Source organism: Lynx canadensis, chromosome B2, assembly GCF_007474595.2.
Source record: "Lynx canadensis isolate LIC74 chromosome B2, mLynCan4.pri.v2, whole genome shotgun sequence".
Classification (NCBI taxonomy): Eukaryota; Metazoa; Chordata; class Mammalia; order Carnivora; family Felidae; genus Lynx; species Lynx canadensis.
Window position 1 is genome coordinate 96,652,053 of NC_044307.1, and position 288,358 is coordinate 96,940,410.

Here is a 288,358-nt window from a genome sequence, read left to right on the forward strand (position 1 = left end):
GTTTGCACAGAAAGTTCTGACTCAATTGTATTGCCTTAGAAAAAGAGCTTTCCCCAAAGTGGGAGACAGAGAAGCATATGCATGTTAAACACATTCATTCACTCATAAAATGATATTACTCATGCACCTGTCTGCAGTAGGAAAGTTCAATAATGTCTTTACTCATAGTGTGAGAGCTGGTTTAGCTGCCATGCTTTGAAGGTTGGAAAGTACACTTCTTGTTACAACCTACTACTATGAGATCAGTGAGGGTTGCCATATTGTGTCATGAAAGAAACCCTCCCCCCACCAAAAAGAAATTTGCTTTAGTAATGCTATGTCCTAAAAATTAATAATTAGTGCAAGATGAAAAGTTTTAGAGATTGGGTGTACAACAATATGAATATACATAACGCTACTGAACTGTGTACTTAAGATGATTATGACAGTAAATGTTATGTGTATTTTACCACAGTTTGGAATAAAAATTTTGGGGTGCCTGGGTGGCTCTGTTGGTTGAGTGTCCAACTCTTGGCTTCAGCTCAGGTCAGGATCTCACTGTTTGTGGGTTCAAGCCCTGTGTCGGCCTCCATGCTGACCATGTGGGCCTGCTTGGGATTCTCTCTCTCTGTCTCTCTTTCTCTGCTCCTCCCTTGTGTACTCTCTATCTCCCTCTCAAAATAAATAAACTTAAAAAATGTATTTAGAATGCAATTTTTTAATTACTTAGTAATGGAAAGCACTAAAAAAAAAGGGGGGGGGGACATAAGATTGTTAGTTCTGAGGCGCCTGGGTGGCTCAGTCAGTTGAGCATCCGACTTCGGCTCAGGTCATGATCTCACAGTTCATGAGTTCAAGCCCTGCATCGGGCTCTGTGCTGACAGCTCAGAGCCTGGAGCCTGCTTCAGATTCTGTGTCTTCTCTTTCTCTGCCCCTCCCCTGCTCATTCTCTGTCTCTCAATAATAAATAAATGTTAAAACAAATTTTTTTTAATAACTTAAAATAAAAGTAACTCTGTAGGTTTACTCAAGTCCAGGAAACAATTGGTGGCAGCATTCAGAGCTGGGGCACGAAACAAATCCTCCAAGAGGAATGGCCAAGGAGGGTATGTGGGGAGTGCCCTTCTCCCTTGGTTTGCAGCCCAACAGCAGTCCTGTCTGCTTCCCAGCACTGATATGCCATCTGGACATGGTTTCTCAAGCCTTGCTTGCTCTCCCAGGCTGCAGTCAAGGAGCTCTGGGTACTGGGCAGCCCTCACAGAGAGGCCCCAAGGCCAACCCAAGAGAGTTCAGTACTGCAACGGCAGGCAGGGGGTAGGAGACCCATCGGCAGGGAGGCTTGCAGCCAGAAACAGGTGAACTGGGAACCCAGTGTAGGAGGGAGCCAGAACAGATAGAAGAAGGGCAAGAAGCTGGAGAAGGAAGCAGGCAGCAGCAGACTGTCATTCTGGCTATACTGTCTCCTAGCATCACCCGGGATGGAGTCAGCCAGGCACCACCTGTACTCTCTACTTGTACCTCACCTTCCCCCTCAGAGATGGCCAAATACCCATAGTAGGAAGGACTGGCTCTGAGGTCTGCTTCTGGGTCTTTCTATTGTCTCTGTCTCTCTGCCCCTTTCCTTTCTTCTCCCCATGCACCATCTCTCTTTTCTTATTCTTTGCTCTTTCTGAGCTCTGGCTATCTTGATCTTTCTCATCTGCGTATTCTACCAGCCCTGGAGAAAGAGAAAAGCAGTGGAGCAGACTTTATTTTTCCTGCTAATGTGTTCTCAACTTTGTCTCTTGAGATCCTGGCTGAGAGGAGTAAGTGGACCATTCTCAAAAGGGCAAGACATCTCCCCACAGTGGCCTGGCCAGTATCATTGGGAAACAGAAGTTAACTCAACTTAGATTCTGGGTGGTTTATACCTACTGTGAGTGCCTGTGTGCTAGGGCACTTCCCATGCTTTCCAAAGTACCCTTCTCTTAGTCTGCTCTGCAGTGAGCCTTGTCACTTCCTTCGAGGATCAGCAGATTTACTAGGCTGGTGCATCAGGACCACCTTTGGCATCTTTCCCAAGCAGAAAGCCATAAATTCTTCTTAAGATTCCTGGGTTGATCCAACCCTCTTGGTTATATCTATTTATTCAGATGAGTGTTTACATTTTTATTTGCATTAAAGTTAAGCAATTTTCCTTTCCCCACTCAACCAGAATTTATTCATTCTCTATATTTGTTCTGTACAATTTGTTATTGTATTTCTTTATTTTAAATGCTATTAAAATTCCTAAGACATTCCTTAAAGCTGATAATGCTATATTGAATCCTTCAATTAAAATAAGAAGACATTTACTGTACCTGCTTATGTAAACAGAAATACGGATTTATAATTACAAGGATGGTATTGCCTCTCAAATGCATATATACATTAAGTAGGGGGAAAAGCGCAACAAAAATCAAGATAGAATATTACTAGAATTTAAATCTGAGATGAGAAAAATCACCAGGGATTTTATATTTATTTGTACAAAACTAACTTTCCTTTAAATGGCTGCATAAAATCTTTAGTCCATTTTAAACCAGAAGATATGTCTATGTAAGATGTTTATATTTCTAGCAGACCATTTTTTCATATTAGAGAAAAGCATAAGGAAGTGGCATCACTAAATGAAAACATATATTCTATATATATATTATATATATATATATGACAATCGTGTTGAATAATTCATTTTTTGCATGTAAGGAGATTAACAGTATAGATTATTGTGTTCTGTTATATTAATGTACTTATATTTATTATGTTATATTGTCTGCTTACTTCATTTGTAAGTCAAAATGTCTTAATTCCACTACATGGAGGTATTTCTAGGACATGAAGGAACACCCTTTATTAATGAAAACATTTCTTTAAAAAGAATAGAACAAGAAGACTGAGCAATGCATTGTTTAATTAAAATCAGCCTCATCAGGGGCACCTGGGTGGCTCAGTCGGTTGAGCATCCGAATCTTGATTTCAGCTCAGGTCATGATCTCACGGCTCATAGGATCAAGGCCCACGAAGGGCTCTGTACTGACAGTACACAGAGCCTTCTTCTGATTCTCTCTCTCCCTCTCTCTGCCCCCCACCCCCGGCTCATGCTTACTCTCTCTCTCAAAATAAATAAATAAACTTTAAAAAATTTTTAAATCAGCATCTTCAAAGAAGGCAATTACCTTAATGAGAATTTCTATGATTTCTAGTATAAAAATTATTTGTCTTCAATTATAGTCACTTATTTTGACCTAGAAGATTGTATGTGACTGTAGTGATTATGAGTAAAATTTTAATCATTCTAGAGCCTAGTTCAAACAAGCAAAATGGAATAAACAGGTATAGCAATTATTTGATTAATTCAAGCAAAAAACTCTTTTGCTTTAACCATTTGGATTCTTTCATTCTTGATGACCTGGATAAAGCCGCTGTGCATACCATACTGTCCGTAAGTATGTGTACACGTATATTTTTTAAAAGAAAAAATCAGCCCCTGCCCCCTTCCAAAACAAAAGGTAACTATGATCTATAGAGGAGAAAAAATGTTGCCACATCAGTGTTGTGCCTTCAGAAGTCACGTGTACAGATTTTGCTTCTTGTCAGTGTTTCTCTGCCCCACCATTCAGGAAATATCTGTGACTCTCTAATCTCACTCTTGAGATTGGGATGCTCTCAAGTCATTAAAACAGACAGGTGTCTGCTCTAGTCTAGACTCTCTCAGAAATGGTTCTACCATAATCACTTTTGACAGCTTTTTTACTGCCTAATTCATCTTCTAATTAAAGGTGGAACAGGGGCGCCTGGGTGGCTCAGTCGGTTGAGCATCCGACTGCGGCTCAGGTCATGATCTCTCAGTCTGTGAGTTCGAGCCCCGTGTCGGGCTCTGTGCTGACAGCTCAGAGCCTGGAGCCTGCTTCAGATTCTGTCTCCCTCTCTCTCTTTCCCTCCCCCGCTCATGCTCTGTCTCTCTCTCTCTGTCTGTCTCTCTCTCTCTCTGTCAAAAATAAATAAACATTAAAAAAATTAAAAAAAATAAAGGTGGAACATTTTCTAGTTTCCAGCCTGGTTATTCTAGTTTAGTCAAGAAGTATAGCAGTCCACAGCAAAGGAAACAACCAACAAAACTAAAAGGCAACCAACGGAATGGGAAAAGATATTTGCAAATGACATATCGGACAAAGGGCTAGTATCCAAAATCTATAAAGAGCTCACCAAACTCCACACCCGAAAAACAAATAACCCAGTGAAGAAATGGGCAGAAAACATGAATAGACACTTCTCTAAAGAAGACATCCGGATGGCCAACAGGCACATGAAAAGATGCTCAACGTCGCTCCTTATCAGGGAAATACAAATCAAAACCACACTCAGATATCACCTCACACCAGTCAGAGTGGCCAAAATGAACAAATCAGGAGACTATAGATGCTGGAGAGGATGTGGAGAAACGGGAACCCTCTTGCACTGTTGGTGGGAATGCAAATTGGTGCAGCCGCTCTGGAAAACAGTGTGGAGGTTCCTCAGAAAATTAAAAATAGACCTCCCTATGACCCAGCAATAGCACTGCTAGGAATTTACCCAAGGGATACAGGAGTACTGATGCATAGGGGCACTTGTAGCCCAATGTTTATAGCAGCACTCTCAACAATAGCCAAATTATGGAAAGAGCCTAAATGTCCATCAACTGATGAATGGATAAAGAAATTGTGGTTTATATACACAATGGAGTACTACATGGCAATGAGAAAGAACGAAATATGGCCCTTTGTAGCAACGTGGATGGAACTGGAGAGTGTGAAGCTAAGTGAAATAAGCCATACAGAGAAAGACAGATACCATATGTTTTCACTTTTATGTGGATCCTGAGAAACTTAACAGAAACTCATGGGGGAGGGGAAGGAAAAAAAAAAAAAAGAGGTTAGAGTGGGAGAGAGCCAAAGCATAAGAGACTCTTAAAAACTGAGAACAAACTGAGGGTTGATGGGGGGGGGGGGAAGGGGAGGGTGGGTGATGGGTATTGAGGAGGGCACCTTTTGGGATGAGCACTGGGTGTTGTATGGAAACCAATTTGACAATAAATTTCATATATTGAAAAAAATAGAAAAGAAAAAAAAGAAAAAAAAAAGAAGTATAGCAGTCCAGTTCAACAAGCATTTATGGAGGTAGCAAAGAAGAAAAAACATTTTCTAACACTTTCATTTTCCATGGTGGTTGCGCACTTAGAGAGGTGATGCCCCATTTCTCTGTCCACCCCATTATTTCTCCTTTCTCTCTCTCTCCAGCTGCTCCACATGGGTCCACTAATTTTTCTCTGAATGCTCAATCCTAGCCTTACCTCATTTCTTAGACTAGACCAGGTTCAAAATAGGAAGTACTTAAGAGGCTTCAGACTTATTCACTCCACCCCCACCATGCTCCATCCCAGGGAACATCATATTGTATCTTGTCCACTGTTGGGTTGGCCTAGGACACATTACATGAACATTGATCACTGGGCTCCCTCATTTTGTCTCAAGATGCCCAGGCTGCTAATCTCACCAAGGACAATTCTAAAATCATTGTACAAAAAGTAGGACTTTCCAAATCCTGAAGTCTAACCTCCAACCCTCACCCTGAGACTGAGGTATTTACTAAGGTTAGACCTTCCCAATAGTGACTTTCTTAATAGACTTGTGAGTATCATTCATCCATTCCAATGCTACATTTCACCTTCCGATTGGCACTGCACCTCCAATTGCCTGTGCCATCTGGTGTTGTGATTAGAGACTGCTGAGCCCTTGGATCTTCCTTGTCCCAAATGTCTGCTTTCATCACCAGCCAGATCTCACCACTATTCCACCCCACCTCACCCAGGACCTGCCCTATCCACACAGGTAGGTCTACTACCCAACTTCAATCTCACCTTTCTCAGACCATCTGCATGGCAAGAGTCCCTCTGTGTTCTATCAGTACTGATCTAAAAGTCTAGATATACTGTTAGAAAAAAAAATGAAGATAGAGAACAATGTGTGTAGCATGTTACATTTTGTGCAAAAGGTAGAGGATTGAAATAAGTGTATTCGCTTGTAGATGCATTGGGAAACTATGGAAGGGTACATGGAAAACCAATAATTACCTGTGATGGGGTAGAGGACAATGAGCAGATAGGAGACACGGGCAGGAGAGAGACTTTTTGCTGTATACTTTTTTATATTTTGAATTTGAATGTGAAGATACTGCATATTCAGGAAACTTTCGAAGATGGAGGAATGAATAAATATGATTTAAGTTACAGTGTGATTAAAGTTCAGTTGAAATGGTTGAGGTATGCATGTGTACTTTTTTATGATTCTTCGATTTGCTGTAATCTGTACCAGTCCTGACGTTATCTGAGGGGGCCGTTACTATTCCCAAGCGTGCATAGCGGGCCACTCTACTGCCTTTGCAAACATTCCTCCCCACGCCTGCAAAGTCTGTCCATGTTTTGTCTACTCATCCTTTAAGATCCTGCTCAAACAGCTCTTCCTTTGTGATGTCTGCCCCAGAAAAGTTGCTTATTTTCCTCTTTGCACTGCCATTTACCTTGGCCATACTCCAAACTCAGCACTTACCATATTGATTTACAAGTCTCCTTCCTTACTGAACTAGGAGGCCCCAGGGTCAGACTGCATTCGTGTGGCTGGAACATTAGCTATACATTTTGCATGAATGAAATGCTGTATACTTACAGTAAAAAAAAAGAAAAGAAAAGAAAAATAAATAGAAAACAATGTTGTTGCAAATGTGCAGTGTTTCAGCTCTAGTACAAATTTCATTTTTATTTGGGCTTTTAAAAGTAGAGCAGGAAAGCTCACCAAATATATGTATGCATATATATATAAATAAGCCATGTGTGGGCAGCAGAAAGAGAATGTGGCTGTTTCGAGAACACGCCTCCACCTTCTCTACATTTGTGCTGTGGAATTACAGAGATCAAGGTAGAGCTTGGTGGCATAGGGAGCACTTCTTTGTTTCTGAAAAAGCCTGGAATTATTGGGTACAGCCAGAGCTGCCTTTGCTATATAGGTTTCACAGCTGGGGCATTCTATAGCTTGGAGGATGTTGCTTTAATATCCTAAGTACAGCATTATAAACAACAGGATATGATATACTCGTTTTCCCACCAAAGCTAAATATCTGGATCTATAAGAAAAAGATTGATTTCCTATGTACAGCCAGCCTTGGAAAAATCCAGTCTATCTGTATCAATCTGTGGTACCACACATTTGAAGGTACTGTGGTCACTAGGATGTAGCAGGAAATGTGAGTGGCTTGTTTTTCTTTCCACTCTAAGTATATGTGTTGTCTTCCTTTGAGGTAATGACTATGGGTGCTGTTATTTACATATGTATAAATAAACATATAAATATATATTAGCCGGTCCATTTCCTGTATTAATCCAAATTAGAAGGTTTTGACTGTGGCAGGGTTTTCAGGGTTTTTTTTTTTTTAAAGCGTGATAATGCATTTATTATTTTTCTTCTACATATTATATTTGCTTGTCGCAAAAATTTCCAACTCTGAAACATACAAAATAAAGACTTAAATTCTCGCATCACCTTTGAAGATAACTAGTTTGGTGTGTATCTTTTCATAATTTTTTCTTATGCATTTATATAAACAGAGTTAGTCCATTTGTACTCTTCCTACCAAAAGGGATCATATGCTGCATACGGTTCTCTGACTTTTTTTTTGTTTATCAATCTTTATGATCATCTTCCCAAGTCACTATCTATAAATATGCCTCTTCTGAATCGCTACAGAGTATTTCATATATATAATAGAATGAATGGGTATACTGTTCTATAGTTTACCAATCTCTATTTATGGACATTTAAGTTATTTATACTTTTTTTTTAAAGTAAACTCTACCCCCAATGTGGGGCTCAAACTCATGACCCTGAGATCAAGAGTTGCATGCTAGGGGTGCCTGGGTGGCTCAGTCGGTTAAGCGTCTGACTTTGGCTCAGGTCATGATCTCACTGTTCAGTTCGCGAGTTCAAGCCCCCTGTTAGGCTCTCTGTTGTCAGCACAGAGCCTGCTCCAAATCCTGGTTCCTCTTCTCTCTCTCTGTCCCTCCCCCGCTCGTGCTCGCTCGCGCTCTCTCTCTCTCTTTCTCTCTCTCTCTGTCAAAAATCAATAAACATTAAAAGAAAAAAAGAGTTGCATGCTTTACCAACTAAGCCAGCCAGGTACCCTTATTTCCACTTTTTTTCCTCAATCAACAATGCTGTCTCAACTGGGGTGGGGGGGGCGGTTGACAGTATTTCTGTGGGACAAATTCCCTAGAAACAGAATTACTGATTCGAAAACACACTTATTTTTAAATGTTATAGATACTGTAACATATAACTATGACTTCATAAAAGATTTTATCAACCCAAGCTCCCAACCAAAGTGAATGAATGTGCCTATTTTTCTACCACCCTGTAAATGTTATATATAGTCAATCTTTTTCTCTTGCCAGTCTGTTGTCATCGTTGTTTAGATTTGCAGTTCTTAAGTTACATTACGTTAAGTTAAGCTCTTGTTTGTTGTTGTTTTTTGGCCACTTATATTCTTTCAGTGAATTGTCTTTTCATGTTCTTTGCTCATTTTTGTATTGGATTGTTTATCTTGCTGAAGATATCGTGATAAATTAATTATCATTGGTATCATAATTGATAAAAACCGTGTTCTTGTATGAGACATTTTAATCTTTTTGTGTGCTTCTTCTTCTGTTTAAATAACTTTGTTCTGTTATCCAACTAGGGTTTAATTTTGTTACATTTGTGGGGATGTAAATGGTGGGGTTTTGAGTGGGAGGAGCTATTAAGTAGTGAAAACCCTGAATGCTTCTCTACCCTTACTGGAGAGGGGATATCAATAGGGGGACTCCTGAATTGTTTTCTGGTACTGCATGTAATGGAATTAAATGAAGGTCTCAGAAGAGTAATTGAAACGCTCTTTCCTCTCATTCATTCCTGTTCTGCTCCTGCATATCTTTCAGTCCCTTTCTTCAAATAAGTTTCTTGCACTTGCTATTAAAAATATTTACAACAATCTTAGACTCAAAGCATCAAACATTTAAACTGAAAACATTTAAATTAAAGTCCTTTGGGATTCTGTTTTCAACTCTAGTCAAGACAAATCCATTTCCTTCCAGAATCCTGGGTGGTGATCATCCTGACCAACATGCCTGGCTTGCTGTAAGGAATCACTAATGATTGGAAAGCCTGGGGCATATACAAAGCTCTCTATAAGTAATAATTACTGTTATTGTTCTCTGACATCCTTAAATTTCAAACTGAATTCCTACAGCTAATGCAGTACAAGGGGAAATTAAAGCTCTTGTGACATCATACCCATAATAAAGAGGAGTCACTGGCCAGTGATGCTCATTTGTTTTCGTGAGGACTTTGAGAGAGGATCATATCATCATTTTGGATGGAGAGGTGAAAAATCGGGGGTTTGTCACATTGGAATTGATGAAGAGTTTTTCATATCATAGTAGGTCAGAAATCCCTCACTGGGGATCCCTTCTTTTGTTGAGAACAAAGGCCTCTGGCTGCACTCTGACAGCATTTGGGCCGTAAGTTCTAGAGGTAGTTCTGGACTCCACTTCTCCACTCCACTTCTTATTCTCTCTTGAGAAAAATCTGAAGACTACTGCCATCCAGAACCTCGATGGGGGCTCGAACCTGCTGTGGTTGTGGCTGTGGCAGGTGCAATGGGTGTGCTAATAATCGCAGCAGGAGCATTGAGTATCGGAATAGGTATCCTGACTCCCGGAATAGATGTGAAAATACCAGAAACAGGGACTATGACCGGGATCTTGAGGTAAGTCCTTGCTGAGGGAATCCTTCTGGGTCACTGACTTGTCCAATGTGTCTTTTATAATGTTTAAGAATGAGGTTTGTGATTGTGAATCAGTATCTATTACTATCATGCAGGGCTAATGCCATTCTAGTTTCATATATTTGCAGGTATCCTGGGTGCTATTCATTAACATATTCACTTAGATACCTTTTATTTTTTTCTGGGTGTTAAATGGTGATCTTGCAATTGGTTAGAGCTTAACCAGCAAAGTAAATGCCTGTGAAGGTAGCTCCTGCTGGGGACTGTTCTCTGAGACTTAGTTGTCTCTTCTCTAGGCTTTTCAGAACTTCAATGATGGGAAGGAACCAAGCTACTTTATTCTCTCTCAAAAGCTGCTTTGCTTTGGGCTGGGCTTATTTGCAGTATGCCATGTTCTTATTTGAATCAGATATTAATAAATCACATAAAGGTGCTTTAAGAAGTAGAATGATTAGCTTAAGATTCCAGATCACCAGCTCAGAATTGCCTTTTGTGTACCTGCTTTGACAGATGATGTTGCCATAAGATTGAGAGGTGAATCAAGGCCAACCCTGATGGTTACTTGTTACCCCCAGTCCCTGTTTGTAAAAGTCAGTGTGCTGTTTTAGTATTAAATCTGTTGTGTTACTTTGTAAAATGTGGGGTGGCCGTCCCTACCAACCTGTGCTCACCTTTGATGCTTATTTATCCCTCTCTTGTTCACCTATGATATATATTTGTTTTGTTTTCACATGATGGCTTTGAAGCTTTTGGAATGGAATGTGCAGAATGTATATGTCAGACGAGTTTTGTAATGTGCTCTAAGAAAAGCATGCCCCGCACACTTCTAATCTATTGTTTTTCTCCAGGGTACTGATTACACTAAAACCCATAATTTAATGAAATAGGTATTAGATTTAAATATATATGTGTGTGTGTTTGTGTGATATATATATATATATATATATATATATATATATATATATATATATGAGAGAGAGAGGGAGAGAGAGAGACAGGTACATAGATATGTTTGTGTGTTACACACATATACTTTTGAAGAATATTTAAATGCTGAAGTGACAGTCCAAAGTAGAGTAAAACAGGGACACCTGGGTGGCTCATTTGGTTAACTGTCTGACTTCAACTCAGGTCATGATCTCGTAGTTCGTGAGTTCGAGCCCCATGTCGGGCTCTGTGCTGACAGCTCAGAGCCTGGAGCCTGCTTCATATTCTGTGTCTCCCTCTCTCTCTGCCCCTCTCCTGCTCTCTCTCTCTCTCACACACACACACACACACTCTCTCTCTCTCTCTCTCTCTCAAAAATAAATAAAAATTTTAAAAAATAATAATAAAAAGAAAGTAGAGTAAAACATTTGAAGTTGGCAGTTTGCTGACCACATCACTCAGATGCACCCTCATAGCTGTTTCTTATTTCAAGACTAGAGGGAAGGGACTAGTATATGAATTACTCTGTGTTTATTCCCATGTCTATTGATTTTACTGTTATTTCTTCTTTGAAAAGCTTTGGTTTCTCTCTGCTATTGCACCTGATGACTTTCTCTTTTGGAAGCTTTAGTCAAAAACCATGTATAGAAAGGTCAAAAATTCACTGTGCATAGATTTATGTCCTTTGCTAATTACTAATCAGTAATGGTCAGCTACCAGGGAATATTTTTAATGACTTCTAACCAGCATCATGGAAGAACATAGGGAAAAACAAAGAGTTGTGAGTGGAGGACAAACAGATAATGCTACCTTATATGCTTAGAGTACTTAGGTACCATGTGATTCTGAGAGATCTCTGTGATTATGACAAATGTGACAAAAAAAAAAAAAGGAATCTCTCCAAGGCAACTGGCATCATCATGTTGTATCATCGAACCTAATTGCCTGCTGACTTAGGATGAAGGTCTTAGAAACCTGAACATACAATTCACCATGATGGTCCAAATAAGAACCCTAAATAATGAGGACATTTTCACCATTTGATTTTGTTTTATTAGAATCTTAAAATGAAGAATGGCTAACTTAGAGAATGAGGGAAGTAGGGGCTGTTTTTGGCATTGATGCTAAAACTCATTTAAAGCATCCCCCTGTTTGTGGTGGTATCATTCAAACCAGCACAGGGGACTTTGCCCTGTGAGTTCTCTCATAACATTTGCCTAAAATGACTAGACAGAATATCAGAATACTTCTAGGAAGTATTAACTTCTATGAGTTTAGCAACTAAGTGAAGTTCCACCAAAAGATACATGTTAATTCAAAATATTGAATTTTTTCCTGGTATTTTATAAAATGATAAATGTTATATGTTATAACAATGATAAATGCCTTTAAAAAACCCCTCTTTTGGGGCGCCTGGGTGGCGCAGTCGGTTAAGCGTCTGACTTCAGCCAGGTCACGATCTCGCGGTCCGTGAGTTCGAGCCCCACGTCGGGCTCTGGGCTGATGGCTCGGAGCCTGGAGCCTGTTTCCGATTCTGTGTCTCCCTCTCTCTCTGCCCCTCCCCCGTTCATGCTCTGTCTCTCTCTGTCCCAAAAATAAATAAACGTTGAAAAAAAAATTAAAAAAAAAAAAAACCCTCTTTGATTTTCTGTTTTATTTTATTTTTTTAAATGTTTATTTTTGAGAGAAAAAGAGAGAGACAGACAGACAGTGTGAGCGGGAGAGGGGCAGAGAAAGAAGGAGACACACACTCCAAAGCAAGCTCCGGGCTCTGAGCTGTCAGTACAGAGCCCAATGCAGGACTTGAACTCACAGACTGTGAGATCGTGACCTGAGCCAAACTTGGACACTTAACCAACTGAGCTACCCAGGTGCCCCTGATTTTTTATTTTAAAACTGTAATAGTCTGAACTGGCTATGGTAATCTATTAAGTATCTGTGAATGTAAAAAATTATGCCTGATCAACATCCATCCATCTCTAAAACTGATTAAATAGTATCTTATTTGTGAAGTTTCCCTGAATTCTCAGCTGATATTGTCTGACATCTCTCATGTCCTCATCGAATTTTGTAATATCCCAAGTAATTTTCAGAAACATATCTCTTCTTCACTAGCCCTCCTGGGCAGGGCATTCCCCTCTCATTTACACCTAATGCGGCGTCTGGCATATAAAAGACACTCAATACACGGAAATGCAATGACCAGGAAAGTGAATTAGACAGCCCTGAATGTAGCCAAAAGACCAGAGCTCTGACTCCAGCCCTTCTTTAGGCCAGCTGCATTAGCTTCGGTAGGTTGTTATGCTTCCTGGGCACCAGCTTTTATATTTGTAAATTAGGTAATGGGTGCTGGATTAGATAGTGCTCTGCACAACCCTAGGGATCCTCTGAGGTGCCTCAGGGGGTGCAACAGGGAGAAAGGATGGATGGAGAGGTAGATGGGAGATGAACTCAGGCTTGCAAGATTCATGCCATGTCCTCACTCAGGGAAGTTCCCTTATATCTGTTTTCTATATATGGCTGAATCTCTGTACAATTTCTTTTGAATAAAATGTTTTACCCCTGGAAAAAATCATAACAATTTGACTAGATTACATATCATGTTCTTCCGCCTCTAGTATCTGTCATTTTATGTAACAATTTTATTAACTCATCTCATCATACTGCCTTTTATTTATTTTTTAAGTTTATTTATTTTGAGAGAGAAAGAGAGAGAGCATGCTCCCATGAGGGAGGGACAGAGAGAGAGGGAGAAAAAGAATCCCAATGTCCATGCTGTCAGCACAGATTTTTTAAATTTTTTTTTTATTTAAGTAATCTCTGTGCCCAACATGGGGCTCAAACTCATGACCCCAAATTCAAGAGACACATGCTCTTCCAACTGAGCCAGCTAGGTCCCTTATACTTAAAAATTTTTTTAATGATATTTGAGATAGCAAATATTTTCAAGTTTGTGAGTAAATATTCACTGACTGTTACCCCAAGTACTAAATGGAACAGCTATTTTCACAGCATAATTAGTAATGAAAGAATTAGTAGGTAGGTTACAGGAGGAAACAAGCACTAGAGGGTCAAAGTATATAAAATCAAGAAAGAGATTCAATACCCATGTACTCAGCATTCATTCAGAGCTCACTAAATTCCCTAGTACTTCTGCAATTTTAATGTTAACATTCTGCCAGTGGCTTAAGCTTTGTTCCTTATGTTTGATACATGTGCTATTTACTTATTCATTTCATGCTTGTTAATGAGGTACCTTGGGAGTTTCTCCTTACAGTGAAAATGGAAGGGAATGAAAAAGGAATTGTTGGGAGTACCCAACTAACTCAGTCACAAACTGCCAACAACTTACCCTAAAACAAGCCTAAAAGGAGTGACAAATTTTATTTAAGACAAAAAAATAAAATACAGTATGTCAGTTACATTTGATATCAAGTTGTTCTATCTTACAATTAGGAAAGGCATCAGAATTAAGGTGGTAGTTGATCTCATAAGAAGATAAATCAAAGTACCATGTGTTTGGTTAGAATGGTACAGAAAGGAACCTTAGGAAGTAGAACTTTATTCAGGAATAAATGTGGAGTGGGGCCCAATCTTTTTCTTTTCAAAGTTTATTTATTTATTTTGAGGAGGGGAGGGTGCAGAGAGAATCCCAAGTAGGCTCCACACTGTCATAGTGTGGAGTGACAGTGTGGAGCCCCATATGGGGCTTGAACTCACAAACTGTGAGATCATGACCTGAGCTAAAACCAAGAGTCAGACGCTTAACTGATGGAGCCACCCAGGTGCCCTGGGGCCAATCTTTAAATATAGACAGAGAAAGTGCTATAAGTTCTTGAGCAAAGAAGCATTCATGATGAATGAAATATTTCAGAGGTAGTGTCATTGATATTCCTGGTGCGATGGAAAGGTGGGGTTTAAGGATCACAGATGGAGACTAGAATCTCAGAAACTGCCCAAAAGGCTGTTAAACCAGCATAGGCTTGTATTAAGATAGAGGCTGTTGAATGGGCTGAGGTCAAGAGATTTGATGACAGATAATATATAGGAGAAAAAGTGGATGGAACAAAAAGAATCTAAGGTTTTTAGTTTAGGAGGCTTTAAGAAATGATGTTTCTAGTAGAAAGTGAAATTCTTCAGAAAGGAAAACAGCTTGCAAGAAAAATGGATTGTTTCTTTTTAGAAAATGTTGACTTTGAAGCAGTAACTTGGAAACCAGTTAGAAAGTTTTAAAGTAACAGAAAAAACAGTATAGAGAAAATAGACCTGAGATAGTCTCAGAACAAATTAGAAACTCAAAACCTTCCACATTTTCTTTTAGTCTCTTTCTTTTCTTTTCTTTTTTTTTTTTCTTTTCTTTTCTTCTTTCTTTTCTTTCTTTCTTTCTTTCTTTCTTTCTTTCTTTCTTTCTTTCCTTATCCCTTCCTCCCTTCCTCCCTTCCCTCCTTCCTTCTGTCCTTCCTTCCTTCCTTCCTTTTGTATATTGATATCTAAACTCATTTGTCAGCAAAATCTGACCTAAACTCTTATGAGGCAATTCATTGTCTTTAATTATCCCACTTGGCGTGAATTGTCATACAGTTTTGCTGCACATATTAATGCATTATGGTATATATTTACTTTTCCAAAATCTGAAGATTTTTACTTTTAAAATATTTCTAGCCCCGATAGGGGCTTTGCATAAGGGACTGTGGACCTGTAGTAAGTTTAGAGACAGAATGCCAGTGAGGGACTTTACAGAATCCTACATAACTGGGAGTCATCTGTAAGTGTTGAATAAACGATGAGAGATTTAATGAATGTTTAAACTTAAAAAGGGGGTGGGGAAGGTGGTAGAGCCTGGGTGGCTCAGTTGGTTAAGTGTCCAACTTCAGCTCAGGTCATGATCTCAGGGTTTGTGAGTTCAAGCGCCACATCAGGCTCTGTGCTGACAGCTCAGAGCCTGGAGCCTGCTTCAGATTCTGTGTCTCCCTCTTTCTCTGTCCCTTCCCTGCTCATGCTCTGTCTCTCTCTCTGTCTCTCTGTCTCTCTCTCTCTCTCCAAAATCAATAAACATCAAAAAAAAAAAAAACTTAAAAAGAGAAACATGAAGTTTGCACAAAGAGAAAGTAAAGGAGGGAAATCAAGAAATAGGTAAGTTGAAGCAGATAAAGGATTTGGCAAAAAGAAAGATATGGTTGAATCCATACAGTTCTTGACGGTTATGGGAGTAGAGCGGTGTGGGCACTGGGAATTGGAGAGGGAGGCTGATGTTTATTTACAAGTTGGAGGAGAAGCAGAGACCAGAAAGGGGAATGTTGCAGACTCACAAAAGGGTAGCAGCACAGAGGGCAGGACTGCCCATCAAGATAGGACAAACTAGGCAGTTTTAGAAGCAGAGAAGAGAACAAAGGAGAAGAGATAATACTAAAAATGCTTCAGAATGAGGCAATCATTTCAGAGGGGCAAACTGGCTGACAAGCAGATTTTCAGACAAGTGGAGGGGAGAAGCTTTGGAAGGGAGCGGAGACACATCTTCCCAAATTAAGGAAGTATCCGAATGTGAAATTGACACAAGAAAAAACTCACAGTGAGTAGTTTTACTTTTTTTTTTGTAGAGAACAAAATAGTTACTACCTCCAGAAATGGGTCTGAGGAAAAAGTGATGATTGAGAAGAGGGTGGTTTGGGAGTGTGGAGAAGAGTTTGGAGTAGCCACTGACAAAAGTGTGACAGGAAATCAACAGGGAAATGATGACTGTCAAAAGGGCCAGGATGACTTAAACATCATAACTCTACAGTCCACATGTGCATGAAGAAGTGTTTGGCCATGGCTCTTTTGCTGTTCAATGCAGTCTGAAATTTCCTAATCCACAAAAAAAGAGTACTTTGATTCTCCCGGCAGACGTATAGATGCACACAACATGATCCTTTGTCATTAGCTTTCCCAAATAACAAGCAAGTAGTAACTCTCGCAGGACTGTCTAACATCATAACTGCAAGTCTCCTCACTGGTCCCCTGGATCCGTCTCCTGTACTCTAATACCTACAAATCTCTCCGTACAGAGCACCAGAGTCATCTAAAAGGCATGAATCAGATCCTACTATGTCTTTGCTTGCAAATCTCCAATGAATTCCCATCACACTTGAAAGAGAGCTCTCCAGTGGTCAAGCGGGTTTACAGGCCTTTCGTGAACCGTCTCCTGCCCCTGAGTAACTCAAATTCATCCCCTTGCTGTGCTCCAGCCACACTGGAGCAGCTACTTGGCTTGCAGGACTCTATCTTGCCTTGAGATTTTTTCTTTTAAGTTTATTTATTTATTTTGAGAGAGACAGAGAGAGCGTGAGCTGGGGAGGGGCAGAGAGAGGGAGAGACAATCACAAGCAGGCTCTGTGCTGACAGCTCAGAGCCTGATGTGGGGCTTGAATCCATGAAGCCTTGAGATCATGACCTGAGCCAAAATCAAGAGTTGGACGTTTAACCAAGTGAGCAACCCAGGCGCCCCTTGCCTTGAGCTTTTGACTCTCCCTGCTTATTTGTCCTGGAACACACTTCCCCCTGTACTCACGGGACGGTTCCATCTTGTCCTTCATAACTTAGCTTAAATGTCATCTCTGAAGAAAGGACATTCAGTTATGATCACCTCATCCTACATGAGTTATCTGCATAGTTCATATTACTATATTTTCCTGCTCCTCTCTTTGCTCATTTATTGTCTTTCTCCCTCACGATGTAAACAGAGATTTTTGTTTCTTGTTCACCACTGTGTCCCCATTCCTAGCACAATGGCTGATATATACTAGGTGATCAATAAATGTTGAATGAATAAATTTTTCTCTGTACCCTTTTCAACTTAATTTCCTTAGTTATTTTATTTCCCAATGTCTGCTTAACGCTTAGTAGGTATTCTGCAGCTCAATTTCCTTAATTTGATTTGATTTATTAATTTTAATTCGACACAGTAAGTACAGCACATTGTGTCTCTTTCCTACAATTTGTAACTGTTGGGATGAATATCCCTGTGATGTTTCCTAGGCAGCTGAGTCCAAAACCTGTTTTGTTCCCTTGTTATACAACCTTCTCATCCACTGCCCCAATTAATGGCATTAAAAGAAAAAAAAAATAACCCAATCTTTCTTTATAGCTATTTCATGTACAGAAAGTCAATACTTTTGGTCAGGAACCAGTTTGGTAGCAAACAGCTTTGGCAACTCTGCCTCACAGCCCCCAGAGTCTACCCATGCAGGGTCAGCAAGCCCTCGCTTGTGCTGACAGAGGAGGACACAGCCCCTCTGTGGAGCACTTAGGCTGCCAGGCCACTCCTGGACTTCTCCTCGGTGACAGAGAGCTTCAGTCTGTCCAGCAGCAGCCTGGTAAACACAGCTCTCTGTAACACACCCAGAGAAATTGAACTGATTGCTAGCCAGCCACAGGCAAGGAGTTAAATAAGAAATAGAAATAAAATAATTCTGCACTATTACAAAGATGAATCTAGGAGCAGAAAACCAAAAATGAAGGATATTGTCATAAAATGAAATAGGGTGGATCTACATAGACCACCTTTCTTAAAGTAATTGATGGCAGCTTTGCTGGGCTCTCACACAGTATAATTAACATGTGTCACTCCTAAAAGAACATATTACCTGCCTATACTATGAAGCCTCCTTCTATTTAGCACTGTGCAATCATTAATTAGCTCATGCACGAGTCCCTGAGTTGGTGTCATTATCTCTGCTTTGCAAACAAGGAAAAGCAAGGGTGTTGGTGCTTAGACTCCAAACAGCATGTTGCTGGGCTCAATAAAGAACCTTGGGGGACAACTGGGTGGCTCAGTTGGTTAAGCATCTAACTTCAGCTCAAGTCAGGATCTCGCAGTTTGCTGGTTTGAGCCCTGAGTTGGGGTCTGCGCTGACAGCTGAGAGCCTGGAGCCTTCTTTGGATTCTGTATCTCCCTCTCTCTATGCCCCTCCCCCACTCATGCCCTGTCTCTCTCTCTCAAAAATAAATAAAACATTTAAAATTTTAAATTTTTAAAATGTTTAAATTTTTAAATTTTTAAAAATTTTTTTAAAAAAAGAATCTTGGAATTCCTCGTTCTCAGACTGAACTTGGGTTTCTGCATGGTGGAATCAATATACTGTACTACTGAAGACAGCCAAATGGAAATGCCCCAAATACATGTTGTTCTTGCAGTATTTTGGTTCCATCATTGTGGTTTTTCACATGAAAAGACACTACTCTCTCCTGGCATGGTTGAAGGCTGGATGAGAGGGACTAGCAAGAAAGGGGGGGGGGGTATGGCATGGTGACGTGGAAGGAAAATGCATCATGTGATTTCTGGTCTTTAGAGAGAAGTTACCTGAACCTTTCCTTCTTAAGGAAGTCTATGAAGTCTGAAAGATACATTGGTAGTCAGGGAGCAGGGCTATCCTGCAACTTGGCCTCCCCTTCCTAAGTTTCTGGTAAATCCTATAAACAAAGAGCAGACAAATCTTGTCCTTAAAGGAAGTATCATCCTAACACCAGGAATGACAGAACATCAGTGTGTGGGTCTTCTTTGCAGGCATTTTATAGGTACCTGCCTTGTCTGCTGATAGGTAATGCTAGCCTGGTTTCTTTCTTGTTGTTGTTGTTTAATGTTTATTTGCTTATTCATTCTAAGAGAGAGAGAGAGAGAGAGCGCACAGGGAAGGGACAGAGAGACGGAGAGAGAGAATCCCAAGCAGACTCTGCACTATCAGCACGGAACTCAACTTGGGGTTCCATCCCATGAGCTGTGAGATCATGACCTGAGCTGAAATCAAGAGTTGGACACTTAACCAACTGAGCCACCCAGGTGGACCCTGGTTTCTGCTTTCATACTTCTACAGGATCATATCTATTTTAGTCTTCTGTAGAAATTATTCAAAGGAACCAAGAAGCTTTTGTGCACCAGATCAGTAAAGAAGTATGGGGTTAATTTCAGGAACATCACACCCCAACAAGAGTCATCTTGGGGAAGTGCTTGGCACAATCTCTTGAATGCAAATTATTATCCCAAGAAGTCTACAGCACTAATAGCCAGGTGACGTGTGGGGTGTGTGGGGTGTCTCAGCAGGAAGTGAGGAGGCAGCATCTGGGTGATTTCAGTTTTCCAAGCTTCTCCCCTTCCCAAAGCATGTTTTATCCCTAGAGTGTCCTGCTTATGCCAGACACTAAAAATAGAGAGTCCTGTTGATTTGCAGACATTAGGCAAAAAGGATAGAAATAAAAAATACATAATAGACAATAGAGTAGATAAAAAGGAATTTTCACCCCCTGTCTCTGATCTTTGGTCAAATTTAGGGAGAGAAGTTTAATAGTAAGTGTCAAAACATTTTTTTTTTAATTCAGTAAGCTTTGTGCCTAATGTGGGGCTAGAACTCACAACCCGAAGATCAAGAATCCCATGCTCTACTGACTGAGCCAGCCAGGCATCCCAAACATTTCTTTCAACAGATTGAGCTGACCAATAAAAAATTCACTGATTCAGGATATTTTAACTTTTTTTTTTTTTTCAACGTTTATTATTTTTGGGACAGAGAGAGACAGAGCATGAACGGGGGAGGGGCAGAGACAGAGGGAGACACAGAATCAGAAACAGGCTCCAGGCTCTGAGCCATCAGCCCAGAGCCTGACGCGGGGCTCGAACTCACGGACCGCGAGATCGTGACCTGGCTGAAGTCGGACGCTTAACCGACTGCGCCACCCAGGCGCCCCATGATTCAGGATATTTTAAAGCAAACATATTTACTCTGAACCTAGGCATATCGACATGGCTTAGCTTCTCTTTTGTAGGGGGAGAAAAATAGCATAGTACTCTATGAAAATTTTTGTGGATGTAAGCTGATACCTGCTTTACATTTTTAATCAGAAATGGAATTTGAAGGAAAAAATTCTTTCATGTAATATTTTCCTTCACTGAATTACTAGGGTAAGAATAGGTTTTGTTGAATTTCTGTTTAAGTTAAATCAGACTCTCATGAACACAAAATGTATGTTTTGTGGAAATATAAATTACTTAGATATTTTGGGGAACTGGATGTCTAGAGCTGAGTTGCAATACTAGGATGTCTGGATCCTTGGGGAATAAGTTATTCTAGACAACTGACTTTTATAGATAACTTAGTGTCTATCTTTGTAGGTTAGAAACTTAAAATTTTTTACTGCTTTGAATAAAAACTAAAGCTACGTTTATTTTTGTTTTTTTCTTAAACAGAATATACTAAACATTACTTAGACTTTTCTTGATAAAGAATGATTATTATAGGGGCGCCTGGGTGGCTCAGTCGGTTAAGTGTCTGACTTCAGCTCAGGTCATGATCTCGCGGTTTGTGAGTTCAAGCCCCGCATCGGGCTCTGTGCTGACAGCTCGGAGCCTGGAGCCTGCTTCAGATTCTGTGTCTCCCTCTCTCTCTGCCCCTCTCATGCTCATGCTCTATCTCTCTCTGTCTCAAAAATAAATAAACGTTAAAAAAACTTTTTTAATGAATGATTATTATAGATAACAGCTTTTTTATGGATATACAGTAATGTTCTCAGAATGTATTGAAGTGTATGTTCTATCTGCGATTGCAGTAAATTTTCATTTCTGTGTTATTTTAACAGTTTGTCTAGATGTTTCCTTCTTGTTATAATTTCTTTTGTTGCTGTGTACTTTAAAAAAAAGTCCTTTAAAATGTTTTAACTGTGGGGTGCCTTGTGGTTCAGTTGGTTAAGTGTCCAACTCTTGATTTCGGCTCAGGTCGTGATCTCACAATTTGTGAGTTTGAGCTCCACATTAGGCTCTGTCTGTGCTGACATCGTGGAGCCTGCTTGGAATTCTCTCTCTCTCTCTCTCTCTCTCTCTCTCTCTCTCTCTCTGCCCCTCCCCTATTCTCACTCTCTCTCTCTCTCAAATAATAAATATTATTAAAAAATAAAATGTTCATAGTGTTTCAATTAGATATGTGTTTGGAAATTAGCTAGCAATGCTCATAATGTTGTGTAAGGGAAGACTAAATGGGCTTGAAGTGAGGCCAAAAGTGCCTTCTCCAACCTTAACTATTGTATTAACAAAAGTTTTTCTTGTTATATGAATTTAAAAACATATTCAAAAGTAGAGAGAATATCATAATGGATCACCACACCATTCCACTTCTATGTATACATCATCCAGTTTCAACATTTACCATTCTCTGGGCCACTTTGTTCCCTTTATACCTCCCCTACCATCCCACAGCTGGATTAAAAGCCAATCCCAAAATCAGTATGAATCCCAACATCATGCTTAGCTTAAAATAGATACAAATGGTTACATATAGAAATATTTAGATATATTTGTATATATACCGGTTAGTATACATATTTATTTCCTTACTCTGTCATCTCAGAGGGCCTAGAATCAATGATACCCCAGTAGTAACAAACACACCTAGAACCCAGATCTTGGTCTCTAATGCCATTCTCCAATAAAATGTACCAGGGCTCCTTAGAAAAATTGCTGATTGTACAACTGGAGCCCAAAATATACAAGATGAGCCTGGAGTGTCTTGTAGTGCCAGAATGTAAAAAGTGCCAAACACACACACACACACACACACACACACTGATAGAGATATGTGAAACGGACATAGGAGCCAGCTGAAAGAGCTCCCAGTAGCTCAAACTGGAACAATTTGAGCAAGAAAATAAATAAGTATTGTATCAGAATTCAAAGTATAGAGTAAATATTTTTGAGTCCACATTCAAGGGTATTGGATAGAAATAAATAATTGAACGAATGAATAAATGAATGAATGAATAAATAAAGGAGAAGAGATGAATCTCCCATGCAGAAGATTGGTTTTATTCTCATGGTGTCACTTAACACTTTCCTCCATCCCTACTACTTCACAGTAAATAATAATTCAGTAATTAAAACTTGATTAAATTAATTTTGCAGAAATATTTCACAGGTGATGTTTTATATATACTATTGAATTATATCACAGGTGATCTTTCTTTTTCCATGATGTACAGACTGGTGTCATCATCCTGATCCATCTTTTGCAAAGCCTTTTGCCAAACAGTCTTAGCAGTCATTGATGACTATTGCCTAGATCTATTAACTCATTTCATCCACATTTATTGGCTGGGATTTTTCTTTTTTCTTTTTTAATGTTTTTATTTATTTTTGAGACAGAGAGAGACAGCATGAGCGGGGGAGAGGCAGAGACAGAGGGAGACACAGAATCTGAAGCAGGCTCCAGGCTCTGAGCTGTCAGCACAGAGCCCGACACGGGGCTCGAGCTCACGGACTGTGAGATCATGACCTGAGCAGAAGTCGGACGCTTAACCGCTGAGCCACCCAGGCGCCCTTGCTGGGATTTTTCTAAAACAACTTTCCCACATCAACTATTTTGTTATTCTGAGAAACAGTTCATAAGAAAGGCAGGATAGGGGCACCTGGGTGGCTCAGCCAGTTAAGCGTCTGACTTGGTTTCAGCGTAGGTCATGATCCACTGTCATGAGATAGAGACCTGCATTGGGGCTGACAGTGGGGAGCCTGCTTGAGATTCTGTTTCTTCCTCTCTTTCTGCCCCTCCCCTGTTCACTCTGTCTCTCTCTCAAAATAAATAAACTTAATTTAGAAAAGGCAGAATAAATGCTTGATTTTTCCCTCTTTATTTACCAGTTTTCAGATAATGATTTGTTGCTTTTAGAAACTTCCAAATGTGGCCTATTAGTTGTCTGCTGTCTGTGCTGTGATTTCAACTATATAGTAATTATTAAGGGAAAAGAAAAAGCTAAAAACACTGACTTATTAGGCTTATAAGACACTGGTGGACTTTTTATCATTGAAAGTGTAGATTTGTAATATGGTTAAGCAAGTCACTTCCAGAAGAGGGAAGTAGCAGGAAGGGAATTCCATTTCCAGCAAGGGTGATTGTCCCTGGCAGATTTAAAACACAAGCAAGAGAGAAGAAAGAAGGAGAAAACCAGGTGATATATACAGCAGAAGTGAATAAAAGAGGGAAAAACAGAAAGGGGGAGGAGATGAACACTGGAGAGAATGTCCTTAGCAATATTCTGTTCTCCAGTAATGCTTGATTGCTGACCTAGACAATCTCTGGTTTGCCATCTCTTTCTTGAATTCCTTATGTAATCTGAGAGCTAACTATAAATTAGCAGAATAAGATTGAACCCTCTTTCTTGACTTGTTCCCTTTACTTATCTAGTATATAAGATGATCTTTTGGACATATAATTTCAAAACACGTGTTGGTCTGTTGTAATCTTATGCACCAACCAGGAAATAGATCTGTCCAAATAAACTGAGATAAACATGTATTTGCTTTTTCACTGAGGCATCCAATTCATGAGAAGTTTACACATGATTCTATCTTGATAAGAAGAGCTTAGAAAAGATACACAATGTGATTTACATTTGCCAAACTACACCATGACTCAGAAGCTAATTTGGAGGGTTGAAAAACACAGAAGAAACTATCTTGCTGCTCATTATGGTATGCTCATCTGTGGTATTTTTTTAAAAAGGATATGTTCATATATTATCAAGTGTGGCTGTTATACCTTTGCCAATGAGTTTTAGTATAAACTGTCTTGCTATTAAACTATTGGTATGTTACTAGGAATAATTAATACTGTATAGTAATATGCAGATTTTTATAGTTGTACTGTGATTCTCTTTTTATGTGCTTTTACATTTAAGAAGATAAAACTTTAAAAATTTTTGACTGATTTTTTAAGTCATGAGCGTTTTTACTTTTTATCTGGTATTTTGAATGAAGCTAAAAAATTCTGAATGATTTATGTTAAGAAGTAAAAAAAAAAAGAGTAGATTTAGAATCTCCCCTTGACTTGGGCCTTTATTTTTATTATTTTTTTTAACATTTATTTATTTTTTGAGAGACAGAGAGAACCGAGTATGAGTTGGGGAGGGGCAGAGAGAGAGAGGGAGACACAGAATCTGAAGTAGGCTCCAGGCTCTGAGAGCCCAACGGGGTGGGAGAGGGGTTGAACTCACAAACTGTGAGATCATGACCTTAGCTGAAATTGGACGCTTAACCCATAGACCCACTGAGCCACCCTGGCGCCCCAAAAGGACCCTCTTTAAAAAAGACCTGTTCTTTGCTCTTTGCCTATCCTGGAGGGCAGGCCCTGCTGCCAGGGTGTGTATTTCCAGGCCCGACAGGTGTCAGGGAGTATGTGCAGAGCTTGGATGTATGCGCTGTCCACTGGCAGACATGGGAGCCACTCATAGTGTAGAATGGAGACAGGGAAAGAGTAGGAGGCAAACCTGGGCTTCAGGTCATTTTGAAGGTGTATTTTTAAAGGCAAGAAATTAGAATATACTTTAACAGTTCATTAGCTTCACTTATAACTTTAAAACATTTTAATACATTAAATACATTTAAATTTATGACCCTCCATTTATATTCTTGTTCCCCTTTTGCCACCAATGTTGGGGCAAACTTGGGTAGGTTTTTAAAACAAAACAAAAAAGATTGAACTCATCTGTTCTTATGTTCTTAATTCTGTTAACCTATTAAATGCTCAAACAGGTATCATTGAATTCATCCATGAATTATAGGTAAATGGCTCTACCTAAAGATATAGTCCATAGTTTTTAGGTTTTTAGAATAAGTATATAAAATCATCCCAAATGTTTTAAATTGCCAGCTTTTCAAGGAGAATATTGGGGGAGAAGGAAGAAAGTGGAAAAAGCAATTGACTATCAGCTATTGATATTTACTCAGATGTGTTTAAGACATAGAGAAAATGTTTTTAGTCTGAAAATTGTTCCCTGATCTAAAGGAGCTTATAAACTGGATGGGAAGCAAGAGAAACGTACATGGAAAAATGAAAATAAAACAGAGCAGCAAATATGAAATCAGTGTTACCAGTAATAAATGCTTTCAGAGGATTTCAGGAAGCTTGTGTAGTCAGGGAGGCCTCCAGGCTGGGCCTTGCCTTGTGACTCAGAAGCGTATCGGTGCAGGTAGATGAGGTGATATCCTGGGTGGGAAGCAGGCAGAAGTACAGAGACGGGTAAGCACCATGTATGTTTGGGAAACTGGGACATACTAATTTGGTTAGAGTGGATGGCTTGTGTTGGTACACAAAGGCAGAGGGATTTGAAAGGTATATGGTGCTGTCTGTTTAGGGCTCTGAAAGTTTGGGCTTTAGCCTGAAGACAATAGATAGTTGCTGAAGGTTTTTGACATACAGATAGTAAGATGAAATCTGTGATTTCAATAAACAAATTACTGTGTTCAGATGGACTGGCAGAGGGAGACAAGAGGCAGGCAGACCATGGAGGTCCTGGGCTCATGGACCCAAGAAGAGGACAAGGGTCTGGCATTTTGCAAAAAGACATGTTTTCTATCACAGAACTTAAAACATTTCCTTATGGTTTTCAGATATATCACCAACAATTTCCACTGGGAATAAGTGATTGCTGATGAAATATAATGGAATAAACAAAATGAGTACCCATGTACATAGGATACTCACCACACCATGTTTTATGTCCTTCTAGTGTTTTCACATGTTTACCTGTCTGCTTCTCTAAATGAAGAAAAGGGCAAACACCACCTAACTTGTGTTCGAAGTAGATCAAGGATAGTTCCAAAATTCAACCAGTGGAATATAATTATGCTAACCTTGTTTGTACAGAGCATAGGAAAGTGTCTTTAGCCCCAAGTAATGAGAACCTGTTACTTTTTATATATAAAACTGTCACATGGGGTGGGGCAAGCAGCCTGGTAAAGTGGAGAAAGACATTGGACCTTGGAAAGTCTGTGAGCTTGTTCTCATCATATTCCTTTCATGGAATGGCTCTAGCCCTGGGGCAATTCATTTATCCATCTTGGACAGCCTCACTTAAGGAGATTAAATTCTATAAACTCCAAGGCCCTTTCCAACTCTAATGTTCTATAATTATGTAAGTTACATCTAACACCAAAAGATTTTGTAAAATGCATTTTTTTTTTATGTTTACTTATGTATTTTTGAGGCAGAGAGAATGTGAGTGGGGAAGGGGCAGAAAGAGAAGGAGGCAGAGAATCCCAAGCAGACATCGCACTGTCAGCACAGAGCCTGATGTGGGGCTTGAACTCATGAACTGTGAGATTCTGACCTGAGCCAAAACCAAGAGTTGGTCCCTTAATCAACTGAGCCACTCAGGTGCCCCTCATAAAATGAATTTCTAATGCGCTTTGAGTTGGACTCTCTGGTGGAGTTTCCTGGTGGCTCTGACACCAACCTATGACTCAGCTATGGATTTATCTATGATTAATTTTTGGGAAAGATGAGGCAGGCGGAGATTTTTTTTTAAGTGCTGATTGTGTACCAAGGTTATCAGGTTTTTTATTATGTAAAATTATATCCCCCATCCCCCACTGAATCACTATTAAAAATGGGTTATCTTGTAGATGTAATTAAATGGATAATATTCCTTCTGTGAACTTTTCGGGGACTGCTCATGAGGGACATGAAGTGAGGGCAGTTCCCTATGTAGAACCACAAGCACCTTTGCAAAAGCTGACAGACAGTGTGGTGAATTGATTAAAAGAGTACATTCTGGAGTCAGTTCAACTTGGGTTCAAATCCAAGCTCTGCCGCTTGTACCTGTATGATCTTGGGCAAGTTACTAGTTTTGTAGTTCAATTTACCCATCTGCCTCGTTGGGTTATGGGGATGAAGGGAGTTTGTTACATGTGAAGTACTTAAACACCACTCACCACAAGAAAATTTGGTGAAGTAGCAGTAGTGTTTTATATTTGGTAAAGTATTATTATAATTATTATTGTTAGACAAGACAATATGTTATTTTTTATTTTTATTTTTTTAGCTGAAAACTTCTACTCTTTTTTTTTTTTTTTTACCATGGTAAGTGCCCTCTTTAAACTCCATCACTATTTTACCCATCCTCCCACCCACTTCTCTGGTAATCATCAGTTTGTTTTCTGTAGTTAAGAGCCTATTTCTTGGTTTCTCTCTCTCTCTCTTTTTTCCTTTTGCTTGTTTCTCTTGTTTTTTAAATTCCATATATGAGTGAGATCATATGGTATTTGTCTTTCTCTGACTGACTTATTTTGCTTAGCATTATACTCTCTACCTCTATGTTGTTGCAAATGGCAATATTTTATTCTTTTTTATGGCTAAATAATATTCCATTGTATATATGTTGATATATATGTATACACACACACACACACACACACCCCACATCTTCTTTATCCATTCATCTATTGGTGGACATTTGGGCTGCTTCCATAATTTGGCTAATGTAAATAATGCTGATAGAAACATCAGGGTGAATGTATCCCTTTGAATTAGTGTTTTCATATTCTTTGGGTAAATAGTAGTGCGATTACTGGGTTGAAGGGTAGTTCTATTTTTAACTTTTGAGGAACGTCCATACTGTTTTCCACAGTGGCTGCATCAGTTTGTGTTCCCACCAACAGTGCAGGAGGGTTCCTTTATCTCCACATCCTCTCCATCACTTATTGTTTGTTATGTTTTTGATTTTAGCCATTCTTTTAAAAAAATTTTTGATGTTTACTTATTTTTGAGAGAGAGAGACAGAGCGCAAGCAGGGGAGGGGCAGAGAGTAAGGGAGACACAGAATTCGAAGCAGGTTCCAGGTTCTGGGCTGTCAGCACAGAGCCCAACGTGGGGCTCGAACTCACAAACTGTGAGATCACGACCTGAGCTGAAGTCAGGTGCTTAACCAACTGAGCCACACAGGCGCCCCTAATTTTAGCCATTCTGACAGGTGTGAGGTGATATCTCATTGTAGTTTTGACTTGCATTTCCCTGATGATGAGTGATGTTGAACATCTTTTCATGTGTCTGTTGGCGACCTGTATGTCTTCTTTGGAGAAATGTCTGTTCATGTCTTCTGCCCATTTTTAAATTGGATTATTTGGGGGGGGGGCAGTTATTGAGTTGTATCAGTTCTTTATATATTTTGGATACTAACCCTTTATCACATATGTCATTTGCAAATATTTTCTCCCATTCCATAAGTTGCCTTTTCGTTTTGTTGATTGTTTCCTTTGCTGTGCAGAAGCTTTTTATTTTAATAAAATCCCAATAGTTTATTTTTGCTTTTGTTTCTTTTGACTCAGGAGACATATCTAGTAAGAAGTTGCTACAGCTGATGGATGTCAAACAGGTTACTGCCTATTTTCTCCTCTAGGATTTTGAAGGCCTCCTGTCTCACGTTTAGGTCTTTCATCCATTTTTAATTTATTTTTGCATATGGTGTAAGAAAGTAGTCCAGTTCTTACATAAGTCTAATACTTAATTATGAGAGCCATAAAAGCAGAGCTACCAAATCTGAGTGAACTCAATGCCTGAGTAGTATTGAGTAGTACTACTGAGAAGTAGCCAAATTTATTTTTACCAAATGCCTGAGGAGTGAGGGTCAAATTATAAACAGGCCAAGGCATTGGCCATCCTGGGAATCACATATAAGATACATGTCCAACAGAAGAGCCCCAGAGAAATCCACAAAGTCTCCTGGAGAGAAAGAAGCAGCTGTAAATATATGCTTACTCCAGAGAACACCTTCAGCCTAAGTGCCCCTTGTTGCCCCTGAATCCCCACTCCTTCCGGGCCTAACCCACAAAAAATGAATAGTGTGAACTGGAATTGAAGAGAAAAAAGGCAAAATTGGGGAAAAGGAGGAATGGAACAGAAATGACTGTGTCTCTCCCCCACTGCAGGGTGCCCACCTAAAACCCACCCAAGTGCTGGGCAAGGGGGAAAATATTCACTGAAGTGCAATTTAGAGTCTTGGTTATTACTTTGGGCTACACATTTTCATCACCAAAATAAAGCCTTTTTACTTTCTAAGAGTGAATGATAAATTCAAGGGGTGAAAAAAAACCCATAGAATGTGTTTAAAAGGAGAGTGATGACAAAGAATAAGATTGTTTTCTGCTTCCATATACTGAGCTCCACCAAAGTGTCACTAGGGTAAGAAACCTTCCTCAAAATATAGAAAGTTGCACTGAGTTGGGGGTCCAGCTGGAGAGGGTTATCTGGACACGAGAAACACACAAATGATAAAAGAGGTGCTTCCTCGGTTATAAGGGTAGAAAGTATGAGATCCACCCAGAACAAAGTGAAATCTGTGCAACATGTTATAGCAACTGCTATGCTGCCTTCTTGCTTTCTGAAAACGGAAAGAAGAAAAGAATGTGCAATCACAGAATAGGTATGAAATGCTGTGAAGGATATGCATGTTGGATTGGTGGAAATGATTTTCAATTCAACTCTATGCTCTTGATGTTAAAGCCTTTGAGAATTGTGTTCGTTCATTCATTCAAACAGTTACTGAGCATCAAGTATTACCTGGCAAGGTTTCTCTTGCCACGCGTTTATGTCTAATTAGAGGTGCATACCAATTAGGAAAAGTCTCCCTTAACGCTAAACTGGCAAAGGCATGGTCTCCTCAGCCACAAAGGGTTCAAAAATAAAGCTGTGGTCAGTGTTCAGAGTAGAAGGTATGCGAAGGTTACGTGGGTCCTGTAAAAATGGTAGGTTTGGGATAGAAAATACATTTGATGTAAGCATACTTCACATTGATTTGTGCTCTGCCAAAAGTTGAATGGCCCTTAGCAGACCCGAGAGAGGCACTACCCAGACCTTCGGGCACTGTGTCACATGGCAATTACTTTTCGCACAAGATTTTACAATTCAGCGTGTGCATCAGTCTCTAGATTGTAGCTGTCATCAGCCTCAGCCCAAACCACAGTTTAACTGGCTTTATTTGGTTACAAACATGATTGGAATTAAGGCTTAGAAGGAGAGATAAGATAGATCTAATCTTCTAACATAAAAGAAAACATACACACACTCACTATTTTCTTTTTCATTTTTGTGCACCCTCATTATTGAGGAGCTCTTTCATGGTGTGCAGATCTAGCCTAGGAGGGCAGCATATAAAGGTTTATCTGAAATCTTCTAAACCTGCGGGAGGAGGAGGAGAGGAACCTATCGACACCCCTCAGCAGCTTGCCTCACACAGTGGACAGCTGCATCCCAGTGTAGGGACACAGGCCTAGCACTTGGGCCACTGACAGGCTCCTTGCCAGGGAGAATTGCTGTGCCCTCCTTTGCATAGGGACAGGAACTCTGTGGAGTTTCTCTTGCCCTAAGGGGAAGGAACCAGTGCCTTGGCACACCCTTTCCAAACGGTCCAGTGCCTGATCTGAATCAACTAAAGGGAGAATGAAAAGATCTTTTCACGGCTTGAATCCTTCAGATAGAAAAAAAACCCTTCACACCCACTTCTGATGAGCCCCATGAAAAATGGTTCCTTCTTAGCTGAGGAACAGAGAGAAACTTCCAGAAAACTTTGGCAGAAAACCATTCACCAATGGGGAAAGAGTCAAAGGAAAGAATGGGGCCACAAAAGACTCATTGTCCACATTTATCCCTCTTCTTTTCTCTTCTGGTTATTTGGTTGCAGCTCGGATCAACAGGGATGACTAAGAGTGAGATCTTTTGTAAGAGCATGAGAGCTTTGGATACAAGTAGTTCTGCCAGTAGCCTGGCAGCAAGCAATACGGTACACAGGGGCACCTTGTGGTACTGGGACCTTGGCATAGAGGGTGCTGTGGTGCAGTTAAGTGGAGAAGAATCCACGTTTTCACCTTCTGTTTTCTTTAGCATGTAAAAGTGGCACCGTGAGTCTCAATATCAAATGCAGTCCCAACCCCATTTATATCACTTAAGAGATTTGCAAAACTGGCTGATTATTATAGCCTTGCTGAGCCTCAGTTTTCCCATTTATTAAACGGGACAATAATATTCACCTTTTAGGATGGTTGTGGGCATTAAGTATGATCAGGCTCCTCAGAAATTAAGAGAGGCCCAGATCGCTTCCATTTTAAAAACTCCTGATACCTTAAAGCAACAACAACAACAAAAATGAACAAATATCAAAAATAGGTATTAAAAATAATATGTTCTAAATGTTTGCTTTTAACAAATTAATATTCTTAGCATATCACAAATATAATTATGTAATTCGCAAGATAAGGACCTATACTAAAAAATGTCAGTTTGTATTTCGCAAGATGTAATTTTTGTATTTTAAGATGCAGTTTTATAAAAGACAGAAATTCCTATCATTGTGTCAATGTACCTGAGTCTTTAGCATCACATAGAAATGCAGTACAGGTTTGTATCTGAAGCCCCTCAGGAATGTGAGGCCTGGGCTGCATGCTCTCCTCTGGCCCCTGGTTGGAGGCCTCAGGCTTTGCTAAAGGAGGTTCATAGGAGGCATGCATGGACCTTGATTCCCGTCCTCCCCTCTTTCCATTTCGCTTTCTACAGCAGCCACTAGAACAAGGGTGAAAAGGACTCACATGGGACTTTAATTGATTTGGTTTTGGCATTGTTCCAGAGCCCCATAACATTTCTTCTTGCAACTTCAGATTTTTATTATTTTCATTACTTTCCTTGGGATTGTGCAATAAGGAGACTAGAAATAGTCTCACTTTGTGATTGTTCATCATCATTTTTAAAAAATTGAGAAATGGGGTGCCTGGGTGGCTCAGTCGGTTAAGCGGCCGACTTTGGCTCAGGTCATGATCTTGCGGTCCGTGAGTTCGAGCCCCGCGTCGGGCTCTGTGCTGACAGCTCAGAACCTGGAGCCTGTTTCAGATTCTGTGTCTCCCTCTCTCTGACCCTCCCCTGTTCATGCTCTCTCTCTGTCTCAAAAATAAATAAACGTTAAAAAATAAAATAAAATAAAAAATAAAAAATAAAAAATTGAGAAATAATCACATACTATAAAATTCATTCTTTTAAAGTATACCATGGTTCCGTGCTTTTTAGTATATTTCCAAGCTATATGTTAGTATTTTCCAGAACATTTTCATCACTGCAAAAAGAAACTCCATAGTCTCTCCCCATACCCTCTTTCCCCCAGTCCCTAGTAACCATTAATCTGCTTTCTGTCTCTCTGTGGATTTGCCCATTCTGGACATAAGATATAAATGGAATCATATACTGTATGTCTTGCTTCTTTCACTTTGCACAGTGTTCTCAAGGTTCTACCATGTTGTGGCATGTATGAATGCTTCATTCCTTTCTATTGCCAAATAATGTTCCCTTATATGGATATGCCATATTTTATTTATCCATTTATCAGTTGATATGCATTTGGGTTGTTTCCACTTTGGGGCTATTATGAATAGTGTTGCTATAAACATTGGTGTGCAAATTTTTCTGTGGATATGTGTTTTCAGTTCTCTTAGGTATATAACTAAGAGTGAAATTGTTGGGTCATATGTTCAACATTTTGAGAAACTACCAAACTGCTTTCCAGAGTGGCTGCAATTTTACAATCCCACCAATAATGTACTAGGGTTATAACGAATCCATATCTATACCAATACTTATTGTCATCATTTTGGTTATAGCCATTGTAGTGGAGGGAAGTGACATCTCATTATGGTTTTGATATGTGTTTTCATAATGACAGACAATGTTCAGCATCTTTTCACATGCTCATTTGCCATTTGTATATCCTCTTTGGATATACAAATGTCTATTCAATTGCTTTGCCCATTTTTAAATTGGGTTATTTGTATTTTATTGTTAAATTGTAAAAGTTCTGGGTACTAGATCCCTGTCAGGTATATGATTTTGCAAATATTTTCTCTTATTCTGTGGGAGTTACCTTTTCACTTTCTTGATAGTGTTTTTAGAAGTGCAAAAGTTTTTGATGAAGTCCAATTTATCTTTATTTATTTATTTTGAGAGAGAGTGCGACAGAGCATGCGCGCACAAGTGGGGGAGGGGCAGAGAGAGAGGGAGAGAGAGAGAGAATCCCAAGCAGGCTCTATGCTATCAGTGCAGAAGCTGACTTGGGCTTTGAGCTCAAAAACCGTGAGATCATGACCTGAGCCGAAATCAAGAGTCAGATGTTTAACCGACTTGAGCCACCCAGGTGCCCCCAATTTATCTTTTTTTAAATTTTTTGGTTGTTTGGAGTGAGGTAAGGGTCATCACCGTCCCTCTCTTTTTTTTTTTTCTTTTTTGCTAGAAATACAGTCTGTGGCATGATGCCAAAGAAAACATAATTGCAGAACTGATGGCCAGGACTTAAATGAAGTACAAAGCTCGTAAGGGCTGAGGTTCTGATTAGGTTCAGTATGGCAGGCAAAGGTGGTGCAGGCCATAGGAAGGCCTGGCTAACCCTATGACCAAGGTAGGATTGCTCACCGCAGCCTAGAGTTATCAGGACAGTTGGGTATCAAAAGAAATATATATGGCTGTCGCAATGAGAGTGAGAGCTCAGCTTAGAACTCTGTCACTCTGACAAATTTAAAAAAAATTTTTTTTAGTTTATTTATTTACTTTGAGAGAGAGAGAAAGAGAGCAGGGGAGGGGCAGAGAGAGAGGGAGAGAAAGAGAATCCCAAACAGGCTTGACAGTGCAGAGCCAGACGTGGGGTTTGAAATAACGAACTGTGAGATCATGACCTGAGCCAAAATCAAGAGTCAGGCACTTAACCAACTGATCCACCCAGGAACCCCTGACAAACTAAATTTATGAAGAGAATAATTAGCAAATCTTACCAGCTGGTAATTCTGTTCACCAGCCAGTAGAATTAAATCATGAATTGCCTGCCTACAATATACCATGCTGGTGTCCATTGTCATGAGGCTTCCAAACCTCCCTTGTCTAATCTCGTCTGTATCTCCTTAGGAAACTGCAAGAGGCAGAAACACAGCTTACTCTTGCCCCTATTGACTCCTTTGCCTTCCCCACTGGAAACCCTCCATTTGTCCCTCCAGGTCACTCTCCACCTTGCTCTGTGTCTGGCTTTGGCCTTCCGGCTTCCTGTTGTGTTCAATCAAAGGGAGTACTAGACCACTTTCTTATACACGCACAAAAATAAATTCAAAATGGATGTAAAGATCTAAATATGAGACAGGAAACCATAAAAATCCTAGAGGAGAACCTCTTTGACATTAGCCATAGCAACTTCTTACTAGATATTTCTCCTGAGGCAAGGGAAGCAAAAGCAAAAACAAACTATTGGGACTTCATCAAGATAAAAAGTACCTATTTGAAGTACCTATTATGTATGTGAGATGCCTATTATGAGCCAGCTCTTTAGGCACTAGGGGTTTTGGGTAAACGAGATCATAAAATACCTGCTCTTGAGGAGTTTACACTCTGACAGGGAGACAGACAAATTGATATACATTATATCAATAGCTAGTGATAGGTGCTGGGGGGAAGTAAAACAGGCAAAGGGAATAGAATGATGGCAAGGGGTGCTATTTTAGGTAGAATGTGTGGTCACAGAAAGCCTCTTTGAAAAGACTTGAATTAATGAAGAATGCCTGTGTGGCTACCTGGGAGAAGGGCATTCTAGAAGAACAGCATGCACAAAGATTCTTTGTGCCAGATTGAGGAGTGGTAAAGAGACCATGGGGCTGGAGGGAAGCAAATGAAGCAGAGACTAGGCAGAGGCAGGCAGGGGCCAGATCATGCAGGAGCTTGGGGGCCATTGTAAGAGCATTTTCAATGTAATGGAAGCCACTGGAGGATTTTAAGGGCGGGGGGGGGGGTGTGTGGTGGCAGGGAGGGGTGACATGATATGACATTTAAAAGGATCACCATTTAGTGTGACAGGGAGAAAGGATCCCTAGGTAGTGCTGTCAGATGACAAAAATAATACAATTTAATAACAAGTTTTATGTCCTTTATTCAAGAGAAAGCAATCCATGCATTTGGGGGAGTACAGTGTCTCACAAACACTGGAGCATTCTTCCCAAGAGATTTTGGGTAAGACTGAGTACTATAGAGCAAGTTATATAGAGAGGCAGCACAGAAACAAGGATAGGAAGGTGGTGGAATTCCCTATAAGGCTAGCAGGTCCTATTTTCCAGGGTAAGGTTAGCTAACTGAAGATGAGTTGGAGGATTGTGATTGGTGCCTGTTAGCTTTCCTTAACAGGTGTTTCCTGTAAATGCAGGTAGACTTAGGTTTAGATTTGTGATGTGGATTGCCTCCATTTTGTGGGTCCCCATATATAAATTACCTTTGTTGGCAACTGGTCTCACCTTGTCCTGTGTGGACTCAACCACATCCCCTAATATGTTCCAGGAGGATGAGAAACTAATCTATATAATGAATGTGACATGACATCTATGGCATGGGAGTGTATCAAGAGAGAAGGTGGCTAGATACCCCCAAGAGATAGCAAAAATTACATTGGGAGTGGAAGTGGAGATTTAAAAAAAAGGAAGTTGATAAGAGAAAGATAAGCAAGAAGGTTGTGAGAGAAGACGAGAGGGAACCAGAGAAACAGAGTGGTTCATGGTAGAGTGTTGTGGAAGCTGGTATAGAGAAAGGTGGTTAAGAACAGGTGATTTGGAGACTAGCAGCCTTGGATTTGAAACTGGGCACTGTTGATTAGTTCCATGCCCTTGGATAGGTTATCCACCTTCTCTGAACTTGTTTCCTCAATGGAAAATGGAAACAATAACCTCTTCAGATTCAGTGAGATTATGTATATAATATGCTTAACAAATTGTATGGGGCATAGTTAACCTTATGGTCAAAGCTCTTAAAAATATAACACAAATATCTGCTATCTGGTGTCCCTTAAGACTTCTGGCCAGAGGAGGGCTCCTGTTCTTGAACATTCAGATAAAAAGATGGAGGCAAATCCTATACATCCTTCCTGCCCATATCCATCATTCTGGCTCTGATCCTTCTCTGAATGACCACTCTCTCTTTCACCTCTCCTCCCATGGTTCCTTCTGCCACAAATCAGCCTATTCATGGAACCCAGATCCCTTCTTTTTGATTTTCCCAAAGCATCATAATCTCATGCAGTTACATACGGCAAACTTTTACTGAGGGCTTGGCACAGTATGGCAAACAATTAAAAATCACATATTGGTCTCTGCTGTTGATAAAATTTCCTCAGCCATTCCACAAACTGGGAATGTTTCATTGGCCTTTTTTCTTGAAGTATCAACCTCTCACTATTTCTAGAGGCAAGTCTTAGGTCCTCAAAATCCACCCCCCTCCCTTTTTTTCCATGAAGATCTGTACTTCCTACTCTGAGCCTATTTTTTGATATATAAATATTTTAAAATTTCTCTTAAACCAAGAGTTATCTTATTTTAGATATCTATCCACTAAAATGCACAGATTTTGAAATTATTATCTTTTTTGCATAATCAAATCAAAGGAAACTCTTAGATGGAGGAGAGCAGAACAGATGTATGGATTGTGCCACCCCCCCCCAACCCCCACTCCTTGAAGAAATGGAGACAGTTTTTTCTTACAAAGAGTGGAAATTTCCTTTCTATTAGTAAACAAAGCACCTGGAATGTCATAGGGGAAAATAGCCCTAGTGTTTACTGAATAGAATAAGCAGGAAGAAGGGAGATAACAGTATCAACAAGCAGAAGTGGCAGGAGAAAGCAAAGGGTCTCCCCTTATCCTCCTCTATATTGAGAAAGTAGCCCACTTTTCAACCCAGAATGAGAGCCCAATACTTGCTGTCTTTGTTAACACACAAATTTGCTCTTCCTCTTGATCCCTTTGTCAGGGAGGAAGAAATTTTCCTTTGTCCAAGGTTCTTCTAGCTGGACAAAGAATGAAATATATGAGACAGATTAACAGGAGGAAGTCAAATTTAATTTTGTATGTACGAGGAATCCACACAGACATGAAAGTGCAAAGATAGTTAGGCAAAAGGAGGTAAGTCTGTCCTTTCAAACTAAGAGAAGAGGGTGGGGGTCTGGGACTTCAAAGAGAAGGAATGCAATTCACGAGAAGATGAAAAAGAATAAATATTTGATAAATAAATGTTGCTGGGCCACACAGAAACAGTGGGACATAGAGATGGATTTTAACAAATGGACTTTGTCCCCCTTCCCCCACCCCCATTCTGTTCATATTATAATGTAGTTTTCTTTTTTTTTTTTTAATTTTTTTTAACGTTTATTTATTTTTGAGACAGAGACAGAGCATAAACAGGGGAGGGTCAGAGAGAGAGGGAGACACAGAATTTGAAACAGGCTCCAGGCTCTGAGCGGTCAGCACAGAGCCCGATGCGGGGCTCGAACTCACAGACCGTGAGATCATGACCTGAACCAAAGTCGGACGCTTAACCAACTGAGCCACCCAGGTGCCCCTATAATGTAGTTTTCTATGTGATTGCTCTCTTCCTGGATCAGGTCCTCTGTCTAAGGAGTTCAAGAGATGTCAAAGTTTCTTCCTGAATCTTTTGGGCCTTGATTGTTTTCAGCTCAAAATAATCTACCTGCCATTGTAGTCTGTCTTGGGAGGCCCTGCTCTTGGCCTCCACACCTTCATTGGCTGCCTATTGACCACCAAATAAGGTCCCAGGCAGCCCCTATGGGAACCCTATGTCTCAGCCAGAGTGTTCTATTGGCACTTCTCCAAATAGACATTAACACTTTTCCATCTCTGCTTTGCTCATGTTCTTCCTTTTGCCTGGGATGTTGTTCCACCACATTTCTACCTAACAAAACTATTCAAACCCTAGCTTGTGCTACCACTTTCATGAAGCCTTCCCTGATTGCTCTCTCCCTCCCCGTGGCTAACTCTTCATTGCTACAACTAATACAAATAGATGCTGCTTTATTTTGTCCTCAAATAAGTGCCCCAGTTATGGTCCCCAGTGGATTAAAGTTCCTCAAATTCATGAATTAATCCTCACATTTTTTTCAAATCCATGGCACAATGTACCCCAGTGCTCAGTGCATGAAAAGTGGCCAATAAATATTTGTTGAATATTTAATTAGTTTTCTATTGGGTGGGTCAGTAGTCTAGACAAGGCTTAGCTGCGTTCTCTGCTCAGAGCCTGACAACCTACAATCAAGTTGTCAGCTGGGGCTGCAGTTTCATCTGCGGTTCAGGGTCTCCTTCCAAGGTTCTGTGGTTGTTGGAAGAATCCATTTCCTTGCAAATGTGGAACTCATAAGCAGCTTGCTTTCTTAAGGCCATCAGGAGAGAGTCCTTGATGTTTCAAGTTTCTGACCTCTATATGCTCTTTTAATGTTTATTTACTTTTAAGAGAGCAAGAGAGACAGCGCACGAGTGGGGGAAGGGCAGAGAGAGGGAGACACAGAATCCAAGGCAGGCTCCAGGCTCTGAGCATCAGCAAGGAGCCCAACATGGGGCTTGAACTCACAGACTTCGAGATCATGACCTGAGCTGAAGTCAGATGCTTAACTGACTGAGCCACCCAGGTGCCCCTCTCTATGCTCTTTTAAAGGGCTCACCTGATTGGGCCAACTAAATCAACTCTTAGGGAATTTAATTCCATCTGCAAAATCTCTTCATCTTTACTCCATAATATAGGTGACATCCTATGTGATGGAGTGACATCCATCATAGTCACAGGTCCCACCCACTACACTCAATGGGAAGGGATTACAGAGTGAGTGTCCACCAGGGGTGGGAATTTGGGAAATTATGTTAGAATTCTTCCTATCACAAATATTTTTGGGGCAATGGTCTTAATAGAGTATTTTTTATTTGATTGTGTCACAAGACACCAAATTGCTTCAAAATAGAAGAAAAAAACTTGTTACTATTTTAGATGGAAAGGTCTTTTAATAATGTCTGTGATAGAAGACAATTCCCCCATTGGTTTTTTGTTTGTTTGTTTGTGTTTATTTGGGTTTTTTTGTACATTGTAAATAAAAACAATCATTTTAGTTTGGTTGTAGTTTATATTGTTCAGAGTTGGTTTCAGTTCGTGTTCAATCTGGAAACAAGAACGCAAAATTATTCTATATAAGTGACAGCTGAGTTTGTTAATTAATAACTGGGCAAACAGATGAAATGTGTGCCTAAAAATTATATAGATCAAGGAACATGTAAAGAACTACAGAAAGAACATGTAAAGAACTAATAGACTAATTCCTCCAGCAAGGCACAAAAGTCAAGCACAGGTGAGTCCTTAATCTAATGAGCTCTATAGTGTGATTTTCCACTCAGAACCCTACTGAGTTTTCAAGTTCAAATATATCCACAAATTTGGGTTCCTTCAGCCAGGAGAATTCCTCATTTATCCTGGCATGAGATTTGGTGGGGGTGGGCATCAACCATAACATGACCATCTTTAAATCAGATTTGTGCCTGGTCTGAGGTTTGCTAGAATCAACTTGACATGAGACAGATTAACAGGAGAAGATCAAACTTAATAATGAATGTAAGGAGGAATCCACAGACATGAAATTCCAAAGACAGTGAGACAATGACATGCTTATTTGAGCTAAGGAGAAGGGTAGGGTCTGAGGATACAAAGGGGAGAAAGAAGGTGAAAGGAGATGTTTGGAAAACAAGGTTGCCCTGTTATGCAGATAAGTTTCTCAGATAAAGGGGAATCTCTCTTAATAGTTCTCTTCCTGGTACAGGCTCTCCTTTCCAATATAGATTTAGGCAATTGACAACCAAGAAAAGACCTCTTCCTGCATCTTCTGGGTTTTGATTACTTTTACCTCAAATTAATGTTCATACCAAAGTGACCCATCTTGGGGCAGCCTGCCCTTGGCCCCTACAGATGATTTTTTTGGGAAAAAATTTGAAGTTTAAATATTGAATTTTTGAACATTTGTTGGACCCTGTGAACACATGCTGTATATTTATTCATATGCATGTTGTCTATGACTAGTAGCTGAAATATGTTTATACAAATTTTTTCCAACATGATATGGAAGGGCAGGGCCAATGAATGTGGGAGGGAAGTCAGGCATTGGCAATTTTGCTTACTTTTGCACCAGTGCTCTGCAGAGACCCAGTCGTAGTGTCAGGGGCAGAAATTTTTCACCCTATTCCTGCTTTTGTGCTCCAGAGTACAGATTCACACAGGCAGGGAAAGAATGAGCATGTGGAGAAAGTCCCCAAAGCTGGAATGACCCCTGGGGAATTTGGCTGAGGCAAGAAGAGGGAGAAGGTGTGCCAAATTCTCATGCCTTTCCCCACACTCTTTGAAAAGTCCTGTTGCTAGGGCTGAGCACTGGGTCAGTTTTCAATTTGTATTTTTAAAAAAATGTGTACTAATGAAATAGTACAATACCTTGAACAAGGCCAGAAAGTAAATAAAAGTGGCAGCTCTTCCTCTCATCTCTGTAGGATGTTAATCTCTGTATGATGTTAAAGACATCTCCTCTCGCAAGAGGATTTCATTGGTTTGTTTAAAAACAAAACTACAGGCTTGCTATTTTTATTTCATTCATTATGATAATCACAAAGCATAACTTTTTTCAAACAAAATGATGAAATACCCACAAGTCATGTCAGAGTAGTTATTACTTATGCTTACTAATGAACTTCTCACTACAAAGGTGGCTCTATGAGCCACTGTGCAGAGGCTGCAGGCACAGCACTGACTCCTGATCAAAAACTATAAAATGCTGATGGCGACTGAAGACAGATAAATGTGTCTTTTGTCTGTTTTACAGAGGGTGATAGTACTTATTGCCCTAGAATGGAGCCAGTGATGCCAGTTATAATCTGTCACTTATATTTTTCATACCAATTGTGATCTAATATGTGATGGATTTCGGGTTCAGATAGAGTATAAACATTTAGCTTTGAGAATGAAAATGGGTTCTTGGTCTACTCTACCTGGTTTGTGGACATTTCCACTTGGAAATATTAATTGACCCCTAGCCCTGGCCCTCCAATGGAAGTCTCCAGTGTTCTAGGCCTCGAGACTGCATCATGGAGTTCTTTGGACTCATCTCTCACTTTCTACTTTTCCTTCAGTCCTTTCTTTTCTTCCCTCTGTTTCTATAATTGGTGGTCACTTCAGCCCCATAGCACTTAGCACTGCTAACTCCAGGTCTCCATCAAGTTGGGCCCACCAAAGGCTGCCATGCTTATCTTCCTCCAGCACAGCTTTGGATCATGTCAACTCCTTGCTCAGAAACATGCAAAGATCTCCTATTTCCCACAACATCACACCTACACTTCCTGACTTGCCTTTCAAGGCCCTCCTCAAAGTAAATTAATCTGACTTACTCAACTTTCAACTTACTTATTCCACTGACCATCAGTCATGCTCAGTCACTTCGGTGAGCCCCCGGTGCCCATTATCACCTCACTGCTTTTCTTCAGGTTATTCCCCTTGCCTAGAATGCCATTCCTCGACCCTTACCTCATTAAACTATGTCCTTCCTGCATTTTCTGGTACACCTCACTGATCTCTTCCTCTTTGAACTCTTAAAGCATTACAAATGTCTCTTCTATGCATTATAGCATTTAATTATATGCCTGCCTTCCCATTGGTGGTTGTTTTATAGACAGGTCCACAAGCTTCTAGAAGTCAAAATAAGCCTTATATTCCCTAACCTTCACATAGTTGAGTATATGGTAGGTACTATATTGAAGATATTATTTCATAGTTTCTGTGTCCAGATTGAACCAGTAGAATAATTCTTATTTTCACAATATGGTGTCAAGTAAATGTATAGCTGTAGTACCAGATAAATTATTTTAATATGAATGATTGCTACAGAGTTGATTAATATTGGATCTAAGGTTTTTATCTGCTACCAGCCATAATATTTCTTTAGAAAGACAGAAAGGAAGAAAGAAAAAGCCCAGAGCTAGGATGCATGAATTTTAAGTATTATTCAAATACCACCCCTTCAATAAAACACTACTTTTTTATACATGGGCCATTCATAATGATAGTTATCATCATATGCCCACTGCATCCTATACATACCTCTAAGCAATATTGCCTTGCATTGTCTTCAAACATCTGTCTTCCTTCTTTCCCTTTTCCCCAAACTGAGTTCCTTGATGACAGAGACTGTCTTTTAATTCCTGAACCTGCAGAAACTGACAAAGAGTTGGTAATGAATACATGCTTGTTGAATGAATAAATGAATTATAAGAGCCCTGATGTAACCATGAGTGTGAGTTATGGTTGGCAAGTGATTATTAAGTTTTTTTGTAAATCAGCTTATATATATATATATATATATATATATATATATATATATATATATATAATTTGATTTTATTAAATGTTTATTTATTTTGAGAGACAGAGAACACACATGCATGAGTGGGGGAGAAGCAGAGAGAGGGAGAGAGAGAATCCCAAGCAGGCTCTGTGCTGTCAGTGCAAAGACCAATGGGGGGCTCAAACTCACAAACCATGAAATCATGACCTGAGCTGAAATCAAGAGTTGCACAGTCAACTGACTGAGCCACCCAGGTGCCCTTGAACCTTTTTATATATTTAAAAACATTTTGATGTTTATTTATTTTTGAGAGAGAGAAAAACAGAGTGCAAGCAGGAGAGAGGCAGAGAGAGAGGGAGACACAGAATCTGAAGTAGGCTCCAGGCTCTGAGCTGTCAACACTGAGCCTGATACCAGGCTTGAACCCATGAACCACAACATCATGACCTGAGCCAAAGTCGGACACTTAGCCAAAGTCGGTGACTGAGTCACCCAGGTGCCCCGAACCTTTTTATATTTTTAAGTGGTCATTTAAGATATATATTTTTTTAATTCTTAGGAGAACTTAACTCTCAATCATTCAAAATTTATCTTTTTTACATAGAAAATTATACAGGAAGTTACAGCTGAGTTTACACTAAGAGCTTGCCAAGCCTAGAGAAATTTGTAATATTTTAAAAATAGGTGTAGCATGCTCGCTTCGGCAGCACATATACTATATAATTAAGAATAGGTGTAGCTATCTACTTCTTTCAACTTTTCTTAAAAGTAGCATTCTTACTTCAAAACAAAAAAACAAATCATCTGATTTCAAAAATGGGCAAAGGACTTAAATAGACATTTCTCCGTAGAAAATGTTTAAATGACCAACAAACATATGAAAAGATGCTTGATAGCACTTGTCATTAGAGAAATGCAAATCAAAAACCACAGAGAGATACCACCTCAGACATGTTAGGATGACCACTATAACACACACGCACACACACAAAATAAAAAGCTTTATTGAGGATGTGGATTTATGCGCTGTTGGTGGGAATGTAAAATGGTGCAGCTGCTGTGGAAAATGAAAATTCCTAAAAAAATTAAAAATGTTAAATTAAAAAATTAAATTTTAAATTAAAAAAGCTAAATTAAAAATATGGTCCAGAAATCCCACTTCTGGGTGTATATATACAAGAGAATTGAAGACAGGATCTTGAAGACAGATTTGCACACTCATGTTCATTGCAGCATTATGCACAATAGTTAAGAGGTGGAAGCATTGCACGTGTTCGTTAATAGAAGAATGGATAAAAAATGCAGTATATACATATAATGGAGTATTATTCACCTTTAAAAAGAAGGAAATCTTGTCATATGCTCCAACATGGGCAAACCTTGAGGATGTTATGAGCTAAGTGTGATAAGCCAGTCAAAAAACGACAAATACTGTAAGTTTCCACTTAAGGAGGTATCTAAAGTAGTCTAACTCTTAGGGACAGAAAGAATACTGGTTTCACAGGGCTACAGGGAGAAGGGAACTAGAGAGTTGTTGTTCAACAGGCATGGAGTTTTAATTTTCACAAGATGAAAAAGTTCTAGAGCTCTGTGGCACAACAATGTGAATACACTTAACAGTACTGAACCGTACGCTTAAAATGGTTAAGATGGTAATTGTTATGTGCTTTTTTTTTTAAAGTAGGCTAGCATGGGGGCACCTGGGTGGCTCAGTCAGTTAAGCATCTGACTTTGGCTCAGGTCATGATCTTATGGCTCGTGAGTTTGAGCCCCGCGTCAGGCTCTGTGCTGACAGCTCAGAGCCTGAAACCTGCTTCGGATTCTGTGTCTCCCTCTCTCTCTGCCCCTTCCCTGTTCATGCTCTGTCTCTGTCTCTCTCAAAAATAAATAAACATTAAAAAATAAATAAATAAAATAGGCTAGTATGGAGCCCAGTGTGGGGCTTGAACTCACTACCCTGAGATCAAGACCTGAGCTGAGATCAAGAGTTGAATGCTTAACCGACTGAACCACCCAAGCACCCCTACATTATGTGCTTTTAACCATAATTTAAAATATTAAAAAGGATAGCACCTCACACATGTACACACCATCATCAATATATGCTTGCACATTGACATAAGCCAGTAGATGCTTAATAAATGTTTCCAGTACTGATGGTCATAATGAAAAAAATAGGAGAGCATTTTTTGTCCTGATTTATAGCACCTTAATAATAAAGACTTCAGAGGTCTAATAACAGTGATCCATTGAAGAATGGAACTGGTTACCAAATACTGAAAACTTCTGATAAGACTTACACAAACTAGAAATTACTGGACCAAATGTTATGGTAATTTATAATTATTGAATTATATGTATTGGTGGGTTTTAATAAAATGAACATGCTTTTTGCCTTTTCTATTATGTTGCATGCTTACGTTTTTTATAATGCTACATGGTATGTGGCTTATGGGATGTAATTTATATCTTCTTAAAAAAAGCATAAATAAATAAAACCTGGAATTAACCGAAGACATAACAAAAACTCAGCATTAGAGAAAACTGACCTTCTTCACCAGAGAAAGAAAACTAAGGGATCCTTCATGCTATATCTGCTTCCTATCTCCTAAAGTCAGGTTTTCCATAGAACTTCCGGCATGCAGGTTAACTTTCCCTAAACTACCTACTACTTCCCCTGTTGTCTTTTCAGCAGTTTTGGTTCAGTGTCACACCCAAAAAAAGGCGCACCTCTTTAACCCTTTCAACTCTTAAATCAAACACACCCTTATTAGCTGTGCTTTTCACGTAAACAGTCAGCATCTGTCATTCAGTTCTGGCCCTGGGAGAGAGCAGCAGTGCCCGAAGGTGAGCTGGTGAGAGTTATCCAGGGTAGACTAGGAGGAGGAGGAGGACTAGACAAAGCTATCCCGAGAAGTAAGAAGATTGATATTGGCAATGCCCGCACAACAACATTTTACCTCCCGTACTCTCTTGGTGTTTCTATAGAAAGCAAAAAAGGAGCAACATCATGGTAAGAAACTAACCGAAATTTTGTTATCTTTTCATTGACTAAGACTTTGTTTTTAATTTGTATAGTAGTATTATTCATGACATAATTAACTTCACAATGGGTATATTGTCTAGAGCTGGCAAATTCTCTGGGCTCAAAAATCATAAAGCATTGTGAGTAGAAAGGATATAGTGGGAGACTGAGTATCTTAGAGGCTTTGTTAGAAGTAGAAATGAAAATGCCTAGTATGTGATCTGCTGGCTCTGCCTTTTCCTAGGTTCTTGAAAATATCACAGGTCATTAGTGGCAAAGCTACTCTCATTTCATCCTTTCTATCCCCTGAATTCAACACATCTCCCCACCACCCTGCACCCCTTTCCCAGATTTCAAAGGGAAACTGATGTCCAGCCCCTTGGAAGAAACTGTTTGGGAAACATTAGGCTGAGAGTAAGGACTCATTTTTATTTTTCTTCATGGCAGGAGATGGAAGAAGTCAATTATACATTCTTTTAAAATGTAGGTTATCTTTCAAATGTGTTCTCCAGTGGGCGTTGGCCGCTGCTCTTACTGGCCTGTCCCCATAACAAGTTATTATGTATTGCACATACTTTCCCCAAACGAGATTTTATTAGGACACAGAAATTTATGGGACAGACTCAGCTTCTTACAACCCTAATCACTCGAGCAATACTATGGCTTAAAATAAATTATGAGAAAAAAGCAATCTTGTAAACTTTTAAGAAAAAGAAGTTTATATAATGTCTATTAGACTTTGCTTCACTAGTTCGATCGTGGAGGCATAAATATAAAACCCCAAGTAAGTGTTGGGCATTATTGCCATTTTATTTGTTAATATTTCACACTTTCCTTCATCTTTTGATATATTAGACACAATAGCTTAATAACTACACTGACAAGTGTCTTTACATTAAAATATGAGCTCCTAATCCTCCTCTCTAAATCTTTAGAATAAATACCCATGTTTCATAAGAAATGCTTTTCAAAAATTTGCCAAATTAAAAAATTAAACATCTTGGCTTAAGAGCAGTATGACTATGAACCTTCTAAAAATGTACTAAGCAAATGAATTTAAACATAGCCAATGTACCTTGGTAAGTAAGCTTGGGTGGGATGGTGGAGAGCTTGGGGAAGAGGTATATTGGCCAGGCTGACGATCCTGAAGGTTGTTTCTCCCTTGGGTTTCTCTGATATGAGATAAAGGTACATGGGAGACACTGCAGGTACTAATGGTGTCATGGCTAATGAGACAACACTTAAATTCAGATGTTGATTCAAATGTTGAAATGGGCAGGAACCTGCTGCCTGTGTCTCCAGGCGTAATCAGGACTAGGGCAGTGCTCAACCTAGGTGCACAGACTTGTCCTCCTCAAGCCTGTACAGGAGTAGTGTTTGCAAAACGCAATCCAAACGTGCAAGCCGAGGCAGAGAGAAGGTATCTGAGGCTCATACTGCCTGCCAGGAACAGAGTGGTGAGAGGTGATGAAATGCTTTACTTTTCAAACCGAAAGGAGCAACAACCTTCTCACAGACTTCCCATTCCCAGCATGCACAGAGTCCCAATCCTCCAAAACCAAGTCTAGTAGAGGGAGTGGAGAATAAAAGCAGATTCTGTGGGAGTAGAAATCAGGGGGATCTCTCTGAGGGTAGAGAAGGAGTGGAAGGACCAGAAGATCCAGAGAGTGGAAAAAGATAGTAGATGCCAAATGAAAACCCATTATTTTATAGGCCCCAGTGAGTTAAAGTGTGAACTCCTCCCCAGTTTGGTACTTCTGATGCTGTTTTCTGGGCTCCCCTGGGGCTGCTCCACCCAGCCCTGACTCCTGGGTCTTCAAGGTCCACTTCCTGTCCTTCACCTGCTCCTCCTCCCCACCTTCCTTAGCAGCACGCTTTGCTTCCCAGCTCTTTCTCTGTCTAAAGTGACCTTCCTGGTTTCTCCCTGGTCTTGTTTAAGGGTGTGTGTGTGTGTGTGTGTGTGTGTGTGTGTGTGTGTGGTAGTCAAATGCAGCCAAAAGGAACAGAGCAGGAAACGGAAGGAGAGAAATAGTGCAGGCATTGTCAGTCATCTTCTGATCCCACCAGCTACATGTGACCTTGAGCAAATCACTTTCCACACCACGGTTTTTTCAAATTGAAAATGAGGATGACAATTACCACCTCACAAGACTGTTATGGCATGTGACAGATTCTTAAGCAATCTTAAGAAATGTTAGCTGAAATAAGTCCCAAAGAATAAGTATATGAAACATGTTCAGTGCCATTAGCAAAGACATGCATATTTACCTAGTTATTGTAAAACACAGCATGTGTCAGAAAAATGTAGAAAGTATAAATGTAGAGTATAATGAATAATTATAAAACAAGCACCTGTAAAAGTAAGTGCAGGTCACGACGTAACACATTGCTGCCTCATCTTAAGTCTCCCCTGGGTCTCTCTGGTCATACTCCCCACCCCACCACCAGGGCCAGTACTAAGTTGAGGGGAATGGGGCACTCACTTCAGAAGCAAAGTTTAAGGGCTGCCAAAAAACTCAACGGTCAAATAATATTTTAATATAATATTTTATTACAATATTTTGAAAAATAAAAGTTAATACTGAGTCTGATGCAGGGCTTGAACTCACAGACTGTGAGATCATGACCTGAGCTGAAGTTGGATGCTTAACTGACTGAGCCACCCAGGCACCCCAAAATATCAAAATTTTAAATACAGGACCTCTACCATAAGCAATAACCACTACCTTAACTGTTATAACCATCACATCTCTTTCCTGTATACTATTACCACCTATGACTATATCCCAAGACAATGCAAATCAGTTTTCCTCTTCTTGACTTTCATATACATGGAATCATGTACTGTGTTCTCATTTGTGTCTGGATTCTTTTGATCAACTTATATTTATAAAATTCATCCATTGGTTGTGTGCAACTAAAGTTGGCTCGTTTATATTGCTGTAGACTATTCTATTGTATTAAGGTACCGCAGTTAACTTACTCATTTTACCGTCCATGGGATCTGGGTCTGTTTTTTGTTGGGGGCTATTACAAGCAATGCTACTATCAACATTCTTTACACTTGTTCTGGAACAATGTTCACAAGCTTCTGGACAACAGAAGTTCTCAAAGTAAAGTGTGAGGATCTTTGGGGGTTCCCGACATCTTCTGAGGGAGACTGTAATGTCAAAACAATTTTCATAACAATGCTGAGATGTCATTTGCCTTTCACTCTCATGCTCTCACAAGTCCACAGAGGAGATCCAGAGGTGACATGATGTGCAAGGATGTCTTGTTCTGCCAGCTAATAGAAGGTGTCCTGAGTATTGCTGAATTTCATTACTCAGTTTTAGTTTTTGTTTTGATTTTTTTTTTAAGTTTATTTATTTGAGAGAGACAGAGACAGTGTGAGCAGGAGAGGGACAGACAGGGAGAGAGGGGGAGGGGCAGACAGAGAGGGAAAGAGATAATCCCAACCAGGCTTCACACTATCAGCGCAGAGCCCAGTGTGGGGCGTGAACTCGTGAAACTGTTAGATCATAACCTGAGCCGAAATCAAGAGTCGGGTGTTTAACCTGCTGAGCCGCCCAGGTGTCCCTTGTCGGTATTGACAGATATAACCTACATAAACAAAGGCTCTTGGGGGCCTTAAGTCTTAGGAGTGTCAAGGGGTTCGGAAACCAAAATTCTGAGAGCTGCTACTCTAGAGAGTGTGCTAAGGAGAGGAATTGCTTGCTTGTTCACAGGACCTGTGTATCTTCAGTTCTATCAGATAATGCCACAGTGTTTTCCAAAGTAGTGGCACCAATTATATTCCAATTACCAGTGTAGAAGAGTTCCCATTGTTCCACAGCCTCTCTTATATTTGGATTTATCACTTTGTAATTATTTTCCAATCTGATGGGTGTGTAAATATGTCTCATTATGGTCTTTTCATTCCCTTAATTACTGAATAGGAACGTATCCTAGGTAATAATTAAGAATATGTGTAGAGATAAGCTACAGATATGCTTTCTGCAAACTGCAATGCATTGAAAATAACATAAATGAACAACTGCAGGAATTGTAGTACATTAACATGATGGAATTGAATGTAACCATTAAAAATACTATTTTAGATGTATATTTATTGGCATGAATTCAGTGAAAAAAACAATATATGAAAAAGCTTTTTATCAAGTGATACTGTATAATGCCCTGAAAAAAGGCCAGGAAGAGGGGGGCCTGGGTAGCTCAGTCAGTTAAGAATCTGACTCTTGATTTGGGCTCAGGTCATGATCTCACAGTTCTGTTTGTGAGTTTGAGCCCCATGTCGACTCTTTTGGGATTTCTCTCTTGTCGATTCTCTTGGGATGCTTGGGATTTATCTCTCTCCCTCTCTCTCTGCCTCTCCTCCACTCGTGCACACCATCTCTCTCTCTCAAAATAAGTAAATTAAACTTAAAAAAGAAGTGAATGAATTAAAAAAAAAGCCAGGAAAGAAAAATGATAATAATAATAGTATCTTGGGATGGGAAAATGAAAGCTAATTTATATTTTCTTCATTGTACTTGCTTGTATAGTCTGACTTTCAAATATGAATATGTATTTCTTTTTTTTTTAATTTTATTTTCTAAGGTTCCCTTTTCCATCCATTTCTTCCCCAGAGATTATGCTAGATGTTTTACAAACATTTCAATTGATCCTCAAAAAAAATCCAGAGGATGGGTATTTCGGAACCTGGATTTTGGGAGGAATCATTTGAGAAGGGGACTGAAGCTAGAGACCGGGCTTTGCTCTTGTCTGAGGATTGCTTGCTGAGGACTTCAGGAATAACTCATTGCCCTCCAACTACTTATCATTCCACTACTCACTCTTGTCTGGCTCTCTCTGATTGATGGGTGGGTAAGTAAGGGATTTCTGGAAAATACGGTTGATGCGTTCGTTTGACAAATATTTGTTGAGTGCCTATTGGTACCATGCATTGAGAAAGGATTAGGGACACAGTGGTGAACAAAACTACATTCTTGTACTCGTGCAGCTTATGTTCCATAAAGAAAGCAGATGATAAACTATATAAATAAACATGAAGTGAAGTTCAAGTAATGATAAGTGCTATGAAGAAAAAGAAAGGAGGATAAGGTTATAGAAAGTGAGGTTCAGTTTTACATCGGGTGACCCAAAGCTGTCTACTCTACCTAGTTGCGTGTCTTCTTCTATACATTATGATATGGGGAGAAAAGTTTTTTAAAAAAAGGCGGGGGGAGTAGACTTCTGTTTGTTTTCTTTATTCTGGTCATGGCACAACGAAGATGAGCACTCATAAGCCATGAATGGTGTGCCCAGTTCTGGAGACACGCTAACTCTTTTAGGAACTGCATCTGGTCTCTTTTCTCATCTCTGTCTCACCACCTGAGAACCATAAAGTGATCTCATTATTTACTTAGTTTCCATAATTTAAACTTGGGTCATGAAACATCAGCAAAATATCAGACTATCAATTATGCCAGCCACCACTGTCTTAGGGCACTTTGTGCTTTTCAAAGCATGTTCACATATATCACTTCATGTGAATTTCTCAGTAATCCTGTATGACAGAAGAGGAATTTTTTGAGAGGATGAGTGATTTGATCCCTATATAGTAACAGTTCTTTTCACGAAAGCATGCATTCTGCTTCTTAACTTGGAATGTAATGCCCAGGAAGTCAATAGTTGTCACTAGAAATTATGGAAAACTGAGAAATTTGGGGAGAAATGATTATTAACTGGAAAAACTGAGATTGTTCCATTTTCTAGAAATAACTCCATTATTTTCTGCCATACTTTTAAATGTGGTTAAACTAATCTCAAGTCTCAAGGTCACTAGAAGTCTCATAGACAGCCTAGAGTCATAGTGCTGTGTTGGAGAGGCTTCATTCTTCATAGACCTGGCACCTCCAAGTTCCTTCTTGCTTCCTGATCTCCCTCACCTTACAGTGGACTTGACTGTTAGCTGTGCCTGGTGGAGGGGGGCAGGCATGCTGCGTCAGACCTCTCCAGGGCTGTTTCCCCCTCTTCTCTCCAACTTATTCCCTATGCCCTCATCACATCATTCAGATATGGACGTAAAATCGGTATATATTGCATAACTTACAGGTGTACATTATAATTTGCTATTTGTATACACCACAAAGTGGCCACCACCATATGTCTAGTTACTACACATCACCATACAGTTGTGACCCTTCACTCATTCGGCCCTCCCTCACCCCCTTCTCCTCTGGTAACCACCAATCTGTTCTCTGTATTAAAGTACTTATTCTTGATCTTTGACCTGAGCAATTGTGCAAGTCATTCTTGTTAGATTGCATAAAGAACATGTTTGGGTTTTTTTGTTTGTTTGTTTGTTTGTTTGTTTGGTTCTGGATCAATTAAAAAGGAACTAATTCTACTACTTCACAATGAGCATATTTCCATTTTCCAGTCTGGCTAAGCTTCTTTACTCCAATTAGGAACTGACTAATCGGTGGTTTGTGCTAATCAAGATATACATACAGTCCAAGAGATAGTAAGAAATACTGTACGATAAATTTCAAATTCTTCAGTCTCCTCTTAGTTACATGTTATGCATAGGAAAAAAATTCACCAAATTAGGATTAAATATCTCTACTACAAAGCAAATTAATTCAGCATGATCATTATCTTCGCATTTGAGAGAAAAAGAAAAACTTGATCAAATTTACCCATAAAGAAACATTGTGAGTTATTTGTTATACAAGTTATATAGTTAGTGTTAGTGTTAGTGAAGACCCCAGCCCAGGAACAGAGCACTTGGGTAATTGAGGAAAATAATGAAGGCCTGTTGGCAAAGAGTGGGAAAGGTGTTAAGGAAACCAAGAGAAGTGAAAGAAGCTTAAGCTTCCGAGTTCTTTGCTCACTTGGCCTCTTCTAAAATCCTGTCCCTAAATCTGTAATCCAGAATTTGGGGTTCTTTTTCTTTCTTTCTTTCTTTCTTTCTTTCTTTCTTTCTTTCTTTCTTTCTTTCTTTCTTTCTTTCTTTCTCTTTCTTTCTTTTAATGTTCTATTTATTTTTGAGAGAGAGAGCATGCGCGTGAGCTCACACCCAAGCAGGGGAGGGGCAGAGAGAAAGGGAGACACAGAATCCAAAGCAGCCTCCAGGCTCTGAGCTGTCAGCACAGAGCCTGACACGGGGCTCGAACTCATGACATGAGATCATGACCTGAGCCGAAGTTGGACGCTTAAACAACTGAGCCACCCAGGCACCCCTGGGGTTCTTTTTCTTAAAGAAATCTCTCAAAATTTTTCTGCCCCATAAAACCTGTTTTTACCTTAAGCAGAGGATAGTGAAGCACTCCCCTGCCAGCACCAGTTGAGATCCTTCCCATCCTAGGCCTGAAGGGGCAAGACGAGGAAGCAGTCACTGACTGGGAACTACAGAGAAGTATGGCTGCAGGGAAGGCTGCTGACAGAATCCATGGCCAAACCTGGCCACACCTGCCCAGAGCACAACAGGAGAGGGAGAGATGGGGAAAAGAAAAATACGTGACCTCACCCCGGTCCCTCCCCTTGATTTCCCATCACTGCCTTCCACTGGCTGGACCAAACCCAAGCCAAAGGGTAAAGGAGTTTCTTTTTCTCTTTTTTTAAAATTTTTTAACATTTATTTATTTTTGAGAGACAGAGCACGAGTGGGGGAGGTTAAGAGGGAGAGGGAGACACAGAATCTGAAGCAGGCTTCAGGCTCTGAGCTGTCAGCACAGAGCCTGATGTGGGGCTTGAACCCATGAACCGTGAGACCATGACCTGAGTCGAAGTTGGATGCTTAACCCAGTGAGCCACTCAGGTGCCCCTAAAGGAGTCAGTTTCTATATTCCATTGTGGTCAAGGGTTTGGGGCACAGAGAGGGGTGAGGAAGGATGAGCAAACAATATCCACTGTTTACAGAGTTCCCTGATTCTAAAAACAGCACTCCATAATAAGAGAGAGCTTATCAGCTGCTTACTCTATCACGTCCTTTTTTGAACTGCAAAGCCTAGAACTAAGCACATCATACAGGTGTAACATACTGTATGCAGTCAGACATTCATAAAAGTGGTATATACATCATATTCTAGTAAATAAAATCTTATTTTTCTAATGATATAACCTCAAATGGGAAAAATTACTGAGCTAACTTTAGAAAGCCTGACTTGTGTCTTAAGAAAATTACTTAGGCTCTTTGGATTGTGGTTTGCTTCTTTAAGGTAAGGAGAAAATTCTGGCACAAAGTGGACTCTCAATAACGGTTAGTGGAATGAATGAGTTAAATGATCCTAGAATTTAAACATTCCATGATTTTATCCTTCTTTCTGATTGATCGAATACCTGTAGTTTTAAACAATTAGGTTTCACTCTGCTTCTGTCAAACAGTGACTGCCCTAAGGTCAATTCTTAACTGGAACTGGGAATCTCCTTTTCAAAAGAAACTCTTCACTTCTTCATAAAACCCTCTAGAAGAATATAAAATGCTTTTGGGATAATGAACATTTAATTGTTTCATTAATGATGGCTTTCATGTTCAATAATGCCTCTGTTTCAGGACATTGTTACACTTGCAAGGTAGAAAAAAGCCATGCTGTCACTTCACTGACCCAGTGGTAGATCTATGACTTTATACAACAGGATGTGGTCATTGTGTGGCTCAAAGTGGCACAGTAGGAAAAGTAGAAAGTAGAGAAGTGCATACCACTGGAAGTTGAATGGACAGAGAAGAGATATAACACACACACACACACACACACACATACACACACACACGAGAACAAGAATGAGCCATAGAGATAGAGTGGGTGGGCATTGGGAGTGCTGACAAATACTGGAAACTGTGCAGGGTGAGCAAGCATCCTCCCTGAGAGACAGGGGATCAGTGACAATGGAGACAGACTCTGAGGCCTAATGTAAAATATTACTGGTTGCACTGTATGAAGTCGTACTGTAGATCAAAAGTGGTCGGATGCAGTAATTTCATATGTCTTTTGGCAAAAGGCCTGCTTATTACTAAACCTGTCACAGTCTGTGGGTCACATAGCACAAGCCTTAGCCTTCACGCATTATGACAGCCCTGGAAGAAATCATTGTAATAGCACAAATGGGATAACCTGGGTCCATAGTTCTGTCTCCAGAATCATTACATAGTAGATTATATTTAGTATACTCTGAGGGAGGGAACTGTATAACACATAAAAGAAAAATATTTATTTAAAAGTTAAAATGAAAAGTTTCAGTGCTCAGTAGGTCAAAGTTTATTTATGTGAACATTTCGTCTTTTACATTGTGTGTGTGTGTTTGGAGTGGACCATATTTATTAGCACAAGGAATAGGGAAAAGAAAAACACAAAATGGGGAGATAGAGGAGAGTAGGTCATTTGAAATGCCTGTTGCAATCAAGGTCTGTACTATCAGGGACCCATATCTAGATCCTCCCTTTATGTAACTTCATCTGTCTGAGGTTCTGAGGCTCAGATGATATGTGCAGATATCACATACACACACACACACACACACACACACACACACGTGCGCGCGCATGCACACATATATGTATGTATGTTGCTCAGATATATGCACATATATCGTGGGAAAACATGATTTTCATTTTACTTCTAAAACTCTTTAGCATGAACATCCTGGAAGTTGTAAGAAAAGAGAGTAATATCTCCTCATTGAATATAATATCTCCCCATGAATATCTCCTCAGTAATATCTCCTCATGAAAGTCTTTCTTGCTTTTTGTGTGTTTCTCTTTCTTGCATCCTAACTCTACCTCAGATTGTCCCTCCAAATTTGACCGTTTCTCTGTTTTTTCACCTCCCTCCCCTTCCCCACTCTCCATCTTTGTTCTTTAGTTGTTCCACATCTTCAAAGTATTTCTTGCTTATGGGATGGAATTTTCTGATCCTTGCTTTTACTTTTAAAAGTTGAAGGGTGGGGCGCCTGACTGGCTCAGTCAGTGGAGCATGTGACTCTTAAACTCAGGGTTGTGAGCTCGAGCCTCACATTGGACACAGAGCCTACTTAAAAAAAAAAAAAAAAAGTTGAAGGGTTTTTAAAAGTTGAAGTAGCTTAAATCCCCATATATATATATATATATATATATATATATATATATATATATATATTAATTTGAGAGAGAGAGGGGGAGCATGAGACAGGGAAGGGCAGAGAGAGAGAGAATCTTAAACAGGTTCCATGCTCAATGCTCAGTGCGGAGCCTGACGCAGGGCTCAGTCCCACAACCTGGGATCATGACCTGAGCCAAAATCAACAGTTGGACATTCAACTGACTGAGCCATCCAGGTGCCCCTTAAGTCCCTATATTTTTAAGCCTCACAACTGAAACTATTTTTTTAACGTATGCAGAAAAAAAGTTCCTCACCAATGCAAACACATGTACACATGTGTTGAGAACCTAAGGTATTATCAAAGTAACATGTCATCCTATCATTTACACTAATGTCCATTAGACTCATTCCTCATTGTGGCTGAACTAAAGGAGCTACTTTAAGGCATATTTTCAGAAATCAAAGTGAGTGCTTAGGGAGTCACAAGTGTTCCAAAAAAGAGTTACTTTTCTACCTCAGTGACCATGCTCTGGTAGGAGGCACAGGTGAGTACATGTAAAAGATCTTGATCTGCCTTCTCAAGTCAGATTTGGGCTGGCAGCCAGCAGTAAGGCTGAAGAAATGGAAGTTTGTGTGCCAGCAGCTACATTGCCCTGTGGAATCTTCACATGGGCAGACTAGAGCTGCAAATTGTTGACCACACTAAGTCTTGTGCAAAAAAGATTTCTATTCTGTTTTGGTTTTGTTTAGATCTAATCATGCTTCTACTTTATCTACAAGAATTTTGGTAACTCTGTTTTGGAAAGGAGAAGGAATGTTCCTAATTCTAGTAGCAGCAAATACATTATGTCCACCTCTAGCTATAAGTCCCCGTGCTAAGCCATGGGAATACAGACGGGACATTTTTCCTGCTCTTAAGGGGCCTATATTCCACTGGGCAACAAAAAGGTGGGAAACATGAAAGACTTATTTTTAAACAGTATGTTAGTTACATTTTCAAATAATATGCTCAACATATTGGGGCACCTGGATGGCTCAGTCAGTTAAGCATTCGACTTCAGCTCAGGTCACGATCTCACAGTTTGTGGGTTCGAGCCTTGCGTCGGGCTCAGTGCTGACAGCTTGTAGCCTGGAGCCTGCTTCGGATTCTGTGTCTCCCTCTCTCTCTGCTCCTCCCCTGCTCCCACTCTGTCTCTCTCAAAAATAAAATCAAAACATAAAAATAATAATAACAAAATATTCTCAACATATTTTTCTTCAAACTCCAAACATAATTTCAGGTAAAGTACTTACTTCTAAATTTAAAGCAGTGACTCCAATAGGCAATCAGGTGGCTGGTGAGGGGTGGGGGATAAGCACACTGTTTTGTTTGTATGTCCAGACATTTTGGTACGTTAACAATTTGTAGTATATTAACAACTTATCCTGTATTCCCTGGCCTTTTGTCCCCCACTAGTTGAGATTGCCAAGATCTCTGAAATTACAGGTAATAACACAGGGTGGCGTTACGAAGGAGCAGCTGCTGATAGCAGGCGCTGCCACACCAAGGCTGGGGATCACAAAACAGCCCTGCAGCCAGTGCTGCCTGGGCCTCTACTCGCTGCTGGAGTATGGGCTTGTCCTAGATGATTACACATGTCGCTAATGAGCCACATTTAACATTAGCCAACAGGAGCACTGTAAGACAAGCCTTAGCACACAACCCATGGGCCATCTCTGAGGTAGTCCTGTTGTGGACAGCTCTCGTCCTTATCAGGTGTGGGTTCCAAATGCAGGTTCTGTACAGTGAGGTGTGCACGCTGCCTTAAATAAGGTGTACAGGAGTGCACAAGAGAGAGCTAACCACCAAGGAGGTCTTGGGATTGCAGGGCTCTGCTGTAGTCTGTGAACACCCAGCCCAAGAACCCTCAGCAACCTGACCTTGCAGGGAGGAGAGCCTGGGGAGCAGCCAAGGAGAGCAGGATGAAAACTGATTGGCCCTCATGGCCTCTTTGCAAAACACCCCTCCCCAACAGATTATTATGGAGGTTGAGCGAGTAAGTGCTAGGTCCCATCCTACCTTTACTACTCCAGGTGCAGACTCCTACGTAAGAAGGTAACTATTCTCTGGACAATTCGAAGGCCATCTAGCTTTTCACCTTCCATCTGCCATGCTTATATTCTTCTCCATGAGGAAAGAAAAATCCCTGACTGAAAAGAAATGTATGTCCTATTTTAAGAAGGGGTTTTTCTCAAAGATTTTCTCAAAGACTGTGAACTTTACTTAGGATGAACAGTTCATTCTGAACTCTGCTCAGTGCCTTGCATAGACATATGCTGGAGATACTCAGGGGCTTGGCTCCTGGAGCAAGGCTGCATTCTGCTGTAAACAAGGATCTAGCTCTTGAAATGACTTGAGGCTCCTGTTGACCAAGAACTATGAAATGTGCTCCTGAGCCAGATGGATTGTTTCTCATGGGGAAGTTTAATTTGTAGTTGTTGTTTTTTTTTTTTAAGTTTATTTATTTATTTTTGAGAGAGAAAGAGAAAGTGAGCAGGGGAAAGTCAGAGGGAGAGGGAAAGAGAGAGAATCCCAAGCAGGCTCTGCACTGTCAGTACAGAGCCCAACTTGGGGCTCAAACTCACAAACCATGAGATCATGACCTGAGCTGAAATCAAGAGTCAGATGCTTAACCAACTGAGCCACCCAGGTACCCCAGAAAGTTTTATTTTTAAACCATCTTTATTAAGATATAATTTATATATAAAAAATTGTACCCATTTTAAGTGTATCATTCCAGGAGTTTTGAAAGTTATGTACATATGTGTACCCATTAGCACATTTAAGATATAGAACATCACCATTACCCCCACAGTTCCTGTGTGTCTCTTTGTAGTCACATTGTACCCCTCCACCCCTTCCCTACCCTCTGGCAACTATTGATCTATTTTCTATGATTATATATTAGATTTGCATTGCCTAGAATAGCATATACATGGAACCATACAGTAGGTAATGTTTTGAGTCTGGCTTCTTTCACTGAGCATAACATTTTAAAGATTTATCTGTGTCATTACACACTTCAGAAGTTCAGTCCTTTTTATTGTTGAGTAGTATTCTGGTGTATGATGTACCACAATTTGTTTCTCCATTCACAGTTGATGGATATTTGTTTCCAGTTTTTGACAATTATGAATTAAACTTCTGTGAACATTCATGTATAAACAAACAAAACTCTACAGTTCTAGAAAGTTCAATACACAAAACAACAGCCTCGCAGGTGATAAATTGGCTGCCCTTCTGAGGGGAGGAGGAGTCAAGTAGTTGATGAGGCTGAGTTATAGAGAACAACCGGTTTTGTAAAAAAGCAGCTATAGCCAAAAAATGAAAAATGCCTGCACTGGGCAGAGAGGACTGCTGATCAGGCATCTTTCAACTCCATGGGAAAGATGGATTACAACATGATTGGCAGGACAGACTAATACATAAACCTAATGGTTTTCTTTTGAGACAGGCTAACATTGAGCCCACAGACTCAAACCTTTTTTCCTGGGTACGTCTTTAGGATACATTTGAAGGTCTCTTCAGGCAACAGTGACAAAGCGCTCCATCTCCAGAGTCAGAAAGACTACTGGCTGTGGACCTTTGGGCAGCAAAAAGTAACCTTGGTAAATGGGCATAAAAAGAGTACCTACCTCAAGGGCTGTTAGGAAGATTAGATGGGACTTTATGTAAATCTCCTTTTAAGTGTCTAGTGCCTAAGAAGGGCTTAGTAAGCATGAATTATGTTTAAAAATCATGTAATACTGGGGTGCCGCCTGGGTGCCTTAGCCCGTTGAACATCTGACTCTTGATTTCAGCTCAGGTCACAGTCCCAGGGTTGTGGAGTTGAACCCCATGTGGTGCTTCATGCTGAGCGTGGAGCCTGCTTAAGATTCTTTCTCCCTTTCTCCTGCTCTCTCTCCCTCTCAAATAATTAATAAATAAATAAGTAAATAAACAAACAAATAAATAAATGAAGGGGCAGGGCACCTGGGTGGCTCAATTAGTTGAGAGTCTGACTCTTGATTTTGGCTCATGATCTCACCATTGAAGAGTTCGAGCCCCACACCCGGCTCTGTGCTGACAGCATGGAGCCTGCTTGGGATTCTCCCTCTCTCTCTGCCCCTCCCCGCTCGCACCAGCTCACTCTCTCTCTCAAAAATAAAAATAAATATCACGCAATACTTTTGACTTGTGGTAAGAATCCAAATATATTCCTTAGGTAGCTGGGATGTTTATTTTCTTCTTAAATTACACAGTGAATCCTTCTTATATTATTTATATAACCGTTGTAGGATTGAATTATTAATAAAAATCTGGTTAGATTTTAGAAGCATATCAATTCAGTCACACAAGCTCCCAGTTGCTGCAACAAGGACCCATTTCCTCCTGCAGCAGCTAGCTCGTTCCAAAGCTCCCGCCAGGTGCTTCTCAAACCAAAGAACTGCTCAGGGCTGGTCAGTAAATGTGACTCATGAGCACTTCCTCAGGAGGTGTATGGCCTGCATTCAATCCCTTTCTCTGGGCTGACTCTGCCTCAGGAGTGCCCTCTGCACCTCCGCGTCCTCTGAAACGGGTCTGGGTGGTGAAGCTGAAGGAGTACCTCCCTCGCCGCTCTTTGTCTCTTTGCTGTCCGAGCTTTGCTTACCTCATTTCTACCGTGGGGTACCAGCACCTAACTAGGCTGTTGCAGAATTACATGTTACTCTGCCGCGGCTGTCTCAATACGTACTTGTCGACCATGTTAATATCCATGGTTTATCTTGATGTCTTTCCTATTTCCTACCACTTCCAAAGTTCACTGGCAAAGGAAATGGAGCTGAAGAGTTATTCCGGAACCTCTCGGTAAACAGTCAATATTGTAAAAACTGCCCTGAATGTTCGCCTTGGTGGGTGGGGCTCAAGCTAAGCCCTTGGGTTTTTAATGGAAGAGGTAATTCCTAAGTTCTTGTAGCCACACGTGTGGTCTTGGTTTCAGTGGGATCCTTACGCGGAGCACACCGCCCTCCCCTACGAGCCAAGGCCGGGCTAACGTCCGGAGCTCCCTCCCTTTCCTAGGGACGCCTCCTTCTCTTCCTGCCCGCCTGGTGCCCCACGGACCCCCTCTCCGCGTGGGGCAAACCCACCGCGGCGCCTACTGGCAGGTTTCCTTTTATTGATTTGTTCCCAGCGCCCTCCCCTTCCAGCGCAGGCGCCAGGTGAGCGCCCTTTGGCTCCAGGCTATGTAAGAGACGCCCGTTTTTTCCCTTCCCGGAACCCGCGGCGATTTTTGCGGGTGGCCCAGACCCCTTCCCACGGGTGACTCGGCTAAAGGGACTCGCGTCTGAAGCCCTGTGCCGCAGTGAGGGGCTGGCCCCCGGCCGAGGTCCGCGTGGACAGAGCCAGGTGCGCTCCTGTCCGCCGGCGCCTCCCGGACCCAGACGGGAGGGTATGCGAAAGTGGTCGTCCTCCTTCCCCAGGTACACCCCGTATTTGCACTCTTAGGAACTTCCCGCGGGGGAAAGGCCTTTCGGGTGAGGGCCAGAGCGGCCAGATGGCTTTTGGGGGGAGAGGGGGAAACCAGCAGGCGTTTGAATGCCCGCCTGTTTCTCCCATTGGAGGAGTGCGGGGCCCGCCCCTCCGGGAACCGCAGGTGTGGCTATGGGCGGGCCCAGGTGCTAGAATCCTGGTTTTCCTAAGAGCTTTCATTTGCAGTTCTATTGAACCCAGGCGGCTTCCTTCTGTTCTAGAAAGGACTGCTAGAGCTTTTTCCTGGTTTTCCTTCCTTACTGCAAAAAGAAAGGAGGTGTTTCAAAAACAAAAAAAACACCCCCCTTAAGATACTTTAGTGCCTTTACTGATGCCCTGTAATCACGCATGTCAGTTTTGAAATTGCAGCTTTATTGGGGAAGGAGGTAAAAAGCAAAAGCTAGAGTCAATTGTTTATTTTGCGTAGGTGATTATTTGGACCTTACGAATTTTTCTCTAATTTTTTTTAACGTTTATTTATTTTTGAGAAACAGAGTGTGAACGGGGGAGGGGCAGAGAGGGAGAGAGGGAGACACAGAATCTGAAGAAGCCTCAGGCTCTGAGCTGTAGCACAGAGCCTGACGCAGGGCTCGAACCCAGGAACTGTGAGATCATGACCTAAGCCAAAGTCGGATACTAAACCGACTGAGCCACCCAAGGGCCGCCCCCCGCCCCCAATTTTTATTTAAAACACAAGACCTAGTTGAAGAACATGTTATTCTAAGTAGTGCCAAACACATCATGGGGCTTAAGAAAAATTAAAAAAGTAAAATCTGGGTTTATTTTGTTGGAATAAATGTAACAAAAACATAACTTTTTAATTTTCAATCAGAGACTGGTCTGTTACCATTTTGGCTTGTAGTTCTGCTATGTACTTACTATTAAAGAGGGGAAAACCCAGATTTTTTATAGTTTCTCTCCCCCAATCCCTTTTATTTTCCAGTCCAGAGCACAACCACCAGAAGAAAACAAAAGGAAGCCGGTTTTGGGGAAACTTGGCAATCTGTTCACGGCAGGAAGGAGAAGGACCAGCAGAAACGGGTTAGAGAGTCCCACCAGCTCCAGTGCGAAATCAGTGTCTCCCAAAGATGTGGCCTCTTCCAAATCCCCAGAAAGAGAGAATGAGAAGAGTAAACCTCTGGGCAACCAACCAAAGCAAACTGACACGTGTGAGGAGGGTTCCCCGCAGGAGAAGCCCCAGGGGTCGGAGGAGCACCCGGAGACTTGTGTACAGGTGGACCCCCCTGACGCCAAGCTGTCACCTTGCACGAGCAGCCAGGCAGCGGCGGCGGCTGGGCAGCAGTGCCATGAACGTGATTCACTCCAATTAGAACCTCTGGAGGCAGAGGGAGAGTCTTTCCCAGGTGCCACCACCGCTGCCAAGCAGCTGCATTCCTCACCAGAGAATTCCTCCAGGCAAGAGAACGCAGAGACGCTGGCCCGCAGCCCGGGGGAGGACGCTTCACCGGGCACTGGCTTCCAGCAGGAGACAGCCCAGGGTGCGAGGAGTGTGCCGGGGTCGCCCACCAGGGAGAGTTCCGGGGCTGGACTACGGGAGGCCACCGACACAGCCCCCCGTGTGTGTGCCGGGGCAGTCCCTGTGGGGCCCCAAGACACGCGCAGCCGCTCCACCGAGGACGCGGCGGCTCCTCCAGGTGACCCACCGGCGGAGGGCGAGGGGAACCGCGCTGGCTCAGCGCAGGCAGACGGCAAAGCCGGGACCCAAGGACAACATTGCCGGCCTGGCGAGCGCACCCATCCCGCCACAGTGTTAACTTTGGACATCTACTTGAGCAAGACTGAAGTGGCACAGGTGGACGAGCCGGTTGCGATTACTCCGGGGGCAGAAGATTTCGGCGATTCCGACGACATGGAGAAGAGGTCCGGCGGCCGCAGGTCGGGCAGGCGGAGAAGGTCGCAGAAATCCACCGACTCCCCCGGGCCCGACACAGCGCCGCCCGACAGCGCGGGCAGGGACGACGCGGTGTTCGACTACGAGGTGGCGCCAAACGCGGCCACCGAGAACGGCTCCGCGGAAAAGAAAGTGAAATCTCCGCGGGCGGCCCCCGACGGGGGCGTTGCCTCTGCTGCGAGCGCGGAGTCCAAGCCCAGCCCCGGTTCCAGAGGGCAGCTCCGCGGGGAGTCGGAGCGCGGCAAGCAGCCGCCGCAGGCCTCGTCTCCCACCAAGAGGAGGGGCAAGAGCCGGGTCTCCGAGGCCGCGCCCACCTCGCCTGCAGGCGGCCCTCGGGCTCCCGCCAAGGAGTCCCCCCCTAAGAGGGCGCCGGCGCCCGACCCGGCCGCCAAGGGTGCCTCGGGGGACAACGGGGAGGAGGCGGCCCGTGTCATCCCCCGCGAGCTCACGGTCAAGAGCAGCTCGCTGCTGCCGGAGATCAAACCCGAGCACAAGAGGGGCCTGCTCCCCAACCACTTCGACGGCCGGGGAGAAGCAAGTCGAAGCAAAGAGCTGGGCAGGTCGGCCGGTGGTTCTGACGCCGAGAGCTTGAAGCCCAGGAACCATTTCGGTGTGGGCAGGTCGACAGTGACCACTAAAGTGACCCTGTAAGTAGCGGCGGGTTGGGGCCTGGTGGAGCTGTGGGTCTCAGCTCACGTGCCGAGGGGCGTTTCCGGGAGGCTCGGGGTCTTTGCGTTTGTGGAAGAGCTCTCTCTCTGCACTGAACTTTCCCCTCTGTGCTGGAAAGAAGTGAAGGGCTAGTTAACGCAGTTTAAGATGGCACTTTGGGAGCCTCCTGGGTTGTTCATTAACTGTTTTGGTAGATTTAAGCTGAATGAATGTAAAAATCTCTTGAGGCTGGATGTTTACATAATTAACTGAAAGAAGACTGCTTGGCCTGACAGGAGCTAAATCTTTATTCAAAATGTACACCAGCATTCTTGGATAGGGCACTCTTGACGCCTATGCAGTAAATTTGAAAACATGGAGCAAACACTCTTCTGTTCACTATGACCCAGTAGCTTTGACGTGGGTGAGTTTAAGATAACTCACATAACTTTTTCTGGAATTTAGTGCAGCTTGAAAGAAAAAAAAATTTTTTTTCTAATTCCTCTTCTTAGAATATTCAGGAGTTGAGAGAGGTGTTTTTGCCCCCAGGTTGAAAAGTAATTCTTAGTTATTGAAATGGAGAAAGGACCAGGTTCTTACTGGGAGACTGTTAAAATGACACATCGGAAGGATCAAGCTCAACAACAGTTTGGCTACCTGCTGTTAAGTTCATTGATTTCCGCCCCCCCCCCCCAAATATTTATTGAGTACCTTTTGTGCATGGTATGGTGCCAGGAACTATGGGGAAAAACTGATACTATGATTCAGTATATTGCCCTTGAGAAGTTTATGGCCCACTCTGGCAGGGCAAGACACAGATAAATATCTCTATGAGGTGATAGCTGTTGGAACTGCGAAGTGGGGTGCTGGCTGTGAAGGCTGGGGAGGTATAAAGCCCGAAGAAATCACACTTGGCTTTCTGGAGATGGGCTTGTTGCGCCTTGATGCTAAATGTGGTTTGTATACGTGGATGGGGTAGGGAGGGCTCTTTTTAGAAATCAAGATTCTCCCCTTGCCATACTCTCACTTCCTCACCTCCCAGTTCGCACCTGTGAAAAATAAACATCTAAACTCCTCAAGTTTTTCCTGCATTTACACATTTACTAAAAGAGCTTGTGTTTTCACAGCATTTTGATGCTTAAACCGAATGGGTTTCATTCTATTTGAACTGTTGGATACATAAGCTTTAGAGTAGGAGGTCTGTTTGGTAAACACTTGAGGGACAACCTGCTTAATGAGTAATTTGAGCTACCTCACCAGCTGCCACCCTGGAGACCTTTGATAAAGTCAGCTATTTATTCTGTAATGGCTGTGTCAGAGAAATAACCAGAGTGAATGATGCCAATTATTTGTAGAAGGCTAGTGTGACGGACATTCAGACCTCCTAAGGGTGAGCCTGAGAAGAGTTGCTGTGTGTGTAGCTGTTTCTTACCCTTACTGGTCTTCCAATCAGAAAACACCAGTGGAAAAACCAGAAATGTTACACTGCTCAGGAGTAAACAAACCTGGGAAGCGATCTTATAATGAAACTCACAGATCTTATAATGAAACTCTTATAAAAGTGACGTTTACTGTACAAGAACTAAACCACATGTCTTTTTCTCCATGCAGATTGTTTTCTACCTAAAACTTTCCCTTTGTCAGGCATTTGGCTTATTTGTGTTTTCCACAGGACGTTGCACTTGGTGAATCGACAAACTATTGAAATGGGAAATTAATTCCTTCTAGTTTTTTTTCTCTTTGATGGATTTTTTTTCCAGTTTTTTTCCTCTGATTGTATTTCAAGAAAAGATGTTACTCAGATTATTTTTAAAAACAATTTGCATCTGAAGTGTTAAAATTATTTTATATTCCCTGAAAGATGACTATGCAGCAGTATGTTTCTTGATGCTTTTAGAAAATTTGCATCTTCAAGTCTCTACCAAGTGTTAAATGTTGTGATTCTTAACAGTGGTATGTTTAGAATATGGAGAATTTTCCTCTGCTAGCCACAGCTTTTAGACACCAGATTTTCCCCTCTCACGTTATAATAAAGGCATTACAACATGAATTACAGAAGCCTTCCTTTTAATCAGTTTGAGCTAGGTTAATTGTAGTGACTCGTGGTAGCAGAACTTAATAGCACAGAAAGTTTGGTTGTAAAATATATTTTGATCTTGGTGTAAATCTTTAATATGTAGATGTGTTTCCTGTCCTTAAGGTAGTTAGTTGTCTAACCTGCAGCATTTTCCATTTACATCACAAGATCTACTTTGATGTTTGACTGTTCCTTGAGCTGATTTGTGAGAATTTTTAAAATGTGTTTTTCCTGGTATGTGAACATCCCTCACTAACTGGTGGCATCTGTAAACTCTGCTTTTCTAATCCACTGGCTTTAGAATTTAATCTTCGAGGCAGTGCTTGTGAGTTAATTTTCCTTTTCAATTTAAGATCTGGGCCCACCATGAGGGAGCCTGGCTATCTTATGGAGATAGATATAGGGGAAAGCAATGCCTAAAAGAATATATCAAATTTAGTATTTAAATAAAATTCCTAAAAATAAAGCCTAAATTCTTAATGCTGTATTTGGGAAGAACTTCTCAAGTCTTCTCTCTCTCTCTCTTTTTTTTTTTTTTTTTTGTAATGTTTATTTATTTATTTTTGAGAGGGGACGGGGGAGGGCAGAGAGAGAGGGAGACAGAGAATCCCAAGCAGGCTCCGCATTGTCAGAGGCTCAGAGCCTGACATGAGGTCATGACCTGAGCCAAAATTAAAAGTCAGATGCTTAACTGATTGAGCCACACAGGCGCCCCTCAGTCTTCTCATTTTGTCCCAAAGGATAAGGAATCTCTCCCAAAGTCCTACTGCCTGTTCCTTCAAAAGGCTCCTCCTTCCTGAAGGCCAGTGAATCCATGTGGAGGCACCATGAGATTTCAGTGCTTCTCTACTTTGTATTCCCATTATCAAGGTGGCCTCCAAAATATGATGGCTTAATTTTATAGATCTCGTGATAATTCATTAACTTCTTGAATATGTAAAGCTGGGAAGGACCAGATTTGGTCCCTGAGGTCTGGAGAAGCAGAAGAGTTGAGTGGTCAGGAGCATGGCATCTGAAACCAGAACACCTGGTTTCAAATTATGACCCTGTCACTCACTAGCTGTGTGACTTCTGGCAAAATACCTACCTTCTCTAGGCTTTAATTTCCTCGTCTTAAAAGAGAATGTATAAAATTGTACATTAGGCAAGCACAGTGTTTCTCAAGTTGTGTCAGTGATTGTTAGTGGTTAGTATCTCTTCGTTTTATAAACCACGAGACCTGTGGTTTAGACATTTTTTTGTTTTTAGCTTTGGAGTCCATTTTTCTAGGAAAGCTTATATAAAAGTGCTGTATGAAGCAGATAAGTAGAAATGATTCTGGTTGAAAGGAGTGAGGCTGGCCAGCAGCCCCTTTCATCAGTCTCTATGGTCCCTACTGTAGCCATTGAAGAGAACTCCAAGAATTCCTTCAGCCATAACTTGGGGTGTGTGGGGTGCAGTGAGGAACTCTGTTCTAAACTATCTAGTTCGTTTGTGCTTTGCAGATAGAGAAGGTAGCCAGTCCAGTGAGTTAACTTGACCAAGCTCACACAGATAATTAGTGTTAAGAGCTAGGACCAGAGCTGGCTAATGTCATACAGAGAACATGTTGTTTCTCAGAAAGAAGACAGTATGTACATTCAAAGATTTTTGATTTCCACGAGAGGGTAATTACAACCAAGAAAAGTAATAGTTTATAGAGCAAGGGGAAACTCCCTTTGCCCAAAAAATGATGACAAAACCAACAATTGAGTAATGAAAGTAAATTATGGTACATCTATATGATGAAACTTTTATGTAGACTTATAAAAAACTTTTCAAATTTTTTAGTAACTTAAAAAGTGTTAAAAATGTGAAATATAAGATTAATCTTTTTCTGAAAGATGAGATCTGAAGCTCTGTGGACAGAATCATCCCAATTCTGTTAAAAAATATTTTACTATACATACAGATTCTGAATTATACTAAAATGTTAACAGGGAGATTGAGTGGTAGGATTGTGAGTGATTTTTCATTTTTATATTTTCCAAACGTTCTGTAGTGAACACACTTACATAATCAGAATAAAGTTACATGAAGGAAGATGGAGGGAATAAAATATCCAAAGAGGTAAATAATAGATAAATATTTTTATAATCTAGCTTTGTGAAATAATGTTTAAAAAGTTATGATGAAATGAAAATATTCAACTGATGTTTACAATGATATGTAAAAATCATTTACATATTTAAAATAAGGGAGTACATTAAATATTTAAATTCATGCTAATGTTCTTCAGGCCCTAAGATGTCTTCAGACTCTAGTGTTGAGCACTGTGCTCACATACTAGGTACTTGATAAACTTGCTAACCTCCTACCTCCAGACTTGCTTAGTTAAATCATATAGAAGCAAAACATCCGTTAAAAATAGTTGATAGTGTGAGGCACCTGGGTGGCTCAGACAGTTAAGCCTCTGACTCTTGGTTTCGGTTCAGGTCATGATCTCATGGTTCTTGAGTTCAAGCTCTACGTTGGGCTCTGTGCTGACAGTGCAGAGCCTGCTTGGGATTCTCACTCTCCCTCTCATTCTGCCCCTCCCCAACTCACACTGTCTCTGTCTCTCTCAAAAATAAACTTTAAAAAAGAATAAAAATAGTTGATAGAGTCTTTAGGATTGTTTAAAAATAGTCTCATGAGGTTAAAAAAATAATAATAATAATTAAAAAAAAAAGTCTCATGAGGGGCACCTGGGTGGCTCAGTCGGTTAAGCGTCCCACTTCAGCTCAGGTCATGATCTCACGGTTTGTGAGTTCGAGGCCCGCATCGGCCTCTGTGCTGACAGCTCAGAACCTGGAGCCTGCTTCAGATTCTGTGTCTCTGTCTCTCTGCCCCTCCCCCACTCGTGCTCTATTTCTCTGTGTCTCAAAATTAAATAAGCATTAAAAAAAATAGTCTCATGAAGAAACGAATGTTCTATACCAGAAAGATGTTGGTTTTGGAATAAATTGGTATGTTCACTTTTTAAAACTAGGCCAATAACTTTATCTTCCTGCTTTATTTTTGCAGCCCTGCCAAGCCCAAACATGTGGAACTAAATCTTAAAACCCCTAAGAATCCTGACAGCTTGGGAAATGAGCATAATCCATTTAGCCAGCCAGTTCATAAAGGAAACACTGCCAACAAAATCTCCTTGTTTGAAAACAAACGGGCAAACAGTAGTCCAAGACATGCTGACATTCGAGGCACAAGGAACACTCCTGCCTCTAATAAAACATTTGTCGGGAGGGCGAAGCTGAACTTAGCCAAAAAAGCCAAGGAAATGGAGCAATCCGAAAAGAAAGTAATGCCAAGTAGTCACCAGAATGGTATGCGGGTGAAGGAAACCTCTGCAGAATCCAAAGTTACTGAAGAGGAGATTGCACCAGCAGCCGGGAGCCCCCGTGCAGGAGGATCGGAAGGTGAGCCCGCCGAGGGTCAAGCTCTTGGTTGTCCGCTTACCCAAGGTGATAGAGCAGATGTGCAAACAGATGCTGGCTGCCCTTCCGAAGCAGTGGTTACTGCTCTGATTCCTGTTAAGGACCACAAGCTCTTAGGAGAGGATGACTCAAAGCCTGCAGACAGCAAAAGACTTGTACTCAAAAATATGACTGATCCAGCAGAAGACATTCCCGCCCTTCTTGATACCAAAGAGTCCCCTCCAACAGCCGGACCAAAGCCCCAGGATACGTTTTCTGACTCACAGCCCCCAGCTGAGTCATCTAACGGGCCTTCTCTTTCACAGCCTGCACCCAAAGACACATGTGTTGAAGCTCCCACGAGCAATTTTCCATGCACTGATCTAAAAGTGTCAGAAAACCATAATGGATGTGTTCTGCCCGTGTCACAAAAGAATGATGAGAACGTGCCCCCCTCCAAACTTGCAGGAGAAGGAGGAGAAGCAAGCCCTCCTTTGTCCACAGAGCACAGCCCGGGAGCCGTGGGCACCGAGGGTCCGTCCAAGGTCCTTGTCCAGGTCCGATCCTTCATGCTCCCCGTGGAGAACACCCAGGATGTAGGCCCCCAGGTCCTCTCAGAGATCTCTGCAGTTAGAGAAGCACAGTTGCCAAGTTGTCACAACGATGAACTTGAAGTGGTTTCTGTTGCAAGCTGTGCTCCCCAGAAAGAGGAAGTTCTGGGCAACGAGAGCACATCACCCAAACACACTCACTGCAAAGAGGAACACGCAGCGAAATCTGGCCCACAAGTTATGCCGCCAGAACCAGAGAAAACTCTGCCTATCCAGGCTCAAAGTCAGGGCGACAGAAGAGCCCCGAAGACTGAATCCAGCCCCGTCAGCTCCTCCGGTGACCGAAATCCTTCAGAAGCTCCTCAAAGTCCACATCGGAATGTTGTGAATGGCCAGGACAGCCCTGCCAGTCTTTTGAACATTTCTGCTGGTAGCGATGATAGTGTATTTGATTCTTCTTCCGATATGGAAAAATTCACTGAAATTATCAAAAAGATGGACAGCACGGTCTGTGTGCCTCAGAAGAAAAAGAAGTCCAGGGTGCCAAACTCTTCTGCCCCTCACTTTGTCATGCCTCCTATTCACGAGGACAATTTGGAAAAGGTGTTAGATCCCAACGTGTTTACCTTTGGTTTGGGGAAGAAAAGGGAAAACCAGCCAGAAATGTCACCGGCCTTACAGCTGATGCAGAACCTTGACACAAAATCCAAACTGAGGCCCAAACGTACATCCACCGAGCAGAGTATTCTCTTCAAGTCCTTGTACGCTCACACTAATGGGAAAGACGAACCTCTGCTGGCTCCAGAAACAAATGACAAAGAGAACAAAGAGATTACAAATGGGGGCGTTAAGAGATCTAGGCTAGAAAAAAGTGCACTCTTCTCAAGCATGTTATCTTCTTTACCACACGACAAAATCTTTTCTCCCTCTGTGACATCAGTCAGTACTATGACCACATCTTTCGGTGCTTCTCAGAACAGTTCTCTTTCTCGGTCTTTGCCGTTGCAGCCCGGGGCCGAGGGTGCCCCGCCCTGCGGTTCAGACAAAGAACAGCCAAACCTTCCAGCCAACAGCGTAAAGGTCTTCAACTTCAACACCACAAATCCGTCTCCTTTGGGTTTGAAAAGTCCAGGCTACATGGAGAAATACCTGCCAAAAGAGGAACCCAACGAAGATCTGGGCGCACGAAGCAATCCACACTTGCCAGAAATGAAATTTTCTGAATTTTCTAAACTGAAGAACAGCGATGATCTGGAAAAAGCTAATCACGTCGAAAGTGTTCTTAAGTCAAACTTGCCAAACTATGGAAATAGCGACACAGACTTGATGGGTCTTTTCAAATCTGGCCGGTTTGACCCAAGCGTGTCTTTTTCTGCAATGTCATTATCAGATCCAACCGTAAGTAGCAACATATTACCATTTATTGGGGGTGTTTATGAAATGAGAGGAGAGAGAGATGACAAGCCATTCGTGTTCTTTCAAATGGGTGTGCGTGTGAATGAGAGTTTGCTGTTCATTTATCACATTGAAAACCTACTATGTGTAGAAGAGACTGCTAGGGAGGAAGAAGGGTACTTAGATTCTGTCTTCAAGGTCTTAGTAGTGTAGCAGGAAAAATGAGCTACAAATATTTTAAAGCTAATGAATTTATATGTTGTATTCTGAAAGGTGTAGGTAAGGTACCTTGAGAGTTCAGAGACAGACCAGATGTTCTCTCTTACCTGGTTCTGCGCAAAAATGCTCCGTGTCGTACTTAGAATTTTGAATATTTGTAAAGCTGTTTCATTTATTGAAAAAAGCCCCCACCAAGAAATCTTCCTAATCCCTTCTCTTGTGATGTAAGATTCACTCTTTCTTCCCATAAGTAGCAATAGATGATTATCCCATATAATCCAGGAACTAATTTCTCTTTATTTGGAAGTTTCATCAGGGAAACATTTTTTCCTACAGAGGTGTGGAAGCATAAAGGCTTTTGGTCTGCACTGAATCTTTCCCTCAATGTGATAGAGAGGGCAGCAGAACAGGATTTTGAGGAACAATTATGATTTCTCCATCTTCCTTTACCTGATTTCCAGAAGTTGTTTTCTTTACTGAGTTTTTGGTGCGAATGTGTCTTTCTGTTACCTCACTTAATGCTCAAGTGGAGGGAAGACCATGGATGAGGAAGGCAGAATGTAAGTTCCAGAGGACAGCTGTGCTAGCCCCCAAACTGGAGCGGACCTCTGTTCCGGTCGCCTCACACAGCCAGTCAATTCCGATCCTGTGCCCCCTTCCTCATTTTACAGGGAGTACGGCACGTTTCTGTTTGCTGCGTGGCCTTCGGCTCGAGCCTGTCATAGAATATAATTTTGGAAGCTCTTTCAAAATGTACGGTTGGGTATCCCGTGGAAGTTCAGATCCCTCTTTTCAAAAATTTGCAAACTTTTTGGTCTCAGGACACTTTCCTATTTAAAAATTGTTGAGGACACCGAAGAGCTTTTGTTCATATGGGTTCTGCTTATTGGAATTTATTACATTAGAAATTAAATCCTGCCATTTGCAGCAACGTGGTGGAACTGGGAGGGTATTATGCTGAGTGAAATAAGTCGGAGAGAGACAGATATGTTTCCACTCATATATAGAAGTTGAGAAACTTAACAGAAGACCATGGGGGAAGGGAAGGGGAAGAAATAGTTTCAAACAGAGAGGGAGGCAAACCTTAAATACAGACTCTTAAATACAGAGAACAACCTGAGGGTTGATGGGGGGGTGGCGCACAGGGGAGAGGGGAAAATGGGTGATGAGCATTGAAGAGGGCACTTGTTGGGATGAACACTGGATGTTGTGTGTGGACGATGAATCACAGGAATCTACCCCCAAACCAGGAGCACACTGTTTATACTGTATTTTAGCCAAATTGACGATAATATTAAAAAAAAAAAAAAGAAAGAAAAGAAATTAATACTAAGAAAAGTTTAAGTCATGAGAACACACAAGCACCTTCTATTAAGGCATCAGAGAAGTTATGCCATCACATGTCCTGGACCATCTGGAAAATTCTACCATGCTCTTGTGAGAGAAAGAGACTGAAAAGGAAAATCCCCCCTTCTTAATAAGAAGTGTTCTCATAATATGAGAACACTTTTGACCTCAGTGACTTCCTGAAAGGTTTTTGGGGATCCTTCAAGGGCCCCGGGACCACGCTTTGAGAACCACTGCTGTAAACAAACAAAATTGAATCAGCACATAGCGCTCAGAAATCATAAGATTTTTGAGTGTTTCTCTCAAGCGCAAAATTTCCACTGGTCTACTTCCCATTCATTCCAGCCTTATTTTCTCTTTTTAATCATTCTTTGATCACTTCTCTTATTTGACAGCAGTCTGGTGAGTCTGACAACAGAATACACAGTTTCCCTCTGGAATCTCTTGAAAAATCACGCCAAATCAAGTAAAAAGGAGAAGCAGACAAAGTGCTTTATACTTTCTCTAGGTCTTTTTATGATTAAAAAATTTTATTTTTTGTTTTTCCGTAGGTCTTGGGCTTTGTTTATTCTATAACTATTCTGTCTTTATTGTCTTACCTGAATTTTGTTTTAAATTTCAGGCTTTGTCTTCAGCTTATCTACTTCTAATGTGTATATATAAATAAGTATATGCCGTTTGGATTTCTAATAATGCTCTCCTGAGGCCTTCTTGTGGTCTTTGGCATGCTTTCCTGTGCCATGGTGCAAGAGTGATCAGATCAAAGGCAGTCCTTAAAATAAGCATCCTGGTCAGCATTGAAAGTAGTTCATGTTTTATAATATTTTTTCATGTGTAATTACTGTTTTTATTATGCATTTCTGGTTTTACTGGTCTTGTCAGCTCGTCTTGAAAATGATTAATTTTAGAGTCATAAAAAATGTATTTTGTCCATCAAAAAGGGAGGATTCAGTATACTGTGTGTGATATACTTTGTGGTATATACCATAAACCCCCTTTTATGTAGACTAATACTTGTTATGTGATAAGATGTTACTGTGAAAAGACAGTATTTATAGATTCGGATAAGTAAGTATATAAACACTTAAAACTGATGCAGCTTCTTCTAGATACATAATTAATACTTTATAATTTCTCTTGAGATTGTACAGAGATCATCTGAATTATAATTTCTTAGCTGAATTCTTATTCTGTGGACTGATATAAGGTCTGGCTCTTGGGCCCTGAATTTTCTAAATTGGTAGAAATATTCTACCTGTTTAAATGAGAAATTTAAATGGCACATTCAGTTAGAGGAGAAAAAGATCTCTTAATAGTGTTGACTCAAAGAGCACTTCAGTACAGCTTTGGCACAGATCAAGGTGGACTGTTTCAAAACTGATAAATTGTGAGGCAAAAATATGATCTTAAAGGATCATGGGTGGAGAAACTCTGAAGACTTTTACACAGAGTTTAATTTCTTGTGTTTTTGTTCATCTGATTACAGACACTTAGAGGAAGTGTTCCTAATAAAATCAATCCCCGGCCTGGAAAGGTAAGACGATGTTCCGTTTCTAGCCTAGATTTTATTTTAGTCTGATAAAGTCCAATCCTATGCTGCCACTCTCCTTTTCTTATAGGTAGTGATCTACAGGGACCCAGATGTCTCTGAGGAGTGCATTGAAGTTTTCGGTGACATTGAGGATTGTAGCTCTTGGAGCCTCTCTCCGGTGGTAATCGTCAAGGTCGTCAGAGGATGGTAAGAAGGGCACTTTGGGTTCCTGACTTAGAGGGTTTGTGTTTTACATTTTTAATTACCTTTTTGGTCTTCAGTACTCATTTAAAATTATGCCTTTAGCAATGTAAAGGGCAGAAAATACTAGTCTTAGTAGTAAAAGAAATTCATATGTAAGAAATTACGGTTTTTAAATATTTTTTATTTTTACATTTATTTATTTTTGAGAGACAGAGAGAGACAGAGCACAAGCCAGGGAGGGGCAGAGAGAAAGGGAGACACAGAATCCGAAGCAGGCTCCAGGCTCTGAGCTGTCAGCACAGAGCCCAATGGGGGGCTTGAACTCACCAACTGTGAGATCATGACCTAAGCTGAAATTGGACGCTTAACTGACTGAGCCACCCAGGTGCCCCTAAGATATTATAGTTTTTAACCACGTTTCTGATTTATAGAGGTGATGCCTTATTTATGTACAGCTTTCTTTTCCCGTATATCCTCATTTCACACTGCTGGGACTAATGCACATCAGAGTCCACACTAACACTTCTGGTTTATGAATTTTCAGAGACATTGGTAAGAACTTCAATAGTCATGTGGGTAGAATATTAAATATCCTATAAGAAAAGACATTTTGGATGACTAACCTAAAATTTATTTTTCAACTTTTCAGCAACAGGTGGTTTTGATTAAAGGAACTGGTAAAAAAATTATTTACCAGCTTGATGGCTTCTAGGAAATACACAGGAAGTTGAATTAAGAAAAGACATTTTTAATAAATCACTTATCTGGCATAAATACTTATCTTTGGTACCTATCTATAAACTTTTTTGAAATGTGGTTGGGCTTTAGACAATTGTGGTCTAAAAAACTAGTTAGGGTTTTTGTTTGTTTTCTCTTTGATTAAATATGCAACATCTTTCCTGTTAGGTTTTAAATATTTTAATATTTTTCTATATATTCAATGCATTCATTACAAAACTACAATTAGCTGTTCTTAAATTTGACGACTAAAAATACGGCTAAAGACAAATTTTCTATCAATTTTATTTTTAATATGCTAGTGCTTTTTTTTCCCCAACTTTTGTTGGCTTCTCTTTTAAAAGTGTAAGCATCTAAGAGCAGCACTGTCCTATATTAAATGAGATTTTCCTTAGTGTTTGGATGTTTGTTGTTTGGAAGGAGAATTTTAAAATGCTTTCCATTAACATATATTACTTTATATCAATATACCCATTGATATGGTTCTAAAATATAAGTAAAAATCCCTCTAAGAGCAATATCTTCTACATGTATAAGGAGAAAAAAGCATTATAAGAAAAGTCCATTTATCTGATGTAGTACCATTTACAACTGTTCACTAACTGACAATTCTGTAGCACATTAGTGGCTCTACAATGTTCGTATCGACAATCAAAAGTTCTTTTAGATCCTGATATGGTTTTTCGATTATCAGAGGCTTAATTATGCCCAATAAGTTTAGTTTTAGGGAGAGTTTATACATCTTAACTGCCGGAGAATTTCCACAAAATATATATAATAATTGGCTGCAGTGTATATTGTGAGAGAGAGAAGAGAAGGGGAGGAGAGGGAGACAAGAGCAGGGTGGATGGGTGGAGAGGCTATTAGCTAGAATATTTGAGTTATCAAAACCTCATCAAGTGTAGCTAATAGTTTTGCTGTGTTTTACTCTTAGTTGGATTTTGTATGAGAAACCAAATTTTGAAGGGCACTCCATTCCCTTAGAAGAAGGAGAATTGGAACTCTCTGGTCTCTGGTGTATAGAAGATACTTTGGAAGGAAACGAGGAGGCAGAGTCTGCTAAGCCTGTGGTGATTGGTTCACTCAGACATGTAGTCCAGGTAGGTTATGGGAAAACCAGAATCCACTGATTCAGCCAATATTTATCTATTTATTTATTTATTTATTTATTTTGTTTATTCATTTTTGAGAGATAGACGTGAGTGGGGGAGGAGCAGAGAGAGAGGGAGACACAGAATCCAAAGCAGGCTCCAGACTCTGAGCTGTCAGGACAGAGACCGACGTGGGGCTCAAACTCACGAACCATGCGGTCATGATCTGAGCTAAACCGACCTGAACCGGTTAACAGATGTTTAACCTACTCAGCAACCCAGGCGCCCCTGATTCAGCAAATATTTATTGAATGCCAAGGATGATACTTACTTTGAGAGAAAAATTCACTTTATGACATAAGTGAATGGGAAAAACAGTTGATTGGTGCTCCATGGATATATTTTCCATACATTTGTACACTTGAAATGAATTAGAAGAAACATTCTAGTTGATTAGTCTTTTTTTTTTCATGATGAATTTGGAAGATTGATTTCTTACTCCTGTCCCCCATCCCCATCTCCAAATGTATTTTACTTAATAACCTGATTTTGATGAATTCTATATGAGTAAGTTTTTCTTTTACTTAGTGTTTTGGTTGCTGTGTGAGTTATTTTTTTTATTGTTATTTTTTAATGCTTATTTATTTTTGAGAGAGAGAAAGCGTGAGTGGGGGAGGAGCAGAGAGAGAGGGAGACACAGAATCCGAAGCAGGCTCCAGGCTCTGAGCTGTCAGCACAGAGCCCCACGCAGGGATCGAACTCACAAACCTTGAGATCATGACCTGAGCCGAAGTCAGATGCTTAACTGAGTGAGCGACCCAGGTGCCCCAGTTGCTGTGTGAGTTCTGATTACCTTGAGTGGCTTACAGGAATTTTATTTTGGAAAAATAAATAATCCCCAAATAATTCAGTTGATAGTTCAACTCTGGGATTTCATGTGGGTGTAAGAACAGTAGGTACTTAAAGTCACTTTAGGGACTGGGTAAAATGTCTTGGTTCCTTATCTGTTGATGAGGAAGTTGTATCTGTCTGTCTTTGTGGCTGTTGGAATTTGATGATTCTTTACCTTTAAAAATGTAGTTAATGGTATCTTCCAAGTGGAAAATTAAAACCCCATTTGTGTAACAGATGGGCATTAGGGTGCAGTAGGGAGATAAGGAATGTTACAAAATGAGAATGAGTAAGAATGAGTAACAGCTTTTGGCAGAGGAAAATATCACTTGTTTCTTAAATCAACATTTCTGAGTGACTTCAATGATCATTGGTATTCTAAGTGATTTATCTTTTAATAGTTTTAAGTATGTAATGTGATAAACCTTAAAACATTGAGGAACCCCATTTTAAAATGTGATAGACAGGGGCGCCTGGGTGGCTCAGTCGGTTGAGCCGTCTGACTTCTGCTCAGGTCATGATCGCACAGTTTGTGAGTTCGAGCCCCACTTTGTGCTGATAGCTCAGAGCCTGGAACCTGCTTCGGATTCTGCGTCTCCCTTTCTCTCTGCCCCTCCCCCGCTCACATTCTGTCTGTCTCAAAAATAAATATTCTTAAAAATTAAAAATAAAATGTTATAGTCATGGGATAATTAACCTGCCCTTTTTATTTATTGCTCAAATAATACTGGTAATAAAGCAATGTTTAACCTATCACCCCAATCCCACCATCATGAGATATTTTCTCGTAATTATTCTAAATTCCCTGCTCCATCTTGGCCAATTCCATTTTCTGTAGTTATAATCATGATACAGGTACAGTGCTGTTTTCCTTTTTTCACTTAAAACTGTGGTTGGCAATCCTTTTTCTCTCTATATATAATTTTCCTGAAGATCACACTCCCTTTGGTGACCTCTCTTAGTGAGGTGCAATGGTATCAGAATCTGGTGGGTGAGGGTTCAGGTGCTCTCCAGAGCTGGAGGGTAAATAAAGGCAGTGAAGCATATTGGTAAAGAGGCACCTCCTATCTTGCCTGGTAAGAGCCAACTTAATGCACTTAATGCTTTTCGTGTTACTTATTATATGGTTTGAGGTTTCCATGAAATGATGTACCATCATTTATTTTACCTTCTTTTTGTGGGAATTGGTTGTTTTTAGTTTTTTACTCTTTTAAATTACGCTGTATGAACATTTTTGTGCATTTAGTCATTTATAAATTTCTGATTTATTTAATTAGGGTGAATTTTTCTGAATGGTGTCATGCTAAAGGGTAGGGACACTTATGACTCCTGATACGTTACGATTTTTTTTTTCCAACGGACTGTGGTTGCTTAAACATGAACATAAGTCACTACATAGTTAAGAGGGTCACCTTTTTAGTGCATTAAATTTGTTCCTTTTGGTTATGTTTAAAAGAGCCTCCCCTGAGCCAACCTAAGTGTCATTTCTTCTGTATCTCAGTTCACCTAGCTCAGCAAGATTAGAGTTCAATAAATGTTTGATTAGCACTTAGGCACTCAGCCAGGAGAGGCCTTTTGAAGTATGTTTGCTGGGCAGGACATGGAACAGTGACCACAGTCATAAATGTGTACCTTTGCTTTAACAACTTAGACCAAACCACCATCGTAGAGCTTTGATCATAGTCAAGGAGAGTTACCATAAGGGGTTTGTTCATAGGCACAAAACGGCAGTTGAGGAAGGCTCCAAATGCAGCCCCTCTATGGACTCTAGAGCCTCTGGAGTTGGATGGTCATTTCTGAGGAGAGCAACTAAAACTCCTGTCACCAAGGAAAGCCAAGCAGTGTTTTCAGTGAGGATGAGAGGAATAAATATGTTCCAGAACATTTATGGGGATCTTTTCTGAGGTATATGGCCAAAGCAACATGGCTGCCCCAAAAGACCACATATTATTAAGTCATGGGTGAAAACAGGGAAGGGATAAATGGCAGGTGCTCTATGAAATGTATGTGTATATTTAAAGTTTATTTTAATTATTTAAAAAAAATAACGAGCTTATTGTAAAGTACATGCTGTAATTATTATCATATACGTGTACTTCTTTTTCTTCCTTCAGGATTACAGAGTTAGTCAGATTGACTTATTTACTGAACCAGAAGGGTTAGGACTCCTAAATTCCTACTTTGACGACACTGAAGAGATGCAGGGGTTTGGTATCATGCAGAAGACTTGTTCCATTAAAGTACACTGGGGCACGTGAGTATTTTATTTCAGATGCAATTTTAATGAAGCTTTTTTGTGAGTGTACTAATGGAAGGACTTAAGTTACTCTCTGATTTGTTGTCCTGTTAAGTAATGATCGACTAAAAGGGTTTTTTTTTCCAGATGGCACATAAAATTCTGCTGCTTTTGTACCTATGTCACTATGGTTCAGCTCTCTTCTAAACAATAACGATTTCTTGGAGGAAGTGCAGGGGAGGAAAAAACTGCGTTTTTAATGTTGGGATTTCCTTATCACAGAGGAACCTGATTCATTCCAAGCTGTGTAACAGATTTTGCCTTCATGGTAATTCAAAGGAGGTAATTCAAAGCATGTGTTCCTGATACTTCAGGAGGCCCTCCAAGGCCAACACACATGGTACTTGACTTCCTTGAACATTTTCACACAATGCTGTCCAGAGCCCTTACGAGGTTGGTTTCACAAATTGCAGGAAACTGCAAGAGTGTTTTGAAGGAAGTGGGGAATATCTCAGATGGGGGGAATTAGGACAGAAAGTGCAGGCGGCAGTCCCGAGTATCGAGTGTCGTGGTCTCTGAAGTGGAGCAAACAGCCCAGGGCATGGGAAAGACATCCACTGAGATGCAAGAAAACACGCTGAAGCTTCTCTATATTTCTTTCATGCATTCATTTTTTTTTTAATTTTTTTTTCAACGTTTTTTTATTTATTTTTGGGACAGAGAGAGACAGAGCATGAATGGGGGAGGGGCAGAGAGAGCAGGAGACACAGAATCGGAAACAGGCTCCAGGCTCCGAGCCATCAGCCCAGAGCCCGACGCGGGGCTCGAACTCACGGACTGCGAGATCGTGACCTGGCTGAAGTCGGACGCTTAACCGACTGCGCCACCCAGGCGCCCCTCATGCATTCATTTTTTGATGTTACTTTATTTTTGAGAGAGAGAAAGCAAGCAGGGGAGGGGCGGAGAGAGAAAGAGAGAGAGAATCCCAAGCAGGCTCTGCACTATTAGTGGACACAGGGCTCAAACCCACGATCTGTGAGCTCATGACCTGAGCCGAAATCAAGAGTCAGATGGTCAACCAGCCAAGCCACCCAGGTGCCCTGCATTTCATTTAACATCTCCTCCTTTTAAGATTTTATTGTTATGTATGTTTTCTATTCATAATATATTCAGTGATAACATATATAATTTATAAATATTCGGATATTCAGAGAAGGCTCAAAAGTTTTCGTCAATGGCATATGCAAAAAACAATACCTGTGTAACGGGTCAGATAGGAAATACTACAAGAAACACGAATCCGAGGAACAGCAATAATGCTGTTTTAGAAGGATGGTCAGGAAAGGTCTCTGGTGACATTTTAAGGAAGGGATGGAGTTAGCAGCCCTTGGGATGTCTGAGAGGGGAGGCTCTGGGGGCGTGTCCCAGGCAGGAAGCCATTGCGAAGCCCTGCTGGGTGTGTTTGGGGAACTACTTAGGGGGTCGAGGTGGCTGGAGAAGAGTGAGCTAGGAGGACTGGGATGGGAGAGAGGCCTCATGTCCTGTCTGCTTTGGGGAGGGATTTTAGATTACTCCAAGTGACATGGTGATCATTTTGATCTAACTTGTTCTTTAGAAAGCTCACTCTAGCCACTATGTAGAAAATAAACTGTAAAGAGGCAAGAGTGGAGGGCACCTGGGTGGCTCAGTCAGTTAAGCATCCCAACTCTTGATTTCGGCTCAGGTCACGATCTCAGGATCATGAGATCGAGTTCTGTCAGGCTTTGTGCTCAGTGCAGAGACTGCTTAAGATTCTTTCTCTCCCTCTGTCTCTGCCCCTACCCCTCTCATGCATGCACGCTAGTGCTCTTCCTCCCTCTCTCTCTCTCTCTCCCTCTCTCTCTCTCTCTCTCTCAAATGAAAAAAAAGAAATAGAGACGAGTGGAAACAAAGAAACCAATTAGGAGGCAGTTGCAATTATATAGGCAAGAGGTTTTGGTGGCTTAGTGCTGGTGAGAAGTGGTCAGATTCTGGATACATTTTCATGGTAGAACTGTCAGCATTTACAGACAGATTGTATGTGGGGTGTGAGGGGCTGAGAAATATCTAGGCTTTGGGATGCCAGCATTTATTGGGATGGAAAAAACAGGAGTTCGGTTGTAAAGAGGTGAAGCTGGTCGTGCCAACTGTACATCCAAGTAAGAGGACAGGAAGGTGACTGGATACAGGGGACTGGGGTTCCAGAGGGAGGCTGGAAATAGAAATTCAAGAGTCCTCAGCACAGAGAAGGTACTTCAGTCGTGCACTGGATAGATCTCAAAGGGAGTAGAGAAGCCATCTGAGCCTTGGGCTTGTTTATATTTAGTGGTTGGGAAGAAAAGGAGGAAGCTAAACAAAAGAAAAGGTCTTCATCTTCGCTGCCTTTAATTTTTTTCCTACATCAAAGAGATCTGTAGATCTTTTTTCTCAAAGTATTAATGTGAAATTGAGAGCAACCACTTTCCTTAGAAAAGAATGAAATAGGCGTCTGCCATAATATTTTAATCTCTGTGTCTGGACGGTTTCATGACTCAGGCTTGGGCTCTGTTGAAGCATAATGAGCTACATCTAAGTAATGTCTCTTACTTCACAGTAAGTTTAACTTGTCTCACAGAGGGGGAGTCCCAAACCTGCTGTAGCGTCCAGTTTATGATGGCTTGTGTGGGGACAGACCTCTTTTTTTCTGGCTGTTCATTTCTATTGCCGTTAGGATAATAGAAAGCTACTTTGGATGTCAGTTCAAAGTTGGGGTCGTTGAACTTGGTTGGCTGGCTTTGGGAACAGGTCATTAGTACTTTTATAGATCTCCAAGGGGAGTCTTGATGGGTTGGGAGAATTCAACTGATAATAAGTACCTGAGCTCATTTTGCTTCTGTTGGTGCACTGGTCCCCTGAACTGACATAAGAGATGTGTTTCCTTAGATTCCGTTAGGAGATTTATCCCAGAACCTATTTACTGTGGGTTAAACTCTTCTACACCTACACAAAATAAGGGTTTTGCTTGCCAAATTCTTACCTGGAAAATTGAATAATTTCTAAAATCTTCTTTCAGATTCTGTTGAGTAGAATTTGTTTTTAAACCTTTGTTTTAATACCTGGCTAATGCTAGTACCCATCCTCCCAGAGGTGAGGGTATATCTTCTTGGCAGGGGGTACATTTCTTTTGAGGGGGTATATTTCTAATAAAGAATTTTGGAACTTTATCAGGAGCATAAAGAGCATGTATTCCACAATGCTCTTTGTTTCCTTGTTTAACTAAGGAAGACTGGCTTTAGTCATTTCCTCAAATTTAGGATTAATTTTTAGCATAACTGGCACTAAAATGCTGCTGTTCTGAACTCAAGAGACAGTTTTTAACGGCCAGATATTCTTTGATGAATTTTATTATGAAATATTTGCTATATACAGAAGAAGATATATATGTGTGAATTATGAAGCCTGGTAATAAGACCGATTCCTGTGTGCCTACCACCGACCTAGCATGGCGTCCACTCACCGTCCCCAGCCCTGGTCCCATCTGCCTGACTCCTCCATACACGTAACCTCGCTCTGGAATTTTGCGTTTTTCTCATACCCTCATTTTACAGTTTTACCCTATAGTATCAGTCCCTGCAGTATTTAGGTCTGCTGTCATAGAGAATATGCCACAATCTGGTTTCGTCTCTGAGCGTTTCTTCAAATCATTTGACTTGTTGCTGTATTGCCTGAGTTTTCTGCATAGTAGGGATTGGGTCTAGAGGTATGGTCACATGCGGATTCGGAAAGGGTCCTTCACGAAGGTGGTGCCACATCTGCCTGTTACCTCACAAAAGGAGGCGGTGCTACCCAGCTTCCCATTAACGATGCTGAGTTTGTTTGGTTAGGTTGGTGCCTCCTACAACTCTCGACTGTAAAGGGACCTTTTTCCCTTTGAGAGCCATAGCTCACCCTCTTTAGAAAAATCTCAAATTCGGCACATTCATATTTAATCTTTTGAGTTTCCAGTTGGTTTCTGTAAATAGCCAACGTTCATGTGTAGCCATGTCTGGAGATAAGACTTAGGATCTGGATGGAAATACTGTTTTTTGGCTTAAGGATAAGTGAACAAGCCAGTGCCTGGGTGGCTCAGTCGATTAAGCATCCAATTCTTGATTTCCGGTCAGGTCATGACCTCACAGTTCAGGGGATCAAGCCCTGTGCCGGGCTCCACGCTGAGCATGGAGCCTGCTTAAGATTTTCTCTCTCTCTGTCTCTCTCTCTCTCTCTCTCTCAAAATAAATAAACTTTAAAAAAAAAAAAAGGTGAGCAAGAGAAGACCAATTTTTTTAATTGTTAAAATTTTCTAATGTTTATTTATTTTTGAGAGAGACAGAGAGTGTGAGCAGGGGAGGGGCAGAAAGAGAGGGGGACACAGACTCTGAAGCAGGCTCCAGGCTCTGAGCTGTCAGCACAGAGCCTGACACGGAACTCAAACCCATGAACTGGGAGATCATGACCTGAGCCAAAGTTGGATGTTCAACCAGCTGAGCCACCCAGGTGCCCTGAGAAGACCTATTTTTCTTGTGTGGCTAAAGGGTATTTTTTTAAAGGGTATTTATAAAAGAATAATTACATGTTTTTAATCAATATATACATAGTCATTGTAAACATACAAATGGATATTGTTGACATAATAACATTTATGGTTTTTTAAAAAGCTCCTACTTTAGAGTTATACTGCTTGTTCATAATGTAGGTAAAAGCTCATTACCTAAGTACATGGGAAAACAAGAGTGCCTTTAGAAACTGAAATAACACTGACACTGCCTGAAGATAGTTTCCCCCTCTCCCGATGGCCTCATGAATAACGTATCTTGTTGGAATAGAATTTAGGAAAAATGAATCATGCTCTGTGTATGAGTTTTCAGATTTCAGAGTCTGCCCAACATTCATAAGTGTGGGTTTAAGTTTCTTAACAGGCCCTTCGTGCTCACTGAGGAAGTCTTTTCAAGTGTATCAGTTTGTGTTCAGTTTTTTTTTTTCTTACAAATTCCCCTTTACCCAAAATTACCTTCCTTCTATACATATTATGTAACTAAATCACATGCTTCAAGAAAAGTGAAATGTTTAGTATCAGATGAATAAAACCCCTCACTCCAACTACAGAAGGAAAGGCTTTGTGAAAGGGTACTGTGGTCAGCAGTATTTCAGGATCTCACCATCACTTGTTTGTGAGCCATCCATGGAGTTTACAGAAAATTCCACCATTCAGTCGGGAGGAGTCATTAGCCTAATAGCAACATTTCTGATGAACCACCATTATTTAGTTAGGGCGTGAAATCAGTGTGTGGTGTGCATGTGTGAGGTTTGAGCTCTAAAAAATATGTAATGCATCCTTACCTGTCATGCTTCAAATGTAGGGAGCTGTAAAGGACCCCAGTCTTAGCCTCTGCTTTCTTATGGGTTAGGGTCCTTGCAGTGCTAATTTTTTAAAAGATAAGCCTTTTTCCTCTTAATTTTTTATTGATGTATATGTAACAAGATTTGTACCAAAAAATGCACAATAAATCATAAGTGTATAACCTGAGTGAATTTTCAAAGTATAAACATCATGTAGATCAAGAAATAGAACCAGTATTTGTGGATTTCTAGAACATACCCCCAGTATAACTACCATCCTGACTTCTAACAATGTGGATTAGTTTTCATCCCCACACATACACCACTCAGTCTGTCAACGTGTGTGTGTGTGTGTGTGTGTATTGACAGGTCTTCAGTAGGATTTTGATTGTAAATCCCTGTATGATTAGTGAGTCTAGAGAAGTTACTGATTTATCCAAGGGAATCTTTAACAAAACCTGTCATCTAAAATGTGCCTTGGGCCAGAAGAAAGCAAAGAGGGTGAATGAGGCCCATTTTGCTGGTAAAAGATTTTATTTGCAGCCATTCTCTCCTTGGTATGGTGTTCTGGGGTACCTGGAATACCCCAGCTAGGACTCTTTTACTGAGACTAACAAAGATTAGGAGAGGATATGTGGTCACCAAGAGTTCTGTATTTGTGTATAAAGGGGGCATATTAATAACTCTCTTAGGTAAAAGTCACTTCTCTACTATGTCATCTTCCCAGAACCCTCCCAGGGACTAGGAAAGTGTTAAGACTGCACAGCCTTTAGGGGCAGTGCTAACAGGCATGGTTTTCTGGTTTTCTGGTTTCCTGGTTTCTAGCACATTAGGGGAGGGTGGGGCTGCTTCTTCCCTGACCGAAGCAGAAGTGACAGCTGACAAGCCTGATAAGAGGGTGTGGTATTGACAAGCCATAAAAATCAGATTCAAGAACTCAAAAAGTTGTTGGGCCTGGGAACAAGCAGGCTTACAGACCTTCAAAGCCCCCAGGGTACCACCGTGCACCGTCCTCACAGTGATGATCCTGAGTCCTTGTAAAACGCATGAATTATGTGCACTTTCTGGAATGAGAAAAACTGCTACCAAAAAATGACCAGGAGCCTGGCTTGGATCAGCCCTGCATCTGATACTTGCAGCTGTGTGGCCCTGGACAGTTTACTTCACCTCTTCTGTAAAATGGGGACAGGAGTGTTCCTTCGTCACGGCATTGTTGTACGGATTGGATGATATTCCAGGTGGCATTTCTTGCAAGCTCTAGGTAGATGTTACCTGTTGTTAGTTTTGGGCACTGTGACAAATGAGTAGGTGGGACATCCGATTCTTTGGTTACAAATGAGACGTTGCCTTTTATTTTATATTTTTGATTTTAGATGTTTTATTTATTTTTTTAGACAGAGAGACAGAACGAGTGGGAGAGGGGCAGAGAGAGAGAGGGAGACAGAATCCGAAGTAGGCTCCAGGCTCTGAGCTGTCAGCACACAGCCTGATGCGGGGCTTGAACCCACAAACCCTGAGATCATGCCCTGAGCCGAGGTCGGACACTCACCCGACTGAGCCACCCAGGCGCCCTGAGATGTTGCCTTTTAAAACAAAGCTTGGGGGGCGCCTGGGTGGCGCAGTCGGTTAAGCGTCCGACTTCAGCCAGGTCACGATCTCGCGGTCCGTGGGTTCGAGCCCCGCGTCGGGCTCTGGGCTGATGGCTCAGAGCCTGGAGCCTGTTTCCAATTCTGTGTCTCCCTCTCTCTCTGCCCCTCCCCCATTCATGCTGTGTCTCTCTCTGTCCCAAAAATAAATAAACGTTAAAAAAAAAAAAATTTAAAAAAAAAAAAAAAAAAAACAAAGCTTGGGATTCCTATGTTGGGCCCCTCTAAATACATACAGTGTTACAAAATCACTACTTTTATTACTTGAAGTGATACAGATCTGCACTGAAGCAATTCATAATATAAATTAAAATAAGTGGACAAAACCACCAGGAGACCAGTAAAAGATCAAGGACAGGCGCATGTAACGGCATACTCCTCCTTGAATCTAACGTTGCTCTCGTATCTGAGTGGAACTGTACATGGTCCGGATATGCATCGTCCTGTTCTTTCCCTTCTTCTCGGTGGGGTCCTGTGTGCCACTGAAACAAATGACAAGTCCTCTCTTTTCCTCCTTGAAACTTGCTTAGGTGGCTGATTTATGAAGACCCTGGATTTCAGGGTGTGCCTTTTATCCTGGAACCTGGCGAGTACCCCGACTTATCCTTCTGGGATACAGAAGAAGCATACATTGGATCCATGCGGCCTCTGAAAATGGTAAAAATCTAACAAAAGGTTCTTGGAGTCCGTGATTTTTTTGTCAGCCTGACATTGATGGTTCACAGGCTGTGACTTTGAAGCAATAAACAGACTTTTAAAAACACAAATCTATAGTAGAGGGAACCTATTGCTCGATAGAAATAATAGAAAGGATAACCTGCTGGTCGCTGTAGATGAAAAAAAGTGGCTAAGCCCATGTTCTTTGCCTTCAAGGCATTCTCAGCCGTGCAGAGCCGCGGGTGTGTGTACAAGGCTTCAGCCCAGGGTAGGTTTCAGAAGTGAAGAAAATGTAGGATCAAACGTTTGTGGAAAAACAGGAAGGACAGATGAAGTCCAACTTGTGGGTGATGTGACAGAGAAGGGGGATAATTAGGAGAGCTTTGTGCTAAATCAAGTTGGCTCTTAACAACCAAGCAGGACGGTGTCCAATGGAGATGTCAGGATGCTCTGCGTGAGCCAGGGCGGAACCGGGGGAGGGCAGGGCATGTTGGGGACCACCCCCATTGTAGCCACCAGAGGCTAGGCTGGGTGGCAGCTTTGGGGGCCCTGGGGCTGGATGTCTGAACATTGTCCTCCCAAGCATCTGCCTTAGAAAGGAGCCTGTGCTTCCTCCGGCCTCCCCCTGTATTTGTCTTGTTCTTTTGGTCTCATCGGCTAGACTCTAAGCCTTGGGAGGATCCAGGCTGCACCTGTCTTGTCCCCATGTCAAGCACGGTGTGTGCTCATCGGCAGTAGGCACTCCCCAACTACCCACAGGAGTGAGGCTCTCCTTACGAACAAGGTTTTGCAGGTGCAATTTGCAGCTGTCTTGAGTCAGTTTGAAACAAATTAGGAAGCCAATGAAGATCATTTTTATGTTAATTTTACCCCTCCTGCCAAAACTTGTGGTTTAATTACCTCATGTTTGTTGGTCTCCGTGCAAAACTCATTTGAATTATAGATACATTATAAATGATTTGTTTGTAAAATTCACTTTCAAAGAACAAAGTTTAGTTTCGTGAAGATATGAAAGAGTTGTCCCAGGCTTTGAAGGCTGTTTTAAATAATTTACAAAACTGTGAAGTTTATGGCATTAGAAAGAGATACTTTTGAAGAGGGTGCTTATGGTATTTCCCCCTCCCCCCTTATCCACAGGGGATACTTTCCAAGACCCCCGGTGGATGCCTGAAACCTTGGATAGTACCAGACCCTATATAAACTATGTCTTTTTCCTATGTATATATGATAAAGTTTAACTTGTAAATTATAATTTATATAATTTATACCTATAATTTATAACATAAATATAAATTATAATTTATAAATTAGGAACAGTAACTAATTTAACTAATATTATTAACAGTAACTAATAATAAAGTAGAACAAGTATAATAATATACTGCAACAAATGTTATGTGAGTGTGGTCTCTCTCTCAAAATATCTTATTGTACTATGACCGCCCTTCTGGTGACAAGGCACAATGAGGCAATGCCTGTGTGATGGATGAGATGAAGTGAGATGAGTGACATAGGTGGCTCACCCTTATGAGGAGGGGTGACACAGTATGTCAGGAGGAGGATCATGGCCGTAGATTCTGGGTCTGGAGTTCTTTCTTGTACAGCAAGAAAGCAGAATGCAGGATCAAAAATGCAAGAGAGGCTAATGTCTGGGAGAAGACAAGAGCCCTGAGTATGGGTCCTTACTCCGTTTTTATTAGGATCAGAAGGCTTACAAACATGGTGATGGACGTGCACAAAGAAACAATGAAATCGTGGACATTAACTCGTGGGCCGGAGGGAAAGGGGGTTTGAAGATATGCCCTGTTGGGGGTTTGGGTCAATACCAAACAAAATCCTGGCCCTGGTTGGGCAGAAGGTTGTTGACAGCACATGTGAGGCCCCACCTCTGTTTACCTAAACTGGCCTAAGGGGCCAGAAAGACAGAATCTGCTACCTCAGGGTCAACAAGGTGCCTTTCTTTTGCTAATTAGCTCCTCTCTGGGCGACTTCACCCCACAGCAGTCTATAGCCCTATTTACCTGTTTACCTAATTTGGTCCTGCCTTCCTGTAAAGCAGCTTTCTGCTATTGTACTAAGTTAGGGGGCATTTCCACCCTGAATACCTAATCTTGTTTACCTCATCTTGGATGTTTTCATCCTGAGATTTCCTATTCCTATACCTTTGTCCTATACTGGGGGCTTTTGCCCCGTTTACCTAATCTTGTGTACTCAAACTTGGGTGTGTTCATCCTATGGCTTTCTAATTCTTTATGCCTTGTTAACCCATCAGTGCACGCTCCGGGAATTCCTAAGCTTATTCCCCACAGATCATCTGCTTCTAAAACTTCGATTGACAGCGGGTAACTGTGCAAAGTGAAAATGCAGATAACGAGGGACTACTTACTGCACTAGGTTGTTTAAACTCTGGTTTGGTGATAAAATCAGCAACATTCCTTTAAAATTACAGTTCGTTTGGTGCATTTGAGCATCTTTCGCTGCACTTTCAAAAAAGCTGTCCTAGGGGCGCCTGGGTGGCTCAGTCGATTAAGTGTCTGACTTGGACTCAGGTCATGATCTCATGGTTTGTGAGTTCAAGCCATGCATTGGGCTCTGTACTGACCGTGCAGGATCCCTGCTTGGGATTCATTCATTCATATTCTGTCTCTCTGTCTCTCTTGCATTCTGTGCCCCTCCACCACTCTCTTTCAAAATAAATAAAAACTTAAAAAATAAATACAAAAAAAGCTGTTCTATATTCATGGAAAATATTCTCCTGACTTTCCCGCTGCTGATTTTAATCCCTACCCTGTTTGTTATTTCTGTGTAATACCTTTTCCTGTGGCTTATTTTTAGTGAGTTTTTGGTTACTTACAACAACTGTTTATTATAAAAGTATAACAACTCCCCTCAGACCCGTCCTTTGGGCTATTTTAAATTCTATCTGCAGTTCACCTAATTATTTCAAGAGCCCTGCAGAGCCTGTTGTGAACTTGTGTGAACTCAACAGTTTTGTAAGCCATGGGTTGCAAAATCAAACGCCTCCAGGGGCCAGGCAGCAACTAGACATGAGTGAGGGTGGCTGGGAGTTGAGCTGAGTTGAGTGGTAAAGACAGACAAACCAGGCTCAAGTCCTGGCTAGAGGAAAAGCCCAGTGGAGAATTAGTAAGTGCACAAGGTGAGGGTTGCTGCCTATGAGAATTTGCGTCCAGACATGTCAGGTCTTAGGACTGCTTTTTTTTTTTTTTTTTTTCATTTTCCAAGATTCTTGATCTTTATTTTATTTATTTTTTTAACTTTTTAAAAATATTTTATTTATTTTCGAGAGAGAGACAGAGTGTAAGCGGGGGAGGGGCAGAGAGCGAGGGAAACACAGAATCGGAAGCAGGCTCCAGGCTCTGAACTGTTAGCACAGAGCCCAATGCAGGGATTGAACCCACAAACTGAGATCATGACCTGAGCCGAAGTCAGATGCTCAACTGACTGAGCCACCCAGGTGCCCCGATCTTTTTTTGTTTGTTTGTTTGTTTGTTTGTTTGTTTGTTTTGAGAAAAGGGAGAGAATCCCAAGCGGGGGCCCAATCTCACAAACTGTGAGACCTTGACCTTAGCTGAAATCAGGAGTCAGATGCTTTAGCCAACCAAACCACCCAGGCGCCCCAGGACTGCTTTTTAAGAGAAATGAGAAATATCTATTTTTATGAGACATTTTCTGAATTACAAACAAACAAACACAGCTTATTGGTATAACAAAAACATAACCTAACTCACAGATTCAGCTTATAGACCACCTCTGCTCTACACTGTCTTCCTCATTCTTCATCTGCATGGTTGGTGACATCAGAACTGTCGCAACATAAATTAAACCAGATGCACTCACACTGGGAGGTTCCATGGCTTACCATAAACTACCATGGGTAATATATGGTAATCTATCAATGAAAAACCGGTTTTCTTACTGTATTATTTTTCTTTTCAGGGTGGACGTAAAGTCGAATTCCCTACAGACCCAAAGGTAAAAATATATGTGTTTTACATTTTATTCCCATTCCATCTCTATGAAGGTGATGCTTGTGTGGTTTTACATATCCGCCTCCATAAACATAACCGCAGCTAAAGGAAGTTGTCCCAGCTTACATGCCGTCCCTCAGACTAGAGCCCTTACACTGGCTAACAGTACGTGTAGCCATGGCTTAAAAGGTTGATTGTTGTGTTAAGTTTATAATTTGTGTTTGTGTTTACTAGTTGTGGGGCCTGCTGCCGCTTGCCAGTTACTCAGGAAAAAACTTTGTTTTCAAGACAAGTTCTCCCCTTCTGCTACTCTAACATGCTCTTTCTGCTATTTCTACTTTGCACATTTATGACACATTTATATTTCTTGGTTTTTTTTCTAAGTAGCCTCCATGCCCACTGTGGGGCTTGAACTCATGATCTTGAGATCAGATGTCGCATGCTGTACAGACTGAGTCAGCCAGGCACCCCTGTTTCATTTTTAAAGCAATGTGGGATCCTTGGTTCCTTAGTTTGGCCTAAGCGAAATTATAAATATCAGTTCTAGACATTGAACAAAAACCAATTTTTTAAGCCAATTATTTATTAACTGTCTTTTGAACCTTGTCTTTGGGCTGCACCACATCAGGATAAAAATTTAGGGCTGTCTGGGTGGCTCAGTCAGTTAAATGTTCGACTTCAGCTCAGATCATGATCTCCTGGTTCATGAGTTCAAGTTCCACGTCCGGCTCTGTGCTGACAGCTCAGAGACGAGCCTGCTTTGGATGCTATGTCTCCCTTTCTCTGCCAGTCCCCTGCTCGTGCTCTGTCTCTCTCTCTCAAAAATAAATAAACATTAAAAACATAGTTTTAAAATTACAAGATACTGTTATTTAGTTTAAAAAATATGATCAGAACATTTTGTGTTCTAGGGCTTAGTGATATTAAATGACTGAACATTCAGTTTAGCTGTTGAAACCTTTAACCTCTTTCACTTACCAGTATATCTTCTATTATAGGTAGTAATTTATGAAAAGCCTTGCTTTGAAGGAAAATGTATGGAACTAGAAACAGAGATGTGCAGGTTTATGGCAGAAGCAGGTGAAACAGAAGGAACAACTGATGACAGTTTGCCATTTATGTCAGTGGGGTCGATGAAGGTTCTGAGAGGAATGTAAGTAGATGGGAGTAACCTGAGGAGTTTCTTTTTTATCATTTTAGTGAGTAATATACATGCCCCACCCCCAACCATTACAGATAGTGTGGCAGAGTGAACTTCAGACATGTTCTTCTCAGTCCACTCTGACCTGGAGTTGACACAGCAGATCGAGGTGGTGGTTTGGGGTCAGTCAGCTGAACGAGGCTGATAAATTGGCCCAGATTGATCAAATCTACATCTTATTAATATTATTCTCCAAACTATTGAACTGTTAGTTTGCTTTCTATTTTTTTATGATATTTTGCACTTTATGTATCTTACATATTTCCTTTAGAAGTATATACTTCAAAGTCTTGTACATAGCCAAAAATATATAATATTTTAATTATGCCTTGATGGAAGTTTAGCCAGTTTTTTTGCTGAAGTTCTTTGGAGTCTTCTTATTAAACACACACACACACTCCCTACACTCCTTTACAGAACATTGATGTATGTTTCTTAGGTTATTCTTTAGGAGGCCATTCTATTAGTCTCTTAAATTTTAGAGGAGAATTCCAATTGTCATAATGCATGAGTCTATGTCTAGCTTCATAACTGTTAGTATTTGTGAATGAAACTGATATATACATGGGAAAAATTTCAACACTGACGAAGATTACCGCTCCTTCATGTTTTTTCTCTTGCAGTTGGGTTGCTTATGAGAAGCCTGGATTTACAGGTCATCAGTATTTGCTCGAAGAAGGAGAGTACAAGGACTGGAAAGATTGGGGAGGTTACAATGGAGAACTTCAGTCATTACGACCTATATTAGGTGTAAGTTAAAGAAAAGCTAATGGCTAATACTTGATCTTTTTTGAATATGAATGGCTAACCTTTGAATTTTGATTTTTTTTTAATAGGATTTTTCAAATGCTCACATGATCATGTACAGTGAAAAAAACTTTGGATCCAAAGGTTCCAGTATTGACGTATTAGGAATTGTTGCTAACTTAAAGGAGACCGGATATGGATTGAAGACCCAGTCTATTAATGTACTGAGTGGAGTGTAAGTGAAATAACCCAACCGGGGTTTTAACCATTTTTACTTTGCATTGTATTAAACTAATAGCGTCTCTGACAGAGACAAAGCGTCTCTGACAGAGTAGGCACTCAGGAAATAAACATATCAAGGACTGAACATTAAGTCAGTCATTTAATGTGTACTGCCACAATACTTTCATAACTGCTTTTTAACATCTTTCTCATATAATCTTTTTTTCATGTGTCATGTAACATTGCAGTAAACTTTTGGGTTTCAGGATAGAAATTCACCGGTCCACTTCTCTTACCATTCTGCATGGAAAGATTCCCTGGATTTCTTATGATGGGAATCAAATAAAAAATAATCTTAACACTAGAAACCTGAGGTTGGGATAAAATCCCATTCGATTTTACTACTGTCCTTGTAGGGGAGGAAAAATTTTATTCTACCCATCGAGATTCTTCCTGTTAATTAAACTGACACAAGACAGATTAACAGGAGAAAAAAATCACCAAAGTTTAATTACATGTTCAGGGAGGCCCAATAATGAAACTGAGACCCAAAGAAATGACCGAGGCAGGTAAGTTTTATATATTTTAGACAGAAAGACAATACATTTGTGAGGAATTGGCAGGATAAAACTTGTTTGGGAGCTTTAATTAGTATGGAATTGTAAACAGAATTTGTCTCATGTAGTAAATTGATAAAAAGTAACAAGGTTTGTTTATACAGTCTTCTCAGCTCTAAAGTCCCTATCTCTGGTGATGAAGGCGTGTCTCTACCTCCTGGTACAGGGAGGACACATTTCACATGGGAGATTTATTTATTATTATTTATTATTTATTATCTCTGCTTTCAGGGAGACAGAGGAGGGTCTGAGTGTCTTTATTGCACAGGCTTTACTTTGAAATAACACTGATTATGCCATTGTGGCAGCACCTATATCTACACCGGCACCGTTTCGTTTCTTCACTATTATTTTGACCTAAAAATAATTGTTTCAGCATACCTGGAGTTAGCAATTGAATGCTTTATTAACGTAAGCTTTTATTGAAAGATGGTCAGAAAAGACTCTTGGGGATGCATATGACTGCAAGCCAAACTAAATCGGTATAAGTGATAAAAATGGAATTTATTGGCCTACATAACTTAAAAGTCCTAGAAAGGGGGTACCTGGGTGGCTTAGTCAGTTAAGCGTCTGACTCTTGATCTCGGCTTTTGTCATGGTCTCAGGATTGTGCGATGGAGCCCTGCATTGGGCTCAGAGTGGAGCATGGAGCCTGCTTGGGATTCTCTCTCAATTTCTCTCTCTCTCTCTGCCCCTTCCCCACTTGTGTTTTTCCTCCTGCCCTGCTCCCCTTAAAATAAATAAACTTAAAAAAAAAAAAAAGTCCTGGACAAGATTTTGCTTCATTCATGGTTGGATATAGGGTTTAGACACTGGCATTAGACAGACATGCTCTCTGTCTCTTGACTAGGCTTTTTTTCTGTGCTGGCTTCATTTTAAGCAGACCACTTCCATCTGGTACATTAGCTACTTATTGTTCTTCCATCTCACTGTATCCAGTGGAAAGGACTTCTCTTTCCCACAAAAGCTCCAGGTTTCGGTTTGATTCTGTAGGCTTGGGACATGTGTACGTGCCTGAGCCAATCACTGTAGTCAAGGAGATGATCGTGCCTATGTTATGTGCCCAACTCTGGAGTAGTGTAGGGTCAGTCCCATAGAAGCCACTTTTATATGATCGGAGTGAGTTGTTCCCCAGGAACATCAGAAATAATGAGGACAGATACTGGATGGGCAAAACCGGTGTCTATTAAAATAAGTTATACAATTATTCTTATGATCCAGGTTGATGTCAGTTATAGTTGGGTATAAGTGAGAGTATTCTTAAATAATCATATGAATTTATTTGACGTTGGTTCTGTTGAAAATGTTTGTTAGGTTTTTTGTTTTTAAATTTTATTTTAGAACATATGCAAGCAGGTGTGAGGGGCAGAGAGAGAGAGAATCTTAAGCAGGCTCCACACACAGCATGGAGCCCGATGCGAGGCTCAATCTCATGACCCTGAGATCATGACCTGAGCCCAAACCAAGAGTTGGACACTTGACCAACTGAGCCACCCAGGCACCCTGATGTTAGGTTTTTTATGTCATGAGTAACCTAGGCTATTTGGATCATTCTAACCTCAACCCATTTGTATTTCATGGAGCCCTCCTGTAGTGTCCCTGGATATCTGAGATGTGTGTACAATGTAATATGCTTTACTGTTAGTCATGTTCACCAAATCCTTGTGTTGGTTGCTGCTTGTGGTGCCCTCTTGATAGAGTGACATCTGGGATTTCTGGGTCTTCCTTCTTAGCAGGAAGTGCCTTCTGTGTCCTGCTCTGGAACCCTAACATCTTACCATCTGCCATAGACCAAAGGTATTAGTACGGCAGTTCTCTGAGATAATGCTGTGGTTCTACAGTATTTTAGACTGCCTTTATTTAAAGCTAATTATTTAGAAGGAAAACAGTGACCAATTCAGTCTGGACAAATAGTTGTACGTTTTGGTACTCACCAGGTGTGTTGGTCCCATTAGTCAGAGTCCAGTCATGCTTCCCAGCAGAGGAAGCAACAGGAAGCTGGCTAGAATTCTCTTAGGGCATTTATGTGCACGGTTCTGTTAGCACAGGTAGAATTGTACCCAGAGCCAATCTTTTTTTTTTTTCTTTTTTTAGCCCAGTCTTTGTTTGCTTGAAATTAGATTCCTTTATAAAATGTTGCTTTTATAGGTTTCTATTTTTAGTCATTTCTAGCATTTCTAGTTGTATTTCCTGGTTTAGTTTTTTTTTTTTTTTTTTTTTAATAGCAGTTGAGTTGTGGTCTTGGGGGAAGTTGAAGGGAGGTGTGTACACATCACCACTTCCTTTCAAATTCTGTGGCTGTGGAAGGGCTGTGTGTACCAGGGCCAGCTGCTTCCTCACAGGTCATTTAGTTGGTTATCTAACAAATATTTATTGAGGTCTGTTATGTGCAAAGCATTATATTATGTCCTCACAGAGGTCACAGCATTTGTATAAAACATAATCATTGCTATGAAAGACCTAGAGATTAGGGAATCTTGGTTCTTGATTTCTCAGTATGGAAAGCTTTTCAGAAAAACTTTTTTGAGATTCTTGTTCTGGAAGTGTCTTGTAGGAGGTTCACTCTCACATGGGTGATAAAGTCCCTGGGAGGTAAATTCATTTTTAGCTCAGAAACAGAGACCAGCCTTCAGGAAGGATGCTTATGAATCCGACCGTTGAGGTTTTGAGAATGCATTCCGTTTCTTACTGAAACAGAAGAAACTCCCTTTCACCGCCCTGCTGATCAACGTCAGGTTCTGCACTGTGCTCTTGTTCACATGGGGGCAATTGGGCTCGTTGTTTTGAAACTGAGAACAAAATGAAATATTTCTAGAGTCCACCTGAAAAAATTAAAACTGCTGTTGCTTTAAATTCTTTTTCCTTTTCTCTTCCATGGAAGGGCTGGTTTGCCCCACTGCCCCTACGTTCTGAGCAGGGATTCCACTTCCACGAGGCTGGGACCTGCACGTACTTGTAGCAGCCCCCCTCCCCGCCACCCCACCAACCTCATAAACAGAGAAGCGTTGATTCATGTGTACAGAATCTGTTTAAACAAGGACAGTAAGGAATTTTCTTCGTAAGCGTCTCAAGTAGAAGTTATAGATCTACCAGAGATCTCAGACCTGAGTTTTAGTTTTTTGTTTTTTGTTTTTTGTTTTTTTTTTTTTTTTTACCCTCATGCATCAGTGATTCATCTGGGGCTGCATCTTGGAAGGAAAACAACACTACTGTCAATTCAAGTAACATCTTCTTAATAAGTGGTTGGTTTGTTTCAGCCTCAGTGAATTAGGCTTATGTGGTGTTGGGTGTTTGCTTACAAGTGATTTGTTTTAGTTTTATCGGGAAATAGAGCATTCACACTTGGTTAAAAAAAAAAAAACGTGCTGGATAAACCTACTTTCGAGGTTCACTCGGTTGTTCTTCCCCCCTATATTTGGTCTTTCCCCACTCACAGCCCTTTCCCTTCCAAACCTTGAGGTCAGTCAATCAAGCAAAAAGGCCTTTTAACCCTCTGTTCTTTAACTTGTTACAGAGCCCACCAGAAATACTTTTTTTGTGATACGGCTATGACCTCTTTTTCTTTCTTTCTTTCTTTTTTTTTTTTTTAAGTCCTGGGTTTTGTGAAATAGATTTTTCTTGCCGTGCACCTACTCCTCCCCACATAGCAGGATTCCACGTTCTTGCTTGGCTTTTGCTTCTCTTCATGAGGCAAAGGCCGTGTGAGCAGAAGCCGCACACTCAGGTTCCCAGGAGCCATAGAACCTCATATGATGTCAGCCCTGGGATCCTGGCCAAGCCCTCTACTTACAAATGAGACTATGAACTTTCACAAAGGTTAAGTGAGCCCTTCAAAGTTATCTGAAAGTTAATGTCCCGACCATAGCTGGAACTAGGTCTCCTAATTCCTGACCTCACCATGTTAAAGAACAGGTTTTAAAAATTGCTAATGAGGTTCTGAAATGGAGTAGTGTTTTCTGAAATATGACGGGACTGGCCTTCTAGCAGTTACTCTGTTCATTTGGGCAGAAGTGTGTGTAGAGACATTAGCTGTCATAAGCTATGTAACACTGGAGATTTTTACAGTGTTCTTTTTTTCTCCTTGATTGCTGTTCATTTCCTAGTAACGACTGTATCTGAGTTTTTGTATAAAGTCAAGCCCTTTTGGTAGTAAAATCATAATCTGTCCTAATTATGAAGCGTGTGGACTATTTTAAGTCTGGTGTAGTGGAAGAGTAAATGAAAGGAAACTTAACAGGGCCGGTGGCAGCTTGGGTCATGAAGTGAAGAGAGCGTGGGGGGAGCCCCAGGAGACTCCATCATGGACTCAGTCATCCCTGGCCACTAACTGATTGTGTTACCTTCCCGTTCAAAACAAACACCAGTAAGTAATTACGTGTGATACTTTTCCTCCTCACACACCTAGCGTCATTTCGTTTCTGGCATATGATAAATGGCCAGTTGAGTTTTGTTGAAAGAATCAGGGAATTAACTTTTCTGTGTCTTTAGGTTTTCCTTTCTGTAAAATGGGAAAACCAGTCCTCCCTAGATTAAATGTGGTCATAGATGTGAAAGCATTTTGGAAAGTTGTGAGTATGTCTACAAGCACCTAGGTATTATTCCTTTCATCTGTGAGCAGATCAGTAGGGCAGTGAATTAACTCAGGAGGTGCAGAATTATCTGTTGAATATAACGAAATTGAAAAAATTCCCTTCAGAGACTATCTTTGGCTAGGAAGTAGCATCAATAAGTTGGTTTTGTTATCCTGGTTTAATTATCCTGAGTGTGGATCACTTGAAAGGTGACAAAAGAAAACCTCCCAAAAGAGATTTTAGTGTTTCTGAGCATCTGTTCAGTTTTGCTTACTACATAGTCATGTCACATTGGAAATCCTGTTCCAAATAAAATTTTACTTAGCTGTATTTTTTTAAAGCCTTTCTTCTGTTACCTTTTTCCACTATGCTTTATTGTGTGATAGAGACATAGTTTCTTGTACTCTTTCTGGAAAACTATTAATGTCAAAAATAAAAAGAACTCTTACTTGCTTTTTAAGAGAACTTTACAGATATTTCTTGGAAGTCCAAGTTGTTTCCTTAGAATAGGATTAGAGGGGCGCCAGGGTGGCTGAGTGTCAGACTTTGACACTTTGTTCGAGTGTCAGACTTTGGCTCAGGTCATGATCCCACAGTTCATGCGTTCGAGCCCTGCATCAGGCTCCACACTATCAGAATGGAGCCTATCTGATAGTGTGGAGCCTGCTTGGGATTCCATCTCTCTCTCTCTCTCTCTGCCCTTCCCCTGCTTGCTCACTCTCTCAAAATAAATAAATAATCTTTAAAAAAAATTTTAAGAGCAGTTTAAAAGAAAAACTTTACAGATACTTCTCGGAAGTCCACGTTGTTTCCTTAGAATAGAATTAGAGGGGCACCTGGGTGGCTTAGGCCACCTGAGCCAGTGTCTGACTCTGGCTCAGGTCATTATCTTACCAGTTTGTGAGCTCAACCCCCACTCAGGGCTCTGCACTCTCTCTCCCTCTCTCTCTGTACCTCATGGGATTCTGTCTCTCTCTGCCCCCTTGCTCATTTGCACACTCTCTAAAAAATAAATAAGAATTCGAAAAAAATATCCCCATGGGAGCTTTCTCAGGGAATAGGATTTGACACGTGAGAACACCAAAAAGTTCATGTAAAGATACTCTTACACCAAAAGGTTTGTGTAAAGATATTCTTTCACTTGTCACTTTGACTTGTCATACAGACAGATCTCCCAAAAGATTAATAGAGAATCAGAAAAATTATTAAGATTACTGATTAAAACAAATGAAAATTTCTGTATGATACATATTTACTTAAATGTGTTTGATAGTTTTATTATACATGTCAACTATCAACTATGACAAGTAGATGTTTGTGTTTCTTTAGATGGGTAGCCTATGAAAATCCTGACTTCACAGGAGAACAATATATACTGGATAAAGGTTTCTATACCAGTTTTGAGGACTGGGGAGGCAAAAATTGTAAGATCTCTTCTGTTCAACCCATATATTTGGTAAGGAATTCTACTTTTGTATGAGAATATTTAACTGAATTCTGGATTTCCTTAATGTGTACTTCGGGTTCATGTAATACTTAACAGTACAGAAACTATTCTGAGGTTATTTTTAACAGTAATTGCTAATGATCTAGAAGAAAAAAATGTTTTCAAGATGTCTGCTCTACTCATTTCCTTCTCTCTTCCCCTTAAAATTTTTTAGGATTCTTTCACTGGCCCAAGGAGACGAAATCAGGTAATTTAAAAAATAATCTATTTTTTATAATTAGGGGCCTTCCATTGAAAAGCTGACCTTATGTGTAAAATGTCAGACATTTGGGATATTTTGTTAGTTTTACTTATTTTTATACCTCAAACCATAATTGTATTTCTAAGTTAGATTTAGGTTTACTTTATAAATGCTTGAGAGCATTGACTTGTATCTAGATATTTCTTATAAAATGCTCTTCTCGGGGTGCCTGGGTGGCTCAGTTGGTTAGGCTCTTGATCTCAGCTCAGGTCTTGATCTCAGGGTCATGAGTTCAAGCCCTGCATTAGGCTCCATTCTGGACATGGACATACATACATAAACTGTTCTTCTTATGTAAAGTTGAATTTAATATCATTACATAGAATCAATTTCCTTACTACGCTAAGATTAATATCTCAAACAATACATACAGTTATTGTGGTAAACAGTAAAATGAATTTTCATATTTGCTGTGTCTACATTAGACAAACATTTTATACCGTCTCTCACTCAAGCCTTTGTATGCCGTCTGCATCAACTGAAGTGTTACATTTGTTATTTAGGTTTTTTTTTTTTTTTTTTTTTTAATTTTTTTTTTCAACGTTTATTTATTTTTGGTACAGAGAGAGACAGAGCATGAATGGGGGAGGGGCAGAGAGAGAGGGAGACACAGAATGGGAAACAGGCTCCAGGCTCTGAGCCATCAGCCCAGAGCCCGACGCAGGGCTCGAACTCACGGACCGCGAGATCGTGACCTGGCTGAAGTCGGACGCTCAACCGACTGCGCCACCCAGGCGCCCCTATTTAGGCTTTTTAATGGAAGTGTTCAGAATTCAGACAGCCGTAATTACAGAGGCACAAACACCACTGTAGCCTCCTTTATTGGCATACACAAGATTCTAATAAGTCAGCAAGTATCTTCCATTGAGAGGGAGGAAAACTATATTTCTAAAATACAGTTTCTTGTAAATGTTAGAACTGATGAACAATTACTTTTGGCCACAATAAAGCTTTATTTTTTTTTATTTTTTTTATTTAAAAAAAAAATTTTTTTTTTCAACGTTTATTTATTTTTGGGACAGAGAGAGACAGAGCATGAACGGGGGAGGGGCAGAGAGAGAGGGAGACACAGAATCGGAAACAGGCTCCAGGCTCTGAGCCATCAGCCCAGAGCCTGACGCGGGGCTCGAACTCACGGACCGCGAGATCGTGACCTGGCTGAAGTCGGACGCTTAACCGACTGCGCCACCCAGGCACCCCCACAATAAAGCTTTAAAATGCATTGGGGCGCCTGGGTGGCGCAGTCGGTTAAGCGTCCGACTTCAGCCAGGTCACGATCTCGCGGTCCGTGAGTTCGAGCCCCGCGTCAGGCTCTGGGCTGATGGCTCAGAGCCTGGAGCCTGTTTCCGATTCTGTGTCTCCCTCTCTCTCTGCCCCTCCCCCGTTCATGCGCTGTCTCTCTCTGTCCCAAAAATAAATAAACGTTAAAAAAAAAAATTTATAAAAAAAAAATAAAATGCCTCACAGCTTGTTGCGACAGGGTGTTCTATAGAAAGCTGCCTCAACTGTCGTATTGTCCTTTGATGTCTTTGAATCAAATAATCATGAATGGTGTGGCCAGAGTATTTCTAATTGATCATTAATGTAGAAGTGGAAAATTAAAGGATTTATAAAATTCATAGCAGTTTATTAACAGGTCATGTTTGCATCATTTCAAAGGCTGAATGAGTTAATATGTTTAGGAAAATAAGCTTACATATTTGTTTACTTTTTCAAAGATTCAGTTGTTTTCAGAACCACAGTTTCAAGGTCGCAGTCTAGGTTTCGAAGAAACAACAAGTCAAATTGATGATTCGTTTTCTACCAAGTCTTGCAGAGTTTTAGGAGGCAGGTAAGTAAAACGGTGGACTGGCAGGGCCTAATCCCCGGGAGAGTAGAATGCACGAATCAGCAAATCTTTAGGGACATCCCTAGGTGTTTGGCACTATATGAAACCACCAACGGTACAAGACCATGTTAGTACTGAGGTGCACCTTGTAGCATCTGAGCACTGGGCAGAGGACATGGGATCACTTTGGATGGAGAAGTTGAAAATCACCATGTCACTGTGCAATGGGATTCAGACCAGGTTCTCTACCCTCTAGCCTGTCCTGTCACCATAACGGGACTCTAATAATCCCTCAGGTGCCTCCCAAGGTGGATTTTTTTTTTTTTTTACAGGTAGATAGGCATTCTTTAAAAAAAGGTTTTTTATGTTTATTTTTGAGACAGCACGAGCAGGGGAGGGGCAGAGAGAGAGACAGAGACAGGCTCCAGGCTCCGAGCTGTCAGCACAGAGCCCGATGTAGGCCTCAAACTCACGGACAGTGAGATCATAACCTGAGCTGAAGTTGGACACTGAACCGACTGAGCCACCCAGGCGCCCCGGTAGATAGGCATTCTGCATGACAACAGTGTAATCATAAGAAGGGAAAGAAAGGCATGAGCCCAAAGTGCCATGCTGAAAATAGTTTCATAAAAGCTTTACAGGGAGGGGAGAGCCCAAGGTCAGGGAAAGTTGGCTAGGAAACACTTGGAGCAAACTGTGCAGAAGGTGATGAGGAATTAAGTCTAATAATAATAATAGTAATAGTAATAGTGTCTTTAATGATACAGTTCTTTATGGTGTAAATAGCACCATCATATCGGTTAGCACTGCACAGTGGAAACAGCACTGGCTTTGCATTCAAGTGCACAGATTTACAGTAAAGATTTTGTTTATTAGCACACACCTCCGTCTCTGTCCTAGTTCCTCTTTATCCCCTGCCCTGCTTCACTTCTTACTACCAGACAGCTACTTTTGTTGTTGTGCATTTGTTGTCTGTCTCAGCTCACCAGAGTGTAGATTTTATGATAGCAGGGACTTCGTTTTGTCCTCTGTCCAATCCCCAGCAGTGGAAAAGTACCTGATCTACAATTAGTCCTCAGTAAGCTTCCTTGGATTAAAAGAACAAACAAAAAGCCCCACCTCTTCTAAGGAAGCATGGAAAATCACCATCTTACTAGTAATGCTGGGGCCCTGAGGGGCTAAATGACTTGTCTAAGTCACTATGGTAGTTTGACTCATGGCCCAGTACCGAGGCGCTGGAAATGAGGATAAAGGGAAGGCATTTGGGAAGGATGTTGGTAGACCCAAGGTGACTGATTAGCTGTGAAGGTTGAAGGATTATTCAGAGAGGACTCAAGGGCTAGAGGATGGTGGCACCCACGAGGGGAGCAAGGAGTACTGGAAGGTGCAGAGATAGAAACTGAAGATTTTGGGGAGAAAAACTTTGTTTCCCAAATGCAAAATTAACAACTGACTTATGAATATTCATTTGCAACACAATGGAAAAAAGTAAACAGGTCTAGATATTTTTGAAGACAGAACAGTTAGCCACCGGCATTGTGTTTTATATACAGCAGGCTACCTATTCTTGAATAGGAATATTCAAATTACATATTGTATACGTCTATGTTTTTTTCCTGTCATAGCTGGGTTGCATATGATGGAGAAAATTTCTCTGGTAATCAGTACGTGTTGGAAGAAGGCCACTATCCTTGTGTCTCCGCGATGGGATGCCTGCCTGAAGCAGCTTTCAAGTCTCTTCGTTTTATAGATGTTGTAAGTATAAAAATGTCACTGTGAATATGGCGTCACAGAGATGTGTGGTTCATGCAGCTGATGGAAACCAGCAGGGAGGCTTCCTCAGGACTTAAAGTCAGAGGCACAGAAAACAGTTGCAATAGAACGTTCCAGCCTATAACTTTTTGGTCTCTTTTCAGAGCTTTAACATAGAAGTTGACTTTCTTTGCTGTTTTCTCAGACTTCAGGTCAAGGGTGTTCAGTCAGTCGTGGTATAGTCATCAGGGGTTCGTTCAAGGCCCCTCTCCTGTCTTTCTTCCATTGCATACCTGATCCCTATTTTTATTACTCTCTCTCCTTTACAGGTACCCATTCTAGTGTGTTTGGGATACAGCTTAGATATTCTTATAAAATGTTTTTTATTTTACTTTATCCTCACATGCACACGTATCCCCGTTGACCTGTGTGGGAATCCCTTCGAGATATATATTTAAAAAGTAGATTTGCAGGATTCCATGTGCATGAATATTCAGCTTCTCTAAGTAATGCCAGATTCCACTACTTGGGATCTTTGCTGGCAGAGCATGTGGATTCATTTTCTCCATCATTGCCATTACTGAATATTTTCTGACTTTTGTCAATTTGAAGAAATTAGGTAGAAAGTATTTTCTCATTGTGTTATGTTTCACCAGTATCTCCTGCACTAGTCATTTGGATTTTCTGTTCAGTGAATAGTCCATTTTTATATCCTTTGCCAAACTCTTTATTAAGTTTTCTGTATCTTTTGTTGTCACTGGGTTGCAGAAATTCTTCATAGTTTTTAAATCTATCGCTTTGTTGTCTTAGAAATTTGCAATCACATCTTCTCCCAGTTTATCACACATGTGCTACTTTAGATTATGGTGCCCCTTTTTGCATAGAAACCTTTAATTTTTGATGTAGCTAAAGCAATATTCAGTACAATAAAACAGCAAGATAATGCTCCGATTGTTCAACTCTGGGTGTGTCTGTAGTTTTGGAAATATTTGTTAGTTTTTTTTGTAGCTGATCTCTTATAAAAAGCTTAAAACATATGTCATCGGTGACTTCAGTTTTACAGGTAGAAAGAACATACATGAGATGGCTTTATCTCCTCCCTGCCTGTTCAAATAACTAAAATGTTGGCCGTTTCTTTAGATGTGAAAATAGTATCAGTGAAACATGGTATGGTGTTTAAGATTCACTAACTTACAGTGAAATATCTAAAACTTTGGTATTTAACCACCCTAGAATTCTAACAGCTATCTCCAAATATATTTTCAAAAAACAAAAAAACCAAACCCACTGCCGTTGCAGTTTCCAAATGCCTTCCTTCACCTAGTACTTGGTGGATATGCTCAGCCACTTGTGATACTTACATCATTTCCTCCTAGTATATTTTATATAACCTAATTCCTACACTATACAAACCACCTCTACACACTAATCTGCTCTGTTTACTGGTCGGCAGAAATCTTTGTACATGTCAGGGCACATCCACATCAATGAAGCACTAAGTTACCACACCCTAACCACAAAACTTTAAGCAGGTAGGTAATTTTTGATGTATTATTTATGATCTTAGGATTATTATCATTAGAGCTTAGACTAAGGTCAGTTTCAAACTGTGATTTGAAAAACAAGCATAATCTGCTTTTTATTTTCTGAAAATGAATGGACTTCTGTGCCCTTGTCCTCTTTAAAATGACTGATGGCTTGAACATGCAGCTTCCACACTGGTTTTTTTCTCTCCTTTTAACAATTATTCCTATAGGAAAGTTTGGGAGCATGAGTATAAAGAATTGTTGTCTTATTGACAAAACAACAACAACAAAAAAGACATTTGAAAATGCATACAAGGGGAAGTTTCTTTGATTAGGTAATTACCACTGTTACCACTAGACCCCAAAGACAGCCATAGTCCTCTGACCCTCACCATTTATGTCCATGGCTTTCCAGCCCCTCCTTTTCCCTAATAAACAATGGCAAAATTGAAAATAAATTTCATTACAAGTGTTGATTCAATACATATACCCATTCCTTTGTGCCTAGGATATGGCCCCCTCCATATCAGCTTTAAAACACTGTTATCCATAACAGCTAAAACACATATCCATAACAGCTTTAAAACACTGTTATATTTACCCACCTTTCCATGTAGTAGAAAACTTCCTGCCTGTCCTCTCCTTAGCTTCGGAGTGCATGAACACCCAGACCTCCAGGGAAAGGCCAAGCCTGGCCAGAGCTTGTGATTTGTCCTTTAACAAGATATGTCCATGTAAGCTTAAATTATTATCAAAGATGAGTAACGGAACACTGTTTTTGTTCCTATACAGGAATTTTCTGAACCAACAATTATTCTTTTTGAAAGAGAAGGCTTCAAAGGAAAAAAGATCGAACTTAATTCAGAAATAGTTAATCTCCGATCCCTAGGATTCAACACACAGATACGCTCTGTTCAGGTGATTGGTGGCATGTAAGTGAGTTACCTACTTGTTTATTCAATAAGATATTTGATTTTTAAAATTAGGTATGATCAGAGTCACCTGGGTAGCTCAGTCGGTTAAGCGTCCGACTTCAGCTCATGTCATGATCTCGTGGTTCACGGGGTTCGAGCCACATGCCAGGCTCTGTGCTGACAGCTCTGAGCCTGGAGTCTGCTTCGTGGATTCTGTCTCCCTCTCTCCCCATCCCTCCCCTGCTTGTACTTTGTCTCTCTCCCTCAAAAATAAGTAAAGCATTAAAAAAAAAAATTTTTTTAAGGGGTGCCTGGGTGGCTCGGTCAGTTAAGTGTCCAACTTCAGCTCAGGTTCATGGGTTCGAGCCCCAGGTCAGGCTCTATACTGCAGCTCAGAGCCTGGAGCCTGCTTTGGATTGTGTCTCTCTCTGCCCCTCCCCCAGTCATGCTCTGTCTCCAAAATAAACATTAAAAAAAATTGTTCAAAAAAAATTGTTTTTAATTAGGTTTGATCACATTTCTTTCTATCCTGTGCTACCTTAAACAAATTGAAATATAACCTCTTATCCTCCTATTTTCTGTAAGGGTTAATAATTATGTACCTTCATAATATATTTTTCCTATTGAGAAAAGCCATGTGTCAGGTAGATTTCATCTTTTCATCCACATTTGTAATTTACTTAAGGTAAGGACTTTGTCTTTGGGTCCTCTCAAATTCCTAGGGGAATGCTTTGCAAACCAGTGCTCAGTAAACACATTAAGCACTTTTTTTTTTTAGCAAGTAAGAAAGGAAGCTGATTTTTCTTCTCCCTTTGAAAGACCAAGTCCTTTGGTTTTAGAGTAAGGGTTTGGATTTTCTTTACCCAGAAATTGATAGCAGATGCTGTGTACAATGATTAAAGGCCAACATGGGAAGATTTTTCTCACGTTATGAGAATTTTGAAATTAAGATATAAAAGTGAGCAAGGACTACCAACATAATGTTTATAAGAAAGTAAATTTCTTTCCCTCATAAAAACAATAGGTATGGCCTCCCTGTATGCATCAGTGTTGGAAGGGCCGACAGTTATTTACAAAACAGTTGTAGATTATTTCTGTGGTAGAATTATGGGTGATTTTTTTTTCCCCAAATGGTTTTAATTTTTTGTTTTTATGATAAAATGACTAAGACGATGACATTTTAAAGTTCCAGGACTAAAAGTAGAGAACACTCTTCCTTGATGTAATAGATCAGCCAGAGAAGAGGGTTGCTGGGTTGCTTGCATGCCGTGTGCCATGACCTTAACTTCTTCGGGGGTGAGCACTAGCATCTTCAGGTGGAAAGAGACCAGAGAATCTTCAGTTTTCTGGATTGAGGAAGATTATACCCGTTTTATTTTTATTTTATATATATATATATATATATATATTTTTTTTTTTTTTTTTGAGAGAAAGCAAGAGCATGACTGGGGGCGGGGCAAAAGAGAGAGAGAGAAGAGAGAGTCTCAAACAGGCCCCATGCGGGACTTGATCCAACAACCTTGGGATCACGACACAAGCCGAAATCAAAAGTCGGATGCTCCACCGACCAAGCTCGCAGCACCCCATACCCATTTTAAACAAAGCTTTATTATTTTTACTTAACCCTATGTAATACTTATGTGCCACACACTAATAAGAACTTTACAAATAGTAACTATTTAAATATAAGATTATTACAACTGAAAAGGTTTTACAAAAACCTCATAGGAGGTACAGGGCAATCTTGCAAAAAGGACTGAATTTCATTGCCCTACTAGAGGAAAAACTTACCTATTTCTCTTCAAGATAGGATCCTGGATGGCTCAGTAGGTCAAGCATCTGACTTGGGCTCAGGTCATGATATCACAATTCGTGAGTTCCAGCCCCGTGTTGGGCTCTGTGCTGACAGCTCAGAGCCTGGAGCCTACTTTCGCTTCTGTGTCTCCCTCTCTCTCTCTGCCCTTCCCCACTCATGGTCTCTCTCTCTCTCTCTCTCAAAAATAAATGAACATTAAAAAAAAATGGATCTTTGTGGCATACTCATGTACCAAGAATTTGCTATTTGTCAATAAATGGGTGCTTTAAGTGTTTTAGAAAATAGTTTCTTTTTCTCTCCCAATGTATATTTAAAGTATAAAGCTCCGTGTAAAACTTGGAAGCACTATAAAAATATAATCAGGGGCAACTGTTAAAGGGATACTGCCGCTTACCGTGGTTTTCCACTTTTTTTTCCCAGATGGGTTACTTATGAATATGGCAATTACAGGGGTCGGCAGTTCCTACTGTCACCAGCAGAAGTCCCAAATTGGTATGAATTCAGTGGCTGCCGCCAAATAGGTTCTCTACGACCTTTTGCTCAGGTAATTTATTCCTTTTCTAGATTTTGAGTACTCTTCTCTGCAATCTTTACCTTTTATCATAAACAATGCAACCTTTTAGTTTCGGTATAAAACTGAAGTATAACCTTGGTCTCTGCGCCCCCACTCCTTTACATTTGGGCTCTGTTTCTGGTGCTGAAAGGTTGTGACGGCTTTCAGAAATGCTACCACACCCAACATCAAAACATGGCGGGTCCCACGCTCTGGGCTGTCCACAGGCAGGCTCCCTGCCCCCGGCATTTTGAAATTCTGACAGACTCTGCATTGAGAAGATCCTAAACCCTCTGAGACTCTTGTGGAGAGCAGTTATCTCTAATCCAACCTCACTTTGGTTTCTGCCTCTATTAATGCTTATTCTATGCTTCTAACAGTACAACTTATAGATGACTATCGCTGGGGTCTGTCTTCCAGAAACGAATTTATTTCAGACTTCGAAACAAAGCAACAGGGTTATTCATGTCCACCAATGGAAACTTAGAGGATCTGAAGCTTCTCAGAATACAGGTCATGGAAGATGTTGGTGCTGATGATCAGATTTGGATTTACCAAGAAGGATGCATCAAATGCAGGGTGAGCTTAGACAAGTGTTTGTAATAGCATCTTTCTTCAAGCAGATGCTTCCTGGAGCACTTTCGTAAATAAATTAGAAGGGTTTTCATGAAAGTATTTTTTAGCTGATAGAACCAATCAAGGAACTTAAAATGCGAGGTAAATCTAGCACTTATCCTAGATGGAGTATTTGTATTTGTACTTGATTTTTATATAGTAATAAAAGGAAGTGTCTGGGTTATTCTTCCCTATTTCCTTGATCTTTTATAGTTTTTTTCAATAAGCCCCAGCACTATGGCAAATCATTCTTGATTGGTTGATTTTGGAGGACCCCGAAGACTAGGGTGAAGAGATAATGCCCTGTGTACAAGACAGTCCATTTCCTAATTATCACACCTTGTAAAGTAGATAATGGCCCATCTCCCTCTTGCATCACTCCTGCCATACTAGATGTTAAAAAGTTGAATGTAGTAAGACTTTATTAGAGAAGCTTATGCTTCTGTTGTAGATACTCTTTAACTCCTTGATTTTATGGGCTTGACTGTTTGCTCCCAATTTTTTTTTTTTAACTCGGTGCCCCATGAGTCAGCAGAAGGACCACTTGTTAATTGAGTCTGTTGTGCTTGAGGGAGAATCATCCTTTCAGCAAGCGGAAGTCATATTTAGACAGGCACAGAAGAAATAGCCTGAGAAACAGAAGTACCTGGAATTTAGAAGGCATTTTTAAAAAGCCAACTTCTGCTTTGATTATCTTAAACAATTCAAGAAAACTGCCTTTCAGCAGTTATTTCTAATAAACATTCTAGTGATGTTATTTAACTGTGAGATAAAGTATCCTAGATTACCACACTTTTAATCTCAATATATAGTTTTCATAAGCATTTTCTGTAGCAGTATGTGTTCATGTCAGATGAACATGATTGCCACACACTGTTTATCTATAAAGGATAGATTTGTTTTTGAAAAGGACCCTTAAAATATTTGCGTGAAAACATACTTCACTGTATTTGTATTTTATTCTTTCTCTCTTTTTATAGTTGGATAACATGCCTTCTTAGAAATGTTTATTGGACATTTCTCATGAAGGAAAGATAAGAGAATAACTGGAATTTCAGGTTTTAAAATGATAAAATGCTCTTTTTAGCCACTTCAGTGTTCTAGCAGCCTTTCAAATTAGAAATGCAGTCACATTCCAGAAGGGCCAGGCTAAGCAGAGATGGTTAGGCCAGGGGAGATAGAGCCACAGACCCAGCCTCACATCACTGTCATTTCTGAATGGGAAAAATGTTCTAAGCTTTCCCTTACAAAGGGCAGAAATCTTGAACTTTCTGGCACTCGTGTCATCTGAAATGAGGGTATAAGTATTGTTGTTTGATCCCAGTTCCTCTGGCGAAAGTGTCTCGTGTGGGGTAAATGAAACTACAACTAAGACAACTTTAAAAATCACTTTGAGCCAAGAACTGATCATGATCCTTGAATGTGTCTCACCTCTAAGCAGTCTTATCTGTCTGTAAGCAGATAGCAGAAGACTGCTGCCTGACAATCGTGGGGAGCCTCGTGACCTCGGGCTCCAAACTGGGCCTGGCCCTTGACCAGAATGTCGACAGTCAGTTCTGGAGCATGAAGTCGGATGGCAGAATCTACAGCAAGTTGAAACCAAATTTAGTTTTAGATGTCAAAGGTAAGAATCATTTATTTTCTCTGTTGTGTCTGTCTGTACTCAACTAAAGATCTAGTTTTTACTTTTGAAAATGAGCATAGTGAGAGATCCCATACTGTGCACCAGCCACTGTGCTGAATGCTGAACACTTTACTTACCTGAGCTCAGGGCATCTCTAGAGCAACCCTGCGAGCCCCGTGGTATGCCCTCCTGTCCCATTTTACAGTCCAAAAAGTGAGGGTCAGAGAGGTTAATCATCTCATACCCAGAAGTGCTTTGGTGGAATGCAGACCTAGGCTGACTTCAAACTATTTGTCTTTTTTTGTTTGTTTTGTTTTCTTGTAACAGTGTTAGATTAAAAATCACATGGGGGCGCCTGGGTGGCACAGTCGGTTAAGCGTCCGACTTCAGCCAGGTCACGATCTCGCGGTCCGTGAGTTCGAGCCCCGCGTCAGGCTCTGGGCTGATGGCTCGGAGCCTGGAGCCTGTTTCCGATTCTGTGTCTCCCTCTCTCTCTGCCCCTCCCCCGTTCATGCTCTGTCTCTCTCTGTCCCAAAAATAAAAATAAACGTTGAAAAAAAAAAAAAAAAATCACAAAAAGCCCTGATTCCGCAAGTAGAGTGGAGGATTCTCATGCACATGCATGTATCAACTTTACAAGATAGTTTCAAAATCAAAGAACTGTGACTAAATTGTAAACATTTTTTTGAAAAATATAGAATGTTTGTTATGAATGTGATCAGTTTTGTAATCTTTATGAGCTAGTCTCATCGAGCGTTTTTTATTCTCTTAACGTGTATTTTTATTGGGTACCCAGTATGTGGCAGACTCTTTGCTAGATATGGGTACCAAAGTAGGGGAGAAAAATGCTTGGCTTCAGAGAGCGTACATTCTAGAAGCTCCATAGGATTTGTTTTCCCACTTGCTACAGTGGCAGTCAACAAGGAATAAGGATGCCTGGCTTCTAGTCTTGACAAGAAATGTGGGACTCTAGGAGCTTCCTCCGTAGGTCTTTGCTTTAAAGCTCCAAGGTCCCTTCCTAAAATTCATTATAAATTAGTCCAGTGTCTCTTGAGTATGTTTGTGAACTCTCAGTATATCTACTTAAGGTAGCCAGATGCAGTAGTCACTTGCCTCGTTAAACTAAATTTAAATCTCTCAGAATATGGGAGAGTGGTGCCATCTTGTGGACACGAAGGAGTAGAACCGCACGGCCCACGTCCTGTGCAAGGGAGATACAAATACCTCTCTGGTACACGAATAAACTAGGATTTTCATTAGCTACAGCTGTGGAGCCATTTGTTACCTGCTAACATTGCCCTAAGACTTATCAGACCAAGCATCTTTCTTGTAACCTATATCTCCTGATATCTGGGGAGGGAGTCGTTTGGTAGACAGCAAGTATTATTATTGGAAGAGGATTCCTCCTTGCTTTAAAAATATCGAAAGTCTGGTATGATCTCAATTCTTCCTATGTCCTTTCTCAAGGACTTTCTAGTCTTCATGATTCTAATTAGGTAATGTACACAAAAAGAATGTTAATATACCATAATCTTAATGAAACAAGACGACACTGTGATCTTCATACATCCCCAAATCTCAAAGGAATATATAGCATGTGTGTCTTAATGGAGACAGTGGGATTTGGTGGTGGTGGTAACTTCTTTTTCCCCCACTACAAACTTACACATAAAGGCCCCAGGCACCTTGTTCTTGTATTCTGTGCAACACCTAGATGTGCAGAGGCTCTGGATTATCAATGATGATATTATACTCCTCTTACAAGAGATCCAAAAGGTCTGAAAATTTAGACTGATATTTTGTAAATGCTTAAAAGAGAATAAGAACATTTAATTCCTCTTGGCCTGAGGATGCAATAGATTTCAATACCAGTCATACTACCTCACATCTACACGAACAGATTTCTATTTCGATGGAGTCCATGGTGATAGGACCTTGCTGCAGAGACTTACGCTAAAAAGGGATAAGGTATTTGAAGGTATTTATTCCACACTGGGAAAAAAAAGAAATCAGACAACACTTTCATGTTTAAAAATGGCCTCATGGCCTCTTCTTTCAATGGGGAAGTATCTAAATATCTAGTAGGCACCCTTGGAAAATATTCTTACATTCCGGTGAAAGGGAGTTTACGGAGACCATGCTAATTTTACAGTACTGAACACAGCATCTCAAGTGCTATGAATCTTCATACACCAAGTGAGTTCCCAGTGGTAGGAGTGTTGCCCTGTCCCTGTATCTGGCTGTCGGTCCCACTTCCCCTCTGCCCTCATGAAGCCATTTTTCATTGTTCATGTAAAACCTGTTCCATCTGACAATTCCACTAGTTTCCAGCCTGCCTTTTTTCCTCGCTGGTATCTCAAACCCATGATCCCACCATTGAATATATTTCACAATCTCTTTCTTCCTTTTCCCTTCTCTAGATTCTTCCATTCCACACATGCCCACACATACACCCCCGTTTCAGACATCTAAAGAGTAACTGTGGACTAGCTTTTAAGACTCAAGTAGGAGAAGGAGCTGTTGGTGCTCCTATGATGGGATTTTAACACACCCAACTTTGCCCAGGGATGTGTTCCAGGGCTTTCCTCCCTGCTTTTTTTCCCAGAGACACCATTTCGTTTTATTATGTGCCTTTTCTTTCTTTCAGGGGGTACACAGTATGACCAAAATCACATCATCCTCAACACTGTCAACAAAGAGAAGTTAACACAAGTCTGGGAAGCCATGGTCCTATAAACCTGAATAAAGAATGCAGGAGGAATATTTCTGGAGGTCTTCCAGCTACGTGTAAAAAAAAAACAAAAACAAAAAAAATGACTGGTAACAGACAAGCCAAGAGGAAAGTGGACTTGCTCCTTCTTCAGTAACTTTAAATCCACGCTTGAATGACACTGCCATGACCTGGACTATGTCTCATCTTTTCAAAAGACTATATAATGACTTTTAAACCAATAATTTGTCCTTCTTTCATTTCCTTTCTGCAGCTGCTTAAAAAGGTTGCCTCAATAGCAGCTTTTGGGTGTTTTTAGAAAATGTTATATCAAGACTCTGTACATTTTAAATTATTTCCAAAGATAGTGACAGGAGAGAACAGGAACAGCCTTGAATATACTTTGTGGGCCTACAAATCTCTTACACTTCAAAGGGAAGGATAAGGGGCACCTGGATGGTTCTGTCAGTTGAGCATCCAACTTCAGCTCAGGACATGATCTCATGGTTCATGAGCTGGAACCCCGCATCGGGCTTGCTGCTGTCAGGACAGAGCCCACTTTGATACTTTGTCTCCCAGACTCCACTGCTCACACGCTCTCAAAAAAAACAAAACAAAAAAACAAAACAAAAAAAAAAAACATTAAAAAGTAAAGGGAATGAGAAAAGCTCAAGTTTGTAAGGCAGAAGATTGTTTAGCATCGGAGAAGAAATATCAGGCCAATAATTTTGGTCCTACTGTTTTCTGTAATCAATTATGCTCTATAGCAAAGTGGGGAAAGGCTTATATGACACTTTAAGGAACTAAGTAAACAAAATTATAAGATTTCTTGTCAGGTCTGCTAACATTAGCAGGATTTGGATTATTTTAACCCACTTGTGGGCTGGCCTAGAATGTCACAAATAAGTGGCGTTTAATGCTTTTCTTACAGATGCTACGGAACAGTGTTACCGTGACCTAATTTACTAGCCTATCCTCTCATCTACGATTAGTTCTGAAGTAAATGTTATATAATCCTTCGCTAAACTCAAGTCTTTAGCCTAATTTCCTGCCTTCCTATCCCGCTGCATTGGCACAAGGCCTGCATGGAGTGCGGCCACTGCCTTCTGGTAGCGGTAAAAAGAGGTGGAAGGTTCAAGATGACCAGCAATTCTCTCCCAAACGCGAACGAAAGGAGGCCTTAAGCAACGCTGGTCAAATGTTAGAACTCTGAAAACCCTAAAATGCAGCATCTCAATGAAAAATGAAATAGTTTAACTGCTGACAATACACGGACCCATAGGTTCAAACAGTGTATTCTCGTTTGAACAAAACTGCTAAACATTCTTTGGATAGACTCTTCCCCCTTTTGTCCATATTTCATTATCCTTGTTAATAATACTGGTGCTCTGGTCACAGGAAGAACAAATCTCATTTCCTTTTTATCTGTTCCAGTGTTTCCACTTCCTAACCATTGCTCCTCCCTGGAGGCTTGGATAGGCACTTGTGGTCAGTAGCTTATCTTGGGTTTTAAAGGAACACCTGCACATGTCCAATGGCTGCCAACAGGTCTTGTTCTTAGATGATGTGGAGTTCCGATTTTAGGCCTCTGTGCGGATCACTACAGTGTGCTGGGGTCATGTTGCAGTAGCCTGTTTTGAATTTATCTCGAATAAACTGGTTTCTGGTTAACTGTATTGAGGAGATGTGCGAGCGTCCTTGCAGTAGCCCTTTCAACGCTTCACCGGGGCAGATTAGACACAGATGACTGCGGGGGAGGAAGCAGTGCTGGATAACAGCGGGGAAAAGTTTCTTTCCAGACTCCTTGGTGAAGAGAGAGGACGTGAGGGTAAGTGAGGCCTTCCCTCCCCTCGCTATACCACCCCGGCGCCCTCAAGAAGAGTGCTGGGACTGTTCACACGGAAGTCAGAAATGGCCAGTACTGACGAGAACACCACTTTCTTTCTCTTAAAATGTATTTGGGCCGGTGAGACCAGCAATTCCAGAGAAAAGCCCTCATCCAGTGTTACCAAATGAGTGTGTAATAGGCACAGACTGAGTATCAGGTTACTCAAGTCCATGTCCAAAGCTAAAAGCTTAGTATCTAAGGTGCAGGAGCGAGGAGGAATGCCACAGGAAATAAACACTTACCTTGAATGAAGGTCACAGACTAGAGATTCAAAAGCTGCAATGGGCTTATTGGCGAGATAACTAAGTACAGGCATTTAAGGTGAGAAACTGGAGAAGGGTTGCAATTTCCACAGACAAGTCCTCAGAGGAGCATGTTTTAGTTGGTGAAAGAGGCCTAGCCCTCATGCTAAATGTAAGGGTTTTAAAAAGTTAGAAACTTTACCATCACCTTCCATTTTCTTGAGACTAAACAAATCAGCTAGATTTTTGTATGTGACCCTAAGAGATTTACAACTTTGAGGGTGGTTACAACCACAGTAAAGCAAAAGAAGCCTTGTCCAGTTGGATTCATCAGTGAGCACTTTTTTAAGAAGTAGCTTTACACTCTTCATGCCACCCTCCACCCATATGCCAAAAGTTTTAGTATCTCACAAACATTAATAAAAGACTTTGAGCTACTAGAACAGAAGATGCCACAACAATGTGCAAATCTGGTGTGAAAAACAGCTTGAAAAAAACAATGCAATTTTCGCTGACTTTATAGACAAGTCCAAGTGTGGATATTTTCGTGTCATGTCTTCCTTACTCGTGTGTCCCTGGTGCTTGGGTCAGAGGACCTCTCGGCAAACAAGAATGCACGGATGTCGAGCAGGGTGACGTGCAGAGAGGGTGGTGGTATGGCTAGAAAAGGACTCTGTGCTCAGTGCAAGGAACAAGAAATTACTGGCAAATAGGTGTCTGTATTTTTAAACTTGTATCACGGAACTCATCATCTAATCTGGAAAGTGATGGCTACTAGAAATTTGGGGCTGAGAGGCACTCACCGAATAAGAGCCAACAATCACCAAACTGAGAGTTTATTTAAATGACATTAATTACAGTCTTTCCTCTTGCATGTCCTCTTTCTACCTTCAGGAAGGCTTCTGGAACTTTAGAGAAAGGGAAGGTTTTTTCAATAACTGGCTGAATCTGTAAGACACAAGAAGAAGTTGATTGGAGGGGAGGAAAGATGTAGGTTTTCAAGGCAGATGGGTCAACGGTGTCCTCACCATGTCCCTTGAGGCCAGTCTCCCGGTTCTGTCTCACGCACCTAGATGAGGAGCTGACCACCACGCCACAACGGCGGCCCCACTCCTGTCTTTTCTCCTGCCTCACTGCGTCCCTGGAAGGTAGCTGTGCTGGGTCGTGTCACTCTCCTATGCAGAGCCCTTCCACAGCTCCCAGCCACGCATTCAAAGGCCACCACCATCCCAACCTCGGCCCGCATACAGACTCCACACTTTACCAAAATGGCCGACTCATCACCGTCTGAACAATGAGAATTTGTGCCCCTCTGTCAGTTCTACCACCGTCCCAGCCCAGGTCTCACACTACCCTTCCCGACCCCCCCCAGTTTGCAGTACATTCTCTCGGAACCGCTATGGAACTTGGATGGCCCTCCACACAGACTGCCCGTCACAACTGCGTATTCGTCTCAGCCACTCTGTTGGGTAGGGTAAACACCCAACGGGGCATCCCAAGGTTTTGCTCTATGTATCTCTGTGGCCCCCTTGTAGGCAGTGTACAGAATAAGGGCAGATTCTTTTTTAAAATGTGTTAAATGTTTGGCCTATCAGCCCAAGCTTACAGTACCTGTGGCACAGGCCACCTCTTTTGCACACCAGCCCCCACACTCAGTGCAATGTAAGGCACAGGACAGGCGCTTAATAAATGTCACCTAGGTGAAAACCACTAAGATAACTGGGAAGCAAGAATCTTACGTGGGTTCTTTGGGTTTCAGGAGAACTGTCCAGGGTGGAACTGTCCTGAGAGGGTTTGCCAAATGGCAGAGCAGCTGGTTAGAATGTTCAGGAAAGCTACCTCGGCCAGCTCAGAAGTGCTGGAATGCTGCTGGTTCTGCTTACTGTATTGTTAGTACTGCCAGCAACCTCCTTCCGAACGGACGTCCCACTTAGTACCCTCTCTCCTGATGCAAAAATCCAACCGAACTCTTCCTTTTCCAAACTTCCAGCAGAAATCAATAATTGTCCACTGGATATTTCAGAGGACTGCCTCCCACAGCTCCATAGACAGGGAGGAGGGGTCAGAAGGCATAAGCCAGTGCATACACTTTACTAGAAAGATGTGTTCTCGTGGGGTTCAGAGGCATCTGAAGTAGTTTCCTCTCATGTGAACTTTATAGCCCTGTCACCAGGAGAGTATCTTGGGCTCCAAAAGTTCCCTTCTCCAAAGAGTTTAAAATTCTTTTGTACCCACAAATCACGATAAGCTCATGACAGAAGTAACAGCATGTATTGTCCTCTTTTAAGCACTCTATGGATTTTACCCCATTTAATCCCTAAGGCCACATTATGAGGTAGGTAGCAATATTATTTCCATTTACAGATGAGGAAATCAAGACCCAAAGTTAAATGAGTTGTCCAATTTCACGTGTACACATGTACACTCCCATCCACACTGGGGACATTACTGATTAACAACCACAGTCCTCCCCAGCAAGCTAAGCATGACCTCGGAATCTTTTTCAACTCTGCAGTCACTAGGAACAGACATGAGCTGGCTCCCCAAATGAAACCTATCTGCCTCCTCTGGTAAATAAAAATGGAAGGCACTAAAGTTGTTTCCTGCATATCCCACGTGAAACTTCCTGAACCTATCACTCTCTTTAAAGCCCCTGGGACATTGTTTTTTGAGTGCTAATTACCTAAAAAGGAACCACCTGAATGCAGGCTTAAAATGCAGTGTCCTTGGGGCGCCTGGGTGGCTTAGTCGGTTGAGCATCTGACTTCGGCTCAGGTCATGATCTCACGGTTTGTGAGTTCCAGCCCCGCGTCGGGCTCTGTGCTGACAGCTCAGAGCCTGGAGCCTCCTCCTGATTTTGTGTCGCCCTCTCTCTCTGCCCTCCCCCTCTCACGTTCTGTCTCTCTCTCTCTCAAAAATAAATAAACGTAAAAAAAAATTCTTTAAAATTCAGAGTCCTTGGTCTCCAGTTAGAACAACTAAGCCAGAATCTCTAGGGGGTGGGGTGGGTTCTGTCTCTCTCTCTCTCAAAAATAAATAAACGTAAAAAAAAATTCTTTAAAATTCAGAGTCCTTGGTCTCCAGTTAGAACAACTAAGCCAGAATCTCTAGGGGGTGGGGTGGGGTGGAGACCATGCATTTTCAGTAAGCTTTCCAGGTGAGTTTAATGCCCACTGGAGTGGGAATCCCCGTAGCCTTTTGCCTTAATCTTAGGATCCCTGATTTGTGTCAGACACATTCATTCAGAATCACACAAAGATTGACCAAGTGTCTACCCTCTAAATGTTAGGCACTAACCCAGAGCAGCTAGACAAAACAGGCTCCTGAGGGTAAACCAAGGAAAGAAAGGAGGCAATAACATCAGCTTTTCACTGAGCTTTGAACACCGGCAACAAAAGCAACACAGCCACGGTGTTACAGTCGGTCAGGGAGAACCGTGAAGCCACCTGCTCAACTCTAGAGCGAATCCCCAGGCTCGGCTAGCTATGCTCACTTTAGAACTCTGACCGGAGACACAGACCCCGAACTGATGACACAGCCGGCCTGCAGTGACCGCACACTTTAATCTGGCTGGTCAGGCCTATTGTGCCGAATAACCCCAGAGGGCTGACTGGGCCATAATGAGTCATTCAGCTGTTCCCATAAGTGACAATGAAAAAAAAGGCTTTCGATCAACAGGCAGGCAGATGCCACTGTTGGCTGAATAGGTGACAGCAAACGGAGATTAACTGGATAATGGAGCAGTGTCTACATATAGCCTCACATCAGACCTAGAATGCTTGTTTGTTATGGACAAAGAGATCAGAGTCAAAATCCAGAGAGGGGAAAGAAAGGTTACTCCCAGTGAGGTGGGGACATTTATGTGATGACACTGCTATAGTCCAGCCGGCACAGGGAGCCCTGTTATAAAGCGGGTGGGCTCACACCACACTTCCCGCTACGCAGATGCACAGGGCCGGCAGCTGACTGGGAGACGCTCATGGCAGCAGCGTTCATTCGGTCTTGGACCCAAAGTCAGGCCCTCCTGGTTGTGCCTTACCTTTCTTACACAAAGGCTGTAAAAGCCAGACCCCAGGACTTGGCACCTGCTGCCTGACATCCCTTCTGTGAGAACACAGGGACGATGGGAACCTCAACTGCCTGGCGTGGCCTCGGAATATTGTTGCTTGCAGCTGCTGGGCAAGCCTCCTTGTCTCCGAGGCAGAAACTCTCCGCCCCTTGAGGGGAAGAGGAAAGAGAAACCCTTTGCAGGAGAGCTGGTGGAGGGAGGACACCATCTCTGCAGGCAGAACAGTAGGCAGAGAGGTATCCCCTCAATCCCCATTTTCACAACAGTAGAGCTTAAAATACACAACGGTAGAGCTTAAAAGGGACCTAAATATCTGAGCGAGCCTGTTGGATAGATTAGGAAACCAGAGTGCAAGTGGTTAAGTGCTAATGCAGGTCAGAGCTTTTAGCACAGAAGCCAAAGTGAGGGTCCTGCATCCTGCATGGCACGGGTGCAGTCTGGGGAGGGGGGCGTAAGCCACAGTCCAGCCACCTCTTCCTGAGCCCTCAATCTCAGCTTCCACTGGGCACAGAAACTGCAGATCTCAGAGGGCGAGGTGTGTGAAGAGACATGAACAGATGACAGACACAAGGGAGACCTAAGGGCTCCTGGCCTAAATCCAAGTCCACACACCTGTGCAGCACTAGGGAATGGAGGCAGGGGCGGCAGGGCCACAGTTCCAGCACTACTCTTAGACAGGTATGCCCCTGCGACCTCTAGATAAATTCCATATTCCCAGGTAGAAGGGGACTTGAACTAAGGAGACATGAAGAAGACAAAAGGAAGAAGTGGGCTTTGCTTGGACTGGCTATTTCTGGAACTTTTGGGTCCCCGAAAACTCAAAGCAGGAAGAAAGGTGGTAAGAAGGGGGTGGGGGAGGGTTAATGGAGGGTGCACTCCAAAGGAGTGAATGCTCCCATGTTGGAAAGTATCCAGGACTTGTCCCTAGGTCCCCCTGGAAAAGGCACTCCTTCCAGCCAGAAGAGGAGAAACTTGGCCTACGTTTCTCCACAGAAACAATCAGCTGCATTAGAAAGACTGCAGTAACAGCAGGGTGATGGGATCCATGAGGTGCCTGTCCTCTCCAGCAAGAGAACTCTCTCCTAGCGGTCCTCGGGATTCCATCCCTAATCATGACATCCTCTCCATGGAGGGAAAAAATCCAGTTGCAAACAAGAAGCTTAAAGTTTTAAAATGTAATTCCTTGCTAAACTAAGGCCACAGATCTCAAGAAAGGTCTGGGAAATTGCTTGCCTCAGAACTTATTACATTTTTCTCTAAAGCTGCACCGTCCAACATGGTAACATCTAGCTCCATGTGGCTATGTAAAGTAATCAAAAGTAAATAAAATGAAAAATCCAGTCCCTCAGAAGGATTAGCCACATTTCAAGTGTTCAATTGCCACATGTGGCTACTGGCTACCATATTGGACAGTGCAGGCAGAGAACATTTCAATTACTGCAGAAAGTTCCAGTGGACATCATTGTTCAGAAGGTAACTCAACATGGCCAACACATATTTCCATACCCTACTAGGTGAAACTAGTGGGCCCTCAGTAAATGTTCTGAATTAAATTCTAATAAGTTATATAGGAACTATTCTAATGCTAACTAAAATAAAGAAATAAACGGAGATATCTCTTTCACCGCTCAGTCAAGAAGCTTGGCTGGTCACCTAGGATCTTAAACAAATCTGTGAATGTTAAGTACATGACATCAAAAAACTTTAATAACTACATGTGTGCAGATAAACATAGTTAAAAAGATGAAAGGGTACAAAGAAAAATCTCCCTTCCACACTTCAGCCCCAGCCATCTAGTTCTCCTACTCCAAGGCAACCAATATTTCAAGTTTTTTTCGTATCTTTTGAGATACTTTATGCACTGTAGGTAGAATAGTGGTTTCCAAAGATGTCCACATTCTAAGCCCCTAAACCTGTGAATATCATCACTCACAGGACAAAAGGGGCTTCAAGGACATGATTAAGTTCAGGATCTTGAGATGGGCAGGATTATCCGGATGGGCCAAATGTAATCGCAAGGGCCATTAGAAAAGGGAGGCAGGACAGTTAGTCAGAGGGAGACAGGATGACGGAAGTGGAAGTCAAAGTGATGCAAGGCTGAGCCAAGAAATACAGGTGGCCTCTAGAAGTTGAAGAAGGCAAGGGAACAGATTCTCCCCTGCAGCCTGCCTCCAAAAGAAACACTGCCCTGCTGACCCATTTTAGACTTCTGGCCTCTAGAACTACAAGATAGTAAGTTCGTGTGGTTTCAAGCCACTACATTTATGCAATTCGTTACAGCAGCAAATAGGAAATGAATAAACGCATACACAAGCAAATACATACATACATACATATATATTTCCTGAAAGCACAGTCATTCTTATCAATAGCTGACTACAGTCTAAAAAATCTGCCATAAAACCTCCTTGCTGGCCTGAAAGACACTGAAAAATACAGAAAGACTTTGTTGATACAATTCAAACTCCACCTTAGATGACTATTTGAACAAACAGAAAACAACGAAGACTATATGAGAAATTGATTGATTGATTTTTAACTATTACTGACAGCAAAGGGTGGTTGAAGGAATGGTCCTGGAGGTCAAGAGACTTGGGCCCTTGAACATGTCACATAATCTCTTGGGGCCTCTCTCTTCAATGAGACACAGTGGCAGGACGACGGGGTGGGGTGAAGACAATAAACTAGACACGTGCTAGGTTTTCCTGTTTCTAATCTTTGAGCATGCTAACCCAAAAAAGCTTGCTGGATAATATAAAACAAGAAATGTTTATTGTATTTAGGAAAAAAGGAAAAAAATGCAAAATAACTGTAAGGCATAAAGCACAATTTCAGTAGCAGTCTGTTACGCTCGGTGTGGTAATTACAAATCATTCTTTTCTATCACTCTGTCGATACACGGTACATCTTTGGAATACCCAAGAAACTGGTAACAATGGCTGTATCTGACAAGGACAATCTCAGTGACTGAGGAAAAGCAGTCAAAGGAAGATTTCATGAAGTAACTTTTCCTACCTTTCGGATTTTGAACCTTGTAAATGTATTATGTATTCAAACACTTAAAAGTATTTTAAAAAGACAGGTTCTTTTGGTTCATGGCTTCACACTGTCAAAAAATAATTACAGTCCCTCTATCAGATACCTGCCAATGAGATTCACCAAACGCTCAGCCAAAGCTTGGAAGAACTTCAATGTCCTCATTCAATTTAATACTCTCCACTAACCACACAATACAGAAGTAGGAGTGCTCTGTTACCTGCTCCAATTTCCCGGCATGGACAGGCACCCTCTCACACCCAGAGTGATGCAGGATGCACAAGAACACAGCTGACCCTGTCACGGCACCCAATGTCACAAACCAACTTCCACAGTCCCACAGTCCTTCACTGTCAGAAATGACTCCTGAGCCCAAATAACGCTGGTCAGGAGAGAGAAGAATCAAAAGCCAAAAGAATATTTCCTCACTCACCCTCGTTTGAGGACACATCAAGGGCATCTTTATTTCTACCTTGTCCTCTTTTAGCCATTCTACCAGTTATCTGCCAAATTGAATAGTTACATATACACAAATCACCTCTCTTCTCTGTTGCATAAATAGTAATTTCCAGGTAGAGAGAAAGAGGGGGAGCCACAATATTTTGAATACAAAAAAGCAATGGTAAGCACGTGGACAGCCTGGCGCAGATACTGGGACAAGCACAACTGTACAGTACACTTTTGGAGGACGGGGACCCCTCTAATAATGGGGCTCCAATCGCATGAAAGACTGTATAAAACTATGGGCCACATTATTTAATGACTGTTCATTTCCTTCTTCCTAGCAATAAGCATCCTTGCAGGATATGGGAAGAACCCTACCAAGAGGCACTTACATACAGTCATAAGGTTGAGACCATCCACCCAGGACACACAAAGACTTAGAAGTCCGAGAAAAGGCAAGTAATCTTGAAACCACAGAATCTGGGAAACAGTAGCAGGGCATTTTCTATCATATAGTTCCATGGCTATAACAAAATAAAAAAACTAAATGCACAAAAAGTAACCAGTAGGTCCTAAAATCATTCTTTTCCAAAATCAAAGTGGTGTGCAGGTACCAGCACAAGAAAGCCCATCTTGAGGGGCTCTTTCCAAATGGCCCAGCATGGATCATACAGTGTAAAGCTGGTCCTGCTCCATCATTTTTCCCTGCCCATTTTAAAGTGACAAGAACGAGACAACTTAAGCTAAGGTCCCAGATCAGCCTCAAGCACTAAGGATGCAGCTGAATGACGGAGAAGGAAAAGCACAGGACTGGGAGTCAGGAAGTGTGCCTTCTGGTCCCACTTCTGCAAACTTAAACATGTGCCTTTATCTCTCTGAGCCAGTTTTCTCATCTGTAAAATAAAAATCATTTTACCTATGACCTCACGCAACCGTCTAGGGTATATAAAGGTCTCTACCCTATAATTTCATATAGTCTCTCAATAAAATCATAAACATCAGCACCAGAATATGAATTTTCCTTCCAGGTTATTCTTCCAGAGAGAGAATGTCAGACCTGTTAAGACCATGTGAAAACTCAAAATAAACAGTGGTAGATGAGGAACCTTTGAACCCACAGCTGTCCTAAAAGGCCTCGGACACCCAAACAGGGATGATCTGACTAGAAGCAGGAGTCTTTCACCAGAGTCCATGCAGGACAGACGCAAGCAGTCAGAACCATCAACCAGTGGTCCCCACCAAAATCCCCACCAGTCCTCACAGATGTCCTGCCCACTGACCCTCAGACATACCGCTATTTGCCCTTTGAGCATGTGACACTAGCTGGGGAACAGGAGACCTGGGACCTGACTTCTGGTCCAGTTCTCTTAGGGTGGAGATTCCACAGTATTTGTTCACCTGGCTCATCTGGGAATCTGCTTACCTCCAGAGCAGCCTCACCCTTGGACTATAGAAGCTCCAGAGCAGTGCTACTGTCAACTCCCAAGTGTGTGCACAGATGACCTGTGTGGTGCCATCTTTTCAGGACCATTAGCAAAATACTATTAGCCTCACTGTAGATTCCAGCTCTGCTAACCATCTAACTAAGTGTCTCTGAGAAAATCACATATCCTCTCTGGGCCTGCCTCTTCACCTGTAAACTAAGGGGGTTGAACCAGATTGTGTCACTGTTTTTTAAATGTAGCAGTCTAGATCTGTAATTCCCATGGAGACAGAACCAAAAATACGGCACTTACACGTGGCCACGTAAAAGCAGAATGTGCACAGACCATGCCTACCCATGGAGCATTCCCAGTGACCAGGCTTGGCAGGCAGGTCACGGAGATGCCAGGGGATGCTCTAGCAATACGTACCTTTCCCTCGTCCACCAGTTTTGCGATGTCATCTAGATATAGACCGCTGGCCATGAAAAAAGCCCAGCGATAATGGACTCCTTGCCAAAAATGCTGAAAAGGAGAAAAGCAAACACGTCAAATATAGGAAAGGATACAATCTGACTAAATGCAAATTTAGGGAAGAGTATTTTCTGGATGACTAAGACAGACAAACTGATTTCCTATTCATTTTGAATCAGTGAGCTGTGTGCCCAACACCACAGCATAGTGACTGATGGAGAATGGATGCTCCATTAACGTTTAATAAAATAATGAATGAACAAACTGTATCCACATGAACATATGCTTTTTTGCTAAATTGTGAATGACAAGCAAGTAAGCACAGGAAAGCTGTTCTTAAAAGGATAGTCTAAATAATCTTACACACTCAATTTTTTCCTTAAGAGAAATTAGGGGCTAAGACCTCTACGCTTTCCCTACTAGGGTTTAAATAAAGCCCAGAGGCAACAGAGAAGAGCTTTTAAACCTAATTCAAGAATGCTTAAGGGGCAATAAGGCACCAAAATATAATCTTAGACAAGAAATCCAATCACAGATAGTTTTCCAGCTCTGAGAGGAACAGGACAGCTTTAAGGGCAAAACAAAGCATAAAGTTCATTATACATCACGGTTGGGTCTCCCCCTACAGTTATAACAAGTCCCAAGCCACCTAATCGATTATGGGACAATACATCCCCAGATAAAAATAAGGAAAATTCTTCTACCCAGAGGGTTTGTGACCACTTTAGTGCCAAACCCCCACTTTTAATTGTTATTCTTTATGTCAAAGGTAAGGTAGGCCATTATCAAAATAACAAGTGAACTGAGGTTCTCTATGATACATACCTCAATGACCTGCCCAACTCAACTTCATTAGATGAGAGCCATCCAGAGGTACTTACAGGATTAGCCAGCACCATGCTATCTCCCTCCCCGCAACGGCCTCTGTCTCACATTTCCTCAGCATGCCAGAAGCTACTACCATGGCATGAAATTGTCAAGTGCAATGGGACTCCCCTGCTCCTTTAGCTCAGGCACTTAACAGTTGTGTTATTTAGGTCAAGCTAAACACAGGTCAGCCAGTTTCCTGGACTAAAGAATGGCGATACCTTGCTCGCATGGTTGTTGGAAGGATTAAATGAGAATGAATGTAAAGTGCCTGATACGCATAAGGTATCATATGCATAAATATTTATATTTATTATTCAATAAATACTTATCTAGTGCTGAAAGCAAACTTTATTGAGGAAAGATTGCGGCAATAACAAATCAGAGTTTAAGATTATAGAAAGACAACAAAACAGATGAACATAAGGGAAGAGAAACAAAAATAATATAAAAATACGGAGGGGGACAAAACAGAAGAGACTCATAAATATGGAGAACAAACTGAGGGTTACTGGAGGGCTTGTGGGAGGGGGGATGGGCTAAATGGGTAAGGGGCACAAAGGAATCTACTCCTGAAATCATTGTTGCACTATATGCTAACTAATTTGGATGTAAATTTTAAAAAATAAAATTTAAAAAAAGATTATAGAAAGACAGATAAAAGCAAGCTGCTGTCTGGGCAGAGCTTTGCAATGGTTGTACCCGGAATGGCTTACTGGTTTGGATGAATGACCCTGTAATTTATTACCTAACCTGGAACAATTCTGAGAGTTCAATGAGTCATCAATAATAATTATCCCAGGACCACAGGATGCAAACAAAGCCAATCTTACCCTAAAATAGGCATGACGAGATTGAGTCACCTCAGCCCTCAAGGTTCCAGGCTGGCACACGTCTCCAGGTAGTTTGCTCTTGGCCCAGAACAAACACAATATCTATTCAAACACTAATAATTTTCTACAGGTGTCACAGCATGAAAGAAGTTGTGAGGCACTGGTCTAGGCAAATGTAGTTAAAGAGAAGGAAAAAAAAGTACCATTTGAAGGCACTGAGACCATCCCAAATTTACAGAAGGCCAAGTTAACTACAATCACAAAAGACCCGTTCCTGTACTTCTCCCTAAGGCCTGGCCTCAGACAATTAAAGCATTCTGGTAACTGTTGAGGGTTTTAAAGAAGGAACTACAGCGGTCAAAAATTCATGTCTATAATTCTTTCTAGCACGTTGGCCTGTAAAGTGAAACTTTTTGGTCTGCAACAGCAGAATTTTTATACTGTGCTCTAAGGGGTCTGTGTATTTTTTCCAGGCCATTATAGGAGAAAGTAAACCAAAGCAGGCAGGAGTCTGGAGCATTACAATGAGGCTTTAACCGTGCACATTCTCAGGAGGACATCAGAAACTACTTAAAAGGTTTTCACAGGAGATCACCACTATCCTCTTTCAAGTAGGAGGAAAGAGAAAGTGCTTGTGTTACTCTCAGAGGACCACTCAGAAGGCTAGCTTGTAAGAGGTCTCACTCAAGTACAAACTGTGAAATCTTACAGAAAAGTTTAACTTCTATCTTGAAACCACTTGGATAGCCTGGGTTTTGTGAAAGAAGAAGAGATGAAGGACAGCTAAGATTCTTTTCTCCATGTACCAAAGCAGCGCACGGACGCCGTTTCCAGCCACCGCCTGAATCAGGTGAAAATGAAGGAGCCTGAGTCCAGAGCCTCATATGTTCACACTACACACACACACAGGCCTCCTACTCCATGGTCACAGCCCTTAGTTAATACCTCTACCTATTTAGTTACTACACAGAATTTAAGAGGCCAAAGTCCTGAAGTTCACTCTTAAAATGTCCCAAATTAATTTCAAGAATAAAGAAGCTAAAGATGGTCCTTGAGCCACTCATTCCTTAAATATGGGTCAGTGTTTGTTAGCCTGGCATGACGACTCACAACCTTCTACTGCCTTTTTCCTGAGTCTGAAGTATTTTGTCTGATTAATAAAAATAGAATTTATCTTTTTTTCTCCTATCACTTACACCATGTCAATATTAATTCAGATTTTAAGCCTTAAGCCATTGATCTAGAATTACCAAGAACGGGTGCTCGCTTCGGCAGCACATATACTAAAATTAGAATTACCAAGAACGGGTACCATGACACTATATAGGCCTGTCCCCACTGTGAGGACAACATGCTATCATGTTAAGTAGGGAGGACCCTCTCAAGCTCGGCCATCAGTCCTGCAGCTAGGGTTGCTGGGCACTAAACCTCAAGGCCCACCACACACTGGATTTGTTCCATTGGGTGAGAAAGCTTCTTATGGCTCTGGTAACAGTGGCCTCAGTGACAGAGCCAGGCTGACTAATCAAGTCTCAGAAATGACCAGAATGTAATCAATAGCTAGAGTTACCTGATTCACATGGGATGTGCAGTGTTAGGACAAGCTGATATAATTCCAGAAAAAGCATCATGGTTCTATTTGCCTTTGTGGTCTCACTAAAGTAAGAACACAACTTCCTTCAGGTTTTTGAAATTCAAAAAAATGCCCACAGACCTCTACAGGTCGGAAAGCTCCAGTCTAGAAATCACCGGCATAACCCAGTGCTACTACCCTGGACACAACCAGCTCTACACAGTCTCAATGAAGCTTCCCCCCTCATATACAAGAGCCTGCATGGATTAAGACTGGTGAAACAGACAGAAGGCCATCACGTATAGGCAAGAAGGAAGCAGAGGGTGTATCAGATGGAATGACGAAAGGTAATAATAGCTAATAATAAAGGTTAACGTTTAATAACAGTGAGCAGAGGGTATATCAGATGGAATCACGGAAGGTAATAGCTAATAACGAAGGTTAACATTTAATAAGAGTGTTGTATATACTAGGCATTTTGCCAAGTTCTTTACATGGATTATCTCACTTACTCCTTACAACACGTGGTAAGGTAGATACCTTACCCTATTAGTTTAATCTTACAGGTAAAGACATTGGGGCTTAGTGACATAAGTAACTTGCAGGTTACACAGCTATTGAGTGGAGTCCAGAATGTGAATCTGATCAGCTGCTGTGCCATGCTGCCTCCAAGACGGAAAAAAAAAAAAAAAAAAAAAAAAGGCTAGGTGGAAGCCAATTCCCAGAAGCATGAGGCGCCTGCTTGCTCACATCAACCAAGACTGTCCTACCTTTAACGTCTTAGAACCCATGGTGACTCCTGTCTGCAACATGCCATCTGCTATGCCCAATCGGTCCATGTTCAGGAGAAAAGGAGTCACCAAAGTCACATATGTGGCTCCTGACCATTTCTTGAGAAAATTTAGAGCCCACGTTTCAGTGGATCCACCAACATTATCAAGAATGAAATCAAACCTGGACAGAAAAAAAAAATCAAATCAAAACATCCTTGTTAGTTTTTAACTACAGCTCCATTCCCCTTCATTCCCACTGCCAATCAGCTATAGGGTCTATTTCAGCGACAGTGCACAAACCTCACTGCAGCATGCCATCCAGCAGAGGGGGGGCTGCTTTGACAAAGGAGAAAAGGGCACACCCACTAGTCTGCTCTGACTACCCCCCGCCGCCGAGATAAGTCAAATGTGGCTAGTTCTTTGTCGTAAAATATCATTTTTCTAATACTTTAAGAATGACTTAAATAAGTGGTTCTCAACCAAAGGCAATTTTGGTCCTCAGAGGACATACTAGGCAATGTCTAGAGACATTTTTAGTTGTCACAATTAGGGGAAGTGGTGGGAAGGGCTACTGGCACCTAGAGGCCCAGAATGATGTATATACACAGAATGCAGAGAATAGCTGCTCACCACAACAAATTATCCAGTCCCAAATGTCAGTAGTTCAGAAACTAAGGTTGCCAAGGTTGAGAAACCCTGACCTAAGTTTTATGGGAAACTGCAAAGCAATCTATCCAATATAAGTCAAAGTATTAGTGCATTTGAATACTTGAAAGAAAAGCATGCAAAGGTTTTCACCCGTAGAATGATTTGCTTTTATTCCCTCCATATCAAAACTGCTTGTGTACCACCCTCTTCATCTTCTGGAATTTACTGCTATGTTTTGGCTTCATGCACAGCATCAGGACAATGTATGGAGAAATCAACAATCTGCTCTCAGTCTTCAACTGTGCTCTAGCATGCCCCCCAAACCCAGTCCTATGGTATCTCTAGGAACTGATAGATATTTAACTTCTTAAAGCTGATCTAAACCTGCTATAATCACTGCATTCCACTTACAGGGGATAAAACCCAATAACGCTTTTAAATACTGTATAAACAAACATCTATTTAGAAAATGCATGCTTAGAAGTTAAGCAAGTTAATAATTGAATTCCGTTTTAAATCCATTTTCCCTTTTAAATTCATCTGGATGAAATAAAACATCAAAGCTTCTAAAACCAGCTTTGGCCAAATTTGTGGATCTTGAGCCTGCCTTTCAAATGGAACCAAATTAAAGAAGGACAAATAAAAACCGAAGGATAGGAGAATGACCTTACTAGATAACTACTCTTCTCATTAGAAAAGAACAGTAAATTACTTTTACGAGTTTAAGTTTCTACTTCATTCCCAAATTTTGAATAGACAAACATAATGATACTTGTTTTAAATAAAATTTAAAGGCAGCCTGGTATTATAGAATAGGCACTGCCTGAAAAAGGAGTCCAGAGACAGGCTGTGGACTCAGCTCTCCCATTATCGCTCAAGTGGCATGACCTTGAGCATGCAAAAACTCCAAAGTCCTCTGCCCCCTAGTTTCTCAACTATAACATGACAGAGTTGGACTGAAGGATTTCAAGTCCAACTGCAAAATTCTAAGATTTGATCTAAAAAGTTGCTATTTGAAAGGAGAAATAATTTTATTCTTGGTGGATTCGAAGGCCAAACTCCAGGCAAAGGTCACAAAGATCAACTGAAACTGAAGCTGTCAAAAAATAAATAAGTCAAAGTAACAGTCTGGCATCTGCAAGCTAGAGAGATCCCCTTACCAAAAAGGAGCAAGACCACTGTGAGAAAACGCAGAGGGACAAACCGTGGTGTACTTTTGGGGGCCAGGCTGGGCGTGCTCCAGCTTTCCATCTGTCAGGTTCTCCGTTCTCTGGTGACAAATTCCAATGTATATAAAACGTAAGGCAGATAGGGGGAATGGACTGTCCTTGGACTCAGTCTCATGGTGCTATTACTAGAGCAGTAGAAGACATGAGATCAATTGAAACTCCACTGTCTAGAAGCCAGCTGTTGGAGGCCCAGGGAGACCTAGGTCCTGACACACAGGCAGGAAGTGGCTGATAAGATCTCTGCAAGGAATGGTGTGATTCCTCAAATATGCCAAGTGTGTTCCTGACACAGGGCCTTTATATTTGCTGTTATCTCTACCTGAACAAGTGCTCTTCTCCTAGATTCCCTCAAAAATTCATTACACAAATTTTTAGTGAGCACCTACCATATGTTACTACTCTGTTCCAGGTAGAGGGACATAGCAGGGGACCAAAAAAACAAACAAACAAAAAAATCCCATTTTCCTGGCTTGCTCTGAAAAGCCTCTGCTCCAATGCCTCAGAGGTTTTAACTCCCCCCCACCCCCTCCCTAAAAGGGCCTCCTTCCCCTCAGTTTTTCCCCTCCTTTCCCTACATCAGTGTTCTCAGAAGCACGTGCCATTGAAACCCACCCCCCCCGACTAGAGCGGGAGCCCCCTGGAAGTGGTGGGGGGCCTGTCTTGTTCTCCACTGTATCTCTATCACATGCTTTAACACTGCCCGGCACAGCAGGTGCTGTAGGGTTGAAGGCATAGGGAGTTGGCTGGCTCCTCGGGGCCGTGCTGCCACACGACTGCTGGGAGTGGGCACTGCTAGCTGAGAAAGGCTAGTGTCCAATGGGGCACCCCCCTTTTTTTTAAACCCATGAAAATACAGTTGACCCTTGAATAGGTGCACAGGTCCAGCTGAACCCAGATTTTTTTTCAATAAATACAGCACATATCATAAATTTATTTTCTCTTATAATTTTCTTAGTAACATTTTCTTTTATCTTACTTTATTCTAAGAATACAGTATATTATATAAATATATATAAATAAATATATAAATAAATATATGAATATATATATACATAATATACAAAATATGTGTAATTGACTGTGTCACTGGTAAGGCTTCTGGTCAACAGTAGTCTATTTAATAATTAAGTTTTGGGGAAGTCAAAAGTTAGACGCAGGTTTTCTACTACGTGGGGGCCATGTAGTAGCCCCTAGCCCCGTGCTGTTCGAGGATCAACTGCACTTCGACTCAAAATGGACAAGAATAACTGGCTTTCAAAAACTAACAGAAAAAGGGAAGGAAAACCTTTGAAAAAGAAGCAATAAAACATCTTTCTAAATGCTCCTTAGCTGTGTTCTCAGCTGCAGTTCTGTCTTGGCCAGATGAAGACCAGAGTCATCAGCACCCTCTCTTACGTCTGCCCAAGCCACAGGCAAGAACAACAGTGTGTGAACAAATCACTGAATCTGCTCCTGTTTGCTACATTAAACCAAGCCACAGCCTGGTGTTTAGATGCACTGAGAAGATCCACAGTACTCTGATTATCAACATTTCTACTGCCTTTGCTTCTCTGAAGCCTTTACTAAGCCAAAACACTGCAAGCATGATTAGCATTAAACATGTATTTTCCCCATACCTCTCCACGTTTTTCCTGTGGTGATAGATGCCACCAAATGGAATACCCTTCCAATTTTGTCTTTAGACCTCTTACAAACCAACAATAAAAGGTAACTTAAAAAAAATTAGCAGGGCGCCTGGGTGGCGCAGTCGGTTAAGCGTCCGACTTCAGCCAGGTCACGATCTCGCGGTCCGTGAGTTCGAGCCCCGCGTCAGGCTCTGGGCTGATGGCTCAGAGCCTGGAGCCTGTTTCCAATTCTGTGTCTCCCTCTCTCTCTGCCCCTCCCCTGTTCATGCTCTGTCTCTCTCTGTCCCAAAAATAAATAAACGTTGAAAAAAAAAAATTAAAAAAAAAAAAAATTAGCAAAAAAAAAAATTTAAAAAAAAATTAGCAAAAGGCCATGCAAGCAAAATATTTTCCTCAGTATGTATCACATCTGGAATTAGAACAGAAGCCACCCAAATGACTTTTTATGGAGCAAGAATTGTTATCGATTCTTTTCTGGGATTCCAACGTGACTGCGAAGTCGCCAAACCATTCAGCCCTGCATGATCAATTGTCTTCGTTCCTACTTCCCAGTGTGAACATTGTTCTAATAATACATACGGTTTTAAAGATTTCAACTGCTCTTCCATATTTCCAGATCTGTAATCAATTACGTCATCTGCGCCGAGCTTCCTTACAAGTTCACTCGCATCCTGAGAGCAAACTGCTGTCACATGAGCAGCCCATGCTTTCATTACCTGTCCAAAAAAAAAAAAAGGTGGGGGGTAGAAAAAATGATGGCAGTTTTTGAAAAAATAGTTGGCACCCATATGTGCATTTTTCAGACTAATCCCTAGAGAACTCTAAGTGTTTCATCTTAACAAGAACTACAGGAAGCCACTTGTCAGAGACTTAGTAAAAATGATTAAACTTCTATCCACCAAGAAAATTTCAAGAAATAGATCTCCTTTTCCTGGACAGGACAACCAGTCATCTTGTTGTCATTAAATCATAATCAATCCACTTAGAGAAGAACTCAGTACCTCACCAGTACCAAAAGATATGAGTTGACAGCCTCAGGTTTAGCCCTTCAATGATGACAAATGCAGCTGGCGAAAACAACAAAAATCACATGTCCTTAGAAAATGACAATTTTAAATATGTCCACAACATAAAAATGCAACATCTCTTCATCTGCATCTCTAGTAAGTGCTGGTATAGTCTTGAGTCAGACAGCGATACCGAAACAGCAACCAGCTATCAGGTACTAGATAATTAATGAAAAGTACTCTTGAATAGAGGTGGAAGAAAATATGGCCATTTAGGGGCACCTGGGTGGCTCAGTCAGTTAAGCATTCGACTTTGGTTCAGGTCATGATCTCACAGTTAAGTGAGTTCTAGCCCCGTATCTGGCTCTGTGCTGACAGCTCAGAGCCTGGAGCCTGCTTCAGATTCTGTGTCTCCTTCTCTCTCTGCCCCTCCCCCTGCTCATGCTCTGTCTCCCTCTGTCTCTCAAAAATAAATAAAAGTTAAAAAAATATATGGCCATTTTATCTTCAAAACATGGGTCATGTCCTCTCTTTTGGAGTAAAAATGGTTCTCAGGATTTAAATGAAGATGCCTTATATTTTAAAATAAGGAGCAAGCAGACTTAAGTAAAAAGAACTGAATTTTAATGTTATTTAAGATTAAGTATACAGAAAGCATCCTGCTCTGAAATTGCTGTTCTTTTCTACAATGACAATTTCACAGAATTAGCAGCCTAAGAATAGTTGTTTGAAGTTCATGGAGTAATTTTTGTGCTGATGATCATAGGTCATAACAGATCAGCTGTTTTCTCAATCCTGTCCCAAGTATCAACTTCCTGAGCTTTCCTTATGAGTTGCAAAGGTTCATTAGAAGATAAGAGATCTGTGTTTATTGAGTTCACCACTGAATCCCTACTCTGTGACATACACAGGTACTAATAAATACCTGTTAAATACAAAAACTAAACAAAGAATTTTAAGGCCATCCATAATCTTATCTAACTTCTCACTTTTCCAAAGCAATACTGACCAAGGGTTTATATGCCCTGGAAATCTGAGGGGAATTAAAACATTTAGGAGTGACCTCATATACAACTTTACGACGTTCATGAGCTATAAACAGAAATACTTGAGCATAAGGATATGTTGCTGTCAGCAGAAAGCCCCAAACTAAAGTAGGTGCAAAACATAATCCAAGATGAATATCCAGTATCCATCTTAAAAAAGTGTTAAGGAAAAATGAAATTATGTTCTAAGCATTTAATATGTGTATTAAATCCTCAGGAAGAATATGTCTCATGTTGAAACAGTTCAGTAATTTTTTTTTCTCAAATTCCTAGTTTTTCCTCTCCCACTTAGAACTATCTAGTATCTTTGAACACTATTAAAGACTTTTAAAAACAGTTTTAGCTTTAAAAAAGGATTATGTCAAATAAAACACATGTGTAGAAAATGCCTAGAAGGTAGACCCCACTCAGATAAAGAGGGAGGATGTGGCAAGCATTCTACAACCTCTTTCAGGTGCCCAGCCTCCCTTCTAAGAAGCCACCATTATCATGGTATTTAAAGTAATCATCTCCTTCCATTATAAAAAATAGTTTTAGGGGCGCCTGGGTGGCTCAGTCGGTTAGGCGGCCGACTTCGGCTCAGGTCATGATCTCGCAGTCCGTGAGTTCGAGCCCCGCGTGGGGCTCTGTGCTGACAGCTCAGAGCCTGGAGCCTGTTTCAGATTCTGTGTCGCCCTCTCTCTGACCCTCCCCTGTTCATGCTCTGTCTCTCCCCGTCTCAAAAATAAATAAATAAAAAACGTTAAAAAAAATTTTTTTAAATAGTTTTATCACCCAAATATGCATTCCCTAGACACTTCAGTTCAGTATTATGCATTTTAAAAACAGGAGGTCTTTTAAGTCTCTCTTTTTAAACTATGGGCTCCTCTTTTAGCCCTTCACTTTCTTATAATTTATTTGTGGAAGAATCCAGGCCATCTGACCTGTAGAGTTTCCCACAGTCTGGAACTTCTTATTGCACACTCATGGGGCAATTCCACATGCTGCTTTGTCTCTGTGTTCTCTTCCAATCTCCTTACAAGACTATGCATAGAGGCTAGCAAAATCGTAAGAGGCACATAATGTCTGGTTATTGCTCTTCTGAAGATCTTAGCAGTTATTTAATGGTGGTTGTAAAATAGTGATATTCTAATTCTTTTTTCATTTAGTACTTGGAATACTATCATCAAGAAACATCTCCCCTCATATATAAATTTTGCTTACTCAGGTATACAGTTCATATAGGATAGGTAAGAAAAATAATTGTTTCTCCTTTACCAGTTTATAAAATAAATTGCTTTCCTATCATTTCCCAAAGGTGACCATTTAAAAAATATATATTAAGTCATGTATCTGAAGGATTTTAATCCACTGTATAACTATTGTTGAAGCTAAAATTGTCACATCTTAGTGTCTTCAAGTTGGCTCCTATGTCTTTTTTTTTAATGTTTATTTTTGAGAAAGAGCACACACACAAGCGGGGGAGGGGCAAAGTGAGAGGGGGACAGATGATCCAAAGCGGTCTCCCCACTGACGCAGAGAACCTGATGCAGAACTTGAATGCGTGAACCGCATGATCATGACCTGAGCCGAAGTTGGATGCTTAACCAACTGAGCCCTCCAGGCACCTCAGCTCCCAAGTCTTTTTTGACACAACTCAAGTAGTTTTTGATAGTTTCTCTGCTATTTCATATATTCTAGACTCATTATTGTACATTTCGTGTCCTAGATCTAGAATCTGCGTTTCTCCAAGAAGTCCTGTATTATTTTCATGAGCAATGATCTATCAAGAGATAGCTTTACACAAAGTATCTCTTGAGTTCCTATTGAGATCTCCAATTCAAATTCAGGACTACAAAGCTCCTACTTAACTGCTTTCCTGTTTTACCTGTATCTCCTTTCTTCCACACATAAAATCCTGGCTGTCAAAGACACAGGCGCGACAATTAAAATATACCATAAATACCTGGTTTGGTTTTTTTTTTTTACTGTACATTATACGCATAAGTCTTTGAGTACTAACATTATTTATTATTACTAACACTAATGACCTGATTAATGAAAGCATTACAATTTTAATATATGCTCTTCCAGTTTTCCCCCTCTTTTAAAAAAGAGTTGTGTTGTATTTGCCTCATCAGAGCATATGGCTTTTACACAATGCACTCTTTCTAAGCCCTTAGTTTTAGTTCTACAGATACATTTACATTTAACATTTCCCACCAGTCCTTAATTTGATATCTCACCAGTCATTTCAGTTGTCAGAAGTTCATGCTCTAGATTTCTCCGAAAGGGGTAAGAACATATTCTCCAAGTTCTTACAAGTTATTAATAGTTCCTATGTGATCTTTTTACATGAAGGCCAGTTTGGCTGTATATAAAGTTAGTATAGTCTGGGGCACCTGGGTGGCTCAGCCAGTCAAGTGTCCAGTTTCGGCTCAGGTCATGATCTCATGCTTCATGAGTTTGAGCCCCACGTCGGGCTCTGTGCTGACAGCTCAGAGCCTGGAGCCTGCTTCCGATTCTGTCTCTCTCTCTCTCTCTCTCTCTGCCCCTCCCCCACTGGTGTTCATTTTCTCTCTCTTAAAAATAAACATTAAAAAAAAGGTTAGTATAGTCTGAAGACACGCAAGCAAGGGTATACTAAACACGTTACTCCATCCTTCCCCCTGGCACTACAACATCACCGTCAAAAAGTCTGATGCTAATCTAATTTTTACTTCTCAGAAGTAAAAAATTTCACAGAAGTGACTTTTTTTTTAAAGGTGTCCCTGTCCCAAGGTTTTTTGTTGTTTTTTTTTTTTTCTTTAGAAGCCAGTAATTCTACTAGGATTTTCCTTGATATTGCTCATTCTAGGACCCTGTCCTTAGAGAAGTGCTGTGGTCATGTAATATATAGTTTCAAATAATCTAATTTCAGGAAAATAAAGAAGTTTCTTGAATTACAGATTTTAGTATTTGTTCGATTCCCTTGTTTTGGTTTTCCTCTTCACAGATTCCTACTGTCCACATATCAGTCGCCTTTCCTCTCTTCAATATTTGATACTATCTCTTGAATTTGTTTTACTTGTTTTCTTTTGGGTTTTAAACTTTTTCCTATTTTGCACATTCTATTTCTATTTATGGCAGCATTATGGATTGTGTTTGATGCTACTGAATTCCTTCTAGTTTAGTCTTCATTGCTAAATAATTTGGTTTATTTTTACATTTTTCCCCAAGTTTTTCCAAGTCTGTTTTGTTTGTTTGTTTTTTCATGTCTTGTATATTTTTAATTTTTTAAAGCTGTTTTGAAATTGTAGGCTATATTTGGGGGCACTTGGCTGGCACAGTTTGGTAGAGCATAGGACTCTTAATCTCAGGGTTGTGAGTTCAAGTCCCACATTAGATGTGGAGTCTACTTAAAAAAAAAAATTAGAAATCATAGGTTACATTTGATCTGTCCTGTGGGCATATTTTCTGATGTGCTGTTATCATCTGCAGATATGTTCTTCTATTCCTTATTCTCATAATAACTTTGTATGAGATCAAACCTTGATACTTTCCTATTACTGTTTTTATTTAATTAAAATATTTTTGTTATGGGGCGCCTAGGTGGCTCAGTTGGTTAAGCATGCTATTTCAGCTCAAGTCATGACTTTGTGGTTTGTGGGTTCAAGCCCCGTGTCAGATTCTGTGCTGACAGCTCAGAGCCTGGAGCCTGCTTCGGATTCTGTGTCACCCTCTCTCTCTGCCCCTCTCCCATGCACACTCTGTCTGTCTGTCTCTCTCTCTCTCCCTCTTTCAAAAAAACATTTAAAAGAAATTTTAAAAAGTATTTTTGTTGTAAAATGTAACACCGAAAAGTGTATGGAATTTAAATGCATAGCTTAACAAATTATTACAAAGCAAACAATACTGTAAGCATCACTCCATATTAAGACCTGGATCACACATCATGCTTATGAGCCTCCTAACTTTCTCCCTCCCAATCAAAGCCCCCTCACTCCCTCAAAAGTAATACTACCATCCAGACTATTACATGACCCTTTTTATTTTTTTATTTTTTAGAGTCTTACTCCCTAACACTCTTTAGTTTAACCTGTTCTTGAAGGTCATTAAACAGAATCGAATTGGCTGTCTGACTTCTTTCATTAATATGCTGTTCATAAGATTCATGTACTTCACTGTGTGCAACTATAGTTTTCATGATTATATAATATTCCAATGTAAGACTATACCACAAATTATCCATTTTACTGTTGATGAACATTTGAGTGGTTTCCAGTGGGAGATAATATCTATAATTCTGGTACATGCATGTTAACAGTGCATATAATTGCAGAGTATATTCATAAAGGTGGATATTTTGGGTTGCCATAAGGCCACATACATTCAGATTTACTAGATGCTACCCAGTGATTTCCCAAGTGCCTGTACCAATTTACGCGCTAACCAGCAGGATATGGTATTTCTCTTTTCCTCCCACCCTCTCTCCTTTTCCTTTCTTCCATTTAGTTATTCATTAACCTACATCCGACTTAAAAAGAAGTCAACGTGTGCATCTCCTAGCAGTCCTCTCCCCTTCCCCTAATTTAGTTAGCACGTAGATGAAACCTTCCACCACTATCTGGGTCTTCAAAAGATCTGAGGTGGGGTCTGGGTGGGAGAGCATAGCACCCGAAGTCTCCCTTCTGGAAAGTGATGTGGCCGATCCTCTGAATATGCTCACTAGCCCCATATTGCAGAAAGGGCCTCTCCCTGCACATTGAGGGAGGCTCAATAATCAAGCCCCCTCCCTCAGGAGCCGGTCAGTTACACATTCAACCATAATGGGAGCAGCCACTAGGTGCCAACCTGTTCCTGGAAGCTCAGGGCACTGTTTTGTTTTCTTCTGTTTGAGGTAAAGTTCAGATAGAAACATAAAATTCAACATGTTAGCAATTTTAAAGTGTACAATTCATTATGTATGTTCACAACATTGAACAACCATCACCACTGTCTACTTCTAGAACATTTTCCTTACCTCAAAAATAAACCCCATGCCCATTAAGCAGTCATTCCCCATTCCTTCCTTCCCCAACGCTTGGCATCACTAATCTGCTATCTCTATGGATTTGCTGCTTCTGGATAAGATATAAATGGAACAATACAAAATGTGACCTTTTGTGTCTGGATTCTTTCACTTAGCATAATGTTTTGAAGGCTGATCAACGTTGTATAATGCAGAACTTCATCCTTTTTTATGGCTGAATAATATTTCACTGTGTATGTATCTACCACATTTTCTTTATCCATCAATTGATAGACATTAGGGTTGTTTCCGCTCTTTGGCTACTATGAATATGGATGCTGCTATGAACATCTGTGTACAAGGTTTTGTCTGAACATATGTTTTCATTTCTCTCAGGTATATACCTAGAAATGGAACTACTAAGTCTTTTTTTTTTTTCATGTTTATTTTGAGAGAGAGAACGAGCGTGCACATGTGTGTGCAAGCAGGGCAGAGGCAGGGGCAGAGACAGAGGGAGAGAGAGAGAATCCCAAGCAGGCTCTGCACTGTCAACACAGAGCCTAACTATGGGCTCAATCTTATGAACCATGAGATCATGACCTGAGCTAAGATCCATGAGTTAGAAGCTTAACCACCTGAGCCACCCAGGCACCCCTGGAACTACTAAGTCTTATGGCAATTATATGTTTAACATTTTAAAGAACTGCCAAACTGTCTTCCATAGCAGCTGCAGCATTTTACATTTCCCTTAGCGTGTACAAGGGTTTCAGTTTCTCTACATCCTGATCAACATGGCCATTTCTGTTTTCTTTTTTTCAATAGCCATCCTAGTAGGTGTGAAGTAGTACCTCACTATGGTTTCCATTTGCATTTCCCTAATGACTAATGATGCTGACTATCCTTCCATGGGCTTACTGGCCATTTGTAGATCTTCTCTGGAAAAAAAAAAAAAAAGGCTATTCAAGTCCTTTGCTAATTTGTTAACTGGAATGTCTTTTGTTGAGTTGTAAGAATTCTTTATATATTCTGGGTATTATACCCTTATTAGAGAAATGATTTACAAATATTTGCTCCCCGTGTGTTGACTTATTCCTTTCTTAATGTTGTCTTTGAGTCACAAAAACCGTTAATTTTGATGAAGTCCAATTTATCTGGTTTTTTTTTTTTTTTCTTCTGGTGCTTATGCTTTTGGTGTCATACCAAAAAATCTGTTGCCAAATCCAAGGTCATGAAGATTTACTCTTGTTTACTTCTAAAAGTTCAATAGTTTTAGCTCTTATGCTTACGTCTTTGACCCAGGCTGAGTTAGTTTTCACATATGATGTAAGGTAGGAGTCCACCTTCATTCTTTTGCATGTGGATATCTAGTTGTTTCAGAACCATTAACTGAAAACACTATTCTTTTCCCTATTTAACCGTATTGCCACCCTAGTTAAAAAAAAAAAAAAAAAAAAAATCAATTGACAATAGATGTATGGTTTTATTTCTGGATGTTCAATTCTATCCCATTGATCCGTATGTTTATCTTTATGCCAGTATCACATTGTTTTGATTACTGTAGTTGTGTAGTAAGTGTTAAGATTGAGAAATGTACATCCTCCAACTTTGTCCTTTGTCAAGATTGTCAATTTGGGGTCTCTTGAAATTCCATACGCATTGTAGGATCAGCTTGTTCATGTATGCAAAAAAGGCAGTTGCCATTTTGATAGGACTGCATTGAATCTATAGATCACTTTGGGGAAATAATGCCATCTTTACAGTATTTTGGCTACTTCATTTCTATATACATTTTAGAATCAGCTTATCAGTTTCTACCAAATTGCAAACTTCCATCCACCTGCATTGTCCCCAGTCTTCCTTCCAAATGGCTTTCCTACATTTGTTACAGAGGACATCAGTAAACTAACTCATGTATTAAACCACTAGAGAGGTTAATGCTTCCTTCTACATTAGGAAATTTCCTTCTTAGAAAAGCAAGCTGAAATTACAATGAATTTACTGAACCTATCTTTCTCTCAGCCTTAAAAAACTAATTTATAACGTGTGAACTTATAAATTCATGAAAATAATCTTCCTATTCACAAAACTAAAAAAACTGTCTTACCTGTATAGCAAAAGTACCAACTCCACCTGAAGCACCCAAGATTAAAACACTGTAATGCAAAAGAAACTACAATTAATGAAAATATTAGGTCAACATAATGGGATAAATAAACAAGAGGTTTTCAATATGAACTGGCTCAAAGCAAATAAAGTCATTCAGCTTCCCAAGGTTATATCACATAAGGATTTTCATTTTAGGCTCACCAAGAATCTATAAATGCTTAAAGTTAAACATTCTATGAACTCTCTACTAAGAATAACAAATACCAAAAATATCAAACACCAAAAATACCCACATATTGTATTTTTTTTTTAAGTGTCTCAAACAGTTCTTGGTAACATATGCCTTACAATTTTTTCAGGCTAAAATTATCATAACTTTCTCTGTAAGAGGGAGCTATGGGATCCTTTCAGTGTGTTAGATTCAGTAGCTCTCTAAGAACAAAATCACATTCCTGACCACATTCCTGCCAAAGTAGAATGTCTTTTGTTCAGACATGTCCCGACAAGCTCATCAACTTTCATAAATAGAAATCAATCTTATCCTCAATTTGGCTTCCTATTAAAGCAGATGAATCTGTCCTATCAGCACAAACAACCTTGGGCTCCAGGGTTTTACTACATTTGCTTAGTGTAGCCCTCTTGTCCTTCTAGACCAAGGGTGTTCAGTTTGGAGTTTACATCCTCCAGGCTCTCTCCCTCGCCCTGTCTCGCTCCTATCCTACCTTCGGTTTCATTTTATGGCCACGGATACCATCTAACATCCCGGATCATTTTGCTATTTTGGGGTTTGGATTCTACACTTCTCTCACTGCCCTTAACACGCCAATCCTGGGTTCCTATCAGTTTGGTCTCAACCCAAAAGGACTTCCTCTCTCTCACCTCCGGTTGCCCAAACTATGTCAGTCCCTCTTTGACTTGGCAGCTAGAAACTGCAGAGAATTTTGCCACCTGCCTCTAGCAAGTACACAGGATCTCGGGACATGCATTCTGTCTATAATCCTAACCCGAGTTTCATTTTATGTTTTCCTCTCTTACCCAAATCACAGAAGGCTGTTCGTCACCCTTTAGATCTTAAAAGTTACTACTAAAATTTCTGAGCCAGCTATTCCCTTTGAAAGCAATACTATTAAATGTAATTAAAATCAGTCTCCTTGTTAATTGTGTTCCTTCTAGAGAAATTACTTTTAATTTTCAAAGAATTATAAAGTGCACAGAAGGGGAAAAAAAACCTTCAAAGACAAACTCCTCTAAAATCCTACACTTCATACATTTAATAGCTTGAGTACTTCCTAAACGGAGGAAGAATGAGAAGCATTAAAACTGCCTCACAGACATATCCAAAAATTAATTCATCCATGAAATATTCTGTTATTCTGGCCCATTTTTATGGAAATGTGGTAAGTCAAACATTCATGTAAATTCTTCACAGTCTAATCTTTATCTCAACTCTGACTTCTATTTCCTAAATAGAACTCTCTCAGCTACCCTGGTCCCCTCACTCTTATGCTCAAGTCCTATGCATACTGGCCTATTCCTCAAACTCTCAAATGCCTTTACTGCTTGCTCAAGTGTCCCTGCCCTTGCAGCCAAATCCGTTTTCCTACACCCCTAAAAAAAAGCCCCAATGTTATGCATTTGGCATTTGCCATGATGTTAACTTTCACCCATATGCTTGCTTCCCAAGCTATTCTGGAAGGCTTTGAGGGCAGAGAGCACGTATTATGAAGCACTGGGCATACTACCCTGGGCATAACAAATGCCTGATGTTTCTTGACGTCAAATATCATCCACATCAGCAGTTTATCTTACAATCAAGGCAACAATTGCTACTACCTCAAGTGAGGGAATCACTCTGATATTTGGAAGACTGCATTAAAATTTCTTCCAGTAAAGAAAAGTTTGAAATTCATTTCTACTTCTCTCCCTGGGAATGCTGTATTAAGAGGATACCAGGGACACCTGGGTGGCTCAGTCAGTAAAGCATCAGACTCTTGATTTTGGCTCAGATCATGATCTCATGGTTCATGAGTTTGAGCCCCACTTGGGCTCTGCTCTGGCAGTGTGGAGCTTGCTTGGGACTCACTCCCTCTCCTCTCTCTCTGCCCCTCCCCTACTCTCGCTCTCTCTCAAAGTAAATGAACAAACAAAAGAGGATACCAAACATAATGGCTGCTTAAGGATCCAACTGCCAGATACATCTCCAACCTTATTATTGTCAGCTGATCGCCTCCCCATAACTCTTGATCCACAGCAGCCTCATTCCTCCAAATTAAAAAGCAAAAATGTTGTTTCACAGCACTGCTTGGCAGAAGAGGGAGTGGTTCTACAACAGCAGCTTCAGTTCCTGATATTGCCACTTGATGGCACCTCCAAGTGCAAAACAGGCAAGGCGCAAGCCCGTTGGAATGCCACAATCAGCTTGTAAAGAAGACCTAGGGACACAGCATTCTCTGGTCCTGCAAACTCCATGTTTTGTGCAGATTCAATCAGGGCCTGCACTTTTCTTCAAAGTCTCAAAAAAGGACAGTAGGCAAAATGAATTTTCAAGGCCAGCAATAGGTCGGTTAGTCCTCCATGGTTTGAAGTCCTGTGGCTGAACTAACTATTCTTGTACTCTTCAAAGCACTTTCAATACAAAGGGAAAAGCACCGCTGTTGCTTACCCCCAGTGGCCCTTCACTGAAGTGCTATACAGCAGAAACACTTTCTACCCAGCTTGCTACAATGGTCACACTATATATTCAAGCCTCGCTGAAGTAGAAGTCTATTTGCCGAATGAAGAATATTGCTTATTGTATAGAGCAAGTACCCAGGAAATACTCTATTTGGAAAAAGCACTATAATTCAAAATGGCCAAGATTTTTAATCACGTTCCTCTCTTACTTCCTAAGTTCACATGTGAAGCTCTTCTTTGAAGTCAGTGGGATTTGCATGCACTCTGGCAGAGATAAAAATACAGGAGAAAGTATGAATAATTATTACACTGCATATGCATTCTTAAGCCCTACAACCTGATTTTCCCTGTCACCTCTGCCTAATCTCTGAATTCCGCCTAAACATACATTAAGGTACTAAGTCAATGTTGGCTTCTTTTCCATGACTGAGTCACTTTTTACTGTATTTGGGCATCTAAGTCATCTACAATCACATTTTCAGTATTACAGCCTGATGAGGTAAGGCATCAACACCCAAACTGCCTTGCAAATAAAAAATATATGAAACAAAACAGAGATCCAGAAACAAGGAATAAGCTTTCAAATTTCTATATCCTGGCTTAGCCCCAGAAATCAAAAGGCCAGGACTGGGGATCTAGAGACCTGGGTTCTAGTCCTAATTCTCACTAATTGAACCTGCATGCCTCAGATTCATCTGGGAAATGATGATCACCCTAGGAGTCCACAAAAAAGAAAAATTGGCTTTTTCCATCTTATTTAAGCTTATATTTACTTTCCCCATTTTTCTAACATAGAAGTATATGACCTTCATGATTCTCCCTAGACAATGTGCTTGTGGGAGTGGGGGGGGTAAAGCCACGTTGCAAGATTAGAGTGCCCTCTATTTAAAGTCCTAATGGCTCAGGAACAAAGATGACTTAAATATGGCTAGCTCTTCCATAAGCAGAAACAAATGGTCTTTAAAAACTAAGGATGATGATGGGGCGCCTGGGTGGCTCAGTCAGTTGAACGTCTGACTCTTGATTTCAGTTCAGCTCATGATCTCAGGGTTGTGGGACTGAGTCCAACATCAGGTTTCAAGCTCAGCTTGAGATTCTCTTTCTCCCTCTGCCCCTCTTCCCGACTCGCACTCTAAAATTAAATTAAATTAAATCAAATCAGATAAAATTAAATTAATATAGGGGCGCCTGGGTGGCTCAGTTGGTTAAGTGTCCGACTTTGGTTCAGGTCATGATCTTGCAGTTTGTGAGTTCGAGCCCTGTGTCAGGCTCTGCGCTGACAGCTTGGAGCCTGGAGCCTGCTTCGATTCTGTGTCTCCTTCTTTCTACCCTCCCCCACTCGCAGTCTGTCCCTGTCTGTCTCAAAAATAAATAAACATTAAAAAACTTTTTGATTAAATTAATATAAAAACTAGGGATGATGCTAAAAAGGTTATAATCTCATTTATTTCTCATGCTTTTAAATCTAGGGGAAAAAAGGTTATATAGCAAAACATGCTAAATTTACTTCCTAAAGTGAGAAACTTAATTTGAATAAGTAGAACTACAAAACAAATTAACCACACTCAGCCAAAGATAGCCTAGATTTGTGTGTCCTCTTCTAAGCCTCTGTAATTCATGTAGACATTCCCCAATTTGCAGAAGAGTTCATGTGTGAATTAGTTGTTTGGAACTTTAAACACATTTTCCCATGAAAACAAAGCTATTTATATATGTTAGCAAGGTGCCCAGGGTAGCCATTTAGTAAGGCTTAGCTAACCCATAATGGACCAAGAACCTCATAAAATATTATAACAATGATTCTGTGGTAATGAAATTCAGAAGTTCAACCAGAGGTACCAGGAACACATCTCCCCAAATGGGACAGGCAGTGGAAACCATCCCAAATCACTGGTTCCTTCAATCTGGTGTAGAACAGAGAGAAAAAAGGAAGATGGGAAGAAGGAATGTTTATGATGGCAACAATACGACGGATAAGAGACAAAAGGAGCATGGTTGGTCAGAGAAAAATTTACCACAGAGCTGGCAGGGTTCAGGACACATCACCCCCAAAAATGGCATGTTGGCATGTTGAATATTTTAAGTTAATGGAAGTTGAGAAACAGCATATACAGGAAGGACTCCCTGACCTTCTTCCCTGAAGCAGGTCACAAGACCCTCATGTGAGAGGTGTGCTCCTATACCTGGAGGAAAGGGACATCCTTATCTCCAAGACAGAAAGGTACAGAGAGGAATCCCAACGGATAGGCCTTGCTAAAATTTCCAAGTTGATTATGCTTAGCTCATACCATTTGTCCTGTCACTTTTTTTTTTTTTTTAAAAGACTCTTCACTCATCAAATGTAGCATAAAAACACTCAGGTTTAACCATTTCTTGAGATCTTCATTTCCTTATGAAGGTCCCAGGTCATGTAAAGCTCAAATGTGTGTGCTTTTTCCCTTTTTAATCTGTCTTTTGTTTACAAGGGGCCCCAGGCAAGAACTTAGACTAGAAGAAAACCCTATTTTCCTTCTTAGCAGAACCAATGAAGCTTTAGCTCCAGGCCCTTTCCTTACAAAGGCCCTGAGATGAACCCCTAGCAAAATATCTGCATAGACACAGATTTTTGTAAAATTTGCAAATGACATATGCTAACGAAGAGGCAGAATATGTTGCCCCCAAATATACCACCTTTGGCATAAGGATTATTTTGAGCTGAAGGCAGTTAAGAAGCAGCAGATCCAAGAAAGCTCTTTGCCCTTCCCCTGTTTTCCTAAGGACATAAATTTACAAAGGCATACCTCCTCTTCTAGCTACCAGGAAGACACAGGTTAATCCCTAGAGATAACTTTAGACTCTTATCCGTGGAGGAGGCACCAACTTCAATCTGTACAACAAATTTTACCTTGCTTTTCCTGGTAACCTCTTCACAAAAGCCTTCCCCCACGTTTCTCTCTTCCGTCTTTAGCTGAAGAGTTTTTTTAGTCTGAATTCTAAGCTACCCATTTGAGTTCCTCATTTTCCTCTAATTATACCTCATTAATATGTGGCATACACATTAATAAACTGTGTTTCTCTTGTTAATGTTTTATTACAGAGGTCTCAGCAGAGAACTCAGGTAGAGGGAAATGATTTTTCCTCCTGTAGTAACTACAATCCATTAAAATTTCTGTCTCTTTCCATTTCTACACCCTCCTTTACACTTCCCCTCTTGACCGGTAACACGAGATTTGGCTGAAGGGAACCAGGGAACTAACAGGGTTCAGGACATGCTAGCCCAAAGGGAAGGGAAGCGCATTTGGAAATACATTTTGCGATGCAGTTAAAAGTCCTTTCTGAGTAGAGTTAAGTTATGGCAGGCTGTTTCCTGCTTAAGGAATGCCTTCCAGGAATACTCCTACTTCCCACCAATTTAGCACAACAAAGCATCAAGAACCTGTTGTCTTATTATGATAAGAGGGACGTATCACAGTAGCTGGCACTGGATTATGCAAGTAGTGAAGGAGAAAAATGGTTAAAGGTTTGAGATGTGCAGAACCAGAAGCTAGTCTGTACAAAGTTCCTCCAATTAGAAGACATGTAAAAACTTACAACACACCACTAATACATTAATTCTTAGATCAGGACCCACAAAATGGAGGCTACCCCAAGGCCTGGTCCACGTCAAATCTAAACCTAAGTAAGTCTGCCCTTACAAAGAATGCATCACTGTCAAGGAAACCAAACACTGATCACAATCCTCCAACTCAGCTTTAGCTAGCTGACCTTACTAAGAAATAGGCCCTGCTAACTTTATCAGGAAATCACTGACCTCCTGGCCAACCACGCCATTTCCGTGCTGCCTCTTCCAATGCTCTGTGAAACTCGCTCCTGCCCAAAATCCTTCAGGGAGAATGCTCCCCTGCTTGAGAGGCACTGTGCTCCCCAATCTATGGCTTGTTTCCCCTTGAACACAGGATAAATGCACTAGCACACTGTATTATTTTTGTCATTTAACACTGCTACCAGGAAGACAACACCACCAAACTAACAAATGAGGGCTGTCAATTAAAATGCAAAAGCATTTGAGGCTTACTCACTGCATGAGAAAACTTGGACTCCCTAGAAATCTTAGAGCTCCCACATTAACGAAACTCGGAAGACATTTTTCCCAGTTTGATAACCATCCTAAATTTTACAGGACATGAACAATGAGTTGTGCTGTGGACGGGGAGGCAGCAGAGTTCGGAAACAGTATCAGGTTTTGGCTTAAGGGAAATGCCAGTTAATGGATATTAGGAATGTAGAGAAGAGCCAGGGTGACGGTCAGGAAGTCTTGTTTTGTACCAGGTGAGCTTCAAATATGAAGAAGCCATCTAACTGAAACTCAGCAGAGAGTTTGGCATTAGAAACAGATCCGCAAGCTTCCATAATATACACAGAAGCTGGGAGGAGGTGAGAGATCTCCGAGAGACAGAGAGTAATGATGGAGTGGACACTGGGAACACAGTAACAGTTAAGGATTGGAGAAAGAAAGGGTCCTCTAAAAATTACAAAAAATGGTCAAAAAGGCAAGAAAACTAAAGGAGTCCAGTGTCCTGAAACCATGAAAAAAGTGAGTATTAAGTTAGTGGTTAACAGTGCCATATACTTCACGAAGATCAAATGATAAGAAGAACTGAGAAAGATCACCTGGTTGGCCACTTAGTCAGCTATGACCCCGGTGAGAACAGCTGTAGCTGAATGGCAATGCTGGAAGCTAAATTACGGTCACTGAGGAGCAAATGACTTCTCAACTTCCCAAGATATTATCCTAGTCACCCAGAAAACTCATCTGTAAAACACAAATTGCTAGGAGAAAATTTTCTACTATTTCTTTGATTGAGCCCTCCTGGGGCTCCAGGGGGTCCAGAAGCAGAGTCAAGATCCATTTGCATCACACCAGCCAGAGTCTCCACCCTCCCTCTCCTCTTCCTCCCAGCCCCAAGATTTCTTCACAAAGGAGCAAGTAAAGGGCCAGGGTTTCTTTCTTCTTCCCCCTACCCCTCTAACCCTACCACCCAGTCAAGTGCAAATGAAAACCCGAACTCCACAGGGGTGGCGGGAGCGGAGACGGGGAGAAATAGGTGGGTGGTCCAGTGAAGAACAGGCAGAAGGCTTCTGAAAGAAGGAAACGGTGTTATTACCGATATAAGCACAGTGGTGGTAGTGATAGTGGGGGATAAACCCGATGTTTTTCAAGTTGCAGCCTGTGTAATTCTGTAACAGAACTAATCAGACACACAATTTACAATCATAGGACAAAATTTTACTGTCAAAAAGCCTAATCAGGTAAGAAACAGCGAAAAGCATTCCTAAATTCATTGCATTGTATACACAATTTAAAAGTGAAATTTATTTTGTAGAAGAGGAATGGTTCAATTTCTAAGACTTTCTAATACTTCTGTCAAACAGAGTGAAGTACAACTTTCCCTGTAAAAGATGAATTTCAGGTAGAGCATGAAGTACGCAAGATGTACCATGTCACTACCAATAAATAGAACATCAGACTGAACTGCTTTCAAAATATACCTGGTGTAACCACTTTTTAAAACCTGTCTATCATCTTGAGAGCCCTAGGTTATCTATGTTTTCCAACTTAATAAATCATGAAGAAACTATGGATGGGCTGGTAACAAAAAAATCACTTCACCTGACATTTTCTAGTGCTATCAAAGTGTGGGCATAAATGACATTTTGTGACATCAATATTAAACTATTACCTCGGTTAACTGATGCTCAGTTGTTGCAGAAATACAATTATATAACAAAAAAGGAAAAAGTAAACCCATTGAACTCTTAGAAAGCTTGGTCTTAATTTCAAAAAGCTGTTTGTTATAAAGAAATCCTATAAAATCTTCCAGGGTGCTGATGGGTGTTTTTTTTTTTTTTTTTTAATTAACCAGTTAGAAAAACAGACTATTAAGACCCTGTTAACAAACACTGACCTGCTTTACTGCAGACTAAAACATGCCTCAATGCCAACAGCTAATAGAGAATAATTATGGCTTAGAGACACTAAAATATGCTCCCCCATTCACAATGAATAGTCAAACTGAAAAAAGCCACTCTGGACACTGGAACCTCTGAATTGATGTATAGTAAAAATCCCACTCTCGTCAGAATTTCTTCACATAAAATTATTTTTTATAGTGCTTTAAGATGCTCACATCACTCATTCAATTCCCACAAATAAGGAGTGGGAGAAGTGGGCCATTATGACCACTTCAGTAGACAACTTTCCTAGAGCACCCAGGGGCCAGGTCTCATTACCACTTGGAACAAAGGCATGCTACAGATCAGGTCACCAAGTATGTGGGGATGCAGGAAATTCAGGAGATGAGCTAGGGAGGCTCTTTACAGTAGATTTCACTCCAGTGTGGTTAATATGCGGCTAAATCAACGAACACACCCAACTGAATATACAATATAATGGCCTTAGAAGGTATAAGACTTCCCACTTCTCAGAGCTCCCCTAACAACCTGCCCCGTCCTACACCCAGTGCGTTGGAGGAAACTGCGCAAGACAGGAAATGGCACGCACATGGTCACCTCATTAGTCGGCAGCAGAGTTGGAGAACAGGACCTGGGGCTCTATTTCCCCAGTTCCAAGCCATTACTGCTTAAACAGAAGGCAATGCAGTACCAAGGAATTACCCACAAGACTTATAATAAAATGGGGGCACGGATCCATGTACCTGAGAAGAGGCAACTAGAGTTGTTTCTAAATTGTCTTCAAGATACTAAAAACAAGTATGTGTGGAGAACCCTGAACTGGCAAAAGAAATGAGAGCTCTCTAACCATAGTGCACTTATGGTCACGCAGGCATAGAAAGTCTAATGTTTTTAAGGAAGAACAAAACAAAACAAAATAATAAAGCATCAATGTCAATGCAGAGCCTACAGTAATAATAAAGGTCTAAAAACCCTGAATTTTGCAAGGTTATTAACGAAAACAAACCATTAGAAAAATCTTTGTGGCCAGACTAATTTACTTTAAACAAAGTAGTTGACCTAAATGGTAACTTCAAAAGGTTAAAAAATAAACAGGATTGACCTTTAGAGTAAACACCTGCCATGAATTCTACAACAAAGGGTAGCACTTCATTAGATGAATCATCTTCACACTGCTTTCAGAAATACAGCTATTAAGCTTTCATTAAATTCAATCCTTTATAACCCAACACATTAAATGTAAAGGGTAAGGTTTCAGAAAAGTATAGTTATTTTACCTGCACAATTCTTAGTAATCAAAAAACTCATTTTAACTTATTAAAAATTGACCTATAGCTCTCTCCTTTATCACCATCATTAAATGGTTCTTAGTCTCTCCTTTTCTCACCAAAAAATAAAATCAGTATCCCCTATCGGGCCAACTTTCTAAAATACAAAAAAATACAATCTCATTGCTCATAACAGCAGCCACTATTTACTGAGTGCCTTCCATGGGCCACAATCTGGGCCACTAGTTTTACTTGTGTTATCTCATTGAACCATTAAAACAAAACTCACAGAAGTGACGGAGGGCGCCACCCAGCTAGAAAGTAGCAGGGTCTGGATACGGACTCAAGTACACCGAAGACATTTCTACTCACTGCTGTTGCTAACTCAAACAATAAACACTTTGAAGCACAAGAATTGACCTAACGGGTGCCAGGCACTGAGCCTAAGAGAACTTAAGAATAATCAACAGTGTTTTGCAGTCCCTTTATATCTGGTCTGGAATATAATATGCAAGTGAGAGAGTAAATCCTAGTAGAGGTAGGAAAACAAAACAAAACAAAAACACCTGCACCTTCACAGCATTCTTCAGAAAATGTATAAGATGATCCTTAAAACTTTTAAGGAATCTAATAAAAGCTAGGATCTTCTTTGCAGAGATTCACATACGAAATCACACTATTTAGGCGATTCACACAACTAAAGTTCACCTACATGTTTCCATTTAAAAATTTTTAATTCCCATTTGCTCGGGCTAAGAATCAACACAAGAAAGTGCAACCTGACACAAATAGAGTTGAAGGGAGGTTTAGATGTCACAGTTGATACTTACCGTTTTCCTGTGCAATTCTTGTCATTCAGGCCGCCAACCTTGTGTATGGCAGACCAGGCTGTGAGAGCCACATATGGCAAAGAGGCAGCTTGAGTATGAGTGAGTGATTTGGGCTTCAGAGAGACCTAAATTCGAAGAGAGCAGTTAAAAATAAGCAATGACTTGCAAACCTATGAACACAAGTAAACATCTTTACCTGTGTAGGAATCCAACTACTTTCATAGATAAGTCTGTAACATTCTACCAGGTTCAGTGTTTACTGCATGCCCTCCTCCAAGATTATCCCTAAGGAATATTCTCCTAATGACTCAATCTACCTCACAGAGGTTCAGTAATATTTTATAGGCTACATTATCAGATAAAGCAGCTTAATTCTTCATAAAGAGACCACATTCAATAATCCCATTAGTCCTGAGTATACCCAGATATAAATCCAAATAAACCTTGAGCCCTCATAAACACATTCTAATTTGTTTCTGAGATCAGCTGTTTCCTTTACTCCCATTTAGTGCAAGATAATCTTTCCAGACTTTCTCTGATCTCAGTAATATACCCCCTTTTCCCTTCCTGCCCTGCCTTCTGTAGCCAATTTGCTCAATGTTAACCCCTTTCTCTCTATTCAAATCGTCAAGCTCACCTGACTGTATTCGACTAGACTGTTTTTAAAGTTATTTAAAACAGCCTAATACTCCCATGCTTCTGTTGATGATTAATCAGTATGCTCCATTTGGTATATTTGGTTTCAACTGCTCATACTGGGTAAAACTGAGAAACACAGCAGGGCTTCTCAATCTCACTCCAAATCCCTGCTCCACGGGAGACAAAGAACCGCTTTGGCAGGCAGTGTTACTAATGACATGAAATACTTTTTTACTCTTTCAATAGTCCCTCTTCTCTATCTTAGCTCTTTCAAAACTACCCATAAAACAAAAACCTGATCTGAAAAACAACCAGTTATTTCAGAGATATTTGTCAGTCTTTGTTTATACTTTCTAATGGCATTTCAGCATAGAGTTGGTGAGTTACCTCATTCCCACTGACTACAACGAACTCTGACAGAGTGCCTTGTTTCCAGGGAGGAACTGCAGCCCAGACCTGAAACACACAACTTCATTAGAAACATATTTTCTGACCAAAGCTCAGCATGAGGGTTTTCCCCAGTAACAGACCCCATCCTGTGAAAAAAGCACAAATCAGCAATATACCAAGCAAAAGAGTTATTTTCACATAATATAAATGTAGTACGATTCTGGATTTATCAAGTCCAACCACACTGGAAGCAGACGCCAGTAAATCCTAGTGTATTTACTGACTACTTAGAGTACTAGTAAGAGCACAGTCTCTGGGGCTTGAATTCTGGCTCCCGTGCTTACCAGCCATGGGGCCTCTTTATAGCTTGGTTTCCCCATCGTGTAAATGGTGCCTAACTACCTACTTCATTAGGATTAAATGTGTTATTTTATGAAAAGCAACTAGAACAGTGTTAGCTATTATTATAAGCTCACGTTAACTTCTTGGTATAAAAGTTCAAAGTGACAAATGACAGGTTATTATACCAAACTTTAGCTATTTTAAAACATCTAACCCATAGGGTAGAAACTGTCATTTAAAGACTTCTTCCAGGGCAAAAAAAAAAAAGCCCAATCCTACATATTTTAAAGTTGGGCAATTCTTAAGCACTAGATTTAGAAAATTCAGGTACAGTCAAGCTATTTTTTGGCTTTTTTTTTTTTCATTTTTTTTAGAGAGAGAGCGAGAGCATGAGCAGTAGAGGGAGAGGGAGAATCTCTAGGAGGCTCCATGCCCAGTGTGAAGTCCAATGTGGGGCTCGATCTCACAAACCTGGAGATCATGACCTGAGCCAAAATCAAGAGTCAGACACTTACTGGCTGAGCCACCCAGGCACCTAACAGTCAAGCTATTTTTTAACTGTTTGTGAAAAATGTAACAACAGAACCAAGAACATGAAGGTTCTGGCCAAAGTTCAGTATACTTGTTGAAAAGAAGAAAAAGGGGTGCCTGGGTGGCTCAGTCGGTTGGGCGTCTGACCTCGGCTCAGGTCGTGATCTCACGGCTCTGTGAGTTCAAGCCCCGTGCGGGCTCTGTGCTGACACCTCGGAGCCTGGAGCCTGCTGCAGATTCTGTGTCTCCTTCTCTCTCTGCCCCTGCCCCGCTTGCTCTCTCTCTCCGTCTCAAAATAAATAAACACTAAAAAAATTAAAAAAAAAAAAAAAAAAAGAAAAGAAGAAAAAAGGTCAAGGACACAGATATGGGAATTTCATTTTGCTTCTTTCAGAAGTATATTTAGAAAAAGAAGAGTGACCGCGCAGATCTCACCTCATCTCCAGGCTTGAAGTACCTCACATCAAGTCCACATTCCATCACCACCCCAGAGACGTCCCGGCCCAGAGTCAGGGGAAATTCTTCTCCTTTGGTTTTAATATGTAGAGGATCACGTTTCATATTTAAAGCCGTAGCTCCATAACCACCTATGAAATACAATGTATCCGTTGCCTCCAAAAGAATGGAAGGATTTAAAAACTACTACAGGGTTACAGGCCACATACAATTCTAGATCCTCAAATGTAGATTATAAAATAATCAACCTTACAGTTTTTTTATCATCACATGCAAAAGCACAAAAACAATGAATGTTCTTTTCACAGAAAATTATATACTTGGAAAGTTATAACCACTTGTTAAACTAAAGGTACCAGTGCTCAAAATGTTTTTGAAATTCCAATTTTTGAAGTGGTCTTCAGAATTTAGGGGATTTCTTTCATACTTTTACTCTGTTCTTTGAAGATGGTTTCTTTTATTCATTCGTTAAGTTAAAAAAAATTGGTTTTAATGCTTATTTTTGAGAGAGAGAGAGAGAGCATGCACGCCTGTGCGCACATGAGCGGGGGAGGTGCAGAGAGACAGGGAGACACAGAATCCGAAGCAGGCTCCAGGCTCTGAAGTGTCAGCACAGAGCCCAACGCAGGGCTCAAACCCACGATGCCCAAGACCATGACCTGAGTCAAAGCTCAACCGACTGAGCCACCCAGGCACCCCAAATCATTTGTGATCTTTTTAAACAACAAAGTCATTTGGTGCCAAGTCTAGTGAAGAAGATAAATGTTAAAGCTGTTTGAAGTTAACAAATAGGCATGGGTCTAGTATTTGATATGGACATTGTCTAGGAGTAATGTTCCCCATGTCCCAAAAAATGTTTCCAGAACATCTTTGAAATAAGTACATAGATTCAGGAGTTGAAAAAAAGCCATTTGACTGCATCTATTCTGATACAAGTCAAGTTAACTGCTTTATTATACATGGTTTTATTTTTTTTTTAATATTGACATAAATATCAGCTAACTAGAGCTGAAAACATTCTAGTAACTTTTTTGTTTTAAATAAATTGGCTACTCTATCTATAATAACCCAAAGTAGTTTGTTACAAAATTTCAACATATAAAATGACTTTTCTAAGACACGAAAGTATCTGTTATTGCCCCTATTGCTTGACATTTCTGAGAACATTTCTGCTAGATGAGGTTCTTCAGGATAAGCACTCTTTCTACCTTTCCAGTGTCATGTACCACATTTAAGCTCCCAAACCACTAAACCTCTCCGTAAGACTCCTCTTTCCTCCCCATCCACCAACCCTCAGTGGTAGCACATTAGATCCTAAGGATGAGAAGAAACTAGCAACAGAGACTAAGAAGGCTTGACTGGTGAAGAGGGGTCCTGAAGACCAAGGGAAGAGGGTCATTTCAAGAAGTCAAATGCTGACAGGGAAGACAGTTTTTCAAATAAAAAGTTGCCAAGAGGTTTTTCAAAAAAACCAAACAACTGGATCCAACAACATAGCAGTCTTTGGTGACCTTGACAGCAGTTACTGTGGCATGGAGCGCTCAAAAGAGAACGGGCAGTGAAGAACCAGGGACCTGAGACCATTCAACTCTTTCAAATAGTTTTGCTCTAAAGGGGAGCTAGAAATGAAACAGTGGTTGGAGGGATGCAAGTGAGATGGAGAGAGGATTTTTGAGTGTGCATTTTTTTTCCTCTTTAAGAGGGGAGACATAACAACAAGACTGTGTGCTAATCAGAATGATTCAATGGAAAGGCAAAGACTGATGATACAGTTACGAATTTCTGAAACCGTGCTCCTGAGATGATGAAAGGGGATGGAATCTAGAGGAAGACTGGCCTCAGATAAGAGCAATGACAGTTAATCCATACAGTGGGAGGGATGGTAGAAGATCCAGGGGGGAGATGACAGGTGGGTGGCCTGTAGAAGTTGTTTTTCTAATGAACAAAAAAATCAAGACTATGGGAGAGAGTGTTTCAAGGTTAGGATAGTCCCAGAAAACCTAAGCTGATGGCCATCATGCCAATATTACACATTTGCCATCTGGCTAATTAGGGGTGCACGCTGTCAGGGGGGGAAAAAAAAGCAACTTCACACGTAATATTTATGGAAGTCATGTTTCATTTTTCCTGTCTTACATCCCTTTTCCATGCCTAAAACACAATTAAACAATAAGTCTCTGAAAGTCCTATGTGGTCTGGGCAACAAAAGTGGGTATTTAGCCATGTCAGGGTGTAGCTGCTGTTTCAAAGCTGCCAAAATTCTTCGGTCCCTTCTGAGGTACAGAGGCTGCAGGACAAGGCTGCTCAGGTTTCTTGGTCACCCTGACATGCTGATGCATCAGCTGAGTAGCACTGGCTCACTGCTACTACTAGCTAAACAAGCCCCAAATCCAGAATGCAGCCGGTAGCAAGTGAAAACCTGCTAGGTGACACAAAGGAATGGGGGCCCTTCGGAGGCCCATTGTTAGAGATTGTCAATAAGGCTCAGGAATTGGGATGATGTGGCAAGGCGGTCATTCAAAATAGAAGGAGAGATAAAAAGTTTCCCAAACAAAAATTAAGGGAGTTTGTGACCACTAAACCAGCCCTGCAAGAAATTTTAAGGGGGGACTCTCTGAGGGGAGAAAAGATGAAAACAAACAAAGACCAAAAGCAACAAAGACTAGAAAGGACCAAAGAACACCACCAGAAACTCCAACTCTACAAGCAACATCATGGCAATAAATTCATATCTTTCAGTACTCACTGTAAATGTCAATAGACTAAATGTTCTAATCAAAAGACACAGGGTAACAGAATGGATAAGAAAACAAGATCCATCTATATGCTGTTTACAAGAGACCCACTTTAGACCTAAAGACACCTTCAGATTGATAGTAAGAGTATGGAGAACCATCTATCATGCTAATGGTCAACAAAAGACAGACGGAGTAGCCATACTTACAGTCTTTATTTTAAAGTCTAGATTGTCTGATGTATCAAGAGATGCAGAAAGGCATTACATCATAATTAAGGGGTCTATCCACCAAGAAGACCTAACAATTGTAAACATGTATGCGCCAAATGTGGCAACACCCAAATATATAAATCAATTAATCACAAACATAAAGAAACTCATTGATAATAACACCATAAGAGTAGGGGACTTCAACACCCCACTTACAACAATGGACAGATCATCTAATCAAAAAATCAACAAGGAAACAATGGCTTTGAATGACACACTGGACCAGATGGACTTAACAGATATATTCAGAACATTTCATCCTAAAGCATCAGAATATACATTCTTCTCCAGTGCACATGGAACATTCTTCAGAATAGACCACATACTGGAACACAAACCAGCCCTCAACAAGTACAAAAAGACCAAGATCATACCGTGCATATTTTCAGACCACAATGCTATGAAATCAAAACACAAGAAAAAGTTTGGAAAGGTAACAAATACTTGGAGACTAAAGAACATCCTACTAAAGAATGAATGGGCTAACCAAGAAGTTACAGAGGAAATTAAAAAGTTCATGGAAGCCAATGAAAATAATAACACCACAACCAAAAACCTCTGGGATGCAGCAAAGGTGGTCATAAGAGGAAAGTATATAGCAATCCAAGCCTTCCTAAAGAAGGAAGAAAGGTCTCAGATACACAACCTAACCTTACACCTTAAGGAGCTGGAAAAAGAACTGCAAATAAAACCCCAAACCAGCAGAAAACAGGAAATAATAAAGATTAGGGCAGAAATTAATGCTATTGAAACCAAAAAACAAAACAGATCAAGGAAACCAGAAACTGGTTCTTTGAAAGAATTAACAAAATTGACAAACCACTAGCCAGTTTGATCAAAAAGAAAAAGGAAAGAACCCAAATAAATAAAATCAAGAATGAAAGAGGAGAGATCACAACCAACACAGCAGAAATAAAAACAATAAGAATATTATGAGCAATTATACGCCACTAAAATGGGCAATCTGGAAGAAATGGACAAATTCCTAGAAACTTATACACTACCAAAACTGAAACAGGAAGAAATAGAAAATTTGAACAGACCCATAACCAGTAAAGAAATCAAGTCAGTAATAAAAAAATCTCCCCAAAAATAAGGGTCCAGGGCCAGATGGCTTTCCAAGGGAATTCTACCAAACATTTAAAAGTTAACAACTATTCTCTTGAAGGTGTTCCAAAAAATCGAAATGGAAGGAAAACTTCCAACTCTTTCTATGAGGCCAGCATTACCTTGGATCCAAAACCAAACAGAGACCCCACTAAAAAGGAGAACTATAGACCAATTTCCCTGATGAACATGGATGCAAAAATCCTCAACAAGATATTAACCAACTGGCTCCAACAATACATTAAAAAAATTATTCACCACGACCAAGTGGGACTTATACCTGGGATGCAGGGCTGGCTCAATATCCACAAAAACAATCAATGTGATTCATCACATCAATAAAAGAAAGGACAACAACCATATGACCCTCTCAATAGATGCAGAGAAAGCATTTGACACAATACAGCATCCTTTCTCGATAAAAACCCTCAAGAAAGTAGCGATAGAAGGATCATAACTCGAGATCATAAAAGCCATATATGAAAGACCCAACACTAAGATCATCCTCAATGGGGAAACACTGAGAGCTTTCCCCCTAAGGTCAAGATATGACAGGGATGTCCACTCTCGCCACTATTATTCAACCTAGTATTGGAAGCCTTAGCCTCTGCAATCAGACAACACAAAGAAATAAAAGGCATCCAAATTGGCCAGGAGGAGGTCAAACTTTCACTCTTCGCAGATGACATGGTATTCTATATGGAAAACCCAATGAGCTAAAATCAATGCACAGAAATCGATTGCATTCCTATACGCCAACAATGAAGCAACAGAAAGAGAAATCAAGGAATCAATCCCATTTACAGTTGCATCAAAAATGATAAAATACCTAGGAATAAATCTAACCAAAGAGGTGAAACATCTATACACGGAAAACTACAGAAAGCTTATGAAAGAAATTGAAGACACAAAAAAAAAAAAAATGGAAAAAAAGACTCCACACTCCTGGATAGGAAGAACAAATATTGTTAAAATGTCAATACTACCCAAAAGCAATCTACATATTCAATGCAATTCTTATCAAAATAACACCAGCATTCTTCACAGAGCTAGAACAAACAATCCTACAATTTGTATGGAACCAGAAAAGACCCCTAATAGCCAAAGCAATCTTGAAAAAGAAAACCAAAGCAGGAGGCATCACAATCCCGGACTTCAAGCTGTTATTACAAAGCTGTAATCAAGACAGTATGGTACTGGCACAAAAACAGACACTCAGATCAATGGAACAGAATAGAGAACCCAGAAATGGGCCCACAGATGTATGGCCAACTAAGCTTTGACAAAGCAGGAAAGAATATCCAATGGAAAAAAGACGGGTCTTTTCAGCAAATGGTGTTGGGAAAACTGGACAGCCACATGCAGAAAAATGAACCTGGGCCACTTTCTTACACCACACACAAAATAAACTCAAAATGGATGAAAGACCTAAATGTAAGACAGGAAGCCATCAAAATCCTTGAGGAGAAAGCAGGCAAAAACCTCTTTGATCTTGGCTGTAGCAACTTCTTACTCAACACATCTCCAGAGGCAAGGGAAACAAAAGCAAAAATGAACTATTGGGACCTTATCAAGATAAAAAGCTTCTGCACAGTAAAGGAAACAATCAGCAAAACTAAAAGGCAACGACAGAATGGGAGAAGAAATTTGCAAACGACATATCAGATAAAGGGCTAGCATCTAAAATCTATAAAGAACTTATCAAACTCAACACCCAAAAAACAAATAATCCAGTGAAGAAATGGGCAAAAGACATGAATAGACACTTCTACAAGGAAGACATCCAGGTGGCTGACACATGAAAAAAATTCTCAACATCACTATCAGGGAAATGATACATCTCAGAACCACAATGAGATACCACCTCATACCTGTCAGACTGGCTAACATTAACAACTCAGGCAACAACAGATGTTGGTGAGGATGCAGAGAAAGGATCCCTTTTGCATCGCTGGTGGGAATGCAAGCTGGTGCAGCCACTCTGGAGAACAGGATGGAGGTTCCTCAAAAAATTAAAAATAGAACTACCCTATGACCCAGCAATTGCACTACTAGGCATTTATCCAAGGGATACAGGTATGCTGTTTCGAAGGAACACATGTACCCCAATATTTATACCATCACTATCAACAATAGCCAAAGCATGGAAAGAGCACAAATGTCCATCAATGGATGAATAAAGAAGATGTGGTATATACAATGGAGTATTACTCAGCAATCAAAAAGAATGAAATTTTGCCATTTGCAACTGCATGGATGGAACTAAAGGGTACTATGCTAAGTGAAATTAGAGAAAGACAAAAATCATATGACTTCACTCATATGAGGACTTTAAGAGACAAAACAGATGAACATAGGGAAGGGAAACAGAAATAATATAAAAACAGGGAGGGGGACAAAACAGAAGAGACTCTTAAATATGGAGAACGAACAGTTACTGGAGGGGTTATAGGAGGGGGGATGGGCTAAATGGGTAAGGGGCATTAAGGAATCTACCCCTGAAATATTGTTGCACTATATGTTAACTAATTTGGATGTAAATTAAAAAAAATAAAAAATAAATTAAAAAAAGAAAGAATTGGGATGATGTGAAAAATCCTAATCTGTCATCAGTTTCAGTGACTTTAATCCCATCTAAGGAAATCAAACTTTGTTGGGATGATTCTGTTGGCTATATATATTTTTGCATTTATTTAGCCATTTACAGGATTTATGATTTTATGTCCAATAAAAGTGGCTATCTCCAGAAAAACAGCCTGCCTTCATCTTTCAAAATAGACAGGTCCCTGCATTCTTGTCAAGGGAAACAAGTGCTTCCTACAGTTTATAATCTAGTACTCATTATTTTATTTCCCCAAGCTACCATTTCAGCAATCTTCTGCAACAACAATCACACATTCCACACCCCCAACCCCACCAAAAAAAAAAAAAAAAAAAAAAAAAAAAAAAAAAAAAAAAGAAAAGGATTCATGAGCAGGAAACATGGTAACTTACAAATAATATTACTTGGTTAAGTTATATAAAACTAAGATGTCTCAAGAATACTATATACAAGTAAAATGTGCCACAACATTACATTATTAAATAGCAGCCAAGAAAGTCCCGATCTAGCCAACCTACTGAAATCAAAACATACACAATACAAATTGTGCATGTGCATTCAAAGAAATGAAAAGTTAACAGGTTGAAATGAAGACAAAATGTACAAAGTACTCAAGGTTAGAACACCACTAATTTTAGTTACAACCTTAAGTTAAAATGAAAATATAAAATGACACAAAAATAATGACTGAATGACAACTACATATGTGAAGCACTAAAACAGGTAGTAGTTGACACAGAACATGAGATCTACCTTCAAAGGATTTATAATCAAAGGGGATGACAAAACATACTGATCATTGGGTATAAACCTTCCACTTAAAGGCATAGCCTATAAAAACTATTATCTTTTTTTTTTTTTTAATTTTTTTTTTTTCAACGTTTATTTATCTTTGGGACAGAGAGAGACAGAGCATGAACGGGGGAGGGGCAGAGAGAGAGGGAGGCACAGATTCGGAAACAGGCTCCAGGCCCTGAGCCATCAGCCCAGAGCCTGACGCGGGGCTCGAACTCACGGACTGCGAGATCGTGACCTGGCTGAAGTCGGACGCCTAACCGACTGCGCCACCCAGGCGCCCCCTGAAACACTATTATCTTTATACCCTATGTAAATGAATAAAGTGAAACACTATTTCCAACTAGTAGCAACTCTTCAGAACAAACAAAAAGAATACAAATGTGGATTTCATGGGACAATCATAGTAAAGACATTTCAATTCTCCCTTAATAGAGTTTCTAGCTACAAACACTTTTTGAATCTAAGTATTTCCTCAAACCCCCTGCCCACAAAGAAATGTGTAATAGCTATTCCTCACATTGTCTAGATTGGTACTGTCCGATAGAAATACAATGCAAGTCACATTAATTCAAAATTTCCTAGTAGGCACTAAAAAATGAATAAAATTAATTTTCATATTTTAATATAGTCAAAATATTATCAGGTCAATATGTAATCAATATAAAATTGTTGGGACATTTCACATTCTTTTTTAAAAAAATTTTTAATGTTTATTTTTGAGAGAGAAAGAGAAAGAGAGAGAGAGAGAGAGAGAGAGCGCGCGCGCGCACAAGGGGGAGAGGGGAGGAGCAGAGAGAATCGCAGAGGCAGGCTCCAGGCTCTGAACTGTCAGCACAGAGCCTGATGCAGGGCTTGACCTCACAAACTGGGAGAGCGTGACCTGAGCTGAACTCGGAGGCTTAACCGACTGAGCCACGCAGGCACCCCAACATTCTTTTTCTTACTAAGTCTTTGATATCAGTGTGCGTTTTACACTAACTGCACATCTGAATTCAGATTAGCCACACCTCGGTTGCTCACCACCCGCTTGTGACTAGTGGTTACTATACTGGACAGCACAGGTCTAGATATATTCATTGAGTTAAAAATATCAACTTTAAAAATTGGAGTCAAAAGATCTAAAGACCAAGAGGGCACCAGGCTGGCTCAGTCAGTAGAGCATGTGACCCTTGACCTCAGAGTTGTGAGTTGGAATCTCATGTTGGGTGTGAAGATTACTTAAAAATAAAATCTTTAAAAAACAACAAAAAAACCTGGACTGTGAAAGTGTGCTTTATTTCCCGAATCCAGCAGTTCTCCAAGTTTTCACATCCCCAAGATCTGTGGAGTCTAAGTCCTTTCCTTTCAACCTGCAGGAGGCTGGATTTTCTTCACTAACTTCAAATGATGTATTGCAACAGATTGAATACAGCCGTTCATATGAAAATCCACCTGTCTTATTAAACCAGAAGGCACAGAGATAAGCAAACGTGTTAAACAATGCTATCCTTCTTACTCAATTTTTTTCCTTATTTTGGAAACTAGTTATTTTTCATTGTAAGCACTTTGAAGTAGACCCTACACTCTATCAACCACCACCTTTTCCAATGCTTCACATATGGACTTGTCTCTCATTTTATGTCATTTTATATTTCTGCCCTGATTTAAATTTTGTAATGTCAACACAAAAGTTCACTGCATTTTTAAATGAAAATTTAAAATTTTCTCTTCTAATTTCTAATAAGGTAAATACTGACAGCTATAACTCACATAAACAAAAGCCCATTTTAATTATTAACAGGCTAAAGAGATCTCAAGACCAAAAAGCTTGAGAATGGCCATCCTAATCTATCACACAGCTCCTGGAAAATAGGAGGAAGAAATGAAAAGATGTCAGTCTCAACACTTTCATACTTCTCTATAAATTCCACAAAATGATTCATTCTATCATTAATGCTGACTTTGTAATTGGTTTCTATGAACCAAGAAATTGAACTAATCACGCACAGTTCACATACAGTAACTGTTATGAGGCAATCTATGTTGCACACAAGGCCTTCAAAACACAGACTCACGGTTAAAATAAACTGCATATGGCAGCTTATTTAGAACACGGAGGTTAACTAACCATCTCAGATTTTTATGTTTTCAGAAGACAGGAGGAGTTCCCGCAAGCAATATTTTTGTCATTATTTTCCAAAAGTTAAATTCACAAAGGGTAATCAATCTTTTTGGCACTATAATAATTGCAAAGCGTACATAATTTTAAGGAATATAGTGCTTTCCAAACTTTGGCAATATGCCTCAGCTGAAATTAAGATGGTAACATTCCCATTTAGGATGAAGCATACAGGAAAGGGTATTTTAAAGGGCAAGAGTAAAAATCCAACAGCAGAAATGAAGTACTGTGTCTAAATCCTGGCAACCTGTTCTGTTTTGTCCACTGGACCAATAAAGACAGACGAGAATAGTGAGAGAGCAGAGAATTATTATAAAAATGCAAATTCTGAACTGATGTGAAAACATAATCATATCTCCAAAACCTGCAGTGGCACTCAGAATACACAAAGTTCCCCGGATGATATACCAAAAAGTTAGCTGTGGACCCCAAATTAGCTCAAATCCCAATCCTCACTGTAAAGAGGCATGGAAAAATTTCAAACACATATTTGCTTATATTTTGTAGAAGACTGAAGTATACCATGAACACTGCAATTTCAAAAACCTGAGAAATAGTATGTGCTGAGATACTGTCAAAAACCCAAACAATTCCTTTGTATTAACCAAAGAGCTGTAGTCAAATAACATCTTTTAAAACTGACCCCTGATGAAATTCTGAAAAAAAAAAAAAAAAAAAAGGGAAGGTGGAATGTCTTCCGAAAACTTACTTCTCATATTAACATCTATAGGATTTACACTCGCGGCGTGAACTTTGATAATAACTTCATTTGGATAGTGTATGACAGGTATCATCATGTTCTGAGTAAATCGAAGCACCTCGTTCTTTCCGTATTTATCTATCACCCAAGCGGGCATGACGGTGCTCCTTGGAGAGGTAGTACTAATCTTTTTAACTGAAGGCTTTTGTACAGCATGGCTTCTCCAGAAGCAAACCGCAGTACATGCATTTCTTCTAAGTACACAGGTTTTCAGCAGAAGTTCCATCGTAAACAGTGGTTGTATTGTGGGCCCTAAGTAAAATGCATTTAAATTGGCTCAAACTCTAACCCCTAAATTAGGTCAATATCTGCCAAACACACAGGCTGATTTCAGTTGAGAATTCAAAATAGAAGTCAGCCTGCCTAATGGAGCAATTGAAGGAAGAAGAATATGGAATTATTCTGCTCTTCCCATTTGAAAATCTCCAATTAGCGTTCCAGTCAGTATTCTGTCATTCTCTTCCCTCCTTACACCTCCCCTTTGAAAAAATACAAAACCCCTAGAAGCCAGCCCTGTCCCGGAAGCCCTCGGCAGGACAAGCAAACCCCGCTCTATTACCACACGCTACCAAGAACCTGAGACTCCCCGACTCCCTCCGCGACCCTAGCCCCGAGTCTCCTTACGACCCTCTCTCCTTCGCAGCAGGAGTTGCTTTGCGGCGCCAACCAATCACGTGCAAAGATAATTTCCCCGGGCTGCAATTCGACCAATCTAAGTACTCGATGTTGAAACGGTCAGTGACGGCCAAAGATGGCTGCGCCCATGTAATACAGGCGCGGGTGTTGACCTTTTTTATTCCTCCTTGTCACCTGGTCCCTGTGGTGGCAGGCTGGGCACGAGGACCATGCTGGGCCGGACCCTCCAAGAAGTGAGTGGAACTGGCTGTTGAGGGCCCAGGGAGGTTAGAAAGATTCGCGGAATCCGTGGACAAGGAGCCCCGGGGTCTGACCACGCATCTTGGTCAGCCTCGGCCGTCTCCTTTCCTGGAACTGGGTGGGGGCTTCCGACCTTTGGGCCATTCAGCTGTACTCTCTATACCCGTTCTGGAGTTACGACCTCAGCAGGGGAGGCTTACGCAGCACGGAACGGTGCGGTGGAAGTGTACCCTGGCTTCTTTTCAACTAGACGTTTGCTAAAAGCTTGGGTCAGGCCCCTAGTGGATGGGCTTTGCTGGTCCACTTTAGTCCCTCTTCGGTTCCCTACACTCATCTAATGCAGTTATCGCTTAAGAAGCCCGTGAAATCTGTACTTTGCAAAATACAAACGAGTAATTTTTAGTCCCCCCCCCCCCGCCCCGTCCCCACTTCCTTGATAGATTCTTTAGGCTTCAACTATCAGTAAGATAGCAATGATTCTCTCACCCGTGTCTTCCATTTCCTGGAGCTCAGTTTTATACTCTAGGCTATGTTTGTAAATGCCTTCTGGACATCTCTTCAAAATGCCCCATAACAACCTCAACTTACTTTAAGGAAAGTTGACTTCATCGTTCTAACAGGACCACGTCTTACTTCTCAACCTCCACCTTAAAAAACAAATCAAAACCTGATTTCTGAATTCTTAATATTCTCTTTTTAATGGCACAGCTGTTATCCCAGTTGCCCTTAACATTCTTCCTCATCTGTCATATCCAATAAATCACTAAGCCCTGTTAATTCTATTTTGAATTTACCTCTGGAATCTGTTTCCTTTGCTTCCTCTCTGCTGTTAAGACTTCAGATCTCCTTGCTTTCTGGCCCAGTATCTCTCAAACTTGGGAACTGTCTGCAGGTCCACTCATATAAGAATCCTGTCAGGCTCTTGTTAGAACCACAGCTGTGTCCCACTTTGGGAGCTCTGTGATTTGCGGCCCAGAGTATATGGTTTAACCAGGGCTCCAGGTGAATCTGCTAATAAGTAGGGGTTTAGGACCTACCCTGCCTTCCATTTTCCTGTTGTATTTTCACCTGGGAAATCTTTTTATCTGTCCATGTGGTAGCCTTTTAGAAAGCTGTAAATTACAATAACAAAAATGACAGGCATTAAATAATAAATAGCCCTTACCCAAAGTGCATTAGTGTTTTACCATCTTATATTACACGTGGTCTCTACTATATATTTCTGTACAGAGGCGCCTTCGTGGCTTAATCAGTTAAGCATCTGACTTTGGCTCAGGTCGTGATCCTGCAGCTTATGAGTTCAAGCCTCGCATAGGGCTTCCACTCTCAGTGCAGAGCCTGCTTTGGATCCTTTGTCTCCCTCTCTCTGCCTCTCCCCCCCTCTCAAAAATAAACATTTAAAAATTTAAAAAAATAAAATTATGAAAACAAAACATTATTTGGTAGTTATTTTCCCACCCCCAAAAGTATCTTCTGTCCACTCCATGTTTTTTCTACATCATTGTACTGATGTCCCAAATTCTACCAATTAGAAATTAATTAATTTAGTACACATTCTCTTTTAAATATGTAAAGACGCCTGGGAGGGTCGAATGATTTATTCACCCATTGTTGTGAATTACAATAGTTCAATAAAATTTCTCTCCCTCACATAGTTGCTATAATCAATTGAAGAAAGGGAAAATTTGCTGGGGAGGAAATTCGGGGGAGGAGCTGGGAACTATAATAGAGTTTTGAGGCAATGTTGGGGACCTATGTAAGGCTTAGAGTAACAGGAGCCCTGAGAGGAGGCACTCAAAGGAGGTAACATGCCAAACAGGAGATAAAACTATTTGTAAGTTTTATGCAGGTACATTCAGGAAAGAGGAGTCTCACTTTTACCTTCCCCCTTTGTGGCATGATCCTACTGTTTCTAGGAGCCAGACACCAGGCTAATATTACTAATCCTAAAGTTATTAATTATATATTCAAGAGGCTTCTTGGGGGTCTGCCTAAGAACCCTTAATTGTTCTATGGGAAAACAGATTCCAAATTTTAAACAACTCAGTTATTCATTCAATTAACATTTAGTGAACACCTCTGTGTTCCAGTCGTTGGGGATTAGCATTGAAGGCAAACAGAAGTTCCTGCACTCATGAAGCCTGCATTTTTATGGGGAAACAGGCATTAAATAAGTTTTTATTTTTTTAAGTAAATAATATAATCTCAGGTAGTATAAGTAATATGAAGAAAGATTAAGCAGGCTATAGTGTGAGAAGTAGTAGGGGTGGGGGTGGAGCCAGATGGCTTGGAGTGGTTAGGAAAGGTTTCTCTGACTGCCTGGGTATATTTTAAAGAGACCTGAAGGATATGAAGGGTGAGCCCTGAGAGGGTCTGGAGGAATAGTATTCCAGCCAGATGGAACAGTAAGTGCAAAGAGTCTGCAGCAAGAGCAAGCTTGACATGTTCAGGAATTGCAAGAAGGCCAGTGTGCCTGGAGAGATGTGAATGAAGAGAATAGTGGGAGATTGAGGTTAGAGAGATAAGTAGGAGCCAGATCAAGGACTTCTTAGGCCATGGTAAGGAAAAGCTCCTAAAGGCTATTCCTAAAGATATGGTCTACAAGAAAGCAAGTGAGGAAGCAGAAAGACCAGTTAGAAGGCTGTTGCATTGGCAAGAGATAATGGCAGCACAGATGGGGTGGCTGTAGAGGTAATGTGAAACGGGTGTTTTTCTTTAAGTTAGTTGCTGATGGATTGGATACAGAGTTTGAGGGAAAGAGAAGAATGAAGGAGGATGCTTAAAGTTTTGGCCTGGGCAGTTGGGAAGATGGTAACAGCAAGATCGGAAAGACTTGGTGCCTGGGTGGCTCAGTCAATTAAGCGTCCAACTTCGGCTCAGGTCATGATTTTGCGGTTGATGAGTTCGAGCCCTGTGTCAGGCTCTGTGCTGATAGCTCAGAGTCTGGAACCTGCTTCAGATTCTGTCTCCCTCTTTTTGCCCCTCCTCCCCTCATGCTCTGTGTCCCTCTCAAAAATAAATAAACATTAAAAAAAAATGGGAAAGATTTTTTTCCCACTTTTTTTTTGAGGTATAGTTGACATATCACGTTATATTTGTTGCAGGTGTACAACATAATTTGGTATTTGTATACACTGCAAATTGATCACAATAAGTCTAGTTTTTCCCCGTCATCATATAAAGTTACATAATATGCAGTACAATATTGTTGACTATAGTCACCATGCTGTACATTATATCCCCATGACATTTATTTTATGACTGGAAGTTTACCTCTTGACCCCTTTCTCCCATTTTGCCCATCCCCTAACCCCTCCCTCCTGGCATCCATCTGTCTCTTCTCTGCATCTACGAGTTTTGTTTTGTTTTTTAGATTCCACATATAAGTGAAGTCATACGGTATTTGTCTTTCTCTGTTGTCACAAATGGCAAGATTTTGTTCTTTTTATCTTACCATTTGTGACAATAGAAAGACAAATACTGTAGGATTTCACTTAGGTGTGGAATATATATAATGGACTATTAGGTAACCATACATTAGGTATATATTAAATGAAGTGTGTATGTATATATATACATATATATATACACACATATATATATACGTGTGTGTGTGTGTATATACACATACACACACACCGCATCTCCTGTATCCATTCATCCATCAATGGACACCTTGGTTGCTTCCATGTTTTGGCTATTGTGAATAATGTGCAATGAACGTAAGGATGCATATATCTTTTCAAATTAGTGTTTTCGTTTCTTTGGATAAATACCCAGAAATGGAATTGCTGGATCACATGGTACTTCTGTTTTTAGTTTTTTGAGGACCCCCATACAGAAAAGACACTTAGGAAGCATATTTGGAAGGAGAAAGTTATCAAGACTTCTGGGCATGTTAATTTGGAGATGCCTGCTGGATATGCAAGTGGAGATGTTGGTTAAGCAGGCGGATATAGGAGTTTTGGAGATCAGGAAAGCAGCTAGGTATGACGATATAAATTGACCAGAGTATAGAAGATAATTAAAGTATGTACACAGATAAGAACACCCAGGGAGCTGAGCACAAAAATAGAAGAAGGCCTAAAACTTTCCAACATTTAGAGGTCAGCAATAGGAAGCAGAGCCAGCAAAAGAGATGTGAAAGAATGGTAGGTAAGGCAAGAGGGAAACCAAGTCTTGGTGTCCTGAAACACAAGTGAAAAAGCTTCAAGAAGAGAGTGCTCTCTTAAGTTGAATGCTGCTGAGAAATAACTGTATATATACGATTAGGACTGAGCAGTGACTGCTGGATTTAGGAATGTGGAGGTTGCTAGTGATCTTGATACAATTTCTTGGAACATTGGAGACAAAAACATGAATGGAATGTATTAATGGGTACCAGTCAACTGGACACTCCGGCCTCAAGGACTCTCCTATACCTTCAGCATTTATTAAGACAATTATTTTTGAAAGACAGTTCTTTTTCTAAGTGAACTTCTGATGCTGTCTGGAAAGTTAGTAGTATAGTGGTCCAGAGTGTGGGCTTTGGAAACAACAGCAGGCCTTGGTTGAATCCCCACTCTACTTTCCAGCTTTGTGACCTCACGCAGGAACTTTAGTTTTTTATCTGTAAAATGGAGGCAATAATATCAGCCCCTCAGAGTGGATATAAAGATTAAATGAAATATAAATCATTGATGGGTGGGAGGATGTGGGAAATAGGTGATGCTCTTGCTGTGATGAGCACCCGCTGATGTATGGAATTGTTGAGTCATTATATTTTATACCTGAAACTAATATAACGCTGTGTTAACTATACTGGAATTAAAATTAACTTAAAACTGGGCACCTGGGTGGCTCAGTCAGTTAAGCATCTGACTTCAGCTCCAGTCATGATCCCACAGTTTGTGAGTTTGAGCCCCGCGTCAGGCTCTGTGCTGATAGCTCAGAGCCTGGAGCCTGCTTCAGATTCTGTGTCTCGCTCTCTCCCTGCCCCTCCTCTGCTCACGTGCTATCTCTCTCTCTTTCTCTTTCTCAAAAAATAAACATTAAAAAATTAAATTAAAATTTAAAAAGTAAATATTTTTTAATGTTTATTTGAGACAGAAAAAGGGGCAAGCACGACTGAGGGAGGGGCAGAGAGAGAGAGAGAGAGAGAGAGAGAGAGAGAGAGAATCCCGCGCAGAATCTCTGCACTCATCTCCCAAACCATGAGGTCATGACCTGAGCTGAAATTGAGTTGGATGCTTAACTGACTGAGCCTCCCAGGTGCCCCTAAAAAAATAAACCTTAAAAAAAAAAAAAAAAGAAAGAAAGAAATATAAAGCATCTAGGATGATGCCTAGCACTAAGTGCTATTGTTAACATTAATTTTGTTACAGGGACAAATTTGCTAAATTATATGTATTTAGAATTCTCTCTCCCCCTAGTTTCTAAGAGTGACTCCTGAGGAAGATCTCTTATTTTTTCTAAGAAGGTGTATTGTTTTTTATTTCTGCCTAACAAATTAGTATAAACTTTTTGGGTTAAAATAATCTTATTATCATCTCACAGTTTTGTGGGTCAGGAGTCCAGAAATAGAGTAGCTGGGTTCTCTGCTCACAAGAGTCTCACAAGGCTGAAATCAAGGGGTGGGCCAGGACTGTGGTTTCATCTGAAGCTCAGAGTCCTCCTTCAACCTCATTGGTTGTTGGCAGACTCGATTTCTTTGCAGCTGTAGGACTGAGGTCCCCGTTTTTTGGCTGACCGTGTGGATGGTTGGGCGAATGAGCTGGGCGGACAGGAGTTGAAGGATAACTAGAATTGAGGTTTTGGAGGTTATACATATCTTGGTAATGATGTCATCTGGGACGAGTTGATGACCTGAGCGAGGTGAAGGAAGAGTTTGCCAGAAATGAGGTTGAACTGAGAGGCCGGGTTTCAGTGTACATTACTTGAAGCCTGAAGTCAACAAGAATAACAACAGGAGCCACTGTAAAGTAGACTAAAGGGAGCTAAGTGCTAAAATCTTTGATGAATGAAAAGGGGTACCAGGCAGACAGTAGGTTCACACCCCAGGAAGAGTGATAAAAACTCCTCCAAGTCCTGTACTTCAGATGAGCTGGGATTTTTGAGTGAAGAGGGAAGAGGAAGGCATTGAAGAATGAGGAGGATACTTGCCTGCACACTCTCCCCTCCCCCTCTGGACTCTGGTCCACGGTAGGTAGAAGCTAAAACAGTCATTTCTTGGGGCACCTGGGTGGCTCAGTGGATTGAGCATCTGACTTCAGCTCACATCATGCGCCAGCAGTCCATGAGTTCGAGCCCCACGTTGGGCTCTGTCCTGACAGCTCGGGAGCCTGGAGCCTGCTTCGGATTCTGTGTCTCCCTCTCTCTCTGCCCCTCCCCTGCTCGCAATCTATCAAAAATAAACATTAAAAAAAATTTTTTTAAGAAAAAAATTAATAAAACAGTCATCTCTTGAGAAAGCTGCAGGAGAAGCAGTGGCCTCAAGGAAACACCTATTTTCTATTAGAGAAAAGAAGTGCCAGGGAAAACAAATTTGGTTTTTCTAACAAAAACTTTTATGGTTGATTTTATCTCATATTCAGATATGACACCTTCAATTTTGTCCCAGGGAAGCTGCACTGTTTATATTTTCACACTCCTTATGCTCAGGTCATTCTAGTTAATTAGCATCTTTGTTTTCATTTCTCTTCTCCAATTCTCTTTTTCATTTTCTCAAATCTGGATTTCCTAAAAATGGTCCTAATGAAGATCAGCAGCATTTCAGATGAGTGTTCCTAGACAATCTCATTTCTTGCCGTTGTAACCACAACCAAAACGGGTTTCTCTTGTATTCTTGTACCAGTTGGCAAGTCACAAAGCATCTGAGGATAGTAGGCATTAGACTTGAGGGGAGGCAAAGAAGGAAAGACAGTGAGACATAATTTTTGTCATTCTTACAATTTGGCCCGCCTGCCCCCGCCCCTCCCTGAGTCACTGCCTCAGCCACCTGTCTGCAGTGCTTTCCTCCTCTGTGCATCAGCCTTAGGGGTCCTCTCAGTGGCCTGTTCCCACTGCATTTCTAATCTTAAACTCAGCCCTAAGAATACTGCTGCTTTGATGATTTATTCAACAGATGAGAGCAGATGATTTGCAGATTTTCCCCTCGAATGCAAACTCCTGTTGCTTGATGGATGTAGGACACCTGAAAATACAGTCAACTTGGAAGACAAACTAAGCTTGCACTCATTTGGGGAGAGAGATGGTGAAGGAGCTTGTATTATGAAGTTACTTCTCCCCTTTACTACTATGTGGCTTTGGACAAATCACTAACCTCTCTGAGCTTCAGTCTTCATTTGTGAAATAAGGTTAATAATACATAACTTATGTGGTTGTTATAGGGTTAAGTGAAGTAATAATGCATGTAAAGCACCTATGTCTGGCTCTTGGTTAATAATAAATATTACTACTTCGCCCATTTTCCTTCTCTCTGAGCTCCCATCCCAACTCTTTTCATATAATCTCCAAAGCTGCGGTGTCTTCTTTGACTTATAATTCATTCCTCTTATCTAATTAGTAAATACTTACTACTTCCTACAGGAAGTATTAAATAGTCATCACTTCAGGCTTTACTGTAAACATCTAGGTTCTGCTCATTTGTAATGCAGTTTATTTTAACACTTCTTTTACTAGCTTTCCTAATGCACCCCAGCCAGGATTTCAGAGAAGTTTCCTCTCAGTTTGCTTTTGAACCTGTATTTTATAAACATTCTCTCCATTTGTAGTGGCTCTGACTTGAATTCTACAATAGTTATAAAGATCTTACGTAGAGCCATAAGCCCCTGCAGGGCCTTGTCCAGTCAGTTTCTTTCTTTCTTTCTTTTTTTTCACTCTGGGTTGTGTGTGTTGCAGCTAAACTACTCTCTCTACCCTAACCCATGCTCCACCCACCCCAGGCCTCCACTGCTACTAGACAGAATGGCTTACCTAAACCACTGCTCTTGTTGGTACAGACCTGACTTGGAAACAGCCCTCCGCTAGGGCAATGAACGTTGTGTCCCCCAACCCATACCCAAGCTAACCGATGTGTTACCCTCATTCAGTACACCACCTAGGTATAGCATTCTCTTGGTTTTGAATCCAAGCTTCACTTCAAAATTGTATACTTCCCCATTCTATCTGCCTACTCAGTATAATACTTGAAACTTCTGCAGGCTCGGTAAAGGGTTTTTGAATTGTATACATTATAGGTTTCTGCAGCGCTGAAACAAGGCCAAATTACTCCAGTAGAGCTCTGTCAAAGATGTCTCTCCCTTATCAAGAAGACCAAGTTTCTAAATGCTTACATTACTATATCAGAAGAGGTGGCCTTAAAGCAAGCTGAAGAATCAGAGAAAAGATACAAGAAAGGTAAATTACTGTGAATTATACTTAATTGGTATATCCCTAGAGAAACAATTTAATTGGATGTAGCAGTCTCCATTTGGCAAGCGAGGCTTTTAACATAAAACATACCCTTATTTAAAGAACTTGCCATGAGGTATAATAAAAATAAGGCTAATGGATATGTGATGCTTTATAATGCCCAACTGGAATAGTTTCTAACATAAACTTGATTTATGAAGAAGTATCTTTACCAAAAACTAATAGTTACCATAATAACTAGCATTAATGTGTCTTTATATCCTGAACTCGATGTAGAGCTCCTGTTCTTTTGGCTTTTTGATGCAGGTCACTCCCTCGGGGCTTTAGATGGAATTCCTGTTGCAGTAAAAGACAACTTTAGCACATCAGGCATTGAGACAACATGTGCATCAAACATGCTGAAAGGTAAAGTTTAATTGACCAGAGCATTAGTAGTTTTACAAAACTAGTTTTTCAGTTTAAATAAAAGGTAAGATACTAAAGCACCAAAGTATTCTGAGACCAGCTATATTTGCAAAAGAAATACTTATGCTGGTGTATTTTTACTATCGGCTCTTTCAGAATGCACAACTATTCCTTAGAGGTAGGCCAGCTTATTGGATGTGTCCTATTTAGGAAATTTTAGAAATCCCACTTAGGAAGACTCAATAACTGACCACTAAATACACACTAAGTGACCTCTGACTCCCACTCATTGATAATATGGGAATAAGGGCCTGTCATTACCCCTCTCTGTGAGGATTAGCACCTATTGTCTAGTTGTTTTGTGTTTCCTGAGTCTTCCATCTTTTATGTCACTATACTTATCTGCATATAGTGATGCTTAATTTTGTTCTTTACAGTTTAGTAGGTCAAAAGGAAACATGTTTATCAAGATTTGGGGATCCTAGAAAGACAAAGAACTAGAAAAAGCTTATTCACAGTGCTATACCCTAAAAGAAAGTCTCTGGGGAATATGCCACAGGTTCCTCTAGGAGCTGTATTGTTAATTGTTCTGGAATATACACTAGATGAAATTTAAATGAGAATAGAGATCTATGTGTGACTGGAAGTAGATAAAAATTACTGTGTGATGTAGCATTTCAAGTACAATGGGCAAAATAATGATGTGCTGTTAGTTTCAGATGAATTGGGTACATCTCTATTATTCAGTATTTAGTAGTACGAACTGTTATAGTCTATGTTTTTAGACGATAAAAATAGTGAATATGCCGACTGTCTTTGGAAAATGTAGAAATTAGCAGTAGAAAAATTAAAATTAACCTCGGGAAGAAAGTACTACCTACAACTCAAATTAGAAATAATTAACACAAGTCAATATGGACAGCTTAGTTGCAATTTAAAATCTTGTTTCTTGCATGTGATTTACGTTCATGTTTTTTTCTCCTACAACAAAAATAACTGATTTTTTTCAGGTTATGTACCACCTTATAATGCTACAGTAGTTCAGAGGTTGTTGGATCAGGGAGCTGTCCTGATGGGAAAAACTAATTTAGATGAGTTTGCAATGGGGTAAGTAAAATTGAAATTTTCTTCTCTTGTATTTCTTTCATCTTTGTCTCGGTTTACTTTCATATCACATTATCTTGATACTATAGCTTTTTTTTTTTTTTTTTTTTTTTTTTTTTTTTTTTTTATGAAGTTTATTGACAAATTGGTTTCCATACAACACCCAGTGCTCATCCCAAAAGGTGCCCTCCTCAATACCCATCACCCACCCTCCCCTCCCTCCCACCCCCCATCAACCCTCAGTTTGTTCTCAGTTTTTAACAGTCTCTTATGCTTTGGCTCTCTCCCACTCTAACGTCCTTTTTTTTTTTTTTTTTTTCCTTCCCCTCCCCCATGGGTTCCTGTTAAGTTTCTCAGGATCCACATAAGAGTGAAACCATATGGTATCTGTCTTTCTCTGTATGGCTTATTTCACTTAGCATCACACTCTCCAGTTCCATCCACGTTGCTACAAAAGGCCATATTTCATTTTTTCTCATTGCCACGTAGTATTCCATTGTGTATATAAACCACAATTTCTTTATCCATTCATCAGTTGATGGACATTTAGGCTCTTTCCATAATTTGGCTATTGTTGAGAGTGCTGCTATGAACATTGGGGTACAAGTGCCCCTATGCATCAGTACTCCTGTATCCCTTGGGTAGATTCCTAGCAGTGCTATTGCTGGGTCATAGGGTAGGTCTATTTTTAATTTTCTGAGGAACCTCCACACTGCTTTCCAGAGCGGCTGCACCAATTTGCATTCCCACCAACAGTGCAAGAGGGTTCCCGTTTCTCCACATCCTCTCCAGCATCTATAGTCTCCTGATTTGTTCATTTTGGCCACTCTGACTGGCGTGAGGTGATACCTGAGTGTGGTTTTGATTTGTATTTCCCTGATAAGGAGCGACGCTGAACATCTTTTCATGTGCCTGTTGGCCATCTGGATGTCTTCTTTAGAGAAGTGTCTATTCATGTTTTCTGCCCATTTCTTCACTGGGTTATTTGTTTTTCGTGTGTGGAGTTTGGTGAGCTCTTTATAGATTTTAGATACTAGCCCTTTGTCCGATATGTCATTTGCAAATATCTTTTCCCATTCCGTTGGTTGCCTTTTAGTTTTGTTGGTTGTTTCCTTTGCTGTGCAGAAGCTTTTTATCTTCATAAGGTCCCAGTAATTCACTTTTGCTTTTAATTCCCTTGCCTTTGGGGATGTGTCGAGTAAGAGATTGCTACGGCTGAGGTCAGAGAGGTCTTTTCCTGCTTTCTCCTCTAAGGTTCTGATGGTTTCCTGTCTCACATTTAGGTCCTTTATCCATTTTGAGTTTATTTTTGTAAATGGTGTGAGAAAGTGGTCTAGTTTCAACCTTCTGCATGTTGCTGTCCAGTTCTCCCAGCACCATTTGTTAAAGAGGCTGTCTTTTTTCCATTGGATGTTCTTTCCTGCTTTGTCAAAGATGAGTTGGCCATATGTTTGTGGGTCTAGTTCTGGGGTTTCTATTCTATTCCATTGGTCTGTGTGTCTGTTTTTGTGCCAATACCATGCTGTCTTGATGATGACAGCTTTGTAGTAGAGGCTAAAGTCTGGGATTGTGATGCCTCCTGCTTTGGTCTTCTTCTTCAAAATTCCTTTGGCTATTCGGGGCCTTTTGTGGTTCCATATGAATTTTAGGATTGCTTGTTCTAGTTTCGAGAAGAATGCTGGTGCAATTTTGATTGGGATTGCATTGAATGTGTAGATAGCTTTGGGTAGTATTGACATTTTGACAATATTTATTTTTCCAATCCATGAGCAGGGAATGTCTTTCCATTTCTTTAAATCTTCTTCAATTGCCTTCATAAGCTTTCTATAGTTTTCAGCATACAGATCCTTTACATCTTTGGTTAGATTTATTCCTAGGTATTTTATGCTTCTTGGTGCAATTGTAAATGGGATCAGTTTCTTTATTTGTCTTTCTGTTGCTTCATTGTTAGTGTATAAGAATGCAACTGATTTCTGGACATTGATTTTGTATCCTGCAACTTTGCTGAATTCATGTATCAGTTCTAGCAGACTTTTGGTGGAGTCTATCGGATTTTCCATGTATAATATCATGTCATCTGCAAAAAGCGAAAGCTTGACTTCATCTTTGCCAATTTTGATGCCTTTGATTTCCTTTTGTTGTCTGATTGCTGATGCTAGAACTTCCAGCACTATGTTAAACAACAACGGTGAGAGCGGGCATCCCTGTCGTGTTCCTGATCTCAGGGAAAAAGCTCTCAGTTTTTCCCCGTTGAGGATGATGTTAGCTGTGGGCTTTTCATAAATGGCTTTTATGATCTTTAAGTATGTTCCTTCTATCCCGACTTTCTCAAGGGTTTTTATTAAGAAAGGGTGCTGGATTTTGTCAAAGGCCTTTTCTGCATCGATTGACAGGATCATATGGTTCTTCTCTTTTTTTTTGTTAATGTGATGTATCACGTTGATTGATTTGCGAATGTTGAACCAGCCCTGCATCCCAGGAATGAATCCCACTTGATCATGGTGAATAATTCTTTTTATATGCTGTTGAATTCGATTTGCTAGTATCTTATTGAGAATTTTTGCATCCATATTCATCAGGGATATTGGCCTGTAGTTCTCTTTTTTTACTGGGTCTCTGTCTGGTTTAGGAATCAAAGTAATACTGGCTTCATAGAATGAGTCTGGAAGTTTTCCTTCCCTTTCTATTTCTTGGAATAGCTTGAGAAGGATAGGTATTATCTCTGCTTTAAACGTCTGGTAGAACTCCCCTGGGAAGCCATCTGGTCCTGGACTCTTATTTGTTGGGAGATTTTTGATAACCCATTCAATTTCTTCGCTGGTTATGGGTCTGTTCAAGCTTTCTATTTCCTCCTGATTGAGTTTTGGAAGAGTGTGGGTGTTTAGGAATTTGTCCATTTCTTCCAGGTTGTCCAATTTGTTGGCATATAATTTTTCATAGTATTCCCTGATAATTGTTTGTATCTCTGAGGGATTGGTTGTAATAATTCCATTTTCATTCATGATTTTATCTATTTGGGTCATCTCCCTTTTCTTTTTGAGAAGCCTGGCTAGAGGTTTGTCAATTTTGTTTATTTTTTCAAAAAACCAACTCTTGGTTTCGTTGATCTGCTCTACAGTTTTTTTAGATTCTATATTGTTTATTTCTGCTCTGATCTTTATTATTTCTCTTCTTCTGCTGGGTTTAGGCTGCCTTTGCTGTTCTGCTTCTATTTCCTTTAGGTGTGCTGTTAGATTTTGTATTTGGGATTTTTCTTGTTTCTTGAGATAGGCCTGGATTGCAATGTATTTTCCTCTCAGGACTGCCTTCGCTGCATCCCAAAGCGTTTGGATTGTTGTATTTTCATTTTCGTTTGTTTCCATATATTTTTTGATTTCTTCTCTAATTGCCTGGTTGACCCACTCATTCGTTAGTAGGGTGTTCTTTAACCTCCATGCTTTTGGAGGTTTTCCAGACTTTTTCCTGTGGTTGATTTCAAGCTTCATAGCATTGTGGTCTGAAAGTATGCATGGTATAATTTCAATTCTTGTAAACTTATGAAGGGCTGTTTTGTGACCCAGTATATGATCTATCTTGGAGAATGTTCCATGTGCACTCGAGAAGAAAGTATATTCTGTTGCTTTGGGATGCAGAGTTCTAAATATATCTGTCAAGTCCATCTGATCCAGTGTCTCATTCAGGGCCCTTGTTTCTTTATTGACTGTGTGTCTAGATGATCTATCCATTTCTGTAAGTGGGGTGTTAAAGTCCCCTGCAATTACCACATTCTTATCAATAAGGTTGCTTCTGTTTATGAGTAATTGTTTTATATATTTGGGGGCTCCGGTATTCGGCGCATAGACATTTATAATTGTTAGCTCTTCCTGATGGATAGACCCTGTAACTATTATATAATGTCCTTCTTCATCTCTTGTTACAGCCTTTAATTTAAAGTCTAGTTTGTCTGATATAAGTATGGCTACTCCAGCTTTCTTCTGGCTTCCAGTAGCATGATAAATAGTTCTCCATCCCCTCACTCTGAATCTAAAGGTGTCCTCAGGTCTAAAATGAGTCTCTTGTAGACAGCAAATAGATGGGTCTTGTTTTTTTATCCATTCTGATACCCTATGTCTTTTGGTTGGCGCATTTAATCCGTTTACATTCAGTGTTATTATAGAAAGATACGGGTTTAGAGTCATTGTGATGTCTGTATGTTTTATGCTTGTAGTGATGTCTCTGGTACTTTGTCTCACAGGGTCCCCCTTAGGATCTCTTGTAGGGCTGGTTTAGTGGTGACAAATTCCTTCAGTTTTTGTTTGTTTGGGAAGACCTTTATCTCTCCTTCTATTCTAAATGACAGACTTGCTGGATAAAGGATTCTCGGCTGCATATTTTTGCTATCTAGCACCCTGAAAATCTCGTGCCAATTCTTTCTGGCCTGCCAAGTTTCAAAAGAGAGATCAGTCACGAGTCTTATAGGTCTCCCTTTATATGTGAGGGCACGTTTACCCCTTGCTGCTTTCAGAATTTTCTCTTTATCCTTGTATTTTGCCAGTTTCACTATGATATGTCGTGCAGAAGATCGATTCAAGTTACGTCTGAAGGGAGTTCTCTGTGCCTCTTGGATTTCAATGCCTTTTTCCTTCCCCAGTTCAGGGAAGTTCTCAGCTATTATTTCTTCAAGTACCCCTTCAGCACCTTTCCCTCTCTCTTCCTCCTCTGGGATACCAATTATGCGTATATTATTTCTTTTTAGTGTATCACTTAATTCTCTAATTTTCCCCTCATACTCCTGGATTTTTTTATCTCTCTTTTTCTCAGCTTCCTCTTTTTCCATAACTTTATCTTCTAGTTCACCTATTCTCTCCTCTGCCTCTTCCATCCGAGCCGTGGTGGTTTGCATTTTGTTTTCCATTTCCTTTAAAGCGTTTTTTCAGCTCCTCGTGACTGTTCCTTAGTCCCCTGATGTCTGTAGCAAGAGATTCTCTGCTGTCCTGTATACTGTTTTCCAGCCCAGCGATTAATTTTATGACTATTATTCTAAATTCACTTTCTGTTATATTATTTAAATCCTTTTTGATCAGCTCATTGGCTGTTGTTATTTCCTGGAGATTCTTCTGAGGGGAATTCTTCCGCTTGGTCATTTTGGATAGTCCCTGGTGTGGTGAGGGCTTGCAGGGCACTTCCCCTGTGCTGTGGTGTATAACTGGAGTTGGTGGGCGGGGCCGCAGTCCGACCTGATGTCTGCCCCCAGCCCACCGCTGGGGCCACAGTCAGACTGGTGTGTGCCTTCTCTTCCCCTCTCCTAGGGGCGGGATTCACTGTGGAGTGGCGTGGCCCGTCTGGGCTACTTGCACACTGCCAGGCTTGTGATGCTGGGGATCTGGCGTATTAGCTTGGGTGGGAAGGCAAGGTGCACGGCGGGAGGGGGGGCAGGCTTAGCTCGCTTCTCCTTAGGTGATCCACTTCAGGAGGGGCCCTGTGGCAGCCGGAGGGAGTCAAATCGCTGCCGGAGGTTTGGCTCCGCAGAAGCACAGAGTTGGGTGTTCGCGCGGAGCGAGCAATTTCCCTGGCCGGAGCCGGTTCCCTTTGGGATTTTGGCTGGGGGATGGGCGGGGGAGATGGCGCTGGCTAGCGCCTTTGTTCCCCGCCAAACTGAGCTCTGTCGTCCGGGGGCTCCGCAGCTCACCCTCCCTTTGTCCTCCAGCCTTCCCGCTTTCCGAGCAGAGCTGTTAACTTATGACCTCCCAGACGCTAAGTCGCACTTGCTAAGTTGCGCTTGCTGTCGGAACACAGTCCGTCAGGCCCCTCCGCTTTTGCAAGCCGGACTCGGGGGCTCTGCTTGGCCGGCGAGCCGCCCCTACGCCCCGGCTCCCTCCCGCCAGTCCGTGGAGCGCGCACCGCCTCGCCGCCCTTCCTACCCTCTTCTGTGGGCCTCTCGTCTGCACTTGGGTCCGGTGACTCTGTTCTGCTAATCCTCTGGCGGTTTTCTGGGTTATTTAGGCAGGTGTAGGTGGAATCTAAGTGATCAGCAGGACGCGCGGTGAGCCCAGCGTCCTCCTACGCCGCCATCTTCCCAGAATCCGATACTATAGCTTTATAGTAAACCTTGAAATTAGGTAATAAGAGTCCTTTAACTTTTTCAAAATCATTTTACATATGCTAGGTGCTTTGCATTTCCATATAAGTTTTAGAATCAGTTTGCTGATTTCTGTAAAGCTTAATTGGATTTTGATCATGATTGTGTTGAATTTACAGGTCAGATGGGGAGAATTGACATCTTAATATGTGTCTTCTGATCCTTGAACACTTTATTTCTATCCCTTTATTAGATTTTTAATTTTTCTCAGCAGTGTTTTTATGATTTTCTGCATATAAATCTTGTACATAATGTGTTTGATTCATTCCCGAGTATTTCATTTTTTTAATGCTATAGAAAAATGGTATTTTTTCCATTTCTAATTGTTTATTGTTAGTATATAGAAATATAATTGATTTCTCTGTATTGAGCTTGTATCCCACTGCCTTGCTAAGTTCTCTTATTAGTTCTAGTTGATCTTTGTAGATTCTTTGGTATATTTTATGTGGATGATCATGTCATCTGCAAATACAGACAGTTTTATTTCTTCTTATTTCTCTTTCTTTTTTGTGTTGGTTAAGACTTCAGTACAATACTGAGTAGAAGTAATAAGAGCAGATATCCTTTCTTTGTTCCTGATTTTGGAGTGAAAACATTCAGTGTTTCACCAAAGCATTGTTTCATAGAAGCAGAGTCTTTGACTCTCTTATTTACGGTGTTATCTCTTGGCACTCAGTAAATATATGTTAAATGAATTAATCCACTGGAGTAAACTTGAACATAGGTCATTAGGACATTGCCTTGAACAGCTGATCAAAATGAACATCATCAGTGAGAGTAAGTGGACATCATTGTACCTCTAGATGTGATTCCCTGAGAAGAACACACCATCACCTATGCAGTATTCCAGCTGAGAATGTTAAACCTGAAACTAATCACAGGGAATCAGAAGATAAGTCTGAAATGAGAAACATTCTATAAAAATATGAATATCATAAACGACAAAGAAATGCTATGAAAATATTCCAGATTAAAAGAGCCTAAAAAAGTAAAACCTAAATCTTATAGAAGAAAATGCAGGAGAAAAATCTTTGTGACCATGAGTTAGGCAAAAATTTCTTAGATGGGACACATAAAGTACAATCCATAAAATAAAAAACTGATAGACTGTACTTCTCTAAAATTAGGAACTTCTATACTTTGAAATACACTGTTAACACATGAAAAAATAAGCCACAGCCTGGGAGAAAATATTTGCAAAACATATATCTGAGAAAGAACTGGTATCCAGTATATACAGAAGCTTTCCCAACTCAAAAATCAGAAAACAACCCAATTTAAAAGGGGGGGGGGTAAAAATATGTAAGCAGACATTTCATCAAACCAGATATATAGTTGGCAATAAACACATGAAAACAATACTGAACATGGTTAGTCATTAAGGAAATACAAATTAAAACCACAAGGAGATACATACATCTTTTAGAATGGTTTAAAAATGACAATATCAAGTGTTGACGAGGATGCAGCGCAATTGGGTTTCTCATGCAATCCTGGTAGGAAATGCAAAATGGTATAGCCATTTTGGAAAATAGTCTGGCAGTTTCTCATAAAGTTAAACAGCATAGGATCCAACAATCTCAGTCCTGCTATTTAGTCAAGAGATGAAGAGGTATATTGACATGAAAGCAATGGCCAGGGTCTTTCAGTACAATATTTATTGTGGCTTTATTCATCATTGCCAAAAACTAGAAATAACTCCATGCCCATTGGCTAGCAAATGATTTAAAAAGTACAAAAAGGGGCTAATGAGACAATGATACCTAAATGCAGTACCTGATGTTAGACTCCATCCCTTACTAGGAGGGGGAAATGCTGTAGAGGACATTACTGGATCAGCTGACCAAACTGGATTACATACAGTACGTTAGATAAAAAGCATTGTGTGGATGTTAAATTTACTGAGATTGGCTACTGTGACCGCATAAGGGAACACCCCTAGTGTTAGGAAATGCACACTGAATACATAACTAAAATATTTAGGAGTAAAGGGCCATGATATATATAATTTACCTTTATGTGGTTTGTGGGGGAAGAAATGATTTGTACATGTTACACACAACGTGTGTCAATCACACAAATCAAATTGGGTGGCTTTTTAACAATAAGTGAAGCTGGGTAAAGGGTATAAAGTTATTTTCATATAATTTCTATTTTTGCAGTTTGCCTGTAAGATTGAAATTATTTCAAAACTTTTTAAATAAGTTACTAATTTTCAACTATGCTTGTCTTAACACATCTGGTTATAGAGGGAATCCTTCAGAGGACTTCCTGTTTAACTCTTTGAATGTTTGTGACCCTCTTCACCTGGAACACCTGGATTTACAAGGGAACTCATCATAAGCTGAATTGGATAATCAACTGGGATAAAAATCTTCTTAACAGACTAGTTTTCTCTCTCCCACACGCTCTTACTTCCCATCGTCCACCTCCTCAACCATCTAATTAATGAAAGCTACACCTAAGCAGACTTCTTGCCTTTTCCAATTCAATTTCCAGTGGATTATACAGTGTTAGAAGTAAATAATACGATCACGAGGTGAAATCTTCATATAAAGAACCAAAGTTTCATTAAGATATCTTGTTTCACTTCATCTCAGATCTGGAAGCACAGATGGTGTATTTGGCCCAGTTAAAAACCCCTGGAGTTACTCGAAACAATATAGAGAAAAGAGGAAGCAGAAGCCCCATGGTGAGAATGAGGATTCGAATTGGCTTATAACTGGAGGAAGCTCGGGTGGGAGTGCAGCGGCAGTATCAGCCTTCACGTGTTTCGCGTAAGATGCTTTTTTCTGTCTGTATTGTAGAGCCCATCAAAACACAGTCATAAACCATACTTACAGTCCAACAACAGAGTAGTTCATACCGTGCCGTTTTCATTTCTTTTTAGTGACTTATTTATGATCGATATATCAACATTATATCTCATAAATGCGTTCAACTGTACAGTATACTTAACGTGTATTTTATACATATAACTTGAATTTTAGGTATTTAAACTCTTCCTCTATGGGGCGCCTGGGTGGCTCAGTCAGTTAAGCGGCCAACTTCGGCTCAGGTCATGATCTCACCGTCTGTGAGTTCTAGCCCCACGTCGGGCTCTGTGCTGACAACTCAGAGCCTGGAGCCTGCTTCAGATTCTGTGTCTCCCTCTCTCTGACCCTCCCCTGTTCATGCTCTGTCTCTCCCTGTCTCAAAAATAAATAAACGTTAAAAAAAAAAACAAAAAACTCTTCCTCTATAGTATCTGGTTCTCTTAAAAACATGCTTTTATGGATCTTGCAGAATAAACCAGATAGTGTAATTAAATTTCACTTCTAAAATAATTTATTTGGGTGTCTGCTCACTGATTGTACAAATATTTAGGGACTAATATACTGTGGCTTTGGCTGAGTGGTGCTGAGCTGGTAATTATGGTTTATCCTTCAGCTAAATCTGGCTTTTGTTTAAAAAAGGGGGGGTGGGTGGGGGAAATGCTCCTAATATGTATCAATAGGATATTTAAAATAGTGTTTTCATAAATCTACCACTAAAAATGTGCATCACTGAGTAAAGTTTTTTTCAAGTTTGTTAGGAGCTGATTTGTTCAACTGTCATAGTTTGTATTTGGGAAGAATCCACCCATCATGCTCTATGTTTTAAGTCTCATTTGTAAAGCATTTTTTAACCACCTAAAGAAGACTAAATAGATTTCACTGTTATTTATCTGTTTCAGTATAAAATGGAATGTGTTTCTTTAGTAGTACTATATGTATTTTTCCTTAATTATCCACTGAAATGAAGCTCTTTCACAGACGTTGCAACCAGTAAATTATTTATATTTTTTTAGAGCTATGGAGATTTAGAATCTTCAGGGTTTTTTTGTTTTGTTTTGTTTTTAGTTTCTCTGAAATCTTATTTACAAGTAAAACCATTTCATTTTATCTCTGTGGAATTTTAGAGCACTGCATTAATATTAATGAGAGTTCTGACAAGTTAGGACTGGAAGATTAGGTGCTTTTTTTTTTTTTTTCTATCTTCATCACCCTACTTAATGTTCAGCTTTCTGAATGTGCTCTGAGAAGATGGCATTTTGACACATAATTCCTATGGAAATGTAGGTTTTACTTTTACACCGCCGTCAGTGAATCCTAATAAGAAAACGTGTCCTTTTGGAAATTGTTAAAGCAACAGCCTGATTTTGTAGCTCATATGGACTTGTTAAGAAAGACAATCTCATCTGCATTTTCTGTAGAGCTCAAGGGCCTAGTAGTCTTGTGCAGCTCAAAGCTTTTTTCTGGGTATATTCAGCAGAAGCACAGACCCAAAGTAACTCCAGACTGAATGGGTCCCAAACTATCAAGTGTTCTGCTTTGTTTTTCCCCCTTTTGATTTGCTTCTTTTATAATAGTTTTAAAAACAGGAAACTTCTTGGTGTATTACACAGCCACTAAAAGGAATAAGCTAGAGTGTCATGGAAAGATATCAAAGATACACTGTTAAGTGTAAAACAAGTTGCAGAATAGTATATATAGTATGACCTTTCTGTTAAAAGCAGTCATTACATATGTATATATGTTATGTGCATGGAAGTGTCTGGATGACTATATCAAAATTGATAACAGGATTATTATGGAGGCAGTGATTATAAGAGAAATTTCACTTTATATACAATATACTTATATAATACTTAATTTTTGTAGTTGGCGCATACACTTTTCTAATCAGAAAAACCTTTTTTCCCCTGAAATAAAGTTTTAAAAAATGTTTAATTAGGGTAAAACATACATAACCTAAAATTTATCATCTTGGGGCACCTGGTGGCTCAGTCAGTTAAACATCCGACTTTAGCTCAGGTCATGATTTCGCAGTTCGTGGGTTCGAGCCCCACATCAGGCTCTGTGCTGATAGCTCAGAGCCTAGAGCCTGCTTCGGATTCTGTGTCTCCCTCTCTCTGTGCCCCTCCCTTACTCACACTCTGTCTCTCTCTCAAAAATAAATAAACATTAAAAAAAATTTTTTTGTAAATTAAAAAAAAATAAACTTTACCATCTTAAACCTTTTTTTAAGCAGGCTCCATACCCAGCGTGGAGCCTAATGCAGGGCTTGAACTCATGACCCTGAGATTAAGACCTGAGCTGAGATCAAGAGTCAATTGCTTAACAGACTGAGCCGTCCAGGCACTCCTCCTCCCCACCATCTTAACCATTTTTAAGTGTACAATTTAGCATTAAATACATTCACGTTATTGTGCAGCCAGTCTCCAGACCTTGTTTAATTTGCAGAACTGAACCTAAGTACCCATTAAACAACAGCTTCCCATGTGCCCGTCCTCCCAGCCCCTGGCAATCACTGTTCTACTTTCTGTCTCTATGAACTTGAAGACTCTAGGTACCTGACGTAAGTGAAATTATTCAGTATTTGCACTTTCATAACCGATCTGTTTTACTTAGCATAATGTTCTCAAGATTAGTTTTTGCTTTTGTTTTTCATAAGAAAAACATGTACTCTGGAGGTAACTGGGCAAAGAAACGGACCCTTCATAGTTCAGTAATGCAAATACAAATATGAAAAATTATTAAAAAATGCACATTAACAAAGATTTTTGGTTTTTTAAATTAACCACATTTTAAGAACTTCTGGTACTCAGTGATGATAATGAAACATGAGACCGAATCTGATTCACTGCAGTTGGGAATATAAATTGGCAAAAGCCCTCTGACAAGTCATTTGACGATATAGATTAAAAACTTAGAATAACAGGCCCTATGGCTCATTAACTCTACTTCTTGGAAGCCAGCCGAAAACATATTCAGACGTATAGGCAAAGATTTATGTTTAAAGGTGTTTATTACGAAGTAATTTATTATGCAGTTATTATCGTAATTGGCAACAACATAAATGTTTAAATTAAAGTACATTTCTATCTATGATTCTAAATGAGGTAGCGGAAGGTTCTGTATATGAATTTCTGGGAGTGGTGTGTTTAGTTTGTGAAAACATACTGGATAACTGCCATGAAAGGAAGGTAAAAGATATGTATACATATTGATAGGAGAATGGGCTTTAAAATCCTGGGAATCGCCAATTGATAGGATAGAACATTATATATATTTTAACTTGTCAGTAATTTTAGTGATGTAGCAAAAGGCTCCTCATAAGCAAAAAAGAGATGGCAACTTGTAATTACAGAATGACCTGAACTATGAAAGAAAAATGCATTTTTAAAAAGTCTTGAAGTTAATATGCCAAAATGTTAACAGTGTTTGCCTCAGGTGGTAGAATATTTTATTTCTTCTTCATATTTTTCTACGTTTTAGAAATTCTCTGAGACAGTCGTGTCTTACTTTTGTGTAACCAGGGGCAAGTAAAGTTGAAAAGTATACACTTAAAAACAGATTCCAGATATAATTAGAGATACATCATTTTTCTAAAGAAAATTCCATTTAAATTCCAGGGCTTTAGGATCAGATACAGGAGGATCGACCAGAAATCCAGCTGCCCACTGTGGGATTGTTGGTTTCAAACCAAGCTATGGCTTAGTTTCTCGTCATGGTCTCATTCCCCTGGTGAATTCCATGGATGTGCCTGGAATCTTAACCAGATGTGTGGATGATGCAGCAACTGTGTTGGGTATTTATATGATTCCATAGAATTTCAAAACATTATAAATTTCACTGTAAAAACAATATGTCTGTCATTCCTAAGTATTTTTCCTCACAGGTGTGCTGGCTGGGCATGACCCCAAAGATTCTACCACAATACAAGATCCTGGTAAACCATTTATGCTTTCCAGCTTGACAGATGTGAGCAAACTATGTATTGGAATTCCGAAGGTATCTCTTCCCTTTCATTAGTTCACAGAAATACTGTCAGATCAAATACAGAGCCCAGGCCTAGGCAACAGACTGGTTGGGGTTGAATCCTGCTTATGCCACTTTTATTAGCTATGTAACCTGAGCACGTGACTTAATCTAAGCTCAATTTCCTGATCTACAAAATGGGGATAACATTTTTGATCTCAGAGAATAGTAAGGTTTCAATTTGGTAACATTGTTGGGATATAATATACAGCATGGTGACTATAGTTAGTAATACCATACTGCTTATTTGAAAATTACTATGCGAATAGATCTTAAGGTTCTTATCACAAGGGAAAAAAAATTCTTTAACTGTATTGTGACAGGTATTAATTTAGACTTATTGTGGTGATCATTTCTCAACATATACAAATATTGAATCAAACATTAAAACTCTCATAATGTTGTGTATCAGTTATACCTCAATAAAAAAAAAACTAATGATGCTAAGCAGGGGTCTATAAACTTTTTCTGTAAAGGGTCAGTTAGTAAATATTTGAGGCTTTGTGGGCCATGCAGTCTGTATTGTAACTATTTAACTCTGCCACTGTAGTGTGAAAGCAGCCATAGACCATATGTAAATGAAAGAGTGTGGCTGTGCTCTAATAAAACTTTATTTTCAAAAATACCTGACAGGGTGCTTGGGTGGTTCAGTCAGTTAAGCATCTGACTTCGGGTCGGGTATGATCTCATGGTTCGTGAGTTCAAGCTCTGCATTGGGCTCTCAGCACAGAACCCACTTTGCACCCTTTCCCCCTCTCTCTCCGCCCTTCCCTCTTATTTTTCTCTCTCAAAAATAAAATTTAAAAAAAACGTAAAAAAATATATCTAGCAAGTTATATCTGGCTCATAGGCCATAGTCTGCTAATTCCTAATGTAAAGGACATAGCCCAGAACCATTCCTTACATAGTAAAATCTTAATAAATATAATACGAATAATGATAGTAAAGAAGGTAACATTTATTAAGCCTTTACTATTTTATTACAGTAGCAATTGAGTAATTCATATATGAAAGTAAATACATTAAATTATTGACCTTTAAAAAATATTTTAATTTTAAGCTTACCAATAATTTTTTGGATAATTTTTTGTTGTGGGACACTGTCTTATGCATTGTAAGACGTTTAGCAACATAATTGGCCTTTACCCTTAGAGGTACCACTCCCACCACAGCATAACCCTACAAACAAAAATGTCTGCAGACATTACCAAATGTCCCCTGGTTGAGAGAAAGGGGATAAAATTGTCCCCAAGTTGACACCAAGTTGAGAGAAATACTTTCTTTAAAATTTTCAGTTAAGATCATAGCTATGCCTTCTTTTAAAGATTTAGAAAAGAGTACAGACCTATTTTAGAATCATAGATCCTCTACTTACCCACTATGTAACTTTAGGAAAATTGTTTAGTCTCACTATTTTTCATTAATAAAATGAAGGGTGATAATAACCTATATCATGGGATTGTTAAAAGCATTAAATGGGAGAACCTTTCCACTTATTTTTTATTAATGTTTATTTATTTTGACAGAAAAAGAGCACAAGCAGGGGAGGGGTAGAGAGAAAGAGAAAGGGAGAGAGAAAAATCCCAAGCAGGCCTCACACTGTCAACGCAAAGCCTGACACAGGGCTCGAACTCACGAACCGTGAGATCCTGACCTGAACTGAAGGCAGACACTTAACTGACTGGGCCATCCAGGTGCCCCAAATGAGAGAACCTTTGAAAGGCATCTAGCAGAGTATCTGATAATGAACATTTAGCAAATATAGCTTCTCCAACTAGTTCTCTAATCTTTAATATTGTCATATCCAGCTTATAAATAACTAGTACAGTGCTTGCCATGCCATAAACACCCCTAAATTAGTTCAGTCTTTCTAGCTACCTATCAGGAATTCAATCAGATTTTCTAATGTGTTGCCAAAGGTCCCGAAGAACATATTTTTATAAAACCATGTGTACAGATGTTCTAATTTCTGTATCTTGACTTTTTCCAATAAGGAATATCTTGTACCAGAATTATCAAGTGAAGTGCGATCTTTTTGGTCCAAAGCTGCTAACCTCTTTGAGTCTGAGGGGGCGAAAGTAATTGAAGTGTCCCTGCCCCACACCAGTTACTCAATTGTCTGCTACCATGTATTGTGTACATCAGAAGTGGCATCAAATATGGCAAGATTTGATGGGCTAGAATATGGTAAGATGGCTGTATCTGGGTTTTTTAAAATAGTTGCCTCAAATATTTGACAGTTTTACTTGTAGGGATAAGAAACTTATTCCCCGAGATAATGTTAATGATTTAGACAAGTAAACCAGTGAATCCTCTTGCCTTTGTCATTTAACCTTCTGCTTACCGTATTCCTTGTACATATCTCCGTATGTTTGGCTTCCCTCTCTGAACTGTGGATATTTTAAAGAAACAGTATTTTATCTTTGTATTCTCAGTCTGTCAAATGTAGTGCCTGGCACATGGCAGGAGTTCAGTAGTTGGATGGATGGATGGATGGATGGATGGATGAATGGATGAGGGAGTGAACAAATGATGTTTCCCTGTTGGTTATTTTCTCCTCTCAACTTGATCCCTGACTGGTTAGGCACAAGGCAGATAAAGAAGAGGAGCCACTAAGGACAGTCTTCCAAAAGTTTAGTATTGGTCACAAATGTGAATCTACACTTGCTTTTCAGCCAGAACTTGACTTCCTTTTCAAATGATGTTTACCTCTGTTTTGTTTTCAGGTCACAGGTGTGACATTGATGTGTCTACTGAAGCCATGTATGCTGCAACCAGGCGAGAAGGGTTTAATGATGTGGTGAGAGGAAGGATTCTCGCAGGAAACTTTTTCTTACTAAAAGAGTAAGTAATTAAGAATTTCCTCCATTCTTGAAAACTCAGGAGTAAACTCGCAATATGTCTATCAGGTATTACAAGTTGAGATATGCGCTAAAGAAGCAAAATTCTTATGCTTTGAATTAGAAATCACAGTTAAAGGCCTGCTTATAGTACTTTTGGTTCCTGGTTATTCAAACGCAAAAAAAAACATTGACACTTTAGCTAAATGATTAGTACAAAACTAGGTTTCCTACCTAGCCCTAAAGAATTTTAGCTTCATTAAATGTCCCCTGTTATTGCCACCTTGGCTTATTGTTGTTAGACACTTAAACAGGAAGTTACATTGGTATATCTCGAAAAATTGAGTAAATCAACTTGGTTTTCCCTTACATTATGTATCTCTTTGCTCCAAGAAAGAATTCTAAATTACTGGGGCTCCTACTGAGATTGTCTTCAATATAAGTTTATTCATCATCTCATAAATAGGATTCATCTTGCATACCACCAAGTCTGTCTAAGAGGACACTTTCTTGTGAAAAAGCAAGAATGATTGTTGTAATAAATACTTCTAGAGTTTTTCTACATGCCCTTAAGAACAGAAAGCATTTTGTTGTCTATGTATCCCTTCAGGGCCTATGCTTAGGATTGCTTTTTCCAAAAATATTATTTGAACAGCCATGATGAAAAACAGTATGGAAGTCTCCCAAAAAATTAAAAATAGAACTACCAGATGATTCAGCAATCCTACTTCTGAGTGTGAATCCAAAGGAAATGAAATCAGAGGAAATGAAATGCCTCAGAGCATTATTCACAATAGCTAAGACATGGAACTAACCTAAGTGTCCATCATCAGAAGGATGGATAAAAAAAATATGTGGTGTGTTTATATCCAATGGAGTATTATTTAGCCATTAAAAAGAAGGAAAACTTGCCATTTGTGACAACATGGGTGTATGGTGAGGTCATTATCCTAAGTGAAACAAGTCAGAGAAAGGCAAATACTATATGATCTCACATATACATAGAATTTAAAAAAAAAGCCAAACTCCTAGAAACAGAAAGTAGAATGGTGGTTGCCTGGGTCTGGGCCTAGGGGAAATGGGGAGATGTTAGTCAAGGGTACAAACTTGCAGTGATAAGATGAATAAGTTCCGGGGATATAATACACAGCATAGTTATTATAGTTAACAGTACTGTATTATGTCTTTGAAAATTGCTAAGAGCATAGATCTTAGATGTTATTACCACACAGACACACACACACACACACACACACACACACACACACACACATTGTAATTATGTAAGGTGATAGATGTGTTAACTAACCTTATTGTGGAAATCATTTCACAATATATACATATATCCAATTATCATATTGTACACCCTAAAAATACATAATTTTAATATGTCAACTACCTCTCAAATAAAGCTGAAAACAAACAAAAAAAACCTAAAGATGTTTGGTTATGTTCCATGTTAAAAGACCCTTTTCCTGCAAATCAAAACTACAATGTGATATTACCTCACAGTTATCAGAATGGATAAAATACAAGAGACAACAGGTGTTGGTGAGGATGTAGAGAAAAAAGAACCCTCTTACACCATTGCTGGGAGTGCAAACTGATGCAGCCACTCTGGAAAACAGTATGGAGTTTCCTCAAAAAGTTAAAAATAGAACTACCCTACTAACCAGCAATTGTACTACTAGGTATTTCCCCAAAGAATACTGAAACACTAATTCAAAAGGATACACATCCCCCTATGTTTACAGCAGTGCTATTTACAATAGCCAAGATATGGAAGCAGCTCAAGTTTCCATCAGTTGATAAATGGATAAAGAAGATGTGATACACACACACACACACACACACACACACCATGGAATATTATTTAGTCATAAAAAAGAATGAAATCTTGCCATTTGCCACAAGATAGATGGAGTTAGAGAGTATGTTATGTGAAAATCAGTCAGAGAAAGCCAAATACCCTATGATTTCACTCTTGTGTGGAATTTAAGAAACAAAACAAATGAGCAAGGGTGGGGGGAAAGATAGACAAACCAAGAAACAGATTCTTAATTATAGAAAACGAACTGATGGTTACCAGAGGGAGGTAAGTGGAGTGATGGATAAATTAGGTGATGGGGATTAAAGAGTGCACTTGTCGTGATGAGCATCAGGTGATTTATGTAAGTGTTGAATCACTGTATTGTACACCTGAAATTAATATAATACTGTATGGTAATTAACTGGAATTAAAATAAAAACTTAAAAAAACACAAAAATAAAAGACTCTTTTCCATATTGACCAGATGATTGTAATGATTTGAGAGTAGGAAAAGAAAGTGAAATACTGCTGAGAAATTTTCTAAGCAAAGACTTTTATGAAGCTGAAGATGTTACATTTGGCACTAACTGATGAGACTCAAATTGTATATCTCAGGGCACAAGTTGATAGACTGTATAGATCACTGTAACAGTATGAAAAGAAACTGATGGAGAGGAGTTTGAAAGCTTCTTCCATGGTCACCAGTTGGGAGTATTGACAAAAGGACGTGAGAATTTCTGCTGGTATCCCTGTCTTTTGAGTTCAGGCATTTAAGTCACCTTTTTTGTTTTGAGGGGTTTTGTTTGCTTGTTCGTTTGTTTTGTGAGGGGAAGATGGACATGAGTGATAGGAAAAATGGAATTTGGGTGTACTTTTTTTTAATCTTTAAAAGTCAATTTATGTGCCAGGAACTATAACAATTCCTAACATTTTTTTTTTCTTCATGTGGTAACTCAGTTTACAGTTTTGTCATTCTTCTACTACCGTGTGTTCAAAATCACAAATTTATTGAATTAGGAATCCATGGTTTATTTTTAATGAAAATAATTATTTATATTTGAACCCCATTTAAATCTGCTTTTCTTTTCTATTTGTCTTCAAATTGTTCTGTTCTTTTTTTTTTCAATATATGAAATTTATTGTCAAATTGGTTTCCATACAACACCCAGTGCTCATCACAAAAGGTGCCCTCCTCAATACCCATCACCCACCCTCCCCTCCCTCCCACCCCCCATCAACCCTTAGTTTGTTCTCAGTTTTTAACAGTCTCCTATGCTTTGGAAATTGTTCTGTTCTTTTAATCTCTTTTCCTGCCTTCTTTTATTTTTCTTTAAGTAATAACTTTTTTCTCAAAGAGATTTAAAACAAGGAAAAAAAGAGTCATTGATATTTGCCAAAATATTTAGTATTTCTGGTGTTTTTTATTCCTTTGTGTGGATCCAAATATCCATCTGATGTAATTTTCTTTCTGCCTAAAGAACCTTAATATTTCTTGTAGTACAATCCTGCTAGCAAGGAGTTCTTTCAGCTTTTGTTTATATGTGAAAGTCTTTACTTTACCTTTAATTTTGATAGATATTTTCTCTGAGTATAAAATTCTAGATTGATAGTTTTTCTTTCAGTACCTAAAAGATCTTGTTCTGTTGTCTCTTGACTTGCATAGTTTCTCAGAAGTCTGTAGTCAGTCTTATCTTTATTCCTTTGTGTATAACCTTTTCCCCTCCCACCTGTGGGTGATTTTATCATTAGTTTTCAGGAATTTGACTGTGATGTCCCTTGGTGTGGTTTTCTGCATATTTCTTCTTGTTGAGGGGTTTGTTTAGCTTCTTGGATCAGCTTCTTGGGTTTATAGTTTTAATCAAACTTGGAAAAATTTTGGCCATTATTTCTTAAAATATTTTTTCTGCTCTCCCCCTTTTCTGGGACTCCATTTGTATGTGTGTTAATTTGTTTGACGTCATCCAAGAGCACTAGTGGCTCCATCCTAGTTTCTTTCTCTCTTTTTTAGTCTTTGCACTTCTTTTTGTTTTTGTTTTTGTTTTTGTTTTTTTAAAGTGTTTATTTTGAGAGAGAGTGTGTGTTGAAGGGCAGAGGTGGGGGACAGAGACAGAGGATCTGAAGCTGACTCTGCACTGACAGCAGAGAGCCTGACACAGGGCTTGAACTCACGAACCCTGAGATCATGACCTGAACCGAAGTCTGATGTTTAACCAACTGAGCCACCCAGGCACCCCAGCATGCTTCTTTTTGTATAGGTTCTATTCATATCTTCAGAATCACTGATCATCTGCTGTCGCATCCAGTGTTGTTTTTATATTTTGTATTTTTCATTCCTAGAACTTCCAAGTAGGTTTTATTTCTTCAATTCCTTCATCATTTCATGTTTTCTTCTATCTTCTTGAACATATGAACATATTTACAGTAGCTGGTTTAATGTTCTCATCTGCTAATTCCAACATTTCTGTCATTTCTGGATGTCTTTATATTGATTGGTTTTTACCCCCTAGTTTTTGGGTCTTATTTTCTGCTTTTTAGCATGACTGGGCATTGTGACTTTACCTTCTCATTTGCTGGATTTTTGTTGTATTCCTTTAAACAGTGTTGGGCTTTGTTCTGGGATGTAGTTATTTCGAATCTGTTGGATCCTTTCAGGACTTCCTTTTAAAAATGCTTTGCTAGGATGAGTCCAGAATGGCCTTTAGTTTAGGTTAATTTACCTCTACTGTAGGCAATACCCTTGAAGCTTCTGCCAGACGCCTCATGTATTATGAAGTCTTTCCACTTTGGCTGTTAGGAACACACACTATTTCTAGCCCTATATGAGCTCTTGGAATTGTTTGATTTTTCAGTGGTTCTTTCCCCAGCTTGAGAATTTCATCTCCTACAAGCACAGATCAGTACTCAGCCAAAGACTGGAGGGCTCACTGCAGATCTCTTGAGCCCTCTCTGTGTGGTACTTTTCCTATTCAGTACTCTTCCCTACACGTTCCAGTTGTCTTGGCCTCCCTGAACTTCCAATCTTGGTCTCTTTAACTTTCTGACAACTGCCCCCTGAAACTTGCATAGGTTCCTCCCGTTTGAGCTGAAGCCTGGAAACTGCCTCCAGGCAGTTCTGAACTCCCTCTCTTGAATGCCTGTTGTGTAGTATCTGAAAATGGTTGCTTTATTTTGCCTAGTTTTCTTTTTTTTTTTAATTTTTTTTAACGTTTATTCATTTTTTGATAGACACAGAGCATGAGCAGGGGAGGGGCAGAGAGAGAGAGGGAGACACAGAATCCAAAGCAGGCTCCAGGCTCTGAGCTGTCAGTACAGAGCCCAACGTGGGGCTCAAACCCACCAACTATGAGATCATGACCTGAGCCGAAGTCGCATGCTCAACTGACTGAGCCACCCAGTTGCCCCTATAGGATTCTTATAGCACATTTTTGTCTTTATTGTATTTGGTCCCCAGTAAGACTGGAGTAGTTGTATACATTTTTACAGGTGAGAAAACTGAAGTTTAAAAATGGTACTTTTGCCAGCCTTTCTAATTCACTTCAGGAGGATCTAAAGAGTGCTTTATTTTTCCCTTTCTTTGCATGATTGACTAATAGTCACTTTTGTAGCTGGCTAATTCTTAATCTTTTCAGTAGAGTAAGCATCTTTTCATGAATTTCAGATTCCCATTCTGGGGGGTGTTCCTATCCATAAAATACAGAATTGCAGACACTCCAGTTTATCTTTCCAGAGCCTGTCTCCTTGTGTCTAATTATGATGGCATATTAGAATTTTGAAAAATTTCAAATTCTTATAATAATGAGTTATCATTATACTACAGGTGAAATAAGACATTTTGATGAGGGTAAAATTCAAATAAGCCTCCAAAGACCTAAGTTCTGATCTTTCCTTTACCACCACCAATCCATGTAATCTTTGGAAAAGTCATTTGACTGCTATGCACTTGATTTTTTTTTTTTTCACCTGAAAATAAATGTTCTGGTTTAAGGATGTCCATGGAAGTGTTAATATTTTGTGATTAGATGTGTAGAATTGTATCTAGCGGTGAATTCTGATTAAGCTCCTGATACAGATTTTTAGAATAACAGCACACTTGAACAAAAATCATTTTTGTGTGTTGTTAGGGATCTCAGCGGTGCCTGCTTATAAAGGTCAAGAATCCAGTCACTGTTTAACGAGCCTTATACATGAAAATTGATTCAAAGAAATAACAAAAAAAAATCCTTAAAATATCACCTATTCTTTTTCCACAGAAACTATGCAAATTATTTCATCAAAGCACAGAAAGTGAGACGGCTCATTGCTAATGATTTTGTGAATGTTTTTAACTCTGGAGTGGATGTCTTGCTGACCCCCACCACCTTGAGTGAGGCGGTGCCATACCTGGAGTTCATTAAAGAGGACAACAGGACGCGAAGCGCCCAGGATGATATTTTTACACAGGCTGTAAATATGGCAGGTGAGGATCCTTTAGGAATGTTCTGGTTTTTAGACTGGCATCTGGTCTTTAACTTAGATTCTAACTACATTGTTCTCTGAAGGCAACAGCTTGTCCTTCTAGAATGTTTAGGGGTGCATGTATGTGTGTATGTGTGTGGTGTGTGTAATGTTTAGGCATGCATGCACTTGACCCACCATGCACACGCATATTCAGAATCAGTCCCCTTAACAGCATAATTTTAACTTTACTTTGGAAATTTTCAAACCTGTGGAAAAGTTGAAAGAATGGTATAATGAGTACCCATATGTCCTTTGCCTAGATTCATTCATTTTGCCTCATTTAATGTCTCCTTCCTCTCTTTCTCTCTGTATACACACACACACACACACACACTTTTTTTTAGCTGAATAATTTGAAAGAAAGTTTCAACATCATGATACTTCACCCCTAAATACTTTAGCATAAATCTTCTAAAAATACAAACATTCTCCTGCATAACCACAATTTCGTTATCATATCTAGGAAAACTAACATGAATATAATAATATTCCAAACAGTCCATATTTACATTTTCTCAATTGTACCAAAAATGTCTTTTATAAAATTGTTTTTCCCCTGATATATTACATTTGCTTATCTAGCAAATGTAATCTAAAACAATCTAGAACAATCCCTAGTTCTCTATGTTTTTGGTGTTTTTGTTTTGTTTTGTTTTGTTTTTTAGGGCTACATCAGACAGTGTTATAATTTTTGTTTTAGTCATCAAACATAATGTAGAAAACTCAAGAAAAGGAAAGCCTGTTCTATTTCCCCATACTTTTATCTACTATGTTCATTTCTCACTGGCATATAGAGTCTTTATTTTATCATATCCTTTTTGTTTAAATTCCTTTAGCTCTTCTTCTAGGGTAAGTCTGCTGGCAACTAATTCTCTTCACTTTCTTTCTAAGAATGTCTTGGTTTCCTTTCATGTTTAAAGGTTATGTTCACTGGATATAGGATTTGGGGTTGACATTTCTTTAGCACTTAAAAAATGTTATGCTACTTTCTTCTGGTCTGCATAGTTTCTTTTTTTTTTTTTTTTTAATTTTTTTTTCAATGTTTTTATTTATTTTTGGGACAGAGAGAGACAGAGCAAGAACGGGGGAGGGGCAGAGAGAGAGGGAGACACAGAATCGGAAACAGGCTCCAGGCTCTGAGCCATCAGCCCAGAGCCTGACGCGGGGCTCGAACTCACGGACCGCGAGATCGTGACCTGGCTGAAGTCGGACGCTTAACCGACTGCGCCACCCAGGCGCCCCAGGTTTGCATAGTTTCTGATAAGAAATGCCCCACCTTCTAAATTTTTTTTTTAATTGACATTGACTTTTTTTTGAAGAGTCTAGTGCACTTGCCCTATAGTATGTCCCATCCATAATCTGGTTTTGTCAGATTGCTTCCTCATGATTCGGTTGAGTCAAACAACTGTTGCAGAAATACTATATACTCTTCATGTCAGGAAACAGTTCATGTCAGTTTGTTCCACTTTTAGAGACTTTAAGTTGATCCCTTGGTTAAGGAGAAAATTGCCAGATGTTTTCCTTGTAAAGGTACATTGTTCCTTTTATCAATTATAACCAATTGGGGAGCTGATACTTTGAGATTGCGTGAACATCCTATTCCCCAACAATCTTTTTTTTTTTAAGTTTATTTATTTTGAGAGAGAGAGTGAGCAAGCATGAGCAGGGGAGGGGCAGAGAGAGAGAGAATCCCAAGCAGGCTCCATGCACGGAGCCCCATGGGGGCCTCAATCTCACGAACCACTCATGACCTGAGCCAAAATTAAGAGTCAGCACTTAACCGACCGAGCCACCCAGGTGCCCCAATAATGTTGAACCCAGTTTTAGATCTGTTGATGATCCTTGCCTAAATTATTTCTTAGAGAATTACAAAATGTTGATTTTTCTGTTTCTATATATATTAGCTGGCAGTCTTCTCTAAAGAATAGCTTTCCCTTTTTTTCAATTCAATGTATTGTAAAGAGTTACTGTCATTATTGGTTTTGATGTTCAAATTGTCCCAAATTTGGCCAACAAGAGCCCTTTCAAGTTGCATATATCCCTTAGACCTATGCCCATTAATTTCCTAAAAACTTCCTCTTTTATGGCATAACAAGATATCCCAGAATCTTTTACTTTCTCTGCCCCAAACCTGGAATTAAAACTACCCTGAGCTACCATTTCTCATATAACAAATTGGCCAAAATTCAAAAGTTCAACAACATACTCGATCAGTAAGTCTGTCAGGGAAAAAGCATTTTGCCAATGGGAGTTCAAAATAATACAACTTTTTTGGAGGGGAATTTGGCAATGTCTAATTACATATGCATTTATCACTTGATGAAACAATCCCTTTTCATCTGAGAAACTTTCAAGAATACTAAAAAACATGTACACAAGGTAATTCACCGGGGCATGGTATGAAATAGCTGAATACTGAAAACAACCCAGATGCCCAATCATTGAAGATAGGTGAATAAATTATGGCACAAACCACATAATGGAGTGCTATGCAGCTATAAAAAGGAATGAAGGAAGTCTTTGTGACCTGATACACAGTGATTTCCAAGATACACACACACACACACACACTCACACACACGTATATACATATATATATATATATATTTTTTTTTTTAATGTGTATTTTTGAGAGAGAGAGAGCACATGTGTGTGAGCAGGGGAAGGGCAGAGAGAGAGGGGAACTGAGGATCCAAAGCCAGCTCTGCATTGACAGCAGAGAACCTGATGTGGGGCTCAAAGTCACGAACCAGAAGATCATGACCCAAGCTGAAGTCAGATGCTTAACCAACTGAGCCACTCAGGCGCCCCTCTGAGATATATTGTTAAGTGAGCAAAGGAAGGTACAGAAGCACGTATATCATACAATTTTTGTTATTTTTTTAACCTCATCTGTCTTGTACCTACGAGCACTGGGAAGCAGAAGTCCACTTCTTACGATGAAGAATTAATCAATTCGTGGGTTTCCTTGTTTTCTTCAGGATTGCCAGCGGTGAGTGTCCCTGTGGCACTCTCAAACCAAGGGCTGCCAGTAGGACTACAGTTTATCGGACGTGCATTTTGTGACCAGCAGCTTCTTACAGTTGCCAAGTGGTTTGAAAAACAAGTACAGTTTCCTGTTATTCAACTTCAAGAGCTAATGGATGATTGCTCATCAGTCTTTGAAATTGAAAAGTTAGCTTCTGTTTCTCTAAAACAGTAGTGATACATATAGCATACAAATTAAAATAACTTGAAAATTTTGTAGTCTGGAGAAGTCAGATGATCTTGCTAAATTCCTATAATTTGGTTCATTGTCAACACAGTCATTCCTTGGACTCACTTCTTAAAATTCTTGTGATATAGTTAATTAATTATAAATCATCTGTCAACATTTATTAAGTATCCACTAAGTGTAAAGTACAGGATTTCTACATTAACACAAGATACATGTTCCTGAAAAATGATGCATTCTGAAAAAATGTTCATTAATAAGAACAGAGCTTAGAGTAAAAGTAAGCTTAGGGATAAACCTCTCAAAACTTGTACATCTTTGTAACCAAAGTGCTGATAAAAACTGTGTAATTTGTACCTCCAGAGACAACCTGAACAGCCAGGCAGACAGGTAGTTGAACATGTGGTGGAGGCTGTCCCAGGAGATGTTAAAAATGCACAAAAACAATAAAATGGGAGTATTTGCTTCTGAATTCTGAACAAAGGAGGTACAAGAGGAGCTCTGAGCACTGGAGGAAGTGCAACCTGCTGGGGCCCAGAGTCATGCAGGACTGGGGGCATGCCTCTCTGGGGAAAACCACAGGTGCAGACACTCTTTATTTCTCTAAAAATAGAGCTGCAATGACTGAGAACTTTCTCCTTTTTTGCTGAAGGTGAAAATTTTACTTCTGCTCTCCCAGAACCCCATGCCAAGGAGCCAGAACAACTCCACGTTGTACTGACTTCATTTTTCTATTTAACCAATCACAAATGAACTCATTGGTGTCACAGAAGTATTTGTTGTAACCTTGAGAGACCATCTTGGACTTGAAACTTGGTCGTGGATCATGACTTTAGTGGGAAACTTTCAAGATACACAAGAAATACCCAGTATGAAAAACTTGTGGATAATTTGGTGAGGATGCCAAAGAGAGGAGGCCCATAGCCTTCCCCTTTACCCCAGATTCTCTGTTCCTTATGGTTTCCTTGCCCTCTTGGCTTTCTTTACAGGTGTTCTCTATTTTGAGTCCCTTGAACCCAAAGAGACATTAATGAGAATCTGTATTCAAAAATTGGGAAAATATTCATGAAAATAATAGATTTACCTGGTATAGTTTCATCATTGGATTTGTCTTTGCCAGAACACCATTGTCATCTTGTGTTGATCAGGTCTTCTAATTTGTCATTTGTATGTTACTATACATATATGTCAGAAGCTGAATTATTTTTTAAAAAAAAAAATTTTTTTTTTAATGTTTATTTATTTTTGAGACAGAGAGAGACACAGCATGAACGGGGGAGGGATAGAGAGAGAGGGAGACACAGAGTCGGAAGCAAGCTCCAGACTCTGAGCCATCAGCCCAGAGCCCGACGCGGGGCTCGAACTTGCGGACCACGAGATCGTGACCTGAGCCGAAGTCGGACGCTTAACCGACTGAGCCACCCAGGCGCCCCTAGAAGCTGAATTATTTTTTAATAAATTCACTTTGTTTAGTAAGGAAGAAATCTTTTCTAAATATGAATTATATGAGGGGGAAATGTAAGTGGCAGAACTTTCTGCAGAGTCACTGGAGTGTTGGCATGGTAGAAAGTTAACCTGCCTGTTACCTTTTCATTAATAGTTTTCTCTCCTCCCAGGATCCTTCCATTTCCAAATACTCAATTGGACAAACTTTATATAAAAGCCTTCGGTGCCAGGCCCACTAGTTTTCTTACAAATCTTGACTCTGAATCCCTGAAAGAGGAAGAAATTCACGAGAGAGAACTGCATTATTTTATAAGAGGGAAATCCATCTTAGCTGAAGGAGCTAATATGATGTAAAAAGCAAGCAAATAATAAATCCTTGCCCTAGTCTTTTTTCAATGTGTGTATAATTTGAAATAACTTTTTTTTCAAAGAATATTTATACAGTTTCTCCTATTCCTGTCTCTCTTATTCGTGTATCTCTGCTTGAGCTGCACTAATGATGTGAATCCTGAAATAAGGAAGTGAAACGTTGAGTGTTCTCACATAATTATACCCAACTAGCATGAAATAATACCTAATTTGTTTTTCTTTCTCCTCCATCTTTACCCTAAATCTAGGAGATCTCATTTTACCAAATCACTGTCTGGGAATTTAAGTGGGAAATGGTTTCTGTATCCCAGCTAATTAAACCCTGAAATTGTTAGCAGCAAAGCAATTCCGAAAGGCAAAGGTGGCTACAAGTGTAAGATGAGTTCCCTGATCAAACACAGCAAAACAAAGAACAGTTAGATTCAACAACAGAAGCATCGCTAGAATGAAAAAATGTGATGAGATCACAAAACCTGGCACCCCAACGCCACCAAGAGCCCAGGGAGCAAGTGGGAAAGTTGCATTCCCAAGAAAATCACTTGAAACCAGGGAGGCAGAATGTTCTCTTTGGCCATTTGCTACCAGGTCATCAGGAACACGGAGGACCTTGAGCCAGCTAGAAAGGAGCATGGTTTGGAAGAGGAGCTTCTAAGAATGACAAGAAAAAAAGAATGGTGACTCCCATTAGGAAATCACCTGTACCTTCTAATGGAGAGAAGAAATACCTTTAGGATTTTAGACTGAAGGACAGTGAAGAGAGCTGGTATAGCTCAGGGATCCTGCAGACTGTGTCATACCCTGTTCCAGTCAAGGACAGGAGCAAGCTAATGGAATTTCCACCATAACTTTCATTCATTAACTACTTTTAACTCCCTCTCTTTCTGCAAACATCTGATTATCTATACTGAGGCTAAATAGGTACTGACTGTGCAAGCCTAGGCTAAAATTTGTTCATTGTGGTAAGAAGCGCCAGAGAACAGTTTAAAGCAGGTTTTCCTCAGTCATTTCATAACTCAAGCAGCGTGTACACTAAAACATAAACCTGAAAATTTAATAACATGAGAAAAACCCAGCCAACATGAAATAAAAGTAATTATTGGAGGATCTCAGTAAGTTATTTTTTTCATTTCTTTTTCTTCACACCTCAGTGGGATATAAGTCCAAAAGGATTTTAGGCAATTTATTAAAAACATTATTACAATGGCATAAAAGTAAATAGTTGAGGAAATAAGTATGACGATGAAAGTAACGAAAAAGAATAAAACCAGGAATAAAATCAAAAATAAAAGTTCTCCTCAAGATACTTACACAGATGCTTAAAGGTATATAGTATGACATAGTGGGGAATTTTCCTGTAGGCTACCTAATGGATAAGGCCACTGATTTAAAAATCAAATAAACTTGGGTTTGAACCCTATTATTGCCATTTACAAGATGTGTAACCTGTATCCTGACTTGTAAAATAGAGATGATATTTACTCCAAGGGATGTTTGGAAGGATTAAATTTAAATGACGCATGATGCCTTGATAGAGTAAGCACTCAATAATTTGTAGCTATAAGTAAATGCATACAATTAGGAATTTAAGTCATTTTCTTACACAGTTGACCCTTGAACAACACAGGTTTGAACTGCATGGGTCCACTTACGTGTGAATTTTTTTTTGTATAAGTACAATACAGCTCTGTACTGTACAGTGTATTTTCTATTCCTTGTGATTTTCTTAATAAAATTTTGTCTAGCTTCATTGTTAAGAATATAGTATATAGTGCATATAACATTAAAAAAATACATGTTAACTTTATGTTATCAGTAAGGCTGTAAGTAGTTAAGTTTTGAGGGAGTCAAAAGTTACACATGGGGTCAGTGCCCAATGCCCCACATTGTGCAAGGGTCAACTGTAGATACTATCAATACATGTAGATAATACCAACACATCAATGCATGCATGGTAAACTAATGGCACATGACCAAATAACAATTTGCTGAAAACTTGTACTAGAGACCAGTTCTATAGCTCCCTGATGATCTGGCTCCCCTAAGGATGGACTTTAAAATATCAGGAAGAACCAATGGCCTGCATATTTTTAAAGCAATTTCCATGAGCTTTTTTTTTTTTTTTTGATAGAGAATTGGCCAACAACGTTCAAAGAACTGAAGGTCTTCAAAAGGCCCCTGTGCTCTGCCAATCAAATGAAGAACAGTACCAACATACTCTTCTCTTTTTAATGTTTATTGATTTTTGAGAGAGAGAGGGAGAGAAAAGTGGGTGAGGGGCAGAGAGGGAGAGAGAATCCCAAGCAGGTCCTCCTGCCCCCCACTGTCATTGCAGAGCCCGACTCTGGGCTTGAACCCACGAACCATGATCACATGACCTAAGCCAAAATCAGGAGTTGGACACTTAACTGACTGAGCCACCCAGGCTCCCAGAAAAGCTCTATTGTTAAAAGAATATGTTGCAGGGTTCAGTTAAGAGTCCCAACTCTTGATTTCGGCTTAGGTCATGATCTCAGGGTTTGTGAGTTCGAGCCCAAGCAGAGCCAGCTTGGGATTCTCTCTCTTCCCCTCTCTTTGTCCCTGCCCCACTCACGCTTTCTCTGTCTCTCTCAAAATAAGCAAACAAACAAAAAACAATGAAGTCTCTCAAAAATACGGCTGTTACATATTCCCGTTGGGGGGCAGGGAATGCTTCTGACAGAGCCATGGTCTTCCTACTAAAACTCTGTTCCATTTCAATATATAGATACAGATAAGTGAGGCCCCAAATTGCTACATCTTCACTGCAATTATTTTAAAATGGGAAAAATTTAAGGTTGATGTTGCCAACGGCCTGCTAGTATAGCCATCAGGGGGAAAAAAGTTAATGAAGTACCCATGGGGCATGTAATGATAAGTGTTTTCCAAGATAAATATTTTGCAAAATGGACCTGCAAAATAACATGATAGAACTGGTGTAAGATATCTGACAAGATGGTAACTGACGACTTTAGCATAGTTTATTTAGCAGGACGAGTTGTCTATAGAAGCCAAACAGTACAGAAGTCTTATTTTTCTGATTTCTGTGATTTACATGTGTGTGTAAATCATCCCCAACCGGTTTCAAATCATTAGAATATAAACTAAAAGGAAGTGAGGCTAGAATGTGGGAGTTTTAAGACTTACAATAACCAAGTCTAATACAGTATTCTTTCAGAACCATTTTATAGCCTGCATATAAAAGTAGAGCATCAAATTACATGCAAATTATTTTCTTAGCTATACCAGTCTATTTCTCCATGGAAATGGCAGGTAATTGGTGCAGAATTAAGGTGGTGCTAATGGGAAAAGAAGTGAAATACCATAAAATGAAAATTATAATGTAAGGCTTGCCTGGATTAGACGGTATGAGAGAAAGGAGGGAAAGAAACATGATTTTTATCCTGAGAAATGCCCACGACTAGAAGAAATGCTGTCACTCTTATTAAAAACAAGGAAGGGAAGAATGACCTGTGGGGGCTGCAGATTAATTCCACAACCAAGTGGAAATACCTAACAGTGGGAAGAGAGACAAGTAAAATGGAGTTTGGGGAGTCAAAAGGATATTAAATAGTGACGTCTTTATATCGGGTCTCTTCTTCCCCCATGTTTTATTATGAAAACTTTCAAATATAAAAGCAAACACCCACACATCCACCACCTAGATTCTACCATTGACATTTTACTATATTTTCTTTGTCATGTGTCCATCCTGCTATTCTCTCTATTCATCCATTAATCTACCTTATCTTTAAAATGTGTATCTCAAATTGCATTTTGCCCTGAATACTTAAGCATACCTAACATTAACTTGAGTTCAGTATTTGTTTATTGATTTTTTATTTTTTATTTTTTATTTATTTTTTTTTTCCAACGTTTATTTATTTTTGGGACAGAGAGAGACAGAGCATGAACAGGGGAGGGGCAGAGAGAGAGGGAGACACAGAATTGGAAACAGGCTCCAGGCTCTGAGCCATCAGCCCAGAGCCCGACGCGGGGCTCGAACTCCCGGACCGCGAGATCGTGACCTGGCCGAAGTCGGACGCTTAACCGACTGCGCCACCCAGGCGCCCCTATTTTTTATTTTTTAACGTTATTTTTGAGACAGAGAGAGACAGAGCATGAACGGGGGGGAGGGGGCAGAGAGAGAGGGAGACACAGAATCGGAAGCAGGCTCCAGGCTCTGAGCCATCAGCCCAGAGCCCGACGCGGGGCTCGAACTCACAGACCGTGAGATCGTGACTTGAGCTGAAGTTGGACGCTTAACCGACTGAGCCACCCAGGCGCCCCTGTTTATTGGTTTTTTAAATGTAAAACTCTACAATGACATGCACAAATCTTAAGTGTAGATGCCCTGACTTTTGAAAAATGCATACACCTGCGTAACCCAATCCCCATCTACATATAGACCCTTATTGTCACCTCAGAAAATTATGACTTTACTTAGTCCCTGCCCCCACCCCTCCAGAGGCAATTGTTCTTCAGATTTTTTTTTTCCCAACACAACCTAGTTTTGTTTATTCTAGAATTTCATATGAATGTAATCTGCCATGGGTTACTTAAAAGATTATTAGGAGAATGCAAGATCTCAGCTTTTGAATTTGATTTGAACTGATTTCAGGAGGTTTTCATTTTTAAGTTACAAAGGTAATGTATGTTCTCCGTGGTGGTGGCGAGAGAGAAAACAGAAAAAGACACAAAAAGAGTAAAAAATCACTTGTTATCTACACCATCAGGATGTATGTATATGTAAATACAGATGTAGATATATGCGTTTTATTAATACAATTGGTGTCATATTTCACATGGCTGTGCCACCATCACCACTAGGTTCCAGAACTGTTTCATCAATCCCACACCCATAAGTAGTCACATCCCATTCCATTCTCTCCCTAGCTCCTGGCAACCACTAATTTTCTGTCTCTATGGATTTGTCTTTTGTAGACATTTTGTATCAATGGAATCGTACTATATGTGACCTTTTGTGTGAGGCTTCTTTTATTTAACATAATGTTTTCAAGGTTTATGTGTGTTGAAACATGTATCACTATCATTGATTTTTATGGCTGAATAATATGCCATGTGTAAAAACATATTACATTTTGTCTATTCATCAGTTGGATGGACACTTGGACTGTTTCCATTTTTTGGGATGAATGTTGCTATAAACATTCATGTATGAGTATTTGTGTGAATGTGTTTTCGTTTTGCTTGAATATATACCTAAGTGTAGAATTGATGGGTCATATGGTAACTCTGTATGTAAGTTTGAGGAACTGCCCAACTGTTTTCCAAAGTGGCTGCATCATTTTACATTCCCACCAGCAATGTACAAGGGTTCCAATTTCTCTACGCCTTTGTCAACACTTGTTATTGTCTATCTTTTTTATCATAGTCAACCCAGTGAGTGTGAACTGGTATCTCTCTGTAGTTTTGATTTGCATTTCTCTGATGACTAATGACATTGAGTATCTTTTCATGTGCTTACTGGACAATTTCATATACAGTGAAACCTTGGTTTGCGAGCATAATTCATTCCAGAAACATGTTTGTAATCCAAAGCACTTGGATATCAAGGCAAATTTCAAGAACCATTGGTTCATTTGTGATCATGTGACGTTCGGCATCACATACTACTTGTATTGCAAGCCATCGCTCATTTATCAAGTTAAAATTTATTAGAAATGTTTGCTCGTCTTGTGGAACACTCACAGAACAAGTTACTCACAATCCAAGGTTTTACTATATATATTTTACTTGTTTGTTTGCAAAAGTCTGTTCCTATCTTTTGCTCATTCTAAAATTAGGTTGTCCTTTTATTGCTGAATTTGAGGGTTTTTTTAAAACATATTTTTGATAGAAATCCCTTATCAGACATATGACTTGTGAAAAACTTTTCCCATTCTGTGAGTTGTCTTTTCATGTTCTTGATGGTTTTCTTAGAAGCAGTGAAGTTTTTTATTTTGATGAAGTCTAATTTATCAATTTTTGCTTTTGTGGCTTTTGCCTTTGGTGTCATATGTCAAATGTATCTGTAATATATTTTAGTAAATGGTATGAAGAAGGCATCTAACTTTTAAAAATATACCAATTAACTCAGTACCTGTCCACACTATTACTATAGTCTACTGCCTCTATATAATTAGGTCTGATTTAGCCTCGTTGTCAAAGCTTTGTTAGTTTCTCTTAAGGCAACCCCCAACATAGCCTGAGTTCAAAAAAAATAGTGATACCTACAGTTTTGCTTCTGCCCACCTTTGTATAGCCAGGTGTCTCACACTCTAAGGCATTTATTAAATATTTGTTGAATTGAACCTAATTGAGTTGAAGCAAATTGAATTAGAAAACAGTTTTAGGAAAGAGAAGTATCAACAATCATGGAATAGCCAACACTGTGACCCAGCACTGTTCACCTTGTTTTTCCATTTCTGCTGAGGTCATCTCTGCTCTTGCAAAAACTGCTCTTCAACACATTTTCTGTTGTTGTTGTTGTTTTTTTTAAGTTTTTATTTTAATTCTAGTTAGCCAACATACAGTACAATACTAGCTTCAGGTACACAACCCAGCGAGTCAATACCTTTTCAATACAATTGTGGTAATCATTAATGTTGTGTGCCAAATATTTCCAGTTCTCTCTACTCTCAGACCCTCCTGTGGTTAAGTGCGAACACATGCCTAGTTTCAGTAAATGCACTGTGACTGGAAGTACCATGTGTCTGGGACAGAGTTTGTCACTTGGTACCCTCCAGAGTTCTCTTTTCTCTCCAGCAATGTCCAAAATGGTGGCTGCTCTATCAGCCTGAGTCCCTGAATGACTAAAGTTAGTAGAGCTCCTCTGTCAACCCAGTGGACGGGTAGCATGAGCAAAAAATAAAAACCTTTTAAGACTTTTGTTGTTTTAAGCCATTGAAATTTGGGGTAGAAAGCTAATGAAGCATAGCAACCTATTTCAGTATATACCAGTCACTGACGTATTGTTAGTGCACTGGTCTTTTTTGAATGGGAGCTGAAGGAAGAGCTTCAGGTAGCGCATGAAGCAATTGGGCCTGAAGTGCTCTCACATTTTGTGTCCTCATTCACTCTTCTCAGATGCATAACAACTTCAGCTACATCTTAGGGTAAGTTGAGTGTTCTAGGACCACCTGGGTGGCTCAGTTGGTTGAGTGTCCACCTTCAGCTCAGGTCACAATCTCGTGGTTCATGGGTTCAAGCCCCACGTTGGGCTCTGTGCCGACAGCTCAGAGCCTGGAGCCTGCTTCAGATTCTCTGCCTCCCTCTCTCTCTCTGCCCCTCCCCGGCTCGTTCTTTCTGTCTCTCTGTCTCTCTGTCTCCCCCTGCCCCCCCAAAACAAACAAACATTTCTAAAAAAGGAAGCTGAGTGTTCTAGAACTGTGCCAGTGTGCCAAAAATGAGATGCCTGTTAAATTAGCATTTCCATAAAAAGTAAAAGAAACATTTATATAAGTTACATTAGGTAATAATTTACAGAGGAAAAAAACTAGTTCCCAGGAAAGGCAAAACCTTCCACATCGCCCAGAAAGATCACTATAAAGAAATGTAAGATTAACTCACCAAATTTGATGCATATTTACCATTTTTCAATCTATTCCACGGCCTTTTGTGCTTCTATTTAGTGGACGTTTACAAAACTCTTGACACTGATGTGCTCATTCTCTAAATGCATTAAACAGTGAGGCCTCAGCAAAATATAAATTGGTATAAACTGTGAGCAATCAGTATAAACAAAATGGGTGTATATAATTTGATAAAGTGATCATTTGGCAAATTGCTGTCTTGACTTAGACCTTTACAATAGTGGAGATTTTATCATCATAATACAGGTAATGTTTGGGGGAGAGAAAGAAGTACCATTATGTATCAAAGAGTGTCAACACCCATTTTTGGTTTGTTTTGTTTTTTGTTTGACAGTGAGTGATTAATTAGAATTTCAACATTTCTAGAAGAAACAATTTAGTCGAGAGTTTCCAAGGGCATTTAAACTTATCCCACTGGCTCTGTATGGGACATAAAACACTTGGTATTAGAGCACTTCCACTAGGAAAGGATTATACATTTTGAGGCTTAATGAACTGCCACTGTGAAAGAATTACTAGCAAAGAAACTAGGACTACTATAGAATTAACTTTGGAATTGGAATTAACTTTGGAATTAGTCTAACAGCTAAATTGTATTATTACCATTACAGGCAGGCAACTTAAACATTAGTGGAAAGTAACATTTTAACTTTTATCATGTGTTATTTTTATGAAAGCCCTCACACTTTCCAAACATAAATGAAGTTTCAAAATATGTTTGATCAGGGGCGCCTGGGTGGCGTAGTCGGTTAAGCGTCCGACTTCAGCCAGGTCACGATCTCGCGGTCCGGGAGTTCGAGCCCCGCGTCGGGCTCTGGGCTGATGGCTCAGAGCCTGGAGCCTGTTTCCGACTCTGTGTCTCCCTCTCTCTCTGCCCCTCCCCCGTTCATGCTCTGTCTCTCTCTGTCTCAAAAATAAATAAACGTTGAAAAAAAAATTTTTTTTTAAAAAAATAAAAAAAATTAAAAAAAATTAAAAAAAAAATATGTTTGATCAATATGTTGTATAAATATGTGCGCAAATGCCTGTAACCATATCTAAAGAGTAAACATTTTTAATAAGTCAAGAGAAAAACAATATTAAAATATTTATAGATAAGTTACTGTCTTCTCAGTCTGAAATTCATATCTCCTCTTCCGTCTTTTTAAATTATAGTTGACACACAATGTTACATTAGTTTCAGGTGTCCACCACAGCAATTCAGGAAGTTTATATGTTGTGCTCTGCTCACAAGTGTAGCTATTGTCTGTCACCATATAACACTATTACAATAGCATTGACTATATTCCCTGTGTTGTAGCTTTCAACCCCATGACTTATTCATTTCATAACTAAAAGCCTGTATCTCCTACTGTCATTCACTCATTTTGCCTGTTCCCCCATTCCCCTCTTCTTGTAGGCATCAGTTTGTTCTCTGTACTTATGGGTCTGTTCTGCTTTTTCTTTGCTTGTGTTTTAGATTCCACATAAAGTGAAATCACATGGTATTTGTCTTTATCTACCTGATTCATTTCACTTAGCATAATACCTTCTAAGTCCATCCATGTTGTTGTGAATGGCAAGATCTCATTCTTTTTTATGGCCAAGTAATATCCCCGTGTGTGTGTGTGTGTGTGTGTGTGTGTGTGTCTATGCACCGTATCTTCTTTATCCATTCATTTATGGATGGACACTTAAGTTGCTTCCATATCTTGGCTATTGTAAACAACGCTGCAATAAACAGAGGTGCATATATCTTTTCGAATTAGTGTTTTCTTTTTCTTTATGTAAATACCCAGTAGTGGAATTACTGAATCGTACAATATTTCTAGTCTTAATTTTTTGAGGAACCTCCGCACTGTTTTCCACTGTGGCTGAACCAATTTACGTTCCCATCAAAAGAGTATGAGGCTTCCTTTTTCTCCACATTCCCCCCAACACCTGTTACTTCTTGTCATATTCTAACAGATGTGAGGTGATCCCTCAGTGTGGTTTTGATTTGCATTAGTGAAGATGAGTGATGTTGAGCATCTTTTCATGTGTATGTTTGCCATCTATATGTCTTCTTTGGGTCCTCTTCTACCTTTCGTCTGATTAATTCCAGCTAATTCTTTAAGACTTGGCCTCAGCATGCTCTTTCCAAAAGTCTTCCCTTGCTCGTGCCTGTGCACACACACATAAACACAAGCACACTTAAGGCACTTTCATGCCATTGCACTGGCCAAAAATCTTGTAGATCTCTATTATAGGTTTTATTATACTGTATTATACTTCTCTATGAGATATTCCTATCACCATACTACAAATTCTTGAAGACAACGAATACATCTTAATTATTTTGTATTCTCCAGTATCTAACATTTAGAAGACAACTAAAGTTTGCTGAATTAATTGATACCATGAAGTTGTCAGTGTACCACTGTTTCCTTTAAACTAAAAGATGGAGTGCCTGGGTGGCTCAGTCAGGTAAATATCCAACTCTTGGTTTTGGCTCAGTCATGATCTCACAGTTCGTGGGTTCGAGCATCTGCTGACAGCACAGAGCCCGACTGGGATTCTCTCCCTCTCTCTGTCTCTCTCTCTCTCTCTCTCTCTCTGCCTCTCCCCTGCTCACACTTGTGCTTGGTCTCTTTCTCAAGATAACTGGAAGGAAAGAGGTAAAATTATCACTTTCAGATTACATAATTGCATGCTTGGAAAACCCAAGAGAATCAACCAAGAAATTATTCTTTTTTTTTTTTTTTTTTTAATTTTTTTTTCAACGTTTATTTATTTTTGGGACAGAGAGAGACAGAACATGAACGGGGGAGGGGCAGAGAGAGAGGGAGACACAGAATCGGAAACAGGCTCCAGGCTCTGAGCCACCAGCCCAGAGCCCGACGCGGGGCTCGAACTCACAGACCGCGAGATCGTGACCTGGCTGAAGTCGGACGCTTAACCGACTGCGCCACCCAGGCGCCCCAAGAAATTATTCTGAATAATAGAATAACTGAGTGCAGCCAACATGGGAAACAATATGGAGGTTCATCATAAAATTGAAAATAGAAATACTATACAACCCAGTAATCCCACTACTGGGTATTTACCCAAAGAAAATGAAAACACTAATTTGAAAAGACATATGCACCCCTATGTTTATTGCAGCATTATTTACAATAGCCAAGATATGGAAGCAACTCGTGTCCATCGATGGATGAATGGATAAAGATGTAGTACATATATACAATGGAATATTACGCAGCCATAAAAAGGATGAAATCTTGCCCTTTTCTGCAACATAGATGGACTGAGAAGGTGTTATGCTAAGTGAAATAGAGAAAGACAAATACCATATGGCTTCACTTATATGTGGAATCTAAAAAAACAAAATGAGTACAACAATAAACAAAGAACAGAAACAGACCCATAAATATAGAGAGTGGATTGTTGCCGGAGGGGAGGGGGTCAGGAGAATGGGTGGAGGGAAGCGGGAGATACAGGCTTCCAGTTACGAAATGAATAAGCCACAGGATGAAAGGTACAATGTAGGGAATACAGTCAGTAGTATTGCAATAGCATTCTATGGTGACAGACAGTGGCCACACTTATGGTGAGCAGGATATAACATATAAACTTGGTGAACTATTATATCATACATCTGAACCTAATGTAATCATTGTGTGTTAACTATACTTCAATCACAAAAAGAAGAACAGAAGAATTAAGGAAGGTGGCTGGGTACAGAATTAATGTTCAGAAATCAGTCATGTTTCTATATACAAATAAGAATCTGTTAGAACCACACTGTCCAACACAGTAGCCACTAGTCACATGTAACTAAGTTTTAATTAAAATAAAAAAAAATTTAAAATTGGCTTTTTAGTGACATTAGCCATGCTCCAAGTCTTCAATAGTCACTTGAAGCTTTGGGGGAAATAGACAATCTGGAACTATTTTCCATAGGCCACATGAAAAATAAACAAGAAATAAAGGTCACAAAAACTCTGAAAAAAAAAATAATAAGAGGAACAGCCCTAGAGTGATATACATAAAACAGAAGAGAAACTCCAGAAACTTACTCAAACACCTATAAAATGTTTGTATGTGATAAAGGAGGCATTTCAAATCAATTGTAAACATGAATTATTCAGCAAATTGTGTTAGGACTTGATAACCACCTAGAAAAAAACAAATTTGTATTCCTACTTCACCCCTTACTCCAAAATAAATTCCAAGTGTAGTAAAAATGTAAACATAAAAGAAAACTATATTACGGCATTGCTCATAATAGCAAAATACCAGAAACAACCTGATTAAATACATTATAGTATGTACTCAATTTAATACTATTTAACCATTTGAAAAGAAAATCTGCAGCTCTATTATGTTTTCAAAAAAAATTTTTTTATGTTTATTTTTATTTTTGATTTGGAGAGACAGACAGAGTGCAAGTGGGAGAGGGGCAGAGAGAGCGGGAGACACAGAATCCGAAGCAGGCTCCAGGCTCTGAGCTGTCAGCACAGAGCCCGATGTGGGGCTCGAACTCACGAACTGCAAGATCATGACCTTAGCCGAAGTTGACGCTTATCCGACTGAGCCACCCAGGCACCCCTATTATGTTTTGATGTGGACTGCAGAGAGAGTGTGTGTAAAAAGTATGTAGTAAGCTACCATTTGTGTAGCATCTATGCATAGACTTATGTGTGTAGAGAGCATCTCTGGGAGGGAAACACAAGAAAATTGGTTTCCTCTGGACAGGCAAACTGGGAGCTCAGGACAGGGGTAAGAAGAGACTTTGTTTTCACTGATGCCTCTTCTGAACTACTGAATTTTGCACAATATATATGAATTAACTATTTTAAAAATAAATCAAATAATTATAAAAACCCAAACCTAAGATGTATAAAAGTATTGCATCTCCCCTATGTAGCTTCCACCCTTGTCCTAAATTTATTTCAATTTTTTATGTAAGAGCTGCAAAAGGTCTGTGGGCAGTGATTTTAGGCTTCAGTGCAGGAACTCTTGTCTAGAAGGTTAAAATTCAGTAAGCTGTTCCATAAGCGTTTAGTAAGCAATGAGGACCTATCAATGCACTCAGTAGGTACTTGTTCAGATGGAATTTCTATTATTTAAAGAAGACTTTTTATAAAGGGGGAGCACAGGGGAGCCTGGGTGGCTCAGTTGGTTAGGCGTCTGACTTCAGCTCAGGTCGTGATCTTATGGCTTGTGAGTTTGAGCCCCGCATTGGGCCCTGTGCTGACAGCTCAGAGCCTGGAGCCTGCTTTGGGTTCTGTGTCTCCCTCTCTCTCTGCCCTCCCCCGCTCATGCTCTGTCTCTCTCTCAAAAATAAACAAAGATAAAAAATTTTTTATGGCCCCAGCACGCTTCCGCTGCACAACTCTGCTCTCCAGATAAAAATTTTTTTAAATAAATAAATAGAGAGAGCACTTTGAATTATAGCAAAAGTGAAGAGCCAAAGTAGTCTGCAGTCATTCCACCATGTAAAAATACAAATGGGCTAAATGATGAGAAGCGGAATGAGTTCAGAGCATCCTAAATAAAACCATGCTTTATAGAGTGGAGCTACAATCTTCCAACGCCCTCCCCAGCACTCTGGCACAGATGCCACTGTATGCAACTACCGCTGTACCTCCTACCCTCCTCCACCTACCCAAACACTTCTGTCTCGCTCTAAAGTGTCGACACTTACACCCAGCAATCTTTAACACAAATGATACATCATTTGCCGCTAGGAATGGAATTGTCTAATCCCACCATTTGCTGTCTGACAGTTCAGACAGTTCAGATCTTTCAAAAGACAGAGTGAATTTTTCTGGGTATTGACATGATGTTCTTCAAGCCCGAAGAAATTATTCTAGAACAAGTTTATCTGTCGAAGACTACCCTAGAAAACCACAGGCAGAAAAAAAAATCAGCCGTAGAACATAGTTTATCATTTAACAATTTCTTTTTATCGGCAGTTGTTTTAAAATTCAAGACAATCAATTGAAACTAAGTAAATCTATTTATAATTAAATTTATTGTCCAATACTTATATACAGATTTCATTGGTAAAACAAAGCCCCTCTGAGCATCAATTACCTCATCCGTTAAATGGGGACAAGAATATCTACTCTACTAACACTGGATGATTACTGCAAGAACTAAAGATGTAAAAGTAATCTGAAAAATGTCAAACAATTTTTCAGGGCACCTGGGTGGCTCAGTTGGTTATGTGTCTGACTCTTGGTTTCAGCTCAGGTCATGATCTCACAGTTTGTGAGATTGAGCCCTGCATCGGACTCTGAATGGAGCCTGCTTGAAATTCTCTCTCTCCCTCTCTCTCTGCCCCTCCCCTATTCATGCTCTCTCTCTCTCAAAATAAACAAACATTAAAAAAAAAAGAAAGATGTCAAACAACTTTAAATTGCCATTATCTTTCTTTGTTAAGAGGTGACCAGGGGCACCTGGGTGGCTCAGTCAGTTAGGCGTCCAACTTCAGCTCGGGTCATGATCTCATGGTTTGTGGTGGGTTCAAGCCCTGCATCAGGCTCGTGCTGGCAGCTCGGAGCCTGGAGCCTGTTTCAGATTCTGTGTGTGTGTCTCTCTCTCTGTCTCTGCCCCTCCTCAACTTGCGCTCTGTCTCTCTCAAAAATAAACAGTTTAAAAAAAAATTTTAAGAAAGAAGAAAGAGGTGACCAATCCTTTCCAAATATATCAGATTTAATCTGTTCTGTCTTCACTGCCACTAAGTTTGCCCAGTGTCTACCTCTGAATTGGTGATTTAGTTTTCTGTCCAGCAAAATGAAAATCTAAAGATTAGACACAAAAAGGCCTTTATCATTAGAAAAATATTGAAAAATTTTTTAGAAATATACCATTACCTATCCTGGTGGGTAGACAGCACAGCATCTTTAACAAGAGAAGATGGAAATACCTGAGTAAATTAGGCAACTTGTGCAAGGCTATTTCATAGATTTTTTTTGTCTTATTTTTTAAATAAAATTTGAGGTCTAATCTGTTGGCCTCCTACCATGCAAAGAGAGGATTTTCTCTTTTGCATTCCTCAATCTCACACATACACAAAACCACACGCGTTCCTTTTCTCAATTATAGCACAATTTTTAGTTACATCAAAAGTGATATAACTTCACGTGATTACCAGACAGCTGCAGAAGTTGCTGTGGTGAGACACCTTCTTCAGGATGGAAGGATTTAGCCCCCAGCTGCTGGAAGTGCTATTCGCAGACACCTTTCCACTGGCAGCCTGCTTTGGAAGTGGTTCAACTTCTGAGAGTTGCCTTACGACCCCTTCCCTGAGCAGCTGTCGTTCAATGACTGTTCAACATGGTGGCAAAAGGCCCTCCCCCTGCAGCTTGGGACAATTCTCAAGGGCCAGCCCAGCTTTAGAGCTCCCTATGGGGTCTTTGTCACGGCCAGATTCTCCCTCTGTGCAATCCTGCTTCCTCTCTTTTCTTCCTTCCCACAGGTATGGATCCCAAAAATTCTCCCCCATAAGGCTTCTGCCTGCCAATCTCTGTTTCAGGGTCGCCTTCCGAGGAACCAAACCTGCCACAGTTGATACCAGAAATGGTCTGAGAAAGCAGATGCCAAGAGGAGATTCTGGAGAGGGGTCACCTGCCATCTGGTTGGCAGAGCCCCATTGTTGGTGGGAGGGGGGGCCCACACAGCACAAGGTAACAATGCAGCTGTTCACCGTTCACTGGTGGTGGCAAATGTACCAGCTCGTGCGCTGTATCGGGCATTTGAGCAACATGGCAAAAACAGCAACTAAAAGGACAATAAAGGTGGCCATTACTAAACTCAGATCATGCGTTGGAGAAAGATAATGAGAGAGAGTGACTGACGGACTTTAAAAAGTGTGAGAGCGTGAAAGCAAAAAGGCCTCCTTGGTAGCATATAATCTCTCTTCTGCAGCAGAGAAAGCCAAGGACCAAGCTCAGGATTTAATTACAGGGTAGCAGATCTCCAAAACAGTTAAGTTCTCAGACTCGGCAGGTGTGCTATGCCAAGGTCAGGGACCTGGTTGAGAAAGGACAGTAGGATGGGGACATCTGCTTTGAAAAAGCTACAGAACTGGTCCATCCCTCCCCATCACGGGTGAGTACTCCCTCTTCTTGAAGACAACACAAGAAGACCATTCCCGTAAGAAACAGCATGCATCCCCCTCAGATCTGCCCCAACGTTTTTAGCTGGCCACTAGGCCAATAACTAGCTTGAAGTCAAAACGTAACTCAGCTTGAGGAGGAAAGCAGCTACACACCAAAGGAGTGGCGGGACTGAGCCAACAGGAATCGGCAGGAGCTAGGAGAAAATCCGTGGGACAGCACTCAGTGCGTGTTGAATCAAAGCAGGCAATACATTACATTGGATAAGAAGTGTTTATTTGGAGCACTGTCCTGGAATATAGGATTCAACACTCTGACAAGAACGCCACGAGATGGTGTAGGCATGATGACAGGATGGTCCCAACAAGCAAGGAGAAAGCAATGGTCCCCATTAAGTGAGGTTGAAATGCCAGCATTGCCCTGCAGATGGTGGAAGAGGGGGTAAAAGGCCTCAGAAAAGTGGGCATTCTAGGGTGGACATACTATATGAAGCCAAATGACTGTGCTCCATGGGAAGATCCAGGGGATACATGATTGACCAAGGCAGTAAGGCATGTGCTGGGGAGCTCCAAGAGTTCAGTGGTAGCTCTCCTCTGGACATCAGGTATCAAGCTCTGTCTTTCCATGCCTGGGCTCAGTGACAGCAATGAGAATGATAGGACAACTCACCCCTTTCCTCCATCACTCCCCCAACTTCCCATCCCCTGCAAGAGGCCAGTTGGTAGGACTTGGCCATCAGTCAGATGGATGTAATTATTGTAATGAATGGTAGGTTTGCAGTGGCCTGACCTACACAGAGTTATGGAGATGGTTAATAAATGTAGTGTTCCTAGAGGCAAAGACGTGAGTAGGTAAAAAACAAAAACAAAAACAAAAAAGCTACTAGGTAACCTCACAAACAAAAGCTATTAGTTAACTTTACAAACAAAAGAAATCAAGGATGGAGGGTGAAGGCATTTATCCCAGTCAAGCCAGGATGCCCTGCCCATCTTCCAGGACTGAGCCAGTTTTGGGACCCAGAACCCATCAATTGAAAGAGGCTAGGTGGCCAGGAAGACACAAATATTCACAGTAATGATTAACTGGTCCTTCCCCAGAGGGGTCCATGGCCATTTACTTGGGTAAGTGTCCACTGGGGAAAGGGGAAGATCCAAACATCACGAAGGCTGTTGGACACAGGGTCCAGGTTGACATTGATACCCAGAGCCCTGGAATATCATCATGGTACCCTGTTACAGTAGGCCAGGGCCAGTGTCACAGACATGTGTGTGACCTATGCAGTCACACAGGATTTTACATTTAAAAAGTTCTAACTGTGGGGAAAACAAATAACCCAACAGGTTCTAATTGTGATTGCTTTAATTCTTGGTTTAATGCCTGGGTGGTACCCTTTTAAAATTATTAATAATTTTTTGAACAAGGGGTCTTTTCTTTCAGTTTGTGCTGGGTTGGCCTGTGTGGGGATATAGGAGGGTCCTGATACTAAATGAAGTTCTGGCTCTGGTGTGGCTTACAGTGTATCTTTTGAACCTGTAGACCCACCTGTAGTATTTTCCTGGTCTCCCAATATACACTTGGGATAGATATTCCCAGGAATTGACACAATCCCACACCGCCTCTTTGGTCTGTGGGATAAGAGCTATCCTAGTGAAGATGGCCAAATGGAAGGAGCTCTGAATGTGCCACTCTGCCCCCCCCCCACACACAACCACACACACACACACACACACACACACAGCCAAGATAGTAAATCAAAAATGATATCGCATCACAGGGGGTCTAGCAGAAATTAGTGCCACTCTGAAAAACTTAAAAGAATGCAGGGGTAGTAAGTGGACCTCACAATATTTCCATTTAATTCACCAGTCTGTCTCTTGCAAAAAAATAGAAACAGAATTTTAAGGGAAACAGTGGACGATGTAAACAAGAAGTGCCCCTAATTACAGCTACTGCACCAGATGTGGTATCTTTGCTAGACCCCATTTGAATGTCGCCAACTGTCCAAACAATCTCTCTTTTTCTTTTAGGGTCTAGACTCCCCATGGAACCATATACTGAATTTATATGATCGTCTAAAACACGCCTGCATCAAGTCTTTCTTGCATCAAGAGGACAGGCTTTCCATTTTGCAGGATGATCGTCACCCTGGGTGTATCCAATGTTTCCCCATGACCAGGCTTGCTACATGCATACAGACAGACTTACACATACTCCGAAAAGGATGCTGTGCTCTTTCTTGGCACCTTACATCAGACATAGGATACCAACTCATTCTATTACTGGTGATAGTAACCCTGGTCACCGGTCATTTGGTGTCTGCCAGTTTTCTTCACTGTAAAGTCGCCAGTTCCCTCTCTGTATTTGACTGGTGTTTCGTGCAGGGATATTCTGAGTATGCCAATCCTGCTCCGCTGCCAGCCTTAGCATTCACTGATGACCTCCTCTGTATCAGCTACCACTAACTGGGTGGCCAACTGGTGATTATCTGTTTCTGTTGTTCCCTCTACAATTATTAGCCGATATTCTACTGGAAGGAAGAGCTTTCCCTTCTCCTTCTTTTGCCTGTATCAGTATGGATTCATGGATTGCTATTTTTTAAGTTTATTTATTTCTGAGAGAGAGAGAAAGCATGAGCAAGGGAGGGGCAGAGAGGGAGGGAAAAGAATCCCAAGGAGGCTCTGCACTGACAGCACAGAGCCCAATGTGGGGCTCAAACTCACAAACCGTGAGATCATGACCTGAGCCAAAGTCTGATGCTTAACCGACTCAGCCACCCAGGTGCCCCCATGGATTCCTATTTTAACTGAGGGTCATAATCCTATACTTTTATTATTTTTATGCTCAAACTGCCCCCAACTGGGCTAGAAGACACCCATTCAAGCTGGCTCCTGTTTTCTTTTCCAAGACCTCAGCATGCTTTAAACAATTCTTTATTTTCTGGCACAAGAGGATGTTGTTCTGCATCTAGCCCAGTGGAGAATGGTATTTAGAAACCAAGCTCTGGAAAGGGAAGCTTCACATATGATGTTTTTGAAGCTTTTATGTGCTCCTCACAATATTACTGTTTTCTCCAAGTCCCTTCTTTCTTCTTCTTCTTTTTTTTTTCTTTCACACTGAAGTTTTCTTAAAATGCCTAGCTTTTCTTGGCTGGCTGTTTCATGTGAACAGGGCACTGAAAACCTATGAGTAGAAACGATGGGAGTGGGGGCTGGGGGTAGGTAACTGACCAGGAGACTTTAGAGTTTAGGGTGGTCTGACCAGGTCCGTTTACTAATCTGAATAACAACAGATTTTTCTTTTCTTTTTGTGGCTTGATTAGTTTTTCATCAGAAGAATGCTCCAGTCTCCTACCTGGAAAATACATACCTGGACGCCAGTGTTCTTTGAACTGAGTTGAGAAAGGAGCTAGAATTGCACTGACTTTATTAGGTTTACACACAATACCCACATTCAGTATGGAACCTTCATCTTCAGCTGTGCCTGATGTCCCAAGCCTGGAGTCTCCCCAGACTCAGCCTCTTCAAAGAAGGAATCTCTAGCAGAAAGGATATAGAGTGGCTAATCTACCTCTTACACAGATTGTCAGCCAATCCTGTTTTCTGCCTGCTGCCCCTAGACCCCCAAGTCTTTTGGAGGTTCTCTGGCCAGAATGAGCCTGCTTTTGGACTCTCCCTAGAGACACTTTTACATTTTTCTCACTAAGTCAGTGGTTCTCAACAGTGACAATTTTGTCCCTGGAGGCATTTGACAATAAGTAGAAACATTTTTGGTTTTCACAACTGGGGAGGGGCTATTACTAGAATCTAGTGGATAGAGGCCAGGAGTGCTGCTAAATATCCTACAACGCACAGGACAGCCCCCCACAACAAAATATTAGTTGGCCCCAAAGGTCAACGGTACTGAGGTTGAAAAACCCCATCCTAAATCGTTTAGTACAAATACTGCCAGCTTCTAGTTTTTTGATGCTACTTCATTTTTTCGTTCATTCTTTTTGTTTTTGTGGTTCTTATGTTTTTATGATTTTTATGTGGAGTTGTTTCCAGCAGGAGTGATAAACATAATTGCTTAATTGAAACATTTAACCAGAAATCACTTGGTGGAACTTGAATTTATATTTGTTGAAAATATTTCAATTTCTGTCTCAAGTGTTGACATAGATGAATGTTTTTGAAGCTTTGATGTTTTTGAAGTCTTAGGAACAATGTGTCAACCAAAGAGTGAAACAGAATGCGCGTGGATTCAGCTAGGAATGGACTTTGGGTCTCATGGAACATTCCATACAGTTGTTCTGAAGGTAAGTAGTTGTTTGCCTTTTTAACAGAGAAATGAACAAAAGCTGTAGTCAACCATAATGACACATTATCAGTTGAAATATATAAATACTTTTTAATCTTCACAGAGGTTGACCAGAATTTTTGTAAAGGACATTTAGCATTCCCTGACACCTCATACATTATTAGTTAAACTTACAGTGCTTGGGTGCCTGGGTGGCTCAGTTGGTTAAGTGTCTAACTCTTTATTTTGCTCAGGTCATGATTCCAGGGTTGTGGGATGGAGCCCTGTGTTGGGCTCCCTGCCAAGCGTGGAGCCTGCTTAAGATTCTCTCTCTCTCTCTCTCTCTCTCTCTCTCTTTCTCTCTCTCTCACTCTCGCTCTCACACTCCCTCTCCCCCATTTTTGCACACTCTTGCCCTAAAATAAAAATAAACAAATAAATAAAATAACTTTAAACAAACAAACAAACAAACAAACAAACAAACAAACTTACAATGCTTTTCTAGGAGCTATTGACATTTGTCAGCAGTAGCTCTGGTCAGTAGAGTTTGCTTACACTGAAGCTGGATTCCATACGACTAACTGCATTTACTCTAGTATCTTAAGACGAGCCCAGAAAGCCAGCAGTGAAGACAATTTTCAGGAACTAAGTCGCAGGATACAGGATGGAGATTCCAGTTTGTCCTCAGAGAGTGTTCCCACAACAGGGATGAACCCACTATTCTCTAAAAGTTCTGTGTCAACAGAAGCTTTGGGGCATATTAATGTATTTTTGCCTTTTCTTCCATATCTCCTTTAAAGGTATCTCATCTGCATGAAATCCCTGACCCATTAATAAGCCCATTTATTTATCTACATAGACTCAAAACTGATTTTGCAGAGTCTAATTAGAAGTTGCTCTGGACTAGAAAACAGCTTTAAAAAACACATAGATTTATCATTGTTACTTTTCCAATGGACTTTGGGAAATTAATACATTCCTATAAGGAAAAAAAATCAAGTTAAGTAAAAAACTCAAACAATGTGGTAACAAGAATGAATTTTGCACACCTCTGCAAGGTAAGCTTCATGAGTTTTCATAGAATTAAATGTATAAAATATAAGTTAAAGTGAGTTAAGGAGCAGTTTGTAAATTTGTTCTCTAAAATATTTTTTTAACGATAATTTAAGCTTTTTCTTATTTTTAGTTAAGTGTTTTTAAAGACTTAATCAAAATTGCCCTTTTTAAAAGTTAAGTTTGGGGTTGACAATCATACACACAATCCCCTGACATTTCTGGATGTGTCCTTTTCCATGGTTCTCAAAAACACAAGACAAATATTTCAGTAAGTAAACCTTGATAAATTTGTATGCTCAATAGTAAATAATTGCTTCAGTTGTGCAAATAATTCCATTTGCTATTATTTGAAAAGAGAGGGATTATGTGGCCTGAAAAGGAATTGTAAGACTCAGTCATCATAGTGTTCATTATAGATAAATGATTCTAAAATAAATTATTTTAGTAGTTCTTGACATACAAGTGAAGGCAAAATCTGTATCATTTCTCTCTGATGCCATTTTCCACTCTCATACAGGAAGAAAGTGAAAACAACAGCATTTCAAATCAAGGACATTGGTTGGCTAAGACGTGATCAGTCTTCAAACTATCAGGAGACATCTCCCTTTTGAAAAATGAACAAGTGTAGCTGTAACCTGGAAGTGAAATCTAGAGCCGCCATACTGCAACCACACCAAAATTCCATCTTTCCAGGGTTATGCCAAAGTCATCCCTCTCAGTGAGTCCCATCTGAGACACATCATTAAATTCTAATCTACGGCATCATTGAAAAGCAAAGCCTGTCTTCCGGTTTCTGCATGTCAGGAAGAGGAGCCTTTCTGCCGAACGTCGTCCTGGGAGGGAACTCATGAGCAGCAAAGCCATGGCAGTAGGTTAGCAGCGTCACATGACAACTTGCTGTAGTCTCTCCTACATTCACGGCTTTGACTTCTAAGACCACACAAGACACCTCTCAAGACAAAAGACGAGAAGTGTTACGCATCCCAAGACTTGTGGAGAAACTGTAGCTAGCAAGCTGATTCCTTGCCCTACAGGCGAATGAAAATACTGTAATGAGACCCCCCCATGGGATTTCCACAGAGGTAAACCTACAGGACTTCTGAAAAGACTGTTAGTAATTCAGTCACTGTTTTCTTGAGCTGTCCCCCCCCCCCCACATCCAATGAGTCTGCAATCTAATTTCTTTTGCTGTAACAAACAGAACAAGGCAAGAGTCAAATGATCTCAAGGGAAACAGAGGCAAAGCAGGTAGGGCCAAGGCCCCCTGGTAAGTCATCCATATTCACACGTGCCTCTTGGCGCTCCCTGCACAATCCCCTTACCTGTTTATAGCCTATTCGTATTTCAATAATCCCAGGAACTAGAAGAAAGAGTGGGTGAGGGGGAGAAAGGATGTCATTATTCATCCAACACTAAGTATTTAGCAAACCCCTGAAGGGGAAGCAAAACTTTTCCTCCATCCTCTTACAGACTCCAGTCTCTTACAGGCCTGAGTATTAAGTTGATACAGGGCAGAGTAAAAGGAGAAAAAGCATACAACTTAATATTTTTACATGGACATAGGAGCCTTCACAAGAAAGCGAAGACCCCAAAAGCAATTAGCCTAAGTGTGTATGTACTAGGTAAACAAAAAGTAGTTGTGAAAAAGTAACTAAAATGTATGGAGGGACTAGAGGAAGATAAGGGTTATTTTAACAAGGTCTGTTTTGAACAGATTTCTCTCAGCCTCTCCTTCCCATCTCTGGTGATAAGAATGTTTCTTTCCTCCTGGTATAGGGAGTACATTCATGTTTTTAGGAAGAGAAGGAGAGGTTGGAATATCCTTTTCACATATGTTGTTTTTCAAGTGCCCTTACCTCAAAATAATCCTTATGCCAAGGTGGTATATTTTAGGGTAGCACACCCTGGTACTCTTCACCTCCACAAGCATATAAGGTGCTGTGGACTGAACTGTGTCCCCTCCCCACCCCCCTCCTTGAATCCAACTGTATTTGGAGATAGCGTCATTTAATTAAGGCTAAATGACATCATGTGGGTGAACCCTAGTCCATACGATTGGTGTCCTCATAAAAAGGAAGAGATACCAGGCAAGCATACACAGAGCGACAACAATGTGAGGACACGGCAAGAAGGCAGTCACCCACAAGCCCAGGAGAGATGCCACAGAAGGACCCAACCTTGCCAGCCCCCTGATCTTGGACTTCCAGCCTCCAGCACTGTGAGAGAAGACATTTCTGTTGTTTAAGCAACTCAGTCTGTGGTATTTTGTTATGGCAGCCCCAGCAGATTAATATACAAGGCAAAAGAATATCACATAAAACATTTCCCTGAAGAACGATCCAGGCTTTCCCCTTGATAAATCCCCTTAGTTCAGCAATCTTACAAAGCCCAACAAGATATATCTAGAGAAGTTGAGTAACTGCTGAATGATTGAACTTAGAGCCTGACTATTTACAATCAATGCTGTCTTCCAAAAGGTTACATCTTAAAGGTTGGTGTCCGATACATGTGTGTTCTCCCTCCTGGTTCTCTGATAATACTCTCCTGAGTCATTCTGCAGCTCCCTAATTGGTTTCTGCTTTCCAAGTGCCAGTTTTCTGATGAAAGCTGTTTACAGCCTCACCACTTTGGGCAGGGGAGGGGGAGGGAGGGAAATGGACAGTTGACACAAGCTGTTTCTAAGAAACTCATCTCTTGTTTTCCCTTGATACAGCCTGCGATGGAAGCAGAGTCCAAAGGGACAAACTTAGGAAACAAAATAGAAAATTCCAAGCTGGGTGTGATTCCTTGCAGGGTGGTATTCATGCATCATTCAGCAGCTATGGTTTGAGTTCCTACTCTGCACCGTGTTCTGTGCCAAGCACTGAGGGCTGTTCCAAGAATGAATTAACATTCTCGTTAAGTGTGATGTCTTAATTAATGAACCCTGAGACTAATGCTGCTTTCAAGTGAAGTTGTGTACATTTCTTAACAATCTTACCTTCTGAAGGTACCCTAGAGAACACTGGAGATAAGAATGAAGAAAGGGGAAGAGGGGCTCTAATCTCCAGAGACCTATGCTGCAGGTGCAGGGTGAAGAGGCAGAGGCGGTGGCAGATGGGGGCTAAGGAAGAGGCGGCCTCTGTGAATGGAAGGGGCCCTGACATTCCCTCAGCTATAACCTCAAGGCCGGCCCCAGCTCCCTACAAACGCTGATGCCTCTGCCATGGGAGAATGCCTTGCTGTTCACGGGCTCCACTAGCCCTCTAAGGGAAGAGAGGTATCCAGAAGGAAGGCCTGAGCTCTCCATTTCTGGGGCAGGAGAGGGAAACACTGGTGTAAAAATTGCAAGCCCCACCTGAGCAACCACGGTGAAGGCCTTAGCAGTCGCCCTACACTAACCTCAGACTTTTCTTGTAGCAACCCGCCCCACCCCCACCCATGGGGACAGAAAGCAGATCCCCCAAACAATACCCAGGGTCAACCAAACCAAAAACTGGTTCTTTGGGAAATTTTCCAGATCTACCCGCATGGAAAATAATCAGCCCACAGAAAATTAAAGGTTTTTACTGCTTCAGGAAACAGAAATAGATGGAAAAATTGAGAGGAAAAAATGCTAATAGTAAGTGATGAAGAGTGACCATGGAAATAAACTTATCAGAGGTCTGACTCAGAGCCTTTGTCACTGTTGGGTTCTGCTAGTGTGCATGCCGGTTTGAAAGCTTGATACAAGTTCAATGGATTTGACCTGGAGTGGGAAGAAAGACATGAATCAAATTCCCCAAAGACGACAGCTTCCAGGGATCTTTGTGTGGTGGAGGGCTGTCCTGTTACTTCCTAGTTTGAACCTTTGAACCCTGAATCTCTTGGCAGTCCCTTTCATCTGTGGTCCCAGTGAACCAAGCTTCCCGATATTCATGCCCTCTTAAATCCTCTCCCCTTGAAGCTGGGCTGGTCCTGTGACTGCCTGGACTGATAAAATATGATGGAAATGACATTCTGGGACTTCTGAGCCCAGGCACGAAGAAAGTCTGGAAGCTTCTGCTTTTGCATTTCAGGGAAGCTGGCCACACTGTAAGGAGTCTGACTACTTTGAGACCTTCGTGGTGAGAGGAAGCCCAGGCTAACCACATGAAGAAGCCACATCAAAAGAGGATGCCTGGCCAGCCCCACCTGATGTGTCAGGCACATAAGCAGAGAGGCCATCTTGGATGGCCCAGCCAGTAGATGTGGAGCAGTGATGGGCTGCTTCTGCCAAGCCCTGCCCAAATTGCAGAACTGTGAGTAAATAAATAATTGTTGTTGTTTAAACCACTAAGTTTTGGGGGTGGTTTGTTACAGTCACTGATGAAAACCAAACCATCTCTCTTCACCAAGTCATTTCAGTCAGTTCCTTTAGGACCTAGGCCAAGTCATCTTCTCTGGAAACTTACACGACAAATTCAATGCAGGGTTTAAGTCCTCTTATTTTGGAACTTGATATAGTGTTTAGATTATACAGTCCTATGCCTGCTTTTGGTCAGTTTTATAAATTAGCTTCTCCTGAAAATTAATAATGATAATGGCTAATGTTGGGCATCATGAACCAGGCACTATGGTTGGGAATAATATTGTCCCCATTTTACAGATGAAGAAACTGAGACACAAAGAAGTTAAATCACTTGCCCAAAGGTGGTCTTGTAAAAGTATACTTCCAGATTTGCTTGTCATTTTATAGCTCTGGTGATGTGCACTCTGAGCTTCAACTGCTGTAAAGGAAGCTGGTGTGGAGAGAATAGTGTTGCGCCTACATTCTAGGCAAGAGGAAGGAAGAACAGTAGGACAGTAAACTAAGAGACACAGAAACTGTGGTACATGGCATTACACCAACACAGTCTTATAGACATGGGGATACTGACTGGGCCAGTTTTGTGGTATGTGGGTTTGTGGTGTGTTTAAGAGAAAAATAAGCCATGAAACCATCGAAGAAAAAAAAAAAAAAAAACATTACTTTGATTGTGGATGTTTCCCAAACCCATTGTGAGGGGTGATTCTATTTGGATTGGGATGCACATGAGCTGGACTGCTGTTTTTCACTTTTGTTTCTGTAACAAGCTTTCTCTCATTTGAACTAACTTGGATGGGTTTCTGTCCTCCGTAATGAGAAGGTCTCTGGCTGAGACCCCCTCCAAAAAACCACATCTAGATGACCAAAGGAGATGGCCATAAAATAAGACATCTGAAAATATTATTTATTGGCGATGCGATTTTCTACTCAGTAAAACATAGGTTTCCTGAAGATTTTATATTAGGAGAGAAATGCAAGACCATGCCAGGAAACGAAGTTCTCAGGAAGTAATTTGGTTATAAACATATTTCCTTAATAAGATACAATTTGATTCTAACTCTCATTACCTTTGGACAAGAACAGTAAGACACTGGTTATTTGGTAAACAATTCATGAAGCTTTCTCAAATGTTCACAGCCCAGTAGGGTACACAGCAGATGCCAGCATCCATACTCATTTTACTGATGGGGCTGAACTCTACAGGGTTGGACAATGTCTGAGATCACAAGGGCAGGAAGTAAGAAGCTGGCCTGGTCTTCAGGTTCCTGGTCCAGTGCTCTTTTACCACCGTGAACTTTTCCATGCTGCCTTTTTCACTCATGTAGGCATTAAGGAGACTTCTTTCCAACCATACAGATCCCCAGGTTCCATTAGAGCCTCTCCAGAGCTAAGTGTTTTGTAAGAGGTCGTTATTATATCATGGTCAGTTAGGGAACTCTTTAAATATATGCTTATCACAAAGTCATTTACTTGCAGATGTTCCCTTCCATGACCAAAAGTTTCAGGCTCCGCGGAACATTCTGCTTTTGAAATATTTTATTGGAACTGCTTCTATCCATATTATGAAGATCACTTGAACTTCTGTTCTTGCAACAAAGGTGACCATACAATCAAACTTTTTGGCACTGCTAACAGTGGCACGGCATTCAAATGGGACAACAGGGTAATCTTTATTCACTTCCTGTGGACATTCTGGAACATTAATTTGTAAGCTCACACCTGCCTTCTGCTCATAAAGTGGCAAGGTCAGTGGGCCATCATCCCCTCACAAAACCAAAAGGTTTATTTAATTTTTGCATTCCTTTGAAATGTTGTCAACTTTAAATTGCCTTTGGAGAACTTGTACGCTTGGTTCAGCTCCAATAGAAATTTAAAAAAATTTTTTTTTTCAACGTTTATTTATTTTTGGGACAGAGAGAGACAGAGCATGAACAGGGGAGGGGCAGAGAGAGAGGGAGACACAGAATTGGACGCAGGCTCCAGGCTCCGAGCTATCAGCCCAGAGCCCGATGCGGGGCTCGAACTCACGGACCGCGAGATCGTGACCTGGCTGAAGTCGGACGCTTAACCGACTGCGCCACCCAGGCGCCCCAAGCTCCAATAGAAATTTAAATGTGAGAACATTTCAAGAGGAATGAGCCATAATGGCAGTTCAAGTGGCGCACTGACCTTCCAAGTTTAACATGGGAAGGTCATGGCCATTTTGCAGGGATTTTTCCAACTCTGCTTCTTCCAGTCAGGCCTGCCATCCTTCCACCTACCTTTCACTATCCCCACGACTGGAGCCTACAAAACTCAGGCAAATGCCAAAGAGGCTGTGGCCTGAAGGGCTGCTGGGCTCACCGGGCCTGCCAACCTGCATCCTAGAGGTTCTCTTGCTACGTGGTCTTCTCTCTGCCAGACACATGCAAGGAGTGGCTTGGAAGTACATAGATTTGCATCTCATGAGGACAGAACTGTCTACTTTCCATTGAACTTGCTCTTTGAGAGATGACAGGAAAGACGGCCACACCTGACAGTCTGTGACACCACGTGATGCCAGCTCATTTCTCAGCCTCTTTCTCTGATTTGTCTTATTATGTTTGATCACAAATTGAAGGTAGGATGTTGTCAAAACATAAAGGTACACTTTCTTCTTTGGGGCTATGGTCAACAACATTCTAAAAAGTCTTTAGATCTGATTTGTGCACACTTGGGAGAATTATCCACACGTTAGTATATTTATTTGAATTGAAAAAAAGCCCTCCTATAAGGAAGATCCAATCTGATCTAATATTTACTTTTAAATAGGTCTAAAGAATTATCCATTCAGATACTCCCCTTAGGGGCACCTGGGTGGCTCAGTCGGCATCCGACTTTGGATTAGGTCATGATCTCGCGGTTCATGGGTTCAAGTCCCACTTCGAGCTCTGTGCTGACAGCTCAGAGCCTGGAGCCTGCTTCAGATTCTGTGTCTCCCTCTCTCTGCCCCGCCCCTGCCCACATTCTATCTCTTTCTCAAAAATAAACAAACATTAAAAAAAAAGATATTCCCCTTAGATTCAACTTCTTTGTGCTTTTTTTTTTTTTAATTCAAATCCAAGTTAGTTAATATATAGTGTAATAATGATTTCAGGAATAGGGTGTAGTGATTCATCACTTACATACACACCCAGTGTTCATCCCAACAAATCCTCCTTAATGCCCATCACCCATTTAGCCCATTCCCCCCAGGAAACACCCCGCCGGCAACTCTGTTTGTTCTCTGTATTTAAAAGCCTCTTATGGTTTGTCTCCCTCTCTGTTTTTATCTTATTTTTGCTTCCTTTCCCTTATGTTCATGTTTTGTTTCTTAAATTTCACATATGAGTGAAATCATATGATATTTGTCTTTCTCTGACTGACTTATTTCGCTTAGCATAATACACTCTAGTTCCATCTGTGTTCTTGCAAATGGCAAGATTTCATTCTTTTTGATCACTGAGTAATATTTCATTGTATATAGGGGCGCCTGGGTGGCTCAGTCAGTTAAACGTCAGACTTCAGCTCAGGTCACAATCTTGCGGTTTGTGGGTTCGAGCCCTGCATCAGGCTCTGTGTTGACAGCTCAGAGCCTGGAGCCTACTTCAGATTCTGTGTCCCTTGCTCTCTGCCCCTCCCCTACTCATGCTCTGTCTCTCTCTCTCTCAAAAATAAACATTTAAAAAGTTTTAAAATTTTTCCATTGTATATATATACCACAACTTCTTTATCCATTCACCAATTGACATTTGGGCTCTTTCCATACTTTGGCTATTGTCAAGAGTGGTGCTGTGAACATTGGGGTGCATGTACCCCTTTGAATCAGCATTCCTGCAACCTTTGGATAAATACCTACTAGTGCAATTGCTGGGTCATACAGTTCTTTTTTTTTCATGTTTATTTATTTTTGAGACAGAGAGAGAGAGAGACAGGTGCAAGCAGGGGAGGGGCAGAGAGGGAAAGAGGGAGACACAGAATCCAAAGCAGGCTCTAGTCTCTGAGCTGTCAGCACAGAGCCCAAAGCTGTCAGGTTCAACTGACTGAGCCACCCCAGCACCCCACAGGGTAGTTCTATTTTTAATTTTTTGAGGAAACTCCATACTGTTTTCCAGAGTGCTGCACCAGTTTGCATTCCCACCAGCAGTGCAAAAGCGTTCCTCTTTCTCCACATCCTCGCCAACATCTGTTGTTTCCTGCGTTGTTAATTTTAGCCTTTCTGACAGGTGTGAGATGGTAAATCATATGGTTTTCATTTGTATTTCCCTGATGATGAGTGATGTTGAGAGCATCTTTTCATGTGTCTGTTAGCCATCTGGATGTCTTGTCTGGAAAAATGTCTATTCATGTCTTTTGCCCATTTCTTCACTGGATTGTTTTTTGGGATGTTGAGTTTTATAAGTTCTTTATAGGTTTTGGATACTAACCCTTTATTTTTATTTTTTTTACTTTTATTTGTTTTAATTTAATTTTTTTAATTTACATCTAAATTAGTTAGCATATAGTGCAACAATGATTTCAGGAGTATATTCCTTAGTGCCCCTTACCCATTTAGCCCATCCCCCCTCCCATGCCCCCTTAAGTAACCCTCTGTTTGTTCTCCATATTTATGAGTCTCTTATGTTATGTCCCGTTTTTTATATTATTTTTGTTTCCCTTCCATTATGTTCATCTGTTTTGTCTCTTAAAGTCCTCATATGAGTGAAGTCATATGATATTTGTCTTTCTCTGACTAATTTCACTTAGCATAAAACCCTCCAGTTCCATCCACATAGTTGCAAATGGCAAGATTTCATTCTTTTTGATGGCTGAGTAATACTCCATTGTGTGTGTGTGTGTGTGTGTGTGTGTGTGTGTGTGTACCATATCTTCTTTATACATTCATCCATCGATGGACATTTGGGCTCTTCCCATACTTTGGCTACTGTTGATAGTGCTGCTATAAACATGGGGGTGCATGTGTCCCTTTGAAACAGCACACCTGTATCCCTTGGACAAATACCTAGTAGTGCAATTGCTGGGTCGTAGGGTAGTTCTATTTTTAGTTTTTTGAGGAACCTCCATACTGTTTTCCAGAGTGGCTGCACCAGCTTGCATTCCTATGGATACTAACCCTTTATCTGGTATGTTATTTGCAAATATCTTCTCCCATTCCATTGGTTACCTTTTAGGTTTACCGATTGTTTCCTTCACTGTGCAGAAGCTTTTTATCTTAATGAGGACCCAATAGTTCATTTTTGCTTTTGTTTCCCTTGCCTCTGGAGACACATCAAGTAAGAAGTTGCTGTGGCCAAGGTCAGAGAAGTTTTTGCCTGTTTTCTCCTCTAGGATTTTTATGTCTTCCTGTGTTATGTTTAAGTCTTTCATCCATTTTGAGTTTATTTTGTGTATGGTTTAAGAAAGTGGTCCAGGTTCATTCTTCTGTATGTTGCCATCCAGTTTTCCCAATGTTATCTGGTGAAGAGACTGTCTTTTTTTCCATTGGAAATTCTTTCCTGCTCTGTCAAAGATTAGTCGGCCATACATTTGTGGGTCCAGTTCTGCGTTCTCTGTTCTGCTCCATCCATCTGCGGGTCTGTTTTTGTGCTGGTACCATACTGTCTTGATGATTACAGCTTTGCAATACAGCTTGAAGTCCGGAATTGTGATGCCTCCAGGTTTGGTTTTCTTTTTCAAGATTACTTTGGCTATTTGGGTTTTTTTCTGGGTCCACACAAATTTTAGAATTGTTTGTTCTAGCTCTGTGAATAATTCAGCTTATCTGTGCTTTCATCTCAAGACTTAGGTTAACATCAAAATTTTCTCTTGCCATCGAGGTAAATTCTTCAAAATAAGTCCATGTTCTCATTTGTCTAACTCTCCCTGTGGGTCTCTGTGCTCCCACAAGTTCACCTCAACATTGAAAGTCTGGTACAGTGGTGAATAAATACCAGGGTTCTGTCTCCAGCATTAACTGCATTTCCCAGTTCTGCCCCAAACTCTTTGCCAATGGGTTGACCCTTAGGAAATTGAGACTTTTCTTTTGTTCTCTTAAGACTTTATTTATTATAACTCTTTTTAATTGATCTTAGAGTGGTGAGATCAAGCCCCATGTTGGGTGTGGAGCTTACTTTAAAAAATAAAAATTATACAAAAATAGCCAACTTCAGAACACTCTTGTCATTCACCATCTCGTCTCCACACAAGCTTCTGAAAGTCAGATGACAAAAAAGAAAAATCACAAAACTGTACACATACAGATTAATACAACTCCTTTCATAGCCATGAAGAAAAGTATAATCTTTGGACCTAAGATGTTAAAGGGGCTGTGCTAAGCCCGTTTTTTTTTAAACCTTGGCACAATTGGCATTTGAGGCCAAATAATTCTTGGTAGTGGGGCTACCCTGTGCAAAGTAAATGTTAAGTAGCATCCCTGGCTTCCACCCACTATTTGCCAGTAGCATTCCCATATGCACACATCTGTGACAACCAAAAATATCTCCAGGCATTGAAAATGCCCCCTGAAGGGCAAATCACTTGCCATTGAAATCGGTTGTGCTTAATATCCGGTGCAAAAGGCCTACAAGACTTCTCTTGGATGGCTTTTGTGGAACTCTGCCAAAGATGGAACCCTGGTCTCCTATGCATGCAGAGTTTCATAATAAAATTTATTGAGCACTGACCATATGACAGACATTTTTTTAAGTTTATTTATTTATTTTGAGAGAGAGAGAGAGAGAGAGAGAGAGAAATCATGTGCTTAGGAGAGGGGCAGAGAGAGAGGGAGAGGGAGAGAATCCCAAGCAGGCTCCACACTGTCAGCGCAGAGCCCGATGTGGGGCTTGAACTCCTGACCCGTGACTTCATGACCTGAGCCAAAATCAAGAATCAGATGCTTAACCAGTTGAGCCAATAAGGCATCCCATGACAGCTTTCAGTTAAGTGCTTATCACACATTATTTCATTAAATCCTGCCAACAACCCTGAACGGTAAGCACAATTGTGAATAATCCCCATTTAAAAGAGTGAAGTGACTTGCCCAAGGTCACACAGTGAATCAGCGACAGAGGTCCCTCTTGACCTCCGTGCTCTACTGTCTTGGTTCTACAGACACTAAAATGGATAGATCAGGACACATAATGTTGGCAAAATCAAAACAGATTTTGTGAGCATAATGGTTCCTGAAACTCTTCAAGTCTTTATGAGTCCGTTTCCTTTCATCTCATATGTTTTTGCAAACAGCAGGGGAACAATAATCATTTGAACAGTTAAATTGAGTTAGCACGGTAAAATCCATTTTTTTTTTCAATCTTGACATTACAGTGAATCATGTGTCATTCGGACTGAACTACAATCCTTCCCTGCCCCCACCACCACCTCTGTTCTCTCCTACTGCGCCCCAGGCCCCATGACCTGCACTTCTATTTTTCTTTAATTTTCCAAGCAACAAGATTGTATTTTATATTTAAGATATTACTCCAAGGGACAATAGTGGAAGAACGCCACAGCCAAAATGCTCAGAAAAACATCAAGCAAATCAAGAAGGGAAGAAAGAGAGTGAGAAAAGAAAATTGAGAATACAAACATTTTTTTAGAACCCTCAATATTAAAGCTTGAAAAACCACGGTGTATTGCAAAATATCACATTCAATTGTTAGTTTTTAAAAAAAATGTTGGAAGCACCCTTGGTGCCCTGAAAGGTAGGGAAGCAGTGCATGCTGGCCCCAGGAACCACACGGTGGGGGTTGAGGCCAGGGCCTTGAGGCTCAGGCCTTTTTGCTAGAGTAGAAAGTGTTAAAGAATCTTTTTTTTCTTTAATTTTTAAAATTTATTTATTTTTGAGACAGAGACAGAGTGTGAGCAGGGGAGGAGCAGAGAGAAAGGAAGACACAGAATCCGAAGCAGGCTCCAGGCTCGGAACGGTCAACACAGAGCCTGACGTGGGGCTTGAACTCACTAACTGTAAGATCATGACCTGAACCGAAGTCGGACGCTCAACTGACGGAGCCACCCAGGTGCCCCTAGAATCTCTCTCTTTTTTTTTAAGTCACTAATCTTTCTCACCTTTCTCAGGGCACCAAAAGACTTTGGGTCCACTGACCCTCAGAGGATAAGCCCGGCCTGATGTGGCATGCAGACACCGACGGTGAGGTGAAGGGAAAGAAAGAGCATTGTAGGTAATGCTCCTAACCCGTGATTACCTGGGAGCCTCCCGACATGGGGCAGCTGGAGCCATATCATTTTGTTATCTGTGCGCTCACCTGGGATCTCAATTAGAACAAATATTGGCAATAGCCATGGACTGTTTACAGAATAAGATTAAAATACGAATAACATTTAAAATTTTAAAGCGTTGTTTTAAAAACAGTTTTAACCACACCTTGCCCTGTTCTTTTCCAAACCAGGGGCCTAGTCAAGAGCTTGTAGCACAGGAAGAAGGTGCCAAATACCACCTTTCCTGGAGGAGAAACCTGGTCCCCAGCCTTTTCCAGCTCCCTTTTGCCACATGAGACAATGAACACAGAATTCTTTGAGGGAAGAGGCATAAGAATTTTAATAGGCTTCCATTTGGATACAACTTGTGTTTTTCAAACTGCAATTTCCAACTTTTTGGAGATTAATAAAATCAATTTAGTAAGCTGTAAACACCACTTTAAAAAAAAAAAAAGCACTTGACTCTGATGGCAGGTGTCGTCTGAAGCTTTGCAGTGTGAGATCATATCCAGTAAAGGACACCTTGAGTTCCCATTACTGGAGAGAGGCATCCTCTCCAGGTCACTGTCACAGGCAGGTTTAGAGGCTCGAGGAAGTTCAACATCCATTTCAAGAACTCACTAATTTAGTAGTGACCAAATCTTTCCCTACCAATATAACAAAATCTGCTTATAAACAGTCACACTTTGGGGCACCTGCGGGGCTCAGTCAGTTAAGCGTCCGACTCTTCATTTCAGCTCAGGACAGGATCTCACGGTTAGTGAGTTCGAGCCCCACGCTGGGCTCTGTGCTGACAGTGCAGAGACTGCCTGGAATTCTGTCTCCCTCGCTCTCTGCTTCTCCCCTGCTCGCTCTCTCTCTCTCTCTCTCTCAAAATAAATAAACAGTCACACTTAGCCCATAACCGTCTTCTCAACATAGGTGCAGAGAGAGAAATGGACTTAGATTTTTCTAATGTGGGTTTCTTTCCAAAAAGGCTTCTATAGTCAGATATTTGAGAAACACTCTACCATAGTCCTCTCATAGATTTCCAGTGTATATTAGCCTATACAAGAATACATTAAAGGTTAACCTCTGCTTAACCGGATAGATCCCACACATATTGACCCTGGGGCCTATTATTAAACAACCTCTATTAACAGTTCCACTACCCTAGACCAAGCTTAGCCTGATGGCCACTCCCTTTGACTACACTGGGCTCACTGCAACCTGGCATGGTGATTGTCGTCACACACACACAGTGCATGGTAGGTCTTCAATGCTCCCCTGATGGTGATAGGAAGTACGGTTTGCCAAATCACCGAATTACTCTCCGTTAGAGGGCTTTTAATGTCGGGGACCAGTCACGGGGATGACCACACTTCAGCTTCTGCTTAGAGGAATTTTCACCCCAGGCTGACTCCTATAATTACTGTTTATGGAATTAAATTGAATTGAATCTCGTTGCTGGTCACTTGATCACTGTGGGTGAAGTCTGTTTGTTGGCTTTAACATTTATGTTCTTTTTCCTCTTTCTTCACTTGGGTGCTGTGCTATGAAGCGTGACCGAAGCACCTGCCTGTTTGCACAACGCTGTGAACTCAACCGTTCAGGCACTCTCTTTTTTTTATGTTCAAATATGAGATAAGCCAGGGCATGTAGACTCTCCCTGGAGTTCATTAATGGACTGAATTTATATATTGTTGCAAAATCATCAACACTGCAGCCTGTCCGTTAGCAACAGGTGCCAAGGGAGGAAATGTTTAATATTTTCCATGTGGCATGGACTCTATCAGACAGTGTTTCCAATCAGACGGAGTCTGTTCATACAGTTAAATCAGGGGCCTAGGTTCTTCCTTTTGCCTCGGGAGTCTGTCCGGTGGCTGGCTCGTGGCCGGCTCTCTTTGACCCTGAATCTTCAGTGCCGCCATGCTGCTGTGCCTACTGCTCCTTCTGGGTGACAGCCTAGTTCTGGTTCCCTCCAGGGTCAGCTGGTTTGGCTATCTGGCAGCTCCTCTTTCTAACTAACCCTTCCTTGTCGTTTCAGAAAACCTGCTTCCCAGCAGCTGGGCTGGGCAAGGTTTTCCGTGTTTGCTGACTGTGGTAGCCGTTTTCTGCCCCCAGTAAGAGTCCAGGGGACACACCCACCCACTTAGAGCTACTCTTGCCAGGAGATTTGAGGGACAACTAACTATCCCCAGGGTCCACATGCGTGGTGTCACTACCTCCTCCCTCCTCCTGGCCCCTGTACCCATCTTCTCTTTGTTTTAATTTCAGTTTCTTCACATGTAAACAGTTCCAATGAAATAAGCTGGATACGAATACTTTTTTAGTTGATAGGCTCTAATCATCACGTTACCAAATTCTGCACATCCCTGCAAAGGAAGGCTTGGCTCTCCAAAGGTTTCATTTGTTCATTTTACCCATAAGTACGGACTATTAACTGTGTACCAGACAGTTCTAGACTCTAAGGAAACAATGGTGACATAAGCCCTGCCCTGTGCTTACATGCTAATGCAGGGAGCAGATAATAAACAAAATATATAGAATGTCAGTGGTTAAGTGCTCAAGAGAGAAGAGTGAAGCCTGAAGGTGGGAATGGAGGTTCCCCTAGGGTGGGGGTTGAGATTCTAGGGGGGTGGCCAGGGAAGGCTGCTTGGGCAAGATGGTATTGGTGCAAAACCCGAGAGTAGGGGAGAGCTGGGGGCGTGAAGAGGGGAACACATTCTAGGCCAAGGGTCCAGCCAGTGCCAAGTCCCTGGGGCGGGATACGCTTGGCAAGGTCTGGAGGGGGTCACAGGGTTGCCATAAAGTCTGAATGTCTATGAAGTGCCTGGCATACAGACAGCACTTAATAAATTGTAGCTATAGGGGCACTTGGGTGTCCCAGTCAGTTAAGCATAGGACTTTAGCTCAGGTCATGATCTCATGATTTGTGGGTTTGAGCCCCGCGTGGGACTCCGTGCTGGCAGCTCAGAGCCTGGAGACGCTTCAGATTCTGTGTCTCTGTCTCTGCCCCTCCCCTGCTCACGCTCTCTCGCTCGCTCTCTCTTGCTCAAAAAGAAGTAAACGTTAAAAAAAAATTTAATAAATAAATGATAGCTATAACTATGATAGCCACTCATCAGATGCTTGTGGGTTGATGAATGTAAACAGGTGCAGTAGTTATTTCGCCAACGGGGCCCAAGTCTCTTTGTTGGCCTCAAGAGGAGCATTTAATTACAGCCCCGCAGACCTTGAAGTGGCCCCAGTGTGCATGCCATCAGCCTCCCTAGCTTTTCTCCCTCAGTCGAGTCACAAGGCCATTGCCCCAGAAAAAAAAAAAAAAAAAAATGTCGCTGAGCAGATTTCCCTTGCCAACCACAAGGCAGTAGTTCTCTAAGTGGCCCCACAGCAGCAGCAGCAGCAGCAGCAGCAGCAGGAATGTGTTAGAAATGCCAGATCTCAAGCTGCACCCAGATCTACAGAATCAGAAATGGTGGGCTGGGGCTCAGCGGTTGGTGGTTTTCCCAGGCCCTCCAGGTAATTCTGATGCATGCTAAAGCTCCAGAGCCGCTGCCTAGAGTTTCTGTTCAACAGATCGCCCGGGTGAGAAGGCTTCACTAGGTCGCTCCAGTCATTTCCTCCCTGGAGCCACCTCTCAAAGACAGTTTGTTCTTGTCACTGTTGTGTAAACTGCCTGAGATCCCCATGGCTCTCTATGGCTGCTACTCTCCAGGTCTCCAAAGCAAGCTCATCTGCCTTCCTAGTCTGATGTCACTAAATTCTTTCCTTTTTCTTTTTTCTTTCTTTCTTTTTTTTTTTTTTTTTTGAGAGAGAGAAAACAAGAAAAGTGGGGGAGGGGCAGAGAGAGAGGGAGAGAGAGAATCCCAAGCAGGCTCTGCACTGTCAGTGTGGAGTCTGATATGGGGCTCGAACTCACAAACCATGAGATCATGACCTGAACCAAAACCAAGAGCCGGACACTTAACCGACTGCACCACCCAGGTGCCCTTGATGTCACCAAATTCTCAATGAAAATGACTCCAGCTGGACTCTGAGGCCTACCCAGAGGATTTCTTCTGCCCTGGTTACTTCCTCCAGCACTTGCAAAAGTGGCAATGACCATTCAGAGAACTATTTCAAGTTTCATTACGATGGAATTAAAAAAAAAAAAAAAAAACCTTCAAAACCAAGACAGGCCAGCTTCAGATTTGCTGACAACACACAGCATCACAGCATTTCTCTCCCCGCCCCCCAAGAAGATGCTACCTTGCTGTTTGCCGAAAATCTGATGAAGTAGGGATGCTCTGGGAACCAAGGCCACTTCCAGTAACTTTTCCAGCATCGAATGGCAATGTGACCCAACTTTTCCATAGGAAATGGTGTGGTTGACTTTGAGTAACAAGCCATTAGTCCTCTATTGTAATGATGCAGGAATGGGTGGGTGGGTTGGGGGAAGAAAAGGAAGAAGGAGGTCTTTGAAAATCTGTTTCTGTTGCTTCTCAGATTGAAGCCTCTGGTGGTAAATTCTGTTGGCCTAAGATGCCATTCCCAAAGTTAATCCAAAAGAGAATTATCTGGGGCTCTTATTTAAATGTAGACTCTGGGGTGCCTGGAGCAAGTGTTTCTAATGCAGGTGATCATTCAAATTTTGAGGACTACAGGAAAGATACAGCTTAAATGCCTTCACGTCACAGGAAAAGAGGTTCTTTATGCTGTAGGGGCTGCTACCTCTCAAGAACAATCCCCTACCATTTTCCTTCTGCCATTTAGGATGATATTTAATCCTTTTATCTTTGTAGACTTTAACACACCTTATCATTTCTATAAACTATTCTTCTGTATTTCTAATTATTTAGAAACTTTTGAGGAGTGTCTGCTAAATTTTATAAAAATGACTTTTATGGATAGGATCATGTGAAAAACTTCAGTTTGTTCATATTGTTCATATTTGAAGGTTTTGACAGATTTTCTGGTATTACTTCCAGAATTCTGATATTGAATTTCTGATACTGAATTCCTAGACTAACTCTTACGTGGTTGAGAATGCTGTTCTTTGAATGGATTACTGGATTCTAGATAAAATAAAAATGTGTTAAATCTTTAAAACTTTACCTTTGGGGCGCCTGGGTGGCGCAGTCGGTTAAGCGTCCGACTTCAGCCAGGTCACGATCTCGCGGTCCGTGAGTTCGAGCCCCGCGTCAGGCTCTGGGCTGATGGCTCAGAGCCTGGAGCCTGTTTCCGATTCTGTGTCTCCCTCTCTCTCTGCCCCTCCCCCGTTCATGCTCTGTCTCTCTCTGTCCCAAAAATAAATAAACGTTGAAAAAAAAAATTAAAAAAAAAAAAACTTTACCTTTATTTTTATTAAGGTAAATAGTTTTAGAGTCAATAGTTATATAACACTTATAATACAAAATAGTAGTCTACACTTTTGCCCCTACCACCTGTTAATTTCCATGATCTAGAAGACAACTACCCACAACTTTTATATCTATATCTTCTGGTATTTGCTTGTCTATTTCCAAATGGCATGCTTATACGGCTATTTCTTTTTTTTTTATTAAAAAATTTTTTTAACGTTTATTTATTTTTGACAGAGAGAGAGAGACAGAGCATGAGTGGGGGAGGGGCTGAGAGATAGAGAGGGAGACATAGAATCCAAAGCAGGCTCCAGGCTCTGAGCTGTCAGCACAGAGCCCGACACAGGGCTCGAACTCATGGACCGCAAGATCATGACCTGAGCCGAAGTCGGACGCTCAACTGACTGAGCCACCCAGGAGCCCCTTATACAGCTATTTCTTGTTATTTCAGTTTTGGATTATCATGTAGAGACTCCTGACTACTATATTATAGGACTTGGCTTCTTTACCCTCACAAACTTTACACACACACACACACACACACACACACAGGCATGCTAATGCATACAAGCATACTTTTCTCCTTACATGTAGTTATATCATAGTCTTGTTGATTAATATTGAGTTTATATTATTATGGCTATTAATATTAAAATAATAATGAAATAATATTCCCCATTAAGTCATGAAATGAAGTATAATTAAATTTCCTTATTGTACAATTTTTGGTTTTCTTTAGAGTTCATAATTTTTTCACTTTCTTAATTTTATTGTGTCCAAATTATTAATCAAACTCTCTGACAGAATTAAAATCTCATCTCAATACTTCCAAACATCAGATATTCTATAAAATTTATCTTTTTTCAAATAGCCCATCTGGAGCCTTCTGTTCTGTTCCAATGAGGAATTCTTTAGATTTGCTGTATAGCTGTCATCCTAAAATCTCCCTTTTTTATGATCTCAGGGATTTTGTGCCTCTCTCTCCTGGGGGTCCTAATCTTGTTTCTTGGTTAGCTCTCCCATTTTGATGCAGCACAGACTCCAATAGCTTTCTAAGCAAGGGTATTGAAGGGTAAGTTTTTTAATATCTTGAAGGTTCTGGGAAAAAATTTTCATTCTGCCTTCAGATTTGAAGGTCTATTTAGCTGGGTGTAGAATTCTAGACTGAAAATAAATTTTCTCTGACAATTCAGAAGGCATTGCTCTACTTTTTTCTACAGAAAGATTTTGCCATTCTCATTCCTGATCCTCTGTATATGGGTTGATCTTTCATTGTTTTGTCATTGGTGCTATGCAAGTTTGTAATGATGTGCTTTGTCAGGGATTTTTTGTCCTCTGTGCTTGACTCTGGGTAGACTCTATCAGTTGTGGGAAATTTCTTTTACAGTGTATTTTCTCTGTTTGTTCTCCTTTTTAGAACTCCTTATCATTCAAATACTAGACTTAACAAATCCTTGAATTTTATCCTCTCTGTTTCTCTCTGTGTGCCTCTCTCTCACTTTACCTATCTATCCATCTTTCTCTCTCTCTCGCTCACTTTCTCTGGTTATATTTTCTTGGAGATTTCATCAATTTTGTCTTCAGTCTAGGGTTACTAGATAAAATAGAAGATACCCGGGTAAATGTTCATTTCGGATAAACTAAGCATTGCATGGGACATACTTACACTAAACATTTCTTGTTTATCTGAAATTCAAATTAAACTGGAGTCCTGTATTTTTATTTGGTAACTTTGACAACACTTTTTCATCTCTTGAGTTGTTCCGTTCGGCTATCCTGTTTTTAATCTCCAAGATCTCTTTCAATTGTTCTCTCACTTCTCCTTTTTAATCACTTCTTTCATTTCTTGAATATGATATCTTCTCTTTTCTCTCTGGAGATATTGAGGGCTCTTCAAGCTTCTTCCTTTTTTCTTTTTTTCCAGAATACTTTTTATTATTTTATTTTATTTTATTTTATTTGGTCTCTGCCTTTCATGTTAGATTTTCTTACATGTCTGTAATCCTTGGTTGTCTGCTCATATTTAAGAGTGATGTGCTAACTGAACCAGAGTTCAGAGGGTGTGAGTGGAATCTGTTGATTGGTGGGCTTCTCTCCAGCACCGTCTGCTTCACTGAGGGGTTCTGTCAGTATCTTTAAGTCTTCTCTCCTGAGCTGGTCACGTCCCCAAAGAGGAAACCTCTAATTCCCTTAGTGGGAGGATTAAGCATAGGTAGCTAGTATTCTAGGAGGTAAGGCACAGAGGAAAACGAGGGATCCCAACTTTCTGTAACTAATCTTCCTCCTCATCCCCATTTTCAGTGATATCCTTGCCTCAGTAAGCCTGATGTCCTTGAGTCCTGAATCCCTCTGGTTCAACCTCTCAGACAGTCCTGCCAGGAGGCAGTAGAGTGGCCACTCATCCTGTGTAAAGCAAGAGAGGTGACCTGGGAGCCTAACTGCTTCTTATATAGCATATATATATATATATATATATATATATATATATATATATTTCCCCCCCCAAAAAACAAGATACTACTATCCTCAGCAGTATGCATTGTTTCCCCACAGAGATGCTTTAGCTCCTTCCTGGTGCTCCCTTACTCTGATACGATAAGAGCTTTAGAATCCTTTTACTTTCTCTCCTCCCTTCTATAAACCTTTGGAATCTTGTTTATTTCTCCCTCTCTTTTCACCAACAGTTGCTAATTTTTCATTCAGGTTCCTATCCCTGCCCCTCCCACACCTAGACACTCCTCTCCCAGCTTCATTTTGCTGGGAATGTATTTTGCTTTTTCTGATTATCCTCTCTCTGGCCGCCTGGCCCTGTTTAAATAGTATGGTATTTTATCTTTAGGTCTTAGGGTATGGTGGCTTATATGTTCCAAGTGGTGGGACTCCTACAGATGGTGAAGAAATCTCAGGCCCCACACGCTGAATTATAGAAGCTGCCTGCACTCTATTAGGCACCTGCAGGAAACCCTCCTGCCTCGAGACTTCCTACACTGTCCCAGCTGAAGGGGAGAGGACTCAGTCCCCATTCAACTCCTCCATGGACTCTTGGGGTTGGAAAACTCAGTGCAGTCACACTGGGCCTTTGGTGAATTTAGACCTGACAATGCAACCCTTCCCAGGATTTACTGCCCTCCATTCTTTATAGCCTTTGACATTATTCTCTAAACATTTGCCCAGCCCACTTGAAGAAGCAGCCTCACAATTCTCTCTGCTTGGAACCCACCAAAGCTGACGGCCTCACCTGCACCCAAGCACCCATGGGAGTTAGCAGGTGTTTGGCTCCAGAGAAGAAGAAATTTGGGGTTTGGCGGCAGGAAAGATGGAAATTGCATCTGGGTTGTCATAGTCCCAGAACCCCCATTTGGTTCTCATAAATTATTTCCATAGCCATTAATCACACAGGGAAAGCCTGGATTAAAAGAGCAGAGTTGGAATGAATAGCTCTAGTCCTGGTTTGGCACCTGAATACAAGCTCATCCCGTTCCTGAATTTCAAGCTGGTATATCTGGGAGACAAATACCAACTCCTGTGGTCCTCCACCACAGTTTTAGCACCACTATATTCAGAGATAAGAGAGAGTTACTGCAGTTTCACTATGAAAAAAGGAATCAAAACGACTCTGCATAAGTCTTTTAAGACCCTGCTTTATCTGATGAGATATCCACCTGCAATGAGAAATCACTGCCAGTCTCCCCTCAGAAAGTTTAAAGATCAGGGTGGTTCTGGAAAGGAAGATTGAGTGGGCATATTATTAACCCAAATGGAATTAGGTTTCTGTTTCAATAAAGATTCCCATTAAAGCTGAAAGCAATACAGCGACAGCAGTGCAGCCATAACCGCCCACTGCCTGTAGGAAGATGTGCTTAAATTACACCTGGCTGTGCACCCCATTATCACTTTGCAAAAGGCAGTAACCTGAGGTGGACCTCTGTGGTCGCAGTGTCCTTCAGGTGACAGCCTCAAAGGAATCCTAGCTTGAATGCAATCAATACTCTGAACGTACATTACTCATGTATCAGCACATGACAAGAGGCTGACAATGATTAATCAACTAATTATGATAGGCTCTTTTCATCCCAGAACATGTGAGTTATTGAATGTTTTTGTATTTTTGTATTTAGTTGCAATGGAAAGGTATGACAGCAATATTTCATTCAAACTGTGTCCAGCTAGGAGAGTAAGTCAGCATCTTTGTTTTCCTTGGGCAGCCATCCCCAGGGCCTACCATGCTGGACAAACACCAATTCAAGAGTCTTTGTCTCATTTGTCTATTTGAAGTCTGATGAAAATTTCAATCCTCTTCTTTTATTTATTTTAAATTTTTTTAATGTTTATTTATTTTTGAGAGACAGCGCAAGCGGGGGAGGGGCAGAGAGAGAGAGAGAGGGAGAACAGATTCCAAAGCAAGCTCCAGGCTCTGAGCTGTCAGCACAGATCCCGACATGGGGCTCGAACCCATGAACCATGAGATCATGACCTGAGCTGAATTCTGTGCTTAACCGACTGAGCTACCCAAGTGCCCCTCAATCCTCCTCTTTTAAAAGACTTAGGAAGGAGGTCACACACTGGCAGTCCGTGGGATGCATCTAGCTCTCAGATATGGTTTGTATGAGCAGCAGGGTTTTTAAAAAAAAATGAATTCATTGTCAGCTTTTAAAATCAGAAAACTTCACATAAAAGCCTGGACTTCTAGCTTTTCTTTGAAAAAAGATTGGCTACCATGGGCCCTGGCAACTGGCACGATTGAATGGAGACTACCCTTTTTTGATGGTGCAAGTGCTGTCTTGTTGGCCCCAGACCCAACACTTTCTTATATTATATCTAGCAACTTCTCTCATTTTCATCACCTGCTTGGCTGCTTGCTTAGGAGTATAATTCAGTATGAAGAGCCACCAGAATGTCATGGTTCTTGTCCTCAGTGCACTGGGAAACCCCAGGAGCCTTTCTAAATAGAACAGGGAACAGGAACTGGGAACAGGGAAGTGATGTGGCTTGCCTGAGGACATTAGTCCTGTTGAATTGACTAAGAAGAAAGCACCTGTGGTTTCTTAAATGCTGGGCACAAAGGTGCTTCTGTTGTTCAGAGGCAAGGAAGGGTACCAGGAGCTGAAGGGGCAGGTGGCAGAATGCCTGTCAGGCAGCGTGGATCCTTGGGTTACCAGGTGTGTCTAAGGGACAACCCTAACTCTCCTTTTGTTTCCTCAATAGATAAAGAATGCTAATCACTCCACTTTTCAGTTCCTCCAAGCCTGTTACTTTGGATCCAGGTGAGAAGTTCTAAGAATCCCTCAGAGTCTTCAGCCTAACAGGTTTGGAAAACCTCCTGTCCAGATCAGAGTGCCAAAGGGAGTGATACATCTTGGATCCTGGACCCATTTAGTTGAGAAACTGTCCTGATAAATTCAGAGATAACAAGGTCCCAGGGGGCTTTCCTGCTGATTTGAATCTGCTCAACCCCTAGCTCATAAAAACAACATCGACAGATTTAGTGAATATAGGAATGACCTGGCGATCATGTTAAACTGTGAATTCTGATTTAAAAGGTCTGGGGAGGAGCCTGAGACTTTGCATTTCTAACAAATTCCTAGGTGAGGCCAATGCTGTTGGTACAAGGACCACATTTTCAGTAGAGAGGGGTTATAAAACACCTTCTGTTACTGCTCACAGCCATTTCTTACTTTTCTTTCTGGGGACCTTGCCTGGTTTCTCCACCTTATCTTTCTTTTCCTCCCTCCATCCATCTTTCTTCTTAGCCAACTCATTATTCCTACCAGGCATCTCTACCAACTCCAAAACCTCCTCCATCCAAGGATAAAGAAACTCCTGCCCTTTTTTCCTCAGACATTTATCTCGCTCCCTCCTCTTCTCAGTAGTGCCAGAAAAATAAAGGTCACCATTTTTTGACAATTGTGCCAAGCATAGCCCCAAGTGTGTTATCCATATTACTTAATTCTCACAACAACACTACAAAGTATATATTATTATAAGAAATTTGAGACTTGGGCAGTTAAAGAAATTTTGTCCTCAACTAGGAAGGGAGGTTAGAATTTGGATCTAATGCTAAAGCCTATAACCGTTATACTGCAATATGCTCACATAAGGTGAATTGGTCTAGAATTCAGCTGTTGGAGAAATGAAGCGCCCCAAGCATCACTCCAGTTATGTATCCTGTACAGCCCTCTGAACCCTTATTAAGCAGATGCCCTATGGGACCACTTGACATATCAATAATAAGAGCTGTTTTAGGATTGCCCAGAGTAGCTGGCGTGGAACACGATTCCAAATAGCAGAGTGGTAATATTAAAACCCAAACCTGCCAATATGCCCAAATTTTCAATGTAACCTTTAATAGGCCCATAACCTATCATCAAAAGAGAGACTCCTATCAAGAGCCAATCATTCAACCACACGGAGTCTAAGGGATGGTGCCGAGCCTTCTATCCGTCCACATAGGGTCCTCCTTGGGTGCATCGCCGGTTCCCTTCTTTCTCTCTAGTTTCTCTTCCTTGACTCCACCTCTTGAATCCTCTTGTCATCATTATATTGCTGTTATTATTCTCTGCCCCGTCCTCCAGCCTGGGAGCCTATACCTGATCTTAAAACCTTTGTGTCTTTCAGATTCCTCAAACTGCAGCATCTACAAGACAAACAAATCTTGTTTGTGTCGACTATCTCCTTCCCCTGACTTCTATTAGATGTTACTCCCCACTCTTCCCGAAATCTCCTTTTAATTCCTCCCAAAGATCCCACAAGGTATGTGGAGAGGGAAAAGGGGAAGGGGTAGAGACCAGAAAAATTCCATCTTAACACAAAAAAAATTTAAAAGGTCTATATTCACTCAAAGGGGAAGAACCAGAATTTAAAAGTATGGCATGGCCAGGGAAATTGGGAACAATATGGTGTGGGGGAAGGATCCCTAGCCCATGAGTCATGAGATTTGGGTTCTGAATCCATCTTTGCCACTAACCAGCTATGCAACCTTGGGTAAGCAGTACCATTTTTCTTGATACCAATTTCTTCTTCTTTCAAGTGAGGGCATTGGGGTTACTGGCTGGCTCAGTCAGTAGAGTATGTGACTCTTGATCTCAGGGTCTTGAGTTTAAGCCCTCTGTTGGGCTGGACATGGAGCCTACTTTAAAAAATAATAATAAAAGGGGCACCTGGGTGGCTCAGTCGGTTAAGCATCCGACTTCGGCTCAGGTCATGATCTCACAGTTTGTGAATTCGATCCCTGTGTCAGGCTCTATGCTGACAGCTCAGAGCCTGGATCCTGCTTTGGATTCTGTGTCTCCCTCTTTCTCTGCTCCTCCCCTGTTCACGCTCTGTCTCTCTCTCTCTCTCAAAAATAAATAAACATTAAAAAAATAATAAAATAAAATAAAAATAAAGTGAGGGGATTGGATTGAGTGATTACTAAGATTCCTTTGATCTCTACTTTTTTCTTCCCTGGTACTTAAGATAAAATGAACCAGAATGTTTTTGTGAAATAATGTTGTGTCTAAGCAAAAATTTAAACACAAATTATGTTGAGTTGATGCATAAAAATAAGAAAGTAAAAAAAAATAATGATTAATAATGATAAATTAATAATCATGATAAGGTAAAAGATCACCAAATCAAATAAAGACAAAATGGCTGAGTCTATAGTTTTTCTTTCAATAAAGATCCTAAATTCTCTACTAGGTGGCCACCCACTATCCATAATTTTCAGTTTCTTGTAAAATATGTAATTGGGACAAGGCACATTCTATTCTGCAGTATATTGCCATTTTAAAAATTGTTTTCCAATAAAAGCATTGAATTATAAAGTCAACCACCAACATTTTTATTCTAAACAATGGTAGGATGATCAGAAATAAAATTAGGTCAACATGAATAATTTCCTTCCTGGCAGGTTATGGAATTTAACGTACATAGTATTTTCCATCTTTGAAGTTAACATGTAATTATGTTTGCTTTATGCCAGCTCATCTGCCCTCAAATGTTTCAAGCTGCAAAAGAGAAAAACAAAGTAGCTGCCTCTCCTTCCATACAGTTGCCAGGCCAGAAGGCACAGGCATAGGCCCCCACTGGACTCTGAGTGTCTGTTTTGAGGAAGGTCCCTCCCCCAATAAAATAAGGGCAGAGATAATATCTCTCTGTGACTACAGTCATCTGGATCAGTAAAAATATGTCAATCATTCTGCATAGTCTACACCTTCCTTAGTCCCATAACTAAGAGTGCCCTCCTACATATGGCCCTTAGAAACCTGATCTCTCCTAAAGGGTCATTACTTATTTTCTGAGAATCACCCTTCATCAGCCCAAACCATTGCACAGGAGGACACTTCAGCCACTCTACTCAGGAGGTACTTTGGCCAGGAGGAACATTTTCTATGATGATGCTGTAGTTTGAAAATTCATCTTGTTATCTTACTTCTGTTGCCCCATCCTGGCCTTAGGTACCAATGGCCTTTATGCCAAAAATTACTTTTGTATATGATATTTTGATACTTTGCCCTGGACTCCTCGGGTCTGACTTTCACTTACCATTAAGAGAATTCTCCTTTTCAATAACAGTTTTTACCTTGGAAAACCCAAGTAAGCCCTACCATTTTGTGTCCACCATATTCCCAGATGAAGGAAATAAAGGTACCAAGAAGTCTAGAAAGTCAGAATCTTTAAGGAGATCAATGGATAACTTTGAGGAAAAATCTTACCTCTTGTCATCCTCCACTAGCCACTTAGGCCTATTTACTTTGTATCTTCATCAAGAACAACTGTAAAATATGGCTGAAGATGTGGGCTGCAAATTGACCTAAGCCAATTTAACCATTCAGTAATTATTGGGTTCCTGTGGTAAATACTGATAAATACCTGGGATGAGAGGAGGGCAGAGCCTCTACATCCCTTTCTCCCAGCACCTTACCCTCTTTCCCCCAGGCAGTTTGTTATGATGAAAGCTAGTCTTCGGCCAATTTCTGCCACACGTGCAAAACTTCATTAGCAAGCAGGCACAAAACACATCATTGAACCTTTCCTTTAATCTTGGCCAAGTCCCCACACTCAGATACCAATGGGCATTTTACCAAAGAAGCAGGCAGACACCCCAATATGCTGACAGCAGCTAAGTTGGGCTTCTGGTAGGATCAAGCAGCAGAACCTGCCTCACATGCAGTGGAAGAGGCAGGGCAAGATGGATTTCTGGACCTGGAGCATTGCCCCAAGGTGTAAGGCTCATGGGGTTGCTGGAAAGGTACATTATTCCCACACAAGGATAAAGAGACCCAAAAGAGTTTTCTATTAAGCTCATAGCTCAAAAAGACTATTCATTTAGTCAATAACAAAGTCTTCCTTACATCATTTATGCTAATTGGCACACTCTCTGGAATATATTTCTATAACAATATTTATAATGCTTACATAAACACTTCTAGATGGTGGCTTCCTGATTACTTTCCTTCACATGTTATCCATGACCCCCAGAGTGAATATTAGAGTTAATTTACACATATGTGCATCATTGTATTTATGATGAATTATTTTAAATTAGCAAAAAGACAACTTTCTGACATATCCTACCTGCGAATTTGACATCTAAAACCCCTCCACCACTTCCATCCATCATATTGCTGGAGGAATTATGGAAATATGCAAATGAAATAATACCATTCTTTTTTAGTTTGCATCCCAGCTCCACATCCAGCCATTACAGAAAAGGTATTTGAATAAAGTACAGAGAAAGAAAGGCACCTGGAAAAAGGCGGGGAAAGAAATAACTTGGGGGCTTAGGAAGTTGTTTCAGCTTAATTAAGTTGTTTTAACAACAACGTTTACTCACAAAAGTGGAGACAGATGGGACAGGGGAAAGAGTGGGAGGAAGATGGGGGAGGAGGTATTCTTCTCCACATGAATCTTCTCTGCAAAAAAGCCCAAACTACTTCCTACAGGAGGGATTCCCTTTCTGAGCTTTGTGAGGTAGACATTGAGCTTGTTGGATGTGGTTTATGGAGGCACTGCTCAGGTACAGAACAGAGTGAAAGGGGGGAATTGAGCAGACAGACCCTTTCCTTGCCTATTCATCAAAGGAGAAAACTGAGTTCTTTACCAGAGTCATTTATCTTTGCAGACAACTGAGACCATTGTTCCCTGGACAGGACAATGACTCACTTGATCAGTAAATATAACTATAAGTCTAAAGCAGTTATAACATGTCTTGCCCCCTTCTACTCACCATTGATATTTGCTTTGGATGCTAAGTTAGTAGACTGAAAGAACAGCATAGTTTTATTTGGCAAAACGTTTAGGAACATGTTCAGTACTATTCCCTATTACTTTACCTAATTACCAGTTATCAGGATTGGGCTTCCATCAATGAGTAGAAAGTAGTGGAATGGGAAGAACAACAAACCAGAAAAAAAGACACTTAGGCTCTTGCCCCAGCTCCACCACTCACTAAATGTGTGGTAGCCTGGTCTTGTCTCTGAACTGAGACCAGACCAAGTGACATCTATGGTCTCTTGTGGGATACAGCATTCATTCCTTTAACAATAATTTATTGAGCCTCTCCCACATGTAAAGCCTTATTCTAGGCTATATCTAGAGGATATGATAGAGAATAAAGACAAAGTTCTTAACCTAATGGGATCTATGTTTTAGTGGGGGACAAGAAATAATAAATAGATAAGGAAATGTGACACAGTACATCAGACTATTTGAAACTGCTATGGAGGGAAATGCAATGGGGTAAGGAGGATAGGGTGTTATTTTATGTCAAATGGTAAGGGAATGCCTCCCTAGTGAGAGGGGCATTTAAGCAGAGACCAGAAGGAACTGAGAGAATAAACCATATGTTTATCAGGGTGAGAAGTATTCTAGTAGAGACAACAGCAAGTTCAAAGCCCCTAAGGCAGGAATGTGCTGAACACAATCAAGGAACAGCAAGGTAGCCAGCGTCACTGGAACAGATTGAAGAGAGGAGAATGGTGGGGGATGGATTAGGGGGTTCAGGTTAGGGGGCACGTAGGGCTTGTAGGCACACTAGATCTCTGGCCTGTACTCTGCGGAACTTGGGCAACCACTGGAAGATTTTTGATTTGAGAACTGCCAACTTCTAACTTATATTGAAATAGGATCTCTTCAGCTGCTGACTCCAGGGGTCAAAGTCTAGAAACAGGCCAGAGATGATGGTGCCTTGGACCAGTTTGATAGCTATAGAGGTGGTAAAAAGTGGTCAGGTTCTGGATATAACTTAAGGACAGAACCAACAAAGTTACAAAAGAAAGAGAATAATCGAAGATATCTCCAAGATTTTCACAATTGGAAGAATGCAAGATTTTTTTCTATTTGTTATTGGTGGTGTGGAAGAGGAGAATTAAGTTTAGCTTGGGACATGTGAAGGACAAGATGCCTACTGGATGTGCAAGAGGAGATATTAAGGAGCCCATTGTATTTGTAAGTCCGAAATTCAAGAGAGGTTTAGGATGGAGATATATAAGAGACCCTGGCAATATCTTGCCAATATCTATTTGGCACACTTTGGCAGTCACCTTCAGCTTGGTAGATAGTTCCCATACCTGCTGTGGCAGACAGACTCCTAAAGTAGCCCCCATGATTCCTGCTCCTCTGTGTTCTCACTCTTGTTGGATACCTTCCCTGTAAATGTGAGACCTATCACTTGAATAGAATAAGGAAAAGGTGGCAGGATATATGATTATGTGTACATGATTATGCAGTTTCATAAAATTGCAGTGCCCATCTTGCTAAAGCCTTTTTTCCTTATGAAAAAGTAAGTGACCATGTTGGGCAATCCAAAGTAGTGAATAATTTAGGCATCCTCTAGGAAATGAGAATGGCCTCTGACCAGCAGCCAACCAAAAACTGAAACTCTCAGTCCCACAACCATAAGGAACTATATGCTGCCAACAACCAAGTGAGTAGGAAAGTAGATCTCAAGGCTTTTCCTAGTGGCAAAACTATTCTTGGATTTCCCATGGAGGAGGACAGAAGTACTAGGGAGTTAATGGCTCCAGGAGCAACCTTTAACCAATGAATAACAGGAATTGGTCAACAAATTTCAACAAATATCCCAGCTTCCTCAGCCCTTGATAAGAGATGTCTGGAATATGTAGTCAAAGTCCAAGGACAAATAGACCAAAGGAACAGAAAGGAGGAAGTCCAGAAACAAATACACAGTTGAATGGACACTTGATTGTGACAAAGATGGCACTGAAAAGTAAGAAAAGAATGGTCATTTCAATAAATGCAGGACAGTAAGATATTCAGATGGGAAAAAGCAAAATTTGACTCCTGTGTCACACCATACTCAAAAATCAATTCCAAGTGGATTGTAGACAGGTAAAACAACTTAAGATTCAATATGCTAGTATAAAAGAATAATTTTATATCCTTGGGGGTAGGCAAAGATTTCCAAATCAGGAATTGTAAAGCACTAACTATAAAAAAGGTTTTTTTAATAAAAAAATGGACAATCTAAAATTAGGAATGTATTGAGGAGGGCACCTGTTGGGATGAGCACTGGGTGTTGTATGGAAAAAATTTGACAATAAATTTCATATTGAAAAATAAATAAAATTAGGAATGTCTGTTCATCCAGATACCAGTAAGAGAACAAATCACAGAGAGGGAAAAATTATTTGTAATACATAAAAAGATCTTATATCCAAGCTATATGAAGACCTACAAATCCATAAGTAAAAACTGACAACAGAAAAAAAATGGGCAAAACACTTGAACAAGCACTTCACAAAAGAGAAAATATCTGAAAATACGTGAAAAGGAGCTGAACCTCATTAGTCATCAGGGAAGTACAAATAAGACATTATTAAACCAACCAAAAAGCTAAAGTTTAAAAAGATGTAAGATATGGACAATATGGAACAATAGGTACAACTGCTTTAGAAAATTGTTTGGCAATAACTACTAAAGCTGAAGAGACACCTGCACCGTGTTACAGCAACTTCACTCCAAGGTATATAAGCAAGAGAAATTAGTGCATTTGCTCACCAAAAAGGTGTACAAAATGAAAACAACTCACATGGCCATGAATAGTAGAATGAATAAAGTTGTTCTATTCAAACAATAGAACATTATTCAGCACTGAAAATGAACAAATGACATTAACCACTGACAAATCCCACAAGTATAACGTTCAACGAAAGAAGCCTTTAGGTGAGAGGATGAGGAGTGGAACAAAGAACATCAACTCTAAGAAATTTTCTTCATTTTATACAAAACCATGTCTGAAACAAAAGTGAAAAATTCCAGCATTTTTTAATTCCGGGAAAAGGGAACACAGGTGCTTGTTACATTATTCTTTGTACTTTCTAGAATTTAAAAAATATTCACCCTCCTCAAAACACAAAAACAAGCCAACATGTGATATGGTGAGCAGAGATGGTAAGGATGTCCATACTGAAGGCTATTTTTCCTCTCTGCTAACACCCTTATTTTTTTATGCCACACAGTTTAATAACTAATTACTCATTATTTTGCCTCACTGGCTAATTGCTTCATGCATATTATTTTTGCAACTCAAACTAGATTGTAAATGCAGGTCACAGACTCAGTTACATTTCTCCAATATTCCCCAATAGTTCTTGTATCAAGAAAGGTACATCTTGAAATAATCAATAAACATCTGAGTGATTTATGTATTGATTGGCAGAAGTAAATTTGGTAATCTCAGGCAAGACATTTACTTAACTTTCCATGCCACATTTTCCCATTTGTATGAATTCTTTCCTGTGCACTTGTATATTCATCCCTATATTTCCCTAAGATTTTACTGTAATAGGCATTAATAAATATTTATTGAACCAAAAAATAATAATTTTAGGGGTATTCCACACACAAACTCATACTTTCCCCACATGGCAGATGCAAGAAAATTTGTTTTCTTTTTGTCTTTTTTCCTTGAATCTGGGTAGGCTTGATCAAAATCACCCACAGTCCACATTACAAAATCATCAAGTGCTTGGTAAATATCTTTATCTTAGCAGATATGAGCCACTCGCTGAAAGAAAAGTGAAATCACTTTTACCAAGAATACGTGGTCAAAGTATGTTGTGATTCTGCTAAACTCACCGGGAAGCTGGCTCCATATAGCCGACCTTTATCTAATGCACACTAGGGCTCTCCATCCTTTCCAGATAACCACTCCTCCTGCCTCCAAAGCCTGTTCTGCAACCTTTCGGTACTTTGGAAGCCACCACACCCTATCTCTACCAGATTCCTAGTCTTCTACAAGTTCTGGCAGAATTTTAGTAAAACACACACAAGGCCATGAGCTTCCAAAACCAAGCTTGGGGCCAATCCCATTCCTTACAACTGTCAGAACTGTAGTGTCCTCATGTCCTCAGATTCCCATGAACCCACTCTTTGTGCTCCAAACGTCTGGCTCTTGCAATGACCCTTCACCTTCCACGGCCTCAGCCAGCTCTGGTTTCCTGGCCCTTACCTGTTTCCTGCTTCAGGTTCACAGCCACAGCTCACACTCAACTTGTTTCCTCTCTGTAAAATCCTTGGAGATTGGGAGATGGTTGAGAAGACCCTGGAAGCGACTTCTGGTAAAGCTGACAGGACTCAGCATCCCCCTTGACTCTCACCTTTCACTGTCCATGCCCCAAGCTCACTGTTTTTACCTGGGCTGCACGATCATGATAGCCACACTCAGAGCCGCATGCAGCTGCCCACGCTCTCCCAGACCCTCCCAGCTCCCTGCTTCTGGGCTTCCTGTGAAGTTCTGCTTCCAGTCCTCAGCCTCTTCCACCCTTGACCAGCTTCACCTGCCCGAGCCTCAGGCCCTTGGTGCAGCTGGCTCACAGGCTCGCCAGATGCACGAAACTTTAAGCTCCATCTCTTCCACTGGCCATGAGCCTGGCAAAATGCCAATATTGTCAGAGAAATAATACTTTAAAGTGTTATTGTTAGTCACTTATATTTTTGCATGAACAAAAATAGGGAAACTAAGTTCTGATAGGAGTAAATTGAGCCCTTGGGGTCAGAGAGAGGACAACTGTGAGGGATGGGAAAGGGGAGATTGGAAGATATTAAAGAATAAAATAGCTCCTTTGCAATTTTGCATAAAGCCTCCGAATGTTGGTAAGCAAAATAAAGTTTGAGCAACTGAATTTACTCATTGTTTATATTGGCTCACAGCAGTGATCTGAAAAGCAGCTGAAACTCTTTCCCATCTACAGGTTTCTGGTTGTTTCTACATAGTCTTGACTTTTAAGCCATTTATCCTGCACCTGTTATAATGGTGCCTGGCCCCATTCCCTTCCTTATTCAGCCTTTTAGGGCTGGAGCTGGGAGCCACCAGGCAGAAAGAAGACAGAGCCAGAGAGTCCTTGAGGTTGTAAGCTGAACCTTTGCTGAATCCCTGGGGAAACTTGGAAGGGAGGTTGTGGAAACAGCAGGCATTTGTCAGCCCCTTGCTGCTTTCACCTACCTGATCTCCTGACAACCATTTTAGCTGAGCCCCTGGGCCCCAGGCTCAGGTACTGTCTGGATGGGCAGGATGGCCAGGGGTCTGGAGAAATAAAGGCCTGTCTTGACAGAAGAAGCTTCATTAATTTGGACAAGAAACACAAAGGTAACAGTGTCTTCAAAACTGCTATGTACCTGGGAAACTTGCTTGTAAACAAGATATCCCAAGAACATGGATTCTTTGCCTCCCCCTCACACTTTAAAGGGTCCAACAGGCAATAAACACCAGTTAATCAAGAAGAAATTATCCATATTCCTGCCAAAAATTGTTTAACTTGAATCTAATCACAAAGAAAACAGGCAGATCCAAATTGAAGGATGTCCCACAAAACAACTGGCTTGAAATCCTCAAAAATGTCATTGTTAAGAAAGACAATAATAAATCTGGGTAACTGTTCTGGATTAAAGAAGAGAGATGTGACAGCTAAATGCCACGTGTAATCGTTGGATACTGGGTCAAGGGGAAAAAAAGATAAAAAGGACATTATTAAGATGATTGGGGAAATTTGAACTTGAACTGTATATTAAATAATAGAATTTTACCAATGTTGACCTTTCTGAGTTAACACAGTACTGATTGTACCATTGTTACATAGGAGTATATGGAGCACGGATCTCTTAGATACACACTGAAAAAAAGCAAGAGTTTAGTTTTGGGACGTCTATAACTTTCAACCTCTCTGGGTTCATTTCCTTGGTCTGCAGAGCAGGGACTATAATATCTGCTTCACAGGGTTTGTGGTAAGGATTAAATTGAGGACAGTGTGTGCAAGTCAGAGGTGTGCATCACTCTTCCTGGGGCCTTTACTGGTGATAAATGGAGGACAAGCAGAGAGAGCTTCATTTTCAGCCTCTTATTTTGTGTTCAGCCTCCTCTTCCAGGGTTTCTAGGCACCCCCCTACTTTTCTAGCTGGAAGCTGGCATTTGAAAGTGCATAGAGCTGGACTCTGGACTTGGCCTGGAGGTCCCTAAATCCCCATACACACCTGTATGAAAATGGGGTATTAGTTTAAGCTCTAAGGAAGATCTCTTTCTCTGTGCCTCCCTGAAATGAGATTTCTTACTTTTTCCCCCACATCCCTGTGTTTCTACATTTTAATCCTAAACACTGGACTTTTGTTCAATTTAGAATTCATTGTGCTCTGGGGAAATTTACAAGGGCTTTGAGCCTGCAGCTCAGATTAAGGGAAACTAGAATGTTTGTGGACTTTGCTGGTTGATGTTATAAATGACAACCACAACCTTCCACATCACCTCTCTCAGGTGGCTCTCAGGCCAGGGAGAGTCAGCAAGCATTAACTGAACATCTACTGGATGACTGGGGCTGGGCCAGTACTATTTGGTAGAAGGAAATGGATGGCAAATTGTCTGCCCTCAAAGAGCTTACAGGAGGAGGAGATGTACTTTACAGAAACAATAAAACATGAAGCATCACTCATGGTGAAAGCAAATACTTTAAAATCCTGAGTTCAATAGAATCGTTTCTTAAAACAACTGGCACTACTATGAGTCTTGATGGAAAGAAGCCAAAGCCACCTCCAATCATGGGGAATGCTGTCATAGTCATTCTTTACCAATTTCATGCCATGGACACTTTGACAGTCTGGTTAAGCCTGTGGAGCCCTCACAGAATTTTTTTTTTCCAGAATAATACTTTAAAATGTAGAATGTAATCATAAATATATATGGTTATGTATCACATATCAGTTTTGTTGAGATAAAACTATTAAAATAGTTTTATTTAAAAAAACCCTAATTTGTAATGTAATAAATATGCACTTCTGAGTTAATGCATTGAAGCTCTAGCAATGGGTCAGGTAACTACCAAAATTTTGAAGTAGTGATAAACATTAATGATATTTGAGATCAGACCTGACTTATTCATTAGTCACTGTAGGTACAGTGCCTAAGCGACCACAGGGGCCCTAAAAATGTTTTTATTTTTAAAGTCCGAAGAAAATGTAAATTTGAAGCCAAAGAAAATGCTTTAATATATACTTATACATTTGTATTTATACTGCAGTAGCAAAATATAGTTTTCATGGAGCAAGAGATCCACAAAGGCAAAGGTGCCTAGGGCCTACGAAAATCATTATGAAGTGCTGTTCAAGATATTTCCAACAACCGAAATATGATATGAAAATAACCATGATTTCTATTAGGACCAAGTCACAGGTTCTACTAATATCGCTGAAGCTTGTTGCCTACATTCATAATGGAAGGAAATATTTGAATGTTAAATGTACAGTTGAATTCTATCCTCAGACCTCTTGGGAATCTGTGTACCTCAGGTTAAGAAGGCCTGGGTCACTTAGGAAGCTGTTGGCTGTCATTGCCCCAAAAACTCCAACTCAAAGAGGCTTAAACAATATGGAAATGCATTATCTCACTCAATGGCAAGTATAGAGACAGGGCAGGTGTTAGAATCTCAACGCTGGAGTTTTCCATCTTTCCACTCAGCCATTTTCCGTGTAGTTGGTAGTTTCCTGCCTGAGCACAAGATGGCTACACAGTGTCCAGGTGGAGCATCCAAACATGGCCATGTCCATTAGTGAAAGAAAACTTTTCAGAGGTGTCTGGGCAGACCTCTTCCCCTACAACTCATGGTCCACCCCAACTAGTCGTGGAAGAGACCATAATGATTGACTTAGCCAATTAGAACTTACCTTGAGCTGCAGTCAGGTCACCATCCTCTGAGTGGGGGAGAGCTGCACCCCTAAACAGGTCTGAGAGAAGAGAAACATGGATATATGCAGAGGCCACAAAATATGGTCAGCTACGGAAGCACTGGGTCCAAATCTGAATCTTGACATATTTGGGCAGGTGGAAAAAGAAGGAGGCAGTTAGGGAAAGCTGTATAAACCAGAAGGCAAAATAGAATGCAAAAATAGAAACAAGCTTGGGGGCTGGTGTCCAGGGGGATCAGTAAGATTATAGGCTGAACTAGGATACATGATAGAAGTTCACAGGAGTGGGAGACAAAACTGAAGAGATTGCTCCTTATGGAGAGCCTTAAAGACCAAAGAAAGTTATAACCAAATCCAAAGGCTGTAGACAGTTATTATGGGTTCCTCAGCAGTGAAACTGTGAGTAGAGAGCAGTGTTTTAAGAAAAGCCAATCTGAACCGAGACACTAATTTTAGTGTTTTTAAAATTTCAGATTCTATTTTAATTTTATTCTTCTTTTTGGTAAGCCTGGGACACAAAACCTGGAGATAAGTCCATTTCTCTTTAAATGTGATATTGCCAAGTGAAGCTGGCCTGCCAGGGAATGCAACCTGCAATAACAGACGAAACTAGTACATGCATTCAAGATTGTTCCCGTGGAATGTGGAGTCCACTTGAAATTTGCTACTTCAATGCCAGGGTGTTTTCCCTTTCAGGAAATTTGAATTTCTTATTGGCTAGAAAAATTGTTGACTCCTAAACGTAACACCATCACTGCAGGACAAGCTGGAAAGTAGCCTCATTCTACTCTTTCTCTCTCTTGTCTGCTTCCCCACCATTTGTCCCCAGCGGAAGCCTTTGTCCTTTGAGGCCCAAGTAGGAGCCGCACTGCCTGTACCTCCTGCTGGAACCCTCTCACCCCAGCCTTGGCTCAATAGCTCACCTGGGACTTAGTCCATGGTCAAATTCAGCACATCCTGAGACCCTCTGGGGGTGGGGACTGCCAGGGCAGAAAAAAAGTTTGAAGGTAGTTCTGCCCAAGCAATTTACTCCACAGAGCAGATTAATTTCATACTGAAAAAATCCATATGCTTAGTAATTATCTAGACTGGGAGAAAAGTACCAGTTAAACTGATTGCCACATAAAGCAGAATTTAAGAATGGAGCACAGAGAAAAGAAATCTGGGAGTTTTCCTTCAGCTATTCTAAATCAGTATTTGCGTAACATGATCTTCTAATCTGTGTCTTTTGCCCTAACCTGGCTTGTCAGCTCCTGATCTGCATTTCAACCCTGACCTTCAGTGGCTCTTAATTGCCTTCCATGAGCCTGATGTGGGGTGGGGGGGGGGGAGGTAAATCTCTTCGAAATCCCCTACTCACACCCCGGACACCAACTACACACAGCAAATCCCTTGCACTTCCCCAAAGGCCCCATGCTCTCTTGGGCCTCTGGGCCTTCACACGTACTGTTCCTCCTGCCTGGAATACCTTCTGCTCAGCGTTCCTGCCTGGCTCATTCTGGATCATCCTCCAGAACACAGCTCACCGTCCATCTCTTTATGATATTCCTGCCACCATGCACAATGAGGTGCTTGTCTATGCCTTGCCATAGTCCTCACGGGCTGTGTCTGACATTGTATTGATCCATTTTCTCATCTTTCCCATGCTAGGTTTAGTGGAGATCTGGGCCTTCCATCCTTGTGCCCCTGGCTCAGGTCCTTGTTATCTTTTCCAGAGACTTCTGCAGGCACCTTCATAGTAGGTCTTGCACAGTAGGTCCAAGCCCCCCCCCCCCCCCCCCCACCCCGTTCCTCTCTTTCCCACTTCCAGAGTTCTGTCTAAAAACATTTAATTTCCCCTTTCTTCTCTCTAAAAATCTTCTGTTGCTCATCATTGGCTGAACTCTGAGGCCACAATCATTCAAGGCCCTTGCCATTTGGACCCCAAATTTCTCTTCTACAGTCTTCTTCCACCATTTTAAGCCATATAGTCCATACCGCAGCCAGGGTATGGACCCAGAGAGCCCATGAAATGTCTCTCCTCTACCTTGGCTCATGGGGTTTCCTCCTCCATAACTGCTAGGCAAATCGTAGGTGAAATGTTACCAGTTAATTCCCTCAATCCCATTCTGCTCAGCTGCTCTATCGTTGCAGGCTGAGCTCCTGACTAGAAGCCTCAGCTGCACCAGCAGGTGGCAGCTGGAATTTGTTGAGTTGTCTTTGACCTTGTGCTCTGAGCCTGAGGTGAGCCTAGGGAGCTGAAGCAGCAGTGGTTACTCCCCAACACATCTCTCCCTCCCTCTCTCTCTCTCTCTCTCTGTAACACACACACACACACACACACACACACACACACACCTCACTGACTCTCAACACACCATGATGGCCCTTTAAAAAGGGTGACCAATCTGCCCTAAGCATCGGCCAACCACTCCATTCCTCCATGTCACTGGGCTTCTGTCCTGAACTCCATCTAGTATGTCCAGCAGTGCCTCCTTGGTGCTCTGTTACATGCTCTATCACAAACCCTATCAGCCTCAGGTCATGGATCCACCGCATGCAACCTTCGCGAATGATCCTTTCTATAGAGGTGTCTTAGTCCATTTGCGCTGCTGTGGCAAAGTACCATAGACTGGGTAGCTTATAAATAGCAGAAATTTATTGCCGCTTGGGCTGCAAGTCCAAGATCAGGGTGCCCACATGGTCAGATTCTGGTGAGAGCCCTCTTCTGGGTTGCAGATGGCTGTCTTGTCATTGTATCTTCATGTGACAAAAGGGGCAAGGTAGATTTCTCAGGCCTCTTTTAGAAGGGCACTAATCCCATTCATGAGAGCTTCAGACTTATGACCTCATCACCTCCCAGAGGCCTCACACCAGCTAGCTGTAGATCTAGCTCCACGTAGGAGAGGCTCACGTTCCTCTAGCCTCTTCCTTTTCTCTGGCTACTGTGCTTCAAAGAAGAGTCCAGTGTTTCCAGCTTCTGCTGCCCTTCCAAAAATGCTGGCTGGGGCAGGTGAACCCAGCACACTGCCCAGGGCCATGTCCTGGACTCTCAGCATGCAGAATAGAACAAGCCAGCATACCCCAGGGACTCTCATGGTGCCTCTTCTAAGCACTCTCCTTGGTTGAAAGCCATTCCCAAAAGTAAATAAACTGGGAAGTATTGCAAAATATTATCTCTCTCATAAGTACATCTGAGTGTTCCTGCCAAGCCAGAGTCATGGGGATTTCCTGACTATATCTCTCTGGGCCCTCTTGCATATTTATACCCAGTGGTCCTCAGCTATAGTGATAGGGATTATTTGAGCCAGTTTGGGGATCTGGATCTCCACTACTGGAAGATTACATTTTTTTTTAAGTTTAGGTGGATATCTTACTATTAAAGAGAATGCTGAGCTAATACCACCCATTATTTACCCCTAAGGAGCCCAGTAGGTGTAGTAACAAAACTGGCTTAGAAGCTTTCAACTCCCCAGTCTGCACACATGACAGTGATGCAGAGACAGGTTCATAGAGAGGCTGATAAAGCCTAAGCTTTGAAGGTCTCATTTCCCAAAGGGTTTTCCAAAGCTCTGTACCTAATTTTATATTCATTTTTTTGTAGCCAGGCTTCCCCAAATAATATAAACATCGAGCCCCAGAAATCTTGGATTGACCCCTACTTCTACATGCCCCTTTAATGTGTGTGTGTGTGAGAATTTCTCAAGGTCTATGTCATTGGTGGAATTGCTGGGTCATTAAGTATCCATACTTAATTTGATTAGCTAATGCCAGATAATTCTCCAACTTGTGGTCCTACCAGCAGCAAGAGGAATCTCTATTTCCACACCCCTGCCAGCACTTGGCATTATCCAGCTAACTTTGCCAACATAATAGCTGTTAACCTTACGATTTAACACACCCTCAGAATGTAAAGTGATCTCTATCATTGCTTTAATTTGCATTTCTCTGATTACTAACGAGCAGTTTCTTTCCTATCCTTTTAAAGCTTTAGGGTTTCCTCTTTTGTAAGTTATCTGTTTGCATAATTAATGTATTTTTCTTTTGGCCCACTTTCTTTTCTTGTTCAATCGCAGGGCTTTGTGTATTTTAGATGCCTTTCCTTTGTCACTTTTAGACATCATAAATCTCTTCTCCCCATCTGTCATCTATCTCTTAAATTCAGCTCAAGTGTGGTGTCACTTGTTAAAAGAAACCCTTAATTTTGATGTAATCAGATCTATCATTTTGCTTTATGGTTTGCACTTTTGAAGTCTGGTTTAAGAAATTTTTACCCATTCCAGATTACCACACTTTTTTCCTGTTAACTTTATAGTTCCACCTGTCGTATTTAGGTCTGTAATCCATTGGAAATCTCTTTGTATATAGGGTTAGATGGGGATCCAAATTTATTTTCCTTTTGCTACCTATTTCACCACCACCATCTACTAAATAATCCATCCTCTCTCCCTATTGGTCTGTGATGCCAACTCTGTGTTAGGTGAAGTTCATAGGTAAACATAGGGTTACCTATGAGCTCTACATTCCGCTTCACTGGCACATTAAAAACAACTTTGTAAGTGTCTCAATATCTGTTAGGCAATTTCCCCCTCTTTATTCTTCTGTTTCAAGATTGGTTTAGCTATCTATGGAACTTCTTTTTTTCCCCAAACATTTTAGAATAAGTCTATCAATTTCAAAAAAAAAAATTAAAACTAGGATTTTGATTGGGATGCCATTGAATTGATACATCAATTTGGAGATATTTGACATCTTTATAATTTAAGTCATCCAGATTAAGACCTAATATGTCTGAAGTGAAAGAATTATGAGAATAAATTTTAGATAGATATGAATACATGTCTTTGAGAGGGCCCCTGACTGTCCTCACCATCAGCCTCCTTACTCGAGTCTGGGAGGTGGGGCAATAAAAACGCCATGTTGGTCAAAGATGAAGCAGGGCCAGAGGGGGCTATGTTTCACTTCCCTGAATGTGGACCAGGAGCTCTGCAAGCATTTGAGAGCTGGCCCTGCCTGGCATGGCACCAGCAATGACTGAGAGGCCGAGGGAGTGTCTCAAAGACGCCTACTCTCTAGTGAGGGGAAGAGAAAGCAGCCAGGTGTGCCTAACTGTCCAAGTATCACAAGCTTGCAGAGCCAAAGGAAAGTGAGACTGACATCAAAAGAATGCAAACACGTGCACTTGCTGACTGGAGACCATGGTGAGACTTGGGGCATGGATAGTAGATGCCAGCCCGTGACTGTGAGGACAAGATGCGACAGCTTCTGGCTAAGAAGATGCCAGTGGAGGGCAGAGAGTAGTAGTGGGCCCGAAACTCCTCTCGACACTGCCTAGGTGCTGCGGCACTTTCTCTCCATCTGCCTAAGAATTCCAGGGAGAAGGGGTGGGGGGCACAGGGAGTCCAGATCTTCCGCATTTGTGGATAGCAATATTCTCTAAGGAAAGGCCACTAAGAAGGTACTCTGCTTTTCGGCTCTGGCATTGGCAGAGCTCAGAGCATGTTCTGCACAATCCTCTGGGACCTCTAGTTTAGGCAGGTGAGGAGCCTCTCATCCGCTCTAGGAAACCTGAAGGAGTGGGGGAAGGCTGCTTCTCCTCTGAAGAGAACCACATCCCATGAGATCTTTGGGCATCAGCCACTGTCTCTGCTGTCCCTGCTGAGGGGCCACTGGTTGTAGGTCCAGACGGTGTCTCTTCCCAGCAAGCCTCTTCTCTCAATCTGCTGTATGCCGGTCAACCTCCCCTACACTCCCTTCAAATAGGGTCTCAGGAATTTTGACTACTTTGCCCTCATGATTCTGGGTGCTTGTCACAGAGCCAGCTCCAGGCCTTTCTCTCTAGGTTCCTCCCTTGACCACTGTCGCTCTGATGCTTCTATACCATGAGGGACATGAAATTTCTATAGGAGGCTCAAGTCTCCCCAGGACTCACCCTAGGTGGGAGACCCAAATCTTTCCACCCTGGGAGTCGCCACATTTATCTGAGGCATCTATTCTATATCCTGAACCCCCAGCGCTCAAGTAGGGCAGGAAGCAGGGACCTCATACCTACATCCATGTTTTTATACTGTTTTGGTACAGCCCACTAGGCAAAGATAGCTCTTACATTTCTAAATGGCTGAAAATAAATCAAAAGAATAATATTTTGTGACATACAAAATTACATAAACTGCAAATTTCAGCGGTGCCTGGGTGGCTCAGTTGGTTAAACGCTCGACTCTTGATTTCCACTCAGGTCATGGGATCGAGCCTTGCATCAGGCTCCACAGTGGGCATGGAAACTGCTGAAGATTCTCTCTCTTGCTCTCCCTCTGCCTCTCCCTCTGCCCTTCCCCTGCTCACTCATGTGCATGCTTTCTCTCTCTCTCAAAACAAAATTTAAATTTCAGTAACCATAAAGTTTTATTGGAAGACAGCTATACTCACTCATTTACATATTGTCTGTGGCTTTTGTGCTCCAACAGCATATTTGAGTAGTTGTGATAGAGACTGTAAGGCCCACAAAATCTAAAATATTTACCATCTGGCCCTTTACTATAAATATTTGCTGACCCTGGTCTAGCATGAACCTCCCTCTCCCTCCCCCTCCTGATGTCCAGCCAGGGCCAGCTGAGGTAGCAAAAGCCACCACTGCTCTTAGAACGGTGGGGGGAAACAGATGGACCAATTTCCACCTCTAGATGGACAGCCACCAGAGAGGGGACCGTGACGTTCATCATTGTGTTAGGGGATCAATACATATGCCTCCTCTGGTAAATAATTTTCAATAGTCCCAAGTTAAAAATTTCCCTTCATAACCAAGCTGATGTTTATATACCTTTGGGAGAAAAAGTTACTGCTTTCCTGTAATAAATTAACTTATCTTCAAAGTTACAGAAGAGTGAATTGATAAATACCTTTCAAACAGGAAGAGGAACTCAAACCAGTTCTGGTTAATTTTTAGATAAATTGATTAGAACCACAAACTTGGGTACTAAAAATAGTGAGGACAGTCCAAAATCAAAATGATGTGTGTGTGTGTGTGTGTGTGTGTGTGTGTTGATTATTCAACAAACTGGAATGAGAACAGGAATAGGACAATGTACTTTCTCAAGGGAGATTTTGAATCTGATTAAGGATTATATTTAAAAAATTAGCCGTGTGTCTAGAATCTCATGGAGCAGGAAAGGCTTGAGGGGTGGGAGCTAGGAAATGTGACCATCCTTTGTTCAACTTTGAGAGCCAAACTGAAGACATTGCAACATAAGATAGTAATTGCATGAACTTGACTGTTCACTGGGCTTTCAAATATTCTTTTATTCAGGCTTCAATTACAGAGAACCTGTTGCTTACCATGTGTTGTATTAGGGATCAAAAGCTACAAAGATACATGCCAACCATCTTTGCACACACTGAGAATCGTCCAGAAAGATGGACGATTTTCTTGGCCGTAGGAGCAGATTCAGGCAGACTAGCCTGGCGGGGGCGGGGGAGGGGGGTATTTTTAATTTTTTTGTAAAACTAAATGCAGAACATTACTGGAGTTGGTCTTCCACAGACAGCCAGGAACAGACATTGGACGGGGCAGGCTCACAGCATTGGGACTGGGGAGCTACTCTAGTTTCGGGAAACTTCTGGGCTTCGTGGCAGGAGCTAGAGGGTCACACCCATTGCCCTGGCTCAATTTCCTCCCAGTTGCTTCTTTCACTTGGCTTGAAACTCCTCTCTTCCACTGCTACCGCTCACCCATAGTTTCAATATTTTGTACTTTGGGCTCATTGTGATCCCATTGGGGCCTCACTCTTCCTGTTTCTAAGCATCCTACCGCGTCTATTTTTCTTGACATTTTTCTATTCAAATTTCAGAGAAACGGAGATTAACCCAGTTTTTCTGCGTGTGCTCCAGGTTATGAAATGAGTTGCTGACCAGCCTTTTGATTAGCTGCCTGTTGGTTAGTGTCTCCCTCCCTTGCCCCCACCCGCTGGACCAATCAGTTCTAGGAGCGGGGTCATAAGGAGCAAAGCACAACCACTTAAAGCTGCTCTTTTGGGTTTTCCCACCCCTCCCCCCGCCCCCCCCCCAGCAGGGTAAGTGGGAATGACAGATAATGTAACTTGTTTCCCATGGAGAGAGACACATATAAAATTAACCCTATTGCTGTGATAACACTATGAGTCAAATACACTGTGCAAGTTTGGCATCACACATGGTGGGATAGAAAAGAACCTACAACTAGGTAGAATTAGGGCAGCAGGATTCGTTATCCCAGGGGTAGCCAGGAGGATAAAATATCCAATGGGGTTAGCAGCTTCAGGCTGTGTATTGTATTCCAAGGGGTTCCTGAGAGCCAGTGTGGCGGGATGGCATGGTTCTGGGCCATGGTTCCCCGGAGAGCCTGTGATTGCCTGCACCTTGCCTGGGGTATATTCTAGTTCTACAGGGAAGAGCAACAGAAGCTAGGCAGAATCTCCATGTTGTCCGAGGTTCAGAGCAGACTCCCAAGACAGAGTTTCACTCTATAGAATGCGGTGTGTGTGTGTGTGTGTGTGTGTGTGTAAGGGGAGAACATTGATACAACTCTGGGAAACATATCAGCCACAATAGCACAAAGGGTCAGTGTGGCACAAATAGCTTGAGACCTCTTTGTTTTTCTTTATTTTTTTAACGTTTATTTTTGAGAGAGAGAGAGAGAGAGAGAGAGAGAGAGAGCAGGGGAGGGGCAGAGAGAGAGGGAGACACAGAATCTGAAACAGGCTCCAGGCTCTGAGCTGTTAGCACAGAGGCTGATGCAAGGCTTGAACTCATGGACAGCGAGATCATGACCGGAGCCGAAGTCAGATGCTTAACCAACTGAGCCACCCAGGAGCCCAGAGACCTCTCTCTGTGACATGGCTTAGGCTCCTGACCATTATGGAGTGGGTCAGCAGTGCAGGGTATCCATGTCAGATCTGAGAGACTGGAGAAGCTGGGAGCCAAGAGGAGTTTGTGAGGGTGACCTTTCAGCTGACCTTGATATAAATATCAGAAACAAGAGGAAGGTAAGGAAAACTTCCTTGGTCAGTAGAACCAAAAGGTTCTGGGGCCCATCAGACAACTTTCCTTTGGACCCACAATTATGTGCATAGCCAAGCCTGGAATATATTATACTCCATTACAATGCACAGGTTGAGGTCCACCTGGGGAAGGCAACCAGTAGACAAAACCCCCCGATGGTTAGTAAGAACACTGGAGGAGGATAGCCCTGGGGAGCTAAGTAACTCTTCATTTTCCAAGAGCGGGGCCTCATGGGCCTTTTTAATTGCTTTTTAAAAGTCTGAGTGGCTTCTATTACTTCCATTAGTTCATCTTGACAAAACTATTCAGGTGGTTACTCCGAGTGCTTTAACCATCTTTATCTGGAGTCAACAGCAGAAATTTGACTAATTAGCAAAATGGATAGAAGTGACTTCTGTTGGCAAAATTAGCAAATCTGTTAATTAATATAAAGGAGGCTAGCGCTGGGCTTTTGAACCAAGTGGTATTCAAGACAGGTGGATTGGCTAGAACATTAGGGGCGGTCCCCACTTTTATGAACGCTGAGTATCACACTGTAACCAGCTCTTCAATGGTCACCTTTCAGAAGTCAAAGGCATGATTTGGAATTTGTCCTGTGTTCGGCCATGAAGTGGGACAATTCTGGATGCCTAATGTTAACTAAATCTGGTCTTTAGGATATTGTCCTATCATTGTCAAGATAATTTTTCATGTGAAATGTGGACAGAACACCTAAAAGTTCAGAAGGCTGGGACTTTGCAGAGCTTATGCAACCAACTGCTTTTGAATGTTTTTGGATCTTCTTACTAATAAATGTGTGTGCATGACAGCCATTTGGTCTGAGACCTGCTTTCGTTGTCATACCATAGTGGGGCTGTGGGGAGATGGGGATAATCAGATCCCACGACATTCTTGGCCAGGAATAGGCAACCTCAGTGATAACAAAATGGGATGTTATTGAGGCTAGGCAGCACTCATTCATTCATCCATTTGGCAAATATTTCTAGTATAATTTCTATTTGCCAGGCACATGGTCCACACTGTGGGTACAATGTTGCATGAGGCAGACATGATTCCCCTCCATCCCCTGCTAAGAAGCTTCCAGCCCAGGAGGCAAGCAATCAAACAAGTAATAGCAGTCAGTGGTGAGTATCATAGCAGGGGAAGGAAGTATAAAGGCATAGGGATATGGAGCAGACAGAATATACAAGTCTGGGTGATTAATGCAGTACCTTCTTTTTTCTGGAAAAATTCAAGTGCTGGAATTGACCCCACAGGCAACTGGACAAATGCCCAAGGGCACTGGTGTGACCTGAAGCTGTTACAGGGTTTGCAGCTCAAGGACATTTTTGAGCTCCCATGGTCACCCTCCTCCCATCAGTTTGGGGCCCCATGGACACCTGGTCCCCTCCTATTTTTATCCCGGAGGACATTATGGTTCAAATCCATATGATACAGTTGGCAGATTTAATCCCCAGAGACTGCAGCACAAAAAGGCTCAATGACTTGCCCAAGGACATTTATTGAGTCAACAGTAGAAATGGGAACAAAACTCAGTCACCTGACACTGGGGCCAGCTCCCCTGGCCTTGACACATCACCTAACAGGGAAAATAATCTTCTGAAGTATCAAATAGCATTGGCCTTTTGATGAGTGAGCAAACTGAGGAGCAAATAATGAGAAAAGTGGGTGTTGAATTTCCTTTAACATAACCCCTTTGGAAAATACAGTAGCGGATGCAAGAAGAATGTGACTTATGTTATAAATGAAAGCAAAAATCTTTTAAAATAGCCTTGGACAGCTGATAAACAACCATGAGGCCTGGCTCTGAGTGTCAACCCAAAGGAGAACAGAGAAAAAAAGAATCAAATGTGTAAGATGCCAGAGTTCTCAGGCAGGCAAGATGAGCGCTCATGATTCATGATTTTTATGTAGGTGATTGAGTGGTCCTTTACATCTTCTTGTGTATGGGGATGGGGGGAGGTAGTTTTTAAACACAGATCATTTAAGGGTAGTCCCACTTCAGACTTTGATAAGCTGACTCATGACATGTGTGGATGAAATCACGGTTGCCTGAATTCTTTTTGGGATGAGAGAAAACAGTATCTGCATTTGAGAGTGGTGGATCTATGATTCACTTCCCTCCGCGGCAAGAAAAGGGCCCCAGGACAAGCCTGGCCTGCCTGCTATGTATGGATCTATAGCTCACTCACACCAAACCTCTGTGAGAACTGCCAAAGAATGGGCTTTTACATTTTATTTTATTTTTTTAAGATTTATTTTATGTTCTATTAATTTTTTTAATGTTTATTTATTTTTGACAGAGAGAGACAGACTGTGAGCAGGGAAGGGGCAGAGAGAGAGGGAGACAAAGAATCCAAAGCAGGCTCCAGGTTCTGAGCTGTCAGCACAGTGCCTGATGTGGGGCTGGAACTCGCGAACCCCTAGATCATGACCTGAGCTCAAGTCAGAGGCTTAACTGACAGACACCCATGTGCCCCTTAAGATTTTATTTTTAAGTAACCTCTATACTCAATATGGGGCTCAAACCCACAACCCTGAGATCAAGAATCACAGGCTCCATCAACGGAGCCAGCCAGGGGCCCCAGGGTTTTTGCATTTTAGATTGTAAATTCTGTGAAAGTAAGGAAATTGCATACAGAACGCCATACTAATTTTCTCTCAGTTGGAATTTCTATGAGTTTCTGAAAAGATCATGGCTTCCCTTGGCCTCAGACAGGGACAAAATGGTTTTCCCTCCATATAGGCTCTGCCCCACACTAAATAGTGCTGTGTTAGTTTCCCAGCCCCCATACAATAGCAGTACTTAGGATTAGGTTCCTCCGGTCTTCCTTTAACAAAGCAAGGCAAAACAAAACAAAACAAATTGAAATGAGTTTCCTTAATCACTCTCAGTTTGAAAAAGGAAAGAAGTTTGGAAAATAAAAGGTTTTCCTTTGACAGTGCAATCCACTTGTAGAATTGGTTTATTGAACCGTTTTTTTTTTTTTTAATGCTTATTTATTTTTGAGAGAGGGAAGCAGGGAGGGGCAGAGAGAGAGGGAGAAAGAATCCCAAGCAGGCTCTGTGCTGTCAGCACAGAGTCTGACTTGGGCTCGAACTCACAAACTGTGAGCTCTGACCTGAGCCAAAGTCAGATGGTTAACCAACTGAGCCACCCGGGTGTCCCTCAATAAGGCAGGTTTTAAGAAAAATAAATGCACATTCCTTGAGACCAGATTTACCTTATAAATCTACCTGACCCATAGTAAGTGCCTACAATAAGTAATTATTAAATGGATAGATGGATGAATGAGTATTCTTCTTTTCCTCTACTGTTTTATACAATTAGCATAAAAAAAATTTTTTTTTAATTTTTTTTTCAACGTTTTAATTTTATTTTTGGGACAGAGAGAGACAGAGCATGAACGGGGGAGGGGCAGAGAGAGAGGGAGACACAGAATCGGAAACAGGCTCCAGGCTCCGAGCCATCAGCCCAGAGCCTGACGTGGGGCTCGAACTCACGGACCGCAAGATCGTGACCTGGCTGAAGTCGGACGCTTAACCGACTGCGCCACCCAGGCGCCCCTAAAAAATTTTTTAAATAGATGTACTGGGGCACCTGGATGGCTTAGTCGATTAAGCATCCAACTCTTGATTTCTACTCAGGTCATGATCCCGCAGTTGTGAGTCGGGCTCCATGTGGGGCATGGAGCCTGCTTAAGATTCTCTCTCTCTCCCTCTGCCCCTCCCCTGTGCACACGTGCTCTCTCTCTCTCTCTCAAAATAAAAATTAAAAAAAATAATCAAATAGATGTGCTTATAACAAGTGTTATGACCTATGTTGGCATCCCATGAATGGGATTTGAATTTCCTTCAGTGAAACATGTAAACCTAAGACAGGTGCACATCCTGTGGAGAAAAATGGATTCAGGATGAACTCGGAAAGGAGGAAGCATTATGGTGACAAGGAGACGGCTGTTTTGGCTACCCTAGGTGTGGAGCTGATGAGAAATAAAAGCTCCCAGGGGATAGATGGTGGCAGTTCTGAGGTTTGCCTGTCCAGAAGCTGCCTTTCTGGAGTCCAGGCTAATCTGGGCTCTGGGTGCACCATGTTCTAAAGGCACTAATGATCCCCACTTCATATTTCATCTTTGTTCCCAAACACCGGGCAGCTCAGGAGAAATGGGACAGGAGCTCCTGCCCAGACCACTACCTGCACATTGAGGCCAAGAGACGGAAACAAGCCCCTGCCTTGGCCAGATACAACTTTGACCAGAGGTACAGGTTGTACTTGGTTAATGGTGACCTAGACTCAGGGTTAACCCCTGTTTGGCTGTCCAGTGTTGGGAGGCCTCTCTGTTCGTGGAAACCCACACTTAAGTCTCTATGGAACAAAAGAAAAGTTACGGTTGGAAAGAATCAGCTTACTCATCACTTCTCTTTCAGATGAGGAAAGGGAGCAGAAAAGAATGGAGAGTCATCTGCGCTGTGACGAGACAGCGGGCATCAGCTACCAGCAGCCTCTTCCCTGCACCACAGGCCCCCTGCTCGCTGGGTCTTCCCGGAGTGCTGCGGTGGGCACTGCCGCTCCTTACAACCCAGCAGGGATTAACCCATTTTCTCAGTCGGTTTTGGAGAACACTCAGGGCTTATCATTGAAAGAATGGAAAGAGCAAAAAGAAAAAAGAAAGGGGCTAATTTCCTGAAGATCACACAGCTCATTGGGCTGAAAGATGAAGACCCCACCTCTCTTCTAATATATTGCCTCCCTCGGAAGGTGCCTGCTTCTCCCACCTGTCGAAGCACACCCAAGATACACCAAGTCCGCTCTCTGTGGGGCTCAACACTGCCTCTTTTCCTCTTGCACACCTGGTGGAGGCTGTTGAACGGATAAACAGACAACCTCATCTGTAAGTAGGTGGCTTGGAATCCAGAATACATTTTCCAAAGGAAACGACGTCATAAGAGGGTTTGGGTTTCCTGGGCCTGCCCACGAAACTGAATTAATCTATCACACGACTGAAAGACCATGTATTTTCAGTAGGAAATAAGGGAGAAAAGAAGTAGAGTTATCGTATTAGTCATAAAACAAACAGCCAAAAAAAAAAAAAAAAGAACCAGAAATGCCTGCTCGGGCCGACCTTACCCGCACAGCCCAGCTCCACTCGGAAGATGAAGGCGGGCTGTGTCTCTCTTAGATGAGTGATTATACCTCGAAATTAGTGACTTCCTTTGCTAACAGCCGAATCTCTGACAGCTGTTCAGATCAGCCAGGCATACATTACTTTCATCTTTAATAAACAGGCGCTCTGAAGTCAGTGGATGGTCTCCATGGCAACCAGATCAAGTTTTCCACTGATGTCGGGGACAGAAAGGAAGAAGGGATAGATCACTTTTGCTGAGGGGCAGAGGAAGGCAGGGTGTGGGAAACAATGCACTGCCTTCCATTTCCTATGCGTCCAGCCACTCACCCGGGAGAATGGAGAGTCACTGCTTCTACATTTCACCCACGCACAGAGGAAGAGGAGTCCTCATCGGTGATATAAAAAATATGGAAAAGGACTGGGTTGGGCAGCGTAGCACAGACCAAGGCCTGAACTGCCAAGGAGCTCAATGCAATTCGATCCAACTGACTCTCATTTACTGTGTGTGCCTGGCCCTCTGCTACCCGCCACAGGGGTTATTTACAGGAGGAGAACACAAAAGTGAGGAGGGGTGACAGCAAACATAACAGGGACGGGGAGGAGAGCAGGGCAGGCTCTCACGGCCCCTGCCTCCACTGGCCCAGAGCAGCTGCGGCTCACAACACCTTCCACCCTCAAGCTCAGCCATTCTGGAGCGCCAGCCGGGGTGACTAGCAGCTGGTCGGGCTGGAATCAACAGTTTGTTGCCAGTTCGCTGATGCGGCATCCTCTGAGTCTTGAACACCTGGGACCCACAGCATTTCCACCTTCTCTGAGCTCTCCCTGGTGGGAGATTGGTCTGCATGATTGAGATCTGATCAACTTTCTTAATCCAGACTGAGGCCCGGGCATCCTGCCTTGCTCATGTTTGCCTCTTCCCTCGGGCACCTGAACCACAATCTCCTGTCCCCAGGAGGACTCCCGCTGTAAATGTACCAGTCACTGGGAACCACCCTGACGAGACTGCTCAGTTAATTTCAGCCAAGGCTCGCTGCCGGAACTGTATGCTTCTATGCCCCAGCAGGAGTGTGGACCCTCTAGGTGACTGATTGATGCTTGCAGGAACTAAGCCTATTTGCTGTGGGCCCCTGAAGACTGGACCTTTGACCACTAGCACCCCCCTCATGTTACCACTCCGAGGCCTGTCGGCTTCTGGCCCCAAGTCCTTCCCTCTCCCTACAAACTAGGGCTGCTGCCAAAATACCGGAAAGCCTTATTTCTGAGCCTGAGTGGACACAATAGAGGTGGTATTTGAGATGAGTCTTGAAGGGCAGCCAGGATTTAGACAGCAGAAGAGAGGGCTTTCTCTGAAAGAACCAGGGTCCTTGATAAGAGTCATAGGTCACGGTGTAATCTCTGCATTCACATCTCGATTAGCGAATGCCAACTTCCTGTCCCCATTCAGTAGGTAAGGGTGCAGGTAGTCCTGGTTGGAGGAATCAAGTCCTGTCCAGGCTCCTGTATGGTCAGGTACTCACTCACAGTGATCTCCTGGAGTTGGGTTGTATAAATACAATCAATACCCTCCTAGGGTTCTTAAAGTGCAACTAGACAGCCAAATTCCATGAATAGGATGAGAGTCGTCCCCCCTTATCCACGGGGGATACGTTTCAGGACCCCCCATTGATGCCTGAAACTGCGGAAGTACCAAACCCCATATACACTGTTTTTTTTTCTATACATACATAACTATGACAAAGCTTCATTTATAAATGAGGCACAGTAAGAGATTAACACTAGCCAATAATAAAATAGAACAATTATAACAATAGACGGTAATAAAAGTTATGAGAATGTGATCTCTTTCTCAAAATATCTTATTGTACTGTACTCACACCTCTTGTTCTGATAAGAGGATAAAACGCCCACGTGATGAGATGAAGTGAGGAGAGTGACGTAGGCAGTGTGATGTAGCGTCAGGCTACTACTGATCTTCTGACAATGTCAGGAGGAGGACCATCTGTTTCCCAACCCTGGCTGACGGTGGGAAACTGAAACTGCAGAAAGCGAAACGGCGGATAAGGGGGCCTGTTGTATAAGTAAAATTCACTGAACGTATTCACTCTTTATTCACAAAATAGATGAGGCTGAGGGGCAAGCAAGGACGAGTCATGAGAGGCTCTGGTATGCAATGGTTAGGAGCGTGGACTTTTAAAGGGGATAATGTTGAGCTGTTAAACAATTTTAAGCTGGGGAATAGTATGATCAGATGAGGTTTTAAGAAGACCACTGCGCCGTTGTAGGCATAGCGGACGGAGTGAAAAGCTTGGGAACCGAAAGGAAGGAGCCAGGAGGCCACTCACCTGCCCAGATGCTCCATGACGGGCAAGGGGACGCACAGGCTGCAGGTGCCAAGTGCCTTGCTTCTGGTCTCTTTCACATGAACTGTCTCTGTTTTCACTTGACTTTCTGCTGGGCTCTCTTTCTCTCCCCTTCCCCCTGCTGGATCTTCCATCAGTTCCCCACAGGTGTTGCCCACACCCACTCTCTCCTGTGCTTTTCCATTCTCACCCTCACTTCTGCATCCCCTCTCCTGGCCTTGCTATTTCCTGCTTTCTGTTCTCTTCTCAGTATGGAGGGAAAGCTGCCCACGAAATTTCCCTTCCCTCTGCTTTGAGGAAACGACCATCCCCAGGAGGCAAACTTCTCTTATCAGTTGAAAACAAGTAGGCTGATTTTTCCATCCAAGGATCGGAACACCAAAGGCTGTTGGCCACACCAGTGAATTAGCAGAAATGTCTATTAGGAATTTATTGTTCATTTCTACCCTTTCAGTGTGGAATTCTCTGGGAGATTCTCTTGACCCTCCCTTGACCTGAAATACCTCCTCTACTGATGCCTGAAAGCCCACCATTAAGCCAGTCATTCCTTTGTGTTAATTATTACTTTCTCCCAATGGTTTTCCTTTGAACATAAAAATACTCCTGGAAGGGGAAACACATTAGCTTCCTATTGCCTTGACATAAACAAAGAATGGAGGGGAAAAATACAAAAGGTTTTTAAACATTTCTCAACGTCATATATGGGATTGGGGTACAAATCTAATTTGACTGTGTGTGGAATTAACAAAATATATTTAACTTATGGAGCTGTTGATGTCCATACAATCATTTTCTTGTTTTATGTTTTCCTTATTTCATTTTTACTGAAGTACAACATACATACAATAAAATGTACAAATCTTAAGTGGCAGCTTAATGAATTTTTACATATGTATACACCCATATAACTACCACCAAGATTAAATAAATTCCAGTACTTTAGAAGTCTCCCTGTGCCTCTTCCTCATCAACACTCCTCCAAAGGTAACCACTGTTCTTATTACCATAGATTATTTCTGCCTGTTCTCAGGCTTCATATAAACGGAGTCATGTGGATTCTGGCTTTAGACTGCATACATGTAGAAGAGGTAAGTTCCTGAAAGAAATCAGATGCCATCTGGAGGGTGGAATGGATATTAAATAGACAAAGAAATACCACATGTTCACTACAGTCCTGCCTTCAACAACATTACATTCACACTATTATATTAATAATAGAGGAAATGAAAGAAAACTGGCCTGATCCTATTGGATAAGCAAGAAAAGGGAATCCGACAGGACATAACGCCTAGCTTAGTTGTAAACTTGCTTTCAAATGGATTTGAATAAGAAGAGATCATGTGGGGGGTGCCTGGGTGGCTCAGTCGGTTGGGCATCCGACTTTGGCTCAGGTCATGATCTTGCAGTTTGTGAGTTCGAGCCCCATGTCAGGCTCTGTGCTGACAGCTCGGAGCCTGAAGCCTACTTCTGATTCTGTCTCCCTCTCTCTCTGCCCCTCCCCTGTTCACGCTCTGTCTCTTAATAATAAATAAACGGTAAAAAAAAAAAAAATTAAAAAAAAAAGAGATCATGTGGCTCAAAGTTTCCTAATTTGTCATTTTCAGCAAGTCTGGGTCACTCCAGGATCTTCTTGTGGTGGGGTCAAACCTGAGAGAGTCCTGGGCAGGGTGAGGGGTACTATAGAGACTAAGGAAACATCGCAGCAGAGGTATGGCCTCCTTTCCATGTCCTCTATCTCTTAGGCTCCACAGCTTAGTATAGGGCCTGTGAGCTTCTCAGCACTTAAAGTGAGACTTGGGAGTAAATCACGGGCTCCAAAATACATAAAGAAAATCACAAATTTTACCTTTTTAAGTTATCAATTAGCATCGCACTTAGATAGGCACATTTTCCTCCTCTTTGGTGATATTCCTACTCCCAGCTGAGTTCCCTGGGACTTCAGGCCATTGTGCATTGTTCCAAACTATGAAGCCACCAGCAGTGGCTGGTGAGAGTGAGCAGGAGCTGATGACCTGAGTTCTCCACAACGGTGGCCACATCTTGATTTTCATCTGCAGTGAAGAATCAAAGTCAGTTCTAGAAAGAAAAAAAGGCTAAAGCCCTCACCTCAGGCACAGAGCCTAGTTTCTGGATCCCTTCTTTATACCTTCCATTGTTCAATGGAATTAACTCAATGTAGCTTTATACCTAGGGAAGACTATGAAAATGTCCAAGTTACCTGAAATTGGGCCAGAGGCCCTATTGAGCCTGGACTTTTGAAGCACGCATTTTCCTACAGTGGAAAGAACACTGATCTGGGCATCAGAAGACCTGAGTATAATCCAATTGGGTCCTGAACTCACTACATGACTTCAAGCAAGTCACACCCTTTATTCTTCTCTTTCCTTTTCTGGAATACGAAGGGAGTTGACTAAATGAGCACTGAAGCTTGTTCAAGTTCCATGATCATCGTAAGCAGATTCCTAAAGAAAGGACCCATGTTAGCCTTGCTGACACATCTTCCCTCATGTGCCACAAAAGACCAAACGATATAATGAAAGCATCTCTGTTCCCAAAACCATGCTCAATCTCCAATTTATGCAGTCTATGATTAGTAGATCCTATTTTGCTGTAATCAAGTGGGGTAGTTCTAGGAAAAAATTATACTGAATTTCACTAAATATGCCTTCATTTGGTTAACCAGACCACTAGGTCTGACATACTGTACCGATTACATAATGTGAGTACCTTCAGTATCCTTCCATTTCGGTGAACTGGCTTCTTAGCCACCAGTGTAGAGCCCAATATAATTTATTTTGTTTGTGGTAGTGTCAAACATGTCTAAATTAGTTAAACTACTTTAATATGAGGTTGCTTTAAGGATCAAAAATTCTTAACCATTCCTTCCAAGGAAACATCAACCCACAACATGTGGACTAAATCTCCATTTTCATTTACTTTGTTTCATTTTCGTCCTTCCGAACGGCTTTGTTTTTTCTTGTTGCTAAACCAACTTAAATTTTGGATCTCACTAAACATTCTTCTATTTGTGCTAATCTTTTGACCAAATACTTTCCTTCATTTTGCACCCCACCGCTAGGCCACATAATTGTGATCAATTACAAATTGCTGGGTGGTGAGCTCTTCATTCTGTCCATAGCAAGATAAATTACTTCCTTGTCTAAACAACCTCTCCTGGAATAATATTCTTGACCTCCTCCCATCCTCCGTCCCTCTCCAAGGAGGCCGGTACGGATCATGCTGCTGATGCTCGTGAATGTAATTTGAGCAGTTTGAAAAATGTGCAAACACATTATTAGCAACGTGTTTAAACAGTACCTTTCCCTTAGGTGTTCATAATCCTTTAAAAGTCATGATATAATTACTCCTTCCGGCATCACTTTAAAATGTATACAGCACAGCAAGAATTATATTTGTCAAGAAACATGACAGTTATGAATAGATAAAAATAATTTCCCATATCTCACCCAACATTTTTATTTATTTATGGGATCCATATACACCTTGCCTCCTTCAAAAAGGATTCGAGGCTCGTTACAAACACATGTGTATACCCATAACTCTAATAAAATAGGAGTAAAACTGGGATGGAAGATAGGAAACTAATTCCAAAACATGACAAGAAACCATAAAGGAAAATGTGACAGATGTGATTACACAGAAAGAAGAAACCTCTATGTTACAAAGGCCGAGCAGCAGACCTACAGATAAAGGGTTAACACCCATAATATCGACTGTGCACAAATGCCTAAAAATCAATAAAAGATTAACCCTTAAAGTGTGTATTTTGTGCAAGGAACATGATAATTAGGCCCAGAATAAGAAATATAAATAATCAAAAATCTTATGAAAAAAATGCTTACACCTTAACTCCTACAGGAGTTTCAAATTAAAACATACCAGTTTAGGGGTGTCTGGGTGGCTCAGTCGGTTGAGTGTCTGACTTCGGCTCAGGTCGTGATCTCAGTTTGTGTTGGGCTCTGTGCTGATAGCTTAGAGCCTAGAGCCTGCTTTGGATTCTGTGTTTCCCTCTCTCTCTCTCTCTCTCTCTGCCCCTTCCCCACTGTGCTCTGTCTCTCTCTCTTTCTCAAAAATAAACATTAAAAAAAAATAAAACCTAACAGTTTGTACACAACTCAACAGCAAGAAAATAAAAAGATTTATTGTGTATACTATGATATAGCTATTTTGGTTGTTTTGAATTTTCTCCCAAGGCAAACGATGCTGCAATGAACATCCTGGTACATATATCTTTTAGCAAGCACACAAATATTTCTAGAAGACAGTTCCTAGAAGCAAAATTGAGCTAAAATTAATATGCATTTTTAAAATGGTAAATACTGCCAATTGACCCTTCTAAAATATTCTTCCATTTTGCACTTAAATCTGTAGAATAGGAGTGTGCTCGTTTTCCCTAAACATGCAATTAACATATGACCCAGTAATTATACTTTTGGGCATTCATCCCGGAGAAATAGAAGCTTATATTTATACAAAACTGTACATAAATGTTCATAACAACTTTATTCATAATAGCTAAAAACTGGAAACAATCCAGATGTCCTTCAATGGTTGAGGGGTTAAACAAACAGTGGCACATCCATATCATTGTTTACTACGCAGCAATAAAAAGTTGACATGCATAACAAATTGGATGAATCCCCAGAGAGTTGTGGTGAATGAAAAAGCCAATTCCAAAAGGTTGTAAGCTATATGATTGCATAAATGTAACATTTCTGAAATGACCAATGTTTAGAAATGGAGAACAGATGAGTGGTTGTCAAGAATTAGCAGTGAGGGAAGGGGCAAGAGGGAGGTGGGTGTGGGTATAAAAGGGCAGCACAAGGGATCCTCATGGTGACAGAACTACTCTGCATCTTGACTGTGATAGTACATATAGGAACCTACACAGGTGATACAGTTGCTTAGAACCACATACACCCACACGGTAACACAGATGAGCACAAGTAAAACTGGGGAAGTCTGAATAAGATTGACCTATTGTATCAATATGAATATCCTCGTTGTGATACTGTACTATAATTTTGCAAGGTATTACCAATGGGGCAAACTGGGTAAAAAGTACATGAGATCTCTGTTGTTTCTTACAACTGCACGTGAATCTACCATTATCTCAATATAGAAAGTGTAATTTTAGAAGATACAAGATGAATCTATGTGATATAAGGTTTATGATACCTGTGGAGTGAGAAAAGCATATCAAAAAATAATAGATGATTCTATTTGTAATAAACAAAGCCATATATCAGTTGGTGTGTATATGTGAATAAATAGGAAATTTAACACTGGTTTCCTCTGAAGTAGAGGAAGAGAAAAGAGAGTTCGGTTTTAGTCTATATTCTCCTGTATACTTACAGTGCTTTACAACCAACAGTTTTGTGGTTTAAGTAGTTGTTTTTAACCATAAGGAGAACTTAAATATACCAATAATGACAGTTAACCAACTCTCTATGGTATGAGCAGCGTCTCCTCAAACAAACTGGGACCAAGGAAGTGTCGTGGGGAGAGGCAAGTTCCTGAGAAGGCCAGCAGAGCAAAGCATCTTCGGAGAGGAGCAGAAGGATGTAAAAAGGAGAGTAATCTCCAGTGGAATAGGACACCGAGGGGAGGGTTGGGAGGGAGAAGAATATCCTGGGAAGAGTTGTGGAGAAGAAATGCACAGACTCAAAAGGAAGAGGGAAGGTGGAGAGGGATGCTTTTGGGGTTTCCCAGTGGAGACAGAAATAAAATATTGCTTTGGTTTGCTATTTGGGATGGGGGTATTTACCAGATGTCAGAGAGGTGGTGGCTCATACAGGGGCTCCCACTTGGTCCTTTCACCAACATGGGGATTCTACCAGCTACTGAGTGTATCTCCTCAGTATACATTCCCAGACAGAGTATCAAATTGGTCTGTGGTCTCACTGGATCCCTTGTCAGATGAGTTCAAGTCAAGGCCCTATCATCTGACCCCATAGCCCCTATTCTGAAAGTGGACCCAGATGGCATTTCTGGTCTAGGGATCAGCATAAGCTCAAACCCTGGATAGTTCTCTTTCTCCAGTACCCTAATAAATGGTCACTGGTCACCCTAATAAATGGTCACTGGTCCCTCCAAGGCTTGGGGAAGTTGCAGGGTCCTTTCTAAAAGGGTTCTGGGTCTATGGACTGGCTTAAGCCTGGGAACTGGATAAGAGGCCATGTATTACCCACTATGGCGATTCAAGTTAGATCTTTGCCCAGCAAAACTAGAAGTTTTCTCCCTGTTTATGTGAAGAAGTGATTTAGTAAACTGCTCTTCTAGTTCATTTCTGGAATCTAGTGATCAATTTGCCATTGCCAAAGATACCTGTGTATGAAACACTTTGCCTCTTCATCCTTGTGCTTTTATGAAGGTCACTGTGTGTGCCTTGTAGCTTACAGTCCTACTAAGACCAGGGAAACCAATTCTGTTATGGCATCAGCACTGCCACTCTGACCTTTAGAGAGTCACCTCAGAGCTCTTCAAGGATTCTGACGCCTCCCTTTACCAATGAATTTTTTACTGCCTTGGTGAATTGCTCTTCAAATCCTCACAGAGCATTTGGTTAAGTGACACTTGAACAGGTTGGAGTAACTGATTCATTCCAACATTCCCATTTCCCTGAGCCTCCAGGCTCCCTCCACTCTTACAGCCTTGCTACTCAAAGTGTAATTCACAGACTAACAACATCTTCACATCACCTGAGAGCACATTAGAATCTCACTCCTGTTCTAGACCTGCCAAATCAGAATCTGCATCTTAACAAGATCCCCAGGTGATGCATAAGCACATTAAATTTGCTTTACGGCACTGGTTCCCAAAATTTAATGTGCATCAAGATTCATTTTCAAAAGTACAAATTCCCAGGGCTCAGCTCCAGTTTCTGATTCTGTAAATCTGGGGTGAGATTTGAGAATTTGCATTTCTAATATGTTCCCAGTTGATGCTGATGGTCCCAGATGACATGGTCATCACTCTGTATCAACCACAGTTCTACACTATGCCAGACAATTTACAGAATTTCAACCTAAATAACTGTAGGCCATCACAGACTTTAAATGACTTTACAGTCTTTAAAATCACTACTTTTGACAGAATAACTAAGTGCCATACTATCTTGATCTCCCAATGGCTTGCCCCTCACCACTTCCTCTTTATCCCATGCTATGACCACGGATGATTTGAATGATTGAGATATTACTGCATGCGTAGATTATTGGCATCTATTTCCATCTTTTGAATCTCCCCACTCCCCACAAGGTTATCCCTTGAACTCCTCAAACATGATCAACCAAATCTCAAATTCCAATTACAAAGATCGATTTCGTGGTCCCTTTTAGTATCAATTACTGTATCAGTCAGAGTACCAGTCAGAGTACCAGTAAGTACTGGGTTGTGCTCAAATTAGGATAATTTAAAGTGGAAATTACTTATAGTGGTATACATAGGGCATAGGGAAATCACAAAAGAGAAGGCAAAACCCAGGAGGAGGAGCAGCTGAGCATTAATGCCCTAGACTTGAGGAAGAGGGTCATATGGAAAAGGCCCCAATAATCGAAGCACTGATGTTCAGTCATGGAACTCACACAGCCTGTGACAACCGCACAGAGGGAGCTAAGGGAATAAATACCTTGACCTAACTCTCTCCTCTGGTTACAATCTCTTGCCAGATATCCTCAGCAGCCAAACACAACGGGAAGCCTCAGGCAAGCAAGTCAGTGGACATAGTCAACCAAGTTAGCCTCCTGGACAGAGAAGGGATCTACAGGGGGAAAAAAATCTAAGACCTCTAGCATGGTGGAAAAGGCCATGGTTTAGCTTTAAATGAATGCTCTTGTGGCATCTAAGCAGAGGTATGAAGCAGGTAGTCGAGTGGCTCTGGAGACTGGAGATGCAGTTGTACAAATTTGAGAGCTCTCAGCATAGAGGCAAAGCCTCCTGTGAGCTAGGATCTAAGGTTGAACCTGAGTAGTTCCAACATTTAAAGGCCAACTACAAGAGGAAAATCTGGCAAAGGGACAGAGGAAATATAGGAGGCAGAGACATGAGAGAAAAACCAGAAGAATATAGGAGGCTGGATACCAAGAAAATTGGTTTTTCCCCAAAAGAAGGAAGGGTCACCTTTGTCAAAGTTCACTGAGAGTGCATAATATGAAGACCGAGGAGTGTTCATGAGATTTAGAGGCATGGAGGTCACTAGATACTTTGATAAAAATAGTTTTAATAGAGAAATAGGGAAGGAAGCCTTTTGGAGGAGGCTAATGAGGAAGCAGGTGTTGAATTAGGGCAAATGATGACTATGTACAACTCTTCCAATCAGTTTGGGTGAGAGTGGGAAGAGAGGAAAAGAGTAGAGCCACAAAGAAAATTTGGAGTCCAGAAATGGGATTTTTTTTTAAGAATAGGAGTGACTAGATGCTCTTTAGATGCTGATGAAAAGAATATACTAGAGGGGAACAAATCAAAGATAGGAAGGAGTTTGGGCTCCTGGGTGGCTCAGTCAGTTGAGTGTCTGACTCTTGATTTCAGCTCAGGTCATGATCCCAGGGTCATGGGATCGAGTGCTGCACTTGGCTCTGTGCTGAACATGGAGCCTGATTAAGAGTCTCTCTCTCTCTCTGCCCCTCTCCCCTGCTCATGCTCTTTCCTTCTAAAATAATAAAAAGAAAAAAAGAAAAAAATAAAGGAGGGATAATTGGTAACATGCCTTTTCTGAGAAGGTTGAAATCCACAGCATGGGGAAGAGAGTTGATCTTTCTAGGAAGAGGGACATTACTTCCATTTTGTCAGAAGAAAAGAACAAAGGATGGACACAGGTACAATTAGAGATGCAGTTTGATTTATAGGTGCAGGTCCAGGAAGTGAGGCAATTCCCACATGAGGGCTTCTATTTCCTCTGTGAAGTAGGAGCAAAGACATCTGCCAGGAGTGAGGGATAAGAGGGGGACTAAAGGCTTTGAGAAGAAAGTTTGAAATGGTCATTTCAGAGAACAAAGGGTGAGTGGACAAGAGGACAAAAGGGTTCCCCAGGGGGAAGGGGAAGGTAGTTTGAGAGTCAGTGGAAGTGATGATGGAGAAGACTTTGCTAAGCTGGGGGATTTTTCTCCAGTTGTGCTTTGCTGCCTAGGAGGAGACGTGAAGAAGGTGTATTGCTGAGTTCTTCCAGGACTGATTTTATTTTTCCAGGCAGGTTTGAGGAAAGGACAAAATAGACCAGTAAGTTTAGGGTACTGGCCAGATGGTGATTAACATAGTGAACCATGGGATCTAAACATGACTTCAAAGGGAAACAAGGACACAGAGGGTTGGTGGATAATGGAAAGCAGAGGGGCTGGAAGCTTAAGGGCCTTGGTAAAAAGAGGTGTTGAGTAGGTGATTAAGCAGGCTAGACTAAAGTGGGAGGGAGTTGTAGTCAGAGTGGGAGATTTGAGAGATGAGAAGGTCCAGGCTGTGACGGAGAAGTAGGTGCTGGTGGTGGTGGAGAAGGTTAAGGAATTGGGAGGCCAGAGGATTTACTAGGTCATCCATGGATACAGCAACATATCCTAGGAGGGTGGCAGGGTTGGGGTGTGACGGAATATTGTGAGCTAGGAGGTAAAGTCCTCGGGGAATGAGAGGGGGTATCTGGGAGGTCAGTGGATGACAATGACCCAGAACTTCAGGGGAGCAGCCATTTTACAAGAATGTTTGGATGCTGTACCAGGAAATGAGGAGCAGACTATACCCACTCCTCTTGGGTGTGCAGGGTATGGAATAATACCTAAAAGACCTACAAAAGTTAGCAGTACTGTGGTTAGAGATGGGTTTCAACTCAGGCAAGAAGATGGAGGTTCTCCATGGGGCTAAGGTACCAAGGCCCCTGATGAGAGAGAAGAGGCAGCAGAAAGGACCAGGGATGAAGAGGAGAGGCTTCAACTTGAGCATGTTTTGGTCACAGCTTGTGAAAAGAGCTGTCATTACAGAGATTTCAAAATAAGTGTCTGTGTTCAGAAAGCATTATTCCTGCTTTTCAAAAACACACATATGCCAACTCTAATCGTCCTTCATTTTCAGTGGTGACTCTATGTGTGTGGTCTGGCTCTAGAGAACAATGCCTAACCAGCAGTATTTTCTCCATGCTCAAGACTGTCCTTGGGCTTCTTTGGTTCCAGCTGCTGTTTGCTTAGTCTGACATGATTTTTACCTTTGTGTCCTTATTTTCTGGTTTGCCAAACACCATTGTTTAAAAAGAATACTCCAGGGGCACCTGGGTGGCTCAATTGGTTAAGCATCCAACTTGGGCTCAGGTCATGATCTCATGGTCTGTGAGGTCGATCCCCACCTCGGGCTCTGTGCTGACAGCTCAGAGCCTAGAGCCTGCTCCAGATTCTGTCTGTCTCCATCTCTCTGCCCCTCCCCTGCTCACGTTTTCTCTCTCTCTCTCTCTCTCTCTCTCTCTCTCTCTCAAATATAAAATAAAACATTAAAAAATAAACAAATTAAAAAGAATGCACCCACCAAGGATTGCTTTAGGCCAGTGTTCTTTGGATGGTTTTCTAGGTCTGCCTCTCACTATATCTTGTACTTGCACTTGTCCTCCAGTGACTTCTCTGTGCTGTTCTTCCCCTGCTTCACTTCTGCTTGGGCATCCACCTTCCGCCTTCATCCATTCTCAGGGCAACAGCTGGGGTTATTGTGATTTTCTTACTAATGCTTAGAATGAGAGGTGTGACCTCATCTTGACAAACATCACAATTGTTTGTCATTGTTTTCCTCACTCCCTGTGACCTATAGTCATGCGCCACAGTGGATAGGCCAACTTAGAATACAAAGCCACTTACATGGGAAAAACACACTTAGCAAACTTGTTTCTCTACGCAACAGGATGTCTTAGGGTAATCGCATAAGAACTTATCGCCACTTGGATAGCTTCAATCAAAACTCTTTCTGTAATTTTCAGTTCCGCATTCTCCCTTCTATTTTGTTTTGTTATTATTGTTTTGGATTTTATGGTTGCTGTTGTGAGAGCCCTCGATATTTTCTGGATGGTGCTGTGTGTGCATTGGTTCGATTATTGGCACTCTGATTATTATCATCTGTCACCTAAAAGGCTTACGAACTGTCTCAAACAGCATGCCCTTGCTGCCTATCAGATTTCATCCCGAGGTGCTGGAGAAATGTCTGATACTAGCGAAAACCCTGCAGTGCAGGCCAAAGATGGAGTTTCAATGAGTTGGCTCATCAGCTCGCTCTGTAGTAACGCAAACAAAAATGCAATTTACTGTTGCTATGGGAGATTTACTTCTAAACCCTCAAGATTTGTAACTCCAGAACCTCCCTGATATCCGAGACCCTTCTTAGGAACCTGACTAGAAACTCAGTCTTAAAGGTACCATCCACATTTCTGCTCTAAAATCTT

General features: G+C 40.9%; 3 protein-coding genes across 3 annotated transcripts; 2 read left to right on the forward strand and 1 right to left on the reverse strand.

The window, feature by feature from the left end:
- Window positions 1-63,231: 63,231 nt before the first annotated feature.
- Window positions 63,232-115,423, forward strand: CRYBG1 (crystallin beta-gamma domain containing 1). The gene is made up of 20 exons (XM_032593229.1): window positions 63,232-63,941; window positions 69,044-71,381; window positions 74,431-74,478; window positions 74,564-74,682; window positions 76,352-76,517; window positions 79,514-79,653; window positions 87,188-87,314; window positions 91,272-91,307; window positions 92,302-92,456; window positions 93,128-93,254; window positions 93,341-93,486; window positions 99,991-100,117; window positions 100,323-100,355; window positions 102,128-102,240; window positions 103,863-103,992; window positions 106,308-106,447; window positions 108,666-108,789; window positions 109,219-109,377; window positions 110,875-111,037; window positions 113,685-115,423. Exons 1-20 carry the CDS (start codon window positions 63,253-63,255, stop codon window positions 113,771-113,773), a joined length of 5,169 nt encoding a protein of 1,722 aa, XP_032449120.1. The 5' UTR covers window positions 63,232-63,252; the 3' UTR covers window positions 113,774-115,423.
- A 1,274-nt stretch (window positions 115,424-116,697) lies between these two features.
- Window positions 116,698-166,164, reverse strand: RTN4IP1 (reticulon 4 interacting protein 1). Its single transcript, XM_030316055.1, has 10 exons — window positions 166,135-166,164; window positions 165,460-165,762; window positions 155,058-155,209; window positions 153,747-153,815; window positions 152,721-152,845; window positions 141,996-142,044; window positions 133,449-133,585; window positions 129,365-129,548; window positions 125,280-125,372; window positions 116,698-116,825 (listed from the first exon to the last, which is right to left on the reverse strand). Exons 2-10 carry the CDS (start codon window positions 165,734-165,736, stop codon window positions 116,718-116,720), a joined length of 1,194 nt encoding a protein of 397 aa, XP_030171915.1. The 5' UTR covers window positions 165,737-165,762; window positions 166,135-166,164; the 3' UTR covers window positions 116,698-116,717.
- A 72-nt stretch (window positions 166,165-166,236) lies between these two features.
- QRSL1 (glutaminyl-tRNA amidotransferase subunit QRSL1) lies at window positions 166,237-202,043 on the forward strand. Its single transcript, XM_030316054.1, has 11 exons — window positions 166,237-166,379; window positions 174,603-174,762; window positions 175,084-175,182; window positions 176,193-176,289; window positions 185,005-185,181; window positions 188,841-189,016; window positions 189,107-189,219; window positions 191,241-191,433; window positions 191,973-192,090; window positions 198,147-198,352; window positions 201,375-202,043. Exons 1-11 carry the CDS (start codon window positions 166,356-166,358, stop codon window positions 201,593-201,595), a joined length of 1,584 nt encoding a protein of 527 aa, XP_030171914.1. The 5' UTR covers window positions 166,237-166,355; the 3' UTR covers window positions 201,596-202,043.
- Window positions 202,044-288,358: the final 86,315 nt, after the last annotated feature.

Coding starts and splice junctions, on each gene's coding strand:
- CRYBG1 (XM_032593229.1), top strand. CDS start 63,253: ATGGAGAAGAGGTCCGGCGGCCGCAGGTCGGGCAGGCGGAGAAGGTCG. Junction 74,479..74,563: donor TCAATCCCCGGCCTGGAAAG/GTAAGACGATGT, acceptor CTTTTCTTATAG/GTAGTGATCTACAGGGACCC. Junction 79,654..87,187: donor ATTAAAGTACACTGGGGCAC/GTGAGTATTTTA, acceptor AAACTTGCTTAG/GTGGCTGATTTATGAAGACC.
- RTN4IP1 (XM_030316055.1), bottom strand. CDS start 165,736: ATGGAACTTCTGCTGAAAACCTGTGTACTTAGAAGAAATGCATGTACT. Junction 153,816..155,057: donor ACTTCAAGCCTGGAGATGAG/GTGAGATCTGCG, acceptor TGTGTGTTTCAG/GTCTGGGCTGCAGTTCCTCC. Junction 152,846..153,746: donor TTGTAGTCAGTGGGAATGAG/GTAACTCACCAA, acceptor CTTCGAATTTAG/GTCTCTCTGAAGCCCAAATC.
- QRSL1 (XM_030316054.1), top strand. CDS start 166,356: ATGCTGGGCCGGACCCTCCAAGAA. Junction 176,290..185,004: donor TTAGATGAGTTTGCAATGGG/GTAAGTAAAATT, acceptor ACTTCATCTCAG/ATCTGGAAGCACAGATGGTG. Junction 191,434..191,972: donor ATTTGATGGGCTAGAATATG/GTAAGATGGCTG, acceptor TTTTGTTTTCAG/GTCACAGGTGTGACATTGAT.